Source organism: Ictidomys tridecemlineatus, chromosome 1, assembly GCF_052094955.1.
Source record: "Ictidomys tridecemlineatus isolate mIctTri1 chromosome 1, mIctTri1.hap1, whole genome shotgun sequence".
Taxonomy (NCBI): Eukaryota; Metazoa; Chordata; class Mammalia; order Rodentia; family Sciuridae; genus Ictidomys; species Ictidomys tridecemlineatus.
In genome coordinates this window covers 228,023,717-228,267,509 of record NC_135477.1, presented here as the reverse complement: position 1 = coordinate 228,267,509, position 243,793 = coordinate 228,023,717, and the positions used below count along the sequence as shown (strand labels likewise).

The 243,793-nt window shown below is 43.4% G+C and overlaps 2 protein-coding genes, 1 long non-coding RNA gene and 1 pseudogene across 11 annotated transcripts; 3 read left to right on the top strand and 1 right to left on the bottom strand.

The window, feature by feature from the left end:
- Nucleotides 1-5,819: 5,819 nt before the first annotated feature.
- Nucleotides 5,820-146,376, top strand: Retreg1 (reticulophagy regulator 1). Of its 5 annotated transcripts, none has more exons than XM_013356119.3 (9): nt 5,820-6,443; nt 47,784-47,890; nt 60,321-60,351; nt 136,398-136,524; nt 138,741-138,825; nt 140,644-140,781; nt 141,505-141,569; nt 141,804-141,930; nt 144,259-146,376. In XM_013356119.3, the coding sequence occupies exons 1-9, from the start codon at nt 6,130-6,132 to the stop codon at nt 144,750-144,752; spliced, it is 1,488 nt and encodes a 495-aa protein (XP_013211573.2). In that variant the 5' UTR covers nt 5,820-6,129; the 3' UTR covers nt 144,753-146,376. The 5 variants fall into 5 exon arrangements, with proteins under 5 accessions (XP_013211573.2, XP_077872894.1, XP_077872900.1 ...); XM_078016768.1 differs by lacking the exon at nt 5,820-6,443 and adding an exon at nt 27,887-28,003; XM_078016774.1 differs by lacking the exon at nt 5,820-6,443 and adding an exon at nt 30,097-30,115.
- On the bottom strand, nt 99,057-174,107 carry LOC120885758 (uncharacterized). 4 transcript variants are annotated; one of them, XR_013423864.1, is made up of 8 exons: nt 173,281-174,107; nt 151,006-152,120; nt 150,052-150,177; nt 144,677-146,482; nt 106,869-107,034; nt 101,865-101,953; nt 101,347-101,496; nt 99,057-99,937 (listed from the first exon to the last, which is right to left on the bottom strand). It is a non-coding gene; the product is annotated as an uncharacterized LOC120885758 (long non-coding RNA). The 4 variants fall into 4 exon arrangements; XR_013423857.1 differs by lacking the exon at nt 101,865-101,953; XR_013423861.1 differs by lacking the exon at nt 101,865-101,953 and having other exon boundaries at nt 106,869-107,030.
- On the top strand, nt 151,298-166,626 carry Znf622 (zinc finger protein 622). 2 transcript variants are annotated; one of them, XM_005319667.5, is made up of 6 exons: nt 151,298-151,922; nt 153,113-153,373; nt 153,620-153,782; nt 157,797-157,909; nt 165,061-165,204; nt 166,360-166,626. In XM_005319667.5, the coding sequence occupies exons 1-6, from the start codon at nt 151,298-151,300 to the stop codon at nt 166,485-166,487; spliced, it is 1,434 nt and encodes a 477-aa protein (XP_005319724.1). In that variant the 3' UTR covers nt 166,488-166,626. The 2 variants fall into 2 exon arrangements, with proteins under 2 accessions (XP_005319724.1, XP_077872891.1); XM_078016765.1 differs by lacking the exon at nt 153,113-153,373.
- Nucleotides 174,108-228,892: 54,785 nt separating the features above from the next.
- LOC101956914 (akirin-1 pseudogene) lies at nt 228,893-230,144 on the top strand (annotated as a pseudogene).
- Nucleotides 230,145-243,793: the final 13,649 nt, after the last annotated feature.

Below are 243,793 nucleotides of genomic sequence, written 5' to 3'. Positions count from 1 at the left end.
TTCAAGACTCTTGCTGGTGTCTGAGCTGCAGACTCCTGTGTGCAACGACCTAATTGACATTTCCAAAGATAGCCCCGAGGAAACAGCCTCCTTCCCCAACTGGCTACATCTCTCCCTTCTCTTAGTGAATGACAAGGGAAAAATCCCCAATGGGGTCTTGCCTGCCTCTGGCTCTGTTCAAGCCAGGCTCCAGAGATATCTTTCTAAGACACACTGGCTGGGTCACATTAGAGTCCTGCTGCAAAGGCTCCTAAAGGCTTCCCTTGCTCTTGGAACAAAGACCTGGAGGCCTGAGCTGGAGGTCAGGAACATCCTGGTTTCTTCTGAGGGCCAGGCTGCTGTCTCTTGCCTCCACGCGGAGCACCTCGGACTTCTGCACTCCCTTCACCTAACTACCTTCTTCAGGTTCTTTTCTTCCTATGAGGGAAACCAGCATTCGGTTCATCTGACCATAAACTGAAAACCAGCTTTTAATGCATGTTTAATGATGTGAATGAAAAAGTTAAGAAATCATGAGCGAATGATACAGATGCGCAAGAGGCAAAAACAAGACCATAGAAAACAAACAAACAAACAAACAAACAAATAAATAAATAATAGTAAAAGGGCTGCAGACTAGGACCACACCAGAGCTTAGGCTACTGACTCAGTTGTAAATGACAGGCCATTGCGAAGGGTTTGGGAGTTAAGGCACAGCATTGATCATGCTGTGTGTGTGTGTGTGTGTGTACTAGTAGATAGACGGGTGTCTTTTTGGGACACACTCATATAGTGTGTTTAAATATATCCTTTAAGGTCCATGTGTCTGAAACTTAATCCCCAAATTCACATGTGGATGGTTATTTGGGGGTGGGGCTTGGAAATTAGGGTTAGATGAGATCAAGAGGATGGTTTCCCCCTGTTGAAATTGTTGGCTTTATGAGAAGAGGAAGAGAGACATAGGCTGGAATGTTCCCTTCTTTCTCTTTCTCTGACATTCCCACCTTAATAATACAATAGGAAGGCGCCAGTTAGATGCTAGCACAATGCTGTTGGACTCCCTAGCATTTAGAACCATGAGCCAAATAAATTTTTGTTCTTTTTTTAAATTATTGTTTGAGTTGTAGAGAGACACACAGTATCTTTGTTTATTAATTTATTTTTTGTGTGGTGCTGAGGATTGAACCTCATGCTAGGCAACTACTCTGCCACTGAGCTATAATATATAGCCCCAGGCCTTGCATTTTTTTCTTTATAAATGAACTGGAATTATGTTGTAGCAGTAGAAAATGGACTGACAGTGTGACCTCAGTTCCTTTTCATTGGCTATTTTGAACCCTTAAAAAAAAAACCCTTGTGGATATTAAGGAGCCATATACAAACTGGATACCCAAATAGATGTCTGGGTAGCCACCTTCTTGGTGTGAGGTTGTCATTTCTGGGAAGCATATCCTTTACAGAATGCTTGTCAAATACAAGCTACTCTAGTTTGGATAGTCTCATTTGTATATGAACAACAGACATTCAACCCAAAACAGAACTAGTGAATTCCTTCTGAGAGTCAGTCACTGAGCTAGGCCTTGGAAATTCATCTGGTCAGAGGACCTTTAGAGAAAGATATAATCTTCCTTCCTATTTGCTCTGTCACTACTGTTGGGTGATGATCTTATTTATACTTAGAGTGAGCTATTTAGGGTTTCTTGGCTCAATAAGAGAAAAATTAGGAAAAGTTAGGATAAGGAATAGAGGGTATGTAAGAGGAGGAAGGTGAAATGGCTTTAATAAAATTGTCAACACACAAAAACTCCACCTGTAGGACTGACAAACAAAGTAGCACATATACCTGGCTTCTTTCATTCAAGGAACATGGGCCTATTTAGGATCCACTATGAAATGTGTTAAGAAAAAAGTAATGATACTGTTATAAATCCCTCTCATTCTAAGGCTTAGCTTGATTTTGCCCCATGAGACCTTCTAGAGTGGGAATTAATTATTCATTATTTTCTCTCCTATTACAAGCTTTCTACCTACTTTTAGAAGAGACAGGTGAGTGGCCTCTTCTGGAGAGTTTGTATGGGTATATGTATGACTGTTTTTTTTTTTTTTTTTTTTCTTTCTGCAGCTGGATTATTTCCTAAACTGTCTCCTTGACTCAGAGTTCACAAATATTTCATCTCATTCTTGTTTTTGTAACAGGGATGCACTTTATGCTTTGACTATATCCCTTTTTGCTCTAAAACTGACACTTTTTTTCTTGTTCCCAAACTTCTTCTCCCTGAATGTCTTTTCCCTGACCTTCTCCTCCCTGCTCTCCTTCCTAATCTCTCCTCCCTAACATTGGGAAACAGGATTTCTCTGATTCACCTTTAAAAAAAAAAACAAAAAACCCTGCTCCCTTTAATGGGGAGGAATCACAGCCTCTGAGACAAGAGCCCCCTGTGTTTCTCCTTTGCTAGGAAAGAAATGAACCTTCTTTTTCCCTTTTCTCAAAACCTTGCTTCATCATTGGATTGGCATCAGGGGTGAGGACTAAACTTTCCGTAGCATCTTGTCTCAGGTATATGCCAAGTTTTCTTGCTTTTCTTAAATCTATATTGTCAAATTGTCTAGTTTATTAGTGTTTATCACTTTGTTCTCAACATCCGGCAAAGCAAAATTCAGGAGGAGATCTTAAATGCTAAGGTTACCAACAAGAGTTTCCAACACCCCTTGAAACCTGGGGATGAGGTTCACTGTAGCCAGCATTGACATCATCTTTCAGTTGTCTCAGTGCTGAATAAATTATTCAAGCATCACAAAGATAATTAAAGGAAAAAAACCACCCAGTCGCACCCATTTATGCATCTATGTCAGTGTCTACTCCTGTCACACAATTTGTCAGTACTTATTAGAGGTCAGAGGTGAAAAAGACATATTTAGAGCAATTAGTCCAGCCTTGTATGCAAAACCATTTTGTGCAGCCCTTTCTCCATAGTAATTTTAAGACAGAGGAAGAAAACACTGCACAATGCAGATCCGTTCATGGGGAGATTTATCATTAAAGGGAGATAACAAGTGTTACAAACCACAGGTAGCTACCGGAACTCGGCTTTTATGTATCTTGGTTGCCAACAGCTTTTACTACTTCAATGAATCTTGACGACAATAATTAGAATTCAAGGGGAGCAAAGTAACATGCAGAATCTTGCAAATATGTTTCTGAAAGCACATCAACTCTGGCCTAGCCAGCGGAGATGCCTGTTCCCCATCTCCTCTGCCCTGTGTTCCCAGGACCAGCAGCAGCACAGGGTGTCTAGAGATGAATTTCAGGATGTCATAATTCTGAGCTGTCTCAAGTGCTAACCAAAAACCAAAGCATACAATAAAGTATATTTGTTTATCGAAATTTCCTCCAGAGGGAGGACCTACATCTGTGAAAAGAGTCTTTGGTGGAAAAAATACCTGAATGTTTTCTACATTGTTTTTTTCATTGCTTCCTAGGTCACTCTCTGTCAGTTATCATGTGGCTACTCCTAGGAAGGCAAGTTGGAAATGTCAGATATTCTGCATTGCCTTCAGGTTAACCAAACCTCCTGTCACTAGAGGATCATTCAAGGCCCTGGGGCAATATGCTTGACCAACAGTGCAACTCCTCCTGCAACTCATACCTTCTCTCACACTGAACTCCCAATAGGAATTATTACCCCTACTCTGCCCCACCTCCACTGTACTTCTCTGCTTCTTACAAGTCGAGGCAGATGCCAGCTATCTTCAAATCCTCCAGAAACCTGATTACTCCACTACTTTTCTAATTTTTTTTTAGCTTTAATTAAACGTTTTTTGTAGTAGTGAAGATTGAACTCAGGGTCTCATGCATGCTAGGCAAGTGTTCTACCCTTGAGCTACACTCCCATCCCTCCTTCTCCACTTTTTTTTTTTTTTCTGGTACTTTGGGTTGCTTAACCACTGAGCCACATCCCCAGACCTTTTTTATATTTTATTTAGAGATAGGGCCTTGCTAAATCTCTGAGGCTGGCTTTGAACTCTTGATCCTCCTGCCTTAGCCTTGTGGGATGACAGGCATGCTCCACAGTGCCCAGCTCCTTCCCTATTTTTTTTTAAAAATTTGTAGTTGTAGAAGGACAGCATGCCTTTATTTGTTTATTTTTTTATGTGGTGCCAAGGATCAAACCCAGTGCTTCACACATGCTAGGCAAGTGCTCTGCCACTGAGCTCCAGCTCCAGCTCCTCCTTCCCTATTTTTTTTGAGATATTTATATTTATTTTTTAGTTTTTGGTGACACAACATCCTCATTTTATTTTTATGTGGTGCTGAGGATTGAACCCAGCACCCCTCGCATGCCAGGTGAGCGCGTTACTGCTTGAGCCTCATCCCCAGCCCCTCCTTCCCTAATTTTTGATGCAGAATTTAAATAAGAAATCTCTTAACATTTAGCAATGCTTTTGATCACAGCAGTTATCACAATTGTAATTGCTGCCTTTTTGGATTGTGAGTCTCTGTAGGTGGAAGCCGTATCCACAGAGCTTAGTAATGCATGGGCACACAGTAAGTGTTTATAAACCTTTGAGTGACCTCAAAGGGCATATATCACTTTTAAATGCAACACATTTTACACAGGTAAGAGCCCACATCTACACTGCACAGATCATATGCATACACAGAGGTATATAATGACCATCCAGATGAGCATGAGCATTATAGAATATTACCCAGACTCCTTTGTTGAAGTAGTGTGTGTGTGTGTGTGTGTGCGCACGCTGGTGGAGATTTAACCCAGTGAGGAGGTCTACCATTGAGCTACACCCCCCATCCCCCAATCTTTTTTTGGTTTTTATTTTAAGACAAGGTCTCTCTAAGTTGTCCAGGCTGGCCTTGACTAGCCTTTTCATTCGCTGGGATTACAGGCCTATGCCACCACCCTGCTAATGGGCTTTAATTGCTTGGGAATGAGCCCAATTCTATCCATTCTGTGAAGGCAGGCTGGTGCAGGGGAGGACGTGACATGCCCTGATTCTTCTGCAGGTAGAATTCTCAGGATTGAGGGAAGAGTACTTTATTTTAGAAAAAAACCAAGAACGGGATCACAGAGGAGGCGATTTTCAACCCGTAGACGGTGAAAAGTGAGCATTGAACAATTATTTTGCTTTCCCCTTTCACCACACTCGCCCAGGAGTACCAGCCCCAAAGAGACCTCTGAAGAGGAGGTTTCAGATTCCGTGTCATCTCCCTGACACCCACTTGACGCTGAGACCATAGTGTCTCTTAAGTAACCACCGCCCAAGCTTACCACACCCAGCTGGACACGTGCAGAGAGTCCAGGGCAAGGCGTCCAGGCTCCGCAGAGGTTCTTGCTTCTCGGCTACCAGCTCGCTGTACTTTGCACAGAGTAACCTGCATTTCTGACCTAAATCACAGCCCCAAGCTAAGAGGAGGAGCACCCATCACTGCGGCCTGGTGTTTCCTAACTAGTAAAATCAGAGGGCCGGCAACTCTTTAATTGACCCAAGATGTTGTTGATGTTTTTTTCTTCCTTTTTAAATCCAACATTTGTATCAGCATGTTATTCCTAGGGTGCAGAAGACCTTTGCTATGGTTATGGTTATGCATGCAGGCGTCCCCGAAAGGGCACCGGGCGGGGCTGGGGCTGGGGGATGGGTCCTTGGGGACTGGAATGAGCTGCCAAGAAGGGAGGGGCCATAGGATGGGCGATCGGTGGCCCTGGCTTGAGAAAGTGAGTGTCCCATTTATTTGACCCGTAGCCTGGACTCCCTTTTAGATAAGCCAGCCGGCAGCGATCCTTTCCTTGGCCCTCCCCCGCCGCTGGAAGGGAAAGGGGGTTATTTTCGTCGGATCCCGGCGAGGCTATCCAGGGGACTCAGGCTCCCCGGGGCCGCCGCCCAGCCAGCACCCACCGCGCACAGGATGCCGCCCGGCCCCTCGGCGCTCGGGCCCCGCCCCTGCGCGAACTTGACCGCACCCACTTCCCCCGGGCTGCGCCCCCGCCGCGGCCCGGGCTGACGTCACAAGGCACCCAGCCGCTGGCGCCCCGCGGCGAGCACCCTGCGCCCGGACTCGCCGCCGCCCGCCGCTCTCTCGTGCCGACAGCCAGGCGCGCGCGTCTCGGTCCCCGCCTGGTAGCACCGCTGAAGATGGCGAGCGCGGCGCCCCAGGAGAACGCCGAGGAAGGATGCCCGGCTCCGGCTGCCGGGGAGCTGGCACTACAGCGGCCGCCGCCCCAGGCTCCCCTGGAAGAGGAGGCGCAGGAGGAAGCCCCAGAGGAAGGCGCGGCGGCAGCCGGCGCGGGGCCGCAGGTGGAGGAGGCCGCGGGCCGGGTGCCCGCGGCGGTGACCTGGCTGCTCGGGGAGCCGGTGCTGTGGCTGGGCTGCTGCGCCGAGGAGCTCCTGAGCTGGAAGAGGCCGCTGCGCAGCCTGCTCGGCTTCGTGGGTGCCAACTTGCTGTTCTGGTGAGAGCTCGGGCTGGGTAGGGGTGCCAAGGAGGGCAGGTGACCTTGGGGCGCCCGGGCAGGGAAGAGGGGGTGCCCAGGGCCGGGTGCCAGGCCGAAAGCCGTATACTGCGGCGTACTAAGTGTCAACCCTGCCTCACTTTCTCACCCAACCTTTCTCAAACAGGTAGATACTTACTTCAACTTTCCTCAAAGACTCACTTGCCTGTACAGAGTTGTCACCCCCCGGTGTGTGCATCCAGGCTCAGAGGCGAGGTGGTCTGCAGTCCACATGCACCTGTACCTACAGATGTTCCCAGCACACTTGAAAACTTAGGCTTTCTGAAACTCACAGGTCTTGACCTGCTCTTCCATGTATGCAGGAGCAAAGGTGTTTGAACTTGTGTTCATTCTTGCACGCCAGAGGCATATCTGGACCAGCTTAGGTACACTCTCAAGACTGCTGGCTTTATCAGCCACCAGGGATGGGCACTGAATGATTTGTTTTTCCTTCCCCTGGAGGGTTGGATTTACTGTCTTTGCTCCCTGGTGAGAAAATAGGAGGCAAACAAACAGGTGGATTATGCACATCACCCCACCCCCCCAGGTGTGCCCAGTGTGGAAAACAGTCGTATTTCCAGGTAAAGTCCCAAGAGAATACATGGGCATGTTCTTTTAATAGCCCTGAACAATGGATCTGTTTCTCCAAAAAGCCGTCTTCACAGGTGAGAAGGGAAGTGTCTGACATGGAAGGCCTCTCTCATCTGTTACCTGTGTGACTGAGAGCAGAGAAAACCTTTCATTGCAAAGTGCAGAGTAAGCAGTTTTACTAACAAATACCTTGTTAACAGGATATAGATTTCTTAACCTTAAAGTTGGGAAATAAATAAATGCACAATAGAGACATAGGCTGTCATTTTTCTAGATTAACTTGATCACTGTGAAGATTTTTCTGCAGATTCATGCTAGTCCTGGTTTTCTCTTAAAACAAGCTGTGTCTTGTCAGGGTCCCTGAGTCTTCTAGCCACTGGTGTTTCTCCAGTTTATTCCAGGTCTATTCTATCCTCTTACAAAGTTGCCTGAACCCTCAAATAAGGAGGATGTACTGTATTGTGCTAGGCTGGACAGTGGCCAATAGTCTTAGGGCTGTGTCTTACTCATTGCACCAAAAAACACCCAACATTTTAATTTTTTTTTAGATTTTCTTTCTTAATTTTAAAAAAATTATTTATTTAAAAAAGTAACTAATACAGTTCCTCAGTTCAAAAGTTCAATAAAAAGTTTACTTTTTTATTTATTTAAAAAAGTAATCAATACAATTCTACAGGTACAAAAGTATAAGCATTTTGAAAATGTCTTTCCCATGCTAGTCCCAGGCCTCCCATTTTCTTCCAGTGGCAACCAATGTTGCCAGTTTCCTGCGTATCTTTGCAGATAAGTTCATATTTCAGCAAATACACAATTTTCTATGCAAATTATGGAATGTCATATGGGCTGCTACTCTTCTTTCATGGTGATCCCTTCCATTTTCTTTCTCAGATGCATAGAATTCTTTTGTTAAGTATGTCTCAAATATTTAATGTGTCCTATGGAGTCACTAAGATAACTTCCAAGCTTTTGCAAATCCATTATTAAAACTAATGGTCTTTTTCATACATCATTTTGCATGTGTACGAGTGTTTTTGAAGGTTAAATTTCCAGAAGTGAAGCTGCTGGTTCCGAGGGGTTGGGCACTTGTAATTTTAAAGGATCTCACCATGTTGCATTTGCTGGGGTTCTACCAGTTTATACTCCTACCAGCCGTGTGCCTGTTTCTCTATACTCTTGCCAAGAATATTTTATGAAACTTTTTGATCTTGTAAATCTTACAGGTGGAAAAGGATATCCCAGCATGATTTTTAATTTGCATTTCTCTGAGATCAAATATTTATTTTATTATGTTCAGGAGCTACTATAATTATGTTTTGACTGCATTATCTGTTTATAAATAACCTTCATCTATTTTTCAATTGGGCCATTTGTCTTTTTCTTATTGACTTTTAGAGCTCTATTAATATTAAAGACTGTAGCCTAATTTCTGTAACTATAAGTTATAAACATTTTTCTATGATGTGTTCTTTTTGTTTGTAGTGCTGAAAATTGAGCCCAGGGCCTGGTGCATGCTAGGCAAGCCCTACCACTGAGCCATATCCCAGCATTTATGAGGCATTGTTTAATAACACCTATTGAAAATAATGGTTTTGACATAAAATAATTGAAAGGCATATTTGGTATTATGCAGTGATGTCTTCCATCTGTGTATGTGTGTGTGTGTATATATATATATATATATATTTTTTTTTTTAAATAAAAACTGTTACAGAGGCAAACAATGGCCAGACATTCAACCTAGTTATAATCTTATTTGTTTTATTTCTTCTCCTGTTTACAGTGTCTGCATTCCAGGTGTGTATTTTCTTTGACAGAAAGATAACAATACTGCTCTTTAAATTCTTCTTCTTCTTTTTTTTGTACCAAGGGTTGAACCCAGGGGTGCTTAAGCACTGTGCCATATCTGCATCCCCTGGCCCCTTTAAAAAAAAATTTAAATTTTGAGACAGGGTCTCTCTAAGTTGCTTAGGGGCCTCACTAAGGTGCTAAAGCTGGCTTTGAACTTGAGATCCTCCTACCTCAGCCTCCCAAGCTGCTGGGATTACGGGCACATACCACTGTGCCTGGCCTGATCTTTAGATTCTGAAATATTTGTTGCTTTTGTGTCATAATTCACTGGAGTTTGATTTCATTAAAATTTTGGAGTTTTCCCTCCTTTATTTGCCCATCCAGGTTTAAAAGGCTATTCAAAGTCGAAAGGTTTTTTAAATAGTGTATTTCTTATCAAATGATCTTAAATTGTATAATACTCAAACGTTTTCTCTCCTAGGAATTCTAAAGCTTGCATTTTCTGTGAGAATAGAAAAAAGATCAATGTTAGAAATATGAAGAACCCAAATCCTATCTTGATCAGCAGTGATTTTTTTTTTCACCTTAATTGGTGTTGTTTCATTTTTGTGGAAATTAACTTTTTAAACATATAATTTTTGAATGATTTAGTGCCTGTGCCAGCAGTTACTGGAAGGACTTTCACCACCTACCCATTACCTGCAAGATTTTAGTGCCAAGCACTAGAAAGACAAAAACTGAGACATCATCATAACAAGAGGCTGTAACTCAAGTCAGCATGAAGCAAATATGGTAGAAGCTTCTGGAAAGGACACTTCATCTCGAGTTTGGGAGGCACAGTGGCATTGTGGTTGGGAAATATTGTGGGGACTTCATAAGGAGGTCTCTTCATGAGGAGATCATGCTTAAACCAGACCTTAATGGACAGTAATGGCTTGGGTAGACTTGGTTCATGGGCAATAGTGAATAAAACCAGAGGGGGAGCACCTTGAAGGTGTGCTGAGTATTTCAGCCACAGCGCAAATAAATGGATGTGATGACCACATGAGCTGGCAGAGAGCAGTGAGGGGACAAGGGACATGAGGCTGTCTAGGTGACAACAGGACATGTTGGGGGAACAGTGGTGCCTGAAAAGTTGTGCCGAGTGTTTGGATTTATTTTTGCAGTAGGTGATGGGGGCAATAAAAAATGCCTTGTTAAAAGTATAGAAAATATGTTTAAAAATATATTTTTAATGGACCTTTATTTTTAAATTTATTTTTATGAGGTACTGAGAATCGAACCCAGTGCCTCACACTTGCTAGGCAAGTGTTCTACCACTGAGCCACAACCCCAGCCCTGGAAAATATTTCAATGACTAAATAAATGATTTGTTCATTTCTACCATGGATTGCTGTAGAACAGTAAGATAGACAGCAACTGAAGGCAGCCACTGTGGGCAGATTTTACAAGGGTTATTTGGGGCAAAGAAGCACAAAATAACAGAATGATTCTTTTTTTTTTTTTTTTTTTTTTGAGACCATGTTTCTCTATGTTGCCTAGGGCTGACCTTAAACTTTAAACCCCTGGGCTCAGTCTGTCCTCCTGCCTCATCCTCCCAAGGAACTGCCTAGCTGGCACTATAAGTGAGCACCACCACACCCAGCCAGATGATTCAGTTTAAAAGTTTAAAATGTCCCAAAGTACACAGAATTGATTAAGGATACACCCATAGGAGATAAAACCACCCAAATGATTGAGCATTCTTGAACAGATACACACACACACACACACACACACTTATCTATGATATGGTTATGAAAAAGCCTAAAATATGAAAAAAAGCTAAAACATTGATATTCACTCAAGCTCGGAAGAGTTTGATAAAATACAGATCACACAGAGTGCCCATCTCAAAAATCAGGGTTTCCGCAACTGGAATAGATGCGGTGACAAAGAGTTCCTCAGTCCCCGGGCAGGCAGGGCCTCAGGTCATACTCCCACTCTGTACCCATGAACAACACGTTTTCAAAATTCTTTTTCTTAATTCACAATTCTATTTATTTTTAAAAACAACTAACATAGCCTCCCAGTTCAAAAGTTTAAAAAGCAAACAGAGTAAACGTTTTGAAAATCTCTTTCCCTCGCCCATCTCTGACTACCCAGTTTCCTCCCAGAGGCAACCAGTGTTACAGTTTTCAGTACAACATGAAATGGGATGAATACAATGAAACAGAACATGCCAGCACATTTTTGATTTTAAAGAATCACCTTTTTGCTGTTTACTGTCAATTAAATGCACACACACTCTACGCATACAAATTGCATATATATGTACATGTTATATATGTGTGCGTGTGTGTAAAATCGTGATGGAAACCAAGGCCTAGAATACCCCATTATCCCAAAAGGGCTTTTTGGGTTCCTTTCCTGTAAGTACCCATTGCTGGGAACTGGTCCATGGGAACTGGGAACTGGTCCCTACAGATGAGATTTGTCTTTCCTAAAGTCTCTGTAAGTGCTACCTTGCAGCCTTATGCCTTTTGTTCCTGGCTTCATTAATTCAGCCTAACATCCTGAGATTCACCCCCTTTGACTGCTCAGTAGTGTGCCACTTCAGGATTATAACACAATTTGTTTATTTGCAAGGTGACTTTATTTGAGTCATTTCCACACTTGACTGTTTTTATTATTAAAGCTATGGGGAAAGTTCAGGCATAGATCTTGGGGTGAAGGGTAGGTTTTTGGTAAGGGAGTGGTGAGCTCTAAGCCACGCCTTGTATGGTCATGTGATGATTGCCTCAGACTGGCAAGGAATGGGACAAAAGGTCCATCTTCTAAGGCTTCTTGCTGATCATGACTTTGAAATTTAAGGGCTTATGATTCAGTCACTCTTTGGGGGTACATTGCCTCTGGAGCCTAGCAAGCTACTGATGTGATGAAGTTTGAACTCACTAAATGCAGAGAAGCCTATGCATGGGTCCTTTTCCCCAGCCCATCTGGCACGCGTGACCATACTGCCTTCTATTTGCGTAACTGTTGGAAATGCAATGCACTGATTTGCCTGCTGTGACTACACAGGGACACGCCTGGCACCTCTGGCTTTCAAAGACCTAGATTAGGCTGGACACTGTGCAGTGGGAACACCTAGGGGACCCATGAAGAGTCCTTGAAGCACCATCTGTGAAGTTGGTTTGAAAGGTTACGGGGACCCACCTTCCACTTAGGGTCCAATGCCCCTTCTCTCCCAGTGCTCATGGGTCCTCCAGCTTGTGTTTCTCCTCACAGTGTCCTTCTAGACCCAAGACATTGACATCTGCATCATCTGGGCCCCACCCCACACCTACGGAACCAGTATCTCTGGAGGTGGGGCTGGGACACTAGGGTTTCCCAGCTCTCCAGGAGACTGGATACACTGATGTCTGGGAAGTGCTGTGTTTGAGCTCTTTCTGGGGTCATGAACTCTCTTCCTCATAAGGCACCGTTTCCATTGTAGGATGATTCTTAACTAATCCATGTTTTCTATTTGTTGAGTTAGTGATTTCTGGAGCTGCCCAAGGATTCAGGTCCCATCCGAGAGTAGTTCTCTGTTTGTTTCAAAATTCATTGCATTCTTTTCCTCAGCTGAGAAATCCTGGACTCCATGACTGCTGAATTCTTAGATGGCTTGCAGATTCTTCTGAGCATGGTTCTGTTTCTCTCCATTCCTCCTTGTATGCAGCAGGCTTCCCTGGGAAGGAGCACTGGATCCTTCTGGCCACGTAGCATTTCTTATTTCAGTTACAGTAACACACTTCAACAGCCATACTATTGTTGCTTGTGAGACACTTGCCAAACTATGTAATTATCCTTTTAGGAGTTTGTCAAACTTCAATTACTACAATGATCAATAAGGATGTTCACATTTTGCATTTATAAATCCTATAGGAACCCAGTGAGTTATGTGTTCTGTTTTGCATGAAAGGAAACTGAGGCCCATAGAAGGTGTTTGAACTATCAAAGATGACTTCAACCTGTCATGTTCCATAGAATATTCACAGCGATGGTAATTATTGTACATTTTCCTGGTCTGGTACGGTAGCCAGTAGGTTCTAGTGATTGTTGAGCATATAAAATGCGGTTGGTGTGACTCAGGAAATGCATTTTCACTTTTATTTCATTTAAATTCACATTTAAATAACCACATGTGGAGAGTGGCTACAGAGTTAGCACAGTCCTAGATAATAGGCATGGGGCCAGCTCATGAAGCCATATCCATTTTCCATAAGTTCAGTGTTTTTTTTTTTTTATCTACTCTAAAGAACACTAGGAGACATCTGGGCCTTACATTTTCTAATATTACAGAATCCTTTATGATTCCAGCATTGAGTAAAAATAATTATGTTGGAAGAGGCATTGCTTCTTTTTTAATTGTCACATTATTATTTATTGGCAAAATAGTGGGATTAATTGTGATGCATTTGTATATGCCCACAATGTAGTGGGGTCCATCATTACCCAGCACCTCCCCTTTTCATTCCTCAACCCTTCTCCTATCTCTTTCCTCTACTGGTCTCCCCTACCCATGGCCCCCCTTTTTTCCATGAAATGCTTTTTCCCCTTCTTTTTTAATCTTCCATATATGAAAAGAAGCATGATCCTTGGCTTTCTGAGGCTGGCTTATTTCACTTAACATGATGTTCTCCAGTTCCATCTGTTTTCCTGCAAATGACGTAATTCATTCTTCTTTGTGGCTGAGTAAATCTGCATTCTGTAACTACCCCACATTTTCCTTATCCATTCACCTGCTGTCAGACACTGAGGCTGGTTCCATAACTGGACTGTTGTGAATCAAGCTGCTATAAACATGGGCTTGCATGTTCTGCTCTAGTCTGGTGACTTCAGTTCTTTTGGATAAATACCAAGGAGAGGTACACCTGCATCATATAATGGTTGTTTTTTTGCTCTATCATCAATCCAGTCCAGGTTTCTTATCTGTGTTCCATTTGGGTAGTGGGCAGATGTGGATGAGTGTCTACTCCATGTTCAGCATGGTGCTGGGTGCGTGGAATATACCAGGAGTCCAGAAGTCCAAGGTCTGGACTTGTTTCCGAGAACCTACTCTCTGATTTAAGAGACATGACTGGTTCAGGGGATTCTGAAACAATACATCATCATGGTTCTGAATTGCATATCCCAGTCTCCAGGGCTTTGGAGTGTAGGATGAAGAGGATCTGGGACTTTGGAATTATTGATGAAAGCTCTGTGCGATTGACTGATAGATTTAGAAGAAAAGGTATAATTCTAAAGTGAGTTTAATGGCAAGGGCTTCCACAGAGGGATGAACCCAGGAATAAATGGTGGAAGAACTCTGAGCACTGTAAGAATAGGGAGGCTCACCCACTCCCATGGGGAATAGGTTTTGAGGATCGAGGAATCAATCTGGTCAGTGTAGGATTTGCAAGGAAGATATTTAGAAAAGTTTGATGAACAGAGTTGAAATGGAGAGCTTCCTCTGGCCTAAATGAGGTAGGAAGGTTTGCAAAATAGAGAGGACTTCATTCATTAAAAATAACTGTCCTCTTCTGTACTGAGTGGTGGCCTTGGGTGCTGACTGTCAGACTCCCCGTGAGTTCTCACATGGGCTGTTCTCTCCAGCGTTAGTCCTAGCACCAAGTGGAGGACCCAGGAAACAGCTGTGGGTACCAGTTGAATGCTCATTCTTAAAATTCTTCAGGTCTTCCTTCCTCTCTGCTGTCAAAACTGTAAACCCCAGAGCCAACTCTCAGTCCAACTTAAGGAACTGCACAGTTTTATGGTTGTGCTATTTGGGCAACAGCTTTATCTCAGCTTCATTTTGCTATCCTGTCTTCATCTTTTTATCTTATTACTTTTTTTAAAAAAATTATTTTTTTAGTTGTTTTGAACACAATATCTTTATTCTATTTATTACTTGTATGTGGTGCTGAGGATCGAACCCACGGCCCCGCATGCCCTAGGCAAGCACTCCACCGCTGAGCCCCAGCCCCAGCCCCTGATCATCCTGTTCTTGCATATGAATGTTGCCCAATTGATGCCAATGAGTAGAATAAATGAGGTATATCATTATCCCCAGTTGCTGAGAATTAGTGATGACTAGGACACATTCAGATCCCTGGAGAGAGAAACGGGTTAGTAAGCAAATAATTTTAATATGATTGTGCTTTGAGTGCTAAACTGACAATTGGAGGCCAACAAGAACCAGTGTGATTTCCTTAGGCAGCAGGTGAGCAGTCCTGTGGCTGGAATGTGTCCCCTAAAAGTTCATGTGTTGGACACTTAACCCTCAAATTCATGTTGGTGGGAGGTAATCATATTAGATGAGGTCACAAGGGTGAGACTCGTCCTTCTAATTGCATCAGTGGCTCTGTAAGAAGAGGAAGAGAAACCTAAGCTAGTGTGCTTGCTGGGCCTCACCCTCATGCAGCATGAGGCCCTCACCAGATGCCTTGACTGTGAATTTTAGTTTCCCAGCCTCTAGAACCACAAGCCAAATAAACCTCTGTTCTTTTTTTTTTTTAATTTAATTTTTTTTTTTTTACTAGCTACACATGACATTACAATGATCTTGGCAATTCATACATTTAAATCATTGGGTATAATTTCTCATTTTTCTAATTGTACAGATTGCAGAATCACACTGGTCTTAGAGTCACCTATATACATACAGCAATCATAATGTCTATTCTATTCTGCTACCTCTGTTCTTTATAAATGATCCTATATGTGTTATCCATGTATAGCACAGAACACAGACTAAGACAAAGACATATGGGGATTGGGGAGGAGTTAAGATAGTTAGAATGTGAAAAGTAGGAGAGCTAATGCATATCAAGTAGCTACTATATAGTAGGTCTTCAGTTAATCTATGGCAGTACACAGAGGGTAGACAGTATATTCATCAATATCATATATAGGACAGACAAAGACAGAGAAATACAGTGGTTTTTGTGCTGGGGGAGTTACAGAGGTGAGGTTAGAAAGAGAAAGGTAATTGGGACCAATTTATGAAGAGGTTGCTGTTGAATCATGCTGAGACATTTGGCCCATATCTAATAGGCATTGTGGACTTTATCTTATAGGGTATCTAAACTTCCATTAAAAGTGTAGCCAGTGGGCTGGGGTTGTATCTCAGTGGTAGAGCACTTGCCTAGCATGAGTGAGGCACTGGGTTCAATTCTCAGCACCACATAAAAATAAAGGTTTATCCATAACTAAAAATATATATTAAAATATGTATTACATAAGTAATGGGCTGAGATTGTGGCAGAGTGCTTGCCTAGCATGCGTAAGGCACTGGGTTTGATCCTCAGCACCAAATAAAAATAAAATAAAGATATTGTGTCCACCTGCAACTAAAAATATATATATTGAAAAAATGCAGCAAGTATTTACTGAATCTCTATGGTGACACTGTTCCAGGTGGTAGGGAGACGGCAGTGCACAAAAAGATAAGATCCCGGTTTTCATGGAGATTGTGTTCTGGTGTTGGAAGTAGTAGAAAAAAAGACAATCAACAAATATAGGCAAGGCGAGGAGGTGCTAGATGTGAAGAAAACTAAACCTGGGGCAAGGAACAGAGGGTGACAAGGAGGTGTGACTTTGCCAAGGGTCATCAGGAAGTGACCTTAAACAGACACACCCAAAGGATAAGTCAGGGAGTGATCCTAGTGGATAGTTCTGGAGTGGGATGTTCCAGGGAAAAGAAACGGCATGTGCAAAGGCCCTGGGTTGGGAGTGGGCTTGGGGTGTTTATAACAAGACCGGTGTCTGAAGCCAGGTGAGCAAACAGGAGACAGCATTAGTGTAGCTTAGAACTTTGTGCCACAACCCTGCCAGATTCTGCTTGTCAGTTTCTATCAATTCTTCCAGATGAATTAGAGGAGTGAGAGCTGTCAGCCAGGGACCAACTAGGATGCCACTGCAGGAGCACCTGGTGGTGAGCAGGGCTGACTGAAGGTAGTGGCAGTAGGGATGGGGAAGAGGAGGTGGATTCAGGGGGGAGACTCTGGCAAAACTGGAAGAGTTGGTGGATGGAGGAGTGACTCAGACCATGAGGGTAAATGACAGGTGGCTGGGACTGTTATTAATGAGCTCCAGGGTCACAGAGTTGTAGACGGAGCTTGGGGGTGGAAGGTGAAATGCCCAGGGTGGGGGATGCTGCATTTCTGGGTCACTGCCCGCGGGGTGATTGGGCACAAGGTCGCTGCAGGGTTGGTGCTGTAGGCTGCCGTGCAGGGTGCGGGTTGAGTGGTAGGGTGCAGTGAGGTGCTGGGTTTGGTTCTTGAGGGAGGGTGGAGTTTGCTGGGGAGCATTTGTTGGGGACAAGGAGAGGAGTAGGGAGGGAGCGTCAGGGAGGCTGACATGACCCAGGTGATGACTAGAAAGAGAATCAGAAAGCAAGGAGAGGCAGCGTGGATGTGGACGAGCCCCTGGAAGGGGGTTTTCTGCAGAAACCCCAGAGCTACTGCTGATGTCAGCGAGCATCCGACTTGCGATTACTGCTCCCTTCTTGCACTATGTGGGGGAACAGTAGGAAGGTGCCATCCTTGAAACAGGAAGGGAACCCCCACCAGAAAGACTTCCCAGCTCCTAGAATTGTAAGAAATAAATTTATGTTATTTATAAGCTGCCCAATTATGAGATTTTTTGTTACAGCAGCACAAACCAACTAAGACACACTCTCCTTGATGCTGCCTGGCTTTCATGCCCAATGGAGTGCCGTATTGTGAATGTCAGGATCTTGCTCCTTCTGTAGGGTCCTCCCCACTCCTGCACCATGCCATTCTCTCCTCTTTCTCCAGAGTCCTAGAGAAGTCAGGATAAGGACTTTGAAGGACAGTGGAATTTCTGATGAAGGGGACAACAGAGAGGCAAGATCAGTGACACAGAGGAGGGGATAGAGGAGGGGATAAGTGACAGCGTGAGGCTCTAGGAGAGGCAGAAGGGGAAGGTCAGAGGTCCCTTTTTTGTTTTCTTTTTTTTGGTACTGGGGATTGAACTCAGGGGCACTTGACCACTGAGCCACATCCCCAGCCCTATTTTGTATTTTATTTAGAGACAGGGTCTCACTGAGTTGCTTAGTGCCTCGCTTTGGCTGAGGCTGGCTTTGAACTCACAATCCTCCTGTCTCAGCCTGCTGAGCCGCTGGGATTACAGGTGTGCACCACCGTGCAGGGCAGAAGGTCACCTTTTCCTCTGATATTGAGGAGGAGGAGAAGGACGGTGTGCTTGTGTGTCTGTAGGTGAGTGCAGGACATCACATGCTGCCCCAGGGTGTCTGCTCTCTCTGAAGGAGGACAGTGGCATCTGCCCAGCGTGGGACATGAGGCGCCTGGCTGTGGCTTTCGTGGGGAGGAACATCAGCAAACCACACAAGGCTAGCTGGGGTGGTGGGGTGGCTCGATTACCCTGTTTTCTTGACCTGCCTATGGTCGGCCATTTTTTCAGTGAATAGATTTTGGATGAGGTTCCTGCGTCTTCATCTTTGTCCTCAGGGACTTGATTTTTTTCAAGGTGCAGTTTTAATGGAAAGGCATGAAATGTCGTACTCCGGGCCCCCTATTTATATTTGATTTCCTGTTGCCAAAGGTGAGCTGAGTCCTCGACAGCCACACAGCACTTCAAGTGTGCTTTCAGAAGCCTGCAACTCAGGCATTTGCAGAGAACCTGTCAGATGACTCAGGGCTGTGCCCCTTGTCCTGCTGGTCTCAGTTTACCTGGAGAAGTTTTGGGGTCTGAGCTGAGGAAAGCAGTACCTGGGTGAAGATGTGCTGGGTGAGGTGTGGCCACGCCCATGCTCCTGAGGGTGACCTGAGAACCAAGAGTGTGAGCTACCCGTGGGCAGTGGCCTCCTTCTCTTCCCAGATGCGGAAGGACCTCCCACTGAAAGACAGACTCAGATGACACACAGAGCTCCCTCAGGCTGTGGCCATGTGGGATCCTGGGTTTCTAGTAAACCAATTTGGCTGCTGGGTGGTGAGCAGGTCATCTTCCGGCAGATTCTCGGGGCCCGCGATCTCCTCTTGACTCCTGCAGCGGCCATGGATAATAGCAATGACTGTGTATTGGGCTCCACTTTGCCGGGCACTTGGTGGCATCGTCTTTTAATTATTAGCAGCAAAGTGTCTCTGGCCTATTTGACAAAAGGGATGTCGAGGCTCAGGGTAGGTAAGTAACTTGTCCCCCAGGAGCAGCATGTGGCCAAGTGGGGATTCCGACCTGGTTTCCATAGGCTCATCCCCCAGTGAACTGCCCTGCAGGGTGGGGGCGGGGTATACAGTGACAGCAGGACTTCGGTGGCCCTTCACTCTGTGCCCGGAAGGACAAAGTTAAGTCACTTCTCAAATTAAAGCTTCAGCTGTCTCCCGCGTAACTTGCTTTCTCTGTCTACTTCAGAGAAAGAGGTTAACTGATTTTCCCCACTAAAATTTCAGCCCCAGCTATTCGCTGCCGAGGTGCCCCTGCCACCTTTTTTTTTTTTTCCTGTTCTGGGCCTTCCTTTTCCAGCCTGGGCGTGTGCATCTTTGAGTTGTCATGTGGCCCAGTTTCCTATCTCACTTCCCCTTTGCAGCTGCCCTCTGACCCAGGGTGGCTCTTCTTAGGTGAAAAGTCTCAGGGACCCCTGCCTTTCGCAGGTGGCTGCACACTGTGGGGTGCATGGTGGATCGTGAAAGATGTGTGGTACAGGATGCGGGCCTGGGTGGCCCTTGGGTTTAGGGAAGTGACCTGTCGACTTTAAGGAGGACGTGTGTGCACTGAGGGTGGAGTTGGGCAGCTGGGCTGATGTGCGTGGAGTTTCTATTGAAGAAGCACCAAGGGATGCAGGAGAGTCCATGTCAACTGCCTCTCCTTCTTGTTCATGTGGCAAAGCCACTGAGCCCTTCTCAGCTCCTTTTGCCCCCCCCCCCCCCCCCCCCCCCGGTGTTTTTGTCTTCCCTTCCCAGCTTCCTCTTTGTCCTCGGGTCTTAACACTCACATCCTCAACAAGGTCATCCCTGGCCACCTTCCTTAGGTCTTGCCTATTGCCTGAGTCCATTTTCTGCTGCTATAACAAAATACCTGAGACTGGGTAATTTATAAAGAAGAGATTTGTTGGCTCACATTCAGGGGTCTGGGAAGTCCAAGGGCATGGTGCCAACAGCTGACCAGGGCCATTGTACTGCATCACAGCAACATGGAAGGTAGAAGGACAGGAGCAGGGCCAGCAAGGGAGGGAGGAGGCCAATCTCGTTTTTATATCAAACCCACTCCTGTAAAAAGTAACCTGAGATAACAGCGTGAATCCATCTTTGAGGATGGAGCCTTTGTGACCAAAGTTGCTTCTTATTAGGCCCCAGCTTCCAACCTTCTGCATAGGGGATGAGATTTTCTAACACACAGTCTTTGAGGGACTATGTTCACACTGTAGCCCCTGCTGATTTCAGTGTCGGAGGTGCTGTGTTCTTCAGAGAACTTGATGCAATTGGAAGATATTGTGGTTGTTTTTCTGTGTGTTCATTTTTCTAATTTTTGGAAAATTATTAAAACTCTGTCATATACACCGCTTGGGTCAAAGGGGGAAAAAAGAAAGAAAGAAAAACTCACACTGCAATTCCAGAACATGCAGTAAGTGAAACGCAAATATTGCACATGGAAATGAGCCCCTTCTTAGCTTGGTATCAACCGAGTCCACTGGGCCGTTTTCACAATAACCCCTGTTAATGTTGATGCTCTTAAAAAACTTTAAGACTGAAAAAATAATGATCTTGAAATGCCAGATCATGACGGGGCCATCTAAGACATCAATTTCCTCCTCACTCCCTAATTCCACCAACCCTTCCAGTCCTGCTTCTGCTTTTATGATATCACCGTTTTGGTTCGATCATCATGACTGTGTGAATGCTACTCATACCTGAACTAAGTAGAGAGCCTTGTTTATATTTTCTTTCTCATACAATTTTATTTTGTTATCACTCTTAGCATTTTTTTTTCCTTTCATCTTTTTAACTCTCTGGCATACCTGGAAAATTCCTTTTGATAAAGGACAAATACCAGGACATGTCTATCTCTCTGATCCCCTCCACCCCCGCCCCTTGGACCTTGCCTTCAAGAAGCCCTCATTCTTTCTTGTCCTATAGTCCCTTGGGCGTGCTGTCCACTGAGGACATCTGTATCTTTCTTTTTTTTTCCTTCTCTCCTGTGTGGGAGCCTGTAAGTGGACTCAGACTGAAATTGGGAGACAGGAGAAAGTCGGTATCTTGAACAGGGAGGCCATTCGGAGATGCTCTGGGGTCTTCGGCACAGTGGACGTGCTGTGAGAAGGACTTACCTTTGTGTCAGTGATGGGCATGTGGGTCTGCATGTCCTTACCCTGCCTGCCCACTGGGTTGTCAGCATGAACCTGTCTTGACTCCAGAACCGTGCTGCCTTCTTGGCTGGCTCCTCCCCCGCTTCCTGTCTCTTCTGGGTGTGTCTTTGCTCTTATTTTAGGCTTATTCTAGCCTGGTGAGGGGATGGGGGAGAAAGCCGTGTTCAATGCACCCAGCTGACCACAGGGAATCCTCTCCTACCTCGGAGCTGCCTCCAGGGGTGGCATATGCTAGGTTGGTGGCTTTAGCTGTGAGTCCCCAGCACTGGGGCATATAGTAGGTGCTCCATAACTGCATGGGTGAAGCTGCAGTGACTCTTCTCAGCTTTTTCATCTGTTTCCTCACGATTTCCATGATAGGGGAGACAGGTGTGCAGTCCTGCAGGTACCTCCCTGGAGAAGGGTAATTCTGCTTTTCCCGTGTTCTTCTCCACATATTAACTGCCATCATGAGAAAGCTTCCCCAATCCAAATACAGCACGTTGTAGATTTTATATTAAAAAGTGGCTGGAATGGTACTTTATTACTGAGCAACTCATATCTAGGAAATAAATTATTTTTTTCACAAAGTATAATATTCATGAATAAGGTCTATCAGACTAACTAGATTTATTAGCATGAGAATGGCACTTTACAGCATATTATTTTATTTGTAAAATTTTTTAAAAAACCTAAATAGGTAGAACATGATCTGGTGAGTAAAGGGCCCTCAAATATCAAACTCCAAATCCCAGGTGTCTTTGGGGCACTTGGTGGGATGGTGAGCTTCAGTGTCATGGGTGCAGATGACTCAGCAGGGTCTGTGGCTATGCAGGGGCGGGCAGGAGAGTTCAGGTCCCCCTACAACCTCGGATCCACCAACATCAGTGGGTCTTGGCACCGAGGGTCTCTTGGGAGAGGCGACAAGTGAGCGGGAAGTACCCTGGCTGGTACCGTGGCAACAGGGTCTCCTCCGGGAGGGTGCACTTGTGCTCAGTGTGGGATGATGGCAAGTGGTTTGGGTGAGTGACGGTGGGAAGGCCTTCCAGGCGGAAGGAGTGTCGGAAAGCGGGTGGGGGCGATGGGCCGTGGGAGATGGGCGACCGTCAACGACGCACCCCTGGTCCTTTCCATTAGCAGACACTCACCAGGGACAAGGATGAGTCAGTGGAAGTTTCCCTGCTGAACTGGGAGGCCAGGCCTTCTTTCCTCGTACCCTCGGAGGAAGAAGCTGAGCTTGGAGCCTTTCTGGCCTGTTCCCGTCAGTGCTGTGCCAGGCTAAGTAGGTGGCGTGGTAGTGCAGCTGGGGCCAGGAAGGACCTGGAGGGGACGTTGCTTGAGCTGGGACCCCTTTAGGGTTGGTGGGAATGAGCTGGGTTGCCAGGTGTGCAGGGGCAGGGGTTGTTCTAAACCCAGTAACGCAGCGTGTGGGAATCCAGAGGGAAGGGCATCTGCTTGGGGAGCAGTGCAGGGTGAGGCCAGGCAGGAGAAGAGACACCCGAGTCAGGCTGGCAGTGAAGGAGTGAGGGCCAGCCCCAGCAGAATCAGGGTCTGCCCAGGAGGCCCCTCCATGGTTCCTTACCTCTGGGACAAGGAGATGGTGTCTGGCAGGGCAGGAGCTGAGGAGGCAGAGTTGTGCCAGGACCCAAAAGGTCTCAGGCACTAGACCGGGGACAGGGAACCTGCAGGCCCGGGGGCCAGTGGGAACTGTAGATAACTCTGGAGCTCACAGGGTACATTCTGTTACAGAAAAGGCAGGGGGCAGGGAGGAGCAGGTGTGGGTGGCCACTTTGGCATCTGGAGAGGACAGTCAGGAGAAAGCCTGTGGGGACCCCTCATTCCACAGGGACCCGTGGTCATAGTAAACCCAAGGTCACCTGGTGGGTGGGAGAGGCCGAGGGGCACTGCTGGTTTGAAGTGGCCTTCTTCCCAGTGTGGGGCTCTGACAGAGTCTGCAGCCAGGCCCGGCCCTGGAAGCTCCCTGGGGTATGCCGGGTCCAGCAGAGAAAGGCAACAGCATTTTTTGGCACCCAGGTTAGGGCTTACCAAGATTTGGTAGATTTTGGCTTTGACGATGAAGACCCAGTGACAAACCTGTGACTCCCTAATGGGTCAAGTGCTTACCCTGTTTAGGTCGTTCCTCGGGGGCATCTCTGGGGAGGAGGTGGCATCTCTGGGGAGGAGGTGGCATCCTCACCACATTCCCATCTTACAGAGGACCCTGAAGCCCAGGGCCGTGAAGTGACTTGCGGAGGCCGGTCTTGGGGGAATGTCTGCAGAGTTTTCCTTGACTTTTTGGCTCGTCTTGTCCCGTCCTCAGGGTTGGCCAGCCCACTTGTTCAATATTCCCTGTCCGTCACGTGGTGTAGATGAACTTCTCTGTAGTTTGTCTAACGCTGACTTAACAGCTTCTAGAGTCTGAGGTACGCAGAAATCGTGCTGTTATTTCTCATGCTTGAGCTCTTCGGGGCAAGCTTACAGCGTTTCTTCTTGTCTTTTGAGCACCCAAGACCCCACTCTTGCTTGCCGTGTGCATGGTGTATTTTAATTTTCAGGTCTATTCTTGAGGAGGATGGAGTTCGCTTGGGGCTTCTGTGCTGTCCATCCACAGAAAACAGCACTCGCAGACCCCCGGAGTGGTCAAGGAGGCCGCCCTGGCTGGGCATGGTGGGCCTTGCTGGGTTGTGCCCTGGGGGTCAGGTGTCAGACCCGGCGATGGGCCTGGCTTTGGGGGAACAGTGTGGGATTCTAGAGTACCATGTGCCTAAAAGAACAAAAAAAGAAACTCATGCCCCGCCCTCGGTGGCACAGTATTCAAGACAAATATTCTCATCCGTCACTGACCAGGATACAACCAGCTGAGACCACGTCGTCGTCGTTGCTATTTACATTTTAGGCTGGGTTTGGAGCTCAAGGTCATAGAGGTGTCAGTATCCCCTGTCAGCTTCCAGAAGCTACCCTGGCAGTTTCCTCTCGTGTCTTGTCAGTCTGTGAAGTGCTGAAAGAAATGTTGTCTGAGATAAAGCCGATTTTAGCTGAAGATTCCCAGAAAGAATTAAAATCATCTGGAACCCTGAACTCTGCCCAGTGCTTTGCAGGTGCTAACCTGTTTCCGGTATTTCAGCCTGGGAGATACTTATTCCTGTGATTCGGTTGTACCAGCCTGGACCTAGTAAATCAGGTTGTTTGTTTTGTGGGCAGCTAAATCCTTTAAAAAAATAAAAATAAAAAGACATCCTTATGATGAAATAAAAGAGAGGAAATCTTTGATCCAGTTTAACAACCTCATTTTATAGCTGAAGGAACTAAATTCAAGTTCCTTGTCACCCACAGTGAGCTGGTGACAACATGGCTGGTGTCAGAGTCTCTCCCATGGTGTTTCTCTGGTTGCTCAACTGTGTCTTGGGGGAATCTTCCAAGGGTCTGCAGCGGGTGTAGGGACAGATTTCCCGAAGCTCTGCTAGGACCTTTAAAAGCTTTCAAGCATGATCCTCAGACTTTTGCCTTAGATGTCACCATCCCTTGCTACTTTCCTGAAAAGTGAGCCAGAGTTTGTGAAAAGTTGCTCCAATAAAAGGAGGCAGAGGAGGGCTTCTGCTTGCCCACCGTAGTTCTGACTTGCGTTCGGCCACATCTGCTTGATGTAAGGTGTTTGGCTAATGGTCACACAGCCTTTCAAATGACAAGAGTGACTCCGTCCTGGGAAATCTTTCATGGAGGGGATTCTTGACAGTTAAAAATTCATTTCCTATTCACAGGAAACATTTTTATGTGATCCTTAGTGAGACATCGATACTGGCGTTTTATACTAAAACAACACCAAGACCTGTTAAAATGGACATGGTCACTTTAATAGTTGTATTAGTTATCATAACACAACTTTTAGGAGATCTCTCCAAAAGAGCATTTGACCTTTTGTCATTAAGAATCATCCCTAGCTATGACACGCATTACAGGTGTCTGCAAACAAGAAAACATATATTCACTCAGTGCTCAAAAAATCAGACCTTTGTTGTGAAATACAAACAAAATGTAAAAACAAGAGTCAGAGGATCCATTAGAATAGCATGGTTTAGGGCGTAAGATGCACAGGCGGTACAGGCTTGAACTCACCAGCACCCTGCCAGGGGAGTTTCACCAGGAGTCAGAAGGTGGCTTCATGGACTGAGTCATAGTTGCTCAGAGTTGCATCAAATCAAATCCATCTTTGTAAGTGGAAGAAATGTCTCATGAGCTAAAGGAGGGACACCACAACGGTCCTCATGTAGTTGATTCCTGTAACCTGAGTGGGTAATGTCTTGGGGCATTGACTGTATTATGGAAATCTTACTTCATCTGTTTCTTTACCTTTATGGAATGAGTGTATATCTTCTTGAATTACCTTTTTTCTTTTTGGGAGAGGGGAGCAGCTACTGGAAATTGAACTCAGGGGCACTCAACCACTGAGCTACATCCCCAACACTATTTTGCATTTTATTAGAGACAGTGTCTTACTGAGTTGCTTAGTGCCTTGGATTTGCTGAGGCTGGCTTTGAACTCTCAATCCTCCTGCCTCAGCCTCCTGAGCTTCTGGAATTTCAGGCATGCACCACCACACCTGGCTTGGCTTACCTTTGAAATTAACTTCCAAGTGCCTTTGAACAAATTAAAAATAGCTTGCATCATCATTATGTCATCTATAACTTCAAGAATTTTTAGGAGAGACTTTTAACCAGTTTATTATCAGACTATGAAAAATGATGTGTTAAACTTTTAAGCTTTTTAAATATTTATTTTTTAGTTGTAGTTGGACATAATACTTTTATTTTTTATTTTTATGTGGTGCTGAGGATCAAACCCAGGGCCTCACTCTTGCTAGGCGAGCACTCTACCACTGAACCACAACCCCAGTGTGGCTTAACTTTTCTTTCTTATAAAAGCTATTTAAATATTTAAAGATATTTAACAATGAAATTTCACTCTTTGCTCAAGTCCTAAGTTTATTGGAATAGACTTTTTAAAAATATAATTGAGTGGGAATGAAAATGTGATTTTAAAACTGCTTTTCTGTTCTTTTTAATTAACCAGTATACACGAATGATAGCTTTTGCTTACCAAAATGGAAATTTGGCTTCAGGAGAAATTTTTATTTTTAATAACAACATTGAATATAACTGAAAAAGTTCAGCCTGCTTATCTACTATTCTGTGTATGATGGAGATATTTGGTTCTGCGTATATTCCATGTTTCAGCTCTTATGTTGCCCAATCTCTGCTGTGCGGGGGTTTTGCCTGAAGCAGAAAGACTTTTGAGACTATGTTCTATGACAGTCTTGCCACCTGCCTGTGACATTCAAGAGCATGGCTGTGGCCAAAGAACCTGGGCTACAGAATGTCAATGACGATCTTTGGCTTTTAGTTAATAAAAGTATCAGATGTTTAGAAAGACGCCCAGACATGTACATTTACATCTGTACACACACACACGCAGATATACTATATATTATATTTATATAGTATTGGGGTGGTTTTCACAGCTACAGAGCTACAGCTGCATGTCAGCTACAGCTCTGCTGGTGATGAGTCGTGAACCCCGCCCTCTTGACCTGCCCAGTTGCCACATAGCTTCAGCATGGGGCAAACTGAGCTAGATTAACTTTTTGTGATGCTGTAGTCTGAATATGATTTGTCCCCTCTGAAACCCATTGACATTTAATCTTCATTTTGAGATATTAAGAGGTGGGACCAGGTGGGATGTTCAAAGGTGATTAGGGCTCTGCTCTCAGGAATGGATTAATCTACTTATGTGCTTAGTGGATTAATGGGTTAATGAGTTATCTGGAGAGCAGATAGGCTATAAAAGCCAATTTGGCTAGGACTCCCAAGCTCACATTTCCTGTCTTGCTGCCTGATGCCCTGAACTGCCCAGGGACTCTGCCATCAAGAGGGTCATCAGCAGATGCAGCCTCTTGACCTTGGGCCATGACTGTGACCAAAATAAATCTTTGTTTATAACTTACCCTGTCTATGGTATTGTGTTATTAGCAACAGAAAATAGACAAGAAGAATGGGTAATCAGAAGCTGATGCTTCTGTTAAAGAAGAAATAGTCTAAGGCAAGACCCAAGGGCCTCTCATGTTGTGCATTGCTCCCCACAGTGTCTTCAAAAATAATATGGAGCTGGTTGGTGGTGCATGCCTGTAATCCCAGCTGTTTGGGAGGCTGAGGCAAGAGGATTGGGAGTTCAAAGCCAGCGTCAGCAACTTAGCGAGGCTCTAAGCAACTCAATGAGACCCTGCCTCTAAACAAAATATAATAAAGGCTGAGGATGTGGCTCAGTAGTTAAGAACCCCTGGGTTTAATCCTCAGTATTTTTTTTAAAAAAAGAAAATTTTAATTTTAGTTTTACTTAGTTTTATTTTTATTTGTAGATGGACACAATACCTTTGTCTTGTTTATTTTTATGTGGTGCTGATGATTAAACCCAGTGCCTCACATGTTCGAGAGGCAAGCTCTCTACCGCTGAGCTACATCCCCAGCTCCAAAAAAGGAGATTTTAATGTTCCCTGTACATATTTTTTTTTTCAATTTTGCAAGTGGTTACTGTTATGATAGTGTGCTTTAGAGAATTCACGATTAACCATTACATTGATTTAATGAATGATTGATGAATGGCTGAACTGAATTGTTCACTCACTGAACCCTGAATGACAACCTCAGTGGCCCAGGGCTGGGGTGACACTGGTGAACAGGGAAGAGTGGGTCCTGTCTTCGTGGGAATGCTGGTTTTGAATGGAAGGAGTGGTAGTAGACAGACGAACAGGCAAGCAGACATCCAGGTGGGACTCCAGAGTGCTGGGAGCAGAAGCATGCTCTGGGAGTTGCTCTGGTTGATGGCAGCCTGCCACCAGCCTCGGTTGGGTCTTCTTTGCCCTGCTGCTGCCAAGCTGACCACTGTGTGTGGGGTGGGTCAAGAATTGACTGCTGTCCCTTTGCCAAGCCTTTGAAAACAAACTCCTTTTGCCCAAGAACCAAGGTTTTCATTTATCAAAATGGGCAAGGCCTTTGGGGCATATGGATTTGAAGTTCTGATGTAGCTGAATGCACGATTTGGGATTTTCAGCAGATTTGCTCCACCAAGGGCATTCCTCTGTCATTATCTGTAAACGGTTTCCCCTCCCATCCCCTCCTCATCTGCTGGAGATGTAAGCCTGTGGCTGGAATGAGGCCAGGTTCTGGTGCTGATTGTGGAGTCGAAACTCAAGAGGAGATTTCTTGCTCGTGTTTAATGTTGAGTGTCCTAAAGACCAAGGCTGTGCTGCTCATGTGGAGAGATGAATGAGAAACCGTCATCTTCTGTACTGCATAGTCTTTTGTTCCTGTTCCCTGTATTGTTTTCCCTGGGCTTGGCCTGCCTTGCTTGGAGAGTTCATATGGTGCTGGAAGTCTCAGGTGGAATTATCTAGAGAGGCATATGTTTTCCATTGGAGCCCGGTTAGGGCCTGTGCTAAGGGAGGGCTTTGTCTCCCTTGTTTAATTAGAGAACGCTGTTAGGCTGTTTGTGCTGCTGTGTCCTGCACATGTGTGCACACGAAGGGGACAGAACTGGGGAGCCTGCTGAGCCAAGGTGGCTTCTCCTAGCAAGCGCACGTCAGCTCTTACACAGTGCGTGTTGGAGGGGATGGCTGTGTTCCTTCCGGAACGCTTCTAACCACCATTTCTTTTTTTCGGTCCTATTTTATAGCTGCTTTTTGGCAAACAGTGAAAAAAAAAAAAAAAAGACACATTAAAAATCAAGCTCCCCAGAGACTTCCTTTTAGCAGGTCAGTGTGGCCTCGCTGCTGTTTGGCTCATGATTCTGCGCTCAAAGTGAGCTGGGGTTGGTTATCTGTGACATTCACTTATTTCATAGTCTTGCTGCGCTTTATTGACTCTTTCTCTACTAAGAAGATGTGAAAACTTTCCCAGTGTTATTTTATCTTTTCCTGTTGAGCTAAAAGAGCGTTTGACAATCAAGTTCTTACCCTGAGGGGTCATTTGGGAACCAAATTAGTGGCTATCTTCTTTCATTGTAACACATGGCTTGAATTCTTGAGGGCTAAATTTCAACTTGAGTCATCCTCTTTTCCTTGGTTTATTTTCCCTTTACCCAATTTCCTTATTTTTTAAAGGATCTGCTGTTTATTGTCATTGTTAAGGTCTCCATTGTGGTTTGGACTGAGGTGTAGTAGAAATGAATGCTTCTGGAGGCAGCAGGGATGTGTGTGTGTGCACACGTGCGTGCAAGTGTGTGGCTGGTGAGGAGGGGTTTCTGGGCACAGGTGAACCAGCTTGCCTAGAGGAAGCCAGTCCAGGGATGAAATCTTCTTGAGCTGTGGTTTCCCCTCACAGAACAACAGCGAGGCCCTGGGAGACAGGCCTTCGCCTGCAGCTCTCCTCCAGTGTGTGGGTGCAGGCCTGTGCCCTCACCCCAGGGTGCTTTTTAAGAAACAGTTTCTAGGGTAGGGGTATAGCTCAGTGGCAGAGTGCTTGCCTCGAATGTGTGAGGCACTGGGTTCTATCTTTAGCACCACATTAAAAAACAAACAACAAACAAACAAACAAAAAAAAAAAAAACAAGTAAAGGCATGCTGTCCATCTACAACAACCAAGAAAAAAAAATTTTAAATAAAAAACAATTTTCAGCTTCAAGATGCATCATTAATTTTTCTCTTTTTGTGCCATTTACTGAATTTTACTTTAAAAATAAAACAGAACAAGACATTAAAATAGAAATAAAAAATCTTTTACGCCTCAAAGGCGGCCTGGTTTGCAGTTTAACTTGTGCTTTGAGGTCTAGGTTCAGTACTCTGCGTGCAGGGTTGTGGAGAAGACCACATTTCGTTACTGCAGGAGTGGTCTCTCCTGAGGGCTTGCTCGCGATCTCCATCAGTGTGGGCGATATAACCTGTGTGAGTGAGGGGACTGAGCCTGGGGACCCTAAAGAGTTCGCAGCCTTTGAAAGTCCATTCGCATCCTCATCTGCTGAAGATGTAAGCCTGTGGCTGGTCCACTTGTGGTTTAGAATGTTCTAGAAATGTAGCCATCTGTGGAGCTTAGAGGAGTGGGGTTCCGGAGACAGCTAGTTCTTCCTCCCACCTGTGCCCACCTCCCCATTTTGTCTTGTCTTTTAATTAGACCTATAGGAAAAACTCAGTGTTTTCCTGCCTGGAATGATAGAACATACTCTCCCTGGCCTTGAGGTGGCTCTGCCAATCAAAGTCCAACTGGAAGTTGGCCGGCCATTGGCATCAGGCCCAGAGTGCCATTCCTGATATCTAGTATTAGATATTGGCCAACACTTTGTCCTGTCTCAGGGTTGGCCACAGAGCAGCAGACAGTTGCAGGTCCCCATGCACTGGAATTGAGGGGCTGTGGTTCTCCCCTTCCATGCTAGTATTAAAAGGATGTCCCTGGACAGTCCACAAGCTCTTATTTTTTTCTCTTGATATCAGGGATTGAACTCAGGGAAGCTTAACCACTGAGCTACATCCCCAGCCCATTTAATTTTTTTTTTTTTTTAATTTTGAGACAAGTTCTTGCTAAGTTGCTGAGGCTGGCTTGGATCCTCCTACCTCAGCCTCCTGAGTTGCTGGGATTATACCTATTTGCCTGATCATTTCAGCATTAAATAAGATATAAAGGTGGGTGATATTTTCCAGCAATGGCTACTGGACATGGTATTCCAGATATTAAAGGACTGTCTGTGCAGGAGGCTGCTCACACATCCAGGGAAGCTGTGCTTGTGCACAGAGGTCTGTGCTCATAAATGTGACCAGGTCAGCTCTACTGGGCAGTGCGGCTTCATTATGTTGATAAAGGACACTTGATCTCGGCCTTTAGATAAATAGCCCTCCTAAGATGATACAGTTACTAGTTTACTGCTCAGCATATTTTATATTTTGAGTTTTTAAAACAAATTACTAGCTTCTTTGTGTCATGTGTTCATTTAGATGTTAAGTATAGTGACCATGAAATTTATCATCCAAACCTAAGTAGGTCAGGATGCTGTGTAAACTGAGCTAGGATGGCCTCTCTGATCTTGAGTAAACTGTTTGTTCTAATCTGCAAGGTTTCTTATGACTTGTCCAGCTAGTCCAACTATGTTCTGGTTTTGTTTACTGCATGGAGCAGCCAGAGAGAAGGGCTCCCTTCCTAGCAGGGAGTTTGGGAAGGGAGGGGTTGGTCTTCAGCATCGCGGGGCTGGAGGGCCCATTACGGGAACTTGTTGATTTGGATAATGGAGAAGACCTTGGAGCAGGCAGTTGAGTGACCCAGGTATTTGGTGTCATAGTCTGAATTGTGTCTTCCCCAAATTCACGTGTTGAAGTCCCAGCTCAAAATGCACCTCACAATGTGACTATGTATGTGGAGATGGGACTGTTAGAGAGGTGGAATGAGGTCGTTTTGGGTCCTCATCAAGACCACGACGCCTGGGATGAGTCCACTCAGAGGAAAGACCCTGAAAGGACACAGTGAGAAGTCAGCTGTCTGCATGCTGGAAGAGAGGCCCCAGAAAAAACCAAATTGCTGGCCCTGAGATCTTGGACTTCCAGCCTCCAGGACTGTGAGAAAATAAATGTTTAGCCATTCAGTCTGTGGTATTCTGTTATTAGCAAACTCAGACCCTTGGCCCAGGAGATGTGAGAAGCCTTGGACCTGGTTCTAAAAGTGAATACAGTGTTCCCAGACAGACGCGTGAGAGTCTGGGCAGTGTGGAATCTTACTGGTGAGTCCGGGGACTTGGTCAGGAATGGTCGATAACAGTAGGTTATCGACAGGGCTGTGATCTTGGACTCTGGGTTATTGGTGTTTTAGTCAGCATTTTATTTATTTATTTTTTGGTCATGGTAACCAAAAGACCTGACAAGAAAAATATAGAGAAAGAAGAGTTTATTTTTGGCTCATGGTTTCCGATGTTCAGTCCACAGTCAGCCAATTTCATAGCTCTGGGCCTAAGATAAGACAAAGCATCATGGCAGAAGGGCATGGTGGAGAAAAGCAGCTCAAGACATGAAAACCAGGAAGCAGGGAGATCTTTGCTCACCGGGGACAAAATATAAACCCTAAAGTCACACTCCCTGCGACCCATTTCCTCCAGCCACACCTGCCTACAGTTACCGCCCGGTTAATCCATCAGTGGATTAATCTCCCAGATTAGGCTATACTTCTCATAATCATTTCACCTCTGCAAATTCTTGCATTGTCTCACCTAAGAGTTTTTTGAGGATACCTCATATCTAAACCCTAACAGGATATGATCAAGATTCACTTACCCCGAAAGGGGTTGGCTGGATCTGGGTAAGCAGACATACAACTGGTGAGGAGGGGGATGAGAGGGAGCAGGGGAGGGATGGGCTGGAGAACCAGGCTGCTCAATTGAGCACAAACAAGGCAAGAGCAGGTGTCATGAGCATATGTTAGGGCCAAAGTCCTGTCATTTGCATCCTTGGTTCTTTTGGAGTGAGGGAGGAATCTTCTGTGGCTGTGTGTGGCAAAGCCATCAGTCTCAGAACTGAGGAGTGACTGAATTCCTTTTGTGGGCCTCTAGACGAGGACATGTACATTGGAGAAGACTCTTGAACAGACTGTGAACATGAACAGCTGGTGGGTACAACTGAATGGAGATCCGAAAGGCGGGAACCAAGTTCAAAATTGCTTTTTCAAAACTGCCTCTAGAACATTCTGGTACTTTAATATTGATTGGTTGATCAAAGCATGATGCCAAGGGATTTCACAAATGGTTATAAACGGAGTAGTGAACTTGGAGTCAGGAAGACCCAAGTGTATATCCTGATTGTCACTTCTAGGCTTCATGATTTTAAACAAAGTGTTCATCCTCCTCTGTTTATGGACATCTAACTTCCACATACCTAAGTCCATCATGTTGTTTAGTGAGATAGTATTCCGTGCCACGGGCCCTCATTATACATCAGCTTATTTCTTTCTTGGGCATGGCCTGTAAAGGTTCACTCAGTTCATTAGTGTGTGCCTTGCTCCTCTGCTACCTGTCCCCAAGGGCTATTCTTAGAAGACTCTTTTGGCATCTGTCATTATTCTTTACATCCAGTTGTAATGAACTTCATGTTTATGTCCCCTGGAATTTATATGTGGAAATCTAGTCTCCAGTGTGATCGTATCAGGAGGGCAGAGCCTTTGAAAAGTGATCAGGTCATGAGGGTGGAGTCCTCCTGAGTGAGAAAAGAGGCCTGTGGGGGAGACCACACCCTCTGCCCTGTGAGGACACAGTGAGGAAGTGCTGTCCGTGAACCAGAAAGCAAATCCTCACCAGACACTAAACTTGCTGGGACCTTTATCTTAGACTTCTCAGCCTCCAGCACTGGAGAAATAAATTTCTGTTGTTTATAAGCCACTTGGTCTATGGTATTTTGTTATGGCAACCCAAATGGACTGAGACACCAGTAAAGGTCTTTATTCATTTCTGCAGGAGGAGGCCCCTAGTTTGATATTTGAGTCAGTTGTAGGGCAGTCCTCTAGAGCTAGGGTCCATGGACTCAGAAAACGTTTGAGTGAGAAATGCCCACAGGGGGCTTTGTAGTCGAGTGGTCCATAAACCTGGCTGTTAACATGTGGGTTCTGCACCTCTTGGCTGAGAGTTCTGACCTACAGGGTCCAAAGTGGGGCCTAGAAGTCTGTATTTTTAAGAAGTGCCTCAAGTAATTCTGAGAATGATTCATTGAACTCTGATCATTCTTGCGGGTGCCACAGTTTATACATGAAAATTCTGAGGTGGAAGATAGAGTGCTATTTCAGCCATCTGGCCTCTGTGCACAGCTGTAATTTGGGCCCCAAACCCTTCTGCTCCCTGTGGGAGGGACACACAAAATATCTCCTTGTCATTGCATGAAAACCCCCCAAAACTGACTCAAACTGTCGTCCCCGCCTCCTACCTTTCTGCATTTCTTTCTTCTCTCTTCTCTGTGCCTTTTAATCACCTTCCCCCTTTACCATCCTGCTCTTTGTTGAATGTGTGCCTTTGACTGATATTCTACTTTTTCCCTCTTAACTCCTTCCTCTGACTAAATCTGGTGGTTGGTGTTAACTTACTGGGAACTCACTAGAGCAGAGAGTTGCAGCAGGTGACTCACCTGTTCCTTGTTTGTGTCTTGACAGTCAAGGGACTGTCATGACCCGGCTGCAGGTCAGTATTTTCGGGCAGGTATTCAGCTTTTCCGTGGGGTGCGCCTGACTTAACTTACCCATGGCTTTTCTTACAATCCCAGTGCTGAGTAGTAGACGGTGCCCGATGGTGCTTTTCCTGCCCTTGGCTGGGCTCCACTCCAGCCTTGCCCTTGGCTTCTCCCCTTCACGGGCTCAAGCCTGCACACAGAGCGCAAATCCCCGCTGCACCTCCCGCTGTCTTGTCTCTTTCTCCGCTGCAGCTTGCTGACCTGGGCACATTCCCTGAATTCACTGGATTAGCCAGACCTGTTTCTGCTGGAAGGAGACCTCCCTCCTCCTCCTCCGCAGCAGATGTACTGGCGGCTCTCCCCAAGTTTTCTGGTCGGTTATCCTGGGAGATTCCTCATCTCCCTGCAGAGAGAAGCCTGTTTCCCCACCCCCAATTCTTCTTTCATGCTTCTCATTCACTTTTGTGGTCATGATGACTAAGGAGGTGCTTCTCTAGGCCAAAAGATTTCTGGGTTTCATTTAATATCTGATTTGTAATAATTTTTAAAAATTCTTTCTTTATCTTGCTCGATTTTACCATTAACTTCTTTTCAAATTATTTTAAAGTGATATATTTTGTTGATTTTTTTATTAGGGCATTATACATTGTATTTGTGTTCATTTTGACAAAATAATACATGCAAGGAATTTGATTCCAATCCACGTTCTTCCCCTTCCTTTTCTCTTCCCTTCTCCCTCCCCCTAATCTTTTGTTGATTTTGAAGAAAGATATCCCCTCTGGCCGACACAAGTGAATATTTTAAGCAGCTCTGAAAATGAGATGTGCATTTCAATTCAGAAGGTCATAATTTATTTGGCAGCACTTTTTTTTTTCCTTTATGGTACATAAGTCATCTTCAGTCATTAATTTTGCAGGATTTATATAAAAAGATTCAGGATATTTCTGATATTAAGGTAGATGGTTACCAGTATTCCTAACTCTTGACAGTCATCTTCCAGTAGATCATTTCAACTCTCATATCTGGGGAATCATTACATCTTACAAGACCCTTCTTTCTTTTATGATTAGAGACACCATAATATTAGATAAAGCTGGCATACGTTAAGGACTCTATGTCGGCTCAGTCTACAGCTAGAGTTCAGTAAAGGAAAACAAAATCTCACTTTTAAATCTCTATATTGAGAGTTACAAAGCAAGCAATGCAGATTAATATCCATATTAGAACTATGCAGGGCCCAATGCTCATATCCAGAGAACTTCTTTCTCTGGATATTGACACCATTCATTTCATAGTATAGAGAGGGCTGTGCGTTACCCAGGATGAATGTTAAGTGTTTTACACATGGGAGAACTGAGTATTGTCCTTTGCATTTATTGTCTGAGAAATTTATTCTTTTGCTGTGTGTGTGTGTGTGTGTGAGAGAGAGAGAGAGAAAGAGAGAGAGAGACTGAGGGGGGTGGGGACTAACATTATTAGTTCTTTCTTTGCCTGAAAAGAAAAAAAGATATGTTCCATGGATTCATGGGATTTGGCCTTGCAAAACTCATCATGGAGTAGGAAATGTAGACTTTTCCTTGTCAAATGGATACACAGCTAGTCAGAAACATCACTTATAGGTAGCCACTGAGTGGAAGTCTATAGAAGGCTGTCCCAGAATTTTGACCTTCCTTTTTCATGGAATAAATCATCCACATAGCCCAGGGCCTGTCCCCACACCCTGACCAGCATGGCCACTTGCTTTGCTGTGACTTCCTCCATTGCCCAGTCTAAACAGTCACCACCAGAGCCCTTGTATATGGAATGCTTGAAAGTCAATACAGGACCAAGGAAGAACAGTGACCTTGGCAGGTTCCTGAGTGATTCATGCACAGAGACCTAAGGCCGTGTGTCACCCAAGAGCAATCTAGTTCCTGGCCTCCCTTTCTGTGTTGAGCATCCTCACGGAACACCGCCCTGACTCTGGCTCTGCAATAGGGCAGGAGCAGTGAATGCTGACTAACCTCCATATTAGAGTCTGTGATTTGGTAGGAAGAATCTCTTCTTAAAATTGTTCATTTTTGAAATAATATAACCATTATCCAGGCCCCTTTGTTGACCTTCTAGGCTTTGAATCTTTCTTTGGATCTTCATCTGTTTTACTTTATCTCCGAGTGTGGGGATGGGGTTCTCATTCTTATCTTGACCCAGATATAATGGAGATGAGTCTCATAACTATCCCAGCAATGAAAAGCAAGAGAAGGCAGCTGATTGCTTGAAAAGCAGGTTAAAAGCCAAAATAAGGTTACTGAATCTGGAAATGGAATAGAAGAAAGTAGAAGAAAAAAACCAAATGGACAAATTAATCCAAAATGAAAATGAGTCAGAAACGATGCTGTCCAAGCATGGCTAGAAGTCACCTGTAGGCTGAGATAATCACACCTAGGTGATGTGGTATGTTTTTAAGCAGTCACCACATTGGGGTGGAGAAATAGGCCACATCTTGCTAAAATAAAGAGTTCATAGTAATTTACAGATCTGTGCTTTTCCAGTGACAGCTAACCACACAGGGTGTCTTTGTAAGATAAACGAGGTAGTATTATACACAGACAACTTTATATTTTTACATAGCATATAATTGTCATTTGTAATGTTTGCTTAGCACAATATATGTGTATAAACATACATATATACATATTATGATCATCATATATAATATTTGCTTGTCTTGGTTTTCCAAATGTGAAGCATACATTGTCAGATAAAAGTAATATTTTACATCAGCTAAAGAAAAATGTAACTTTTTTTTTTCTTTTTGGTACTGGGGATTGAACCTGGGGACACTTTACCACTGAGCCACATCTCCAGCCCTTTTTATTTTTTATTTTGAGACAGGGTCTTGCTAATTTGCTTAGAGCCTTATTGAGTCACTGAGGCTGGCCTTGAACTCATGATCCTCCTGCTTCAGTCTCCTGAGTCACTAGGATTATAAGCATGGGCCACCACACCCAACAAGAACATGTAGCTCTTTTGGTAAACAATTGATATTTTAATTTAAAAATGTGTACTTATTTATTCTTTCAGTTGATGATAAGAAGCCTGTCAATTAATAGAAAGATGTTTCAGAGAGCTGGAAGCTCAAGGGCTGGTGGAAATGGTGCTTCTGAATTTCCTTGATTCTGGGACCCATTGATGTGATCATGGATCCCTAGACTAATTTGGATAAAGATGAGTGTCAGTGATTTTTTTTTTGGTGTGAATTTTAATAACCATTATTTTAAGCAAAAGAAAAGCCTTTGTTGATCACTGTGCGGGGACCTCATTGAGGGCAGGGCTGGGTGTGTGGGAGAGTGACCTACACAGCTGCATGGGGTGGGGACTTCAGAGGGCCCACACTGGGGTTCATGCACTGGTTGCCTCTTACAGTTCTTTATACTTTCATCTTCGAATCTGTTTTGTAAGTGAAGCTCAGTGGGCTGATGGAGCTGCTCAGGGGACTTGTGGACTTGTGCAGTCCTACCTGTCCAGGTTAGATTATGGCTACCTGCTCCCTGTCACATGGTGCTGCCCAGTCCCTCCCTCTCAACCCCACTCTGTGTGACTGTCCAGGGCAGTGGCTGATTGCAGCAGTGGGGAAGACTTGTGTCCCACTGTGGCTGTCTGCTCCTCATTGGGACATCTGAGCATGAGGGCTTGTGTACTTCACAGCTGCAAAACAGATGGTGAGCATCCTTGTCGTGGCTGGCAGTGATGTGGGTGCATTCAGGGTGATTGGGCGGGGGCTTCTCATCCATCCTGGATTCACATTCCAGAAGTAGCCTGCAGCTGAGGAGCAATATGTTTGGGAACTACTATTTGTCTGGGTTAGGGCAGGAGTAGGCTGGGAAGGGAATATTGACTTCTGCAGCCCTGATGAGGTCTCTGCATTTTCACTTTGCCCTGAGTCTTGAAAATTTATGAAACCCCTTGTGTGAGGATAGTGCACATCCACAGAGCCTTCCCTTTAAGGTCTGCTCTCACGACCTCTTGGACACCCTCTGTCTTGACCATAGCCCCTCTTGTGATAACTGTTTTGTAGCACCCAAGAACCTCCTGACAGCCTGTGTGCCACAGAATTCACCTGGGCCAGGTGCTTACCACATGCTTCTGTGAGTTCTGAAAATGGGTAGATGGGCAACGTCACCCTGGGCCTTTGGCTCGGGACATGCCCCATGATATTTTGGGTCTAATGGTGTTTAGTTCCTTTACAGGGAACTATCACATACCTCAAAGTAGTTCTCAGCAGTAGCCAAGCCAATTAACACTTATAGACATTTAGACCTCAGGATTACTGCAGGTCTCAGCAGTGTGCTTACAAAAATCTATTCTTATGGCGTAAGCTGCATGGTCTGTATTCATGAAGTGCTGATTAATGAATCTAGGTTACTCTGCTAATGGGGCATGACAGGATTCCAGTGCTGATCAGTATCTTTGATCAGTGGTGAGAATGAGGACTGATGACATGCAGATATGCCATGTGTGGGTGTCCTGGAGCTGGACAAGAGAGCAGAGATATGATCGATGCCACCATTAAGGTCTGTCAGTTTGAATGACAGGCTATGTCACAAAGAACAAATTTGATAGGACATGCTTAGATTCAAAACTGCATGTGAAGAATGGAATCCTTGGGGGTTTTAACTGTCTGTAAATTGAATATAAACCAGCATGATGATGAAACTGTTTTAAAAAGTCTGAAACGTGTTGGAAATGAGTTGGAAACGTGTGTGTACAAAAAAATCCTACATGTGAATGTTAATATCAGCTTTATTCCTAATTGCCCCAAATTGGAAGCAACCAAGATGTTCTTCAATAGGTGAATGGCTAAATTTTAGTAATGTACAGTAGAATATTATTCAGTGATCAGTAGAAATGTGCCCTTGAGCCACACATGCAGAGGGATCATCAATGCATCCTGCTAAGTGAGAGAAGTCATTGGGAAAAAAACTACACACTGTGTGATACCAACTATGTGTCGTTCTGGAAAAGGCCAAACTATGGGGACAATACCAAGACCAGTAGTTGTCAGGGGCTTAAGACAGGAGGAATGATAGATGGAGCACAGGGGATTTCAGGGCAGTGAAAATATTTTATATAACACTATAATGGTATATACATGGCATTATGCATTAGTCAAAATCCTTAGAATATATGTCTCACAAAGAGAAGACTAATGTAAACTAGAAACTTAGTTGGGAATCCTGTTATCAGCAGTGGTTCATCAGATGTTACAAACGTACCATATAATAATGCACGATATTAATAGAGGACACCATATGTAGGGAAAAGGGTACATATGGGGTCTCTGTACTATCTATTTAATTTTTTTTAATGCTCTAAGATAAAGTCTAATAATTTAATGTGAAGAAAGCTGTGAACTGATGGCACCCAGCCAAGCTTTTTCATGTGATAGTGGCAGACGTGGCAGAAGCCTGCACTCATTGGGAGGCATTTGACAGAGAGGTGAGAAGAGATCTCTGGGCCAGGCTGCCTGCCTCACTACCCGGTCCTGCCTGTCCCTTGTCTTGCAGCTTGGGCAGGATTCCAAACCTCTCCTTGCTCATCTGTACATCGGGGATATTGGCAGTGCCTTCCTGGTGGCTTGTTTCAGGGGTAAAATGAGGAATACGTATATAAGCACCAGTGCCCACAGCACTAGAGCTGTTTGATTCACTTGGAGCTTGGTTCTGTAGGCCAGGTCAAGTGTCTGCAGGGGCAGAGGGCCAAAGATTTGGGGAGACTTCCTCAGTCTGAGACTCAAGTCTCATTTGCTTTGTATACGCGGCTCCCCCATTGGACCTCGGGTCTCTTTGCCACCTGGCCAAATCCAACGTCTTCAGGCAGTCAGAGTTTGGAGGCCTCCTCGCTGGAGAGCTTCCTCTGACCTGCAGCTGCCAGCGCTCTCTCCTGCTCTCGCGGCTTTCTCAACAGTCTGTGGTTCAGGGTGGTGCTTTGCCTGTGTGTTTTCTGGGGCAGGCTGTGATTCAGCTGTCGGTGTATTCCCAGTGTTTGACACTCTTGTCAATGGAGAGAAAGTGGTGACAGTAAAAGACCACAGGAAACTGGATGCAGCAAGGCCTGTTGGTCTTCCTGGCTGAGCAGTGTTGAAGGAGAGCTGGGCCATTGCACCTCAGGGGTTCACAGAGCAGATGAAACGGTCTGAGCTCCATCCAGATGGGTGACTCTGTGGCAGCAATAGCGTTTCTCTGGATGGTGAGTCAGAGCTCCCGTGTCCAGCTAGCAGGGATGTTTTTTTTTAAATGTTCCATGTGACAGTTTTCATATAAAGATTAGTTCAAACCAATTCATTCAGTGACTTTTTAGAAAACAAATTTATTTTTGTTAAAAAATAAATTTTTATTCCATAAAGTTCCAAATTCAAAACCCACATATTTTTCTTTGAGCTCAATTTTAACTGACAAAACATTACTTTGTTTATAAATCTGGCAAATTTTATCGAGCAGTTTCAAGAGAATTTTAGGTGAATGATTGGTTTCAATACAAGTTAAGTAGTGCCCCTTTGGACATTTCAGACTGCCTTTGTAGATTTTATATTTTCTTTTTTTTTTTAATATTTATTTTTTAGTTGTAGTTGGGCACAATAACTTTTTTATTTATTTATACGTGGTGCTGAGGATCGAACCCAGGGCCTCACATGTGCTAGATGAGTGCTCTGCTGCTGAGCCACAACCCCAGCTCAGATTTTATGTTTTCCATGTCCCTTTATAAGTACTTCATTATCAAAGATTACTAAGGTTGTCCCTAAAAGGGCTTAGGAGCCACTAGCCAAGATGGAACAGATTGAGGGTAAGGCTAATGCTACTGTTCATTGAAACCATGCATTTTCAGATTCTTAGTTCTTAAAAGCACTAATTTAAAAAAAAGGAATGAAGACACTGCCTAGTGTCCTTTGGAGGGTACTAGGAGATGCCTTATTGTCTTGAGGGGGGAAACCTGGTAAATAAAAGGAGTCAAGGCTTGATCCTGTCTTTCTTATGAGCTTTGTCTTCGAGGCTAACCACACATCACCACCGAGGGGAAGTTCCTCTTTACGGCTGAGACCTGATATCTGGAGCAGGAATAAAGGACCATCACTGCCAAGTAGCCCCCAAGGAGTTAAATGCTAGACAGTGACCTTGTTGGCTGCTCATGTCATCAAAAAGAGACCCCAGACGCCCCAGGAGTAATGCACACCTCCTGATGTACACATACACCACCACCTGTTAGGGGGTTTTACAGGAAAAAGCAAGGAACCTAAATCTAATCCAGCCTCCATATCCAACCTCCAATTTTCAGGCTATACAAAAATACAGGAAAATATCAAACTAAGCCACAAGCCTAAAATGAACAGTTCCTAGAATCTGGAAGACTTTTAATTGGTCGAATGAGCGTTTCTTCCACAAAAAATAATTCCAAGAATTAAAAAAGAGAAGATGCAGCAGGTGTAGAGAAAACAATAAACAAAACACCCATGTGAAAAAATTAGATCTGTATTTGTAGGACGATTTAATGTGAAAAGAACAATTAGGCTAATTAACAGACTGTGAATTGAGGGGTTGATTCAGATTATGGAGGGTTTTGAGAATCATACAAGGGGGGCAAGTAGGATTGTGGGAATAACAATTTTTAGCATTGAAGAATATTTAGGTTTTGGACATAGTCTAGACCATATGTATTTGATACTATTACGAGAAGGGCTAGACCTACAGCTGCTTCACATGCAGCAAATACTAGTAAAATAATGGGAATCATAAATGATAAAGAGAAATGGAAATTTATAATTAAGAGTGAGCATAGGACAAATATTGATAGTATCATTCCTTCTAGGCATAGAAGTGATGATATTAGGTGGGATCGGTAGATAAATATTCCTAGTAGGGATGTAGAGTAAGCTAGAATAGTATTGAGAATAATAATAGGCATTTTGATAATTATGGTAACCCATAATTTAGTGAGTCGAAATCACTCGTTTTATTTTTAAACTAATTATCATATTCAATTCATTCTAGACCCTTTTGGACTCATTCATAGGCTAGTCCGAGAGTAAGAATTAAGACTAAAAGTAAGGCTATAGTTAATATAAGATTAAGATTGTTTGTTTGGGAGGCTCAGGGGAGGGGGAGAAGAAGAGCAATCTCTAGATCAAATAGAAGAAATGTAATTGCAACAAGAAAAAATTTTATTGAGAATGGTAGGCGAGCAGATCCTATAGGGTCAAAGCCGCATTCGTAAGGACTTGCTTTTTCAGCATATACGTTTAGCTGGGGTAGTCAAAATGCTACAGAAATTAATAGTAGAGCAATAAAAGAATTTATAAAGAGGGATATTATAAGGTTTATTATTCTCTTCTGGATTAGTTCCAGAACTATTGATTGGAAGTCAATTGTACTAATTAATACTAAGAGAATATGAGCCTCATCAATAAATAGATACGTATAGGAAGAGTCATACTACGTCTACAAAGTGTCAGTATCATGCGGCTGCTTCAAATCCGAAATGATGGCTTGATGTAAAGTGGAAATTTAGTTGACGAATGAGACATACTAGGAGAAAGGTTGATCCAATAATAACGTGAAGGCCATGGAAGCCTGTGGCTATGAAAAATGTTGAGCCGTATACTCCGTCTGAGATTGTAAAAGAAGTCTCTAAATATTCAGAGGCTTGGAGAAGAGTAAAGTAAAGTCCTAGAGCAATTGTAATTGATAGTGCTTGAACTATATGTTTTCGGTCTCCCTTCTATTAGGCTGTGGTGAGCTCAAGTAATTGAAACTCCCGAAGCTAAAAGAACAGAGGTATTTAATAGTGGAACTTCTAAGGGGTTAAGTGGGTTGATTCCCACTGGAGGTCAGCAACTGCCTAGTTCGGGGGTTGGGGCTAAGCTAGAATGGTAGAATGCTCAGAAAAATCCGGCAAAGAAGAATACTTCTGAAATAATAAATAGTACTATGCCATATCGTAAACCTTTTTGGACAATTGATGTGTGGTGACCTTGAAATGTACCTTCTCGCACGACGTCTTGTCATCATTGGTATATTGTTAGGGTATTAGTTATTAGGCCTAGTGTGAGGAGAAAGGAGGAGTTGAAGTGAAATCATATTACTAGGCCAGACGTTAGGAGTAAGGCGGAGAGGGCCCCTGTTAATGGTCAGGGACTAGGATTAACTATATGGTAGGCGTGGGTTTGGTGGGTCATTAAGTATTATCGTGTAAATAAAGACTTACTAAGAGAGTAAAAACATAAGCTCACCCATTTTAGTGTGTGACTTTTCAGATGCTGTTTCATTCTGTGTATATGTGTGTGTATACATGAGTGTGCAAAGATGAATGAGAAGATATGGACAGTGAGGATATTTGATGACGTTAAGAGTGAAACTATGTTGTTCCCTCTGTTAAAAAGACCTTTTTGGGGAGGGTAAATGCCAATATTTGCAGATGAAATTATATGCTATTTGGGAGTTACTTCAAATAATCTGGCTAGGGAGGGAGGGAGGAGCTTAGTGGGTGGGAAACTAGAAAAAACAAGATTGACCATGAATTGTTGAAACTGGGTTCATTATACTCTGGCCACCTTTTTGTGTATGTTTGAAATTTACCCCAAATTTTTAAAAAACAGCTTCAATTGTAACAGCTCAAGCCTTCCTTAATATTAGGTAGCTCCCCTAATACACGTAAGAAGACGCAAAGGATTTGACTCTACTTTGTGTACAACCAGGGGTATGAAAAAGTGTGCTCTATATGTGTATAAATTGTAATGCATTCTGTTGTCATATATAACAAATCAAAATTTAAGAATAAATAAATAAATTTTTAAAATATATTTTTAAAAATGTATTTAACTCATAAGTGTTTCTAAGATTGTAATTACAAATCACAGGTCTGAATTACTCCACATGAGACAAATCATCTCAAACAGTATTTGAAATTAAAATGCCAAATACAGATTTTTCTAAACACAATTCTTTTTTTTTAATATTAAATTGCATTTTTTTAAAGAGAGGTAGGGGAGAGAGAGAGAGAGAGAGAATATTTATTTCTTAGTTTTTTTTCGGGGGACACAACATCTTTGTTTGTATGTGGTGCTGAGGATCGAACCTGGGCCGCACACATGCCAGGCGAGCGCGCTACCGCTGGAGCCACATCCCCAGTCCCACACAATTCTTTATCTCAAGATTTGTATCTCAAAACATTTTATACTTAATATTTGGGGATGAAGGCGCTCACCTACCAAGTAAACAGCCAAGGAGCCTACAGTTTGGGCATCGTTTTCCCAAGAAATTGTTGGTGTTGCCTTACCAGCAATGGAGGACTCTTAATGACCAGTAAGACCCTTGGCAGAGAAGCCAGCTGGACCCTTATCCAGGACACAGAGGGGACATCCATGGTGTTTTTTTTTTTTTTTTGTCGTTTTTTTTTTTTTAGTTTCTATGGCAATGACCTCCCAATGAGGTCTAAGCTAGGTCTTAGGTTGAAATCCTGTCATTACCTAATTTTTTATTCCTGGAAATTTGGAACTTCCATTAAGAGAATAACTAATTGCTTTCACTTCTTCAGTTGATCTTGTGTTTCTTTCCTTCTTTCTTTCTTTCTTTCTTTCTTTCATTCTTTCTTTCTTTCTTTCTTTCTTTCTTTTTCTTTTCTTTTTTTTAAAAGACACTTAAATGGCTTTCTGGCTGGCTTAAAATACCTTTAAACTCAAGGGAACTTTTGTCTCTTCTAGGGCTTTACCTGACTCTACAAAGGGGGCCATTCTAGTGACATTAATCCTTGCAGGTTTCTTCGAATGTGGTGTGAGCCCATCTGTGACTTGCAGCTCCTCAGTGGGTCACAGTCAGCAGTTAAACAGGCAGAGAGAGAACGGAGTGGAAGACATCAAAAGGCATTATAAGTTGTGAAGATGAATACTGTTTTTCTGAGACTTTGGTTTCATTTGTTTTTTGATGTGAATAAATACCTTGCTGTGGATCACTGTCAACGATTTAAAAACTGCCACTTTAGTATATGATGTGGAAGAGCTGGGACAGCCTAGCACATGGATAACAGCAAGAGTTAATCATAACCTGCTGGTAAAGAGGTAGGCCCCAAGGAAACAGAGCCCAAAACACACCCTGGGCTTAAACCAACCTAAAAGCTGAAATCAGTCAATCAAGCAAGCAACTATGCAGTAGCCCCTTAGTGGAAGGATACTTTTTTGTTGCTGAAGACACAGAGGTTGGCATGGTGGATTGTTTTTTGGTGTCCGTTCCTTCCCTCCATGCTCCGTATTCACCATTTATTGCCTTTTGGTAGCTCAGCGTTTGGTCTACTGTAGGTAATACATCCATATTTATCAGGTACAAATACTAGTAATTAAGACACCTGTTTCAGAGAATTGGGGAGGAGAATTTTTGTTTTAACAAGCTTTCCACGTAGCTAACCTGGTGGCAGTTGTAGACCATTATTTAGGAAGCATAGACCTAGTCCATCTGCTCCTTCCCTGGCCCAGGTTACACATGCTGTTAGCATTTGAACCATGCTAAAAATTGGGTCGCTCCTCTTCTGGTGGAGGGCTTTACCTACAACTCCTGGCATCTCTTACCAAGTTCTCTAAAAACATTCCATGGCCTTCTAGGAGGTGGCATGGATTCCATACTCCTCTCTACACCACCACATTCTCCCAAATGACTCATCATTTTATTTTCTTGCTCTATAGCTTTGGCTTTCTTTCTGTGGCCAGTAGCAGAAAGACCAAACTTGGAGCAGCATATCATTCAGAACCCACCAGCATCTGTTGCCCTCCTGTCCCTTCTGTCTCTTCTCTCTCTCTTCCAATCTCCCAACTCTCTCCTTCTGCTTTCACGTCCTGCTGGGGCCACCCCAGGTTACCCGGGAAGCCACAGACAACTAACCTTCACCAACTCTGGTCTTCTGTTCATGTGTGTCCACCAGGTGGAGCAGCCTCTATCTTTCTCTGAATAACATCCACCCTCCCACACCAAGTTCAAGTGCCACTTTTATAAAATCCTCTTGATTGGGAGTTAATCACTCCTTCCTTGATGCATCTTGCTCTTTGTCCCTATTCTGTAGCAGTAGCCCCTAAGACTGTTGTGGACTTGTTTAACTTCACCCATGTTTGATGGGAGAGTAAGCTGATAGAAGGCAGTTGTTACTGGAGTACTTTGGATCTAGATTGTCTCCCAAAGGTTCCTTGGTTGAAGGCTTGATCCCTAGTGCAGCCATGTTCAAAGGTGGGGTTTGAGAGAGGGATTGGATCCTGAGGGCTCTGACCTCATCAGTGGATTAACCTTTTGAGGAGTTAAAAATGTGAATGGACTCAAGGTGGAGGTGGAACAAAGTTGAGGGCGCAGGTTCCTGGGGACATATCCTTGAGGGCTGTATCTTGTCCCCGTCCCCTTCCTGGATGCCATGAGGGGACAGCTGTCCTCCACCATACACTTCTGCCATGATGTTCTCTCATCTCAGGCCCAAAGCTATGGAACTGGCTAATCATGGACTGAGACCTCTGAAACAATGAGCCCAAACAAACTTCTCCTCCTTTACGTTGTTTTTCTCAGCTATTTTGTTCCAGCGACAAAAAAGCGAACCAGGATCATGCATGTGTCCTTCACTTCACTGTACACCCTTGTCACCATTATTAGACGTTTGTTGAATTGATTTTTGTACGAGTTCTGATGACACCAGTGTTAATATTAACGGGCAGCATGGCCATTTAACTTGTGAGGAGTAGGAGCTTCAGCCTCCAGTCTCGGATGAAGGCTCGAGGCGGCTTGTGACTTCTCTGTCATTCCTTTTCTTCTTAAGCCCAGCCAAAGACAGTCCTGCCAGGTTTGCGACCTGTTCATGGGAAACAATGTTTAGTTTGTTTTTCTTTGGAGACAAGGTGGACAAGGAGGCTGGCATCTTGAAGAGGAAGTATTAGCAAATCTGATCCTCAGTGCCATTTATAAGAGATGGGAGAAGGGGAACTCAGGGAAGTGATTAGGGCATAGACGAAAAACCTCAGAGAACTGTGAGACAGGGGTGTCCAGCCATCCTGTCTGTGGAACGTCCTGCCTTTCGGGCTCTTCAGCCAGCACAAGAGTGCTTCAGGTCACTACCGAACGTACCTGCTGAGGGAGAAGCTTGTCACTGAGGGTCTTGCTGGCTCATTCCCAGGAGAGCAAATCTCCTTCCTGAATTAGAGGTGAGCGGAGAAAGCCCAGCGCAGGATACATGTGTATCAAGGGTGTTTATTTTGCTGGCTTTGGTTATTAAATAATTTTTGTGCAGTTACATCGGGGTGGTTTTTGAAAAGCAAAATCATTATTGAATGCTTTTTTTTTTTATGTTTTGTGTTTTTGGACAGGCCGAAAACCCAATTCTGTTAAAAATGAGATGAAAATCCTCACATTGAAATAATGATGTTTCTCTGTTACAGGTTCCTTGCATTGACTCCATGGAGAGTATATCATCTGATTTCGGTCATGATCCTTGGGCGTGTTATTATGCAAATAATAAAGGATATGGTTTTGTCTAGAACAAGAGGTAAGAACACTCAAGATTTAATTTTTATGGCATTTAATTCTCTCAACTCTGAATGTCTGATTCTTGTGAGGGCACACTAACCAATTATTCCTTTGAATATTCCTTTGAACAGGAAAAGCAATAGATTGTATAGGTACTGATTTTGCTATTTTCAATATAGTAATTTATGTAACTGATTCATAGCTTCAACTACTGCCTTTCCTATTGGCTCTAAGTGCCATTTCAAATACCTCTTTGATATGTAAGTAGGCTGCAGTGAGGATAGCAGTTAAATATTTATTACATCCTACCTGATGAAACTGGTCCACTGGAAAATGGACACGTTTATATAAACATTTTTTCTGCCTCAATGAAGAAAAACAATTGAGGATTTAAAAGCAAACGATAGAGAAAATTTTAAATGAGTAAACAATCATGAAAAATGAATAAATATCAAACATTAATTTTAAAAGTGAGAACTTAACAGTATTTTAAATTTTGCTTAATGTATTTTTGAGTAAGTTAACTGTATTATAAATCAAGCTGTCCATAGTTGGAGGATGCTCTTCCATGAGTGTTTGAGCTAGTTTTTTGTAAGTGGGCAAAAATCCCTCCTGGAAATAATTGAGTCCCATGAAGCCAAATGGAATAGATAGATTTGATAAAAATTAGCCCAGAGGAGATTGTAATCAGGCATTTAATTTTACTGACTATACCCCAACTGGAGACAGAGTTTTGGTTGAGACCCATGTGGACCAATGTGTTTAAGAACTGCCCAGATGTCTCATCCTGGTGGAGATATTGAGGTCCTTTTTGCAGGAGGCATGTTCTGTTCCCTAACACACACATGAGACCAAGAATGCATACAGTTACAGGTTTACCATTGAGACATTCTGTGGATCTGCTTTAAATCTGGTTTACTTAACATCTTTCTTAAACTAAATCATTGTGAAAACAATTTTTAGGAAGTTTGCTTTACATTAGTGTGTTTGCAGATTTGGAAGCAATTCCCTCTTGCCTAGCATCTTGGAAGGTGAAAACATTTGTTTTTGTTCAGTTAATGTGTTTCATGAATCTGAAGATTTCAATTATACTCTTGTATACACACTTCCCTGTCTCCCTCTCTCTCCCTACCCCTTTCTATCAGAGAGCAGGCACTGAACTGCCTCAGCTTCAGCTTGAGCAGGTGCTCACTGATTCTTCCTGCTTGCCACATATGCACTGAGGTCACCTAGAGGCAGAGCATCTATTTCCTTGGTTTTGTGCAAGGCTTCATTCGGTGGTCTACAGCAACTCCTTGTTTCTTCACCATTTTCTCAAATAAACTTTTACAACATGCTCCCCCTCTAGAACCTCTGGGAGGGGAATCCTAGAAGTGACAGCCAGTTGCAAGTTTTTTCAGCAACCATATTATCTTGATAGACCCAGCTGATCCACGGAGGATGCTGAGCATCTTGGTGCTTGGAGTTGTATGACAAATCTGGTCCTCATCTGGGCACAGGTTACAAAGAGTAGAAACACATGGAAGACTAAGACTTGATCTCTGTGTGAGTGGCCAAGTGTGAGAAAAGGGCAGTTAGGGAATCTTTCAGCTTCCATTCTGTGGACCTATGAAGATCTTAAGTTTCTAGTTTGACTTCCTGACTTGATGGGTTACACAAAGGCAGAAACTTCCTTCTCATGAATTATAGGAAAGTTGTACATCACAGAGATTCAGTCCTTTAAAATATTATGGAATTGAAAGAAGGCCAGCCTAAAGAGTCTAATTCTCAGACTGGGTCACTCATTTCTAGCTGTAGAGAAGCCATATAACAGACTGTGTTAGTTTCCTGTTGCTGCTGTAACAAAATACCACCAACGCTATGGCTCAAAACAAAGAAAGTTCTTCTCTTGCAGTTCTGGATGCCACTTGTCCAAGTTGGTATTGTTGAACCAAAATCAAGGAGTCAGAGATCTGGATGCCCTCTGGAGGCTTTAGTGAAGAATCTGGCCTTTCCTAGCTTCTGGTGGGTTCTGTCTGTTATCTATCCTCCTCAGCCTGTCTCTACCAAGGGCACTTGTGATTGGATTGCCTTTTGCACCCACCCGGGTGGCAGGTGATCTGCTCATCTCATGTTCCTTAACCCAATCACATCTGCAAGGCTCTCTTTCTATATGAACTCACATTCCCAGATTCCAGGGATGAAGATTTGATATCTTCAGGACTGTGACTAGGCCTACTTTACCACCAGAACCTCTTTATCCTGCTAAATGGGGGAACCATGCTCACACCAGGGGGTTGTATGAGGGGCAGTTAAGAGCGTGGAACAGAAGTACTTTTGGATGCTTCAGATGATCTGGAGTCTCAAGGAAGACATTATACAGCAAATTCAGACAATGAAAAATCACTTTGACAATGAATTACATAAACAAATCCAAGAAGCAAAAGATCAACTCTATAGGGAGATAGAGGATATAAAAAACAAACAAACAGAAATCCTGGAAATGCAGGAAACAATAAACCAAATTAAAAACTCAAATGAGAGTATTACAAGCAGAGAAGAACACTTAGAAGATAGAACTTCAGACAACGAAGACAAAGTTTTTCAACTTGAAAAGAACATAGACAGCTCAGCAAGAATGTTAAGAAATCATGAGCAGAACATCCAAGAATTATGGGATAACATCAAGAAACCAAACCTAAGAGTTATTGGGATACAAGAGGGTATAGAGGTCCAAACCAAGGGAATGAGCAATCTATTCAATGAAATAAAACTAGAAAACTTCCCAGACTTAAAGAATGAAAAAGAAATCCAAATACTAGAAGCCTACAGGACACCAAATGTACAAAATCATAAGAGATCCACACCAAGACACATAATAATGAAGATGCCCAACATACAGAATAAGGAGAGAATCTTAAAAGCCACAAGAGAGAGGAAACAGATTACATTTAGGGGTAAACCAATCAGGATAACTGCTGATCTTTCAACACAGACTCTGAAAGCTAGAAGAGCCTGAGCCTGGAACAACATATTTCAAACGCTGAAAGAAAAAGGGTTCCAACCAAGAATCATGTATCCAGCGAAATTTAAGCTTCAGGATTGAAGATGAAATGAGAATCTTCCACAACAAACAAAAGTTAAAAGAATTTGCAGCTAGAAAACCAGCTCTTCAAAACATCCTTGGCAAAAAATTACAGGAAGAGGAAATGAAAAATAACAATGAAAACCAACAGCAGGACGTAGTACAGTAAAGGAAAAACTAAGCACAGAGGAAAAACAAATCCTGTTAAGTAACAAACATAACCAAATATGGCTGGAAATACAAACCATATCTCAATAGTAATCCTAAATGTTAATGGCTTAAATGCACCAATCAAAAGACATAGGCTAGTAGAATGGATTAAAAAAAAAGATCCAACAATATGCTGCCTACAGGAGACTCATCTGATAGGAAAAGACATACACAGACTGAAGGTGAAAGGTTGGGAAAAATCATATCACTCATACGGACCCCGGAAGCAAGCAGGGGTGTCCATACTTGTATCAAATAAAATAGACTTCAAGCCAAAGTTAATCAAAATGGATAAACAAGGACACTGCATACTGCTCAAGGGAACCATACACCAACAAGACTTGATGATCATTAATATATATACACCCCAAACAATGGTGCAGCTACGTTCATCAAACAAACTCTTCTCAAATTCAAGAGTCTAATAGACCACAACACAATAATCATGGGAGATTTTAACACACCTCTCTCACCACTGGACAGATCTTCCAAACAAAAGTTGAATAAAGAAACCATAGAGCACAATAATACAATTAATAATTTAGACTTAATTGATATATACAGAGTATACCACCCAACATCAAGCGGATACACTTTCTTCTCAGCAGCACATGGATCCTTCTCAAAAATAGACCATATATTATGTCACAGGGAAAATCTTAGCAATTACAAAGGAGTTGAGATACTACCATGCATTTTATCTGATCATAATGGAATGAAATTGGAAATCAATAATAAAATGAGAAAGAAAAACTCCTACATCACATGGAGATTAAACAATATGCTACTGAATGAACAAAGGGTTACAGAAGACATCAAAGAGGAAATTAAAAAATTCTTAGAGGTAAACAAAAACTCAGACACAACATATCGAAATCTCTGGGACACTATGAAAGCAGTACTAAGAGGAAAATTAATTTCATGGAGTTCATTCCTTAAAAGAAAGAAAAGCCAACAAATAAATGACCTCACACTATACCTCGAAGCCTTAGAAAAAGAAGAACAAATCAGCAGCAAATACAGTAGAAGGCAAGAAATAATTAAAATTAGAGCTGAAATCAATGAAATCAAAACAAAAGAAACAATAAAAAAATTGACAAAACTGAAAGTTGGTTCTTTGAAAAAATAAATAAGATTGATAGACCACTAGCCACGCTAACAAAGAGAAGAAGAGAGAGAACCCAAATTACTAGCTTACGGGATGAAAAAGGCAACATCACAACAGACAATTCAGAAATACAGAAGATAATTAGAAATTATTTTGAAACCCTATACTCTAATAAAATAGAAGATAGTGAAGGCATCAATAAATTCCTTAAGACATATGAACTACCCAGATTGAGTCAGGAAGATAAAACAACCTAAACAGACCAATATCGAGTGAGGAAATAGAAGAAGCCATCAAAAGCCTACCAACCAAGAAAAGCCCAGGACCGGATGGATATACAGCAGAGTTTTACAAGAACTTTAAAGAAGAATTAATACCAATACTCCACAATCTATTTCAGGAGATAGAAAAAAGAGGGAGAACTTCCAAATTCATTCTATGAGGCCAATATCTCCCTGATCCCCAAACCAGATAAAGACACCTCAAAGAAAGAAAACTACAGACCAATATCCCTAATTAATTTAGATGCAAAAATCCTCAATAAAATTCTGGCAAATCGTATACAAAAATATATCAAAAAGATTGTGCACCATGATCAAGTAGGATTCATCCCTGGGATGCAAGGCTGGTTCAATATACGGAAATCAATAAACGTTATTCACCACATCAATAGACTTAAAGATAAGAACCATATGATCACCTCGATAGGTGCAGAAAAAGCATTCGACAAAGTACAGCATCCCTTTATGTTCAAAACATTAGAAAAACTAGGGATAACAGGAACTTACCTCAACATTATAAAAGCTATATATGCTAAGCCTCAGGCTAGCATCATTCTAAATGGAGAAAAACTGAAGGCATTCCCTCTAAAATCTGGAACAAGACAGGGATGCCCTCTCTCACCACTTCTATTCAATATAGTTCTCGAAATACTGGCCAGAGCAATTAGACAGATAAAAGAAATTAAAGGCATTAAGATAGGAAAAGAAGAACTTAAATTATCACTATTTGCAGATGATATGATCCTATACCTAGAAGACACAAAAGGGTCTACAAAGAAACTACTAGAACTAATAAATGAATTCAGCAAAGTGGCAGGATATAAAATCAACACACATAAATCAAAGGCATTCCTGTATTTCAGCAACAAATCTTCTGAACTGGAAAACTACCCCATTCACAATATCCTCAAAAAAAATAAAATACTTGGGAATAAACCTAACAAAAGAGGTGAAAGACTTATACAATGAAAACTACAGAACCCTAAAGAGAGAAATAGAAGATCTTAGAAGATGGAAAAACATATCCCGTTCATGGATAGGTAGAACTAACATCATCAAAATGGCGATATTACCAAAAGTTCTCTATAGGCTTAATGCAATGCCAATCAAAATCTCAATGGCATTCCTTGTAGAAATACATAAAGTAATCATGAAATTCATATGGAAAAATAAAAGACCCAGAATAGCAAAAGCAATTCTAAGCAGGAAGTGTGAGTCAGGAGGTATAGCGATACCAGATTTCAAACTTTACTACAGAGCAACAGTAACAAAAACAGCATGGTACTGGTACCAAAACAGGTGGGTGGACCAATGGTATAGAATAGAGGACACAGAAACTAATCCACAAAATTACAACTATCTTATATTCGATAAAGGGGCTAAAAGCATGCAATGGAGGAAGGATAGCATCTTCAACAAATGGTGCTGGGAAAACTGGAAATCCATATGCAACAAAATGAAACTGAATCCCCTTCTCTCGCCATGCACAAAAGTTAACTCAAAATGGATCAAGGACCTTGATATCAAATCAGAGACTATGCGTCTGATAGAAGAAAAGGTTGGCTCCGATCTATATATTGTGGGGTCGGGCTCCAAATTCCTTAATAGGACACACATAGCCCAAGAGTTAATAACAAGAATCAACAAATGGGACTTACTTAAACTAAAAAGTTGTTTCTCAGCAAGAGAAACAATAAGAGAGGTAAACAGGGAGCCTACATCATGGGAACAAATTTTTACTCCTCACACTTCAGATAGAGCCCTAATATCCAAAGTATACAAAGAACTCAAAAAATTAAACAATAAGAAAACAAATAACCCAATCAACAAATGGGCCAAAGACCTGAACAGACACTTCTCAGAGGAGGACATACAATCAATCAACAAGTACATGAAAAAATGCTCACCATCTCTAGCAGTCAGAGAAATGCAAATCAAAACCACCCTAAGATACCATCTCACTCCAGTAAGATTGGTAGCCATTCTGAAGTCAAACAACAAGTGTTGGCGAGGATGTGGGGAAAAGGGTACACTTGTACATTGCTGGTGGGACTGCAAACTGGTGCAGCCAATTTGGAAAGCAGTATGGAGATTCCTGGGAGAGCTTGGAATGGAACCACCATTTGACCCAGCTATTGCCCTTCTCGGACTATTCCCTGAGGAACTTAAAAGAGCATACTACAGGGATACTGCCACATCGATGTTCATAGAAGCACAATTCACAATAGCTAGATGTGGAACCAACCCAGATGCCCTTCAATAGATGAATGGATAAAAAAAAATGTGGCATTTATACACAATAGAGTACTACGCAGCACTAAAAAAATGACAAAATCATGGAATTTGCAGGGAAATGGATGGCACTAGAGCAGATTATGCTTAGTGAAGATAGCCAATCCCTAAAAAACAAATGCCAAATGTCTTCTTTGATATAATGAGAGCAACTAAGAACAGAGCAGGGAGGAAGAGCAGGAGGAAAAGATTAACATTAAACAGAGACATGAGGTGGGAGGGAAAGGGAGAGAAAAGGGAAATTGCATGGAAATGGAAGGAGACCCTCTATGTTATATAAAATTACATATAAGGGGTTGTGAGGGGAATGGGGAAAAAAACAAGGAGAGAAATGAATTACAGTAGATGGGGTAGAGAGAGAAGATGGGAGGGGAGGGGAGGGGGGTAGTAGAGGATAGGAAAGGTAGCAGAATACAACAGTTACTAATAGGGCATTATGTAAAAATGTGGATGTGTAACCGAAGTGATTCTGCAATCTTTATAATGTTTTGAACAACCAATAAGATAAAATAAATTAAAAAAAAAAAAGAACTTTTGGCACAGCGGCCTCTCCTCTGCTGGCTGACACAGATTCAGGAGAGCATGGTGTCTGTTCACTGGTTAGTCAGTCTGGGTTGAGTGCCTTCTCTGCCAGGGCCTTGTGTAGGCGCTGGCTTCCATGGGGATCCAGACACGCCAGGCTCCCTGCCCAAGCAGAGCTCTTATGGTCTGCCTTGGGGGACCTGCCTTTGTCTCAGGCCTGCCTTTCTCTCAGGGTTTCCACTAGGTGACATTGCTTTGAATACAGCATTTCTCTGTAAGAAAGAAGGAAAAGGAAGATGGAATTCATTGCTGTGCTTTCCCAGAGCTCCCCAGTCTGCCACTGAGAAACCCTGGTGGCTCCTCAGCCTCCTTTAGAGAGTCTTTAGAACAAAGACCCCATTGAGCTGGTGAATGGCTGGCTGAGCCTGTTGGTGGGGGCTTCCAGCACAGTGCACTGCCACGATGCCCAGTCCCAGGGAGGCACAGAATCGCTCCAAGTTGGATGCAGATGTGGTTCTGGGAGTTCCGTGGCTTCAGTCAGAGCCGTCAGCCACTCTTGGCAGATAGCTGGCTCGTGTCCACTACAGCACCGGGGAAGACTAGGCCGCAGGGCTGCCGGCAGCTCTGCCACTCCCCCCTCTCTTGGCTTCCCTGCTCCCCACATTTGTGACTGAAGATGTTCACGAACTTCATATACCACTCTCCCAGTTGTTATCTTCTTTAAACCCTCTGACCGAATCTTCAAGTGCTGTGTTATTACCTTGGTGCATGTTGCAGAGCAGCTCTGGCTGGGAATTTTCTTGATGCCTGAACATCTGCACCTAGTGACTAGTCCCCCATCACCTTCCCCCTAGGACCTGGCAACCACCTTTCTTTCTTTTTCAAAAATTTTTATTGGTGAGTCTTAATTATACAGATTGGTGGGTTTTCTCGTGGGATGTTTGTACATACATAAAAATGTAATTTGATCGATTACCACTCTATTTTCTGCTTCTGTGAGTTGGGGTACTCCTAGTTATGATGTTTGGTACCATCCTAGGTGCTTAATATGAAATAGAAAGCAGTTGGGATGGGGGAGCAGAGTTACCACCCAATGAGTGAGCTTTTGTGAAACCTAAGGGAACCCCCATCCTATTGTGAGTGGCTGGTCTGCGTAGGCCACGCTCTGCAGCAGATCTCTCTCCTTTCTCTCTTTAACAGGCTCCTGGAGCACATGTGCCCCTGTGTTAACCCATCATTTCCGCTCTGGGGAATTCTTCTGTGCCATGGAGAACTCTTCTCCCATTCCTAAACTTGATCCTACCACCTTTTTTTTTCTCCCCATTGCAGTAGACCCAGCCACTTCCACCCCAGGCTCTCTTTAAGATCTTTAGCTACAGCTCTGTGGATAGAAAAAGGGCTTAGCCAGTGTCCCCCTCACTCCCCAGGGCTACCAGTGGGAAGCATTTGCAACCACTATCCCTTTAGGCCTTCTCCCTTCTGCTGCTATGAAATAGGGATATGTAGGGCTTGTGGTCCACTTAGATCTTCATGCACTTTCCATTGATTGTGGTTCTCTCTGGCTCAGATGATGGCTGGATGGTCACCTGCTAGGTAGCTTCATCTTTGATCTTAGCCTTTGGAAGGTACTGTAGGTCCACCATTTATAAAGCCTGAAATTCAATTGCCACTGCACCTACCCTCCCTGGCTCCTTGCTCCTGCTGAGCTGGCTCGGGGACTCTTGATTTACTCTTCCTGCTCAGCCCCTTGCCTCTCATACTATCCCTCAGCCCCTTCTCTGCTCATTCCCCCAGTCTGTGCTCAAAGACTGTAGAGATTCTGTCCTTGCTATTTGTAGTGTCCTTGATCCCTTGTCCACCAACCATACTTATTCCACCATGTTAAATAACAAGACAAGCAAGCACACTAGCATCCCGTACCACCGTCTGCCTTCCCGACTCTTGGCAGCAGAGCTGTTATGGAAATGTCATGTGTCAAGGTGTGCTGATGTCTGTAGAATTGAGTCCATCCAGCTCCCAACTCCAGTTGGGACCTCACTCTTGCTCACAATTGCCTGAGTTCTCTCCTGTTGTTAATTTGCTTTTATATGCCACCTAACGCCAAAGAATTTGAAGGGACATATAAGGGACATAAAACATAATGCTGTTTACAAGAGGTCTATCAGAGGAGCAGAAGTCCAACAGAGTAACATTTCTGAGCAACAGGTTTATCCCCTTGCTTACAGGCAACCAAGGCAAAAAGGAAATCAGATTAATTGTGCAATTCTCCCATGTAAGTACTAACCAGGCCTGACCCTGCTTAGCTTCTGATATCAGAAAGATGGGGCATGTTCAGGGTGGTAGGTAGGGCTGTAGACTTAATTGCACAGTTCTAGTGGTCTGAGGAAATGCAGAAAACAGTTTTGAGAAACTTTTTCCTGGAAGTTAACTTATCACCTGGACCTTTGATAGGGGATTGTGAAGAACATAAGGACGACACCTTTGACCCTTTGTCTGATGGACCATGCAGAAATGTTCTCATGGCCATTTATTATTTTGAGTATAATATTAAGACTCGGTCACCAGGTGTGCTGGCACATGCCTATAGTCCCAGGGACTCCAAAGATGAGGCAGGAGAATCTCAAGTTTGAGACTAGCCTCAGCAATTTAGTGAGACTCTCACTCAAAAATAATAATAATAAAAAAAACAACTCGGAATAACTCGGTGATACAGCACCCCAGGTTCATTCTCTAGGGCTGCAAAAAACAAACAAACAAACAAAAAATGAGCCACTGAAGACAGTCACTGGAGATTTTAAAAAGCAAATTATATGCATGTCTATATACTTTCATTTGTGCTTGTACCTAAAGAATAACTAGATATAAGCTAGTTGAAATTTTGTGGATTGGTCTCTGTGTCCTCTATTCTGTACCATTGGTCTACCTGCCTTTTTTGGTACCAGTACCATGCTGTTTTTGTTACTATTGCTCTATAGTATAGTTTGAAATCTGGTATCGCTATACCACCTGTTTCACCCTTCTTGTTTAGAAAAACTGGAAATCCATATGCAACAAAATGAAACTGAATCCCTTTCTCTCACCATGCACAAAAGTTAACTCAAAATGGATCAAGGAGCTAGGAATCAAACCAGAGACTCTGCATGTAATAGAAGAAAAAGTTGGCCCTAATCTCCATCTTGTAGGGTCGGGCTCCAAATTCCTTAATAGGACATCTATAGCACAAGAGTTAAAATCAAGAATCAACAAATGGGACATATTCAAACTAAGAAGTTTTTTCTCAGCAAGAGAAATAATAAGTGAGGTAAATAGGGAGCCTACATCCTGGGAACAAATTTTTACCCCTCACACTTCAGATAGAGTGCTAATCTCCAGAGTATACAAAGAACTCAAAACGTTAAACAACAAAAAAACCAAATAACCCAATCAACAAATGGGTCAAAGATCTAAACAGACACTTCACAGAGGAGAATATACAATCGATTAACAAGAACACACAAAAAAATGCTCACCATCTCTAGCTATCAGAGAAATGCAAATTAAAACCACTCTAAGATACCATCTCACTCCAGTAAGAATGGCAGCCATTATGAATTCAAACAATAACAAGTGCTGGCGAGGATGTGGGGAAAAAGGTACACTTGTACATTGCTGGTGGGACTGCAAACTGGTGCAGCCAATTTGGAGGGAAGTATGGAGATTCCTTGGAAAGCTGGGAATGGAACCACCATTTGACCCAGCTATTCCCCTTCTCGGACTATACCCAAAAGACCTAAAAAAAGCATACTACAGGGACACAGCTACATCAATGTTAATAGCAGCACAATTCACAATAGCTAGACTGTGGAACCAACCCAGATGCCCTTCAACAGATGAAGGGATTAAAAAATGTGGCATTTATACACAATGGAATATTACGCAGCATTAAAAAATAACAAAATCGTGGCATTTTCAGGGAAATGGATGGCACTAGAGCAGATTATGCTAAGCGAAGTTAGCCAATCCCTAAAAAAACAAATGTCTTCTCTGATATAAGGGAGGTGACTCAAAACAGAGTAGGAAGGAAGAGCATGAGAAGAAGGTTACCACGAAATAAGGAAAACAGGAGGGAGGGAAAGGGAGGGAGAAGGGGAATTGCACGGAAGACGGAAGGAGACCCTCATGGGATCACAAAATACATATATGATGGTGGGAGGGGGAAGGGAAGAAAAAAAAAGGGAGAGAGAGAGATAAGTGTCACAGTAGAATGGGTAGAGAATAGTGAGGGGAGGGGAGGGGAGGGGGGATAGGGAGGGCAGCAGAATACAACTGACACTAGGATTGGTGTATGTATACACATGGATGTATAACAATGTGATCCTGCAATCTGTGCACGTGGAAAAATGAGAATTCATACCCTATTTGAATCAAATGTATGATATGTCAAGATCACTGTATTGTCTTGAGCAACTAATAAAAAAAAAAAAGAATGACTAGATAAAAATCTCCCTTTTCCAGTCACAGTTGTCTCAGTTTGCCAGGATGATGCCAAGACTCACCTTCAATGCCACCTCTATTATTCATGCTCCCTGGAGCAGCCACATAATCTCTCCCCCGGAACCTCATGGTTACTCCTCCTCTTGTGCAGTTCCTGCTCTGCCTCTCTAGGTTCACATTTACTGGAGCACACATTTGGTCTGCCACATTGGACAGTGAAGCCCCCGAAGCAGGAACTGTGTGTGTGCTGGAGCATTCCATCCCTCAGGGCACCGGCTCAACTGTTTTGCATGTAGTAGGATTCCACTAACTTTTTTTGTGAATTAACTGCCTGAATTAGCCTTGGCACCAGCAGTATACCTCATAAGATCTGATAGTTTGCAGCGCCTGAAGATCTCAAGGTTCCACTTGACATATCTCGTAAATATTTTTAAGTTGGGAAATGCCTCAGGAGAGCGCAGCTTGGTTAAGTCTCTCATTTTCCTTCTCCCTCTTGCAGGTGCACAGTTGTGGAGAAGCCTCAGCGAAAGGTAGGAGACTTTCTTTCAATGATATGGCTAGTGGAGGGGAGGGTGGGTGGGGGGATGGAGCTGCCTGGACGTGGCTTTGACATCATATTTTTAGTGACGGGGGGATCTAAGTCCTATAGTAATTTGCAGGAGTGGAAAAATAAAAATACAGTGAAACTGAGAACAAGATAAAACTGGGACTCATTTAGGAAATGGTTCACATTTTGTCTTAATATTGGGGACCTTGTGTGGGGAGTGCATCGTGCATGGGGGTTTGGAAGTGAAGGGAGGGACACATTTCACTTTGGGACTTCCTTTGAGGCTTCGTTTTTGGGGTGTGGACAGTGCTGCAGTGGTGGGGATGGAGAACTCTGCTGGAATGTTCCCGAGGGTTAGACATGCTGTCCATCTAGAGGACTTTGGAGTGGGGGAGAAGATGGGGAGGGGTGAGCGGCTGGCAGGTGAAGTGCAGTGGAAACTGAGCAGCTGCTGACCGCACGCCTGCCACGACCAGACCTCGGCCCACTTCATCTGGCATCATCTGCTGGCAGCAGGAAGGGCCTGCTCCGGTGGACGAGGACAGGGTTGCTGCAGGTGATGAGGGTTCACTTCACCCCTTGGACACGTGGGAAGCAGGAAACTGAGGACAGTGTGGGGATCAGTCTGCAGGGAAAGGAATGTGTGTAGGGATTGGTTTTTTAAAAAAACCTTCTGCCTTAAAATACATATTTGTATGACTTAGAAAGGATGGTTGGGGTACTGGCCTTGCGTCAAGTGGACGTCATGAACTGGGTGTGTGAAAAGGACGACAAAATAATGTCACGAAAACTCCAACACAAATCATTGCCTTTGCCAGGCGCAGGCCCCATTGCTGACATCTGGCTTCAGCATGGGGATGGGTTTCAGGTCATGAAGCAAAGCCGGGTGCTCGGATGGACCTGAGTCCCTGCCTTTTTCAGGGGTTCCTTAGTTCTTACCTAATGCTGCTTTGCGGTTCCAGCGTCCCACGCGGGACATCACGCTGGGCTAGCGGTTCTGTCTCCTCAGGCTCTTCTGGGCCACAATGGTTTTCAGACTTCCCTTATTTTTGCTGATCTTGATGTTTTTGAGGAGCACTGGTCAGGTACACCATAGGAGGCCTGTTGTGGTTCAGATGTGAGGTTCCCCGCAAAGCCCACGTGGGAGACAATGCAAGAAGGCTTAGAGGTGAAATGACTGGGTCATGCAAGTTTTAACCTGATCAGTAAATGAGTCGCCAGATGGGATTAGCTGGGTGATAAGCAGGCAGGTAGGGTGTGGCTGGCGGAGGTGATCTCTGGGGGTGTGCCTTTAGGGTTTATATTTTGTCCCTGGCAAGTGGAGCTGTTTGTCTGTCTCTCTCTGCTTCTTAGTGTCATCTCCTGAGTCCCTTCCTCCCCCACCCCCTTCTGCCATGATGTTCTTCCTGACCTCTGACCCACAGCAATGGAGCCGGCCATCTGTGGACTGAGACCCCTGAAACCCTGAGCCCCAAGTAAACTTTTCCTCCTCTAAAATCGTTCCTGTCTTTTGGTCGCAGCAGCAAAAGAGCTGCCTAAAACGAGGCCCCTCTGGAAACCTGTCTGCTGTGTTTCTCGTGGCTGGACTGGGGTGACATGTTTGGGAGGAGCATGGAAGCCAGGGGCCATTTTCATCACACCGTGACAAGGGGATATGCTGTCAGCAGGATCAGGGCTTGACTTTAGCCTGACTGCCTGGCTGAGTCATGGTGCAGCTGCCTCCGGCTGGTTCTCTGTGAAGCAGAAGAATCTATCTGGGAAGTGAAGGTTAGATCAGAAGGTGGCAGAGAGAGCACAGCCAGGGACCAGAATCTGAGTGTAAGGACAGTCCACGGAGGTAGCTCCCCAGGGCCTGTTCCTAGTCTCGCCCCCCCCCCCCCCATCATGAATGTGCTGGGCTGTCCTGGGTCTTTATCTTAGGCTCTCTGTACCTGGGTTTTCCCATTCATCAGATGGCAGAACTGAGGCTTATTCTCTAGTTGTGGTTGGGAGAAGGTTAGACCACGTGAGCTGCTTGAATTCAGGATTTAAAAAAAAAAAAAAAAAAAACCTGGGGCTGGGGCTGTAGCTCAGTGGCAGAGCACTTACTTTCCCTGTGTGAGGCACTGAGTTGAATCCTTAGTACCACATAATAAGCAAACAAAACAAAGGCATTCTGTCCATCTACAACTACAACAAGATTAAAAAACAAACAAAAACCTGTGATTTTTCTGATGCAGAATCCTTTCAGATTCACGTTTACTCAATTTGACCAGTGTCATCCCTTGATATGATTTGAACGTGTCCCTTAAAGTTCATGTGTCAGAAACCTAATCCCCAGTGCAACAGTTGTTAGGTGCTGGGACCTCACTGGAGGAGGTCATGAGGCCCCCACCTCAAGAATGGCCCTATGCAGCTCATCAAAGGGCTTGAGGCTGCAGGTCCCTCCTCTTCCTCTCCTTTGCCATGTAATGACACAGCAAGAAGCCCTCACAGGATGCAGCCCCTCATCTGGTGAATGCTTCCCAACCTCTGGAACTATGAGAAATGAATCTCTGTTCTTTATAAATAACCCAGCCTTAGGTATTCTGTTATAGTAGCACAAAAGGGCCCCTGACATCGCTCCTTCTTTCCTGGAGTCCTTGCCACCCACAGTCCTTCTGAACACACGGACAGCTTGTGTTAAGAATCTTCACTGTGTGTATTCTTTTCATAGAGAAGCCATTTTATTATTTGATCATGATTTGGAAAAAAAGATAGTAATGAGCACAACAGGACCACAGGACTCACTCTACTACCAGTTAGGTTCGGTCATAGAGAAATAACTCCTTTTTCTGTGTCCTTTGTTAGACAGATAATGTTTTGCTCCTTAGGGAGGGTGCTCAGGCATGACAAAGGAAATAGGCTTTTAGGAAGGGTGCTCAGGCATGACAAAGGAAATAGCCTTTTAGGAAGGGTCTCATTCCCTGTCCCCTAGGTGTTTTTATCCTGGTCCCACCCTTGAGGCTACTGATCTTGCCAAGGCCCACTCCTCTCCTGGCCTGGGTTAGGAGGGAAGTCAGATTCAGTCATCTCAGATGTCCTGCCCAGATGTCAGTGTCTGTGAAGGTCTATTTGCGGGTCTGCGTGTCTCTTCCATATTGTTGTCTTCATGTTTTTCTGCGGTCAGTGACTCTCAAACTGGCTTAATTTACCCTGGAATGAAACTTGTCTGTATCTGTCCTCTGTCATCTACAACCTGAAGTACCCTTCTCCTCGTTGGAGGTGTGAAATTAAAATGTTTGTGCCTTGAATTGCTTTGAGGGTGATTCGGTGTGTTGTGTCCAGGGATCCTTAGCATCTGGCCCTGGGGAGAGCTTATGTTTTTAACAGTGAAGAAGTAAGAAACTCTTTAAGGATAGAACACACAGCAGCTCATCAGCAGCTCCTTGGCAGCAGAGGGAGGCTCTGTGTGGGACCAGGGTCTTTTCACTTCCCATCTGGGATGCCCAGCGGGACCCTCACCTCACTGGCAGTAGCTGGGAATCCCCCTGCGCCCATGGGCCCAACAGCTGAGGCTCTCAGTCAAGACAGCAGGGCCTGTCCTGCCTCTTTCCAGCGCTGCACTGGATCAATTTCAGCGGGTGCTGGACCTAGCGTAAGTCAGGCCTTCTGCCCCTGTGCTTTCCGTTGCAGGAGGAGCATTTAAGGAGCGTCAGTTGCATTAATTTCAGTTTGAAAAGTGGATCCGAGCACTGCACTCACCTTTCAGTGCCGTTATAAAGCTTTTTGAATTAAAAAGAAACTTCTTCCTCCCTTCTTCTCTGCAGTCCCGAGACTTGTCCTTTCACAGAGTGTTATTTATTCTTTGGGAAAATGTGCTTTCATCATCATCTAAACTAACCTTAAAATATTCGGGAAGGTGGTGACCGCTCCTGCCCAGGAAACAGCTCTTCTGGACACTTGGGGGGTATCTGCAAAGTTCTCCAGGTTTCACTGAACTAATACATAGTACTCAAGCCAGGGTTGATTTCCAGCGGTCTCATCAACCATAAAAATCGGATGATTTTAATCAGATGCCATTCACAAGTCAGACTAGGTACACGGAAAACTCATTTGTCAAAACGTAGCTGTCAGTGGGTGTGTCCTGAGAAGGGCTCCTGCGTGGCCTCCGTCTTCCCCAGGCACTACCCCTAGGATCTGAGCAGGATCTAGTCAGAGCCATCTGTCAGCTGAACCAAATCAACATCTTTTATGGTTCATTCCTAGCACTGACTTGAAACTTGGTTCACAGTATCATAGTAGCTTTTTCTTTCTGCGTGAAACTACGGCAATTGATTGAAAAAATTATCTGTTTGAGAGAAAACAAGAGTGTTACCTTGTCCCGCCTGTGTGTCTTCTAAAAATGTAAAATTGCCTTCAGCGTGGCCAGGTACTTCTCAGTAAGTATGAGTTATAAAGAAACATCTTCACTTATATATAACAGTCATTCAAGATGTCTCTACTAGTTCTTCAATAGTTTGTTCCTTGTCACCCAGATTAAGAGATGGGTTGTTTTCATCTTAATTTTTTTTTTTTTTTGATACCAGGGATTGAATCCAGGGGCACTTTACCCCTGAGCCACATCTCCAGCTGTTTTAGTCAGCTTTTTCTCTGCTGTGATTAAAAGACTCGACCGGAACAATTGTAGAGGAGAAAAAGTTTATTTGAGGGTTCCTGGTTTCAGAGGTCTCAGTCCATAGACAGCCAGCTCCATTCCTCAGGGCTCAAGGGTGGGGCAAGACAACATGGTGGAAAAGTGTGGCCAAGGGAAGCAGCTCACATGGATGATCAGGAAACAGAGATAGGGATTCTACTTGCCATCAGGTGATTAATTCACTGATTGGGTTTAAGGCTCTCATAACCCAATCATTTCTCCTCTAAACCTTCTTGCATTATCACACACATGAACTTTTGGGAGCGACACCTCACATCCAGATCGTAACACCAGCTCTTTTTCATATTTTATTTGGAAAGAGGTCTTGCTGAGTTGCTTGAGGCTTTCCTTGAATTTGAGATCCTCCTATACCTCAGCCTCCTGAGCTGCTGGGATTACAGGCATGCACCTCCACACTTGGCATAAATCTTATCTGATTGTTTAGTACCAATTTACAAAAAAAGTTTTCTTGGTGGCAATGGAAATTTCAAAATTATGGCCGAGAGCTGTGGCATTTTCTCACAGACATTCTAGGTATCCAGATGCTGCTAACAGCATGCTAGCTGCAAGAAGAGGGTGGTGACCTTCCAGTAGTGCAGATGGTGACTGGTGTCTGGTGGCCTCCCCTTGGCTGGACTCTCGAGAGCAGAGTACAGAATTAACAGGGCAGGTCTGTCTGGGGCCAAAGGTCCAGTGAGAGAGCCGTCAGCCTTTTACTCTGGCGGGGTTGGATCGCAGGAGTTCCTCCCGGCTCTCTCTCTCCCAGTCACTCTCCCTCTGTGTTCTCAGAGTAGCAGTATGTGGCCCAGTTCTGGGAATGAAAGGCCCTTTTGTCTGGTGGGCTTCACCCTAGCTGCCAGCCAAGCATCCCGGTGCTTGTGGATTTGGAAGGGCAGAGAGAGAGGATCCAGGAATCACTGGATGTAAAATCCAAGTCCTGGTGTTGTCCCCCCGCTGCCTAGGCCCCCGGGCAGATTGGAGCCATTGAGTCAGAGGGGTCTAGGACATCGAATCCCAAGGTCAGCATTATACCACCATCACAAGGGACAGCCATCTAGCCTTCACCATATTGTCTCCTCTGAGAAGTGGAGCTTAGATCGCTGTTTTACATTTCGTCATCTCCTCATTCGTATCAGAACCGTAAGCAGGCTGGCTGATCTGGGTTCCCACGCAGAGCTGATAGCCTGAGAGCTTCACTCCCTTTCGTGTTAGTACAGCAATAGTTCTGACTCTCCAGTGTTGAAAACTATAGAATTTAGAGTTTTGATTTTTCTAATGTGACTTAAAGTCCCCTAGTAACTTGCACACTGTAGGCCTGGACCTTGTACCTTGCTAGTAAGCATAGTGTGGGAAAGCTCTAGGTTTTAGTTTTATGGTTGGTGACCTATAAAGAGGGAGTCACATCTCCATGAGTTTTTTTCTTTTTTAAAGAGAGAGAGAGAGAGAATTTTTTAATATTTATTTTTCAGTTTTCGGTGGACACAACATCTTTATTTTATTTTTGTGTGGTGCTAAGGATCGAACCCAGCACCCTGCGCGTGCCAGGCGAGCACTACCGCTGGAGCCACATCCCCAGCCCTCTCCATGAGTTTTAAAAGGAAATCTTGTAGTAAAGTCAGCCAAATTTGATTGGGTTAAGTAGGAAAAAAAAGAAGAAGAAGAAGAAGAAGAAAAAGAAAAAAGAAATAGCCAGTGACCTTTGGGATCCTCTGGCCACGGGCATAAGCACATTGTGCCTGATCTGTCTCTGGCTGGGGATGCCTGGGGAGCCCAGGAGCTCAGCACCACTCTGAAAGTCCATCCCTGTCAAAATAAAAGCTCGAATAGGCCTTTCATTCCTTTTTAAAAAAATAATAATTGAGCACAATTCTGTAGTCATCTATTGTACAAGGGAGAGTCAAAGCCCTTTTCTTTCTTCCTTACAAAAGAAGGGACCCATTCATCAGCACACAACAAAACCTTAGCAGGGCTGCAGGGACTGGGCTGCAGAGTTCCCCATCCAGATTCTGATCTGTTGCGTCCATTTTTTCAAGTTGCACTTTGAAAAATGAGACCTGTTGAAGACAAGTGTGAAACAAGGGACCAGATTTTAAAGCTGCTTTGGAGGAAACTGATATGGAGAGTTATACTAGTTATCCCTCATTATCAATGATGTATCTCCATAAAAAATTAACAGGTTTTTAAAAATGTTTCATGCCAGACCCTGAAGGCCCACACTTCTCCCTCGGAATCTGTCAGACCAAAGTCAGCACCTGCCTAGGTTGGAAGTTCAAGGAAGGAGCCCGATAGAAGTTGATGTGGATGTTCACTATGGCCATGAGGCATTAAAAATAAAGGGACCCAGGAGTAGTGGTGCATGCCTATAATCATAGTGGCTCAGGAGGCTGAGGCAGGAGGATCCCAGGTTCAAAGCCAGCCTCAGCAAGTTAGCAAGGCCTTAAGCAACCTAGTGAGACCTTGTCTCTCAAAATAAAAAATGAAAGGGCTGCAGATGTGGCTCAGTGGTTAATCACCCACCCCTGGGTTCAATCCCTGGTACCAATGAAATAAGTAAATAAATAAATTGATAGATGGACCGATGGATGGATGGATGTTTGGATGGATGGAAACAGAAGGTGTATTTTGTATCCCACCTGCTGTGTTGGCAAGGCGTAAGTTCTTACCCTCGTGGCTGGCTGCATATGCCCTTCACAAGTAATACATTCCCCTTAATATAAACCAGATTGATGGAGCCAAACATTGGCAGAAGACAAGGGGCAAAATAAGATTTTTGAGCAAAGCCCTGAGGGAGGGAGATTGAGAATCATGTCTGGGTGAAGAGAATCAAGGCAAAGGGAGTCTCAGGTGCAAGGGCCCTGAGGTAGGAGGCCCGTGTGAGAGGACCTTTGTTTTACACCAGGAGGTTTAGTTTTTCACTGTTGTAGTTATGCGCTGGAAGCAGTGGAATATTATGTAGCCAGTGAAGACCACCATATAGAAGATGTTTAGGGAAATGAAAAATCATCTTTCATGGCTAATTTTTATTAAAGATTGTAGATTTAAAGTAAGCACAGTGAAGTGCCCGGCACAACTCTAAGCTGGTAGCTACGTCCACCCGTGGAATGTTAAGTGGTCTGAATTATTTTGGTCCTTGATCCTCATTACATTTTTTTCCCTTTAACTGCACATGTCTTTATCAAGAAGGGAAGCAAAAGAACTTGGAGAGTGGGGAGTGTCCCAGCAGCCTGGTGGCTGTGGGGAGGTGACACTGGGCCGCAGCATGGCCCAGGGATTTAGCTTGCCTTCATGCCCAAGGGCTGTGGCTCCTGTGCTGCCGTCCAGAAAGGGCTCTGGTTCAAGGAGGAGGCTGGTGCTGCCCAGTCATTGGAAACAAAGATGGGGGCCCAGGTCCAGAGAAGGAGACAGGGCAAGGAAGTAAGTGCCATTACAGGTGGGGCCAGCCAGCCCCATGCACCAGGATAAGGAAAGCCGAGTCGTTCCACAGTCAGGTGGAGTCCCCAGGAGTGGCGAGTCTCAGGTACAGGTGATGGGTCCAAAGGCATGTGCTCATGATCTTAGGTAGACAACTGAGAATGTTTGAAGTCAATATTTAGAAACTGTGTGTCATCCACAGTCAGATGCACACCTCGACCCCACGCTCCAAACCGTAGTCTTTGGAAAGTTCAAACAGGAATGAATCTGAGAGGATGTGGGGTCCTGTCTTGACAGCCTGTCCCCGACTGTGGTAGGCTGGTCTGTCTGCCTAGACACACCCCTTAGTTAGAGTTTAATGATTGTGTTTGTTGAACCTACACAACACACACACACACACACACAGGCTAAAAACACCATAATCAAGTGAAGATGTATGAAGCACAACCCTGAATTTTTGTATTCTTCCTTCCTTTGCTTTTAAAAAGATCTACATCTACATATATATTTAATATATGTGTATATATGTAATATTTGTAATTATACACTTTTATGTAAATACTTTACATATACTTATAGTTTATATTTAATTATATATAGGGATTTTAATTACATATACACGTAAATAAAATTTTTGGTTTGAGGTGTATAAAAATGGTACCATATTTGCATACTCTTGTAGGACTAATGTCTTATGACATTTTCTAAGATTAATCATGTTGCTGTATATAGCTGTGGTTCATTTATTTTTTCTGCTTTATAATATTCCATCATGTGATTATAGCACGATGTATTTATCCACTCTGCTTTTGTTGGGCTTGGCGTTTTGTTTGTTTTCTAATCACACTGTCCATTGTTTCCGTGGTTTCTGAGTTCACTCTGTGACAGTGCCAAAGATCAATACAAGGAAAAGAGTAAATGCCTGATGCTTGAGGTGAACAGTTTCCAAAGCAAGAGTGCTATACGTTTGAAAGGTTGTGTAAAATCTACACCCTTTAGAAACATTTCAGGCGTGCCCGCAAGTTTTGTTTGTGTCTTTAGACAGAGCAAGCCCAGCAGTGTTCGGGAGCTGGCTGCCACTAGGGGGAGTGGGAGAGGCAGGCAGTCTCAGCCGTCAGAAGGTGGCCACTGCACAGATGCAGCAGCTTGGCCCCCCAGTGGTGGTGGACTTGCACTGCACATTTTAGGAGGGCAAGAACCTTACTATTGCTCCGGTTACAAGAAGAAATCCAATTACAGGCTACTTCATCTCTGTGGCACAGAGATGCATGGATAATAAATCTTAGTGAAAGAGGGGGAGTGAAAAAATAGGGAATAAGAGAAGTGATAGGATCCATCATTGGAGAAAAAGAAAGATGGTGAGGGAGGAAATTCACAAACGAATGGCATAAATCAGTGAAAAAGGGCTGTGCGCCCTAGTTGAGAAATGACCTAACGATTTTCGAGGCTCCTAAGAACTCAATGCCACTTTGAGTGCCGGACCCTTTTACTGCTCATTTTTGTCCAGGGACTTATCAAGTCTTTTGAGAGTTGTTTATTGTGTATTCTCAAAAATCTTTCCTTCCACCCTTGGTCCTTGACTTAGTGTTTTTCTCTCTTGGAAAAATGAATGAAACTTCATGGATTTCTCCCCCTCCCACCCCTAACTGTAACCTGAAATCATGATTCCCAGAAAATAGCTCTATTTGTATGTGGTTAGATGGAGAGAGGATGTATTGGTGATTCTGTTAACTATCGACAGCAAAGGTCTTTCCTTGTTGGAAAAGCTTATAGGTCTAGTGTCTGAAGCAGCATGGTTTTAGGAATTTGGGGGTTTTAGAGTAGACTTGGTAAATACCCTCCTTCTCCACCAAACAGGTCCGTAATCTGACTCCCAGACCCTGTGAATCTGTTACTTTAAATGGCAAAATGGGCCTTGCAGATGTGATTAAGCTAAGGATCTTGAGGTAGGGAGATGATCCAGGGTTATCTAGGTGGACCCAAAACTGTCCCACCAGTCCTTGTGAGAGGGAAGTAGAGGGCTGGGGGTGTGGCTGTGTGTAGCCTGCACAAGGCCCTGGGTTCAGTCTTTAGCACTGGGGGACAAAAAGAAGGGAAGTAGATCAGAGAAGATACTCAGCTGCGGACTTGGAAGATGGAGGAAGGGATGCACAGACCAAGGAATGCAGGTGGCCTGTAGAAGCTGGAAGAGGCAAGGACATAGATGACCCAGAGCATCTAGAGGACCCAGAGACCACAGCAGGACAATGAGGAGAGACACGAGTGGAGTTTTAAGTCATCAAATCTGTGACCATTTGTTACAGCAGCAATAGGAGACGAATATATTTAAAAAAAAAATTTTTTTTAATTGTTGATGGACCTTTATTTTATTCATTTTTATGTGGTGCTGAGAATTGAACCCAGTGCCTCACGCGTGCTAGGCCAGCGCCCTACCACTGAGCTACAGCCCCAGCCCTAATATAATATTCTTGATTGTGTGAAAGACTTTTGACTTTTGTTAGAAAACGTGGAGGGCAGTTTTGCTAAGTCAGATATATGTCCACCAAAGAAATGCAGTTTGACAGGATTCTTGGGGTCATCCTGAAGGGGTCAGAGTGGCGCAGGACGGAGAGGCACGATCGCCAAGGCAGAAGGAAGGACAGGTATCCATGCGTGGGGCAGGGAGAATGTTCCCGCTGGGTGGAGGAGCAGAGGCTCCGAGAAGGGAACCAGCACGGTTCTTCCTGGAGGCCTGGGGTAACTGGCTGGCATGCCACCAGCTGGGAAAGGCCATGGTTGTATAAAAGCGTTTGGGGAGACCTGTGCGACTGGTTCTCTGTGATTCTGTTGATGTGTGTGGAGGGGGAGGGGAGGAGGTCTTCAGGAATGAAAACCGAAATTTTCATTGCTGTTGCTTGAACTTTTCTTTTTCTTTCTTTTTTTTTTTTTGATAAAACACACATAATGTCAAATTTACCTTGAGTGGCACTTAGTGCATTATAGTATTGTGCCACCATCATCACTGTCCAGTTCCAGAACCTCCCATATCCAGAAAATCCCATAACCATGCACAGTCATTTCTCTTTCCCCCTCCCCAACCGGCTCCTGGCAGCCAGTCTGCATTTCTGGGCTGACTTGTCCTCTTCTGAATACTCCATATAAATGAATTGCATTATCTTAAATGTGTCTGGATTCTTTCACTTAGTATAATGACTTCAGAGTTCTCCCATGTTATTACTGTTTTTAGTACTTCATTCCTTTTCACAGCTGAATACTATTCCATTGTCTGGACATAACACTAAATGTCTATCAATGGACAGTTAGGTTATCTCCATCTTTTGGCTAATGTGAACAGTGTGCCGCTGGGTTTTATCTTATTTGGTTTTGTTCTCATAATGGAGAGATGTGACCACGTGGGTGAAGGAGAAGAGATGAGCCGCAGGGCGTGCAGGGAGAGTCAGGTCTGGCTCTGGGACAGATTTCGTCTTGGAGGAGGTGGAGTGGCTTTGTTCATCAGCCATAAATCTCTACTGGAAAACTGAAGATATCATGGGGTAACGAACAACTGCTCCTGTGTCCACTGGGGAAGTTGAAGTCCAGGAGGTATCAGTATCCTCCAGCATCGAGGGTATCACTTCTAAGGAAGAACCAAGAATGTGCCCTTCCTCTGTCATTCAAGTCATGTTTCCATTTTGATTTGTTTCTTTAAAGGGGAGGAATAAACAGCGTGGGAGGGTCGGTGCTGCTACTGAGAGGGCTTGGGTAAGAGGAGCCCTCGGTGGTGCAGGCCTGTGGCTCGTGGCCTGTGCTCCTGGCTGTTTATTAGTTCTTCTGAAGGCTATTCTTACTTGTGCCTGTTTTTAATACCTGAACAACTGGGAGAGAGAACTTATAATCCTGCAGTCATTTGGCTTGTATTCTTAGAGAGTATTTTTAAACTAAAACATTCAGAGCCATCTCGTGTCATTTAAAGACCAAAGAGCACTTACAATGTTTATTTCTCCTGATCTGCAAGCTTTAGATTTCAAAGACTATTTTTTTTTACTCCCACAGAAAATACATCAAAAATCTTTTCCTTGGTATTGGACTTATTTTTAAATCAGTTTAAATCATTATCTTTATAAAAACGAGTGAGGATATTTTCAACCATGACTCAGGAATCATCTGCTGTAGAAAGAAAACTCTGTATCCCCAAACTGATGAAGCTAAACATTCTCAACTCAGAAATGGGGCTGTTTATGTTGGCAATTTGCACATTTAGATACCCACCCCCCATACCCCCCTCCACCGCCCTCCCTGCAGGGTTTAAGCTGGAAGTAAATCATTTTGCTTGAAGAGACTTTTAATGGATGCACCCTGCTCGGGTATAATGAAGAGTTAGAAACTGAGAGAATTTTAAAATGAAAAATCATCTTGTGTTTTTAAATTGAGAAACAGATCTGAAACTGATTTGGGGCTAAAAACAGTACCATCCCGGCCGGGGTCCTCATGAAACTGGAATAGAGGAGACTGCCCTTCTCAGACAACAGATATCTAGGGGATCGAGTTAGGTCCTTTGCCAAATGGAAGGGTGAAATGATCTTGCCTTGAGGAACGATGGGTGATTTCTGCGTGGGACACCTAGAAATTACAAGTCTATCATGTTTGTCTTTGTTTCTCCCGTGGTGAAAGAATACGCAACTTGTAACAAATGAATTTTCTCATGCTGGTTAGAATGTGAGATGGATAATTCCATCAGTAGCAGAAAGGCTGAGTTCTGGAGAAAGCTTCTCCTCTAGATTCTGCCACCTTACTTCTGGACTAGAAGCAAAGCCATGTTCTTGTAAGCAGTTGAGTTCAAGCCGTGGAGGGAGAGAGTGGGGAGGGGCTGGGTGCTGCAGGAGGCTTAACTCTGAGGTCACGTCATTAAGACAGCACGGGTTCCCACTGCCACTTTGCATGACTCTTGGCCTGGGATTCTCTTTGTCTTAGTTTGGGCTGCTGTTGTGGCATGCCATTAAGCATCAGTTTCTCACAGTCCTGGAGGCTGGAAGTCTGAGATTGGGGCACCCACATGGTTGGCGCTTGTGGCAGTCCCTCTTCCTGCCTGACCGAGGGCTGCTTTCTTCTTGGACCTCAGGTAGCAGACACAGGTCACTCTGACCCTTCATCCCCTTATCAGCACACAGGTTCCATCATGCAGGGCTCCATCTCCATGATCTCATCTGAACTCACTTGTCTCCCAAAGGCCTCACCCCAGATGCCATCATTGGGGGTTGGCACTTCCACATGTGAGTTGGGGGACGCAGACATTCATCCCACAGCACTCTTCTCTCTCTGCTCCATTTCTTCCCCCTTTAGAATTCAGTAATGAGGGTGAGTGGAGGAATTGGGTTGGGTTAATGCAACTCACAGAAATGCAGAACTAGAGTCAGATGAACTTACCGGTGATTCAGCCCCTGAAGAGATCATAAGACACCAAATCATAAAGACCTTCGGTTCTGCATTTGGATTCCTGGAGAAGGCATTGTTTGCTAACGTCTTTGGTCTAATAGTTTCAGTGTTTCATGAATCCCTTAGAAATAAAGAGGAGCTGGTCACAGTGATGCATGCCTATAATCCCAGTGGCTCGAGAGGCTAGGGCAGGAGGATCATGGGTTCAAGCCTCAGCAACAACGAGGCACTAAGCAATGTGGTGAGACTCCATCTCTAAACGAGTACAAAACAGGCCTGGGGATGTGGCTCAGTGATTGAGTACCCCTGAGTTCAATCCCTGGTGCCAGGAAAAAAAAAAAGAAAAAGAAAAAGGAAAAGTTCTTTCAAATTATTTTAGATTCTTTCCCCTCCTATTACCATTAAGCTCTGGGATCCCTGAACTCTGGGAGTTATTTCCAGGGTTGTTGTAGAAACTTAAGTTTGGACCTCAGAGGACTTAGCCATTTCCAGTTTCCTACTCATTTATATTCTGATACCTTTGGAAGATAACTTTGCAACTACTAACGTGGGTCTAACTTCGTGGTAGGTGTTGGGTGGGAAGTGTGGGTCACATGGCCGAGTCATTTAACATCAAGACAGTACCAGAGTCAGAGCCATTAGCCAATCCTGGTCAACCCTGGAGTCTGATAGATTATCGTTCTTCCTTCACATTACAGGAGGATAGAATCCAGACAAAATAGAAAAACGGCTTGTCTTGGTCTGCTTCTGCTGCTGTTAACAAAATACCCAATGCTAGGTGTGTTCGTTCACTTTCCACTGCTGTGATAAAATACCCGAGAAAATCAACTTAGAAGGAAGAAAGACATTTTGGATCATGGTTTCTGAGGTTTCAGTTCATAGTCACTGCTGCTTTGGGGCTGGCAGACGAGTAAACTCTGTAGGAGTAGATGCTTGAGAAGGCTGTTCATGTCATGGCAGTGGGAGGCAAAGAGGGGTAGGGGAGGGAACTGGACTCAGTGTCCCCTTCAAGGACAGGCCCCAGTGACTTCCTTCTAGTAGGCCGTTCCACACCTTCCAATAGTGCCACAGGCTGGCAACCAGACCTTTACCACGTGGGCCTCTGGGACCTATAGAAGGTCCAACCGCAACACCAGGTAATGTATAAAGAACAGATGTTTCTTTGGCTCCTGGAGAGTAAGAAGCCCAAGAGTACGGTGTCTACATCTGCTCTGCCTCTAGTGTGGCCTTGTGGCTTCCCCACTGCAGGGTGGAAGGCACCACATGGATAGCCAGAGCCCACGTCCAGGGAGGTGTGCTCACTTTTATAACAAATCCCTCCCATGGTAGTGACATTGACCCATGCCAGAGGGACAGCCAACATGAATCCATTCATGAAGGCAGAAGGAGTAGGTCTCCAACACAGGCACTTTGGGGGACACACTGAGACCATACATTCTGTCGCTGGCTCCCAAACTCATGACCTTCTCACATGCAAAACACTTGCATACCCCATCCCGCCAAACATGCCAATAGATCCAAAGTCTTAACTCACCAACTCAAAAGTCCAAAGATGAGAATCTCATCTAAGTCAGATATGGGTGAGACTCAAGGCAGGGTTCATCTGAGCCTGTAAAATCAAACAAAAGTTCCCCATAGTTCTCCCTATGGGTAGACAGGCGTAGACATTTCATTCCCATCAATGCCTTCGCAAGAACAGAGAAATCAAGCTTCCAACACATGAACTTGGGGAGGTCCATAGTGTGGATCTGTATAAAATGTCTTTGGTCAAAGCTTATAACACAGTGTTTCAAGATCCCTTAAAATTCTTCTTTATCAGCCATGGGTGTGAGACCACCAAGAAACAGGCTTGGCAATGCAGGCATCATGACCCCCTGGTTTTCCATGTATTATTATCATTATGTTTTAATTGTGGAAGGACTCATTGTCCAATGTTGCTGTGTAACCAAAACCAAGTTCTCTGTGGCATAAAACATGCTACCTGAGGCATAGTATTCTCAAGGACAAAGGCAGGAGGACCGCAAGAGCTCAAGGCCAAACTTTCAAGCTCTACTGGTTCATGTCTAGTCTGCCAGAGAGAGTCACATGGCCAAGCCCCTGGTTAAGAAGGGGGAGATTCATCTCTGCGACATGAGGTCATAGTGGGGTGATAGACATCACAATGAGGCAGCAAAAAATTGTGCCTCATAATTTAACCTGGCATTGATTTTTTAAATTACTAAATGGGATTATTTTTCATGTAGTTATACAGGTTTTTATTTTGTATTCAGTGCCTTTCAAACTATTCAGCTCTTCAGAATAGTTTTTTTTTTAAATGTGTGTGTGTATAATACATATTTTTACTTACAGGGTATAAACTTCTGAGTCTGATCTCGCTATTGATAATTGATTGATTTTTTTGAAATAGATCTCACCATGTTGCTCAAGCTGGCCTCAAATTCCTGGGTCCAAATGACCCTTTTGCCTTAGGTTCCCTGCTAGCAGGGACATCAGGTGTATACCACCAGTACTCCTGGATACCCTCCACTTAACTTTTTTTGGGGGTGGGGTACTGGAGATTGAACTCAGGAGCACTTGGCCACTGAGCCACATCCCCAGCCCTATTTCATATTTCAGTTAGAGACAGGATCTCACTGAGTTGCTTAGTGCCTCACTTTTGCTGAGGCTGGCTTTGAACTTTTGATCCTCCTGCCTTAGCCTCGCCAGCTGCAGGGATTATAGGCCTGTGCCTCTGTGAACGGTTCCATTTATCTTTGAAAATAGCTACTTTAAATACTTTTTTCTGATCCCTTTTTTTACAGGTATTGCTTGAACTTTTTTGCTATGATTATAGTTTTATCTAATACCCATTTTAAGGAATTTTCTCAGTCTTATTATTCTTCCCTCTTTCAAAACCAGTACCATTTTACCCACTAATAATTTTGGGATATAAAATTGTTGGCAATTTGAAATCCTAATGATGCATTTGTGTGTGTGTTTGTATGCTCAGAAGTAAAGGACTTTGGAATGTCAGCTGCAGTGTGACTCTGAAGACATCATGTTGCTTTATATTTTTAGAAAGGCCCCATTGTACGCATTAAAAGGGAACTAAACACACACACACACACACACACACACACGGAGCATAAATAATCCTGCTAAAACTTGATTTTTTTTATTGTAATTAAATTCTCATTGTTGGTAACACTCATGGTTTTTTAGCAAAAGGTAACAGGGCGTTTAGTTCAGGGCTCTGCAGGAGTGGAGTAGAAAGTGAATGTGGAAACCAGGTTCACTGTTTCTGTTGAGCAGTTTGCCAACGTCTGTGTTTTCCCTTGATGAAGTATCTTTTATTTTCGGCCTGACTCTGAAATTCTTCACTTGGATTTTTTGGAGATATTTGTAAGGGGATAAAACACTTAGTGAATGTCGTCTTTGGGGCTGTGAATAGAGAAAGGGAGGTGATGCTTTCCAAATCACCCTGCTGGTCTCTGGTGGACCTGCTATTTTGGATTCCTGCTTAATTTGGGGGCCACCTTCCTTGTGGGAGTCTGCAGCTCCAGCCAGAGGATTCATTCTCCCAGCACTTACTGAACACCTGCCATGCACGGGACGGACTCTGCAGGATGCGCAGCACCTGTGTGTCAGGGCTTCGTTCCCTTTCCCTTGATGTCAGAACACAAGGAGGAGGTGTCAGGAGTCACAAGGTGGAGCACAACGAGAAAGCTGCGCACTGTGGGGCTTAGTCGAAACCGTGTGAATTCACCTTTCAAACCATTCTAAAGAGATTCCACTGCTGTTTGCTCTACATAAAGAAACAGCCCGTGTCTCCAGTACAAAAATAACTGGAAGCATTACATCATCAGAAAAAGTTTTCATTGGTACTTCAGGCCTTGGGGGGAGCAAAGTCCATGGTTATATTTAGAATGACTCCTTTTTGCTCATCGAAATGATAATTTTAAGAAAAAAGGTAGAGTGTGGGATGACTGGAGAAGGCTGCCAGCTTTATTTTGTACACACTGACTACTACTTCAGCATTGGAGTCTGGCATTCATTTTTATGGAAATTGCATTGTCACCTTGTTTTCTTCCTATTTTTCCATCACCTGTTATAATTAGGAAAATAGAAAAATGACCCGTTGCCTCTAGAGACTTGTGTCTTTTCAGAGGTTGAGTGTTTGTCTCAGGAATGAGACATCAGGATCTGGACAGTGGACAAACAGATGTATTAAAGGAACTTGGTTACTTCCTAGTGTTCTTCTTTCCTCCTGAGGTTTCCATCTTGGTTCCACCACTAAGCTCTCGGTGGCAAGTGTAGAGTGGACTTGCTCAGATCTCCCACTGAGAGAGGGGTCTCCAGCTCACCCGCCATGCCGAGCTGCATCCTGTCATAGCTCAGTGCTGCATCTGGCCTGGACTCCTTCAGCTGGCGGGTGGAGCCATGGGCCTGAGGGGCTCATTTACGGTCTTTCCTTGGAAGCTTCTAACGCCACACAACACAGGGATCCTCTCTATCTAGCACGAGGAGGAATTATTATTTGGATTCAGGACATCTCTTAGAAGCTCTAAGCAGGAAATGCAGGGCACTGGGACCAGGAAGTGACCCAGAACAGGAGCAGTTTAAATCCTCCCCAGGAACCCATGGAAAATGGCAGGAAACTTAAAGTCCAACGAGGGGCCTTGTGGGGTGGGTGGGGAGAAGGAGGGTGCCGATGATGATGATGGTAAAGAGCTCAAGCCACCGTCCTCCCGGAGAGCCTAGCCCCTGGCCGGCACTGTGCCTTGTGCCTTCTGCATTACCTAATCCATTCTCAGGGAGCTCCACGAGGCAGTGATGACTAGACAAGAGCAGCAAAGCTTGGGGCTTGACCAAAGTGACAGAGGGAAGACCTCAGCACTCACCTGTCTCCTCTCCATCGACAGCAGCCTTGGCCTCAATGCTTCTACTGCATCCCACGTCAAGTAGCATGTATTCCACCCCCCCCACCAGCCCACCCTCCAGGACATAGCTTCTTAAATAGTATTTCAGAAAATAAAGATGTGGTTAGGAATTAAAAACAAAATTTAAGATGTTTTCATCACATGCCCTTGACTGGAAAGCAAGTGGAATGTGGGTGTCGTCAGTGTGTAGGGAGGGATTAGCAGTGGTCGAGGCCCGTGGGGACCTCAGCTGGGAGGGACGAACCCCTGACCTTGGGGCTCTCCAGATGCTGGGGAGTCAAGGTAGACTTTTTGCTATTAAAAGCTTATCTTAAGTAGGTTTAAAGCTTGCTTTCATCCCAAAATGAGGCTGTATTTTTAGCAAGATTGGGTTGATCTGTCATATTAACTATTTTTTTTCTTGGCATAAATTTCTCCTTACTTGTCAAAGAATGATGATGTAGTATTAGTAGATGATGTAGCACTGATGAAATCACATAGGACGGAATAATCAGTGCTGCCCTCTAGCCTCAGTTTCCTTATTGGCTAGAACAAGTGAGTAGGCTTCCTAGAACACTGTGGTGAAGATCGCGTAGCAGGCGGACTAGGGTGTCTAGGAAGAGACCCCGTGTACGTGACACCTGACTTTTGACAAAGGCCCAAAGTCAGGTCAGTGGAGGAAAGATGGACTTTTGGAATAATAATGCTAGAAAAAATTGGATATCTAATTGTAAAAATATGAACTTTAATCGGTACCTGTACCACATATATGAATTAACTCAAACATAGGCCTAAATGTAAACACAAATCTATAAAACTTCTAGCAGAAAACATAGGAGAAAGTCTTTATAGCTCTGAGTTAGGAAGATTTCTTTATTTCTTTCCTTTTTTTTTTTTTTTTTTTTGGTACCAGAGATTGAACTCAGATGCTTAACCACTGAGCTCCACCCCATCCCTCCTACCCCTTTTTCTATTTTATTTTTAAATTTAGAGACCGAGTCTCACGAAGTTGCTTAGGACCTGGCTAAGTTGCTGAGGCTGGCTTTTTAAAAGAATTTTTATATATTGATGGACCTTTATTTTATTCATTTATTTATATATGGTGCTGAGAATCAAACCCAGTGCCTCACACATGCTAGGCAAATGCTCTACCACTGAGCTACAGCCCCAGCCCCTGGAGGATGGCTTTGAACTTGTGATCCTCCTACCTCAGCCTCCCAAGCTTCTGGAATTACATGTGTGTGCCACCACGCCCAGCTGGGAAAAAACTTCTAAATGATAGGTTTGACCCATAGAAGGACAATTTGACTTCATCAAAATTAAAAATCTTTTTTTTTTTAAAGAGAGAGAGAGAGAGAATTTTTTTTTAAAGAGAGAGTGAGAGAGGAGAGAGAGAGAGAGAGAATTTTTAATATTTATTTTTCAGTTCTCGGCAGACACAACATCTTTGTTGGTATGTAGTGCTGAGGATCGAACCCGGGTCGCACGCATGCCAGGAAAGCGCGCTACCACTTGAGCCACCTCCCCAGCCCAAGAGAGAGAATTTTTAATATTTATTTTTTAGTTATCGGTGGACATAACATCTTCGTTTGTATGTGGTGCTGAGGATCGAACCCGGGCCGCACATGTGCCAGGCGAGCGCGCTACCGCTTGAGCCATATCTCCAGCCAAAACAGCCAAAATTAAAAATCTTTAGGAAGATTTTCTTTAAGGGAGTGGAAAGACAAGCTGCAGGCTAGGAGAAAATGTTTAAAAAGTCATATATCTAACAAAAGATTTCTGTCCAGAGCATATATAAAAAAGCTCTTAAAATTAATAAGAAAACAACCCAATTGAAAGAATACAGAAGATTTGACAAGATACTTAGCATAGGAGAAAAATGTGAAAAGCCGCTCAGCATTATTAGACATTAGAACTTTGAAGTAACAACAGTACGAGCCCACTGTACCTATTTGAATTGCTAAAATTTAGAAAGATTGTCAGGCCTGGTGTTTGTTGGTGGCTGAGGTGTGACTGGAACCCTCAAATGCTACTAGTGGCAATGGAGGTCAGGTGAGGTGGCACAGCCCTTCTTTAAAGCGGGCTTTCAACTTATTAAGAAAAATAAACATACACCTACCACATGGTTCAGCTGCTTCTGCTGGTAGGATTTGCCCAAGAGAAAGGAGAGCATATGTCCACACAAAGGCTTGCACGTGAGTGTTGGTAGCAGCTTTATTTGTAATAGCCAGAAACTGACAGGCGACAGGAATCAATGGTGGTGCAGACACACAATGGAAGCTGCTGAAAAATAAAAAGTAATTATTGATGTACTGGAAAGTGAAACAGCAGAGGTGAATCTCAAAGTGATTATGCTGAATGAAAGAAGCCATGTATTTACTGTATGATTCCGTTTGTATAACATCTTAAAAATGCAAATTGGTTTAGAGAAAGTAGATCAGTCTCTGCATTGGAAGGAAGGGCTTAGTGCAGGGAGGGATTATTTAACAGGAGCACTGGAAAATTTGGGGGGATTATGGAGTTATTCACTGTGCTGATTTTGGTGATAGTCCCATGGGTATAAATGTCACTTTAAATATATGCAGTTTATTATCTATCAATCAAGCCATTTAAAATGAAACAGGGATAGCAGTCAATATAACTACATGTCTGAGAACACAGAGATAGAGACTTTCTTGTTTAGAAGCTAGCAGGAATTTTGTTAAACTGTCTACAGATAATTCCAGAGCAAGTTCTGACACCTTTTCATATTGCTGTATCTTTTGCATGCGATACGGCATGTATTTCTTTTAGTCCAAATAATTAAATGGGCCTTTTACTCTTGAGAGTAAATGATTTTCTCCAGATTCCCCTGGAGTTTCATAGACAAATGTAGGCCTGAGCTGTGAGCTGAGTTTATTTGGCGTGGCTTTTATCTTTCGTGTTAGCTTTGTATTGCTGTGACAAAATAACTGAGGTAAAAGACTTATAAGGAGGAAAAGTTTATTTTGGCTTACAGTTTCAGAGATTTCAGACCATGGTGACTTGACATCGCTGCTTTGGACTTGGTATATCATGGTGAGGGTACATGGAGGAGGAGACTGCTCACCTCATGGTAAGCAGAGAGAGAGACAGGGAGAGGCTGGGGTCCCAATATCGCCTTCCAGGCCTCATTCCCAGTGACCTAACTCTTTCCCTAGGCCCCGCCTCCCAGAGGTCTCACCACCTCCTAGTACTGTGAGCTAGGAACCAAGCCTTCCACATGGGACCATTTGGGAGAGGTTCAAGATCCAAACTAGAGTGACTTTCTTGTTTTGTCATAAAAACAAAAACCAAACCCTTTGCCTGTTTTCAAGGTGAAGACTGATCTACCTTCTCTCTATAAATAAGTTTGCATTAAAATTTTTTTATATGAACAGATTCATACCATACAACTTGGCCTGGCATCTTTCATTCAGCATAATTATTTTGAGAGATTCATTTCTGTTGTTACAGAACATCCAAAATCACTGTTTATTTTTGAGCAGTTTGTTTTCTCCCTGGAAAGCCGAGCAGTGGTTGCCTCCTGGAGGGAGGGGTGGGCTGAGGAGCCTGCGGTGAGGCAGGTGGGCTGTGGTATTGGGATTGCTTGTGTCTTAATGGTGGTAGTGATTTCATGAGTGTAAACATGAGAAATGCATCAGCTTTTGTGCTTTAAGTGGACACAGTTTAGGGGCTGAGGTTGTGGCTCTGCCGCAGAGCTCCTGCCTAGCACATGCAAAGCCCTGGGTTCGATCCTCAGCACCCACATAAAATAAATAAATAAAATAAAAGTATTGTGTCCAACTACAACCAAAAAATAAATATTAAAAAAAGTGGACACTTATTCCATGTGAATTCTACCTCGACAGAGTTGTCATTTAAAAACTTCACGTAGCTCTGCCCCCAGCCCTCATCGTGACTTGTAGACACAGATAGAAAAAGAACAATTGCATAATCGCGTCTCTGAGTCATTAGAGACCATCTTTTTGTTGCTGTTTTCCACCACAGGCATCTCTGGGATGGGTGTGGTTGGCCTCCAGATGTGCTACAGGCTGGGTCCTCAGTGTGGTGGGGGGCCTTTAAGAGGGGGGGTAGTGAGAGGTGGCTGGGGAAGCCAGCCTGGCAAGCCATCAGGTGGTTCTCAAGAGAACCTTCCTTAGTCCTCCTGAGCGAGCATTGTTGTAAGACAAGCAAGCCAGGTCCCTCCCTCTGCCTCTGGCTGCCTGCCTGGCACAATGGTATCTCCTTCCTCCATGTACTCTGGTCATGAAACTGTCAGCTGCTGTGCCCTCACCAGGGGAAGAACCAAAGGGCTTACCCAGTGTTGGACTTTAGCCTCCCAAACTGTTAAATGAGCCCCTGATTTTCACTACTATAACAAAATGCCTGAAGATGGATAATATAATAATAATAATAATAATGATAAAAATATCCATCTTCAGGCATTTTGTTATAGTAGTGAAAATCAGGCTGACACAGATATATAGATTAGTTTTTATTTTTAAACTTGGATACTATTTTTTAATAGTTGTGTTTCTAAAGAGCAAAGTCAAGGGTGAAATTGAGGTGGTTTGTTTTAGGTTATTTTCTTAATCTACTTGGGTTGCTATAACAAAATACCTTAACCTGGGTGATTTATAAACAATAGGAATTTATTGTTCACAGTTTTGTAGGCAGGGAAGCCTATGATCAAGGTATAGATTCAGTGTCTGCTGAGGGCTTGTCCCTCACAGATGGTGACATCTTTCTGTGTCTTCATGGGGAAAGGGCAAGGCAGCTCCCTTTACCATCTTTTATAGGGGCACTAATACCATTCACAAGGGTGGAGTCCTTGTGATTTAGTCACTTCCCTGAAGCTCACACCTCTTCATACTCTCACATAGGATAGTATATGTTGTAATACAGCGAATGAAATTTGGGGGCATGCAAACATTCAGATCATAGCACTATATAAATATGAAAAAAATGTGACTAAGGGCTGGGGATGTAGCTCAGTGCTAAACCACTTGTCTGGCGTGCATGAGGCCCTCGATCAACCCCCAGAACTGCAAAAAGTAAAAAAACGAAGTATACATGTTAGTCATGTCTGCTCAGGCCTGAAGTTCTGAGGACCCTGGAGGACCAAGCTGCTGTTCATCTGGGGTCTTCCTCTCCAGCAGAATAATGCTTGTCTGTTGACTGAATCCTTGCATGGCGGTGGGGGGGGGCTTCCCCATTAGTTGGCCTGAATCACCACCTGACAAATCCTCCCCCCATGGTTTCATAGACACATGGGACAAGTCAGCCAGCCAGAGAATGTGGTCACAGTGTGTTATGCATCCCTGTCCTGTTTTGTGCTGTGCCCAGGGGCTCAGAGGCCTGTGGTTGTTGTGAGAGAGACCTGTGGTTTCCTGTTTGGGTCTTCGCAGGGCCCCAGGTTCTGTCTTAAAGTCCTTCCTGTGCTCATTGAATTTGTATAGAAGTGAAAGCACTATTTAGCCCTGGTGTGCACCTGTGCAGGGTGGGTGCTCTCCTGTGACAGCAACATTAACCTGCTCGTCACCCATGTGCTCCCAGGAAGTACTGAGATGCAGTACTGAGATGCCATCTCCTTTTCCAAGTTCATTACTCGTTGGCTTTATTGATAACTCTGCTCAATCAGCAAGGCTAATAAGATAATCGATTGCTCTCAGGAAATTTACACATGCACCAATAGCGTAGAGACCATTGCCACAGAAAATGAAAGTGCTGTGGCGATCGATGTTGGTCGTCTTGGTAATTTTGAGTTGGCGGATCCAGGCTTAATGTAAGAAATGCATTTTGGACTTTTAGCTCCTCATCAAGAAATATTCCAAAAGGGTTGAGAGTGTAGCTCAGTGGTAGAGCACTTACCTAGCATACACCAGGCCCCAGTGTGAACTCAAACAAAACCAAACCCCCAAAAAACAGTTCCAAAAGAACAACTTTTGATAGAATCACTCATGGAGTGTGTATACTTTTTTTTTTTTTTTTTTCAGTGCTGGGGATTGACCCCAGGGCCGTGTGCATGCGAGGCAAGCACTCTACCCACTGAGCTGTATCCCCAGCCCATGGGGTACATTACTCTTATCATTGGCCGAATCCTGTGTCTTAAACAAAAAGCACTCAGGAATATAAATAAGATAATAATAAGCCTTACATTTAAAAGTTAATTGGAATGTGTTCAAGAATTCCTAATTAGGGTTAGAGCTGTAGCTCAGTGGTAGAGAGCCCGCCTTATACGTTTGAGGCACTGGGTTCAATCCTCAGCACCACATAAAAATAAATAAATATATTGTGTCCAACTACAACTAAAAATATATTTTAAAAAAAAAGAAGAATTCCTAATCATTTCAACTGGGTGTGGTAGCACATGCCTGTAATCCCAGTGGCTCTGGAGGCTGAGGCAGGAGAATTGCAAGTTCAAAACCAGCCTCAGAAACTTAGCAAGGCCCTAAGCAACTCAGTGAGACCCTGTCTCTAAATATAATATAAAAGAAGGGCTGGGGATAAAAAAAGAATTCTTAATTCATTTAAAATGGCTTTCCCGTTGGCTACAAGGAGGCTGTACTGCTTTAAAAATTATTAGATTTAAATCATGCCATTCAGCTCAGTTGCATTTGCGAAGTGGAGAATAGGTACGAGTAATCTTCTGACGTCTAAATGTCTGGTGAATCAGCTCCTCACTGATTTTTGACAGTTAATGAAAACACACTCAAGGCAAACAGAAGGAAGCCATGACAGCGGCTGCCATCGCTTGAGACCTGTCTGTAGGTGTTGAGGTGGTGGCAGGGCCCAATGCCCGGACCCTCCATGGGAGGGACCCTGGGGCTCTGGATGTGACAACAGGCAGGGAGAAGAGTGAGTGAGGGGAGTGGGCAGGAGGCTGCCCCGCGGCTGGCCAGGCTGGAGTAGGGCTGCCTTTTGACCTTTGCTTGTCTCCTGGCTCGCTCTGTCCCCAGCCCTGGATTACGAAACATGTTCTGGAAATTATTTCCAGAGGGCACACGTCCCTTTGGTGACAGCTTATTTCTGGATTCCTGGTGCGAATGCCTGGACTCTGATGACATTCAGGGGTGTGTGTCCCAGCCCATCAGCTGATTAGTCACTGAATGCTCCGGACTCTGCCTGCTGGCGTGGGGGTGAGCACGTGAGCACAGAAACAAAATAGCTTGTTTATTTCCTTGTTTATTTCTAGCAGGTAGGCCTCCTTCCTCCCTGGTGTGCCCCTCTGGATGGGTGTCCCTAGTCATTTAAGTGAAACCCTTTTCAGGGAATGGCCTCTGAGGCAGAGTTCTTTGAAATCCCTTAGTGATGTGTGAGCCACCTCTGAAATATCTGGGAGTAGAAAATGAGACTGTAATGGATTCTTGGGACCATTGCTCAGATTTATTTTGAGTCCAAATCCTTTGTTCCTTGCAATTCTGAGCTTATCTCCAACTGGCCGGTGAGGTCCCCAGTGTCTCAGAAGGCCTGTGGTTGTGCTGGGGGGCAGGGACGTGGTGGTTAGGATAGACTGGAGTACTAAGAGCAGCACCCTCACTGCGCTTTGGGGAGGATTATCTCTAATCCTCCATGTGGCATTTAACACAGCATCTGTGTTTGTTCGTTCGGCTCATTTTAGTGACCCCCCTTATCCCCGCCGTCTGTCCTTTTCCTTATTTTATTTGAGACATGAAGAGCCCCTGATCTGAAGCCACTTCCACGGTAACGGGCAAGACACCCAGGGGAGCCAGGAGCGAGCACTAATCCTGCAGCTGCTGGGAGTAGTCACATCACAGGCTCCTCCCGTCCCCAGTGTCTCTTCATTTGTCCCTCTGAGGCTGGCACTTGGTCCTCACAGCCAGAGCCAGGCGCCATCTGCTCCTCGTTTTAGACAAGATGGGTGGGGTCGAGGGGCTACGTTTCTGCGTTTTCTCCAAGGCCCAGGGTTGCACCACAGCTCTGGAGATCTCGTTCTGACTTGGGACCTACCTGGCAGATGTCCTTTACTCTCCCTTCCGGGCTGCAGTAAAATGAAGGGTGCTGGCTATGGATTCTAGTTCCTTCCCCCACTCAGATTCTGTGGTTCTGGAATAGACTTGAAAGCTGAGAATTCCTGCATGACATGGGCTTTGTGCACCTGATATTGGCTCTGACAGCTGTGGACCCTGATGCAGGATGAGAGGGTAGTCTGGGAAGGCCACCACTACAGGCTGTGAACATGGGCACCCTGTGTGGGAGTGGCGTCATGCCAGGGTCAGACCCTCCTTCTGCCACCCAGAAATCTGCCTCCCATCATCCTTTTTCCTTTAAAAAGAATGAAAGTCTTTGATCTGTGGCCAAATCGACCCAGCATACACAGTCCACTTCCACCTCCTGTACTTTTACATGGGGCAGTGTTTGCAGCAGGTGTCTTGCTGAGCCCCCGTGCCTGGTCCTCCCTTTTAGAGATGAATCACTAACAGGATGGGCTCTAAGGCTCAGGCAGGGTTTCAACCCAGCTCTCGCTCTTGACATATACCTGACCCTGGGCAAGTCTCAAGATCTCAAAGCCTCATTTCTTCCCTTTTAATATGTGGCAAGTGGTGTATACGTCAGGTCAGAGGAAGGATGAAGTACATAGAAGCCTAAAACATGATTGGCACAGTGCCTGGCCCTTGGTAGGGGTGCCATGAATGGGGCAGCTCTTTGATTTGTGCTTCTGACTCACACAGACTCTTGTTGTGGGTGGGATTGACATGGGGCCAGGCTGATCAAGTGGGGATTAGGGAGGGGACCTTTTGTTAACCCCCTTGCCAGTGGGTGCTGTTACGGTTTGAATGTGTTTCCCTGAAAGTTCATGTTTTGGAAATGTGATCCCAAATTATGTGTTAATGGTATTTGGAGGTGGGGCTTTGGGGAGATAATTAGGGATAGATGAGGTCATGAGGGTGGGACCTTCATGATGGCATTAGGGGCATTATATGAGGAGGAAGTGAAACCCATGCTAGACCCAGACTCTTGCTCCATCTCGCAATAAGATGCCCTCTGCCGTATTATGACGCAGCAAAAAGGCCTTCACCAGATTCCATGCTGTGCTCTTGGACTTAACCATCTGCAGAACCAGAAGCCAAATACACTTCTGTTCTTTATAAATTACCTGGTCTCGGGTGTTTTGTTAAGCAATAGAAAATGAACTAAGACAGTAGCTCTTGCCAGCTATGGTGGCATGAGTTGCAAAAGAGGGCCCATTCTTGGCCTTTGAGTATGCTCTTCCCCACGCTAAGAGTCTGTCTCTGATGGTCCTCAAGCAGTTGGAAAGACATGATTTTAGTCTGCCAGACTGTTCCTGTGAGGCAAAAGCAAGAGATGAACTTGGGATCTCATAAATTCATGAAGCACCCCAACCCTAACCTCCATTTGGTCTCAGTCATCCCTTGACTTTGGTGCCATCCATGCCTTGCACCAATTTCCAGCCTGTTGGCAAATAGCTGTATCACCCCACCGTAATTCACGACTTTCCCACTCATATCTGTGGAGTTCGTGTTTCCTATTGGATGGGACCAGAGACTAAATGTCAGAGAGTTCAGAAAAATGAATGGGAGCTAGGTGTTTGTTTTGTGTCCTTGTGGCCCTTGGTGGCTCCTTGGGAAGAGAGTTAAAATGTGTTGACATGTGGTGGGTTTGGGTCCAGGAGGCGGACCAGGTTGGCAATTCATGCTGACCACTCTTGTGGTCACCATGAGTAATTAGACTCTTGGTGTTTGCAGACATAGGAGTAAATTAGGGCTTTTCTCAACACAATCCAACCTCAGGGCATTCTGGCAGAGCTTGTCTCAGGGAGTCATTTGGAGGGCTGTCTAGTTTCAATGCCACCTCTGGAAAAAGGCAGCTTTCTTCCTTGGTAAAAGCTGGCCTGAAAGTTGTGACCCGTCTCCCTAGCACCTGCAAGACAAGGGAAGTGAGTGGAACTTAGCCTTACTCCTTCTAGGGGCAGAAGGGAGGTAGGCTCCAAAGGAGATTAGAACTCATTGAGTTCTTGCTTTGTGTGTTCTTGTGAGATGTGCCCCAGGCAATGCACATGGTAAACTCTGTGTCCGCCCAATACAGTATGCACCCAATAGCCACAGCTCCTGTGTGCGGAGGGTGCTCTCTGAACTTGGCATCATGGGGATCAAATAAAGCATTCTGATCCTAGAAGCCCATGAGCTACGGATCATGTCTCTTTTAATTACCTCTGAGTCTCCAGGGCCTACCACAGTGCCTGGTACTTAATAAAAATAATTGAATGAACCACTGATCTGGCTCCTGCAAAAGAGACTATCACTTAAAGAAGAAAAATGGTAGTAGAAGGCATTTCCTTATGAAGTTTGGCAGAGATATGTTATTTCTATAGCCATCAGTGGCACAGAGTATAATTCTGAGGGGCTTCTACTCTTAGCAAATTAGTAAAATAGAGGCTAGGAGCCTCATGTGGAAAGAGGCTTGTGAACATTCAGGAAAGGAAGGTGGAAGCTGGCTGGAATTGACACGTGAGTGTTGACGGGAGCAGAAGTGCCCAGGCTGCCCCATCTGGTTGAGTCACACATTATCACTTAATTGTTCCGGCCTTGGTGAGGTCTGTTCAAGTAAGGATGGTAATCTTGCCTCTGCTCTGTTCTGCATGGCCTCACTCCTAGGTGAGGCTGGACAAGTGGGGAGCCCTTTGCACTTAAGGATGATAACCTTGGGGACCTCCTCTTTGGGCTTGCCCACACCGCTCAAATCAGCCAGTCACTTTAGAGTGTGGGGATGATACGGTTCTCACACAATGTGCGTCTCGGCTCCTCTGAACATACTCGGATACTGGGGGTTTGGTGGTGGAACGTTCCTTGTCGTAAATCAGTTGGATAGAGGGGAGCATGTGTCATTCTTTTGGCTGCCCAGATCTTCTGAAGGACTTTCCTGAGAAGGGGAACTCTCTGACTTGAATCCATGCCTTTCTAAAACAGAGGCGGAGCTCACTTTCCAGCCTCCCTGGAAGCAAGGGCAGAAGCTCACACCCTGGGCTCTACCAGCCAGATGCGTTCTGGTCATACTTGGAGTTAGAAATTGGTAATGAGAAAAGTGGGCTTAAAGGAAAGCATTTAGGCAGGAGCTTCCTGTTGGAACTCTGCTGGTCACCATGGAAGGGTCCATTCCTGAGTTTCAGTTGGAAAAGGCTTAGGCCTGGAGACGTCCAGGTTGGTCTGCCTTTGGACTTATTTCTTCCTCACTTGAAATTTGGTGTCTCTCCTGAGAAATGGGAGGAATGGGGTTGTCATTAGACTCCTGGGCCAAGCAGTTAAGAGAATGTTAGGTCCACCTATGCTGTTTATATTATCAACCCCTAGAGTATGTATTTAGGTCCTTTGTGAATTTCCTTCAGCTCTAAAGTCTAGAATCCAGGGCAGGCGTCTTCCTGAAAGGATGTTCTTCCTGAAAGGATATTCCTGGCTCTTTCCAAAGGGCCACATATCCCACATTAAGATAGCAAACAGTATTAATTTACATTTGTGCCTGTTGGGATTTGCAATTTATTTTGAGGGATGAAATGATTTTTCTAGATCGTTTGTCTTCAAAGTTGTTGTGTTAAATTTCACCAGAGTCTTTTGCATGAGCTATGTTACAGGAGCTCTGTTTGTTTATTAGCATCCTTGCTTTCTAAACTATCAAGGAACCCAGCTGGCCTCCCAAGACTAACTCGAGGTGGAGAGTTCCTGCAGTTACCTACATGCACTGGGAATTTGGGAAAGTTGTGCGGATAATAGAGGCATACTTTGTAAAAATTAAAAATAGCATCTTGGTAATTTGCTTCATCTTTCCCTTTTTCACCTGCATTCCAGCAGGAAATCACCAAAAGAGCAAAAACAAAGAAAATACTATTGGGTCTGCATTGGGTATTAGGAAATATCATTTCATTCCCACATGTGGCCTCACGCTTCTGTTACTCGAGGAAGATTTCCAAGGCCAAGGAGATCCTGGGTCCTTTTCCTCCATCCTGGCCCCCTGAGCGCCTTGCCTGGTGGGCACAGCCCCAGTTGGCTTGACATGTTCCTGGACCTCGTCTAACTAATGCTGGTGTAAAGGAACATAGAAGTGAGATACCACATCTTCAGGCCATGGGCTGTGAAAGACAGGGAACCACCCACAGCCCACAGCCTGATTTGTTACAGGAATCTCCTGTTTAAGCCTAGTACCTGGGACCTCCTGTGCCCCCTTCAGCTCTGTCTCTCCTCTCCCCACCAGGTCCTCAGATGTGCTGTGGGCTGTGTCTGGCTTCTACCTGGAGTTCTCCCCTTCCAAACCCAATGAGTCTTTTACCGTCCCCTTCCCCAGCGACCTCACCCCTCCAAGACTGTTCTGTGCTCAGTCTGCACATTTCCGTATCCCTCTGCTTTCCCTGCTCTGGTGGCCTTGAGCCCTGTGCTTTGTAATTGCTCATCCATCTGTCTGTGTCCCCACCAGACTCCATCTGGGTCAGTGCCCCATACATCTCTCATCTTTGCCCTCCCAGTGCCTGGCCTGCGACTGGCCATGAACACGTTGTTGCTGAATGAGTCTAATGACACTTTAATCAGTGAAATTAATAAGCATCTGTGAGGAGTGGAGAGTGGTTCTATAAGCCATGGATGATCCAAGAGAAATAAAATAGCCATTGCTCAGCCGTTTATAGGCCCTGCGACCTTGGACTAGTTGCTTCAGTTCTCTCAACCTCAGTCTTCTTCCCTGTAAAAGGGGGTAAGAACACCTTCCTCACTGTGAGGATTATATAAAACAACATAGAGAGCTTAGCACCCAGTGAGAGCACCTTAGCTGCTGCTGTTGTCATTGTCCTCAAGGGGACACTTGGCCCGCAGGAGGGAGCCACTAAAAACGAAAGAACAGTCCCTCCTTCTGTCCCTCCCTCCCTTCCTTCCTTTCTGGGGCTTTGCTTTCTTTCTGTTAAAAATCTGGTGGAAGTCAGAGAAAGGAAAGATCATTGTGATAGCAAACAGCAAAAAGGAAAACGGAAGTTCATTCTCCTTCTCTCTTGGGTATTTGGTAAAGCAGACACATAAGCAGGACAGTCAGTATGCCAAGCACCATTCTGTGTTTTGCATAGGATTCCATTTACATGCATTCTATATATTCAGTCTATTTCAATCCTCTACTTAATCTACTTTACATACATTTTCATATGTTTTTAAGTTTTCACAACAACTATAATGAAGTATAGTCGTCACCATGTTACTGGTGAAGAAACAGGCTCAGAGAGGTTGAGTAACTTTCCCCAAGATCACAGAGCCAGTAGGTTGTAGAGCCAGCATCAGAACTGAAGCTGGCTAGCTCCTGGAGTAACCTGGCATGCTGGGAGCACATGTACTCTGCCCACAACAGTGAGAAGCCTGGAAGCCAGAGGCGCTGCCCCTTAGTGGTGGTCTGTTCAGGCAGAGTTACAATTGTACAGAGATGAAAATACAGTTTGAAAACTGAAGAGGTTTACAGGCAGGGTGGGTTCCCTGGAAGTAGATAGGAGGTAGAGATGAGCAGGGGGACGTTTGTGAGAGTCCACACCCAAGGAGGGAGGGACAAGAGGAAGAACACAGAGGGGAAGTGGAGCTGCTGCAGTCTGGCCTCCTGGGCAGGGGGACTATACTGAATGACTGGAGGGTGAAGGGCAAAGCTATTTGTACTTGGTCAAGCTGCATCAGGCGTCACTTGGACTTGACTCTCTTTGAAAGAGGCTGAAAAGTAATCCAGCAACCATGCAGGATGGCCCAGATGAGAAGGGCCTGGGAATAGTATTTATGCACCAAAGAGACACCTAGAGTTAAATGTCACGCTGTACCCCGTTCTGCGGTGATTTGGCCGACACAAGGTGCGATGATTGGTTTAAGGCTGTGAAAACAATTAGCCAAACTGGCCAACAGAACTAAGAATCGAACACCCAAATGTTTGGTTGACACCAGGTGAAGCTTGCTGTTGAACAGTGACACAAAGTAACCACAGCAGAGCCTTCTGTGGGATGGTGAGGACAATAAATCAGATGCTGATAGTTGCAAACAGCATTTCTGATTTGTTGAATTACCACATTAACAGCAAGTGCTGCTCCTTTGATCTGCACCTGATATGATAAGAAGCTAATTATATGACAGGGTGACCCACGTGGCAGGGCAATTTCAGTCATAGCAACACAATATTTATCTGGAAAGCAAAGTCAAGCTGCTAATTCAAGATGCAATCTTTTCCGGAGACTCAGCCAATGCAATAAAAAACAAACCCTCTGGGTCTAGGAAACACAGCTATAAGTTATTTTCTTGTCAGCTACTGATTTGGAAATGATGTTCCAGTGACCCTTCTGATAAATATTTTCATATTAAATGGCCTCAATAACAAAGTACAACCCACAACAGGACGCACAAGCAGAGCATCCAAGACTTTGTTTTCATCTGTCAATCTTTAAAGAGAGTATCAGACTTTGTTCTTTACTTGTAGATCTTACCTGCTTACAAAAGGAATCCATAGGTAAGGAAAATTTTGAAAATAAAGCATGCCAAAGAAAGAATGATAACATTCATCTCCATTCCTAGTGATAGGACTTAATTGAATTAATAGCCTAAGGATGTGAACAAGAAATAGCTCTATGGCTGGAATCCTAACATCCAAATGCTTGTTTTACACCAGGGTTCAGCTGCTGGCGAATAGTGATGCAGAATAACCCCTGTGTCTCTTGGGTGGGATGGCGATACCAAATTAGGTGTTGACATGTGAAAACAGTTTGAAGTATGTAGCTCCTCCCAGATAGTATTAAAAATCAGTTTCTAGATAGGCAACATGCTTTTTTAAGTTGGTAGGAGGTATGTGTGGAGCACAGGCGCAGGCTATGGTCTGTACCCATGTGTGCACGTGGCCTGTGGCTGCCCTCATGCTCTGCATCAGAGCTGGGCACTGTGACAGAGGCCATCTGGATGCAGACTGGATGCTCTTATTCTCTGGCTCTTTCCAGAAAACTTTTCAATCTCTGGATCTGTGGCAAATCTACATAAGGTGACCGTGAACATGAAATGATTGTCCCCTTAGCTCTTTCCACTGCCATGTTCTAGGAGAATCTGTGGCCACTTTGTATGGGCTTCTAGGAATAGAAATTTAAAAGTCACAATTTCTGTTCATGCCAATTGTTCTCTCTCTAAAATTACTGCCTGCTGATTTAGTTGTGTTTATATAAAAACACCTTATTCACATATTAGTTTTAAAATTCTGCTTTTCCTTTTATCCTTTTATGCCAGATTTATTGGGAGTAGGGCATTTTTGAGTCTTAACACATCTTCCTGAAAAAATTGTCTTCACTGTTGAGCTAGAGCACTTTAAAAAAAATTAGAGTTGTTAAAAATTGTACTGAGCTATAAAGTATTTTGATTAATCATTATCACATGACCACTTAATATATCACTTTTTTCCCATTTTTTTAGTAGATTATAATTCTGCATAATGGTGGGATCTATTGTTACATATTCATACAGGCACACACTATATTACTTTTGAAGAAAGTTTTGAAAGGCTTATTTATTATGTAGCCTTTTAAATTGTGAGTTCACCTCTCCAATAATTATGAAATTTGTAATAAAATTTTCTTACTTTTAAATTTTTATTATCATCAATTCTATCAGGTAGCCTCTGTGACATCTAAGGGCTCTCAAACTGGCACTGATTGATGCCATTTCTGCCTTTTTTCCTTCCCCAGTGCTTTCTGATTCAGAGTAAATTGAATGCTCAGCCAGCCCTGGTACATGACACATTTTGTAAGGTCACAAACATGCAACCATATCTTTTTTTGAGGGATAATTTTGAGTAAAACAAAATCAGAAAAACTTTGCCTTTAAGTTCAGATTGATAAGGTGAAACCTGATTTCCAAAGAGCCCTATAAAACCAGGTTTCCACCCTGAAGCTAGCTGGCCTGAGTTTGAATCCCATCTCCCGCAGTTACTGGCTCTTTGCTCTTGGGCCCTGGGCAAGAGCCTTCTGTGCTTTGTTTGTCTAAGGACCCCAGGAAGCAGCTTCTGAGCTGGAGGTGAATAACTGTAGTGAGGTGTGCTTTGTCACTGTCAGGAGGGGAGGAAGAGGAAGTAGGACTGCACACTGGGAGAGCTGAGCTGTGACAACAGTCCCTATAAGGGCCTCCAGACACACAGGGAGCCCTGGAGCTGGGACAGCCCTGTGGAGTTGTCCCCAGTTGGGGCATGGAAGCCTGGCTTTTACTCTCCTGCGCTAATCAGTCGCTGGCTGGCTCTGGATGGAGGCGTGACTTTAGGAGAGGCAGTTAGTTTCCTTTAGCCAAGATGGTACCCAAAGAGGGCTGAAGCTGTGAGCTGTCCCTGTAGTGCCTCCTGCCCCTGGAGGAACAACTCTTTCACCACCCCCCTGGTGAAAGAGTTATCCCTTTCTCACAGGGTGGAACATGATGTTAAAATGGGTTAATATAAATAGAAGCATCAGATCAGTGTCTGACTCCCAGAAACTGACATGTGTTTCCTAAGCAAACTAAAATTAAAATAGTGGACCTCCTGTGTTTCATCTGCCATTGTCTTTTAACCAGACTGTTCTCTTAATGGTTTCTAGACTCTGTTTCGGAATATGCCAATTTCCCTTCTAATTCAGGGCCCTTTTAGTTAGTTATCCCTGAAACATCTACCCTGGGTTCGACATTTTCCCAGGTCATGAAGGTAGGAGCCTTTGAGAATGGAGTCTGTAAGCCCCTTCCTGCTTTTGCCCCTCCACGTAACCCAGGCCACTGATGCCATAGCTGGTCCTTTAACCTGTTACGTTGCATGGAAACTGCACAGAATACACTTCCAATAAATATTTGACGAGTTAATGAGGCTTTGGGTGCCGCCCCCGACCAGCGCGGGCAGCTAAACTAAAGATTGCTAAACTAAAGATTGCTAACTAAAGTGAATTTTCTGGGATACCAAATAAAACACAGACACACCTTTTACCTTTAAATCAAGCTTCAGGATGCCTCAAGCTCCCCAAATGGGAGAGCGAGGAAAAAGGCTGGTGAGAGAGAGCTAGCATGTTTGGGAGTGAGCTTTGATCAGGGGGACCTTCATTCTTTAGAAAGTTCCATCCAAAAAAGGTTAAGAGGGGCAGGGTTACAAGGACAGGTAAGGTAACTCGACCCCTGGGGCTGCAGGAGGCCATGTCTATGCATGAAGACACATTCTGCTACTTCCAGGATGGGGCAGCGTCTTAGGCCACTACGAAAGTGACCATGTCACTACGAAAGTGACTGTCAGAGCCTCTACTAATCACGGGAAGGAAAATGCAAGTCATTCAGCATGACAGCCCCCCACATTTGGGTTTTCTTGTCTGCTCAACAGTGTGCCCATAGGTCAACATTCGTTGATTTTTCTCAAAAACAGAACATGTGTTTCTACAGAATCTCCTTGATCCATTTGAAACCCACAGCAGTGGGAGACCACCCTAGTGTGATGGCCGAATCTGTGTGTAAACTCAGCCGGGCTGTGGTGTCGGACTCATTTAACCAAACACCTGTCAAGATGCAGCTGTGAAGATACTTTTCAGATGTGATTAGCTTATCAGTAGACTTTGAGTAACACAGATTACCCTCCATTATGTGGGTGGGCTTTCTCCTGTCCATGGAAAGCCTTTAGAGTGAAGACTGAGGTGCCCTGAGGAAGGAATTCTGTCTCTAGATGGCCTTCGGACTCAGGACTGCCACTTCTGCTGGAGTTTCCAGCTCGCTGGCCTCCCTATTGACTACAGACTTGCCATCCTTCACAATTCATGAGCCAGTTCCTTAAGTTAATATCTCTGTATGAAAATCCTTTTGGTCCTCTTTCCCTGAGGAGTCCTAACACACCTGGGAACTCAGCGTCTTCTCAGGCTCTCGTTCCCAGCTTTTACGTGAATGGCTACCATGCCCACCTAGGAGTCCACGGCCCGACTTCTCAGCAGGCTGCAGAAGATGCCATCTCATCTGCTTATGCTTATTCCTCAATTGAGCCACCAAAGGGGAGCCTTGCTTTGCCTTTAGGGTTCGTACTTATGGGTTGTGAAAAACTAGGAACGGTCTGTTCTCCTTTTTGGGAGGGCCTCCTGGTCTGTCTCCTCACATGAGGCCAGTTGCACTTTCCTGGGGGAGGACAGTGATCATTCTTCAGGATGCATGTAAACATGGTGTCCCCCCCCCCGTATCTGTCACAGATGGTGTGGACACACTGTTTTCTGGCTTCTCTTAAAGCTCCTGACACAGCATGTCCCTTTCCCTCCACTTATATTTAGGACTGAGGCAGTGTTTACATTTCAACTGCTTATGAGGGGCACAGGAGCTGTGTCGTTAAGAGTCTTCAACAGGTCACCACCCTCTACAATTTGGAGCATGATTAGTGATTTCATTGTCTCATTAAATATAATATGAAATCAAGTTGGATAGAAAAAAATTCACAGAAGGTCAAAAGTGGCTTCTGGCAGTGAGAATCCACCATGAAAATTTATGATGCCCTGTGTGTATGACGTTGCCATGGTTTGATGCTAAAAGTAGGTGCACGTAAAGAAGCCAAGTCTCATTTCTATTTTTAAACCATGGACTTCCTCTAATACTTAAAATAGAGAAGAGACACGAAAGGTAAGGGACTAATGGCATACATGCAAAGGAAATATGAACACGGTTTAAGTCTTAGAGAGTTATCAAGGTGAGAGAAAATGGCAGCTCGTCATTCATGGCTTTCATGAGAACACGTTGGAAGTGGTTCACACTGCTCAGTGCTGTGGACACTGTTCACAGTGTTGAGAGGAATACATGTGTTCCTGTGTCACGTGTTCATGGAGAGGGCTGCAGATGTGGGGCATAGACATTTGTGGTTCTGTTGTGTCCACTCACCCTACTTCTGGGTTCCTCCTGGTGTTGCTGCTTGGCTGGTACTTATGCTGGGTGGGAGTCTCAGAGAAAACTTGGGGTCCTGTGGTTCATTCAGAGCTTAGCTACAGAGGGTGGGACAGGGTCAGGCCAGGATAGGGGAGCCATGCCAAGAGTGCTGAGAGCAACACTGAGGCAGAGGTGGCACCTCTAGTTCACACCAAGGGCTGGAGCTAAAGCAAGTTTGCAGTTGGAATGACTGCAGCAACAAAGCAACCCTTGTGGGCTGGAGTAGAACGAGAGTGCAAGGTCACCTCTTTAAGAGGTGACGTTGGTAGGTAACTGAATGAATAAGGAAGTGGAAGAGAGAGGCGGACTTTCTTCATACAGAAGAACCCCAAACTATGTCAATACTCCGCTCTTAGGAGTTGAGAGTTTGGTCCCTTCGCCACCCACTTTCACTCTGTAAGGGTGGATTGGATTGAGTGACTTGCTTTCAAAAATAGAATGTAGAAAGGAAAAAAATAGTAACTCTCAGTGGGCAAACCTTGGAGACACTACTGTATCTGAGTGATCAAATGAACATCGTCGGTGAGAAGTCCTGCAGCCCCTGACGTGCCGAGAATGACACTTCTCATGGTGTTCTTCTAGCTCTTGGTGTAGTCTAAGAAAACCACCAGACAAATGCAAACCTGGGGTATCTCAAGATACTCCTCAAAACTCTCAAGGTCACGAAGACCAAGGAAAGACTGAGCAATTCGCCTAGGCCATTGGAGACTCAGTAGATTTGATGGTTGAACACCACGTGGTGCCCTGAATGGGATCCTGCAAGGGAACAAAGGTGTTACCTGGTGAAATGCAATGGGATCCAGAGTTTGGTTCATAGGAAGGTGTCAGTGTTGGTATTTAGTTTTTACAACTGTACCATGGTAATGCAAGATGCTGACACACAGAAAACCAGGTGAAGGATACATAGCAGCTCTCCTTACTGTTTTTGTAACTCTTCTATAAAAATCCATAGCTTTCAAAAAGGAACATTTTTAAAACTAAAACAAGTTTATGTAGGCTCCCGGGAAATAGGAGACAGCTGCTGGAGGAAATGTTCATAAGACATTGTGACGGGGACCCCTATGCAGGGGATCAGGCATAGCACCCGTAGGGGCTCACTGGACCTAGTTTCTCTGCTGAGGTTCTTTAAGATTCAAGTGCTGGGTTTGTGTTATACTGTTTTTTAAAGCTCACTGATTTTTCCTAGTCATCAAAGGGTGCTATCATCAAAGGGTGCTATGGTTTGAAGCTGTCCTCCAAATTCATGTGTTGGCAACTTAATCTTCAAGTAACAGTGTTGAGAGATGGGACCTATTTAAGAGGTGATGGGTCACAAAGGCTCTTCCCTGGAGAATGGCTTAATCAGGGGAGGAGTTAGTTACCAAGAGAGTGGCTTCTTTTTTTTTTTTTAAAGAGAGAGAGAGAGAGAGAATTTTAATATTTATTTTTAGTTCTTGGCAGACACAACATCTTTGTTTGTATGTGGTGCTGAGGATCGAACCCGGGCCGCACGCATGCCAGGCGAGCACACTACCGGTTGAGCCACATCCCCAGCCCCAAGAGTGGCTTCTTGATATAAGGATGAGCTTGGCTGGCCTCCTTCCTCTTTCACTGGGGCATGTTCTCTGTTCTCTTACCTGTCTACCTTACACAATGGGAAGATGCAGCAGGAAGGCCCTTGTCAGATGTGGGCCCCTTGACCTTTAACTTCCCAGCATGCGGAAGTAAAAAATAAGTGTTTGTTCTTTTTAAATTACCCAGTCTCAAGTGTTTGGTTATTGCAGCACAAAATGGATGAAGACAGAAAGGTTTTGTTTATAACTTGGAAGAAATGAGGCCACATACAGGACACCTTCAAGTTGCTATGTTATTTGGAACCCTGAAGTGGCCTAAGGAGATAAGCTACGTTGCTGAGAGTCACAGGTTGTTGGTGATGGTGGCAATAGGAAGGATTAGCATGTTAGGTTATTGGAGGAATCTGCCCTTCAAGAGAAGCACTTATGAGGCTTCTTAAGTTAAAGCCCTCTCCTTCCCACTTTTCAGATCAGGAAGGTACCCTGCTGTTCTTTCAGCAAATCCCTCAAAGGGGCTGGTTCCACTTTGGAAATGCCTGGAGGCTGGAGGCTGGAGGATGTTGATCTGGGAGCACAGTTCCCAAGCCCCAGTATCCGGCGGAGAAGTTCCTTCAGCATGTGAGGATGTTTCATCCAAGGCTGGGTCAGCAGGTGGAGCTCACCAGGCCACAATGTTGCCAGGTGGCCCATGGCAAAGACAGACTTGGAGGAGGCTTTCTGTCACCTGAACCACACCCTCAAAATGAATATGGAAATAATGATGAGCTATTAGAGTTGTTGAGCTGAAAAAATCTCCTTTCAGTTTAGCTTCTTTATAAAATAATGGGAAAATGTATAGACAAGAAGCTTCTTATCAGTTGCTACTCAAAGAATGAAAATTTTTAGCATTGACCTCAACAAAATGTAATAAGCAAGATCAACAAGTAACCAAAGCATTACATAATCAACCCATTGTTAAACAGAATTGCCCCATGTCACATTGTGTTTTTAAACTCAGGTGATAAGGTTTGTTTTGAGCTGTATGTCATACTCACTGAGACACTCCTATCTTTACTATCCACAAAGACCTCTGTCTGTATGACTTCTGGACTTGGAGAATTTTCATTTCCTTATGCTTCTAAGAGTGGGGCAATTGGCCAGTGTCCTCTCACCTCTAGGGCTATTTGTTCTAAACTTCTTGGAACAAAAGATTCTCTGTCAAGAAACTTCACCCCTCACATACACATTCAGCCTTAGAAAAGAGCTTTCAGTAGAAAGAAAGCAGGAAGATCAGGCAGGAACAGGTGTGTTCTGTGGATAGCAGCTTGGCCCAACTGGGCACTCTGACACCCTGGGAAATTTGGTTTCTGCAGGTGTCTGAGCTCCTGAAGGAGATTTACGGAAGTTTTTTTCAGGGTGAGTGTATGAATAGGAAAAAGATGGGAAGGAGGAGAAAAACAAAGAAATTGGCTTGTAGAAGAGGCGCGTTAGCTATGTTTAAAGGACAGAAGGAGTGAGCAAGTGGGAACAAAGCCAGTCCCAGGTGACCAACAAGTCCTTTGAGAGGGAGTCACAGTCAGGTTTGTAGAGAGCAAATTCAGTGCAGTGAGATGGGTCTCAGTAATCGCAGAACAAGACAAGAAAACAGATCTGTGATTCGGGGTGGCATGTGCATGAATCTCAGCACCTGCAATTTTCTTCTCCCCTTTCCTCAAGCTGTTGCCAAGCTGCCTCCTCTTCCACTCTTGTGTCCTGAGGCTCCTCCTACACTCTGCCTCCAGTCACTTCCTGCTCTACTTCTTCATTCACTATTATTTCACCCTTCTGGAGCCACACCACTGTATGGAACAGCCAACAGCATATTGTTGGCTTTACCTCCTCTTTCGATGGACTCTATCTCCCAGACATCACAGGCCAAAAATTAGCAGCCTGCAATGAACTTTTATTAAGAGACATAATATTTGATCAGAAAGCCAGAGGATGAAGTATTCCACCACAGAGATCACATGACAAGCTATCCCTGGAAAAGACCACAGCTCTTGGAGGCTGGCAAGCTTCCCCAGGGCTCTGCTGTCCCTTTTCTCTCCCACTTGTGTCTGACTTCTCCCAGGTCTCTGCCCTTCCTCACACCCCCTCCCTCCCTTCCTCACATCCTCCAGTTCTTACCTTTTCACTGTATGCACTTGGCTTCTCCAGCATCCCTCTGGTGGCTGTTGTACTCTGTCCACAGCATGATCTCCACAGAGCTTCACTTCAACATCACTTCTTGGGGGAATAGTTCAACCACAACAAGGGCCGGTGAAACAATAAGTGTGACTTGGGCAAAACAAGAAAGGTGTGAAAAGGGATTTAGGGGCCAAACTGAGTAGTCTGTTGCAAGAATGTAGCTCCATGTGGGTCCTAACTGAGACCAAATTGTGTGATGACTGAGATGTGACAATTCAATACAAATGAATAAAATGCAAGTTCTGACAATGCAGGGTAAGAAGATGGGCATATATTGGGTTACCCTACAATGTTAGGCCTAGACAGGGGCACAGCTGAGTGTGAAAGGAATTGTTAATAGTTATACCAGAACGCAGGTGTAACTGGGAACTGTCCAGACAGAACAGGGAAGGGGAGGGCAGACTACCTTAGTTCATGATCTGTTGCTATCACAGAATACCATGGACTTGGCAACTTACAAGGAAAGAAATTGATTTAGTTCACACCTCTGGAGGCTTGGGAAGTCCAAGGGCATAGGACAGCATCTGGCCAGGGCCTTCATGTTGCACTGTAACATGGTGGAAGGCAGAATGACAGGCAAGCATATGCAATAGAGAAAGCGGGAGTACAGACTCAGACTCGCTCTTATAAGAGCCCTCTCTCTCAATAACTAATGTACTCTGGTCATCACCAACCCCTCCACTGTCTGAGATTATCCCTTCAGGAGGGCTCCACCCTCTAGACCCAGTTGCCTCTCTTTAGGCCCTACCTCCAATGCTGGAATATAGGAGATACACCCAAAAAGAATGGAGGAGTTCAACAGAGCTTGGGGTGGGAAGCTTCAGAAGCTCAGTGTGTTGGTTTTAGAGTGCTAGCTATTTTGGGATGAAAAGAACTTTGTGGGAAACATTCCATGTGCTAAGCTTTAAAAAAGGTAAAAAGATAAAATGGGTAACTGGGTTAAGTCTTATCTTAATTATTATGAGAAGAGACTGAGAAAAAGGTTTCCTGCTTTCTCTTTTTTTCTGGCTGACTGGCTGATCTAGGCCACTGTCATCAAACTGTTATTTTGTATGTGGGTTTCCATGAATTTAACAGTGGGGCTCCTTTGGGAAACTGAGGCCACTATTCAGTGCCCTCTACCCTTCTACAACTCTTCTTGGTTTGGTGGTGATTGTATCTTTTATATATTAAGTTTGGCATAACATTGCATTTGAAAGGGAAAACCACAACACACTTTGTATTGTTTTAAAAACCACTGATCCAGGGTAAGTCTCAGTATGATTCCACCAACTGCAAAGCAAGAGAGAAGGTATCATTGCTCCCATAGTGATTATTAGTCAGATGGCATTATTGAATGGCATTATTGATACCACATATGTATATGCAAAGTTAATCCTTTGATTTTTTTTATCTTAGGGAAAAAGAACATTTTCTTTCACTCAGTTTAAGAAATATGTTGGATTTGATACTAATGTCACGCCTGCATTCTACTGTTGTGAAGTGCTTGTATAATATATACTCGGATTTTCATAAGAAACAAATTTTGGGTCAGTATCATTAGAAGACTTTGTCAGGCTGTAGAAAGGTGGAGAAGGAAAATTTTTATACTTTTGAGTAAAAATGCTGAAAGTATAAATGTCCTGTGGGCTCTTCTTTCTCCCACCCTGTTGATGCCTTTTGTATTCTCCATCTCTTCAAGGAATTCTGGAAGTGTTTCTGAAACAGTTCCTAAGATTGTATTAGCCAATTAGCTCTTGCTGCTAATTTTCATTTTGTCTAATTTAGACAATTTTGGTATAGAATTAAAGCTCTTGAGCTATGCTGCCAAAGAAATATAATGTAACTTAAAAATTTCAAGTATCCATGTTTTTAAAAAAGCAAAAAAGAAAGAGATGCAATTAATTTTCATAATTTAACCAATATATCCAAAATATTATCATTCAACATGTGATCCATATAAAAATTAATTAATGAGATATTATCTTTCTTCTTTTTCGTACATGGTCTTAAAAATTCAGCATGTACTTTACACTTGAAGCACACCCCAGTTCAGAGTGGCCACATCTTAAGTGCTAAGTGGTTACAGGTGACTAGTGGCCACCATCTTGGGTGGTGCAGCTCGGGAGAGTCCATGCATTTTGTAGCACTAAATGCTAATAGAAAAAATTTATTGGGAAGTGACAAAAACTCTCCTTGATTAGACGCTAGTCAGGTTCCTCTGAGATTCTTTTCAATGGGGCTATGTGCAAACAAGCTCTCAAAAGCCTAATTTTAGAAAGACTCCTATCGGGTTGGTTTAGCAAAAATCCCTTCTTGTCAATATTTGATCCTTCCTCAATATCTGACCAAGTTCCTCATCCTGTTAATTCCCCAGATGATGTATAATCACCCCGGCCTCCTTTCAAGACTTTTTTGTTGGTTTAACTGAATACCTCAGGCTGAGTAATTTATAAAGAATAGAGGTTTATTGATCATGGCTCTGGGCCTGGGAAGTTCAAGAGCATGACACTGGCATCTGATGAAGGAACTTCATGCTGCATCATAACATGGAGGAGGGTATCACATGATCAGCCAGAGCCAGTGTGCTAGTTCATGTCTCTCTTCTAATAAAGCCACTAATGCCACCATGTGGGCCCTACCCTGATGTCTTTGATCTTAATAACATCCCAAAAGTCTAGTCAATAAATTCGACATATGAATTTGAAAACTTTGGTGGTACACCTTCTAACCTTAGCACCGACCTCTTAGTGGTTTTCCATACATCAACACTTGAGCCTTCTTGCTCTATAGCTGCCAGCCAGCAGGATTCCTTCTGGGCTCCCTCAGCCACCTTTCTTCTTGCTACACATCCCCACATTCCTGGCTATAGAATTTAAACTAGTTTCCCTTCTGCTGAAAAGGCCCTATGGTGTCATGTCTCAGTTGCTTGCTTTTCCATTCTTCAAAAATTTTTCTTCTCCAAGGACATGGGCATGGCCTAGCAGACTATGTTAAAGGATGACCTGGGTGTGGATTCTGCAGCCACCACTTGGGTGAATTTGGGTGAGGTGCTCAAACTGTCCCTGCCTCAGGGACTCCCCAGTTTATAGGGATCTTGCCTGTTGCACACCAAACACTTTGTGTTGAACAAATGACAAGCATTGGAGTGCTGCTGTTTTTGTTATTTTTGGTATTATTGAAGGTTCTCTGTCAATGTCTACTGGTTGAGTGATGGGTTGGTAGGTTACTTCAAATTCTGAGTAGTGGTCAGTTGGTCAAACTTTCTAAAAAGGCCTCTAGGGGAACATTAGTTGAAAATCCCTGATATCAGTATATTCAGAGTTAACAAACTCTGCTACCACCCACAGATCCTGAGTAGGCCTTGCATGTTCTGGGCCTGACTCTCCTCGGGGCTGTACCTCAGGGTAGGATGTGAGGTGGCTGCAGAGGCCTTTGTTCACACAGAGTGAGTCAGTGACTCTTAATCCAGCCATCAGGACTGTGGTCCAGGGGATCAAAACCTAACAATAGAGACTAGCTCAAGAAGGTGGGAACCTCTCAAAAAGGTCATGCAGTAGCCAGCAAAGCCAGCAGCTGGAGCCAGGTGTGCCACAGGGTGAGAGCAGATGTCTTTCCTTTACACTTGAAGCACACCCCAGTTCAGAGTAGTCTTCCTGTTGGATGTGGGGATCCTGGGGTATTTATAGCTGAGTCAGGGAGGTTCAATCTATCCTCAAGGCCCTGTCCATTCTCATCTCCCCTCAGAGGCTGCTCCCAGGTGAGCTCTGAGTGTACCTGTGCAACATGCTTGGTGTGGCCTGAACCTGGGGCCTGGTCACAGACACCTGTCTTCAAGGGGATCTCCAGGAACTTCATGCAGGCATAGGTTTGGATAAGAGCAGCTCTAGAGGATTCTCAGTCATCTCTGCTCCCCAGTGCTCAGGATTCCCAGGCCTGTCCCTTACAATCAAGGGGATGTCCTGGAGCTTGGCTTCCATCAGGCTGCCAGCCAGCAGGGGCCCTTCTGGAACTCTTTCAGCAGTCACTGTTTTTTTTTGGAGATTGAACACAGGTCCTAATCAAGCATACTGTATGTACCCTGAAATGCATCCCCCAGTTCCCACCCCTTTTTATTTTGAGTTTCCCAGGCTGGTTTGAACTGGTAGTCCTCCTGCCTCAACCTCCAAGTCACAGGGATTACAGGCATATGTCACTGCGCCTGGCCAGAATTCTTGAATAGGTTCCCCCTGGGCTTGAATACCTTGAACATCTTCCCTCCTTTAATTTCCCACACTTTATCTCAGATCTGCCCTCTGTGGCCCTGTATGATTGAATCATTCTTTAGCAGGAGCCACTTTAAATATTTGAGTAGAGCTCCTGTGTCACTACTGTCTTTACTCTAAGTTCTTTTATGAAAATTATTACCTTTGTGATTTAATTCTCTGTTCTGGATCCTTTCTATAGCAGACACCTTAAATACAACCAAACCAAACAAAACCAAAAACTCCACCGACTACTAGGATTGTCGTCAGGAATCAATCTTACCATGTGGGGACCAGGCAAGGGGGGCATCCATCCTTTCATTCACACACAGAGGTTGATCTCACCTTGTGACCTGAGGTGGAAGCCTGTGCCCTTTTCTTTCTTTCTTTTTTAAATATTTTTTTCAGTTGTTGATGGACCTTTATTTATTTTATGTGATGCTGAGGATCGAACCCAATGCCTCACATATGCTAGGCAAGTGCTCTACCACTGAGCTACAACTCCAGTTCTCCTTTCTGTTTTAATAGTCATTGCTTATATTTGGGGGAAATAGTTTAGTTAGGATTAATTTGGGGCACGAGTACAGTAGTCCTCTCTTATCTGTGGGGAATACACTCTGAGACCACAATGGATTCTTGAAGCTGAGAGTAGACCTTGTGTGCTCTACTTTTTTTTTTTAAATGTATGTATGTACCAATGATAAAGCTTAATTTATAAACTAGGTGTAATAAGAGATTGATGACAATAACTTACCCTGGATCTTATCAACCTGAACATATAATTCTTTCCCCCACTCTTCTTATTAGATCAAGAACTTTCCCCTTTTCCCTTAAGGGAAGCACTTTGCCACTTCTTTGGCATATCTGGAATGCCGCCATCTCTACTCTCATGCTGTGGGGCCACTATTAAGTGAAACAAGGGAACATAGTCCCTGCAGATGCCTCAAGAGTCCATCTGATGACCAGGACGGCTCTTGAGTGGGTAATGGGCAGGTGGTGTACACAGCCTGGACACACTGGAGCAAGCTTTGGTTCAGGTTGTGCGTGGGACAGGGCAAGACAGGACAGTGTGAGATAAAATTTATGTTATTTATTTTTTTAATTCTTCATTTTAATATTTCTGGCCCATGGTTAAACTCAGGTATCTGAAACCATGAAAAGCAAAACTGTGGCTAAGGTAGGACTACTGTAATGGATCTCAAAATAACAGTGACATGAGTGACCTTATCTCTCTCTCACCTGCAAGCTCAGAGGTAGAATGTGTCTGTGACTGATGACTATCCTCAACATCTGTCATCCCCAGGATTCTTTTCTCTTGAGCTCTGCCATCTTGGGTCTCCATCACACAAGTCACCTCTTCTCCAAAGTAGCTTCTGGGGATCCAGCCATCATGTTTGCATTCTATCTATCAGGAAAATGGAAGAGGTGAAGGGGATGAATCAGGCATTCATTAAGGAAGATTCTTGGAGTTGCCTAATGTTTCCCACATCCCTTCAGTCAAAATTCAATGTCAAGGCCTTACTTGGCTCAAACAAGGCCAAGAAATCTAGTCTTTATTCTGGAAGACCACACATACAGCTAAAAACTGAGATTTCTGTTAACTGGCAAAATCGGGAAGGGATATGAGGTGATACCCTGTCTGTACAATAGCATAAGCAGTTAGTTGACCCTTCATTGTTCATATTGCTCTTTGACTTGTAAGAGAAGGGGAGTCCATCCTAGTGTCTTCATAGAAAGTTCTAGATTGTAGAAAAGATAGAAACAAAACTTCTTAGGCCATGATTGTGTGAAGAGGAAAAGGACATCACAAAAAGGAGACATTTAGCTTTGAAATGGCAGTGATTTTTCTTAGACCATGCTCTATGATAAAATTGCAAAGAAAGATTTTAAAATTCCATTTAAAGTACATTACCAAAATCAAATGCACACTGATTTGTTAAGTGTGGACACAAAAAAGTGTAAGCCTCAGAAGTGTGTGCACGTGGGCTTTGGCTAGAGTGTGTGGGCTCTGCTGCATCTTTGCCTGGAGGAGGCAAAGAACACTCAGTCAAGGGACCGTGAACCTGGAGGCTGCTGGCTGTCACCAATGGGATGCCTAACTTTGCTGGGCCACAGTCTCAGCTCTGAATATCTGGGTGGGCTTATCTCTGAATAAGCTTCAGTGGGCTTCAGGGCTTTTAAAATTCTGACTGTCCACTAGATATCAGGTCAACAATGGTGAGGGAACCCTTAGAACCTTAGTCCCCAGCAGTTTTGGAAGGCCATGTCTGTGTGCACAAGTCATGTGTACAGCCTGGTGGGAACACGCTCAGTCATGCAGCTACACTCGGGTGTTTGTTACCCATGTTGTCCTTCCTTTCTACCTTGTCCTTGTGAATGTCACAGCTATATATAAGGGAGAATTTGTAGTTAGAGCAAGCAATTTTGAAATCTGTAGAGTACTGAAGGGAAATATAGTGAATGGTTCATGGTGATGGTATGATTTCACCAGTTACCACACTTATCAATAAATGTCAATTCAGGGGACTGGGGCTGTGGCTCAGCGGTAAAGTGCTCATCTAGTACATGTGAGACCCTGGGTTTGATCCTCAGCACCACATAAAAATAAATAAAATAAAGGTATTGTGTCCAACTATAACTAAAAAATAAATATTTAAAAATAAATAAATAAATAAATGACAATTCAGTTTGTATTATCTAATAGTTAAGTTTCATTTAGATTTAAAAAGTGGTAAAAATTAGAGCTTAAGAGAAACACAAGATAAAATTAAGGGATATGATCAGACAGAGAGATAATACAATTAGTATTTTGTGCTGTTAAGGTTAAATGCAAGTGTCAAGATGTTATCATGGATAATATTTTCAGTATTTCATTTTTTAAAAAATTCTTCAAACCCCTGGAATTTCTAACAACATAGAACGTTGCTTTGTTTCTAGGAGTCTCTGCCTGCTCTGCCCCCATCTGCAGAACTGATGACTGTTTCCTTTCAAGGTCTCTGTATCTGGGTTCTACAGCTGAGTAACTGAACCCATAGGACCTAGGCTTTGAAGTGTCTAAAGTACTAGGTCTTGTATGAAATATGGAATCATTTAGACAAATCTCTAATTGTGATGTGCACACCTCACTAAATGGCTAGCATTTTCCAAAATAAAGCAGATAACTATATTATTTGTTGTGATGTTTCGATTCTTTAAATGATCAAGAAAACCACTTTGAGGAATATAACATGTAAAATACAGTTAAGAGAAGTATTGTGCTAGGTTTAGCAATAACATGAAAAAGTGAAAAAGTATATTATTTCCTAATAACTAGGTCTTGCTTTCTGCCTCTCCAATGTTTCCCAGTCAGAGAAAGAGAAATGGTTACTTACAAGGTGTTTGTTGAATTTTTCAGGTTGATTCCTAAAAGCATCTCAGTAATATCTTTACTGGCTTTTTGGAAGCAAGAAGCTTTGAAGTGTTTTTTTTTTTAATTTTTTTTTTTTAACTTTAGGCTTTAAAAAGGTCAGCACAGGAGAGTGGCAGTGATTTGAGAGCCCCCATGCGATGTGGAGGCAAGTTAGACAAATACCCAGACCCGCAGCCTTTTTGTGCTCTGTGTCCGGCTGCCCCTGACCACTGGGCAAGCTTTGGGGGAGAAGACACTGTGTCCACACAGCCACATAGGCTAGGAACCCTGCTCACCCTAAGTTGAGCGATCTAAATGACCCAAAGAAAGGTTTTCTTACAAAACAATATCCCCCCCAAACCAAATTGCTCAATGGACTTTGCTTTCTCTTTTTTGAGTCAGGGACTGTTTAGCTGAGTGGCCAGGCACTTCAAGCTACCAAGTGTCTGGGCTCTCACAGGTACAGCCCATTTCTCTCTCTGCTCTCCAACTCCCTCCTGTGACTTGAAGGAGGAGATCTGATAGCTCAGGGTGAAGTTGCAACCGCCTGGCAGCTGCTCTACCTTTGGTGGGTGCCCAGTCACACCAGGAAAAAAAAAAAAAAGAAAGGGCAGGCTGGCCTCGGTGAAGTCATCCTGTAAGGGTGGTGACACCTCCTCACACGACTGTGGGGAAAATGCTGGGTGCCGGGCAGCGCTTGCTCCCAGCTGCCTGTCAAGTGCTGGGAGTAAGAGGTGACCTCTTTATTTTTAGAAAGGGGCTGTCATAATAACCCCGCGCTTAGCTTCATTCAAGGCTGGTGGCAGCATTTTGGAAGTTTGTAAACACCAACTTTCGGAGTAAGGGAGGAGTGCTTTTTTTCCACCCCGAAAAGGAAAGATCTTCACTCCTGGGGCTTTTCTCCCTGGACCCTGAGTTATTCTGGAAAAGACCCTGTTCAGCTTCCCTGCTGTGGCAAGCAGGTGTGACAGCTGGGCCATGCTAAAAAGGGCTGAAATGCCTGAAGATGAGGACTTTGGACCAGGCAAAAGGTAATTACAATTTATACTTACTTTACCTGGGGTGTTTTGTTTGCTATTTTTGGTCTTAAAACTATTATGATTAGTTTAAAAAGGGCTTTAAATGAAAATAGTTTTAAAAAATTAGGAATGCCATTCCTTGATTCCAGGAAACTGAATTTTCTTTGGAATGTACTGGCCCTAATGAGACAAAATTAACTTAATGTCCTCTTAGAAAAAAGTACAAAGAAGGGATGAATGGCCTGAAATTTAAAAAAAAAAAAAATGGTTTTCCAGGATACAAAGTAAAGTCTACTTGAGTTTTTTTATGTTTCATTTTTAAATTGAGATGATAGTTATTGAAAATCTAAGCTCATGAATAGTTTTTTCAATGTTTGCATTTTAAAAACCTGCTGGGCAGTTTTAAAGGTTAAATATTGGGCCAATTTTACAATTTTTATATTTCAAAACAATTTTTTTAACATTTTTTTTATTTTTGGAGGTGTGATAGGTTGGGCCTGTGTATACTACATTAATTTTATCAATTTTTAAAAAAATTATTATTAATATCTACTTCTAAGAAGTGGGGAACATAGAGGGGAAAAGATGCAGACATTAATACTAATCTGAGTCTAACTGTGCCCAAGTGGAAAGTCTTTCACTTTATCTCCATTACTGGTAACAAAACTTGTATAAATCAGGTAGAAGTTTTCATTGGAATTCTAGTTGGGGTAATTGACCTTTGGATATAAAGAAGTAGAAAGGAACTTAGAAAGGGATCATTGATAATTTTATTACCAAATAAAGTAAGTGGGAAACTGGTAACCCTCTAAGGACAAGAGTACCAAACTGTATTTTTGAAAGCCATGGTCATGGAGTGGTTTGTGTATAGTGATTATAATCAATAGTAATAGCAACCTTAAAAGTTACCTTTCCTCTTTAGTTTATTCTATTTTCTTCCAAATTCTCTCAGCACATGAAAAGAGACATTAGGTTGACATTTAATTCAACAATGAAATAACTTTATAAATAAAATGAGACATTAAATCAAGTACTTGAAGATGACCTTTATAAAAAGTGCCTGGAGAGAGGTATACGATTAGCCAACTAATTAAGAAAACATTTTCAGAGAAGGTGATGGGTAGTTCCTGGGTCATGGCATGGGTATATCCCCTCCTGCACAGCTTTACATTTCTGAAAGCAACACTTTGTCTTTTCTCGTGACACCTGGGCATCCCCACCACCTCTCTGTGTACAGTTTTGCACACAGTAGGCTTTTTATACACATATTTGTTAGATGAGATATATTTATAAGCTATTTTACACCTGTAGTACCTATCTGGGGCACCTGATCCCTTTAGGATTGAAGAGGGAGAGATTTGGCAGAAATGTAATAATGGGTTGCTTTAATGAAATGCAACATTAACAATTAAAAAGTAATTAATTATTGATAGTAAATTATTTTGAACTAACAGTTTTGGGTGTCAACTAAGCAATTCTTTTTACCCAGTAAAACTTTCTAAAAAAAGTTTTACTGGGTAAAAAGAATAAACATATAAAGAGGAAAGTGTATAAATATGTACAGAGACATAAATATGTATTAGACACACATAGAATTATTATCACTAATAATATATTTGAGGGAAAGTGGAAGTTCCCTCTCACTCCTTTGAGGTAGCATACCTCTGTGCCCCTCTTTTTATTTTGATGGGATAACTTCCAGTTCTTAACGGTTGGTGGTTTTTATACTTGGCTTTACCTCATATATTTGTTTATTTTCCTATCTGTTCAAGAAAGAAAGGGCATTCTGAAGGGGGGAAAGTTTAGAACCAAGTTATAAATTAAATATTTGCAATTGAGAGTGAATTTTACTCTTGATAAATTCAAGATTAAATGTCTGAGGACAAGTCCTTTAGTGCCATGTCTAAAAGAGAAATTGCTATTATAAGTCATGAATCTGCTGACAAAATGTGTTCTCAGGACTTGATTGCAGCAGGTTCTAATTGACTATCACATTAAGGCTTATTCATGTTACTTGGGTCTCATTTTTGGAATGTGGTGTCCAAGGGTTGCTCTATCACTGCCAGTGAGCTAAATCTGAGTTTGGTCTTTTTAAAAAAATCAGTGGAATACGAATGATGGGAAACCTCATTATTGTACTGGGGTATGCACTTCAGGCATCCCTGGTGCCCACTGCTTGGTTTTCTCCTGGCCGAGCCTATGGCTCCAAGGTGCCATTTTATATTCATCAGATGGACCACAGGGAGGGGGCAGGCAGGGGAGAGACCCTCCTCCCTGTCTTTTGTCTTCTGCAACTAATGAGCCTGCTTAGTAAGAACCTGAGGACTGTGCCATTTCCAAGGTCAAGAGCTGAAGGGAGAGGGCAAGAAAGCCATGCTGAGCAGGCTCAGAAAGGCACAGACCCAAGAGGAAGCACTGGGGCCAAAGAAGAAGAAACAAACAACCCAACGCAGCAACTAGGAAAGCTCACAAGATCAAGAAATAGGAGGAAAATTATACCCTGGCCTGATGCCTGGCTTGAGAGTGGCTCTATGTCCCACTTCATTTGGCATTGTACCTTGGAGCAGCAGCAGATGGTTTCTGAGAGGCCTTGATAGCCTGAGTGAGAGGGCTGTGGGTGGATGGCACATTACCTGTGACATTCCTTATTCCAGATATCAAGAGGGAGGTGGGCCAGCATTAGGACTGAGCTCTTAATGTGGCTGTCCTGGAAGCACTTTCATAGCAAATGACTATGTTCACCCAATGGTCTGTTCACTGGGTATTATTAGGCTCTGAATCTAAGCCAGTTGCTGTGTAGGTGATAGGGTCATGGGTTAGATCCCTGCTGTCATGGAAATGCAGCTGGAGTTGGGGAGACAGGCCACAAAGTAGAAAACTAGTAAATGAGAGTACTTCAGATGGTAAAGACTGAAGAAATGAAATTTAAAATGGTAATGTGGAGAGTACCTGGTATTTGTGGGGGCTGGAGCCAGGCAGGTACAAAGCAAAATGGTGGTAGTTCAGGGCTGCGTGATACATTGATATTCAAGTTGTCATATAATAAGGACTTAGGAGTTTGTTTGAAAAGGTTCTACAATCGTAACTTTGCGACGCTAATTTCGGTGCTCTGGAGTGGTAAGGTGGTCAAGTACAGACTCCAAACTTAGGAGTGTGGTTCCAAGAAGTGCTTAGAACCAGAAGGGTTTTGGATTTTGGCTGTTTTCAGTTCTGAAATATTTGCATGTACATGAGGAAATGTTTGGGGATAGGAACCAAGTCTAAACACAAAATTCATTTTAGAAAGCAAATCTGAGCACAAAATTCATTTATGCTTCATATCCTGAAATAAGTTGAAATAAGTTTTATAGGATATTTGTAGCATGACTGTGTTTTGATTGTGACTTATCACAAATGAGGTCAAGTGTGCAAGTTTCCACGTGTGACATCTTGTTATTACTTAAGATACTTAAGTAATTTTGGAGCATTTCAGGTTTCAGATTTTCAATTTAGGAGTGCTCAACTTGTTTTTGTTTCTGGATACATGAAGGGTTTTTGTATTTAGAAAAACCAAAGCAATTTCATTGAATTTTATTCCCTGAAGGTTTCAAAGAAACTTTCAGTATAAACATGTTCTGTAATACAGATGTTTTATTAATTCAGATTGACTACATTATGGGATTAATTTAAATTGCTGGTGAGGCCTGTCCTTTGATAATATCATTTCTTTACAGTGCAGGGTGAGAGTAGAATTGCCTCACATGGACACATGAGCAGGGAGCCCCAGCTCAAGCTTTGTGAACCTTTGCCTTGGGTTAAGCAGATTCCTGTGAGCACATGTATTCATGTTTTATGTGGCTGAAAAGTCTCTATGCTGCCTTGTTGTGGAAATAGACTCTCAGAGAAAACAGTTAAACAAAGGCCACATAGCCATTGAGTGAAGGAGTTAGGATTTGAAGGATTTGCCTTAGACACGTGTATAATCATTGTGTGGTGAAGATGCACTAGGGTGGGTTAACATTCAGAAGCAAGGCTGGTGTGGGCTCAGAAAGGTCAGGTATGGTTAGTACACAGGAAGAAAAGGGACTGGCTGGATATAAGTGGGAGGGGTACACCCAAGCCTCTCATTTGAGCCCTGTTGGAGTGGGGTGCTGGTAAAGCTTCAACAGCCAGCTCTATGGAGGAGGGAAGTCCTGATCTGTATGTACCACTGGCTGATTCTTGTGCTGTAACTCCTTGCACTGTGGTCGATTTCAAGCTACCTATATGAGATCACTGAAAGTAGCATTGGAAAGAGAATTGCAGTATTGGCGCTCATGAGCCTGTGGAGGTTAGCCTTTCTATAAAGTGATTGTAGGCCAAGATAAGAGAGCTAGCATTCAGTTCTAAAATGCTATGTCTTCTTTATTTATGTGTCTCTAAGCCATCTGTTAGTCAGCTTCCCATAGATATGACAGAATACCTGAAAAAATCCATCTAGAGGAGGAAAGATTCATTTTGGCTTCATAGGTTTTAGTCCATATCTGGTTGATTTCATTGCTTCTTGGCCTGTGATGAGGCAGGACATCGTCGTGGAATGGTATGGTGGAACAAAGGTGATCACATCATGGCAGTTAGGAAGCAGCAGGTGGGGTGGGTGGCAGAGATTGAGGTGGAGAGAGGAGGAGAGGAAGGGGCCAGGGAAAAGATATCGTCCAGAGGGGAAGGGGAGTGTCCTAAGGACCTATTCCATTTAACTAGGTCACACTTCTTTCAGTATCCACCACTTCCTAGTAGTCCCCTTAGCTATGAGTCCATCAATGGATTACTCCATAATACTATCATAAGCATTCAAAAAAGGTTTGTTGAAGGAATTAATGATTATTTTTCTTCCCCTTTCTCACATAGTCATGGGAAACATCTATCAGGAATGGAAATTGTTTATCACTTTTGAAATCCTACTTCAAGCCAGCTGGGTTAATATTTGAAACTGATTAAGAACATGTAGAACAATACGATCTGTCCTTGTTGCAAAGAGAGTTTGTTTTGCGTGAGCTATTTCACTCATGGTTAACATGCACATTGCTTCCTAAACCTCTGCAGCTCCCAGGAAGTTCTGGGTGCACACACCCTTGGTAGAACCTATATCTCTGACCTATAAGCACAGGGCACCTGATTCTTTGCTGCCTTCCTAAGACTGTGATGCAGGTGTCTTTAGCAGGGGTGCTGCAGCTCTGAGTGGTGGACTGTAGGCAGGTGTACTCTGGTGACTGATAGAACAAAACACAAATATGTGGGCATCCCCTCACTCCCTGCCTCTTGGCCTTTTATGGAAAATTGGTGCCTGAATCCATTTGGTTGTTTTGCTACTTCTCAATACTGTGCTGATCTGGGTCCTGCAGAAGGCACAGGGGTGTGAAGGTTTGGCCAAGGGGTGATCTCATATACTCTCATTCATATTTAAAAACAACATCCCAAACAATTTTCCCACTATAGGATGTTATAGCTGCTCATTTGGGGAAGTAAAGGTATCAGGAAGAAAGGAGAAAGAATAAAATAGAAAAAATTAACTATAGTCTATTACCCTAAAAAAAAAAAGAAAGAAAAAAGAAAAAAAACAGTTATATTGTCTTCTAATTCTTCTTGGTTGTTTTCTTGGCAGTTGTAAGTAAATGGTCCATGTATTTTTTTATGCTGTTTTTTCTCTAATCAGCATTTTCTTATGGCTTTTAAACATTTCAAAAGCATTTTTAAAAATTCCTGCCCAAATATTTTATCCTTTGGATTTTCCCACATTTATTGGTCATTGTTACTAAAAATAATTTTGCCACTTATAAATGTGAGTAGGGTACATTACTGTATTTTATTCATTTGAGGGAAACAAGAGGTAGAAAGTGGGAAGTAAACACTGCCAGCAATAGCAACAGCTGCTGCTGCTGCTCCTCTTCCTCTTCCTCCTCCTCCTCTTCCTCCTCCTCCTCTTCCTTCTCCTCCTCCTCCTCCTCCTCCTCCTTCTTCTCCTCCTCCTCCTCTTCCTTCTCCTTCTCCTTCTCCTTCTCTTTCTCCTTCTCCTTCTCCTTCTTCTTCTTCTGCCAGGAATTGAAGTCAGGGGCACTCAAACACTGAGCCACACCCCCAGACCTATTTTGCATTTTTAAAATTTAGAGACAGGGTTTCACTGAGTTGCTTAGCACCTCGCCTTGCTGAGGCTGGCTTTGACTTGTGATCCTCCTGTCTCAGCTTCCTGAGTCATTGGGATTACAGGTGGTGTGCACCACTACCCTGGCCACTGCCAGCTTCTTAAGGACTGGGTTCCACAACCAATACAGCATAGTTCCCACCGTGTTCTGTTGACCAAGTGGCCCAAGAGCCCCTATTGGAGGGGAGGGGACATAGAGCCCACCTTTTCTTGGGAGGACTGTCAAAGATTTGTGGGGCTAAGAAATGCTTAATTAATATTTGCTGTTATAAAATTTTTGCCAGTTATCCAAAAAGATACCCATAGCAAAGCTTGCACTGGCTTTCTCTGCTGAGAAGAATTTCCCTATCACAGTAATGCGCCAGTTATCTAGTCGATTGATGAATAAGCTAAGTTACATAGGATAACTCTGTGGTTCATTGAAATAACATCTTTAAGCATAAATACTTAACAATTTTAACCGTTCTCCATGGTGACCATTGTTATGGGCTCTGGAATAAAACAAAGCTGTTTTCAGTTCTGGCTGAAAATCCCAGCCTCATCATGTATCAGCTGGGTGGCTAATATATGGGCAAGTTACTTAACCTCTCCAAATTTCATTTTGTTACAGTAAAATGGAGATTCCTATTTAGAGGTTTGTTTTGTAGTTTAAATATGGTAAGTCACATTAAATATTTAGTTTAGTGAATGGCTCACTCTTTTTTAAGATTTTTTTTTTTAGTTATAGATGGACACAATACCTTTCATTGATTTATTTTTATATGGTGCTGAGGATTGAACCCAGTGCCTCATGTGTGCTCGGCAAGTGCTCTAGCACGTGCTCTACCACTGAGCTACAGCCCCAGCCCATGGATGGCTCATTCTTAAGCACTCAAAAGTAGTAAGTAATGATATATCAGTAATCCATCTCCTTTAGCAGTACAGAATAAGCTACTTTTGAGTGAAAACACCTCAACCCTTTGTGGTCTAATCCTTGTGCATATCAACAGACGCAGCACGAAGGGAGGCTCCTGAGCATGTCACAGGAAATCAAGGAGCTGAAACTCCAAACTTTGGTTCTTGTGTTCCGATGAAAGAAAATTTAGACACCAAAAGCCATGCAAGAAAACTTTAGTATAAGTGAAAGTAAAGAGAAGGTGAGGTGAAAGTAAAGTAAAAGCAAAGTGAGGCTCAAGCAGAGAGCACTCTGAGAGAGAGTGGACCATCTCAGAGCAGACAAAAACAAAGGAGACAAGGCTGTCTCCAGATTTATTACTGTTTGAAGAACTGGGGACCATCTTCTGTATTCTTTGCCAATCAGGTGTTCAACTCCTCCTTCGCATTAGATGGTGGAGTTTTTACCTTAGTTGGTCCTCTCTGAAACTGTCATGATGGCCATCCTATTTAGTGGAGGGCTTCTTCTACAAGTCAATCCCATGTTAATGTGGGCCCTGGGGTCAATAGCTGGTCAGAAGTTACCTTAGTGCACCTGCACTACTAAAGGAATATTCCTTCTGAGACAGAGACACTTATAACTATACTTCCTAGCTTCCTACCAACCTCAGTGGACCCTGTCAAGAGATAGTCCCATTAATCCTTTTCTCTTGATGTGTTTTCCAAATAGCTCCCTTGCTTTTGTTTATTTTCTGCATATTAACTACCACCACTTGATTTCTCGTCCACTCTTAAGATAGTTTAAAGAAGGATCCTAAAGTAATTTAAAGAATACTTTGTGAATTTGCAATGCATTTCACTACTCATTGTTAGGTACTACCTAACAAGCACTGCATCTACCCCTTCTAGATGGAGGTCTTGCCCGGGGATAGAGGCAGAGTTACCTGAAACTCTCACCCACTGAACAGCTCTGAGGAGCGTTGCTGGTTGGTCTAGTCTAGATGGTCTTTGTATTTGAGTAGTGCGTGTTTGGTTGTTTTGACCCTCCCTAGGATGACTTAAGCTGCATGAGCATTGGTGTTATGCTAGACTGTGTTGAGTGTATGAAGTTCAGTTCCTTGGCATCTAGAGGGATGTGTTCCAGGACACCTGGGGCATACCAACTGGTGCGGTGTTTGTATCAACTTCTGTGCACCCTCCCATCTACTGTCAATCATCCAGTTCACTTAGAATACCTAATGCATGTAAATACTGTGGAAATAGTGTTGTGTGCTATATTGTTTAGGGAACAATGCCAAGGAAAAAAATCTATTCATGTTCAGTTACAGTTTTAACTTAGAATATGTTCAATCCAAAGGTGGTTGGATCTTTGAATGCAGAGCCCACAGATATGGAGGGCTGCCTGCATTGACCTCTCTGTGGGGAAGCAAGGATGCCCACCCAGTGCTTCTCACAGGAAGATGAAGGTTCACAGGAGAAAATTCAGGCTCAGAACATGCAAGCATCTCTCCACAGTTGATTGGCTTGGTTTCATCTCAGGGATACTGTAAATCTTCTGAATGATTGTATTTCCATCTCTGATTGAGCCCTATGGAAGTTTGGTGCTAAACATACAATTCCCCTCTAGCAAGTGAGCAAAACTTTCTGGAACATGCCTCTGGATGCCCTTCTTCCACATGGCTTTAAGATTGTCTTTGCCCTCTGACCACTAATCAGGCTCTGGCCCCAAGCAATTTACCCTGATTCATTTGCTGGCTGACAGGTGCCATTTCACATGTTGCACAAATGCATCCTGTGGCCAGGAGGTAGCCTGGGATATACACAAGTTAAATGGGGGATGGGGGTGGGAAATAAGTGTCCCATTCACCTAATTTTTAAACTTCAGACTAGGAGACCAAAACAAATTCAGTTCTAGAGGTCTGCGAAGGGTTGGAGGTATGGGGAAAGAAGTACAATATCTCAGTTCATGTTTGAAAAAGTTGGGCCTCAGCATCATCAGCAGTAGGGCATGGAAGGCTGCTTTGAAAATTGGTATTTTCTTCAGCAATCAAACTTCTCTTTCAACTCAAATCCAGTGATTTTGGTTCATTTGTATGGCTGTTGGCCCCACCGCAGCTTACATTCTTACTATATAATGAAAGTCAGACAAGATCTTCAGGCAGAAATGAGTTATAAAACTCTGCTTATGTGTTTTCCCCCCGCTTTTCAGTTGTTCTTCTAAAAAATACCAGCTTACTCTGAATGAGAAATTAAAAATGGCCTTGCCTTGTCAGGAATATTGTATTCGGGTCTTGGGTCTAAGTCACTGATGCAGTGACGTCTGTGAGATGAAATCAGGCAGCACAGTCTGCGCCACAGGCCCCATCTGCGTTTTTTTCTAATTTCTCTCACATACTCTTGCTCACCCTCGGGACCTCTCATCATCCTCTCTCTAGTCTCTCTCTGCTCCCCTCACACCCTCACACTACAGAGCTGCCTCTCAAACCCATAGACCCTGTCATCTTGGAGTCCCAGATTGGCAAAGGCAAGGGGTGAAACCTGAATGTAGCAATGCACCACAATATACCCAGGTCAGAGTGTCCTGATGAGAAATTGGGAAACCTTGGGTAGGGAATGTCCCAGCTATCCCAGGAGACACAAGGTATTGGGTGCCTGAGAGGACAGTTGTGTTGCCCTGCTTCATGTGGACCAGACAACCTTGTCATCAGGGACACAGATGGAGTGATAATCCTAAGAGAGGCTCCTCAGGTCTTCCAGGCTGGGCCAGCCCACACCCTCTTTCCTGCTACAGTGTCCTTTTTGCAAAGTTGGCCTGCCTTAGGAGTAATTGTCACCCACTGGGTAAATACCATCGAGTGCTATTCAGATTTGGCTCTGTGGCCTAATAGTATCTAGGGGAGACATCACCAGACTGCAGAGTCTTTGCCTTAAAAGGGAGGACTGCAGTTGTGAGCACCTGTTATGGAACGAGGTGATGGAAAGGCCAGAATGTTCACTCTGCCTGGCAGCAGTATTCTGTGGAAGGTTCCTGCAATGCAAGTATTTCATGGGTGGAGACCGGTGCTCCTGGAGCTGGGCAGACACCCCCACACCATGGTTGTTAATGAGTGTCATGTAGTAATTACCATCATGGTGGGGCCTCCTACCAGCCATGTAAACAAAACAGGAGCAGCTGCACACCAAGTCACCCTGACTCAGGAAGTGACATTTCATGCTGGTGTTTTATGTAAACTATAAGCAAGTGCTTTATTTTGAAAAGAAAATAAACCTACCTATCAGTGGAAGATCTCAAAATTATGCCTATAGAATTATAAACTCCATTTTTAGATATGGCGAGGGGATTACAAATGTACTTAAATTTCTTAGACACTACTAATTTCTATCACTTTGAAGATTCTATGTAAGAATCAAATTATGTGCCACATGTACCTTGTGTCTGGAGTAGCTTATAACATTAGTGGCAGATAACTTTCCCTTCACAATTGGAATAAATAGAACACAAATTCTAAAAAGCCATAGTTTTTGCATTCTGAGATATTATGCAAACTTGTTCTCTATAAAATAAACAGATACATGGAGAAGTTGTAAACCTAGAATTAATTGCCTTGCTTGCTGAAACAAGAAGAGAATTGCTCAGTAAATCTAAGACACAAAAAACAACGACACTGATGATATAGGAAATAACTAATAATGTCTTCTTGGGGCTCAACAGAAGGGGAGAGGAAGGCTCTTATGTCCCATACGAGTCCAGGGCTTGATGGCACATGGCTTCGTTCTCTGTTGTCAACTCCTATAACCTGGAAATGGTTCCAGGAGCTTTGATAAGGATCATGAGGCCTTGTTAGGAAGTTTCTGGAAAGAATGCTGTGATGCATTATTGTATGTCCTCTGCCATGTGTGGAGAAGATAGAGTGGTACCACTAAATCTGTTCCAGAGCAAGGATGGACTTTGAATGACTCTGCAAGTGTCCAGTGATTTTGATGGCACCTTGACTTATAAACCCCCAATTAGCTGCCAGCGTTCTGACACTTAAGACCTTGGCAGCTTTACTCAGGAAAATCTGAAGGTTAAGTGCCTCCTTATTAAAACTAGGATAAACTTCTACCGCAAAGGCTATGCTTAAGATTACAGAAAAACTTTTGCTATTATAATACTTTGTAAGCCAAATCTGCAGAGCGGCTTTGCCAATGCTATAGAGAGATCCCTGTGCATATGTTTCACTCTTGTTAACTGAAGGATGATTTTTCATCCAACTTCCGTAGAAGAACACTGTTTCATCTAGAAGAGAACAGGCTTGGGAAGGTAGTGGCTTGGAGCTGCAGAGTGTGTTCTAATCCTGGTGCTGCCCCTTGGCTGTGTCTCTGGTCATCAGAGGCATTTTCCCACCTTGTCAGGTTGTTGTGGGGGACTAGAGATAGTGTAATTAAAGCTCCTAATGTAGTTGCTGGCATCTGGTACATGCTGTCATAGAGCAGCATCTCTGCTAATGGTGACTAGATAGCTTGCTGGGTTCACCAGTGGCCTTGGTCACCTTGTATAGCCACATGTCTGAAGCCAGTGATACCATGAATGAGTAGGCCACTGAAGCTTGGAGGCCAGATCCACCCTGCAGCCTGTTTTGGTAAATCAGCCATGCTCTTTCATGTTTATATTGTTAATGGCTGTCTTCTTGCCACAATAGCATAGTTGAGACAGACCAGCCATATGGCCAACGAAGCTGGAAAGTTTTACTCTATAGCCCTTTCAGAAAATGTTTGCCTACCCCCTACTCTAGAACATAATTGTTCCCTAAATTGGAGCTGTGTATTTAGTTGTAGTTATTCTCACATCTCTCTGTGTTCTTTGTTGTTTTTGTGATTGTAATCACATAACTATAAGTTATGTAAATTGATGAAATAAGAGTTCCAAAGAGGATTTTTGTAGCAGATTCTCTGGTTGCTCCCAAATACCCAGCCTCCCTTTCTTCTTTTGGGAATAGAATCCCAAGTTTTCTCTGATCATCAGCAATTGAACTGTTTCCTAGACTCTCTTGCAACTAGACTTGGCCGGTCATTATGTTCCAGCCAGTGGGGAGTGGGTGGACCTTGTAGGCTGTGACTTCAAAGAGAAAGAAGAATGCCCTCTGCTTCCCTTTTCCTGTTGGTGGCAAGGTGGATAAGGATATCAATAGCTGCAGTAACTCTCTTGGACAATGGGGTGGCTAATTTGAGAGTATCTGAGCAACAAGATGGAAAGGGCCTGGGTCTGCAGCATTATGGATGTGCCATATCAGTCCTGGACCCCTAGGCTTTGCTGTCACAGGAGGGAGAAACAAACTGTTCTCTTGTATAAATGACCATTGCTTTGATATTTGATATAGTAGGTGAGCTTGTATCTTCATATATACAGTTTTCTATGTCTGTGAAAATTAAGTCAAAGCCAGCAGAGGGAGTCAGTAGAGGGATATTGCCAATATTGTATTTTTACAAAAAGTGTGGAAAGACAAAAGGGTGGGATATAAAAGTTTAGGAAGATTCCATATTTGATTGTGATTAAGTTCTTGCTCTTCTTTAAATAAACAAAACTAGAAATCATGCACAAATATTGCAGTGTGTTAATTATTTAAGAATATCAAACTGTTCCAAGTCCTAAATCAACTGGGAGTTTGATAAGTCCTTACCACTTATACATATGTTAATATTGATTGTATTGAATTGAATGCTCCAGAGTTAGTATTTAATTTGTTAATCCTGAGTCATTATTTAAGTTATACCATGAATTTAAAAACATTCATACCAATTTCTTGTTAGTATGTTTTGGGATTAATACATAATCTATATCATCTTGGATAAGGGAAGAGGGGGATGTTATCTGATACAGAAAAAGCAGGTCACAAGTGATCATTACTTGCAATTATATATATATGGATAGGATACATAGTCCTTTTAAATTCCTTAATAAAGTCTGAGAAAGGAAGATATAATTGCTTATGGGCCTAATGTTTAGCATCACTCAACTGTTTTTGGTACCTTTGCCTTTACTTTCTAACCCTCATCCCTGGGATCTCCAGCTCCATGTATCCAATGAAATCTGAGGTCTTTGTCATGATCAAACACAGAATTTCTAGATCTCCATTTTACTGACTTTGCTAAACAAAGATAATGTATTGATGAAGAAGGGAGCATGGAGGCCACCCTCATGGATCAGCAGGCTGAGTGTGGCACACTGGCAGGGCAGTATTGAGGGCCAAGAATCAGCCTGAGGCATTATTAGTCCATTGTAAATGAGAGCTGAAACTCTTTATGGCTTTAAATTTCCCCATTATAGGATCACAAACATGTGCATACTGTGGGTTGGACATTTCACATTTTAATATTCTCAGCATCAGCAAATGAAAGGAGACTTAGCCTTTTCAGCTGAGTAGGAGGCCTGTTGGCTGGAAACCACTTTGGGCCTGAGCTTTGACACTCTGACAATACTTGAAGGGTCATCTTTATGTGAGAAAGTAAATGTCTATTTCGTAAAGTAGAGGACTTAAAATATTCAGTTTTGCTGGATTCAGATTTTCAAGTAAATGTGAGTGGGTAGCTCCTTCTAGAATATAACATCCCCCTACAAAAGGTTTTCTCGGTGGTACTCAACACAGGGCTCACCAATATTTCATAGGGCACAACAATCCAAAAAGTGTTAGCAATCCAGTCTCATCCAGCAGATACAGCCAGGTTCCTCCTGTGGACTGGCCAGACCTCTGGCCTCCCAGTGGGGTTGGTGGAAGTCATGCTTCTGATTTGCATGTCACTGACTCTCTGCATTCTTCAACATAAATTGTTTAAAAGATGAAATTTAATTGTTCTTATGATTCTAATGAGTTTATTCATAACAAATTTCACAGAGATGATTCATTCCTGCCCTGCCCATTTATTGAATAAAACATCTATAAAAAATTTAATGTAAAAGTTATGTGAACCCACAGACTCAGTCACTGACAGTGGTCTCTTCTGGCTAATATGTAGAGGGGTGACTCAAGTGATGTTGGAACTGGGTAGTTTGATTAAAGACTACACAGATTAGAAAATACCAGGCTCATGTTGATGATGAGAGAAGCCATGGTAGATATCTGTCTTCAAAAACCACTACCTTTTACAAACCCAGCATTTCATTTTATTTTATTTTATTTTATTTTGGTACTAGGGATTGAACCTAGAGACAGCTCAACCACTGAGCCTAATTTCCATCCCTTTTTATTTTTTCTTTTGAGATAGGGATTTGCTAAATTGCTGAGGCTGACTTTAAATTCACAATCCTCCTGCCTCAGCCTCCTTAGTCACTGGGATTACAAGCATATGCCACCATGCCTGGCTAAAATTCAACATTTTGATGAGCTATTTTTTTTAATTGAAAATGCATGAACAAGGGAGAAAAATCAGGAGAGGGTACCATATATTTCCTTCTGATCAAAATATAACTCAAAGGATAACATATTTTTCAAGGCAGTCATCAGGGGATATATTGACATCTCTGTCTTTCATGACATGTTTTTTAGAAGAGCCATTGTTCATTAGTAACAGGGATTTTCTTTAGACCAGCTGGCCAAATTGGTTTCATTTTCACTTTCCTGAATACTCATATAGCTGTCCCTAGAGTAAGGAGTGCCTTTATAACTGTTACCTAGAGTTAGGAGCATCCCAGTCGGTTAGGATAAAATATTTATACCACCTAATTAATCTACTTGCCTGGGTGAAGACAATCCTGGGATGCCCAGGCTCAGTGAAGTGCTACTCTACAGTAGTTCCATTCTTGTGGTTCTGAATGCTTCTATACAGGCAAAATAAATGAGGTTGATTAAAGAGCTATCTTACCCTACTATAGGATCTTATCCCATCCATTTCATATTACTGAAATGTGGGGTACAAACAGAATTCTTATTAATCAGTCCATATAACAAATAGAAGACATTTACAATTATGTCACTGCCTGGAAAATCCAGTAAGGAGGCCCCTCCACAGGAGAGCAGGAAAGATCAAACACCTACCATTGTACCTGAGGAACTGGTAGGTGGGAATATGCACATCACCTTCCTGTGACATCTGATTTGGGCAAATTTCTTCCTCAAAATGGCCTTGGCTGGCAGATAATCAACAATAAACTGCTTTGGCAGTCATAAAGCACAAGTAACAGCCATTAGATTCTACTGAACACCATGGGCAGAATTTTGAGCCAGCTGAGAACTCTGGCAGCAGAAGTGGATATGTGGGACAGGCAAAAATAAAGGGGGACCATGTGGATGGGCAGGTGGCTCTCACTGGTCTTGTGAGTATTAGCCTGTACTATCCCAGTCTTGTGTATTTGCACTGCATTCCACTTAATAAGGGGATGCTAATTTTAAAAATGAGTTTTCCTGAGCAAATAAAAAATGTGAATGGAAATGAAATGTTTATAGAAACTCCTTAAATCATAAACAGAGTATACAATGACTATTATCCTGGTAAGTAGAAATACTTGGAAGGCCTAATCCTTTTCTTTAAAATTCTGGCTTCCATTCATGTGTGTAACAAAGTGAAGGAAGTATATTCCTATAAACAATGCTGTCTAAATCAGGCAGGCTGTATTAAGTTTTATAATTTTATTTTCCTAAAGATCCTATCATTAAGGGAAATAGTTTCTTTTGAAATTTGCCCTCACTCCATAGTGTCAGCCACTGCTCATCCACTCCAGGAAGTCTCCTCCAGGGTAAGACATTTCATATTTCTCTCCTAGGCATCCCTTGCCTCTCAAAGTCTATTTCCAGACTCTTGAAGTGCTTTGAAACACAACCTTATACCGTCCTCTTTCTTGTTTGTCCCCTCTGCACCCTTTAGATGGCGCCCTACCTTCCTTGCACGGTGTTGAGAATTGCATTAGGCTAGTTTGCCATTAATCCATGCACTATTCACACAGTAGCCTATTGTCATTCTGCTTTGGAAGGATGATGATGGCACATTTAGCAAGCATTGAGACATCACAATGAGACTTATTTTTTCTGTGACTGATGAGGATGTGATCCTCTTGTTGAGGGCATTTCCTTTAAAAGCCACTAATTGTGTCATGTTAAGAGAAACAAGAGATGTGCTTTTTGAAGAAAGGATTAAGGTGGGAATATGGCCTCCAGTTCAACAGTCTTGCATCTTGGTTGACTCTATGAGTACTAGTCACCCCAGGTTTGTTATACTCCAGGCTATCCCTTGTTAGTGTAAAGTCTGACAGCAGATTCTACAAACAAAATTAATTTGAATTGACCTTCATAATAAAGGCACTTTGGAAGAACTTGGCAATTCAGTCTGTTAAGACTATATATATTCCTGCTCAGGCCCACTGAGATGGGCACAATCTCTAACAAGCAAAATGAGGAACTATATTGTTAATATTGTTTGACATATAGAAAGATGTTTTAAAATATCATCACAGTTTTCTCATAATTAGGACAAAGGTAAAAAAATCGGGGGGGGGGGATATTTACTTTTGGGTCTAACTGCAGTAAATCCTGGATTATAGTTTATTGAAAATTGTTTCTCAAATAGAATGGGAAGGCTAATATTCAAGTTAGCAAATTTGCTTCACAATCACAATTTCCATTTTCCTCGAGGAATGTTTCTTGACTCTATTATCTTTCCTCAAGGATAAAGTAGAAATCTTTTCTTCCCCAGAGATACTGTTTGGGGTAGATGTTGGCATTCACAGATGAAAGAGTGTTTCATCTTCTGCCTTCGTCAAGTAGGTGCCTGTCCTATCTGTCATGGAATCAACACTGTTGATGCCCTGGGCTTACAGAAGTCTAGTTATTAAAAAATTAACAGAAGTGCCTGTTGTCAGCTGCTTGGCTGGCAGTTGTTCAGTGTCATCCTTCCAAAGGCTCCGGATGATTGGTGGACCACCCAGGGAAACAGCAGTACTTACTTTGGGACAGAGGGGGGATAAGACAATTGTACAAAATAAATAACTGATCTCTGGTTCATTTCAAACTCAGTGTAAAAAGAGAGAGTACCCCAAATAGAACACCAAAGTACCCCAAATAAGGTGGGTCTCAGCTTCCCTGGGCAGCAAGAGCAGGCACTCACTGGCGCCTGTCTGTCCCTGGCCTTGAGAGGAGGAGCTGCTCACATAGCTAATTGGTCTGAGAAAGTGAAAGCTTCAAATTGAGTGCTATGTAATTTCTTAATCTTGTGTTTGCTTATTTAATACTCCAGTTGACACATCCTATTTGCTTTGTCATGGTTCTAATTCGGTGAGTGTTTATGCAGAGAAGTATATCCCTGTTCTTATTTTTTCTCCTACGTAAACTCAATCATGGTGGAACATAATAACTATCCAAAGGATTTAAAAAAATTCTAACACATTACACTTAAGAAATGTTAAAATCTGTAACCAGATATTAACTGACCTTTCTAAGAAAGATTCAACAGGAATTAGTATCAACAGATGTTCACTACTAATTGAGAGCATGAGACCCTTAGTCACTAGCTGAGAATGAAAGGTCTCTAAGCCAGAGCATATTTATAAGTGTAATGGTTGCAGCAGTTGTCTGTCACAGTTACTAGGTCACAACCTAGGTTATAACAAATCCTTTTTCTTTTCTTTTTTTTTTTTGATATGTCAATATGTGACATTGCCATAACTAATTTTCTAAAAAAATATTGTTTAGCCTCCATATCCACTACTTATTTTTAATAAAATCACAAATAGTGTGAAGTAATGTATATTCTTGGGAAGTGTTATGCCAGAGATCTTATACATGTATTTAATAATGATTTTTGCACTATGGATGGATTGTAGAAATATGAAAAACTCAAAAAATGACTAGAAAGAAGCTTGTGTGTGTGTGTGTGTGTGTGTGTGTGTGTGTGTGTGTGTGTGTTGGGGGGGGGAGAGAAAGAGAGAGAGGAAGACAGATACAAACAGACAATATCTAAAAGTGTTTTCCAGTAGAGTGAGATTGCCCTGTAAAAACTTGAAAAAAATAAGTAAAAAGGGACTTGTTTTTCTCTGTCCCATGTTCAGATTTGGGAATTGTTTATTTCACATTCTGATCTCCTCAACTTAGGAGGGACCAGTTCTATTCTCCACTAGCACCACAAATGCATCAATACCCCTAGTGCTCATGGACCAGGGATCTCATGAAGAAGTCAATCATTCAGTTTTGCCAGAAGGAATCCTACATGAATTAATGATTTCCAGTTCCAGAAAAATCTTGAAACATATGAAGCATATTTCTTAATTGCCTAATTTTGAAGGTAGTTTAAATGCCCATTTGCAAAGAAGAACTAGTTCATATAAATTAAATTTGGTTTCTAAATTTTTAAGAGGACTTTTGTTTATTATTTTTTATATTTTTATAGATATAGAGAGGGATATGTACTAATTATTGCTAACATGTAATGTACAGAAACATTCAAATGAGTGAATAAGGGCTGGGGATGTGGCTCAAGTGGTAGCACACTCGCCTAGCATGCGAGTTTGATTCTCAGCACAACATAAAAATAAAATAAAGATATTGTGTCCACCTAAAACTAAAAAATAAATATATACATGACTGCATGACCAATGTAATTCTGCAACCTGTACACTCAGAAAAATGAGAAATTATATCCCATCTGATTCAAATGTATGATATGTCAAGATCATTGTACTGTCATTCGTAACTAATTAAAACAAATTAAAAAATTAATATATGTAAATTTTTAAAAATTAAAAATAAAAATTAAAAAAAAGTGAATAAAAAAACATACAGGATGTCATTAACTACTAGTTAACATTGTTAACTATTTTTGATATTTTCGTTTTGGGATGTTTACTACTTATTATTCTTTTATTCATTAAATTTTTTTGGAATTGGGGATCAAAACCAGGGCCGCTTTTTACCATGGAGCTACATCTCCAGCCCTTTTAATTTTTTTTTTTTTAATTTTGAGAAAAGTCTCACCCATTTGCTTAGGGCCTCATTAAATTGCTGATCCTCCTGCCTCAGCCTCCTGAGTTGCTGGGATTACAGACATGTGCCACCATACTTGGCTCATTCAATGATTTTGAGGGCCTCATGGATGTCAGTCTCTATTAGCTACTGAAAACAGATCAGCATCCAAGAATTCCTTCATGGAATGTGAAGTCTGATGGTGAGTCTACATTGAAAACAGCATATAAATCAGTTACAATAGACAATTGCTACAGGAGAACAACACAAAATGCTATGGAGATCAAACAAGGAGATTCTTCCCAGCTATTTTCTCTTGGATATAATGGAGAGAACAGTAGTCCTTCTTGCAGTGTGTTGTAATGGCTTTGGGGTGGAGAGGGGATCTTAGGAAACAGTGCTGGGGTGGGGTACACTGTTTGAGGTGATACCTGGTACACAATGAGACCTCAGCAAATAACAGCAGAAGTTGTGACTACCATGCACAAGTACAGTAATTTAGGCTGGAGAAGCTGGGCTCAGATTATGAAAAGCTGATGAGCTTTAAAAGAAAAAAATATGAATCTAAACTTCTGTGACCAAGTTTTACCAGGGAACAAAGACTGATTTTTTGATCTTTCTTTTTCTACTTATTTAGCTTAGTTGACCCCAAGCCCTGTCCATGTTACAGCTCTGAAGTTCTTTCCCTCTGATTCCTACACTTCAGTCTGGAGTGTTCTTCCTGCCTCTCACCACACAGTTTCGTTCTAGTTCCATGGATCAATTCCCTATTCCATTGTGTATTAGTTCTGTGACCTTGAGCCAATTAGTCAATGAATTTGGGCCTTTATCTCATCTGTTAGACAAGAATAATAAGTAATACTTCCCTCACAGGTTGAGGATTGATGAGATAGGAAGTTTATAAGAGGCCCAGTAGTGCCCCATGCCTGGAGAGTGAGCCATTCTTATTTCATGCTGCCTGTGACCCTCTTTACTTGAATTGTTAATAAACTGCTTTTATTTGAAAAGTATTCAAGTAAGCTGTTTGCAGCTTTTCTTTCAACTAAAAATTGCCACTGAAATGAAAGAGTCAGGCTAATTGTTGCAATTTTAGCCTGTAACTTTTTAATAGTTATCTTTAGCTCATAATTAATATAAAGTTTTCCATTGTGTCTGCCGAGAAATGCAGCAATATACTTTGTGTCACAAATGCCAGAAACCAAACTGCCAAAAGCTTAAGGCACACAGAAATTGATTCTAATCATGGGGGTGTTCATGGATGGATTTGCTTTTGCACCTTGCCACTTGGGCTTAACCACACCATCAGATTCATTCATATGCTCTCTCCCACACCTGCACCCACTTACTCCAGATTGTCTATCTTTTGTAATTATTTCCTCAAATGAAAAGTTCAAGAATATGTGAAAGAATTTGAGCAGCCAATTTGGAAAGCAGTATGGAGATTCCTTGGAAAGCTGGGAATGGAACCACCATTTGACCCAGCTATTCTCCTTCTCGGACTATACCCAAAAGACCTAAAAAGAGCATGCTACAGGGACACAGCCACATCAATGTTTATAGCAGCACAATTTACAACAGCTAGAATGTGGAACCAACCTAGATGCCCTTCAATAGATGAATGGATTAAAAAAAATGTGGCATTTATACACAATGGAGTATTACTCAGCACTAAAAAAATAACAAGATCATGGCATTTGCAGGGAAATGGATGGCATTAGAGCAGATTATGCTAAGTGAAGTTAGCCAATCCCTAAAAAACAAAGGCCTAATGTCTTCTCTGATATAAGGGGGGGGGGTGACTCAAAATGGGATAGGGAGAAAGAGCACGAGAAGAAGACTACCACTAAATAGGGAAAAAAGAGGGAGAAGGGGAGTTGCACGGAAGATGGAAGGAGAACCTCATTGTTATACAGAATGCATATATGATGTTGTGATGAGAAAAAGAAAAAAATGTGTCACATTAGATTGGATAGAGAGAAATGATGGGAGAGGAGGGGAGGAGTAGGGGGGATAGGAAGGGCAGCAGAATAGAATAGACATTATGATTGATGTATGTACATTCCATGTATGTATTATATGTCAAAATACATTCTGCTGTCATGTATGACTAAAAAAAATAAAAATAAATCGTATGGCAAAAATAAATAAATAAATAAGAATAAAAAATAGAAAAGAAAAAAGAATTTGAACATTGATATATTTAAAAAAATATAAATTTTTGGCTGGGAATGTGGCTCAGGCGGTAGCGCACTTGTCTGGCATGCGTGCGGCCCAGGTTCGATCCTCAGCACCACATACCAACAAAGATGTTGTGTCCACCGAGAACTAAAAAATAAAATATTAAAATTCTCTCTCTCTCTCTCCCCTCTCACTCTCTCTTTAAATATATATATATATATATATATATATATATATATATATATATATATATAAATTTTGCTTTGAAAAATAGCTTTCAGCTGTTTATATTACTTAGACTTTTAAATTCACTGGGATATGACTACACAATTCATTTTTCTGTATTACCTGTAAAATGTACTATAATGAAAAGATCTTGTATTTAACAGGTTCCCTTCACATATCCAATTCTCAACTTAGTTTTCAAATTTATTTTTCTTCAATAGCACTAGATACAATTAAGTGCCATTTTAAAAAGGTAAGTTTCATATATGAGAGTGTGTGCAAACATGCACGTTTTGAATCATGCTGGGTCACATCTAGAAATAAGTGTATTTTTTAGGGCTGTGCCTTTGTCATCTCTAAATATCTGGAGCTAGGAATGGTAACAGTTAATGTACCTAGTAACAGGTAATGTGTCTATTTATTAAATGAACAGAAGTGAAGTGAGGGGATACCAAGAGACATTATTTTTCCCCTACCAACATTCATCTGTTTCAGCATCTTTTTCAAGTGTTCAAAGACACTTGGAGTGAAAGAGAGGAATCAGGCTGCTACAATATGTCCTCTCTTACAGAATGACAATGTGTTTTTAAGGAGTACAACTGTCACATTTCCTGGTTGTTTAGCTCCCTCCAATGGACAGTACTGTGCACTGCATTCTGAAACTGGACAAAGTGCCCAAGAACTCGTGTGTAGCTATTAAACTACAGAGAAACAAATCTTTTAATACAATATTTAAATGTCAGTTTTGGTAACTGTGTCTTTCAGTTTTGGTAACTGTATCTTTAAAGCACAATGATTTAAAAGATACACATGAAAGAAAAAAAGTAAAATCATTCAGATCTCTGTTTGACCATTGAGTTTGTTTGATTTATAACAAAACCTACCACTTTGTATTCATGCAATGTATTCATACAAATGATGGTTGAATTACTTAAAAAATAAGTTTTATTCTTTTGGGGCTTGCTTTTAAGACTTGCTAGGTGGGACCAAAGAAGCATTTAGTTCAGAACTGATTATTCTGTGCAATGAGACATGACCCTGATGAACACTCCACGAATATGAGGTTTTCCAGTATAGTTGGGGGTGGGACAAGGAGTCATTCTTGGCACAAGCACTGATCCTTCTGGTCCTTTCTAATGGCTTTTTTCCTGGCTTCCTACATATTCTTCAAATATGTATGCTGGTCAGTCCTCATTGAAGGCTCCAGGGGCCACCCCTGCAGATCCTGCTCTCTGCACAGCATCTACTTCCTCATCTTGTGTTGTGCCAACTCTGGTCTCTTGGGTGTCCTCTTTGGACCCTCAACTCTGTCTCCTCAACTCAGGAACCTGGTGGGTTTCACTTATCTGAGGCCTGGAGACCTGTAGGGCAGGAGCTGGTCTCAAGACTCCCTCATGGGTTTCCTGTCCCTGCGGGGTCACTGTCCTTCCTTGTATAAGCCCAGGGTCCTCAACATCATTGCTTCATCTGTTTTGTCTGTTTTTTTCCTTTGTACGTGTTTGGTTATTTCAGGAGGGAGGGTAAACCAGGTTTACCCTGGTAAATTCCCTGCCACACCATCTTGCCTAGAAGCATGTTTCCCTACTTTTTATTTGTGAATGGGAATTTGATGGAAATTTCTCTCAGGTGTTTCTCACAGTGACTTTAGGGTAAGGCACATGTGCCTCAGAACCTCCTGGGACACTTGTTAAAAACGAAAGTTTCTGATCTTCACCCAGACCTGCTCCACCAGAATCTCCTGAGTAGGGCTCAGACAGTGCTGTTTGAATAGCTCCATGTTACACACAACCAATTTTATGAACATCACGAAAGGTCTGCTTTGGCCAAACTACCAACTAGTTGTATTCTAACAGGGATCTGCAGAAATTTTACCTGGAAGCTGAAGTCCTTTGTGTGGATGCAGTGAGGCTGCTTGCCTGAGGAGCCACCTGACTAATGTTTACTTCCTTAGGCAGGTGACCATGTTCCTCAGCCACTGAAAAAGGACTTTGCCCTGGCTTGGGTTTCTTTGGTAAATAATTGCTTATCTTGATTACAAAATGTCCTTTGTCAAAAACACCTGACCAGTTTTTCTTAAGAAGGAAAACAACCAAATGGCCTCTGCTAGAGCCTTTACTGGGAAGCATTTGCAGCTGCTGGTACTTGGGCAAAGGCCACGTGAAAGCTGGTGTGGCCTAAGGAGGCTGGAGCTACAGGAACTTCTCCCAGAGTACCATGGAAACTGGACTCACTGAGTATGATGAGTTGTGGTTGGTGGCCATGAATAGTGACTCCTGTGTCCTTATCTTGTGGCTGGAGTGTGTAGCAGTTCCCTGCTTAATGAAGGCAAGAGTGTGAGTGTGAGAGGAAGTTGGAAGGAGGCTGAACAGAAGGGAAGACCTAGGAGAGCATGAGCCTCATTTCCCTTTGCACTGAAAGTGATATGTCCCCTCTGAAAGTAAGGAGCCAATGTTAATAGGAAACAGGATTTTCTCCCTTAGATGAGTTTCAGTCACAGAGAATTTGTACTTTTGGTTAAGAACTTGGTAAAATCTCAAACTGTTTTGAAGGCTAAAGTGTATTTTATTTCCTTGTTACTTGGGCCTTGCATTATAGACCAATTAGTGCCAAGGTTGGTGGGAAGATAGCCACATGCCATGGGAAAGACCTGCTTTCCAAATCTTGTCCAGTATTCACAGGAGCTCCTTTCTCTGGTTATGTGTTTCCCAAGCAAGGCTCTCTAGGAAAACCTAGAGTCCCATTATGGAGCAACTCTGTGTGTGTGCAGACGTCATCTGTATTAAACGTCAACCAACCACCAAGCACAAATCTTAGTTTCCGCTGAGTGTTTGGATTCTGCACATGAAGTGCTGTGCTTTCCTGGAAAGGGTTGGTCTTACGTGATGCCACGTTGGTCAGCCACACCCCATTCTCCCTTGTTCTAGGAAGGAGCAGGAAGAACATCAAGTGTTCCTTCTTATTCTGAATTACAATGTGGTCTCTTTGAAGGACGCCTTTGAGTTTATTGTTTCTTTGAAGAGAGCATGTTTTAAAATGAATTGTACTGGGCATCAGGAATCTTTAAAAGATACTTTAAAATAATCTTTAAAATGTTTTGATACTCAAAACCTTTCATTAGGCTTTTAAATGATTTTGGTTAGAATTATATATTTGCCAAATAGTTCAGTTGGACCTTTAAATGTTCCCAATACAGAAAGTAGAAATGAAGAATTGTGGCCCACTGACCTGACCAGTAGCCAAGTCTATGCATATACATATCCATATGTCTATGCGTATGTCTTCTTCCTGGAGTGATTGTTTCTTGCTTTTATCTCACTGAGATTCTCATGTAAAAAAAAAATGCAGGGACACACACAGCACGCTCAACAGGATCTCACAATGCCCCGTATTTCTGGAGTCTGTGCCAATTTGTTGTCTAAGAAGAAAGACGACAGTTTAATAACTTTATATTGTCTTTGCCATGCAGTTTTTGCTCTCCAGTAAAATAAAAATCCTTTCCCATGAAGCATATATATGGGCAAGATTTTGTTACAGACAGTGGTTTCTTAGTCATGCATTCTTATTATTTCAGGAAGTTTGAAGTCACTAACTAGGAATGCAAACCTGGTGCAGATTTGACCACCAGTGGAAGTAGCATACTTAGTGATTCCAGACAGCGTAGTGCTGATGCTTACACAACACTCCTGGGCAGCGAGGCAGCCCCAAAAGGTCATTTCTCATGACAGGCAGGAACTCATTTGACAAATCCCTACCTGGTGGAATAACTTCATTCTGGACCACTGATAGCTCAGTGACTCTCTGGCAGAGCATCAATTGAGGCAAAGGCAAAGGGAAAAAAGGAATATATTGCCCCCCTGCCTTTTTTAATGCTATTTCACTTGGATTAAAATTTATACTTCAAAAGGAATTTTAATTAATTTGCAAATTGCTTTACTATTCAAAATATATTAAAAAGTCACAATCTATATATATATAGTTTCTGTGAGGTTGAACATCATGGGCCAAGGTCATTTTGATTTGTTTTAGAGGTATTGGGGTTGAAGCCAGAGCTCGGCCTCATCCTGATGCCCTTACAATTGTAACTCAGATGAGAGTTCACTAATAGTTCTTGGAATATTTATATGGGTTACTATTGCAAGAGTCCTTATAATTTTAGGAACTTGCATATGTCTTCTTCCTGGAGTGATTGTTTCTTGCTTTTAGCTCACTGAGATTCTCATGGCAAAACGAGTGCAGGGACACACAGCACACTGCCTGGTCTCTGCATCACATTCAACACATTCTAGATGATGATCAGGAAAAGATACTTCAGAAATACGGGGCATTGTGAGATCCTGTTGAGTGTACCAGTTGTCTATGTAGTTGACCAACTACCATACATACTGAAAATACATTATTGGTATTTAGTATTAATAATGATTGTATGCTTAGTACCTAAGTTTCTTTAAAAGTACTGTGTCTTTCTGATCTGTACAGTTTAAAAGTTTCTAACAAACATACAAGGCCTTGTATGATCTAGCTCATCTCCTGCTTCCTGAGCTTTATTTGTTATACTTCTCCTGACTGACTTTGTTGGATTCACAGTAGGGTTAGCAGGGTGGCACTTTAGCCCTTTCCCATTCCAGCTCTTTCTCTACATATATCTACATTTTTCTATCAGAACATGGGGGTAAACTGCTAATCCATTTCAGATATGAGCTCAAAATTAACTTCCTTGGTTAATAATATCCCAAAGCCCCAACCCTGTACTCCTCCTCTCTTCAGTGTTTCCCTTATTGTAATAGATGATTTATTGTGTAGCTAGTTCTTTCTCTTGGCATATGAGCTTCATGAGGCAAGTATCTGACTGGTTCATCTCTGAATTCACAGGGCTTTTCCAGAGAGTAAGGCCAACAGTAGATGCTCAAACAATATTTGCTGAAGCCATGGATGTTGAGTAAATCATCTAAAGCTTGTACTTTTTGTTAAGAACCAAAAACTTTTTTTTTCTTTTCGTTTTCTTAGCTGGGAAGTCATCAATTCCAAACCGGATGAAAGACCCAGACTCAGCCACTGTATTGCAGAATCATGGATGAATTTCAGCATATTTCTTCAAGAAATGTCTCTTTTTAAACAGCAGAGCCCTGGAAAGGCAAGTTTTCTAGTACAAGAGTGTGTTCTAAATGTGCAATGTACATTTATCACGTTTTTATCATAAACATTCTCTAATTCTTAATACACAGGGAACATATGACTGAAAAGCTGGAATCAGCAAGGGCTCAGTAACTTTAGTATGTGCTAGGCCGTGGTGGTACACAATACCTGTAATCCCAGCAATTCAGGAGGCTGAGACAGGATCGAAAGTTCGACACCAGTCTTAGCAATTTAGTGAGATCTTGTCTCAAAATAGAAAATAAAAAGGTCTGGGAGTGTAGCTCAGTATTAAAGCATCCCTGGGTTCTATCCCTAGTACCAAATTTTTTTTGAAATTATATATCATATACATTTATTTAGCTTATTAATTGAATGGTGATTAGTCTGTATCAGCCAAACCAAGAAGAAAAAAAAATGTCTTATTTAGAATTTCATTCATGTTTAATGGCCCATTTTCTGAGGTCAAAGGGACATGAATTGAACACACAGTCCTTTAAGGTACTTTCAGAGGTAACAGTGTGTCACTTTCATTCTGAAAATTGGAGAGTTGTATGGTTTATTTATTTAGCAAATAAAACTTTTAGCCAAAACATTCCTTATGATTTGTAAGTGGAACAAGTGTTTTCCTAATTTAAGAAAAACCCCACTGAATGAGTCTAAAGGATTGGAAAGCAATGACCTGAGCAAGAGCACACACACTGATAGTCTTTGTAGTCAGGATGAACTGCAGAACCACCAACAGGCCTTGTTAGATATTCATGGGTGGTTGGAATGAAGGGTACAAGTGTCAGCATTTGTGATCCCTGTCATTGTACTATGTATAGAGGTCTCATGACTTTGCTATTATTGAATAATAGAACTGTGCTTGGAAAGAATTGGAGCATATTGGAATGGCAGTGTTGTCTTCCAATGGGAATTTTTAATCATTGAAGGAAACTTTAAGAATAGATATCTATTAGGGGCATGATGTATTTTTGGTGGGTATTTTACTCAACTGATTAAAGGTATTTCAGAAGATTCTAAGCTTTAAACTTCTGCCGTGCATTGTATCAGTGTGCCTCAGGTCCATCAACTGAAGATGATGATGCTACAAAATCTAAGGGATAATAAGAAATTGCTTTGCAAAACTCAATTCTGGATATAGTTATGCTATTATATTTGTTCCTTCAACTTCTGCAGCTCTTCCTCAAACATTAATTTTAGAATTCTACATTTCTTCTAGGGCCCTTGATGTTTCAGAAATTGCTGTTAATTTTATTTCACAAGTAATTCTATACTCCTTTTAGCTAGTTAACTTATAAACACTATGCCAAAGAATGGAAAAACAAAGTTAGCCTGAAATTTAGACTCCTTGCTTTCTCTTATTCAGATTTGTATTCCTTCCTCCCATGTCTGTTTTCCTTACTACAAAGTCCACTAATGAATTTTCCTTGCTTATCAATTTAATCTAATACCTTCATTTAAAGATAAAGACATAAGAAGAGGAAGATAGTTAAGACTGGAGTGTGGAAATCAAGTGAAAACTTTTTAATAAGATTTTTTTTGGTCTTGATCTTTCTAATGGGAATTAAGGAAATCTTCTGTAGATTTAAAAAACAATTTTCTTAAAACAACCAAGTTTTTTTTTGAACTAACAGCAGGAAAGTGATCAGATTCACTGTAGGAGTTTCATTTCATTTGTAGTTGGTTCCTAGATGTCCTAAAAGTGGATGAAGTCTATTAGCAAGGAGGATCACAATGACCATAGTTTATCTTAGTTTACCAGCTGTGAAATTAATTAGATTGGTGTAGATGCCTCTAATTTCTGTAACATGTTTTGCTGTGTTTATAAATTTGGATGGGCTTACAGTTGTAGTTTAAAATTGCTGACTTAATTATCTGACTGCATTACTTCCATTAAGTGAGGCAGAGTAAAAGAAGTTTCTAGGATACAGTTCTCTTTAGATCTCTTGCAGCTGGCAGTAACACAGTCACAGGCATGAGTAATGACAGTCATCATTTTCAAAAAAATTAACTCCTCTGCTCTCAACATGATATATTATGAGTGTTAAAGTGAACTAAGGATGTTGAATGTCTGTGTACCAAGAGTGCTGTTTGAAACCATTTGCCATAATCTGATAGGTCACATATAGATAAATGATAGCATGTGTATTCTGTGCTCCAAATGTCTTAGTTTTGTGCATAACTGTCCCCTGTTATTTCTATTACTTCTAGTTTTGTCTCCTGGTATGCAGTGTGTGCACATTTTTTACAATCTTGGGAAGTTACATTCCTGGGGTTATACTCAGCTATCTACTGTGTAAGTATAATAGAGTATTTGGCTAATTTATATGATGCACATGTCATCATTTAGAGGTCTGTAGACCTCCCATAGTTTGGAAGAGGAGGGATGAGTTCTTCCTTATAAAACAAGATGATTATCTTTAATCTCCTGCACAAAGTTTCTCTCCCCCCCCCAGAAAGGTATTTATATTTTAAAATTGGAAGAATGGCTGTAAAAGCCAGGATTTTAAGTAAACATTTTTATGTTAAATTACTTCAGTAAAACTGTATCTCCCCCACAATATACCAACACTTTTTTTGCTTTGTATGAGTTCTGTGGTTCAAAAAACTAAAAGCACAATTCGATCTCATTGACCTCCACCAGAATGGCTAAAATTAAAAATACTGACCATATCAAGTATTAGGAAGGACACGGAGCCCTTGGAATTCTCATTAACTGTGGGTAGGTATGGTACAGTCACTTTGGATAACAATTTGGCAGTTTCTAATGTATGACCCAGCTGCCCCACAGATAGGTGTTTATCCAAGAGAAACAAATGTTCATAGCAGATTCATTTGTAGGAGCCAAAAGTGGAGTGTAATCTATATGACCATATGACCAGATGAATGAATAAACTGTGGTATATTAAAATAATTAACTAAAAATCGATATATGAAACACTATGGATAAATCTCAAAATAATTAGGTTGAGTGGGAATTAGGGTGAGTTGACTGTATGATTTTATTTATATATAATTTTAGAAAATTAAAGGTAACCTTTATTGGCAAAGCTGGTTAGCAGTTGCCTATGATCAAGTTGTGTGACTGCAGGCAAAAGAGAAGGTTCATACAAACATGAAGGCACTTTGGGGGTAGTAGTTACGTTCACTATGGGTTGTGGTGATGGTTTCTCAGTGTACGTGTATGTCAGAGCTTACCAAGTTGACAAATATCTAGCTGGTACAAGTCTTTGTATGTCAACTATATTTCAAAAGTGCTGCTACAGAAGTGTAGATTTTCTTCTTTTCCTGAAACATGAAGATCTGTCATTGCTACCTTTTGATAGGGCAATTATTTTCTACTTATTTTCCCTACTTATTTTCCCATTTTTATTACACTGGCTTTTAAAATTCACATGATTCCTCTGCATTAGATATTTCCTAAGAACAACAGAGAAATAATCACTAGGGAATATAATACATTCAGTTTGGCAATCCTTTTTTCTTATAGTATTTCTAATGTATAACACAAATGGCAAATGATTGGAACTCAAATCCAATCTTCCAAATAGAACTCTCAGAAAATATCAACCACTGGATCAGCATTGTTTAGGAGGAAAAGAAGAGAAGTGCTGGGGAAGGAGAAATATGGGCAAGGTATTTTCCAGAGGATTTGCACTCATCTTTTACTGCACAACGACCCCAAGCAACACGATTACCCCAGTGCTATTGAGGAGAGGATCATAGATAACAAGAACCTTCCCATGGTAAAATGTCATTAAATAAACAGAGGTGAAGTTTAATTCAGGACACTGCCTGAAAAACATACAACCTTTCTATAGATTTTAAGATAAAAGTATTAAGGTGAGGAAGTTGATCTGATTGCAAGTCTACAAAACAGTGCGTGTGTGTGTGTGTGTGTGTGTGTGTGTGTGTGTGTATATGTACGTACTAAAACATATTTCATGACAAGGAAGAATAGAAATTAGGAAATGAACCTAATTAGGAAGAGGCATTATCCTAAGGAAAAGAATTCTATTTTTCAATAAAGACAACAGTATTTTTGAAATACTAAGATGTAAACTTTTGAAAGGAAGTGCATTTTACCCATATTCTCTTCCTTCTTATATTTCAGTACTGTTTGCGTTTTTGTGTCCACTGTTTAAATGTAATGATATTGGACAAAAAATCTACAGCAAAATCAAGTCAGTTCTGTTGAAACTAGATTTTGGAATTGGAGAATATATTAATCAGAAGAAACGAGAGAGATCTGGTAGGTAACGTTTGAATTTTAGATTCTATGCATCAAGTAAGACATTAGCAGGCTACTTGTTACAAAATTGCCGTTATACATTTCAGGGTGCATTTAGCCTTTTACTAAATATGATTATAGAAGCTAATCCCCAAAAATAATATATGTGGCCTTTTCCTATTTAGGCTTTATTCTTTTCACAAATACACAATTAACTTTGACTTTTTAATCTAAAATTTTAAGAGAGGGAGAAAAGATTTCTTTATCTTGCTATTTATTATATGTGGTGAACAACTGTAAATAAAAAGAATGCCATCGGTAGGGATAAGAGTGGAGTGAAATAACAGGGGAAGAAAGATAGAGAAAAAACCAATATGATCATTTTTAAATTTTAACTTGGTATATGACCTTATAAGTTCTCAACCTAATAATGTGCATCAGAATCACCTGGACAAATTGGGGAAGTATAGATTGTGGTCCCAACCCAGAATTTGTGAATCAGTAGACTAAGAATCTGTATTGATAGATGATGATGATATTGGTTCATGCTATGAGAACCACTAGTAGGTACTGTTTCCTTTGAAAAGCAAACACTTGCAAATATGTGAAATTTCTTAAGCAAACATTTAATGGTAGAGAGGCATTGGAGAATAAGGGGAATATGGGGTAAGAATATATGATAAAATAAATACACTAAGTCTAAGCTCGACAGGAAACTGAAAGCTTCCAAATTTTTTTCAACAGAAGCAGAAAAAGAAAAAAGTCACAAAGATGACAGTGAATTAGACTTTTCAGCTCTTTGTCCTAAGGTATTTTTGTTTAGTTTTCAATATGTTTGGGTGGTTTGGTTGTACAGTTATTTATATAAATCAAGGCTGAATGATTTCCTGATAGACTTTTCTTCCTATTTTATTTGAACAATCTCAAAGAAAAATACTCATAACTTTGTTTTATTATTATGACATTTCAGGGGTTAGTGTGGGTTTTTCATAAGATTTTCCTTTGCAGTTTAAAATGTGCTACTGGTATGTCTGTTAATACAGATTAGCCTCACGGTTGCTGCCAAAGAGTTATCTGTGTCTGACACAGATGTCTCAGAAGTATCCTGGACTGATAATGGGACCTTCAACCTTTCCGAAGGTTATACTCCACAGACAGACACTTCTGACGGTATGCTCATATTTCTGGATACTCTTCTTATTATGGAGTAAAAGTAAAAATATTTAACTTCTGTCAATCATGAATGGATAAATAAAATGGATAAATAAAATGTGTATATCTCTACAGTGGAATCTTACTGGTCTGTAATAAAGTAATGTACTGGGCTGGGGGTATAGCTCAGAGATGGAGTGCTTGCCCAACATGGGCCCCAGGTTTGATTCCCAGCATTGGGGGCGGGGGAGGTAGATAAGCCAGAAACAAATGGCCACATATTGTACGATTCCATTTATAAGAAATGTCCAGAATAAACAAGTTCATATATGAGAAGGTAGGCTAGAGGTTTCTAGGGACTAGCAGAGAGAAAGATGGTGTTAGTAGGTCTTTTTGGAGTGATACAAGTGTTCTAGAATTAATGGTAATGATTGTATAGCTTTGTGAATATACTAAAAAACCACTGCACTGTATATTTTAAAAGGGTGAATTTTATGGTATGTGAATTACATCTCAAAAATGGTTATTTTAAAGAAACATGAGAAAAAATGTCTATGCCAAAATCTCTTTATTTTGAAAACTATGTATATACATAGTTTTTGAAAAAATATATATTTATATAATTTTTTAATATATAAATTACCTTATGAAATGTCTGGCAGCATTCCTTGTAGCATTAATAGGAAGAGGGAAAGAAGAAAGCTGATTTTATATATTTGGCCCTGGTATTTATTAAAAGAGATTTAAGTATGGAGGGCAAGTTCCCCTGAGTAAAGCCAATTCCAGAGTTTCTCATGTTTATCTTCAAGGTTAATCAAACCTCTTTGTTTTTTATAGCTAGGTAAAATGGAATTTAATGTAGTAGAGTAAAAATTGAATTTAATAATGTAAATTCCATCCGTAACGTAAGTTGAGTCAGTGCTTATGCAATAACTTAACTTTTGCTAGTCTCATTGGATTAATTGTCCAATTGGACCTTCTTTTCAATGGTCTCAGCCATATACTGAACATATGAGCAGATTATATGAAGAGGATAAGTAACCTGGTTTTATAATTACTTTCCCAAAATACATGTTCTATAGGAGGGAAGGAAGGAGGCTGTGAAGTGTGTGAAAGATGGGTTTGGAGGTTGGGAGACCCAAGTGTAGTCTTGCCTTGCTAGTAGCTCACTGTATGACCTTAAACAGATGACATAATTTTTGTGGACCTCAATTTTGTCGTATTTAAAGTGCATTAGAACAAGAGGAACAGTGAAGTTCACTTAAGGTCTATAAGCTTTTGGTTCTTGTTCACTCAAGGTCTATAAGCTTTTGGTATCTACAACTGAGGTCATATTTTAAAGACAAGAAAAACAATCACTTGGTTTTAACCATCCCATCTCAGATTTATGTAACAAAAGGGACAAAAATCATCCAATCAACATACAGGGATTTCATTAATAGATTTGATTTCCAAACACTTTTGCAAGGAGTTCACTGTTACACTGAAAGACTTTCTATGAAAAGTAAATCAGGAGCTGGGGATGTGGCTCAAGCGGTAGCGCGCTCGCCTGGCATGCGTGCGGCCTGGGTTCAATTCTCAGCACCACATACAAACAAGGATGTTGTGTCCGCCGAGAACTAAAAAATAAATATTAAATAAATATTAAAATTCTCTCTCTCTTTAAAAAAAAAAAAAGAAAAGTAAAGTAAATCAGTCTATCCCTCATGTGACATTGCTTACAAATATCATGAATCTTGGCATGGCTAGTTTCAGCTATATCGATGGAGAGCCAAATGCTTCCATAAGCTGTTGGGTTGAACTGGTACAGAGAAGGCAGGAGCTTCTTTTCATTGCTTTAAACAGTCACAGGTTATAGATATGCAAGAAAATCTCCATGTATGAAATGCTCAGGCTGGATAATATCCAAAAGGTGATGTATCAGAATCCACGAATACCTCCAATTCACATATTTTTAAATTTTGTGATCATGCATATTCCCAGTGGCTTAAGATAATTCCCATTTTAGGGGCAGGATGGAATTTTTATGATGAACACCTAAACTTTAGTCAAATCCTAAAGCTCATATTAGACAAGCTGAATATTAAGTGATAATTGCAATGTTTTGTGCTTAAGAGGCAAGTTAAAAGCTACAGATGGACATACAATATTTATGTACTTGTGGAGAGCTAGTGTCACAGATTTGGGAAGGGCCCAATATGTTGTTTAATTGATTTAGGTTGACTCCAGAGGCTAGATTAATGTCAAGGTTGACTGGAAAGTTCAAATCAAAGTCAGATTTTAGACAGCTCTTATTTCAAATTTGTTTTGGTGCTTAAATGAGAACTTCTATTATGCACTTCACAGATCTTGACCGGCCTAGCGAGGAAGTTTTCTCTCGAGATCTTTCAGATTTTCCATCTCTAGAAAATGGCACGGGAACAAATGATGAAGATGAATTAAGCCTTGGCTTGCCCACTGAGCTCAAGAGAAAAAAGGAACATCTGGAAAGTGGTCACAGACCAAGCAAAGAGAGACAATCAGCAGCTGGTCTCACCCTTCCTCTGAACAGTGACCAAACTTTCCACTTGATGAGCAACCTGGCTGGGAACGTCATCACAGCTGCAGTGACTGCTGCTATTAAAGACCAGCTAGAGAGTGCTCAGCAAGTACTTGCTCAAGCTGCACCCAGCCCAGGGGAGGACACAGACACTGAAGAAGGTGATGACTTTGAATTACTTGACCAGTCAGAGCTGGATCAAATTGAGAGTGAATTGGGACTTACACAAGACCAGGAAGCAGATGCACAGCAAAGTAAGAAGTCTTCAGGCTTCCTTTCAAATTTCCTTGGAGGCCATTAATCTGGGAATCAGCCTGCAGCAGCACAGATAAACCACCAAAAAATTTCAAACAAGACAAAAAAAAAAAAAAAAAGACAAAAAAAAGGAAAAAAAATTGAACTGTGAGCTTTAATGATTACTTTAGATTTTTATTTTCCCTTCTGCAGTGAATTAATTGGATATATTTCAGCTGACACTGATAGATTGATATTTCTGATAGTTATTTTTACGTAATAAGCATGGAAATGAACTTTATATATATATAAATATATATAAATACTGTGTTGTCAGAGAATATTAGGGGCTGTTTTTAAAGCATAAAGGAAAGAATACCCAAATACCAAATTATTAAGATCCTTCTATAAGTATTCTCTTTTTTTACTTATAATTAATTTTTAAGCATGCAAAATTTTGTTGTCACTGAAAAATATTAATAATTGTGAATTCATGTTGTATCCGACAAATTATCAGGATGTCTTTAGTTGAAGGATTTGGGAAATACTATCAAAATTAATTTCCTAGGAAAAAATTTAAAAACATACTTAAGTACTATGGGTAGGCTGAAACATTTCCATGTTCTCTCTGCAATTGTAGACACAGGCTTAATTGTAAGGTGGCATTCTACATTGATTGCCATCTCTAGGCTTGCAGTGGGTGGTATTAACCCATAGAGAGCGAGTAGTTACGTATCACATAGATGATGGTTATGATGCAAACAGAGATTCAGCTGTTTTATTGTTCAGTTTGTCATGTTTGTAATAGGAGTGTCTATTCTGCCTGTTTAGACTTAAGTTAAACCTTCATCTTTTATATTGTTTCATAGAAAGAGTCTCCTAAAATTGTGAAACTAGTTCTTGATATGTTCTATGAGTGATGTGGTCATCAGCAATAAAAAAAAAAATGACTTTTTCTTATTTGTTAGTTAGAAGAGAGGAACTTGCTTGGCTTTAAAGTGTATTTATTTGCCACTGAAGTCTAAATATGTAATCTGTTTCTTATTGAGAAGTTAAATATATATTTTACTTAAAAATTTTTGGTCACCTATAATCAAATTTGACTTGCAGTTTAAAACAAAGGACTAAAAAGCAGAAACCAAGATAGCTTTTGTTTTTAGTAGTTTTTGACTTTTAGTAGTGTTGAGGGACCATGTCAGCAACTATCTATAAACTCTATAAATCTTCAGTTAGAGCTGGCATTTCTGCAGATGCACAGACATGTGAGATCCTCAGAAAGGAAGGATAATCTAAGAATATAGGAAATCAGCATTCCCCTCCTTTCATTGTATCTCTTATATTTCTAAAAATGAATTATAGGTTTTAATGTAGAATCTTATTTATTTTTTCTTTCTGAGGTATTAAAATATCTAGACTGAATTTTGCCAAATGTTAAAGGGAGAAAAGTTACTGAAGACTTCGAACATTTGCTTTTTGTGACTAAGCTTATGTTTCATTAGTGCCTCTTGACTGTGTTTGATGTCCCTTATTGATACTAAGTGAGCCTGTGCCTTCATTATCTTGCCCATTTTGGTACAAATGTCAACCTGTGTTAGAAAATCTCTGACTGTGGGTTTTGGAAGAATATACCTGAATTCTACTCAATAAGTTTCTGGACATGAAGAAAAATACAGTCACATATTTATAAAATAGTTGTTACCTGGATTCTTTTTTTTTTTTTTATGTGTGTGTTTCTTTACTTAAAAAAAATTCTTGGTCATGAAGTCAAAAGGTTTAATGGCCATTTCAATTTCTTCACTGAAAAAAAAAACAAGAAGAATCTAAATTTTAATATCCAGGAAATTAAACTATGTAAGTCACTGAATAAGCCTATAAGAAGTACAATTCAAGGGCTAGTAATGTGTAATGGTATGAGCAATAGATCTATAGCAAATGTTACAAACTAAAAAAGGGTTCGGGTATGGGTAGCTGGTAGGGTAGAAAAATGTGTCATCAGCACTATAGAGGAAACATACCAGCTCTTTATAGACCATAGCATTATAACCACATATGTAATTTAATAGTATTTTTACAAAAGTATATAAATACAAATTTACACAATACATTAATGGTACTTTTTACAAAACTTTTAATGAAAACACAGGGGTGTTGACAAGGGTTTTGTGCGTGTGTGTGTGTGTGTGTGTGAATTTTGGAGAAGGGCACTGTCTGCTTTTAAGCTATAGTAACAAATAAACCCTGCAACTGATCCAGTCTTGTGGGGGTGACATATCTTTTACCATGAAAGCATAAAAGATGCAATATTTCTTCAATATCTAAAAAAAGAAAAAAGAACTGACCAAAAAATGGCTTGTAGTATCTACATGGAATGAAGTCATTAAAATGTGAACTGTGGATTTTTTTCTTTTCAAATTGTAGAGGAGCTGTCAAGAAGTTTTGCTTACTTCCAACAGAAAGTGCTGAGCAAAATAATAAAAGGGAATAGCATATATTTATCACGTATTTTGATCTAAAACAATAAAGCAGTGCTCAAAAAGTTGGTTTGCTTTGGAAGCAAAGGCTTGGACAGGCTCATTCTAAAATGCCTTTGCTTTTGCCTTACCCTAAAATCTTCAAAAGTGATTTTTAAAAACTACCCCTCCCTAATTTAGTAGAATTAGTATTTTATTTTATTTACAAGGTTTTTGCAATTAGCAAATATTCTCAACATATTTAGGAATCTCACTCTTACTTAAAACAAGTGCCTTTCTTCCTTTAAAAAAATGGCAAATGCCAGCATGTTGATTGTAGACCCAGAAACAAAGTGACACTTAAGTGATTTTAATATTTTTATTTTTTGTTTATAATTTACATTAGTGTATTTCTTTTCTTTTTTTATATCAAGGATTGAACCATATCTCCAACCTTTTTTTCAAATATTTTCCTTTGAGAGGGTCGTTAAGTTACTTAGGGCCTCGAAAAGTTGCTGAAGCTGGCTTTGAACTTGCAACCCTCCTACTTCAGCCTCCCAAGCCACTGGGATCAAAGGCATGCACCACAGTGCCCACTAGTGTATTTCTTTATACTGTTCCATGAGTGTTAGTTGCAAGACAGGAAATCATTGTGAAAACTGTTACTGGGGGTGGGGTTGTAGCTCAGTGGTAAAGTGCTTGCCTTGCATGCGTGAGGCCCTGGGTTCGGTCCCCAGCATCACATAAAAATAAAGATATTGTGTCCATCTACAACTAAAAAAATATTAAGAAAAACTTAGTATTTTTAGAAAAGTATATGAATACAAATTTACACGATACATTAATGGTACTTTTTACAAAACTTTTAATGCAAACATTACTGTTGTAATATCTGTTGTCACAGATCATTTGTATCATAGTCAAGTTAGAAAGTCTCAATTATATTTTGTGTATTATTCCTCCATTTCCACTGCAGTATTTATGTTAGAACAGAATGTTGGAAATAGGAATTCTGGTTCTAATGTTAAATATTATGGCTCTAAAACACAATGTCAAAGTCATACCATGTCTCCAAATCATGATTCAATTTCCCTAAACATACAATAAAGAAGTTAATTCTTCCCTTTTCAAACTGGGATGTTTTAAGAATAAATGAAAAAAAAGTATCTGAAGTAATTTTTTTGGAGGGGAGCTATTTTTCCTGTGTCCCAATTAAGCCAATGTTTTAAACATTATAACAAAGGCAATCAGTAAGTTTACAAGAAAATTCTGTGACGTTCTTATGATGGGTCTAGCACTATAGTGGCCTCATATCCAATAAATACCTGTGGAATAAATGTATGGAAATGCTACAAAAAATACCTATTATTTCAGTTAACTGGGCACAATGTGTAAGGTTCTAAACTAGCCCCACTGGCTTTGGGGCTCTGGAAAGTTCACCTAACAACTCTGTTTCTCTAATTTAACAAAATAAAGATAAAATAGCTAGGTTATGTTTGCTAAAACTGGAAAATCAGTGATAATAATTGAGTGGTAGCCTATCTCTGAATATGGTCCTGAAAGGCCACCTTGCCCCACTCCGCTGGTATCCATTCCCTGTTGTAGTTCCCTCTCACATTCAATAGAGCTGACCTGCATAATTGCACCTTATGTAATAACTGTGTGTGACCAAGGCCAGGTCATAAAAAAGACTTTATGACTCTACTCTGTGCGAAGGGGATACCATACTCAAGTTGACCTAGGTCTTCCTCTTGGTGAGAAACCAAAATCTCTTGCTATCAAATATGTGAGTGCACCATTCTTGATGGGACTCCATCAGCCACAGTCAAATTCTAAACCTTCAGATGGCTTTAGCCCTGGCAGCAGGTTCACTGCAACCTCAAAGATTGAGTCAGAACTCCCCAGCTAAGCCACTCAAATCAAGATTTGCAGAAATTTGATGCTGAATTTTGGAGTAATTCAATACAAAGTAATACATAACCAAATAGTATCATAGAGAACTTTTATGTCTGGTAAGAATAGGGGTAGGCACTATTTTTGACAAAGGATTTAGATAAGCCTCTCTTCTGAAGGTACTCAGATTGTTACTACATGCAGTAGGGAGAGTAAGAGGTTAGGCTTTTTAGTACTCACAAGACTCCACAAATATTATAGGGTCAAGTTGGCAGGAAAATGGTTATTTGAAGCCAACTTTGAAGGATTATGGAGGATATTTGTTTTCATTTTTTGCCTCAAATCATCCGGGGAACTCAAGGACAAGGAAATCTTATTCTTTTCTTTTTGGTACCAGGGATTAAACCCAAGGCACTTTACTGCTGAGCCACATCCCAAGCCTCCTTGCTCCCCATGTTTTTTTATTTTGAGACAGGGTCTCACTAAGTTGCTTAGGGCCTTACTAAGTTGCTGAGGCTGACTTTGAACTTGCAATCCTCCTGCCTAAATCTCCTGAGCTGCTGGGATTACAGGCATAGGCCATAGTGCCTGGCTCAAGGAAAGCTTTCAAAAGAGGGGGCAAGGGCTGGGGTTGTAGCTCAGTAGTGGAATACTTGCTTTGCATGTGTGAGGCACTAAATTTAATCCTCAGCACCACATAAAAAATAAATAATGGTTTTCTGTCCACCTACAACCAAAAATATTCTTTAAAAAAGGCAAACAGACTAAAGGCAGAAAATATACATATGCAGATTTAGCTAGCATATGTTTAGCCAGAGACTATATCAGTTTTAATTTACTGGGAATCTGTCAGGCCAGGAGGACCAGCCCCTCAGCCTCTATTCTTGAAATGAGGAAAAACAGAATGCAGAAAAAAAAAGTTAACAGGAGGTTGCTCTAATTTCAGAGAAAGTCTATTTCAAGATTTATAATGTGAGCAAGAAGATCAGAGCAGACTAACAGGAGTTCTAGAACAATACCAACCAAAGATGCTTGCTTAGCTTGTTAGAATAACATCAAGTGTCACTGTGACCAAAGTAGGTTGAGCAAGGTAGAGAAGGTTGAGTAGATCAGAGGTAAGGGTCCTCCTGGTAGCAGATCTTGTAGGACCTAGAACACAAAGGTAGGTGTTTGAAGGATTTTGAGCAAAGAGCTCCACAATCTGGCCTATATTTTAAAAATTGTCTTCTCTTGGTGCTATTGGCAGCTTGGATTCTGAAAAAAATCTGACTCTGGTTTTACTCAACTGTGTAGATAAACCTATGAACTTCCCCAAGTTTTTAAAGTTCCGTGTTTTCCTATAAAACCGTACATATATATATGTGAAGGTACATAAGCAACTGACCACATGAAATGGGGCTAGTCTAGAGATGAACTATGGTTGCAAGACACAAGATTTCCAAGATTTAATACCAAGAAAAGAACGTAAATTATCTTTTTAAATCTTTTCTACTGAAAACTTAAGAACAAACTATATCACTAACAGCGATTTCACCCATTTTTACTTTTTTAATAATGTGGACACAGATTTAACATTGCAGATGTGGCTTGGATTATATTTCCATTGGACAGTGGTTTGGCTATGCTTTGGGCACCTCGCAGGCAAACGTTTATTCATTTAAGAGCTTCGCCTGCGCTCTTCCCTCGCCTTAAGAAGAGGCTCGGGTCACTTGGTGAATCAGTCCAGCGGGAGGGGCTGGGGTGCGGAGGTCCTAGAGGGCGTTTCCCGCTTTCGCCAACCTCATTCACCCAGCTCGTGGGCAAAGCGTGCGGGTGTCGAGGACCTCCGACTTCCGTTCGCCCGCCGGACCTTCCTCGAGGGTTCCCAGGACCGGGAGCAGCCCCGGACACCCACATCACCCTCTATTATAGCCATCGCCCGGACCGCGTCACACATCACCGCACAACCGCGGAGAAAGGTAACAGACGACACGGTACCTGACAATCAACACCCACCCCGCCCTCCGGCTGGCTGAGTGGATCCGGGAGCTGGTCAGCCACGAACTTCCCTCGCCTTCCGGGGCGTGGCCCCAGGCCAAGAGGCGGGATTTCCCTTCCAGGTGTGAATATCTTCCGGCGCGTACCGGAAGTTACCTCAGTGAGAAACAGGAAGTCGGAGCGCCGAGCCTGTCTTCCTAGATCTGCGTAAGGCTAATCGCTAGCGGACTGTGGGACCGGAACGCTAATCGTTAGATTCTTGGCTAGGTCGCCTCTTGTTTCTCGCCTGGCCATGGCGACATACACCTGCATCACCTGTCGGGTGGCGTTCCGCGACGCGGAGATGCAGCGGGCCCACTACAAAACGGACTGGCACCGCTACAACCTGCGGCGAAAAGTGGCCAACATGGCTCCGGTCACTGCCGAAGGCTTCCAGGAGCGAGTGCGGGCGCAGCGGGCCGTGGCAGAGGAGGAGAGCAAGGGCACGGCCACCTACTGCACTGTCTGCAGTAAGAAATTCGCCTCCTTCAACGCCTACGAAAATCACCTCAAGTCCCGGCGGCATGTGGAGCTGGAGAAGAAGGCGGTGCAGGCTGTGAATCGGAAAGTGGAAATGATGAACGAGAAGAACCTGGAGAAGGGGCTAGACGTGGACAGTGTGGACAAGGACGCCATGAACGCGGCCATCCAGCAGGCCATCAAGGCCCAGCCGTCCACGTCTCCCAAGAAGGTGTCCACAGAGGAGTTCCGGAGTGCGGTGGCCGTCGCTGCGGGTGGACGTGGAACTCACGACCGAGACCCGGCGGAGAAACCGCCCCGGCTCCAGTGGTTTGAACAGCAGGCGAAGAAACTGGCCAAGCAGCAGGGCGGAGAGAGTGAGGAGGAGGAAGAAGAGGAGGAGGACCTGGATGGAGAAGGTAATGGCCTTGTCTGGGGGCGGAGGACCAGAGGAAGTTGGCTTCCCTTGAGTTTCCAAGTTTATACTTAAGGGGTGTGTGGGTGTGGGTGTGGGTGTGTGAAAATGATCATTAGATTTCTGAAGTGCCTTTCCGTGTCCTCAGAAGGAATTTTCTCTGTTTGGTTCACTGCTGTACATCCAGGGCCTAAAACTTCACCTGGAAGAGGAATAGATGTTTAGTAAATATCTGTAGGATGAATTGGCGCGTTCTCTGTTTCGGATAAGTTTTTCACATACGCATAGAAAGACACATTATTGTCACACTGGCTGCTGTAAAATCGATGATTCTATTGGACTTAGATTTGTTGATTAGAACTGAACGAGGGGCTCCCAATCAACTAGCAAAACTGGTGTGGAGCTTGAGCTTCACGAACTATTTGGTCTCTCCTTCCCTCATGCCTAGACCTGTTGACATTGTTAATGTATGTCTTAGTGACTTAATTCATTTGTGTCTCCGTAGCAAATACCTGAGACTTGGATGGAAGTTTATAAACAGTGTCATTTATTTTCCCATAGTTTTGGAGGCTGGGAAGTGTAAAATCAAGGCATTGGCAGGGTCTTCCATAAAGGAAGTTTGCTCGTGATTTACTCAAATGATAGAAAAGGCCGAAGATAAGGATTGTGTCCTCCTATAGCAGGAGGAGGAAAAGGCCAAAAAAAAAAAAAAAAAGCTACTTTCTTCCTTCCCCACCTCTTAGTACTGTAACTGTGGTGATTCATTTTAAACATGAAAGAGCACATACATTCAAACGACAGCAGCAATTTGTAGCACAATACCACCACTACCACCACCACATACATGGCACTGTAGTACTACTGTGAAGTTCTAGGTGTTGTTATAGTACTGAATAAGAATATCAGCCAAATGAAACCACAGACATAGGAAAGAAGTGTGACACTAATTCAGGGATATTACCACATACTGGAAAGCAAGATTAACAAGTTTCTTACCCATACAAATTTGTCTGTGGTAAATAAATAGTTAAAATTGAGATCTTGAAAAAGGATTTTTTTTTTTCCAGGGGGATGCAGTTGCCATTCTGTCTCCCCAAACATAGGTATTCCATTTTGTGTGAATCATTGTGGTGTCTTTGATTGTGGTTACTACTCTTTAAAGTTAACTTTGTTTATCAAAACTCTGGCCTGAAGATTGGGAAGATATTGATTCTGATGAAGAATTGGAATGTGAGGATACTGAAGTGATGGACGACACGGAGGAGCAGGATGCAGATGAGGAAGAAGCTGGGCATAGCCCACCCCTAGGTGCCATCCCAGTTACGGACTGCTTATTTTGTCCCCATCATTCAAGTTCCCTCATGAAGAATGTGGCTCATATGACTAAAGTCCACAGCTTTTTTATTCCTGATATAGAGTATCTTTCAGACCTTAAGGGTCTGATAAAATATTTAGGTAAGTATAATAGTTTTCCTTTTAATGAGGAAATACCATGTTATTGGGGTGGGCAGTTCTCAAGGGAACATCAGTTTTATGTTTCTCATCAATCTTTGATTTAATTATTTAGTGAAAATTAGAAATGAATGCATTATTTTTGTTTTGTTTTGTTTTTGTATTTGAGTTGTGGAAATAAATGTTGAGATTTAGTCTGGCTGCAAAAAACTGCTTTCATATTTTTTTTTCCTCAAATTATTTAACCAGGAGAGAAAGTTGGTGTTGGGAAGATTTGCTTGTGGTGCAATGAGAAAGGGAAATCCTTCTACTCCACAGAAGCTGTACAGGCACATATGAACGACAAAAGCCACTGTAAGCTTTTCACAGATGGTGATGCTGCTTTGGAATTTGCAGACTTCTATGATTTTAGGTAAGTCTAGGGGTTCATAATGTGAAGTGAATTGAGGTGGTATTCAACAATATATTCTTCCCCCACCCCCGGCACCAGGGATGGAACCCAGTGGTGCCTAACCTCTCAGCCCTCTTTCTATTTTATTTAGAAACAGGGGCTCTTTAAGTTGCTTAGGGCCTTGCTAAATTGCTGAGGCTGGCTTTGACTTTGTGATTCTCCTACCTCAGCTTCCTGAGCTGCTGGGATGAAGCTCCGCTCAATATTTTCATTATATATATGTATATTCATAATAACTCTTGTAGCACCTCTGTATAGGTTAAGAAACTCGGTTTAGCACATATAGGAAAGAGAAGATTAAGATTTCAGGCACAAACTGTAGTTTGTCTCACTTGTTTTTGTTCTTTGTAGTTAAATGGTCAGGAGTTTAGTTTTGCCAATTACCTTGTGAACAGAGTTGAAGAAATTAGGTTTCATTCCTTGAGGGACCTTGAATCAAGCTGTCTCCTAAAGGAGTTGAGATGGTTGCTAAACTAGAATGATCATAATACTAGATCATGGTATTTGGTGGTGAGATTATCCCATTGATGGTTTAACCCTAACTGAAATCTCAAGTAGTTCTTACATCATGCAACAAATGGATGTTAGGTGCTCATGAAAAACTAAGATTTTATTGTCAGAATTCCTCCAATGTAGTAAAGGAGAGAAGCAGGCGTATATAATCATCATACCAACCATTCATAGCTGAAGTGATACAGGAGCTCAGAAAAGTCGTCTTCTGTTAAACTTTATGTTTTCTCCCTGATTTGTCCTTTTGCAATTGAGGACTTTGTAGTTGTGGGCATAAATAGGGGGTTAGAGGTGGTGGCAGACAAGAAGACAGAATATCTGCTAAAAGTGGAGAGCATCCTCTTACAGACAAGAGACAGTATTTCTCCCTCTCACTTTTCCTGTCAGCAGTGTTTATTACCTTTTGACTTAGGTTGTTCTAATCAAAGTGCTCAAAGCCAATGATAGAGTCAAGAGGCTGTAGCTAGCAGCTGGCTTGGAATGCTGAGTGTTGGTTTTCTAGCCATCTATGCCTTCTTATATATTCAGGATCCTACCTAGTCTCATAGATTTTAGTACCTCTTGTAGGCTCATGTCACCCCAATTTTTCTCTCTACTAGAGCATTCACTTCAGCTCCAGGTTTATGTATCCAGCCCTCCTTGATGTTTCCACTTTATTCAAAATCAAACTCCTGCTGTGCTCGCTAACTTGATCTTCCTTAAGTAAATGACAGCTCTGTCCTTTTAGTTACTTAAGCCAAAAAGTTTGCCATCATCTTTTCTGTTTTATTTCATGCTTTCATTAACTCCTTTACCATTCCTGCCCCACACACCTTCAGAATCTAACTACTTCTTACTTCCTACACTGCTGCAACCTGGATCCACATCCCCCTTAGGTTTCACTGAATTTGCTGCAGTATTTCCCTGCCTGCTTGTCTCCTAACATTCATTTTTACCATCCCTTACATTCTATTCTCAGAGCTAGCCACAGGGATTCTCTTAAAGTATAAGTCAAATCAAATTCTCCTCAAAATCTTCCAAGGGCTTCCTGTCTTACTCAAAGCAAAAGCTAAAGTTTAATGATCTACACAATCTTTTGTGGTTTGGCTGTCCTTATCACTTTGGTGTTTTCTGTTTCTTGCTTGTTCCATTCCTAGCTATTCTTCTTCTTCTTTTTTTTTTTTTCCAGTTATTGATGGACACAATACTTTTGTTTTGTTGATTTATTTTTATGTGATGCTGAGGCTTGAACCCACTTCCTCACACATTCTAGGTGAGTGCTTTACCACTGAGCCACAACCCAGCCCGATTCCTAGCTATTCTAAAAACAAAAATTATGTTTCTCAGTTCCTTTGTACTTCCTGTTGTCTTTGCCTATAACCTTTGCTGAAATATTCATATGACTTGTTCATTCACTTCTGCAGGGTTTGGCATAAATTCCACCTTTTCAGGGTGGCCTTCTATGACCGCCTTTGATAAAATCACAACACCTACCTGATATTTTTTAATCTTCTTTATTTTTCTTAATAGTTTTGCTGCAATGTTGCATATTATTTATTGTTTCTCTCCTTCTAGAATCTAAGCTTCAAAAAAGTAAAGGCTTTTGTTGTTGTGTTGCTTACTGGTTGTTGTTGTTGTGTGGACTATTTGTATTAACATTAATAACTGATTTAAATGGTTCAAGAAGTGAATTTTCTTTAATTCAAATAATGCTTTTTTGAATCTGTACAGAGTTTATTGTGTGAATTCCTAAAAATGAGAAATGATGTGAGCCTTTATAAAAATGAATATTAAGTGGCTTATTTACATAAAAAAACCCAAAAGTTGATTGTGCTCAGTAAAGAAAATTTGGTAAATAGAAAGCCTTACATGCAAAGCCAGCACTGAGTACTTACTGCCTGCCTGACACTGTTTAATAAGCTCTTTGTGGATTCACTCAGATAAAAAATGACCAGTTGCCTATAATTCTTCCTTCCTCTAAATATAACCAATGTTAACTTATTTTGGACTTGAAATTTTTTATTGAAGAATAAACTTATAGAAGGTGCATTAATGTGTGAACAGATGAGATCATAATTCACTTTGGTGAAATTGTATATAGTGAGCATCCAGATCAAGAAACAGAACACTAATGATCTCTGTCATTTCCCTTGTGTGTATTTTCAGGAAGTGTCCCTCCAGTCTTGAAGAATAACCACTGTTCTGACATAGAACTGAGTAGTTGATTTTGCTTGTTTTTGTACTTACATAAATGAAAGAATATACTCTTTTGGGTCGCCTTCTTCCTTACATCTTCCTTTACACCCATACTAACTTATACAGTTGTAGATTATTGGTTCTAATTGTTGTAGAGTATTCTGTTGAATGCATCATGGTACCTCACCTACTGCTGGTGCACATTCGAGTGGTTTCTAGTTTGGAGCCATCATCAGTAATGCCCCTGCATAATTCTGGTATATGTCTTTTGGCAAAAGTATACGTATTATATGTTGATATATATTTAGGAGTCTGGCCAGAGGATATACGTATGTTTAATTTTAGAAGATGATGTCAAATTGTCTTCCAAAGTGGTTATCTGTACTTCCACTTTTGGTGAGGGAGAATTTTTTATTTTAGCCCCTTGGCAATTATGTAGTCATTTTAATTCTTCCTTATTATGAAACATGTAATTGAGAATGTTTTTATTTATTTATTTGTTGGCTGTTTGGAGATCTTTTTGTGAAGTCTCTGATTAAATTCAATCTTTTGTTCATTTTTTTATTGGGCTGTCTATTAATATTTTAATGTGAGTTTTCCATGTACATGTGTAAATATGAATTTATGATAATTTTTAGGAATGTAGAGATTCTTCCAGAATTGTACTGTCAATACAGTAATTACTAAGTGTTCCCTTGCGGCTATTTAAATCAGTTAAAATTATAAATTAGGGTTGGGGTTATAGCTCAGTGGTAGAGCGCTTGCCTCACACCTGTGGAGTGCTGGGTTCTATCCTCAGCACCACATAAAAATAAATAAAAGATATTGTGTCTATAAAGAATATAAATTAAAAATTTTAAAAATCTTCAGTCACAGTACCCCATTTTAAATTTCAGTGCTTTGAAACCCACACGTCTAGAGCTACTGCGTAGGACGCACACATATAGAACATTTCTGACATTACAGTTCTGTTGGATAGCACAGTTCTAGAATTTGTTTTTACAGTGGTTAAATTGACTAGAGCTCCATATCCAGTCTGTATTTTCCTCTTCCTTTGCACTTACTTGGTAACCTTCTGGAGGAGAAACAAATAAGAGGAAAAATTCTCCTGTTAGGACATTTGCTCACTTCTACTGAAAAATGCTAACAAGTTGTTTTCCCCTAAAACCTTTCAGCTGGCAGTTCATGCAGCTGTTTTTTAAATAGCTAGCAGGTTGACCACATTTGCAAATACCATTTTTATTTTTAATTGAGGTAATCTGTTTATTAACACCTGTTCGCTGTTAATAGGAGCAGCTACCCAGATCACATGGAAGGGGAGGACCCCAATGAGGCTGAGGAGTTACCCTCAGAAAAGAACTTGGAATATGACGATGAAACTATGGAGCTGATTCTGCCTTCTGGTAAGTGTTTGTCAAAAATAAGTGACTTGCTGCCAGTGGATTGTGAAAGAGGCATAGAAAATAGAACATAAATTCAAGTGTATGTTTGCATTCTCATGTACATATGAATTTAGAAGGTTGCTGCCTAGCTCTAAGTTGGCTCTTTTGTTTTAACTGGGCCAGTGTTTTTGCTCATTTCTTTTATGGCTCAGAACATTTTGATTAGGCATTTCTTTTTTCTTTTGGGTTTTAAAAAATATGTGGACACTTTTTATTCTATTCATCTTTTGTTGTTATTGCTAATATTGCTTTTACTCTAATTCTTTGAACTGATTACTGTGTCTTTATGTTACTCAGACTGCCAAATGGTAGTCTTGGCAAGTATGGGTCTGACTGATATTCCCTGAGTTGCCTTTCTGTATTCTGGTTGTAGGGCAGGCTTGAAATTTCAGTTCTGCCTTCTCTGGGAAATAGGATTCGGGGTGGAAATTCATCCTAGATATGAGAAGATGAAGAGTAACTACAAATATGAGAGGTGTCAACTGTTGTTTATTGTGTGGAAAGAAGGAAGTGTTGTGGGGAAGCTACAGAGGGCATACACAGTGAGAGGTAAAAGGAAAGGAAATAGTAGAAATGATAAGATCCTCATAATTCCTGATATTTACTGTGCAGTTATTAGTATGTTCAGGCTTTACAATAAGTCTTCAAGGAACTTAGAGAGGTTGAGTAATTTACCCCAAACCACACACCTAGTTAGTGAAGCCTATTTCTGACTTTCCTATATTAACTGTGGCAAATGTAGTAATGGTGGGGTGGGAGCAACACATGCCAGTGGAGGTGTCTGATAAAGAAGCAACCCTGTAGTATTGCTTTCCATATGCAAAATTTCTGTGTTGGTACAGACAGCCATCTTAATTCAGAACCATAACCTTTGAAGGCTAAGGGCAACTTTAGGATGTGACAGTAGAAAGAAAGGGCAGGCAGAATGTGTCTTGAAGATACAATTCTTCCTATAGTGATACGGAAGTTAATTGCAATATATTATGTCTTTACCAATACAGAATATAAGAAATATAGTCAGTTCTCTATATCAGTGGTTTTTGCATCTGCAGTCAACCAAGTAAAAATATCTGAGGAGAAAATTTTGTCTGTAGTGAACATGTGTAGGCTTTTTTCTTGTCATTATTCCTTAAACAACATGGCATAACAATTATTTATGTAGCATTTACCCTCTTGGGTATTAAAATTAATCTAGAGATGATTTAAAGTATTGGCTGTATGGAATTACTGTACCATTTTATATAAGGGACCTGAATCCCTGGAGTCTGGTATTTGAAGGTAGGATTCTGGAATCAGTCCCTCCCAGATACCAAGGATTGACTATGTTTAATAATTTATTTTTTGTGACTCTTTGGCTTTGTGTCTTTTTAGCTTCCACTTAACTGTAGGATATGATAACGGCAGACCTTAAATAAGTTGAGAAAGACATCCTTATAAAGCAGTATCTGACATGTTGTAGAATCACTATACTGTTCACTTCATTTTTCATCTACTTTAGCACACTATATTGCAAAAAATATACATCACAGTGAGCATGTCATATATAAGAAATGTAGCATATTTGAAAGAAGTTTTCATCTGGACTTTAAATTTTTGAAACTTGAAAAAAATAGAAACTCCTCAGCTATATAGAAAACACGTTGTCCTAGGGTGATTGAGTTTTCTTAGATTAGCCAAAGCCAAAAATGGCTATCATTTTAGGATACTCTTTTTTCCCTCACATTCAGGTGATTTGGCAACTCCTAAATATCTTTTGAATACTTTTTTCTTTATTTTTTTCTTTTTATCTCTTTGTGACACTATTATAACTTCCTGTCTAGCCTTCTGTAATCTGTTTTCCACATGCATACCAGAACATTCTTTCCAAAACTTCAGTATACTTTACCTTCTGGAATTCCTCTGGTGGAGCCTTTGCCTGAGTTTCTCTAGCTTCTGGTCCTTCAGGTGTCTTGTGCTCTTCCTCTATATGCCCACTTACAGTTTGTTTGCTCCTCTGAATCTTTGCATGGTGGTGCCTCTATTGTATTCCCACTCCTCCTCTAAGACTCATCTTCTTTAGGTTCGCCCTGCTCCCCAGAAAGCCTTCCCCAACCCCTCTACTGTCACTTTATTGAGTGAAAGAAATCTCCTCTGTTCCCAAGATGCTTGTATATCTGTGATAACATTGACTTTACTCCTTTGTAATTATTGGTTTGCTTGCCTGTCTTCCCAGGTTACTTTTTAAAAATGTATATGTGTGTATTTTTTTAAACGGACAGAGACTAATTGTACATGTTTATAGAAGACAGTGAGACATTTTACATGTATACAATGTGTAAAGGGGATAATTGGCATATCTGTTACCTCAGACAAAATACCATTTCTTTGTGCTGGGAGTATTCAAAATCCTATTGGCTATTTTGAAATACTCAATTGTTGTCAACCATAGTTACCCTGCTGTGCTATAGAACCTTGGAAGTTATTTTCTCTAACCCTCAATCACTTTGGAGAACAGATTATTTTCTTTCATCTTTTCATCTCAGTACAGGGTCTCAGACACATAAAAGAGAGATAAATATTTGTTGACTGAAAGGGTAGAGGTGATATTTTTAAAAGTAAAGCAAGGTTGATTCCCTGGAGCCTATGACAATAAAGGAAAAGGCAAGCAGAGGGAGTTTACTGGGGCATAGAATCTTATTTGTCTTCATTACTCCCTAAGTCCTTGGAGAAGATTGCTTTGCCTGTGTGTAATATAGTCGAAGAAGAAAATGACCTGAGATTAGCTGGAAGGTCCATTTTCTCTTGGTTTTAAAGCCTTTTTTCCTTAGTCACAGATATGGGCCCAGTAGTTGATTCATATTAAAGTACTGGATAATAGTCTCAGTAATTGGGTGACAGAAGTCTCCTCTATTCCCAGGATGCTTGTATATCTGTGATAACATTGACTTTATTTCTTTGTAATTATTGGCTTGCTTGGAATCTCAGATTGCTCTTTGATGTAGTCCGAGAAGCAGTGAGGTAACTGGTTTGGTAGTCTAGTATTGCAAAATACTGTACTTTTAGGCAAACTAGCTCAGGAAAGACCTAGCCAACTACCAGAAACTGTCTACTCCAAGTAGTCTTAACTAGACTGTGCCCTTTTTTTGGTGTGTGGGAGTATGTGTTTTTCTTGAGAAAGATTGTAGTTTTGTGACCTGGAGAAGATTCAGGGCCATTAATAAGAATATGCAAATACAAATCACTACTCATCACAAATAATGGTTTTGTCTAAATGGCAACAAATCAAAAAACATTGTATTCTCAAATTTTCTCTATCTGGACTGACATAGTGCTTTTAATGTTGCCTGTACTTTATCATCTCAGATTTTAAAAGCCAGTCATGCTTTTGTCAGTCATGTTTGTAGTGATACCTGACGGTCCATTGGTTTGTTCTTGTGCCTCAATATTGGTTTAAAAGGGAGGGGTTTAAATGGCTCAAGAAAATAGGAACACTCTAAAAAAAAATTGTAAAAATGTAGCAGCATCATTGTTTAATTACCTATTTATCTCTTTGAAGAACATAACCTTTCAGAAACTTCTTCAGATATGCTCATCTATATGACTGGGTTAGCATGGATGTTAGTTAGCTTAAAGCTAATTTGGAAATTATTTTAAATCTAGTTACTCAGATTGTTCTCAGTAAAATGCAAGCTGATGATCCCAGAGCCAGTGACAAAATTATCCAGTAGAGGGCACTATTAGCATGTCTTTTGCAGATTGTGGTCTGGCAGGGTTCCTTGAATTTCTTTGTTTGCTCCTCAGTTCACTTAGAGGAAGCTGGAGTGAAAGACACATTCCTCTAGCTGCTGACTAGCTACATGAAACTGTTGTTGAATCCATAAGAAATACATAATTAGTCATCTTATTAATCATCAAAACTAGAGATGGGGATGTTTTCTTTTACAGTATCTGTTGTTGTCAATTGCATGGCTATTTGTTAAGAAGGATTGGATTTTTGTATTATACATGAAATTTAGATGGACAGTTGTATGCCTCACCATAAATCAGACAAAACCTATCTGTTGTTAATTGGACAGTCACACGGTCCTTAAGGATACTTTTCCATGATGAAGGCTTTCACGTTGAGCTGTTCTTAGCATAGTATACTTGGTACTAATGTCCTGTGCTCATTGCCACCAACACATCAGGAATAACTCTAAACACTGTGTTTTTACTTCTCTCCTGCCAACTATTGGAAACTGTAGAATGTATTTCCAAATGGTGTATAAATATATAAACCAGCATTGTCATATAATGGTTTAGGAATAATCATCATGCAAACCTGGAACTACAGCACCCTGACCTAATATTGCAAATAGAAAATTACAGTGAATGATTCTGGGATTTTTCAGTTAGGCTTCCACTTTAGCTTGAATCTCTCCATCAGATGCATCTCACTTATTTCTTGTTATTTTGGAGGTTTGTTAACTCTTGTGCTGCCTGAACAGTCAGGTTCAAGGAAAATAGTTTCATTCCTATTGGCAAAGACTAGGTCTTTGAGATGGAAGGTTCTTTTTGTCATCTCTTTGAGTATGATCATAAAACCAAAAACAAGTAAGTACTTTTCCATGTCTGTGTTGCAAGGCAGTCATTTTCCAGTGTCTTGCCAGGTATAGGGATTTAAAATAACCTGACAACATTTTTTTTAATGTGAATTAAAGGTCTAGATCCCAAAAACAAATATAAGCTTGTACACATACAAGCTTTTACATTTAGTATCCCATTCATGGTCTTTCTAATCAAAAGATTCTGAAAGAAATAGTTTTATATACACAAATATAAAACTTTTTTAGAAACTATACACAAATCTCTACTTTAGCTTTATTTATTTGTTTGTTTATTTATTTATTTATTTATTTATTTGGTGGTTGGTTGGATTTGGTCCTCTGGTGACTCCTTGATTATTACATCAGCTATAACATCCTCTTAATAGGAATCTTGGATTATTCCTCTGGTAAATATCTTCAGGTTTTTATTAGACTAGGTACAGAAATTCCAAAGCTTTTGGTGGTCAATAAATTTGTTCCATTTTCTTTTTTAAAATCTTTTTAGTTGTAGTTGGACACAATACCTTTGTTTTATTTATTTATTTTTATGTGGTGCTGAGGATTGAACCCAGTGCCTTGTATCTGCTAGGCAAGCGATCTACCTCTGAGCCACAACCCCAGCCCCTGGAACAGTTCTTGTTTGAAATATAGTATTTTCCCTCCACACTGTGTTATAATTGCTGAGGGGCTTATATATACAATTTTATATTGTAATGACATCAAAATTTGTTGAAAGTTAGAAATTAGTTTCTGAAAGCTTGATTGACCCACAGAATTTTATCAGTTTTTTCTAAGTAAATAAAAATTCTCTGTAGAGAGAATTCAACTTAATCATCTTTTAAAATTCTAGTTCACTAATTGATTCACCAAATGTTTTTTATCATTTAGGAAGTAATAGGATTTTAAGCACTGGTACTATTCATAGTTGAGTCTAATAATACTTGTTGCCAGGTGCTATCCTGTGTGTTTAAAAGTTTAGGAAGTATTTCTGATATCTACCCACTAGATGCCAGTAGCATGCCTCTAGTTGTAACAACCCAAGATGTTTCCAATCAGAGCCAAATGTTCCCTGTGGGATAAAATTACCTCTGTTGGAGAATGCAATGGAGAATTTAGGAAAAGATGGATTTCTATTGTGGACCCTGACTGGGGTTTTTAGGCCTAACTATCAGGATTGTTCTCTGTTTAAAGACTAAAAATTCCTTATTTTCTAGGGCTCTTTTATCTGTTTTAGTAGGAATTGCTATGGGGAGTTCTTGGGAGGCATATTGTAAGTACAAGATTCTGAAATTTTGCTGAAAAGTGATTTACCATTCTCTCTGTTTTGTACCAGGGATTGAACTCAGGGGCACTCAACTCAGAGCCACATCCTCAGCCCTATTTTGTATTTTATTTAAAAACAGTGTCTTACTGAGTTGCTTGTCACCTTGCTTTTGCTGAGGGTGGTAGCTTTGAACTCGGAATCCTCTTGTCTCAGCCTCCAGAGCTGCTGGGATTACAGGCATGTGCCACTGTGCCCAGCCCATTCTGTCTTTGTTTCCTCTGCTTTGTCTTTATTTAGTAGCTAGAACACTGTTTCTTCTAACATATCCATTTTTTATCTAGATCTTAAGGATTGATTTGGGAAAGCCCTTGCTTTATAATTCTACCTTGAAAAAACTATCCAACTCAGTGTTTAAATTTTGCTCTTTGTTGGGTATGGTGGTGCATGCTATAATCCCAGTAACTCAGAAGGCTGAAGCAGGAGGGTCACAAGTTCAAAGCCAGCCCTGAGCATCTTGGTGAGTCCCTGACTCATAATTTTAAAAATAACTGAGGATAAGTGGTTAAGTGCCACTGGGTTCTATCCCTATTTTAAAAAAAGAGAGAGAGAGAAAGAGAGATGCAACCATTCTGGAAAGCAGTATGGAGATTCCTCAGAAAACTTGGAATGAAATCACCATTTGACCCAATTATCCTACTCCTTGGCATATACCCAAAGGACTTAAAATCAGCATACTGTAGTAACACAGCCATGTCAATGTTTATAGCAGCTCAATTCACAGTAGCTAAACTATAGAACCAATGTAGATGATCTTCAAAAGATGAATAGACAAAGAAAATGTGATACGTATACACTATGGAATATTACTCAGCCATAAAGAAGAATGAAATCATGGCATTTGCAGGCAAATGGCAGGAACTGAAGACTGTCATGCTAAGTGAAATAACCCAATCCCAGTGTTCTCTCTGATATTCGAATGCTGATTCACAATAGGTGTGGAAGGATGGTGTTTTACTGGAATGGACTTGGGGAAGGGAGTGGGCATGGGAATGGGAAAGATAGTAGAATGGATTGGACATAATTTTCCTATGTTCATATATGAGTATACAACCAGTGTAACTCCACATCATGTATAACCACAAAAATGGGAAGTTATACTCCATGTATGTATCATGTCAAAATACATTCTACCATTATGTATAATTAAAAAGAACAAATTTTAAAAATTTTTAAAGTATAACCATAAGTAAAAAATAAAAAAATATCATTCTTTTGAAAAACAGGTGCCAGAGTTGGTCATCGCTCCTTGATGAGATACTACAAACAGCGATTTGGCTTGCCAAGAGCTGTGGCAGTTGCTAAAAATCAGAAGGCTGTGGGCAGGGTACTCCAACAGTACCGAGCCCTAGGGTGGACTGGCAGCACAGGTACATCTGTTTACAGTTATTGACCAGCCCAAGAACCTGGGTGATATCATTTCTATTTATATTGTCATTACAAGCCTGATTTCTTAGTTGTAGGGTTTTCATTATCACTTAGTTATAGTGAAGCCCAAGGCTCCACGACTTAAAAACTTCATATTCCTGGTATAATAACTCTATATACACCATTAACTTTTTCAACAGACAATACTTAGAAAAAGAATTACTTAGTAATCATCCCAGGCTGAAATTATCCTGGAGACTACACAGAAGAATTGAGTAATATCTTGGTGGTTATAAATAGTTTAGGCTGTGGAGTTGACCATGATTTATATGATGTACTTACAAGTTCTTATGTGATGGATATGAGTAATTTAATTACGCTTCTTTTTCCTTGTTTATACACTGAGGATGTTAAGGGAAGGGCCTACCTTTTTGAGTTGTGAGGATTGACCCTCATAATGCATGTGTGATACAGGGTGTGCAAATAGTAAGGTTGGCTCTCAGTCCTCTTCTTATGATCTTTCCATAGAAAACTTAGAATATTCAGATAGTACAGCTGGCCACTGAAGTTATTAAGCTTTGAAACTTCATCAGTATGATGCTATTTAAATCTACTCTGATGTGTGGACTGCATAAAGCTGCTTATCTGTACATCTTCAGGGAAAACAGTCCAGCCAGAGGCACATGGAGAGAGCAGGGGGAGAACTGCCTCCTGATGACTTAGCGCTGGTGCCTAAGATCCATTTTAAACCCTGTGTTTATATGCACCTGTTACCTTCATCATGGCTGCTTGTGAGCCATGAGGCCACTTGAAAATAGCAAAAACTAACTTTTCACTCCTGTCAAGAATTATTGTCTGACTCAATTTATAGTTCCCACCCTGTCCTCTTAGATCAGTGGAGCCTGTATTTCAAGATTATAAAAATTAAAGAAGCTAATACAGAGAAATGTATATTTACAAAAGTTCTGATCTATGGCTGGGATACACATTTACCCTCTAGGCTCATTGGTGGGAAACCTCAAGATAGCATCTCTTCTTTAAGTATAAAAGAGCCCATTCTTCCCAAATTAACTTTGGCATTCTGTACAAAGATTGGGCTTTCACTGACCATAAATAATTGAGCTTCCACTCGTTTTTAAATTTCTTTCCAATCACAGGAGCAGCTCTTATGCGAGAGCGGGACATGCAGTATGTCCAAAGGATGAAATCAAAATGGATGCTGAAGACAGGAATGAAGAACAATGCCACCAAGCAAATGCACTTTAGGGCCCAAGTGAGATTCTGAGAGTCTGCTGGATTGAGTGATTGTCTCCTGCTCGAGTTTCTTCCTTGCCGGAGGACCAATGGAATCTGGCTTGTGGGATACACCCTTTTGCTGCTACTTCACTTGTTCTGACCTAATAATAAAATCATACTCATGTTGATTTTCAGGTGGCATTTGTGAACAGTGTTTTCAGCTTAAGTTTACATGGTGTGTGTCTGCTGCAGTCTGATACCTGCACTGCTGTGTGGCAGTCACATTATTGCCTCAGCTTTCAAACGATATCTGGCTGTCAGCATGATAGGGGAAACTTGAGTGACTTGTCTGCTCCAAAATCAGTTTAACTTTCAGAATAACTCATGACATGAGGGCACTAGAACATATTTGAGGGGGCTTTTTGAGACTTCTGTGGGAGAAAAATTGTCACTCATTGTTCGTGTGGAGGTGTGTGTCTCTGGCATTGATTAAATCCAGCAGAGGTAAAGTGGGTTATTAAGGTTTTTCTATTTCTAAATGTGAACACATGAAGAATGATAGTGCTAGGCAACATTTTCAATTATTATTATTTTGTAGACAGTACAGACTAAAAATATTTTTACTAATCTTATAGGGCAACTTTACAATAAGCCTGCTAATTCTTTGACTCTCCTACCCTAGAGAGGTAGGGTCAGCCTCCCCTTCCCTTGGTAGTGGATTAGTCTTAATTATTCTCACAAGTAATAAAACTGCAGAAGTAATGCTGCCAGTTTTCCAACAATAGTCAGGAATTGCAATTCAGCTCACACCTTTTCTTGGACTCTCGATCATGTGAATAGTCTGACTACCCTGAGGAGGTCCTACATATGGACTCCGGGGCCACATGGAGAGATCACATTTAGGTTGACAGGCCCAGCTGAAGTACCAGTTGACAGCATCAAATGCCAGCATCTGAGGACACCTATTTGCATGATCAACCCAGTCAAGTCTTAAGCTCTCTGTTACTTCTGACTGCAACCTTATGACAGACCCAGGCAAGAGCTGCCCAATGGAGCCCTTCCAAATTTCTTAGTCTATAGAATTGACAGACATAATAAAATAGTTGTTTTATACCACTGGATTTACACAATATGAAGTTTGGGGGTTCTATTTACTACCTTGAGGAATTTCCCTGTTATTAATGGTATTAAGGGCAAGGGCTTTACGTACATTCCATCATTTTATTTAATCTTTACAAAACCATTAAGAAGATACAATTATCATTTTCATTTTACACCTGAGGAATAGACCAAAGTCATACTGCACTTAATTGCTATCCTATTGTCTGCTGAAAAATGAGAGCTTTCTGGAGTTGTAGATTTTTAGACTTTGATGACACATTGTGACTAACTTAAATCACTTCCCACTACTCTGCCTGGTACCTCTTGTCATGATTTCATACCAGAAATGTAATCTGGTAACGACATTGACAGCTATTAAAAAAAGAAACTATTGACAGCTATTAAAGAAAATCTTTCAGTATAAACTATTATTGAGTAAATATGGTGATTTAGAGTAAGAGAATGCATCTATGTTTAACATATATCTAAACCTACATTAAAAACATTACAACTACTAAAAACATCAGATCTGTATTTCTTAAAGGAATCTATAATTTTGGTTTCATTGAATAAGAACTCCCAAGTCTCACCTAAATCAGATGTGAGACTCAAGGCATGACTCATCCTGAGGCCAGTTCTCCAGCTATGAGCTTTTGAGATCAAAACAAGTCCTATGCTTCTAAGATACAGTGGTGGGAAATAGGAAGGACGGTTCCTTTTTAAAAGGGAGTGACAGGCAAGAAGGAAGGAGCATAAGTCCCAAAACTCAGCAGAGAAAATAATAGTCTTAAAGCTTGAGAATATCCCCTGGGGCTTCATGTCCCACATCTTGTGCACACTGGGGTGGGCATTTGATCCCCAAAGCCTCCAGGCAGCCCTGTCCTTATGGCTTAGGTGGGTTCAGTCCACCCAGCAGTTCTCTGGACTTGAAGTCTCATGCCTGCAGCTTTCCCAGGCTACCATTGCATGCTGGTGGACCTTTTTGTTCTATGGCCTCAAAGGCTGCCTTACTCTCAAGGTTCCAAAAGGCATTACCCTAGTGAGGGCTCTCTGCAGTGGCTCTGCCCTGTGATCTCTTTTCCTGTCTCCTTTGCCCTCCAACCAGTCTTTGATATCCTTTGAAATCTAGGTGGAGATTATCATGGCCTTGTAGTTCTTGCATTCTGTACACTTGCAGAATTAGCACCACATGGTGGACTCTGGGACTGCTTGAGCCACAACTTAGGGGGCACTGATTTGGAATTCAGGAAGTGGAGAGCAATTCAGAGTAATAAACACTGATGTCCCACAGGCACCTCTCTGGATAACTTGCCCTAAAGGTTATAGCTTGCCTCAAGGATCTCAAAAATGTCTTCATGGTCATTCTGTTGTTCTGTTGAATAGAACTTAATTTTCTTCTGTCCCTTTTAACCCTTTAGTAAATAGTTATTTGAGAATACTACGACCTTAGAATTCTTTCCCAAACATACTTTTTTATTCTTTACATGCACTAGGTTGAGAGTTTTTCAAATTTTTCCATTCCGTTTTCCTTTTAATTATAAATTACATCTTCAAATAATTCCTCTCTTCTCTCATTTAATTTTAGTCAGCCAAAAGAAGTCATTATGGTACCTTGAATGTTTTTCTGCTTAGATGTTTCTTCTGCCAAGATACTTAGTTTATTACTCTTAAATTCCACTTCCATTTAGCTCCAGGACATGGACACAATCTCACCAAATTCTTTGCTACTTTGTAACAATGATGGACTTTACTCTTAGTTCCTTATTTTCATCTCATACCAGATTAGTATGGCCATGACCATCCATATTTCTACCAAAAGTCTGATCAAACCACTTAATTCCTAAGAATTCTTAATTCTTTTGTCTTCTGAGCCTTCACCAGAGTTGTCCTTAATTGCTCCATTCACAGCAACACAGGATTTTTCTAGGTAGCTCTTCCAAATTCTTCCAGCCTCTACCCATTATCCAATTCCAAAGTTTCTCACATTTTTGGATATTTTTTATAGTAGCATCCCTCTTATCCTTTCTGACTTTTGTCTATTTTGTATTGTTATAACACAGTGCCACAGATTGGGTAATTTATATAGAAATATATTTCCTGGAGAGTGAGGAGTCCATATTAAGGTGATGATGCTGATCTGGCAGTGCCTTCTTGCTGAGTCATTCTATGATGGAAGGCAGAAGGGCAAGAAAGAGAGGCCTGAACTCAATTTTATAGCAGACCCATTCTTGTGGCAACAAACCTTTTTGTGATTCATGAAAGCAGAGCTTTTATGGCTCAATCACCTCTCAAAGATCATACCTCTCAACATTGTTGTGTGGGGTATTAAGTTTTCAATTCATGAATATTGGGAGACACCCAGCATAGCACACATTTTGCAAATCTCTTTAATATAAGTCTGTATTAAGGTAACTGGATTACTATATCTGCTTCTGTATTCCATCTGCTATATGAAACATGTCATGTAGACCCTGAAAACTCTTTTGTTCTAAAATGGGAGAACAAGGATGAATGGGCATCTTAATATTATTACAAAAATAGTTTTGGTTTTACAAATCCCCTGCAAGGGTCTCAGGGACATCCAAGGGCCCCTGAATCACACTGAGAACATTACACTACATGTCACTGCTTAGTACATAGAGAAAATGTCCTGGCTGGGTTCTAAGTGCTCCTTAAGAAACAGTTTCTTCAAGTAAACCCCAGCCTGCTGTGGAAGGATGAAGAGAAGTGGCTATTCATGGTCAGAGACTAGGGTACTACCATGGGTACACTTGGGAATTCTTGACCTTCATTATGTCAATTGTTTCTCAGATTCTTCATCTTTAAACTAGGGCTTTTTATGATTCCAAGAAATATGTCACAGGGTGACACAGGATGCCTGACCAAGGGTTGCTTTGATTTCAGATTGGCTAATGATGACCAGAGGAGGATGTGGCAAGGCCAAAGGATGTACAAAAATCTTCTGTGTTCAGTACTCTGGGGATTTGGGATTATAGATAAAATATGGTGGACCTTCTAATGCAACTGTTCCAGTACCAATCTAGGAATTGTGACCAATGTTAATTCATTTAATTCTTTGAACTCCTTGGGCAAGAAGCAGACATCTAAGGATCCAGAAACATCCTTGTCTGTTTTTTGCCTTTCAGTCAGTTTTATAGGATCCTAGATTTGGAGTGGTGTGTCTGACTCTGCCTGTGGCTATTGCCTGCAATTTAAAGACTAAACATTTATTTTGTTGGTGGTGGAGGGAGGAGAGTTAGACATGTGAATTATGCTTGTGGGTGTATTTCCAAAGGAACCAGTGGCATTAGCAGATATTTTAATGAATGCATATAAGTTTCATGTTAAGCTTGTTGGAAAGCCACCTAGCTAGGAACCTAATATCCTGAAGAACAAATATAAGGTGTGATGATATATTTTGAACACCAATTAGCACCAATGAGATCAATTACTCATTACATTTATAGGGATATAAATGGAACAAATGGCAACATTTCAAAATCTGTAAAACAAGAGCCCACACTGATTGTTTCATGTGCATAATTTCCAACTTACAGAATTTCACAGAGAAATAAACCCTAAACTTGTTTGAAGATAAAATTTCTTGCTATGAATGAATTTTGAACAAAAAGAAAGGAAAATAGGTGCTTGGAAGTAAATTTATAAAGAATTCATCAGAATTTGAAATTACACAAATCTTATGATGTTATGCTCGAATTCGGGACCCCCAAAAGACCACCAGAGACCAAGATGGATGTAAGCAGCAAAGAGGTGTTTATTGCGAGCTAGCTCGGTCCTCCATGCTCACACAGTAACTGGTGACACTGAGAGGCCCCGAGCCCAGGGTTTGCAGAAGTTTTATACATTCTTTGGAGAAGACAGGGACCCCCACATACATCATAGCATCTCTTAGCAAATCATCACACACCGCGGGAAAATCAAATAACTCTAAAACATGATTAGCACATTCACTGGCGGGAACAAGTTGGGTAGGGGTGATTGGTTACTACAAGAGGGGGATTCGTTTGAACTGATTGGTTTAAGCCAAGAGGGGTGTAGTGCTGAACTACATGGTTTCCCAACACGTTATCAACCACCATAAACTACTGGGAGAGTCATCTGGCATCCTAGGTATTTCCCTGTCTGATGCTAATTGGTGGCTGCTAGGGGGTTGCTATGGATCCCCACCTAGTCTGACTGAGTCAGGGATACCTGGCGCAGCAGATCTCTCCTGTTATTTGTAGATAAACAACTTAGCAGGGTGGGAATGTGCCTAGGAGTGCTCTGTGGGTCTTTCCAAGGACAAAGGTGATGTCCCTTCCTTGGACAGGTTTGCTCTGAGGTAGAGGCTGGTTTTTCAATGACAATACTTGAAAATCTTGAGAAACCATTTCAACTATTGGTTTCTGTGATATTTTATCATCATCTATAACTTCAAAGATAAAATAATTTAAAATTATGTTTTCTAATGTTACCTACAATATCATTTAGACTTTAGGAACAAATAAGTGGCATTAATTTGGGGATCTATACATGGCACACATATAATGAGCACTTAAATACATACATATTTTGAAATTGTAATAGACCTATTTAAGTTTGCCACTGTCATGGATTCAGAATATGGAACTTCTGTTAGGTACAGGACAGGCTGAGTAAGCTGTCTGCAGGGCATGCCAAACAAAGTTAGCTGCAGGATGACCTGGCTTCTCTAACCCTCCGTCTGATTCTTTATCACCTGTTTGCTTCAAGCCCAAGTGCCCAAGCCCCTGCTCAAGGCTGAACATGTAGCCCGCCTCTCAAGGCCGAGCACTTAACCCCCTTGTGTGCCAATAAGGCAGCTTGCAAACCCAGAGACCCTGTTAGATTTAGGCAGCACAGCAGAAGGGCTATAAAAGCCTTCCCCAGCTGCCCACTCCCACTTCTTTCCTTCTTTCTTTCCTCTTTGTTGCACTGCTGCATAAAGATCTCTTGGTTGCTCCAAGTGTTGTGGTCATTTTTCTTTCAACTTCAAATGTTCCCTCCCCAGCCATGCTAAAAAGCAGAAAATGTGTGAAACAGAGAAGTACAGTGGTGATGTTTGCCTTGTAATACCAGCTACTCAGTAGGCTAAGATGGGAGAATCAAAAGTTTAAGCAACATAACAAGACCCTGATCTCAAAGGAAGGGGAAAAATAAGCAGGGATGTAGAAAGACTGTGTGTGTGTGTGTGTGTGTGTGTGTGTGTGTATTCAGTTAACTAGATGTGTCTTTTGCACTGAGTTGGGAGGACTTGAGGTTTCTTCTTTTCCCCTTTCCTTCCCTGTTTCCTCCCTTTCTTCTTAGTTCCTCTCTTTTCTTTTCCCTTCTTTCCTCTCTTCTCTGCCCTCTCCTCTCTTTCACTTTTACCTGTCTTCCCCTCCCGGCCTTGCGTTCTCCTCCTCTCTGTTTCTTTTACCCTTCAAAAGTAGGTTTTAATGTTTGTATATGCAATGAACCATTGGTACTTTCATTACTTAGAATTCCTTTAAGAACAACATGACAATAATGATTAGTTGAGCACAGATCTTCTCCCAAGATTCCATGTAAGGGTAAAACTGGGCTCCTGGCTGCCTATCTGGTCTACTTACCATGAACTCATGAACTCAACACCTCCCCTCCCAGAGGCACTCATTCCACAGTTTCCAGGAATGTTGGCCTTTGATGCCTCACAGATCAGTTCCTGTGGTGGAAGTAATGGCCCTGCCTGGGGCCACACTCACCCAACACTGCAGTGGAGATGTTAGGGGCAGCCTGCATCCTGGGTGGCTCCTTGCCCTGACAAGAAAAAATCTTAGGTAATGCATTGGATTTCCCTTATTGCATGTGGATCATACTTCAACCTGTTCCTCTGCGCAATCCTTTTCCACTTACTTGTTTGTAAATATGGGTCCTGAAAGATCTCCCCAGTGAAAGTCTTGCATGTAAGTTACATCAAAATTTGTTTTCACTTAAAACCACTGGTACCAGAAAAGGTACAAGCAAGAGGACTTTAAAATGATACTTCGGCTGGACAACCGTCAACAACCCCATCGCTGAATGGCTCCCCATTCCCTGGCCTGGCTCCTCACTTGAGCCTCTGGTGGTCCTTCTTCCTCCATGTGAGTCCCTGGGGTTTGACAGCTGGCACCTGGCTGAGGCCACTACCTTGCTCCTCTTGGCATCCCTGTACTGCAGTACCCTAGTGCAGGCCCTGCCTTCCTGGCCCTGCCTTTCCCTGCTCTCCCCTGGCCTGGGCCCTCCTCTAGGTCCACTGCCTGGGCTCCTTGCTGGGGTCCTGGCACCCACCCCACCCATACCCGTCCTGCGGCCCTTCAGGCTGTGCCCTCCTTCGACCCTCCTGTCATTTCTGTCTCTGCCAGTCCCCCTTTCCTGATCCCCTTCCCAGGATGCTCACCCGGGCCAGGGGACTTGACCTAGCCTCTTGGCCCTGTGTGCTCCCTTGGGAAAAGGTCGCCCTGCCCTTTGCCTGGGCCCTTTGGCCTCCCTCAGCTGGGGCCCTTCTCCTGAACCCTGACACCTTGCAGTGGACCTGGACCTTGAGCCCTCCTCCCCCTGTGCCACCTGCTCCCCTTCTCCCCTCCCACCCCTCCCCATCCATGTTTCTTTTCATTCACCCAGGCCCAGGTGCTAGCCCTTGGCTCTCTATTACCAGGCCCGGCTCCTTGCTTGAGCCCCTGGCCGCCCTTCTTGAGGAACCTGTCCCTGTCCCCTGGTTTCAGGCCTCTTTTGCCAGCCCCCTCCTGTATCTCCCCTCTGCTCCCCTCATGCTGTGTTATCCTGGCACTGCCCAGTCCCTCCGCTCCCCCTGCTTCTCCCTAGACTAGGCTCCTCGAATGGGTCCTGAAGCCCACCAACAGACCACCACCTCCGCACGTCAGGTATCCCCTCACAGTGCCCTCTTTTGCTCCTCCTTTGGTCCAGGTCCCTCTCTGAGGATCTACTCACCTGGGGCAGAGGGGCGGAATTGGCTGGCCTCTCCGCCCTTAATGGTCCATATGGAAAACAGAGCCCTGTCACTCGCCTGAGTCCCCTTCACCGCCGGAAACATGAGGCCTGGCACTTAACATGGGACTTGCTCCAACCCACCCCTGAGCGAACCCCTCCCTTCCTTCCCCTGCCCTCTCACCTTGCATGCTGCCCCTACCCCAACCCAGCCCTCCCTCACCCTGACCCTTTGTGCTCCAGTCCCAGGGCCTGGGCGCTCACTTGAGCCCCTGACCGCGTTCCTCATATCCCTTGGCATAGCATGGAGTCTCTTCGTGTTGGGTCTGACCTGGGGGCCCTTTGCTTGGGCCTGCCAGCGGGCTATTTATTCTAGGTGCCCCTTGCGCTATCCTCTGTCTCCTGGTCCTCCTGCAGCCCCTTTCTCCCCTTTCCCTCACGCTTTCTCTTGGCAATCATGGGTCTCCTGCTCCTTGGGGCTCTCATCACCATGGGTCAGGTGGGTCCCTTGCCTGGGCGCCAGGCTTGGATCCTGGCTCACGCCCCTCTGTGCAGCCACCCCGATCCCCCACCGTCCCCTCCCATTGCCCTCCTCCTGGCCTCCTTCCATTGCCAGGCGTCCTTTGACACATCCCTGGCCCTGAATTCTCATCTGAGCCAGGGCGCCTTATGGGAAACATAGCCCTGCCCCTCGCCTAGGGCCCTTGCTCTCCTTGGGTGCTTGATCCTGCACCAGAAACCCTGACACTTCGAGGTGGCCCTGGCCTGGAACCTGACTGCCCCCTGCTGGATCCCCTGCATCCCCTCCCAAGTCTTGTCCACTTCCTGAGCCCCCTGCTCAAGCCCTGGCCCTTTGCTCTTCATTCCCTGTCCTGCCTCCTCGATTGGGCCTCTGGTGGCCCTTCTTGCTCCATGATTTTCTGGGCTTGGTCTGAGGGCCCCTCGCTGGGGCTGCTTGCCTCCTCCCCTTGGCTTCCCTGAATTTTAATACCCTAGTGCAGCCCCACCTTCCCGGCCCTGCCCTTCCCTGCTCTCCCCTGGCCTGGGCCCTCTTCTAGGTCCCTAGCCTGGGCTCCTTCCTGGGGTCCTAGCCCTCACCCCACTAACACCCTTCCTCTGGCCCTTCACGCTGTGCCTTCCTTCGGCCTTCCTGTTGTCCCTGTCTCTGCTGAGCCCCTTTTCTAGATCCCTTTCCCAGGATGCTCAACAGGGCTAGGGGCCTAGAACTGGGCGTTTGGCCCTGCGGGCTCCTATTGGGAAAAGGTAGCTATGCCTTTTGCCTGGGCCCTTTGGCATCTCTCAGCCTGGGCCCTGCTCCTTAAACCTTACACCCATAGTGACCCCTTACTTTCCGGGTCCTGGCACTTGGCTCTCTATTCTTGAGCCTGGCTCCTTGCCAGAACCCCCAGCCATCTTTTTTGAGAACCCTGTTCCTGTCCCTCGATATCCGGCCCCTTGCTCTGCCTTTCTCCTGTGCCTCCCCTCTGTTCCCTTTATACTGTGGTATTTTGGCACTGCCCGGAACCTCCCCTCCTTCTGCATCTCCCTAGCCTGGGCTCTTCCAATGGATGCTGGCTCCCCACCAACACTTCCCCAATCCAGGATCAAACGTATCTCTCACAGTCCTCCTTTGGCCCTCCTTTGGCCCTCCTTTGGTCTGGTCTCTCTGTAAGGATCTACTCAACTGGAGCAGAGGAGTGCAATTGCCTGGCCTCTGGGCCCTGAAGGCTCCTATGGGAAACAGCCCTACCCCTCGCCTGGGCCCCCTTCACTGCCCAAACTTGACACCTGGCAGTGGAAGTGGGCCTAGTGATGACCTTGCCCTGGGCTACCCACTGCATTCCCTCCCCTGCCCTCTAGCCTTGCAAGACACCCAGAAGCCAACCCAGCCCTCCCTCACCCTGACCCTTAGTCCCCAGGCCTGGCTGTCGGCCTGAGCCCCTTACCTCATGTCTTGTGTCGCTTTGCTTTGTCTGGTGTTTCTTTGTATTGAATCTGACCTGGGGGCCCCTTGCTTTGGCCCTGTAGCGCCGCCATTCCCCTCTGTGCCCTTTGTGCCTCCCGCTGTCTCCTCATCCTAGCACTGCCCCTTTTTCTCCTTCCCCTAGCGCTTTTTCCTGGAGCAGGGGCCTCCTGAACATTGGGTCTCTAATATCTTTTGGTGGGGTCAAGTCCCTTGCCTGGGCTCCTTGATTGGGTCCTGGCTCTTGCCCCTCTCAACACCTAAGGCGACCCCCTACAGTTCCCTTCCATCGCACTCCTTCTGGCTGGCGTCCCTTGCCAGGCCCCCTTGGCCTTGTCCTTGGCCCTTGATTCTCACCTGAGCCAGGGCGCCTTATGGGTAACAGAGCCCTGCCCCTCGCCTGGGACCCTTGCTCTCCCTGGGCCCTTGGGGTTGCACTGGGAAACCTGACACCTAACAGTGGGACTGGGCCTTGAGCCTGCCTCCCCACTGCTGGATCCCCTTCCTTCCTCCCCAGCCCTGTCCACTGTCCTGAGACCCCTGCCTCAGTGCTGGCCCTTGGCTCTCCATTCCCTGGCCTGGCTCCTCTCTTGAGCCTCTGGGGGCACTTCTTGCTCCATGCTTCCTTGGGCTTGGACTGTGGGCCTCACTGGGGCCACTTCCCTGCTCCCCTTGGCTTCCCTGCACCTCAGAACCCTAGTGCCACCTTCCTTCCTGGCCCTGCCTTTCCCTGCTCTCCCCTGGCCTGGGCCCTCCTCTAGATCTCTAGCCTGGGCTCCTTTCTAGGGTTCTGGCCCTCACCCCACCAACACCCTTCCTCTGGCCTTTCACACTGTGCCCTCCATCTGCCCTCCTCTTGTCCCTGTCCCTGATGAGCCCTTTTTCCAGATCCCTTTCCCAGGATGCTCACCAGGGCCAGGAGCCTGGAACTGGGCATTTGGCTGTGCGGGCTCCCTTTGGGAAAAGGTAGCCATGCCCCATGCCTGGGCCCTTTGGCCTCCCTCAGCCCGGGCCCTGCTCCTCCATCCTGACACCCAGCAGTGAACCCTGGCCTTGAGCCCTGCTCTCCCTGTGCCAATAACTCCCCTGACTCCCCGTTCTCCCCTCCCCAGCCCTGTCTGTTTTCATGGGACCCAGGACTGGGTCCTTGCACTTGGTTCTCCATTCTTGGGTCTGGCTCCTTGCCGGAGCCCCTGGCTGCCTTTCTCGAGGACCCTGTGGCCGTCCCTTGATTTCAGGCCTGTTGCTCGGTGCCCCTCCTGTGCCTCCCCTCTGTTCCCCTTGTACTGTGGTATTTTGGCATTGCCAGGACCCTCCCCTCCCCCTGCTTCTCTCTATCCTGGGCTCCTCCAATGGGTGCTGGCTCCCTACCCAAATCCCCCAATCCCAGAACAAAGGTGTTCCTCACATGGCCCTCCTTTGGTTCTCTTTGGTCCTGGTCTCTCTCTGAGGATCTACTCACCTGGGGCAGAGGAGTGCAATTGCCTGGCCTCTGGGCCCTGAAGGCTCCTATGGGAGACACAGCCCTGCCCCTCACCTGGGCCCCTTTGCAGCCCAAACTTGACACCTGGCAGTGGACATGGGCCTAGCGATAACCTTGCCCTGGGTGATCCGCTGCCTTCCCTCCCCTGCCCTCTAGCCTTGCCAGCTGCCCCAAAGCCAACCCAGCCCTCCCACACCCTGACCCTTTTCCCCCACTATCCCCAGGCCTGGCTGCCGACCTGAGCCCCTTACTGCATTCCTTGTGTCTTGTTACTTTGAGTGGTGTCTCTTTGTGGTGAGTCTGACCTGGGGTCCCCTTGCTTTGCCCCCATCCTGCTCCCCTCTGTGCCCTTTGCGCCACCCTCTCTCTCCTCATTTTAGTGTCACAGCTTCCACTCCTTCCCCTAGTGCTTTTTCCTGGAGCACAGGCCTCTTGCTCATTGGGTCCCTAATATCTTTTGTTGGCTCAGTCCCTTGCCTGGGCTCCTTGGTTGGGTCCTGGCTCTTGTCCCTCTCTGTACCCACCGCAACCCCTTACCATGCCCTTCCATCACACTCCTCCTGGGCCCTGTTCCTTGGAAGGCCCCCTTGGCCTTGTCCCTGGCCCTTGATTCTCATCTGGGCCAGGGGGCCTTATGGGAAACAGAGCCCTGCTTCTGGCCTGGGCCCTTTGCTCTCCCTGTGCCCTTGTTCCTGCCCCCAGAACCCTGACACCTGGCAGTGGCCCTGGGCTTGGAGCCTGCCTCCCCCTTCTGGATCCGTTGCCTTCCCTCCCCAGCCCTGTCCACTTTCCTGATACCTCTGCCCCAGCCCTGGCCCTTGGCTCTCCATTCCCTGGCCTCGCTCCTCGATTGAGCCTCCAGTGGCCCTTCTTGCTGATTGCGTCCCTGGGCTTTGTCTGAGGGCCCCTCACCGGGGCCATTTGCCTGCTCCCCTTGGCTTCCTTGTATCTGCGGTACCCTAGAGCACCCCCATCTTCGTGGCCCTGCCCTTCCCTGCTCTTCCCTGGCATGGACCCTTCTCTAGGTCCCTAACCTGGGCTCCTTCCTTGGGTCCTGTACCTACCCCACCCTCCCCAGTCTTCTGGCCCTTCGTGCTGTGCCATTTTGGACCCTCCTGTCGTCCCTGTGCCTGCCGTGCCCCTTTTCCTAATCCCTTTCCCAAGATGCTCACCAGGGCCAGGGGACTGGACCTGGCCTCTTGGCCCTTCGGGCTCCCTCAGCCCGGGCCCTGCTCCCTGACACTGACACCCTGCAGTGGGCCTGGGCCTTGAGCCTCCCTCCTTTGCACCACCAGCTCCCTCCCTTCCCTCCTTCCCCTCACCAGCCCTGTGCGTTTTCATGTGCCCCTGGCCCTGGCCCTTGCACTTGGCTCTCTGTTCCTGGGCCTGGCTCCTTGCTTGAGTCCTCGGCCGCCCTGCTCAAGGAACCTGCTCATGTCCCTTAATTTCAGCCCCTTACTCGGGACACTGATATGCCTTCCCTTGGATTTCCTTGTGCTGTGATATCCTGGACCCTCCCCTCCCACAGCTTCTCCCTAGACTGGGCTCCTTGATTGTGTCCTTGCTCCCCACCAGTGCCCCCCACGTCCGGAAGAAAGGTATTTCCTCACGGTCCCCTCCTTTGTTTCTGGTCCCTCTCTTAGGATCTACTCACCTGAGGAAGAGGAGTGGAATTGGCTGGCCTCTGTGTCCTGAAATCTCCCTATGGAAACAGAGCCCTGCCCCTCGCCTGGGTCCCCCTTAACTCCAGAACCCTGACACCTGGCAGTGGAAATGTGCTTTGCGCTGGCCATGCCCTGCGCCATTCCGTCCCTTCCCTCCCCTGCCCTCTGGCCTTCCATGCTGCCGCAATCACAACCCAGCCCTCCCTGACTCTGACCCTTTGCCTGAGCTTCTGACCGTGTTCCCAAGTCGCGTGGCATCGTGTGGCTTTGCCTGATGTCTTTCTGTTTTGGGCCCCCTAGCGTGCTCCGCTTGGTTCGTCCTGTGCGTCCAGCTGATTCCTCCTTCTTGCACCGCCCCTTACTCCCCATCCCTTTGTGCTTTACCTGGGCACACCTGAGAGCAGCCTGCTCATTGGGTCCCTCATATTTGGTCAGTTGTGTGGGACCTTACCTGGGCTCCTTGCTTGGGTCTTGGCTCTCGCCCCTCTCTGCACCCACCACAACCCTACTCCATGCCCTCCCATTACCCTCCTCCTGGGCCCCATCCCTTGCCAGGCCTCTTTTGCCCATTCCCTGGCCCTAGTTTCTCATCTGAGCCAGAGCACCTTATGGGAAACAGAACCCTGCCCCTCACCTGGGCCACTAGCCCTCCTTTGGCCCTTGGTCCTACACATGGAACCCTGACACCTGGTAGTGGCCCTGGGCCTAGAGCCTGCCTGACGCCTCTCGGATCCCCTGCCTTCCCTCCCTGGCCCTGTCTACTGTCCTGAGCCCCCTGTCCCAGCCTTGTCCCTTGGCTCTCCATTCCCTGGCCTGGCTCCTCCTTGGAGCCTCTGGTATCCCTTGCTCCCTGCATTTCTGGGCTTTGACTTTGTGCCCCTCACTTGGGCCAATTCCCTGCTTCCCTTGGCTTCCCTTCCCTGCAGAACACTAGTGCTGCCCACCTGCCTGGTCCCACCTATCCCTGCTCTGCCCTGGCATGGCACCTCATCTAGGTCCCTAGCCTGGTCTCCTTGCTGGAGTCCTGGCCCCCACCCCAACAACACCCATCCTCTGTGCCCTCCTTTGGACCTCCTGCTGTCCCTATCCCTGCCGTGCCCCTCTTCCTGATCCCTTTACTAGGATGCACACAAAGGCAAGGGGACTTGACCTGGCCTTTTGGCCCTGCAGGCTCCTTTTGGGAAAATGTAGCCGTGCCATTTGCCTGAGCCCTTTGGCCTCCCTCAGCCTGCTCCCCAACCCTGACACCCAGAGGTGGACCTGGTCTTCGAGCCTTCCTCTCCTGCGCCCTCCGCTCCCTTTTCTATTCTCCCTCTCTCCCAGCCCTGTTCGATTTCATGAGACACCGGCCCAGGCCCTGCCAGTTGGCTCTCCATTCCTTGGCCTCATCCCTTGCTTGAACCCCTGGCTGCCCTTCTCGAGGACCTTGTCCCTGTCCCTTGATTTCAGGCCCATTGTTCCAGCCCCCTCCTGTGCCTCCCCTCTGTTCCCCTTTTACTGTGGTATCCTGGCACTGCCAGGACCCTCCCCTTCCCCTGTTTCTCCCTAGCCTAGGCTCCCCAAAAGGGTTCTGGCTCCCCACGGACCCTTGCCCCTAATTCCCGATGCAAAGTATCCCCTTACAGAGCCCTCCTGTGGCCCTCCTTTGGTCCCTATCTCTCTGTGAGGTTCTAATCACCTGGGGCAGAGGAATGGAATTGGCTAACCTCTGCACCCTGAAGACTCCCTATGGGAAACACAGCCCTGCCCCTTGCCTTGGCCCCCTTCGCCTTCCAAACATTGACACCTGGCAGTGGACCTGGGCCTCCCGCTGACCTTGCCTTGCACAGTCTTCTCCTTTCCTTCCCCTACCCTCTAGCCTTGCATGTTGCCCCTACCCCAACCCAGCCCTCCTTAACCCTGACGTTTCGCGCTCCAGTTTCAGGGCTTGCTGAGCTCTAGACCATGTTCCTCATGTTGCTTGGTATTGTGAGTTGTCACTACATACAGGGTATGACCTGGGATCCCCTTGCTGGAGCCCCTTAGTGCGCTCCACTGGGTGCCCTTTGCACTGCCCTCTGTCTCCACATCCTAGCGCCAACCCTTCCTCTCTTTCCACTAGTGCTTTCCCCTGGAGTGTTGGCCTCCTGCTTCTTGGGTTTCTAATGCTCTGTTGGTGGGATCGGTCACTTGCCTGGGAACCTGGCTTGGGTCCTGGCTCTTTCCCCTCTCCACACGCACCAAGACCCCGCGCCATGACCTCCCATCGCCCTCCTCCTAGCCCCAGTCCCTTGCCAGGCCCCCTTGGCCTGGTCCCTAACCCTTGATTCTTGTCTAGGCCAGGGCACCTCCTGGGAAAGAGAGCCCTGCCCTTCGACTGGGCCCCTTGCTCTCCCTGGGCCCGTGGTCCTGCACCTGGAACCCTAAGACCTGGCAGTGGCCCTGGGCTTGTGCCTGCCTCCCCACTGTCGGATCCCCTGCCTTCCCTCCTCAGCCATTTCCACTTTCCTGAGCCCCCTTCCCCAGCCCTGGCCCTTGTCTCTCCATTCCCTGGCCTGTCTCCTCACTTGAGCCTATGGTGGTCCTTCTTGCTCCATGCATCCCTGGACTTGGACTGCAGGCCCATTGCTTGGGATGCTTCCTTGCTCCCCTTGGTTACCGTGCATCGCAGAACCCTAGTGCTGCCCACCTGCCCAGCCCAGACCTTCCCGGCTCTTTCAGGATAGGGCCCACCTCTAGGTCCCTAGCCTGGTATCCTTGCTGGGGTCCTGGCCCCCAACCCACCAACAGGCATCCTCTGGCACTTCCTGCTGTGCCCTCCTTGGTGTCTCTGTCTCTGTCCCTGCTGTGCCCCTTTTCCTGATCCCTTTACCAGGATGCTCACCTGGGCCAGGGGACTGGACCTGGACTTCTGGACCTGCAGGCTCTCTTTGGGAAAATGTAGCCCTTTCCCTTTTACTGGACCTTTGGCCTCCTTCAGCCCAGGCCCTGTACCCAAAACCTGACACCCATCAGTGGACCTGGGCCTTGAGCCCTCCTCTCCTTGTGCCACCCGCTCCCCATTCTCCCCTCCCTCCCCTCCCTAGCCCTGTCTGTTTTCAGGGGACCCCTGCCTGGGCCAACATACTTCGCTCTCCATTCCTGGGCCTGGCTCCTTGCTTGAGGCTGCCCTTCTTCAGGACCCTGTCCCTGTCCCTTGACTTCAAACCCCTTTATTGTGCCCCTTCCTGGGCCTCCCCTCACTTCTCCTTGTATTGAAGTGGCACCCCGTTTCTCCAAAGAAAATTCTTTTTTTTTCATCTTCTATTTTATTATTTTTATTTTTTATTATTAGTTGTTCAAAACATAACATAGCTCTTGACATATCATATTTCATACATTTGATTCAAGTGGGTTATGAACTCCCATTTTTACCCCATATACAGATTGCAGAATCACGTCAGTTACACATCCACGTTTTTACATACTGCCATACTAGTGTCTGTGGTATTCTGCTGCCTTTCCTATCCTCTACTATCCCCCCTCCCCTCTTCTCTCTCTACCCCCTTTACTGTAATTCATTTCTTCCACTTGTATTATTCTTCCCTTATCCCTCACTTCCTCTTGTATGTAATTTTGTATAACCCTGAGGATCACCTTCCATTTCCATGCAATTTCCCTTCTCTCTCCCTTTCCCTCCAACCTCTCATCCCTGTTTAATGTTAATCTTCCACAGAAAATTCTTAACCTGGTTTCTCCAGAAATCTTCACCATGGCTGTTTTTAGGACTGTCAGCAAAAGAGTTCAATGTAGATAAACTTCCTCTTTTCCTGTCGCCCTCTTACTAGTTTTTCACAAACATATGGTAGTTTCTAGAAATGTGCAAACAATACCACTGGCTCAATTGAGCTGGGCTTCACAGAGATGTCTACATTTTTAAGATAAGTTACCAACTGAGCTCCATGGTAACAACTGGCAGGGAGAGGAAAAAAAGGGACAAGAAGCTCTCCCCTTCTCAGGTGTTGTCCTTGAAGAGGTAACTTGCCCAAAACAGTGCAAGAAAAAGCTGTTTTTATGTGAACTTCTGAGCCCCTCCCCTTACATGCTGGATATAAAATTCTGATCCTACCTGAACTCGGGGTTCATGGGGTTGATTGATTACAGCAAAAGCTGTGCCCTCTGAGCCTAGCTGCAGCCAAATAAAACTGTTTCCTGCTATGTTCGGTGCCTTGCCTCATTTGTCCCAACAACAGTACTGTGGTATCCTGGCACTTCCCGGACTCTCCCCTCCCACTGCTTCTCCCTAGCCTGGGCTCCAAGAATGGGTTCTGGCTCCCCATCAATCCCCCCAATTCTGGACAAAAGGTATCCCCTCACAGTGCCCTCCTTTGGTCCAGGTCTCTGAGGATCTACTCACCTGGGGCTGCGGAGTGGAATTGGCTGACCTCTGCCCCCTGAAGGCCTAGTGCAGACCTTGCCCGTCCAGTCCCCTCCCTTCCATCCCATGCCCTCTAGCCTTGCATGCTGCCCCTACCCCAACCTGGCCCTCCTAACCCTGACTGTTCATGCTCCAATCTCCGTGGCTGGCCACTCACCTGAGTCCCTGATGGCATTCTTTAGGTCGAGTGGCTTCCCATGGGGTCTCTTGGTGTCGGGTCTGACCTGGGGGCCCCTTGCTTGGGCATCCTAGTGCGCTCCCCTCCTTGCCCTTTTCACCACCTTCTGTCTCCTCATCCTAGCACCGCCCCTTCCTCTCCTTTCCCTAGAGCTTTCCCCTGGAGAACAGGCCTCCTGCTCCTTGGGTTCCTTCCTCTTTTGGTCAGGTTGATCCTTTGCCTGGAATCCTGGCTTGGGTCCTGGCTCTTGCCCCTCTCTGCACTCACCGCAACCCTGTGCAATACTTTCCCATCACCGTCCTCCTGGAACTTGTCCCTTGCCAGGACCCCTTGGCCTGGTCCCTTGCCCTTGATTCTCATCTGGGCCAGGACACCTGGTGGGAAACAGAGTCCTGCCCCTCACCTGGCACCCATGGTCTCCCTGGGCCCTTGGTCCTGCACCCAGAACCATGACACCTGGCAGTGGCACTGGCACTCGAGCCTGGCTTCCCCTTGCTGAGTCCCCTGCCTTCTTTCCCCAGCCCTGTACACTGTCCTGAGCCCCCTGCCCACGTGCTGGCCCTTGGCTCTCCATTCCCTGGCCTGGCTCCTTACTTGACCCTCTGGTGGCCCTTCTTGCTCTGTGCATCCCTGGGCTTGAACTGCGGGCCCCTTGCTTGGAGCGCTTCCCTGCTCCCCATGGCTTTCCTGGACTGCAGAACCCTAGTGCTGGCCCAAACTTTCCTGCACCTCCATGGCCTGGGCCCTCCTCTAGGTCCCTAGCCTGGGATCCTTGCTGGGGACCTGGCCCCCACCCCACCAACACCCATCCTGTAGCCCTTCACGCTGTGCCTTTGGCCTTCCTGTCATCCCTGTCCCTTCCAGGACTCTTTTCCTGACACTTTCCCCAGGATTCTCACCAGGGCCAGGGAATTAGACCTGTTTTTTGTCCCTGTGGGCTCCCTTTGGGAAAATGTAGTCCTGCCACATGTCTGGGCCCTTTGGCCTCCCTCAGCGGAGCCTACCTCTCCAACTCTGACACCCAGCAGTCGATCTAGACCTTGAGCCCTCCAATCCCGGTGCCACCTGCTTGCCTTTCTCCCCTCCCTCCCCTTCCCAGTCCTGTCCCTTTTTATGCAACCCTGCCAGGGCCGAGGCACTTGGCTCTCCATTCCTGGGCCTGGTTCCTTGCTGGAACCCCTGGCCATTCTTCTCGAAGACCCTGTCCCTGTCCCTTGATTTCAGGCTCCATTTTCGAGCCCCTGCTGTGCCTCCCCTCAGTTCCCCTTGTACTGTGGTATCCTGGCACTTCACGGACCCAACCCTCCCCCTGCTTCTCCCTAGCCTGGGCTCCTCAAATGGGTCCTGGCTCCCCCTGACGGACGCCCAGTTCCCTAAGCAAAAGATCCATTTACAGTGCCCTCTTGGATCCTCCTTTGGTCCTCTCTCTCTCTCTGAGGATCTACTTACCTGGGGCAGAGGAGTGGAATTGGCTGGCTTCTGCATCCTGAAGGCTCCCTATGGGAAATACAGACTGCCCCATGCCTGGGCCCCCTTTGCTGCCGGAACCCTTTCCGTGCACCCCACATCTGTCTGAGGTGCATCTTTCTCTCTTTCTTTCTGGAGGGTGATGTGGGCACTGGATGGCTACTTAAATGCAACTAGTGCAGCTGACACTCTTCAAGACTGGGGTGAGAGGTTTCCCGGCCTAGGAAGCTCTCAATCACCTGTTCCATACAGAGCAGGCATGTTGGGTTCTGCCAAAGCCGCTTCCCACTTTTTTGCCTGGGCCTGGAGAACAATTGGCATGAGTACACAGTGTCCCTAATTCCATCTGCTTTGGATGTGTGGAGGTGGAGGAAGGAGTTTGGGACACCTGCAGAATTCTGGTTTGGGCTACACTTAAAAGGATTCCTAAGGTTCCTTTCTCTTGAACCCCCTCCCGACTGCCTTAAGGCGTATCTAAGGTGATCGGTAGATGAATGGCACTGGGGGAAAGCCTCAATTACATTTGCCTCTATTTGGGCTGGGCAACACTCCCAACCCCGCATCCATTCCTTCCTGGATGCTCCCCTTTCTTCGCAGGTCAGAAACACTAGCAATTCAGGTTGTAGGATTGAGAAAGACATAGGATAAGGTTCCTGTCGTGCGCACAGGTAACTTTCACTAGTCTGTGTTAAAATTTCCCATTACTGCTCCGATGTTTAAAATGTGCTGTGTTCTCTTTAAGCTGCCAGAGGGAGGCATTTTTAGAATCAACTCTTCTGGGAGTCCCTCCGATAGAAAGTGCCTTATTCCTTACAACCAGTGATATCCCTCATCCCCAGGAAATTCCTTTAGTCTTCGGGCCAAAAAGACCACAAGAAGAGTAGGCGATTCTCTTTTGATGTGGGTTTTATCGTGGCAGGGAGGAAAGCAGTAATGCCCTTAAGGCTGAATCCTCCCAGAGTCTCTGGCATAGGGCACCCTGGGAACCTAGCACTTTGCCAAAGGGGACCAGAAACACCCTTGGCAAAGCAAGGTGAGAGACAGGTTTTCTGGACCATAAGGAAGCTCAAGCTTAGGGAGACATTCCTGATGAGAATAGTTTTCTCCAGTGCAGGCGCCTGAGTCCTGTTTTTTTCTCTTCTCACTCAGATGGGAGCTTCTCTCTCCAATAGGCTAGGTACACCACTTACCTTCATATTGAAAACTTGGGAGAAGTTTGACCCACAGACGCTCAAGAAAAAGCGCCTCATTTACTTCCGCCACCAGGCATGGCCTCAATACAAACTCCTTGATGGAGAACCCTGGACACCAGAAATAAGTATCAATTTTAATACAATTTTACAGCTTGATAAATTTTGCAAAAGGGAAGGGAAATGGTGTGAGGTGCCATATGTCCAGGTTTTCTTTGCCCTAAGGGAAAACCCCAAATTATGTCAACAATGTAAAGTAGACTTAGCTATGATATCTGCCATGGAGAGAGAAAATCTTAAAGAATCACCTCCTGAGGAGAAAGAATCAGGAAGACCCACAAAATCTTCATCTCCTGTTGATGTGCAGCAGCGGCCCTCCTGTCCTCCATACCCTGGCCTCCATACATCTGCCCCAATAGACAGATCAAATATATTACCTCTCCAGGAGATGCCAGGAGGAGAGTTTGGACCAATCCAAATTTGGACCTTCTCCCTTCAAGACCTAAGGCAGATAAAAACAGACTTAGGGAGATTTTTGGAGGACCCAGATAAATATATTGAGATATTTCAGAATTTATGCCAGGTGTTTGATCTCACCTGGAAAGATATTATGCTATTACTCAACCAGACTTTGACTTCCAATGAGAAGGAAACAGCCCTAAAAGCAGCTGAAGAATTTAGGGATGACCTACACCTTGCTTTTGCCCCAAGAACACAGACTAGGAACAAACTCAGTTATCCATCTGGAACACAGGCAGTTCCCAGAAATGATCCTTACTGGGACCCAAAAGATCAACAGGATACTTGGAAAATGAGACATTTTCAAATGTTGGTCCTTGAGGCCTTCAGGAGAATCAAGCAAAAGGCCATTAACTATTCTAAGGTTTCAGAAATTATTCAGGGCACCCAGGAAAGACCTGCTATAAATACAGGGAAGCAATGAGAAAACACACCACCGTGGATCCTGAATCCACAGAGGGCCAACTACTTTTAAAGGACAAATTTATCACTCAGTCATTCCCAGACATTTGGAGGAAGTTACAAAAATTGGCATATGGCCCCGATTAATCTTTAGATAATATCCTCAAATTTGCTACTTCCATTTTTTATAATAGAGATCAAGAGGAAAAGAAGGAGAAAGAGTGCAAGGAGAGAAAAAGGACTGAAGTGCTGGTATTTGCTCTTAGAGGAGTAAGCTCCCAGGGTGAAAAAGGAGGAAAACGAAATGCTCCTCAATCCACAAAAGGGACTTGTTTCCATTGCGGAAAGGAAGGACATTTCAAACGGGATTGCCCAATAGCCAAGCAACCACTCCAAAAGCCCTGCCCTAAATGTCAAGGCAATCACTGGAAGAGTGACTGTCCTCAGGGGCATAGGTCCTTGAAGCCAGATTCCTCCACACAGGCCTGACAGGGCTCGAGCTCAATTCTGGATCCTGTAACTCCTATCAGCACACGTGAGCCCCGGGTATGCTTCTCTATAGGGAGCCAAGAGATCAACTTCCTCTTAGACACTGGTGCCAGTTATTCTGTGCTCACCTCTTACCCCGGACCTCTTTCCTCTAATACTATAACGGTATAAGGAGTGTCTGGACGGCCGATCATCAGAAAGTTTACTCCCCCACTGAGTTGTGAGTGGGATGAGATGATGTTTTCTCATGCATTTCTGATAGTCCCAGAATGTCCTACCACTTCATTGGGAAGAGACTTACTTTCAAAACTTCAGACATCCATTACAATGAATTTGGGGCCACAAGGACCATTATGTTTGCCTTTATTAGAATGTATAAATTTATATATTTATATAAACCCTGAAGTGTGGGCTACTGAAGACAAAATTGAATGGGCAAAAAGTGCAGCTCCAATCAAAATAATCTTAAAAGATCCTTCTGTCTTTCCACATCAGAGACAATATCCCCTATGCCCAGAGGCAAAAAACAAAGGCTTATTGAAGATCACCTCAAAAGACAGAAACTTTTAGTGCCCTGCAACAGCCCATGTAACACACCCATTTTAGGAATACAAAAACCCAATGGGGAATGGCGACTAGTTCAAGACCTAAGAATAATTAACGAAGCAGTTGTTCCTCTCCACCCTAGAGTCCCTAATCCGTACACTCTGTTATCTGAGATTCCAGCAGCCACTGCTTGGTTTACTGTGTTAGATTTAAAGGATGCCTTTTTCTGTATACCCTTAGACTCCCAATCACAATATCTATTTGCCTTTGAGGAACCAGTTAGCGGATCTCAAATAACTTGGACAGTATTGCCCCAAGGACTCAGAGTTAGCTCTCATTTGTTTGGACAAACCTAGCTAAGGACTTAACAGAATTCAGAGATAAAACTTCTCTGACTGTCCTGCAATATCTAGATGAGATACTTTTATGTGCCTCAACTCAAAAGGAATGTCAAGAAGCTACTAAAGAACTTTTAAACTTTTTAGCTGACAAGTGTTCTAAAGTCTCAAAGAAAAAAGCTCAATTGTGCCAAAAACAAGTTCAATATTTAGGATAACAGCTGTCTCAAGGAACTTGCATACTAGGACCAGAAAGAATAACCCCTATAGGACAATATCCTCTACCTAAGCCATAAGGCAACTTAGAGGCTTCTTAGGAATAACTGGATACTGTAGGCTTTGGATCCCTGGATATGGGGGGTTAGCTAAGCCTATTTATAGCCTCCTCAAAGAGACACTACACCAAGGAACAACTTCCCTGATATGGGAACCAACAGATTAAAGCCTTTAAGGCATTGAAAGGAGCCTGACTTCAAGCCCCTGCCCTCAGATTACCTACTGAACAAAAATTCAACCTATTTGTCACTGACAGTGGTGGAATGGCCTTAGGAGTGGTCACACAAAAGAAAGGACCAGCTCATCAGCCAGTAGCTTATCTCAGTAAGGAGCTTGATCTACTACTGTCTCCTGTCTCGAGGATGGCCTCATTGTTTGAGGGTAATGCCTTACTAGTCCCTGAGGCAATTAAAATCACCCCAGGAAGAGACCTTATTGTCTATACATCCCATGATCTCTCAGGGATTTTAAATACAAAAGGAGAACTATGGCTCTCAGACAATCGCCTTCTAAAATATCAAACCCTACTTTTAGATGGACCTGTAACTCAAATAAAGACTTGCTCTAGGAAGTAACCACCCCCACTCTCCGACAGATTGCAACAATAAAACAGGTGTGTGCCCACCCCGTGGCTACAGACGGCGGGGTGCCACCGAGAAGCAGAGAGAAATGTTGCTGCGGGTTCTGTGGAATCCTGCCAGCTGAGCCCTCACTGAGCCCCAGGCTGAGTTTGGGATTTCAGACAGGGAAGGAAGCGGTACACTTCTATCCCCCACAACGGAAACTCCACCAAAGAAACCAGCGGCCACCATCTTGGAGAGGTGAAGTGACCACCGCCACTCTCCGACAGATTGCAACAATAAAACAGGTGCGTGTTACTCAGCTCTTCTCTCATACAGTGGGGAATTCGCATAAAATCTCACCTAGGCTTTCCGGGGGAGGGATTATCAGAGCAAGCCTGCATAAAGACTCGGGGAAAGCTAGAGACACCTGACCTTCAACTCCCCCTCCCATCAGCAGCAAAAACGAAACCTGTCTTGCCAGTGCTGGGGGAGGGGCAAGCGGGAAAAAATCAAAACAACAGAGTGCCACCAATAGCCACCCTCCACACCCAACAAACGGCAGGCCCAGAGTACAGTTTGAACTGCCGAGAGGCATCACTCAGGGGAAATCTGGTCTAGCAGGAGAAACCAGGACTAGCAGGAGAGGCCAGGCCCTCGCGACTGGGCGGCTGGAGATCGCCCGCCCGCTGGCGACAGCCCACCCGCTGCCCGCGCGACTAGGCGGCTGCAGACCGCCCGCCCACCCGCCGGCGACCAGGAGCTGAAACCAACCAGAGACAGTCCAGTCCTACCCCCCCCATTCGGACACCCCGGCAAGGAGCCTGGGGCCCACCATAGCAGACAGGTGATGTCACTGGAGCTTGGCCGTCAGAATTCCTTCCCAGCGGAATCCACTTTACCAGGCCTAGTCTACCAACACAAAGGAGAGACAACAGACATATACAAAACCAAAAACATCTATAGAAGAGAGCAGAAACACAGCAATCAAATAGAGCTGAAGTAATGTGAACATCATGAAAAAACAAGGGAAAAAAGGAGTACAAACAAGGCAGGACAACTTCAATCTACAGGAGGACCTAGAAGCATCAGAAACAGGGATAGGGAAAGAACTCAAGGCATACCTAACTCAGATGGAAAGGAATATTAGAGAAGACATGAGACAGCAAGTCCAAGCAATAAAAGTATATTTTGAAAATGAATTAAACAAACAAATTCAAATGGCAAAGAACAAGCTTTACCAGGAGATAGAGATCTTTTAAAAAATCAAACAGCAATCCTAGAAATGCAGGAAACTATAAACAAAATTAAAAACTCAAACGAGAATATTACAAATAGACTAGATCAAGTAGAAGCCAGAACATCAGATAATGAAGACAAAGTTTATCAACTTGAAAAGAATATAGTCAACACAGAAAAGATGCTTAAATCCCACGAGCAATCTATTCAAGAGATAAGGGATGTCATAAAAAAACCAAATTTGAGAGTCACTGGGATAGAAGAAGGCATAGAGAATCAAACCAAAGGAATGGACAACCTATTAAATGAAATAATTCTAGAAAACTTCCCAGAGATGAAAGATGGAATGGATTGCCAAATCCTGGAAGCCTACAGGACCCCAAACATTCAAAACTGTAATAGACCAACTCTAAGACATATAATTATGAAGAAAGCCAACATACAGAACAAGGAGAGAATATTAAAAGCTACGAGAGAAAGGAGGCAGATTACATTCAGGGGTAAACCAATTAGGTTAACGACTGATTTTTCATCACAGACTTTGAAAGCGAGAAGATCCTGGAACAATGTATTTCAAATGCTGAAAAATAATGGATTCCAACCAAGAATACTGTATCCAGCAAAATTAAGCTTCAGATTTGACAATGAAATTAAAATCTTCCACCATAAACAAAAGCTAAAAGAATTCGAAGCCAGAAAACCAGCACTGCAAAGCATTTTGAGCAAAATACTACAAGAAGAGGAATTGAAAAATACTGCCAAAACTAACAGCGGGAGGTATCTCAGTAAAGGAGGAGGAAAATAACCAAAAAGTAAAAACTAGCCAAACTAAAATAAATAAATAAATAAACATGACTAGAAGTACAAATCATATTTCAATTGTAACTTTAAATATTAATGGCCTAAACTCACCAATAAAGAGACATAGGCTAGTAAACTGGGTAAAAAAAAAACAAATCCAACAATATGCTGTCTTCAGGAGACTCATATGATAGGAAAAGACATACACAGGCTGAAGGTAAAAGGTTGGGAAAAATCATACCACTCACATGGCCCTCGGAAGCAAGCAGGAGTGGCCATACTCATTTCGAATAAAATCAACTTCAAACCTAAGTTAATCAAAAGGGATAAAGAAGGACACTATATACTATTAAAAGGAACCATCCACCAACAAGACATAACAATTATCAATTTGTATGCACCAAACAATGGTGCTGCAACATTCATAAAACAAACTCTCCTCAAGTTCAAGAATCAAATAGACTACAACACAATAATTATAGGTGACTTCGACACAACACTCTTGCCATTAGACAGATCCTCTAGACAAAAGCTGAATAAAGAAACTATAGAACTCAATAGCACAATCAATAACCTAGACTTAACCGACATATATAGAATATATCAACCATCATCAAGTGGATACACATTCTTCTCAGCAGCACATGGATCCTACTCAAAGATAGACCATATATTATGTCATAGGGCAACTCTTAGTAAATATAAAGGCATGGAGATAATGCCATGCACCATATCTGATCATAATGGAATGAAACTGGAAATCAATGATAAAAGAAGGAAGGAAAAATCCTACATCACATGGAAAATGAACAATATGTTACTGAATGATCAATGGGTTACAGAAGACATAAAGGAGGAGATAAAAAAATTCTTAGAAACAAATGACAATACAGACACAACATACCGGAATCTATGGGACACAATGAAAGCAGTTTTAAGAGGGAAATTCATTTCTTGGAGTTCTTTCCTCAAAAAAAGAAAAAACCAACAAATAAATGAACTCACACTACACCTCAAAAACCTAGAAAAGGAAGAGCAAAACAACAGCAAATGTAGTAGAAGACAAGAAATAATTAAAATTAGAGCAGAAATCAACGAAATTGAAACAAAAAAAAACCATTGAAAAAATTGAAAAAACTAAAAGTGGGTCTTTGAAAAAATAAATAAGATCGACAGGCCCTTAGCCATGCTAACGAAGAGAAGAAGAGAGAGAACTCAAATTACTAACATACGGGATGAAAAAGGCAATATCACAACAGACACTACAGAAATATAGAAGATAATTAGAAAGTATTTTGAAACCCTATATTCCAATAAAATAGAAGATAATGAAGATATCGATAAATTTCTTAAGTCATATGATCTGCCCAGATTGAGTCAGGAAGACATACACAATTTAAACAGACCAATAACAAAGGAAGAAATAGAAGAAGCCATCAAAAGACTACCAACCAAAAAAAGCCCTGGACCGGATGGGTATACAGCGGAGTTCTACAAAACCTTCAAAGAAGAATTAATACCAATACTTTTCAAGCTATTTCAAGAAATAGAAAAAGAAGGAGTTCTTCCAAATTCATTCTATGAGGCCAACATCACCCTGATCCTGAAACCAGACAAAGACACTTCAAAGAAAGAAAACTACAGACCAATATCTCTAATGAACTTGGATGCAAAAATTCTCAATAAAATCCTGGCGAATCAAATACAAAAACATATCAAAAAAATTGTGCATCATGATCAAGTAGGACTCATCCCTGGGATGCAAGGCTGGTTCATTATAAGGAAATCAATAAATGTAATCCACCACATCAATAGACTTAAAGACAAGAACCATATGATCATCTCGATAGATGCAGAAAAAGCATTCGACAAAGTACAGCATCCCTTTATGTTCAAAACACTAGAAAAACTAGGGATAACAGGAACTTACCTCAACATGGTAAAAGCTATAAATGCTAAACCTCAGGCTAGCATCATCCTAAATGGAGAAAAACTGAAGGCATTCCCTCTAAAATCTGGAACAAGACAGGGATGCCCTCTATCACCACTTCTATTCAATTTAGTTCTTGAAATACTAGCCAGAGCAATTAGACAGACAAAAGAAGTTAAAGGCATAAAAATAGGAAAAGAAGAACTTAAATTATTGCTATTTGCAAATGACATGATAATATATTTAACAGACCCAAAAGGGTCTACAAAGAAACTGCTAGAGTTAATAAATGAATTCAGCAAAGTGGCAAGATGTAAAATCAACATGCATAAATCAAAGGCATTCCTGTATATCAGCAACAAAACTTCTGAAATGGAAATGAGGAAAACCACTCCATTCACAATATCCTCAAAGAAAATAAGATACTTGGGAATCAACCTAACAAAAGAGGTGAAAGATTTATACAATGAAAACTACAGAACCCTAAAGAGAGAGATAGAAGAAGATCTTAGAAGATGGAAAAATATACCCTGTTCATGGATAGGCAGAACTAACATCATCAAAATGGCGATATTACCCAAAGTTCTCTACAGGTTTAATGTGATGCCAATCAAAATCCCAATGGCATTTCTTGTAGAAATAGATAAAGCTATCATGAAATTCATATGGAAAAACAAAAGACCCAGAATAGCAAGAGCAATTCTAAACAGGAAGTGTGAATCTGGAGGTATAGCGATACCAGAGTTCAAACTGTACTACAAAGCAATAGTAACAAAAACAGCGTGGTACTGGTACCAAACAGGCAGGTGGACCAATGGTACAGAATAGAAGACACAGAAACCAATCCACAAAAGTACAGCTTTCTTATATTTGATAAAGGGGCTAAAAGCATGCAATGGAGGAAGGATACCATCTTCAACAAATGGTGCTGGGAAAATTGGAAATCCATATGCAACAAAATGAAACTGAATCCCTTTCTTTCCCCATGCACAAAAGTTAACTCAAAATGGATCAAGGAGTTAGATATCAAATCAGAGACACTGTATCTGATAGAAGAAAAAGTTGGCTACAATCTACATACTGTGGGGTCGGGCTCCAAATTCCTTAATAGGATACCCATAGCCCAAGAGTTAATAACAAGAATAAACAATGGGACTTACTTAAACTAAAAAGTTTTTTCTCAGCAAGAGAAACAATAAGAGAGGTAAATAGAGAGCCTACATCCTGGGAACAAATTTTTACCCCTCACACTTCAGATAGAGCCCTAATATCCAGAAAAAAAATTAAACATTAAGATATCAAAAAATTAAACAATAAGATAACAAATAACCCAATCAACAAATGGGCCAAGGACCTGAACAGACACTTCACAGAGGAGGACATACAATCAATCAACAAGTACATGAAAAAATGTTCACCATCTCTAGCAGTCAGAGAAATGCAAATCAAAACCACCCTAAGATACCATCTCACTCCAGTAAGATTGGCAGCCATTATAAAGTCAAACAACAATAAGTGTTGGCGAGGATGTGGGGAAAATAGTACACTTGTTCATTGTTGGTGGGACTGCAAATTGGTAAGGCCAATTTGGAAAGCAGTATGGAGATTCCTGGGAAAGCTGAGAATGGAACCACCATTTGACCCAGCTATCGCCCTTCTCGGACTATTCCCTGAGGATCTTAAAAGAGCGTACTATAGGGATACTGCCACATCAATGATCATAGCGGCACAATTCACAATAGCTAGACTGTGGAACCAACCTAGATGCCCTTCAATAGTTGAATGGATAAAAAAAAAATGTGGAATCTATACACAATGGAGTATTATGCAGCACTAAAAAATGACAAAATCATAGATTTTGCAGGGAAATGGATGGCATTAGAACAGATTATGCTAAGCGAAGCTAGCCAATCCTTAAAATACAAATGCCAAATGTCTTCTTTGATATAAAGAGAGCAACTAAGAACAGAACAGGGAGGAAGAGCATGAGGAAAAGATTAACACTAAACAGAGACGAGTGGGGGGAGAGAAAGGGAGAGAGAAGGGAAAGCATATGGAAATGGTAGGAGACCCTCAATGTTACACAAAATTACATATAAGAGGTTGTGAGGGAAAAGCGATGGGGAAACAAGGGAGAGAATTGAACAACAGTAGATGAGGTAGAGAGGTAACATGGGAGGGGAGGAGAGGGGGGATAGTAGGGGATAGGAAAGGCAGCAGAATACAACAGTCACTAATATGGCATTATGTAAAAACGTGAGTGTGTAACCGATGTGATTCTGCAATTTGTATTTGGGGTAAAAATAGGAGTTTATAACCCAATTGAGTCAAATGTATGAAAGATGATATGTCATGAGCTTTGTAATGTTTTGAACAACCAATTAAAAAAAATAAAAAAATAAAATAAATAAAAATTTATCTTTGAAAAAAAAATAAAGACTTGCTCTAATTTAACCCGAGAGATATATGAAGGAAAGGATATTTCAAGACCAGCCACCTTCCTTCCAGAGAAATTAGAGGGAAATCCTGAACATGATGGCCAACAAGTCCTAGCTATAAATTACTCAGCCCGGAAGGACCTTCAGAACCTTCCCCTGTCCAATCCACACCTCACCATGTTCACAGATGGGAGAACGCAAAGGAGAACGCAAAGCTGGATATGCCATGGTGACTTTACATGACACCATAGAGGCACAATCTTTGCCCCCAGGACAAGCTCACAACTAGCTGAATTAGCAGCCCTAAGGAGAGCACTTGTAATAGAGAAATAACAGAGAATTAATATTTACACTGACTCTAAATACGCCTACCTAATCCTGCATGCACATGCAGCAATTTGGAATGAAAGAGGATTTCAAACAACTGGGGGAAAGTCCATAAAGAACTATGAACAAATCTTAAAAACGGATAGAAGCTGTTCATTTACCCAAAGAGGTAGCAGTCATTCACTATCAAGGACATCAAAAAGGGTTAGATGCAATAGCAGAAGGAAACAGGCTAGCAGATCAACAAGCCAAAGAAGCTGCTAAGGGAAGTTTACAGGTGACAACCTTACCCCCTTTGATATGGACAGGCCCTCCCCCAGAGATAAGACCTCAATACACCCAGGAGGAAACAAACAAGGCACTATCTAGGATTCAAATGTAAGGTGACCAACTTTATTTACCTGCTAATTCCCAGTGGAAGATATTACATACCCTACACCAATCTCTCCACCTAGGAGAAGAAAATACTCTCAAATTAACCCGAGAGATATTTGAAGGAAAGGATATTTCAAAGACCATCCACCAAATAGCCAAAGCCTGTGAAACATGCCAAAGAAATAATCCACTTAATTCTGCCAAGAAGCCCCCAGGATTACAAAGGACAGGACAGTTCCCTGGAGAGAACTGGCAACTTGATTTTACCCACATGCCCAAGAGTAATGGATTCCAATACTTATTAGTTATGATAGATACTTTTGCTGGGTGGACTGAAGCCTACCCCTCCCAAACTGAATGGGCAGGAGAGGTAGTCAAGGCATTATCACAGGAAATAATCCCACGATTTGGGTTGCCTCAAAGTCTACAGAGTGACAATGGAGCAGCCTTTAAGGCAGCTGTCACTCAGGGAATATCTAAGGCCTTAGGCATCCAATACCATCTCCATTGTGCATGGAGACCTCAATCCTCAGGAAGGGCAGAAAAAACTAATGATATTTTTAAAAGACATCTAAGGAAACTCACTCAAGAAACCCACTACCCATGGCCTAAGGTGCTTCCTTTGGCACTGCTCAGAATTAGGAACACCCCCAAAACATTAGGGCTCCGCCCATTTGAGCCCTTATACAGGAGACCATTCCTAAGAAATAATATCCTTAAAGACCAAGAAACTGCACATCTAGTGACTCATATCACAAAGTTGGCCAAATCTCAAGCTGAAATTCATAAATATCCCATATCTGAGCCAGTTACTTCTCCACCACTATATGAGCCTGGAGATCTAGTTATGATTAAGATCAGACCTTTAAACTCCCCAAACTTAGACCCTTCTTGGAAAGGACCTCTTTCTGTAATCTTATCCACCCCTTCTGCAGTCAAAGTGCTGGGACAGGAGAACTGGATCCATCACTCTCGGATTAAAACCTGCCATCCTGAGCTGATACCCAAAGAGACTTCTTCTTCCCAAGGAACTGAGGAGCAATACTCCTGCACTTCAGTAGAGGACCTAAAATATCTCTCCCGCAGAGACAATGGTGATATGTAAACTTTTCCTTCTTTCTTTCTTTATTACTATAAACAGATTCACTGAGATTAACTCTTTTCTAATGTGGGCTCAACAATATGCCACTAGGTTACAGAAAGACAATTGCTGGATATGTGGACTGTTACCCCTTTCCAGAACTTCTGGGCTGCCTTTCAAGGAAATGATTGGATAAACTTACAATCCTTAATGTTAGAACAAAAGAAAGACCCTCTTTACAAAATGCCTCTTGTGCCGATGTTAATTTATGGCCTATAAATGAAACTTTATCAAAACCTGGTCATGTAAGTATTTTCACTTTAGAACAGACCGACCTTCAGACTTCTACCATGGTCAGATCCCATATAGGCCCATCTAATTCTCGCCTTCCACCATCCACACCATCAATATGTCACGGATACCAAGATGGTTACTATTAAATTTGGGATGGAGATTTATGGCTCACTCCCACTATTGGGCATTTAAACCAAGAAGCCCCCATCTGTTGGGAACAACAAAATCATACCTATGACAAGTGGCCTAATGCTCCTCGAGAATTAGGATGGACCCAGAGTCACTCGGCCAACAAATTATAATTTACAAGCCAATGGTTGGTTTGGAACAGATTGGCTCTCTAGACCTAAAATTATTTGGCCAGCACCCAATGGGATTCAATGGATATGTGGAAATAACTTATGGCCCTGGCTTCCCCCAGGCTGGATAGGGAGATGTACTATTGGGTACCCCTGGATGCAGGGGAGATGGACCCCCAAATATAAAACAGCCAGCAACCCTCCTCCATCTCAAACATAGATGGGGGCGATCTGTGTTTCCTTGGTATGATCATCTAGCTTCCTTATTTATTCCACGACTTGGTTTAGAGGATGTAATGTGGCATGTAGAGACTTTAAACAATTATACTCAAACTGCCCTCCATGAGGTTGAGGAAAGTATCTCCTTAACACTGAAGTAAGGCTCAGAGGTAGAGTGCTTGCCTACCATGCGTGAGGCACTGGGTTCGTTCCCCGGCACCACATACAAATAAAATAAAGATATTGTGTCCACCTATAACTAAAAAATAAATATTAAAAAAAAAAAACGGATGGCTTTAGACGTCCTCGCTCCAGCTCAAGGCGGCACTTGTGCCATTATTAAAACTGAATGTTGCGTTTACATCCCTGACACTTCTGGCAATGTGACTGATATCCTTCAAGATTTACATGCTCAGATAGAAGCCGTGTCCTCGCTAACCTTGCCCAGGGAACATTTTCTTAGCTCCTGTACTCTGACACCCTGCAGTGGACCTGGGCCTTGAGCCCTCCTCCCCCTGTGCCACCTGCTCCCCTTCTCCCCTCCCGCCCCTCCCCATCCATGTTTCTTTTCATTCACCCAGGCACAGGTGCTAGCACTTACCTCTCCATTACTAGGCCCTGCTCCTTGCTTGAGCCCCTGGCTGCACTTCTCAAGGAATCTGTCCCTGTCCCTTGGTTTAAGACCCCGTTTGCCAGCCCCCTCCCATGCCTCCCCTCTGTTCCCCTCATGCTGTGCTATCCTGGCACTGCCAGACCTTCCGCTCCTCCTGCTTCTCCCTAGCCTAGGCTCCTTGAATGGGTCCTGGCAGCCCACTGATCTCCCCCACCTCCGCACAGTACCCTCTTTGCCCATCCTTTGCTCCAGGTCCCTCTCTGAAGATCTACTCATCTGGAGAAGAGGAGCGAAATTGGCTGTCCTCTGGGCCATAAATGATCCCTATTGGAAACACAGCCCTGCAATTCGCCTGAGTCCCCTTCAGAGCCTGAACCTTGAAGCCTGGCAGTTACCACAAAACTTGCTCCAACCCAGTCTTGAGCTATCCCCTTTTGTCCCTCCCCTACCTTCTCGCCTTGCTGCTGCCCCTACCCAAACCCAGTCCTCCCAAACCCTGACCCTTTGCGCTAGGCACCAGGCCTGGGCGCTCACCTGAGCCCCTGACCGCATTCCTCATGTCCCTTGGCATAGCATGGGGTCTCTTCGTGTTGGGTCTGACCTGGGAGCCCCTTGCTTGGGCCCGCCAGCGAGCTCCCCTAGTGCCCCTTGTGTTTCCCTCTGTTATCTGGTCCTTGTGCATCCCCTTCCTCCCCTTCCCCTCGCGCTTTCCCCTGGTGCTCCTAGTTCTCTTGCTCCGTGGGTCTCATCACCATTGGACGGGTGAATCCCTTGCCTGGGCGCCTGGTGTGGGTCCTGGTTCTCGCCCATCCGTGCAGCCACCCCGACCCCGTACTGTGCCCTCCCGTTGCCCTCCTCCTGGCCGCCTTACTTTGCCAGGCCTTCTTTGACAGGTCCCTGGCCTTGGATTCTCTTCTGAGCCAGAGTGCCAATGGGCCCTGCCCCTCGCCTGGGCCCATTGCTCTCCCTGGGTGCTTGGTGTGCAAGGAACCCTGAAACCTAGAGGTGGCTCCTCGCTGGGGCTTCTTGCCTGCTCCCCTTGGCTTCCCTGTACTGCAGTACCCTAGTGCAGTGCCACCTGACTGCCCCCTGCTGGATCCCCAGCCTTCCTTCCCAAGTCTTGTCCCCTGTCCTGAGCCCCCTGCCCAGGCTCTGGCACTGGGCTCTCCGTTCCCTGGCCTGGCTCCTTTTTTGATCCTCTGGTGGCCCTTCTTGCTTCATGGTTTTCTTGGCCTTGTCTTTGGGCCCCTCGCTAGGGCTGCTTGCCTGCTCCCCTTGGCTTCCCTGTAGTGCAGTACCAGAGTGCAGCCCCGCCTTCCCGGCCCTGCCCTTCCCTGCTCTCCCCTGGCCTGGGCTCTCCCCTGGGTCCACTTCCCGGGCTCTTTGCTGGGGTCCTGGGCTCCACCACACCCATACCCATCCTGAGGCCCTCCTGTCATTTCTGGCTCTGCCAGGCCCCCTTTTCTGATCCCCGTCCCAGGATGCTCACCAGGGCCAGGGGACTTGACTTGGCCTCTGGGCCCTGCAGGCTCCATTGGGAAAAGGTCGCCCTGCCCCTTGCCTGGGCCCTTTGGCCTCCCTCAGCCCGGGCCCTTCTCCTGAACACTGACACCCTGCAGTGGACCTGGGCCTTAAGCCTTTCTCTTCCCCTGCCACCTGCTCCCCTTTCTCCCCTCCCGCTCCTCCCCATCCATGTTTCTTTTCATTCACCCAGGCCCAGGTGCTAGCACTTGGCTCTCCATTACTGGGCCTGGCTCCTTGCTTGAGCTCCTGGCTGCCCTTCTCAAGGACCCTGTCCCTGTCCCTTGGATTCAGTCCACTTTTGCCAGCCCCCTCCTGTGCCTCCCCTCTGTTCCCCTCATACTGTGGTATCCTGGCACTGCCCAGACCCTCCGTTCCCCCTTCTTCTCCCTAGCCTAGGCTCCTCGAATGGGTTCTGGCAACCCACTGATCACCACACACACACACACACACACACACACACACACACACACACACCACACACTCCAGATATCCCATTACAGAACTCTATTTGCCCCTCCTTTGGCTCAGGTCCCTCTCTGAGGATCTACTCACCTGGGGCACAGGAGTGGAATTGAATGGCCTCTGAGCTCTGAATGCTCACTATGGAAAACACAGCCCTGCCACTCACCTGAGTCCCCTTCACTTCCTGAATCTTGAGGCCTGTCAGTTAACATGAGGCCTGTCAGTTAACATGCTCCAACCCAGCCCTGAGCAATCATCTCCTTTCTCCCCTGCCCTCTCACCTTGAATGCTGCCCCTGGGCCTTGAGCCTTCCTCCCCCTGTGCCACCTGCTCCCCTCCTTGCCCTTCGTCCCTCCCTCTCCTCCCCTTCCTCCCTCCCTCCCTCTCCTCCCCTCCTCTCCCCTCCCCTTCTCTCCTCTCCCTCCCCTCCTTTCCTCCCCTGCCCTCCCTCCCCTCCTCTCCCCTCCCCTCCCTGCCCTCCCTCCCCTCCCTGCTCTCCCTCCCCTCCCTGCTCTCCCTCCCCTCCTCTCCCTGCCCTCCCTCCCTCCTCTCCCCTCCCCTCCCCTCCCTGCCCTCCCTCCCCTCCTTCCTCCCCTCCCCTCCCTGTCCTCCCTCTCCTCCTTCCTCCCCTCCCTGCCCTCCCTGCCCTCCCTCCCCTCCTCTCCCCTCCCTGCCCTCCCTCCCCTCCTCTCCCCTCCCTGCCCTCCCTCCTCTCTCTCCCCTGCCCTCCCTCCCCTCCTTCCTCCCCTCCCTCCCCTCCCTGCCCTCCCTCCCCTCCTCTCCCCTCCCTCCCCTCCTTCCTCCCCTCCCTCCCCTCCCTTCCTCCCCTCCCTGCCCTCCCTTCCCTCCTTCCTCCCCTCCCCTCCCTGCCTCCCCTTCCCTCCCTGCCTCCCCTCCCCTCTCCTCCCCATCCATGTTTCTTTTCATTCACCCAGGCCCAGGTGCTAGTACTTGGCTCTCCATTACTGGTCCTGGCTCCTTGCTTGAGCCCCTGGCAGCCCTTCTCCAGGACCCTGTCCCTGTCCCTTGGTTTCAGGCCCCTGTTCCCGGTCCCTGCCTGTGCCTCCCCTCTGTTCCCCTCATACTGTGGTATCCTGGCACTGCCCAGATCCTCCGCTCTCCCTGCTTCTCCCTAGCCTAGGCTCCGAATGGGTTCTGGCAGCCCACCAACCACCCTCCCACCTCCACACTCCAGGGTGCCTTATGGGAAACAGAGCCTCTCAGTGCCCTCTTTTGCCCCTCCTTTGGTCCAGGTCCCTCTCTGAGGATCTACTCACCTGGGGCACAGGAGTGGAATTGGCTGGCCTCTGCGCCCTGAATGCTCCCTATGGAAACAGCCCTGCCACTCACCTGAGTCCCCTTCACAGCCTGAACCTTAAGGCCTGGCACTTAACATGGGACTTGCTCCAACCCAGCCTGAGTAGTCCCCTCCCTTCCCTCCCCTGCCCTCTTGCCTTGCATGCTGCTATTACCCCAACCCAGCCCTCCCTTACCCTAACCCTTTGCACTCCATTCCCTGGGCCTGGGCACTCACCTAAGCCTCTGATCTGGTTCTTCATGTCCCTTGGCATAGCATGGAGTCTCTTCATGTTGGGTCTGACCTGAGGGCCCCTTGCTTGGGACCGCCAGCAGGCTCTCCTAGGTGCCCCTTGCATTTCCCTCTGCCTCCTGGTCCTCGCGTATCCCTTCCTCCCCTTCCCCTTGTGCTTTCCCCTGGCGCGCTTGGATTTCTTGATTCTTGGGTCCTGGTTATGGCCCTTATGTGCAGCCACACCAACCCCCCGCCATGCCCTCCTGTCGCCCTCCTCCTGGCCACCTTCCCTTGCCAGGCCTCCTTTGACAGGACCCTGGCCCCAGATTCTCATCTGAGCCAATGCGCCTTATGAGAAACAGCCCTGCCCCATACCTGGGCCCCTTGCTCTCCCTGGTGCTTGGTCCTGCACCAGGATCCCTGAAACCTGGAGGTGTTCCTGCCCCCTGCTGGATCCCCAGTCTTCCCTCCCAAGTCTTGTCCTGAGCCCCCTGGCCAAGCTCTGGCCCTAGGCTCTCCGTTCCCTGGCCTCTCTCCTTTCTTAAGCCTCTGGTGGCCCTTCTTGCTCCATGATTTTCTGGGCTTGGTCTGAGGACCCCTCGCTGGGGCTGCTTGCCTGCTCCTCTTGGCTTCCCTGCACTGCAGTACCCTAGTGCAGCCACGCCTTCCTAGCCGCACCTTTCCCTGCTCTCCCCTGGCCTGGGCCCTCCTCTAGATCTGTTGCCAGGGCTCTTTTCTGGGGTCCTGGACTCTACCCCTCTCACACCTGTCCTGTGGCCCTTCAGGCTGTGCCCTCCTTCAACCCTCCTGCCATTTCTGTCTCTGCAAGGCCCGCTTTCCTGATCCCCTTCCCAGGATGCTCACCAGGGCCAGGGGACTTGACCTGGCCTCTTGGCCCTGAAGGCTCCCTTGGGAAAAGGTCACCATTTCCCGCACCTGGGCCCCTTGCTCTCCCTGGGCCCTTGGTCCTGCACCCTGATCCCAGACACCTGGCAGTAGACCTGGGCCTCAATCCTGCCTCCCCCTGTTGGTACTAGCCCCCCCCCTTGTCTCTCCCTCCCTGTCCACAGTCCTGAGCCCCTGGCTCTGCTTTCCCTGCCCTGGCTCCCCGCTTGAGCCTCTGCTGGCCCTCGTGGCTCAGTGCTCCCATGGGCTTTGACAGCGGGCCCCTTGCCTGGAATTGCCTGCAGTGCCCTATACTAGTGCCGCCCACGTGCCCACCCCAGCCCTTCCCTGTTTCCTCTTGCAGGTCCCTCCTCTAGTGCCTAGCCTGGGCTCCTTGCTTGGGTCCTGGCCCCACGCACCATGGCCCCCTTCAGCGCCCACCGTGTCCCCGCACTGTTCCCTTCCTTGGCCTTTGTTTGGTCCCTATCCCCTCCAGGCCCCCTGGCCTGATCCCTTTCCCAGGATGCTCCCTTGGGCCAGGGCAGTGAGATTGGCCTCCCATCCCTGCGGGCTCCCTAGGGGACAAGGTAGCCCTGCCCCTTGCCTGGGCCCTTTGCCCTCCCTCAGCCCGAGCCCCATTCCCCAAGCCTGGCCCCCCCCGCAGTGGACCTGGGCCTTTAGCCTGCCTCCCCCTGTGCCATGCCCTTCCCTCCTGTCCCTCCCAGCCCTGTTCCCTTCCCATGAGCCCCAGTCCAAGCCTCCCTACCCCCTACCCCCCACATATCTCTCCATTCCAGGGCCCGGCTCCTTGCTTGAGCCCCGGCTGCCCTTCTGGAGGACTCTGTCCCTGTCCCATGATCTCAGCCCCTATTCTTGGGCCCACTCCCATATCTCCCCTCTGTTCCCCTCGTGCTTCATAGTCTTGCACTGCATGGACCCTCCCCTCCCCTGCTTGTCCCTAGCCTGGGCTCCTGGATTGGGTCCTGGCTCTCCCCGCACCCCCACTTGAAACCCACTGAATCTCCACACAGTGCCCTCCTTTGGCCCTTGTTTGTTCCCAGTCCCTTTCTGAGGATCTGCTCCCCCAGGGCAGCAGAGTGGAATTGGATGGCCTGTGCGCTCTGCAGGCTCCCTACAGGAAACAGAGCCCTGCTCCTGGACTGAGCCCCCTTCAGTGCCCAAACCCTGACACCTGGCAGTGGACATGGACCATGTGCCTACCTTCCCTTGCTCGATGCCCTCCCTACCCTCCCCTGCCCCCTGGCCTTGCATGCTGCCCCCTACGCCAACCCAGCTGTCCCTAAGCCAGACCCTTCTGACTCCTTCTGACTTCTGAGCCCCTGACCTCGCCGCTTGTGTCGCATGGTGTGGCGTGGTTTTGTGTCAGAGCTGGGGGCCCCTTGCTTTTGCCCCCTACCGCGCTCCCCTCAGTGCCCCTTGCGCAGCCCTCTGTCCCTTCATCCTCGCGCTGCCCTTCCTTGCCCCCCCTCCTTTCCCCTCTCGCAGGCCTCCTGATCCTTCTGTCTGACGGCTGTCCTCCTTTGCCCAGTCCCTATCCCAAGATTCTCATCTGGGCTGGTACACCTTTCAGGAAACCGAGGCCTGCCCCTCGCCTGGGCCCCTTGCTCTCCCTGGGCCCTTGGTCCCGCACCCCCGAAACCCAACACCTGGCAATAGACTTGGGCCTCCATCCTGCCTCCCCCTGCTGGCCCCAGCTCCCCCTTGTCTCCCCCTCCCTGTCCACAGTTCTGAGCCCCCTGCCCCAGCCCTTAGCCCCTGGCTCTGCCTTCCCTGCCCTGGGTCCCGGCTTGAGCCTCTGCTGGCCCTCGTGGCTCAGTGCTCCCATGGGCTTTGACAGCGGGGCCCCTTGCCTGGACCGCCTCCCTGCTCCCCTGGGCTTGCCTGCAATGCCCTGTACTAGTGCTGCCTGCCTGCCCGCCCGACCCTTCCCTGCTTTCCTCTTGCATGGTCCCTCCTCTAGGTGCCTAGCCTGGGCTCCTTGCTTGGGTCCTGGCCCCAAGCCCCACAGCCCCCCTCAGTGCCCACCACATCCCCGCACTGTTCCCTCCCTTGGCCCTTGTTTGGTCCCTATCCCCTCCAGGCCCCTTGGCTTGATCCTTTTCCCAGGATGCTCCCTTGGGCCAGGGCAGTGGGATTGGCCTCCCGTCCCTGTGGGCTCCCTAGGGGACAAGGTAGCCCTGCGCCTTGCCTGGGTCCTTTGCCCTTCCTCAGCCCGAGCTCCATTCCCCAAGCCTGGCCCCCGGCAGTGGACCTGGGCCTTGACCCTACCTTCCCCTGTGCTATGCCCTCCCCTTCCATCCCTCTCCAATCTTGTTTTGTTCCCATGGGCCCTGGTCTGGGCCCTCCCACCCCCCACATTTCTCTCCATTCCAGGGCCTGGCTCCTTGCTTGAGCACAACCCTGTTGCCCTTCTGGAGGACCCTGTCCCTGTCCCATGATCTCAGCCCCTATGCTTGGGCCTACTCCTGTACCTCCCCTCTGTTCCCCTCATGCTGTGTAGCCTTGCACCGTCCAGTCCTTCACCTTCTTTTGTTAGATGCATGGCAGGCTGAACTATGTTGTCTACAGAGTACAGTGAATGTTAGCTGCAGGATAACCCAGGCATTCAACCCCTCCCCTCTTGGTCTTGTCTTTTATCACCTGTTTGTGTGTTGTCTGGACACAACCCCACAAGGCTGAATACTCGACTCCCACCTGGTGGAAGGAAAAGTGCAAGGAAAACCACATCTGACCCATGGCTTTTCTGTGTGAAAGCAACTACTTATGATCCAATCACTGTATGCCAACAAGGCAGCTTGCAGACCCAGAGACCCTATGAGATTTTGGCTATAACACCTCTCTCTTCTGCGCCCTCTCTGGCTTTCTTTTTTATCTTGCTCGCTCTCTCTCTCTCTCTCTCTCTCTCTCTCTCTTTTCTTCTCTTTTGCCCTGCTGCAATAAAGATCTCTTGGTTGCTCTGAGTGTTGTGGTTACTTTCCTTCCTTCTGTTCTTGAAACCCAGGAAGAGTGTGAAAGCCCACTTTTTGCTTCCCTCTTCCTTCGGAAGTGCCACTTACAGGACAGCCTGAACCCGTTTTCTCAACCGCCAGAACTACATCCACCCCCTGGCCTCCGATTGATGAGTTTCCCCTTTCTGGAGTCCTAAACCCAATGGTGGTGTCAGGAGGATTTGACCGTTGATTGTCCAAAACCTCTTCACCTACCTGCAGGGAGGAAGGCACCCCACCACAGCCTTCAAGGCCAGGTGGTCCTCAGGGACTCCCTGCTCCAGCAGATTCGACTCTCGGGTCCAAAATTATGTCTTTCCCCTTCCTCAGTATAGGATTTATACATCATCTTCAAGGGTCTGTGTAACCTCTGGGAACCCATAACAGAAAACTGAAAATCACACCTTACCCAGACCTTCATGGTTGCGGTGACCCTCATAAAGTCCTCTCACCTTTAAGACTCAGCTGCTAGAGATATGCTTACCCTCCCCTTCCCCTCTTTTCTTTTTGGCCCTGGGAGTCTCTGGCCCCTCCAGGAGGGGTCCCAGAAGGCCTTTGCCAAAGCATCCCAGGGCTCCGACCCCATCCAGGATGGGAGCCTCGTCTGTTAGGATTTGGTGCCGACCAATCTCTGCAGCTCGAACCTGCCACTAGGCACTCCTGATTTTTTGGCTCTAGTGGGGATGCCCCTTTTGCCAATAAATCAGTTCCTTCCCCCTCTCTTATACTACATTTGTATCTCCTTCCTTCTCCCCTGTGCTGCCTCTGCGTCCCCTTTCTTCTCTCCTATGCTATGTTGGTGTCTCCTTCCTTCTCCCCTGTCCTACCTTTTCTTCTCCTTCCCCCCCCCCTTATACTACATTTGCGACAAGCATAGTGTGTCCTCTCTGCTGGTCAACTCTCCCTTACAATGCCTTTTAGACAACCTCAAAACCCTCTCCTGGACACCAGATATCAAATCCCCCAAAATTAATCAAATATAGCACCCAGGCTTGATCCACTTATCCCATAGACAACCAAAGCAAATGGCCCCCCTTTGGGTCTCTGGATCCCTCCATTCTAAGGGATCATAACTGATCATTACTGTGAGCGTTCGAAACAATGGGTAGAGATCGCTTTCTTCTTACTTCAATTCAATCCTGTTCTCTGCACCTCTTGCAAACCTCTACAAATTCTTCTGGTTTGCAAACCAATCCCCCCAACCACCAATCCCCAACCTTATCCTCCTCTGGACTCACCCAATGCTTTTGATCCTGCTTATGAACCCCCACCCTCTGGCCTGGCTCCAATAGTCCCCACCCTCAACCTTCTGCCCCAGCCCCTCCACCGTCTCCCCCGCCTCAATAACCTGCTTTCTCCCCTCCAATTACTAGATCAAAAACCCAAACCACCACCCTTCCTCAGACCTTTGCCCCCTTGCTGAGATAGCAGGTACTGAAGGTATCCCTCCACCCACTCACTCCTCTCTTCTCCTGTCAGTGCCCATACCCCGTCCCACCAGGCCCTCTTACCAGCTAACCCAAAGCTCAAATGAGCTAAGGAGAGCCCTTGGACCCCTATCGGAGATCTGGTGAAAATGGCTTTAAAGTTTAAAGTTGCTTTGTCATCACTGAAAACAGGTTACTGAGAATTTAAGTCCCTTACAGGCTTTGGGGGATATTTGCTCCTGTCTTCCCCTCTGCTCTACCTGTTCTACTGCTCAAGTTTTCCTTGCTAGGGAAAATCCCAAACCCCTTTCCCATTAGTCTATAACATCTCCTTCCTCATTCTCAGATCCACCCGAGCTGCTCTCAGCCCCACCCTCCTATCTTCCCCCTCCCTACCCAGGCCCACAGAAGAGTCTTCACTGACCTTCTCCAGAAGTCTTCACCAAGGCTGATTTTAGGACTGTCAGCCAAAGAGTCTCTACAGAAAGTTTAATGTAGATAAACTTCCTCTTTTCATGTTGCCCTGTTTTACTTGGCCACTTTCCACTGGATAGAAAAAAATCAGCACTCCAAATGCTAGACAACCCCTTACTAGTTTTTCACAAAAATATGTAAACAAGGCCTCTGGCCTTGAGCTAGGGCTTCTCAGAGATGGCTACATTTCAAAAATAAGGGAAGTTACCAACTGGGCTCCATGGTAACAGTTGGCAGGGAGAGGAAAAAAAGGGAAAAAGAAGCTCTTCCCTTCTCGAGTGTCCTTGAAGGGTTAACTTGCCCAGAACAGAGAGAAAAAAAAAACTGCTTTTATGTGAACTTCTGCAGTCTGTGAACTTCTGAGCCCCTCCCCTTACATGCTGGATGTAGAATTCCAAAACTACCTGAACTCGGGGTTCAGGGGATTAACTGATTGCAGTAAAAGCTGTGCCCTTTGAATCTGGCTACAGCCAAATAAAACTATTTCCTGCTATCTTACGTGTCTTGCCTTGTCCATCCCTACAATAGTATAATTCTATATACTTAAATATTGTTTATGTTTTCATAAAATGGTAAACAGATGTGATTAGCTGTATATTGTAAATAACAAAATTTTTCTTATCAAAATGGAATAATTCGCTTAAATTCGGAAATCTACAAGGATTGTTTCAAAATGTGAATAAAGAAGTGGTTAATAGATAGGAAAGATAAATTAGAAGATTCTAGGTATGGATTTAATAGAAGGAAAAAAAAGGTGATTCTGGATTTTAAAAAGTCTATATGATTAAGCAAATAAGAGGGTTTAAGTAAGTGATAAAGAAAGTCTGTGTAAGTTTGTTATATATGTGAGTTTTTTGAGCAAGTAATCTTGAAGGAATTAAGGATTATACAACTATAGGTGAACAACAACTGTTATTTTGCAATATTATAATATGTTATTTCTATAAAAGCTAAATTTGACTAACATAAAAACATCAATGTAATGGTGGTACTATTACTCTTCTTTATATATTAAATTTGTTCATATTTTCCAGGTATATAAGTCTTTAAAGTAGAAGCTTTAAAAGAGAATTATATCAAGCTGAAGTTCTCCAAAACTTTGCATGGTAATTTTAAGTTTATAAAAATAACATTGGAGATTTATTTATATCATTTAATGTTATATAACTGGACCTGTTATCAATAATATTAATATAAAGTTCTATACACTGGGGTACAATTTAAACGTAATATCATGTTGTGTTAGTTAGTATTCATGTGACCTCAAGCAACAATATGTGTAAGCTTTATAAAATGATATTTAAGAAGCAAAGATCAGCTTCAATTCTAGAATACTTTACCTAAGATTTATAAAGAGCCCCGCCTTACCTGAGATAAGGCTCTACCTCTTATCTTACTACATGTCAGTATGACTCCAAAGTAGGCCAGACTTTAGTTAAAGCCCAGTACTCTTATTTTAAAACTGATGAGACTGACTTGCTAGATGTTTAAGATCAAGACTTAAAGTTAAATTAAAATGGCCAAGAAAACCAATATTTGGCTCTTATCCTCTGAGTCAGTCTGAACCCAGGAAACAGGGAAATTCTCTAAAGAGCTTTGCAACTCTGGGCCACATAACCTCCTGATCAGGGAAATTAATGAGACCACTGGAGAATGAAAAAGCCAATCAGTGCACTTGCTGTAAATAGCAGGATCACTGGAAAAAGGAGACATCCCTGATGCTTCCAAGGGAAGCCACATGGTCAAGCAAGACCTGGACCCATCCTAGCACAAATGGCACTAGCAGAACTAAGAAGCTGCTCTCAAGTTTCCCCACAAGTGACCTCTATGAGAACTCAGCTGACTCTTAACAACAGATAGAAACAAAGTCAATTTTTACCAGCTTGGTCTTGAAAACCTAACAAAAGCAGTTAAATCAAAACACAGACATTCCTGGGGGTAATGAAGGACAAGATCAAACAATTATAAGAACAGCTAGAAAAGAAGAAACAACAACTAGGCCAACCATCTCCATGGGAAATGTTCAGTAAAGTATGGCCTTGGCTCCTCCCCCTCATAGGACTCCTATTAATCCTCTTTATGTTTCTCCTAATAGGACTATGTCTATTAAGTTGCCTACAAAAGTTCCTACAAGATCAGATACACAAATTCACTCAGCAGTTGGTCAATCAACTACTTCTTCAAGACTACCAGCCCCTGATACCCAAGATGGAGACCTATGACTCATGACCAACTCCTCCAGCTCCAGATATTCTGCCCCCATCTAAAGCCCTCCCTGTCCCCTTTTCCAGTTTTTACAACCCCTCTTTTACTTCCTAAATGAGAACTACTCTCCAGCAGGTCCAATCTGCTTGTTCTGTCTGCTCTACAGAATCCCCACAAGGAAGCAACAAACATAAACTTCCCATGCATCAGATGAGGAGCCACCAGCCAGGTGAAGACTGGAAGATCAACTTCACTCACATGCCTAGGCACAAAAAGCTCCACTACCTACTTACTTTGGTTGATACTTTTTCAGATTGGATAGATGATTGCTGACACCTTCACCTCCATTCTCATGGAGCAGATCATTCCCAGGTTTGGACTTCCCGCCTCCATGCAGTCAGGCAATGGTACAGCCTTCACTTCTCAGGTCATTCAACTAATCTCCAAAAGCCTCAACATCACTTGGAGACTCCACATCCCCTACTGACCCCAATCCTCGGGTAAGGTTGAGAGGGCTAACAGAATTCTTAAGGATCATCTCACTAAACTTGGTACTGAACTCAGGCTCTCCTGGCCCAATCTCCTGCCATTGTCCCTCACCCCAATTCAGGCAGACCCTTAGAGCTCCCTCAGGCCTTAGTCCCTTTGAGGAACTCTGTGGGTGCCCTTTCTTAACCAACCAAAGCTTTCCAGTCACTCCTCCTCCCCTTGTGTCCTACCTGCCCAATCTCACACTTCTATACAAACTCCTAAGGGAACACGCAGACCAGTGCCTTCCTGCGCCATTCATTGCCTTAATCCCAGCGCAATCACAAACCGAATCAGACCCTCTTCAACTGGGTGACTCAGTATTACTTCAGGAACTGCATCCTCAGTCGTTGGAACCTCACTGGACAGGACCTCATACCGTCATAATTACTACCCCAACGGTGGCCAAGCTGTTGGGCTACTCCCCCTGGTACCATGTCTCCCACCTTAAAAAGCACCTGTTCCAAATGTCCAGTACTGAACTTCCACCATGCCCACCAAATTCAAGATTTTTCGCCAACCCTCTTCTTCTTTTATAATCATTAATCTCCCTCAAATTTCTATATCAAACCACAGATGGCGCTTCTACATCCAAGCAACATGGCACCAGGATGACACCACCCACTCTCAGTTTATGGGTCAAGACTATTGCCCACTGGCTACAATCGGGCAGTCACCCTTAACATTACTGGATTAAACCAAGCCACCTCTGATATTTCCTAGAGTCCCTACAACAGGACCAATGACTGATACCCAGGATCTCCACTGCTCAGGAATGATTTGATGCCATTGACAACCTATGGCTTCAAAGAACCTTTATGGACTTTTTCCCTTCTGGGATAACTGTCTATAGCCTCTGGACATTATCTCTAGCCACCCTGGTATTCACAAGCCCGTCCCCAAACATACCCCTGCTCTCCTGAGTAGGCCCCACACCATCCCCTCTCGGCAGGAAGTAGCCAGACAAATTTTCACCGCCCCCACGTCACTTAGAAAAACAAAAAGGGAGAAGCAGTAGGTGCAGGGCAGGCTTAATGAATGTTAGCTACAGGATAATCCAGGCACTCAAACCCCCCTCTGTCTGGTCCTTTATCACTTGTTTGCATCAAGTCTGAACACTCAATGCCACTAAAGGCTGAACACTGGACCCCCACCAGTCTGGTGCAATGGAAACCCATATCTGACCCTTGCCGCATCTGCCTGAAGGCAGAAGATGATACCTTTAGCAACTACTGTATGATACAATCACTGTATGCCAACAAGGCAGCTTGCAGACCCAAAGACCCCATTAGATTTTGGCTATAAAAACTCCCTCCTGATGAGCCCCTCTCTCTTACTCTTCCTCTCTCTTTCTTCTCTTGTGCACAATCGCTGTATCTCTCTCTCTCTCTCTCTCTCTCTCTCTCTCTCTCTCTCTCTCTCTCTCTCTCTCCCTGTCTCTCTCTCCTTTCTCTGTTCTTTTTCTTTTTTTCTCTCTTATCTCCTCTTTTAAACTGTTGCAATAACAAATCTTGATCGCTAAAAATGTTGTGGTCACCTTCCTTTCACCCCTGCTTGCCCCTAGCCTGGGCTCCTGGATTGGGACCTTCCCCTAAACTAACCCCGGATTGAGACCCACTGTATCACCACACAGAGCCTTCCTTTGGCCCTTGTTTGTTCCTAGTCCCATTCTGAGGACCTACTTCCTCGGGACAGCAGAGTGGAATTGGCTGGCCTGTGCGCCCTGAAGTCTCCTTATGGGAAACAGAGCCCTGCTCCTGGCCTGGGCCCCCTTCGCTGCCCCAACCCTGACACCTGGCAGTGGACGTGGGCCTTGCACCGACCCTCCCCTGCTCCCTGGCCTTGCATACTGTCCCCCACCCCAACCCAGCGGTCCCTAAGCCCAGCCCTTCACACTCCAGTCCCCTGAGCCCCTGACTCCGTTCCTCCTGTCATGTGGTGGGGCGTGGTGTCAGAGCTGGGGGCCCCTTGCTTGGGCCCCCTACCGTGTTCTCCTCGGTGCCCCTTGCGCTGCCCGCTGTCCCCTCATCCTCATGCCACCCCTTCCTCACCCTCCCTGCTCTCCCCTCACGCGGGCCTCCTACTCCTTTGGTCGGTAGGTCGGTTGGTGCGTGACTTCGGTCCCTCATCGTCGGTCAGGTTGGCCCCCTGCCTGGGCTCCTTGCTTGGGTCTGGTTCTCACCCCTCTCCTCCCCCACTGTGATGCCAAGACGAGCTGCCCTCCCATCACCCTCTTCCTGGCCCCCGTCCCTTGCCAGGCCTCCTTTGCCCAGTCCCTGTCCCACGATTCTCATCTGGGCCGGTGCGCATTTCGGGAAATGGAGGCCTGCCCCTCGCCTGGGCCCCTTGCTCTCTCTGGGCCCTTGGTCCTACACCCAGAACCCTGACACCTGGCAGTGGCCCTAAGCCTCGATCCTGCCTCCATCCCCACCCCCACCCCAACCACCTGCCGGATGCCCTGTCTTCCTTCCTCAGCCCTGTCCACTGTTCTGAGCCCTCTGCCCCAACCCCAAACCTTGGCTCTCCATTCCCTGGCCTGGCTCCTCGCTTGAGCCTCTGGTGGCCCTTGTTGCCCAGTGCGTCCCTGGGCACTGACAGGGGGCCCCTTGCCTGGGCTGCTTCCTGCTCCCCTTGGTTTCCCTGCACTGCAGTCCACTAGTGCCACACGCCTGCCCAGGCTGCTCTTCCCTGCTCTAGCCTGGCGAGGGCCTTCCTCTAGGTCCCCAACCTGGGCTCCTTGCTGGGGTCCTGGCCCCCACCCCACCAGCACCTATCCTCCGGCTCTTCACGCTGGGCCCTCCTTTGGCCCTCCTTTCATCCCACTTGGCTCTCCATTCCTGGGCCTGGCTCCTTGCTTAAGCCCCAGGCAGCCCTTCTCGAGGACCCTGTCTCTGTCCCTGTCCTGTCCCTGTTCCTTTCCTGTCCCTGTCCCTGTCCCTTGATTTCAGGCCCCTTGCTCGCACTCCCTCCTGTGCCTCCCCTCTGTTCCTCTTGTGCTGTGGTATCCTGACACTGCCCATACCCTCGGCTTCTCCCAAGCTGGGCTCCTCCAGTGGGTTCTGGCTCCCCACCCACCCAGCCAGCCCTGTCCCCAATTCCAGACCAAAGATATTCCCACACAGTGCCCTCCTTTGCCCCTCCTCTGATCCCAGTCCCTCTCTGAGGATCTACTCAACTGGGGCAGAGGAGCGGAATTGGCTGGCTCTAGGCCCCGAAGGCTCCCTATGGGAAACACAGCCCTGCCCCTCACCTGGGTCCCCTTCACGGCCCAAACCTTGATGCCTGGCATCAATTACTGTTTTCTTTTCCCCTTATCTGTTTTCACCTTGGTTGTTCTTTAAAGCACTATTGAATTGATCCCTTCTGTATTTTCACTCTCCTTGATTTCTAGGCACCATGTAGCAGTAGATGATCAATGAAGGCTTTTTTTGACACACTCATGAAGACATTTTCATATACGAAAACTAAAGCAGTGTGTTCTTGTGAACTGAATTCATGTGACCTGTATGGCATATCCACCACAGTTTTCATCAAATTTGTCCTGGGCGCTCAATTAGAACTAGACTGGCTGATGAAGATGAGAGTTCTTTTTTCAGCTTCTTCTCACCACAAAACCAGATGGTCGCTAATGGGGGTTTCTTCCAGGACAAAGCCAATGACAATATGAAAATTTTGGTTAGAGGCAGGGTGGAAGGACTGTCTGGATAGATGGACCAGCTATCTGAAGACAAGGCTGAGAGTATTCCAATTTGCCTGCTGACACCTTGCTGGCTACTGGAAGATTTAATTCCCCTACCTGAAGGAATACAACAGAGCTAAAACTACTCCTTACCAGGATGAAAGTGGCCAAATCAATCAAGGGTAATACCAGCCCCACACATTCCCATTATCCTCAACAATGTCTCTGTGGTTCCTCAAGGAAGGATTTTTATGGATGGTAGTCATGGAAAATTATGAGATCTAGGACCAGCTGGTCTCCATCTCTCTGAGCCCCCAGGTTCCTATCATTCTAATAATTATGGGGAACGTCCCATGGACTTTATGGTGAACGGTGGGGTTCACCATTCCATCACCTCATCTGTGGGACCACTTTCAAATAAGTAGACCACAATTGTGGTAGCCACTGGCTACAAGGCTCATCACTGTTTGCCAATACCCTGGAACTGCAACCTAGCAGGTCACAAAGTGATCCACGAGTTTCTGTACATGCCAGGTTGCCTGGTGTCATTGATGGGTTGAGACCTGATGGGAAAGCTCTAAGACCAGATAACCTTTGATGCTAATGTTCAGGTAGTCCTGTCACTGGGAAAACCTGATAGAAAGGTTCTAACCCTTACAATTCTCGGGGAAGATAATTGGCGACTCCTTGGCTTGTTGTATTGGCACTACAACAGGGGCCAAAGCTCCCTTTCCTAGTACCAGGAGTATTGACTGGGGACAATCCACCTGAATTAGCCCAGAACATCCCCTGATGTGGTGGAATTTAAACAAGGAAAAATACCCGTCTGCCTAAGAGTATTAATACTATATTCCTCATAAGGCACAACTTGGAATTCAGTAACATTTCAATAGGCTTTTACAATATGGAATTCCTAAGCCTTGGCAATTACCATAGAATGCACATCTTTTGCCTGTCAAGAAACCAGGAACTGATGACTACTGGCCAGTTCACTATTTACAAGTAGTAAAATCAGGCCACAATCACCTCGCAACCTATGATCTCCAATCCATACACTCTCCCAAGTCTGCTCCCTGCTGAGGCAACCTGTTTCACACGCCTGGATCTCCAAGATGCCTTCTTCTACACTCGATCGGCAGCTCAGAGTCAGCCATTCTTCACCTTGCAGTGGGAAGGCTCTAATGGGAACAACGACCAATTGACCTTCACCAGGCTGCCACAGGGCTTCAAAACCTCACCAACCATCTTTGGGATGGTTCAGGCCTCTAATTTGAGGGCCTTTCTTGAACAACAATGTGGATGCACATTGGTCCAATCTGTAGATGATATATTCCTGGCCAGGGACACCTGAGAATACTGCAGGAAGGGGACATGACTCCTCATTCTCCTACGCAAAGCTGGTTACAAAGTGTCAAATAAGAAAGTCCAAATATGTCAAGGAAAAGTCAAGCACCTTGGTTTCTATCTAACTCAGAGACAGCAGCAACTGGACCCCAGTCCATGTGGACCAGGACTCCCTGACCCCACAAAGCCTTTCTTTATGTATGTCCATGAACAGTCTGGAATAGCCATAGGAGTCCTAACTGTACATGCTGGGGACATGGCACCATCTAGTGGCCTATCTTTCTCAACAGCTGAACTCTGGTTCAAGGCTGGCCACTTTGTCTACGGGCCCTTGCAGCCAAGGCTTTTCGGATGTTAGAGGCCAACACTGACTATGGGACAGTTCAGGTACCCTACTCCGTACTGACACTGTTAGAGTACCAATGACAATACGGCTACTCATGAGAGGATGATCAGATACCAGGGCATATGATGTGAAAATCCACATGGCCACATTGAAGTTGTCAGGACTCCTCTAAACCCAGCAACTCTGCTGCCCACTGGGACTGGGCAGCCTGATCTCAACTGCATTGAGCAGCCCCTGAAATACCTTAATGTGCAGTACTTCACAGATGGAAGCAGCTTTCTTTTTTTATTGGTTATTCAAAACATTACAAAGATTGCAGAATCACATCGGTCACACATCCACATTTTTACATAATGCCATATTAGTAACTGTTGTATTCTGCTACCTTTCCTATCCCCTACTATCCCCCCTCCCCTCCCCTCCCATCTTCTTTCTCTATCCCATCTACTGTAATTCATTTCTCTCCTTATTTTTTCCTATTCCCCTCACAACCTCTTATACGTAATTTTGTATAACAATGAGGGTCTCCTTCCATTTCCATGCAATTTCCCTTTTCTCTCCCTTTCCCTCCCACCTCATGACTCTGTTTAATGTTAATCGTTTCCTCCTGCTCGTCCTCCCTGCTCTGTTCTTAGTTGCTCTCATTATATCAAAGAAGACATTTGGCATTTGTTTTTTAGGGCTTGGCTAGCTTCACTTAGCATAATCTGCTCTAATGCCATCCATTTCCCTCCAAATTCTATGATTTTTGTCATTTTTTAATGCAGAGTAATATTCCATTGTGTATAAATGCCACATTTTTTTATCCATTTGTCTATTGAAGGGCATCTAGGGCTCCACAGTCTTGCTATTGTGAATTGTGCTGCTATGAACATGGATGTAGCAGTGTCCATGTAGCATGCTCTTTTTAGGTCTTTAGGGAATAGACCGGGAAGGGGAATAGCTGGGTCAAATGGTGGTTCCATTCCCAGCTTTCCAAGAAATCTCCATACTGCTTTCCAAATTGGCTGCACCAATTTGCAGTCACACCAACAATGAACAAGTGTACACTTTTCCCCACATCCTCGCCAGCACTTGTTGTTGTTTGACTTCATAATGGCTGCCAATCTTACTGGAGTGAGATGGTATCTTAGGGTGGTTTTGATTTGCATTTCTCTGACTGCTAGAGATGGTGAGCATTTTTTCATGTACTTGTTGATTGATTGTATGTCCTCCTCTGTGAAGTGTCTGTTCAGGTCCTTGGCCCATTTGTTGATTGGGTTATTTGTTATCTTATTGTTTAATTTTTTGAGTTCTTTGTATATTCTGGATATTAGGGCTCTATCTGAAGTGTGAGGGGTAAAAATTTGTTCCCAGGATGTAGGCTCTCTATTTACCTCTCTTATTGTTTCTCTTGCTGAGAAAAAACTTTTTAGTTTAAGTAAGTCCCATTTGTTGATTCTTGTTATTAACTCTTGTGCTATGGGTATCCTATTAAGGAATTTGGAGCCCGACCCCACAATATGTAGATCGGAGCCAACCTTTTCTTCTATCAGACGCATAGTCTCTGATTTGATATCAAGGTCCTTGATCCATTTTGAGTTAACTTTTGTGCATGGCGAGAGAAAGGGATTCAGCTTCATTTTGTTGCATATGGATTTCCAGTTTTCCCAGCACCATTTGTTGAAGATGCTATCCTTCCTCCATTGCATGCTTTTAGCCCCTTTATCGCATATAAGATAGTTGTAATTTTGTGGATTAGTTTCTGTGTCCTCTATTCTATACCATTGGTCCACCCGCCTGTTTTGGTACCAGTACCATGCTGTTTTTGTTACTGTTGCTCTGTAGTATAGTTTGAAATCTGGTATCATTACACCTCCTGATTCACACTTCCTGCTTAGAATTGCTTTTGCTATTCTGGTTCTTTTATTTTTCCATATGAATTTCATGATAGCTTTATCTATTTCTACAAGAAATGCCATTGGGATTTTGATTGGCATTGCATTGAACCTATAGAGAACTTTTGGTAATATCACCATTTTGATGATGTTAGTTCTGCCTATCCATGAACAGGGTATATTTTTCCATCTTCTAAGATCTTCTTCTATTTCTCTCTTTAGGGTTCTGTAGTTTTCTTTGTATAAATCTTTCACCTCTTTTGTTAGGTTGATTCCCAAGTATTTTTTTTTTTGAGGATATTGTGAATGGGGTGGTTTTCCTCATTTCCAGTTCAGAAGATTTGTCACTGATATACAGGAATGCCTTAGATTTATGCGTGTTGATTTTATATCCTGCCACTTTGCCGAATTCATTTATTAGCTCTAGTAGTTTCTTTGTAGACCCTTTTGTGTCTTCTAGGTATAGGATCATATCATCCACAAATAGTGATAATTTAAGTTCTTCTTTTCCTATCTTAATGCCTTTAATTTCTTTTGTCTGTCTAATTGCTCTGGCCAGTATTTCGAGAACTATATTGAATAGAAGTGGTGAAAGAGGGCATCCCTGTCTTGTTCCAGATTTTAGAGGGAATGCCTTTAGTTTTTTTCCATTTAGAATGATGCTAGCCTGAGGCTTTGCATATATAGCTTTTACAATTTTGAGGTAAGTTCCTGTTATCCCTAGTTTTTCTAACGTTTTGAACATAAAGGGATGCTGTACTTTGTCGAATGCTTTTTCTGCGTCTATCGAGATGATCATATGGTTCTTAACTTTAAGTCTATTGATGTGGTGAATAACGTTTATTGATTTCCGTATATTGAGCCAGCCTTGCATCCCAGGGATGAATCCTACTTGATCATGGTGCACGATCTTTTTGATATGTTTTTGTGTACGATTTGCCAGAATTTTATTGAGGATTTTTGCATCTAAATTCATTAGGGATATTGGTCTATAGTTTTCTTTCTTTGAGGTGTCCTTATCTGGTTTGGGAATCAGGGTGATATTGGCCTCATAGAATGAATTTGGAAGTTCTCCTTCTTTTTCTATCTCCTGAAATAGATTATGGAGTATTGGTATTAGTTCTTCTTTAAAGTTCTTGTAAAACTCTGGTGTATATCCATCCGGTCCTGGGCTTTTCTTGGTTGGTAGTCTTTTGATGGCTTCTTCTATTTCCTCACTTGATATTGGTCTGTTTAGGTTGTTTATATCTTCCTGACTCAATCTGGGTTGCTGAGGGCCATTACCAATTAGGAATGACACATCGAAATTTCCTTGCCAAGCGTACCCCATGCTGCTTAGAGGACATTCGATGGGACATTGCATGCATGCTTTAATAAGGTGACCTTGCTCAAGGACCAAGGCGAATCCGGGTTTAGAGCTGATCAGGTTTGAGGAAGTAACCGGCTCCTTGAGTTTAAGGCGTTGCCAGTTTAAGACAATGGGTTTTAGGGAAGCTAGAGGTTGAAGATTATTGCTGGGATTAGGGTGTTCCTGCTGCTTGTTCCCGTTGAGTTCTCGTGAGATTAAAATGGGATTTGGAGATAGCCTGGTAGAGTAGGTGAATTGTGCAGGCAGACGGCAGAACAGATTGCCCCGGACCTGTGTGGAGGCGGTGTGAGAGCGGGAATAAAGGATTGCTGTTTGAACCTACAAAGGTGTGTGGTGGCTCGTGATTCTGGTGCCAAGCCGAGACCTTGGCACTGGGTAGTTCATATGTCTCAAGAAATTTATTGATGCCATCACTATCTTCTATTTTGTTAGAGTATAGGATTTCAAAATAATTTCTAATTATCTTCTGTATTTCTTAATTGTCTGTTGTGATGTTGCCTTTTTCATCCCGTAAGCTAATAATTTGGGTTCTCTCTCTTCTTCTCTTTGTTAGCGTGGCTAGTGGTCTATCAATCTTATTTATTTTTTTCAAAGAACCAACTTTTAATTTTGTCAATTTTTTGATTGTTTCTTTTATTTCGATTTCATTGATTTCAGCTCTAATTTTAATTATTTCTTGCCTTCTGCTGTATTTGCTGCTGATTTGTTCTTCTTTTTCTAACGCTTCAAGGTGCAGTATAAGGTCATTTATTTGTTGGCTTTTCCTTCTTTTAAGGAATGAACTCCATGAAATGAATTTTCCTCTTAGTACTGCTTTCATAGTGTCCCAAAGATTTCCATATGTTGTGTCTGAGTTTTCGTTTACCTCTAAGAATTTTTTAATTTCCTCTTTGATGTTTTCTGTAACCCTTTGTTCATTCAGTAGCATATTGTTTAATCTCCATGTGATGTAGGATTTTTCCTTTCTCATTTTATTATTGATTTCCAATTTCATTACATTATGATCAGATACAATGTATGGTAGTATCTCAACTCCTTTGTAATTGCTAAGATTTGCCCTGTGACATAATATATGTTCTATTTTTTAGAAGGATCCATGTTCTGCTGAGAAGAAAGTGTATCCGCTTGATGTTGGGTGGTATATTCTGTATATATCAATTAAGTCTAAATTATTAATTGTATTATTGAGCTCTGTGGTTTCTTTATTCAACTTTTGTTTGGAAGATCTGTCCAGTGGTGAGAGAGGTGTGTTAAAATATCCCTTGATTATTGTGTTGTGGTCTATTAGACTCTTGAACTTGAGAAGAGTTTGTTTGATGAACGTAGCTGCACCACTGTTTGGGGCATATATATTAATGATCGTCAAGTCTTGTTGGTGTATGGTTCCCTTGAGCAGTATGTAGTGTCCTTGTTTATCCCTTTTGATCAACTTTGGCTTGAAGTCTATTTTATTTGATACAAGTATGGATACCCCTGCTTGCTTCTGGGGTCCGTATGAGTGATATGATTTTTCCCAACCTTTCAACTTCAGTCTGTGTATGTCTTTTCCTATCAGATGAGTCTCCTGTAGGCAGCATATTGTTGGATCTTTTTTTTTTAATCCATTCTACTAGCCTATGTCTTTTGATTGGTGCATTTAAGCCATTAACATTTAGGGTTACTATTGAGATATGGTTTGTATTTCCAGCCATATTTGGTTATGTATGTTACTTAACATGATTTGTTTTTCCTCTATGCTTAGTTTTTCCTTTACTGTACTACCTCTCGCTGTTGGTTTTCATTGTTATTTTCCATTTCCACTTCTTGTAGTGTTTTGCCAAGGATGTTTTGAAGAGCTGGTTTTCTAGCTGCAAATTCTTTTAACTTTTGTTTATCATGGAAGATTTTTATTTCATCTTCAATCCTGAAGCTTAGTTTCACTGGATACATGATTCTTGGTTGGAACCCTTTTTCTTTCAGTGTTTGAAATATGTTGTTCCAGGATCTTCTAGCTTTCAGAGTCTGTGTTGAAAGATCAGCAGTTATCCTGATTGGTTTACCCCTAAATGTAATCTGCTTCCTCTCTCTTTTGGCTTTTAAGATTCTCTCCTTATTCTATACGTTGGGCATCTTCATTATTATGTGTCTTGTTGTGGATCTCTTATGATTTTGTACATTCGGTGTCCTGTAGGCTTCTAGTATTTGGATTTCTTTTTCATTCTTCAAGTCTGGGAAGTTTTCTAGTATTATTTCATTGAATAGATTGCTCATTCCCTTAGTTTGGTCCTCTGTACCCTCTTGTATCCCAATAACTCTTAGGTTTGGTTTCTTGATGTTATTCCATAATTCTTGGGTGTTCTATTCATGATTTCTTAACATTCTCGCTGAGCTGTCTATTTTCTTTTCAAGTTCAAAAACTTTGTCTTCGTTGTCTGAAGTTCTATCTTCTAAGTGTTCTACTCTGCTGGTAATACTCTCATTTGAGTTTTTAATTTGGTTTATTGTTTCCTGCATTTCCAGGATTTCTGTTTGTTTTTTATATCCTCTATCTCCCTATAGAGTTGATCTTTTGCTTCTTGGATTTGTTTATGTAATTCATTGTCAAAGCAATTTTTCATTGTCTTGAATTTGCTGTATAATGTCTTCCTTGAGACTCCAGATCATCTGAAGCATGTATATCCTCAACTCTTTGTCTGACATTCCATCAGCTGCAGATATTACCTCATCTAATGTTGAATTGACCTGTATTGTTTGTGGTCCTTTCTTTCCTTGTCTTTTCATACTGATCATGATTCTTTCTAGCTTTGTGAAACTGTTGTGCTAATGTTTTTCCCCTTATATATTAGTATTGTTCTTGTATAGCTCCAAAATCCCTCTTTTGCGGGGAAAGACAATGTTAACAGTTCCCAATATCAACAGTACATTACCTAAGCACAAGTTTTCACTATTAATACATTTATAGTTGGATTCTAAGACTATAGATATTGGTTTTAATTATTACTTAAGAATATATTCATTAGTTTCATGAAAGGCGAACCATATCTGGTGGCATGTAGAAAACTTAATTTCAGACGAAGGATGTTATACTTAGAGGGAAAGGAGTGAGGGTATGAGGTTAAACTAACTTAGCACCTTTGGAGAACTCTGACCACTAGACTGGTAATTTATGGAAGAATGTATAGACTCAACCTCCTATCTATTTAGATAGTTACCCTATGTATAGATAGCAAAAGTTGGGAGATTTAAAGTGGGATCGAGAGAATACGAATGAAAAAAAGAAAAGAAAAAAATAACAAGGAAGATAAGAGAAATAAGAGAAGGAAAAGGAAAGTAAGATAGAAATCAAGAAAAAAATGGGGGGAAGGTGGGGTATATGCAATTCCTCTATATTATATTACTTTGGTAATTCGGTTGTTCATGCACAGTTCTTGGTTTCACATATGCTAAAGTTGTGGAAGAGAAAGAAGAAAAGAGAGAAAGAAAGAGAAGAAAAAAAAGTCTCTCAGAACACTGTTTTCCTTGCTTCCAGTAGGTGGTGTTGTCTATTCCTAGCTTGAGCCTCTGTATTCAGGGTGATGGGTATAGCCAGTGTGAAAGGAAATGAGCTTCCTCCTGTATCTTCCCTACTCTAATCTCTGAGGTAGAAACCAGGTGTCTGTACAGTTGTTATTTTGCGTTGATAGCTACAACCCCCAAAAGCTTGTGGGAAATATTTTGAGTTATGGCAGCTAAGGGTGGGAGAGTTGGAAACCAGGTACCTGGATCAGCCACAGAACCGTGCTGGTAGCCACACCCCCTTTGATGGGTTTTAAGGGGTGATGGGCTTCCTCTGGACTAGCACTTGGGGCGGGGCCGGACTTCCTCCTCCGGTCTGGCTGGGTGCCTGGGTCTTTCCTCCTCCGGTCTCAGAAGCAGTTTTAATAGAAGGCAGAATATGTTTTTCCAGATATGCATTGGTCACTCTGGACTCCACTGTTGAGGCAGAGCCTCTGCTTCAGGGAACTTCAACACAAAGGGCAGAACTAATTTCTCTTACCTAAGCACTGTAATTGGCAGCAGGAATCTGTGGGAATATCTGTGGACTCAAAATATGTCTTCACCACTCCTCAAGTTTACAGGGCCTTCCATAAGGGAAAAGGGCCAATTAATTCCGGAGGAAAAGCCAGAAAATATGGCCAGAAAATTCTTTATCTTTTAGATCTAGTAGGTGCACCAAAAAAAATTATGGTTATAAATTGCCATGGCCACCAAAAAGGTGAACACTATGGTTACTCAGGACAAAGAGTAGACCAAGAAGCAAGATATTTGCAGCTTGTAAAAGGCAGACAGAACACTCAGCTCCTAGTCTTCAACATTGCTCTTCTCCCTAATCCTCTAACAGAATGGGAAACAAAATAATCTGTTAGAGGCCGACCATGAATTATGGGGGGATTTGTGCCCTCATAAGGCAGGGGGTTTACTTTTTTTGGAACTCCCATGGAGAATCCACTGGTTCAAGACTGCTCAGATCAAGTTGACACCCTACCTTAGCTGTATACCCTTAGGTTGAAACACAGCTGCCCAGAAGTTGAGACACTGGGCCTGATGTTCTAAGCTCCAACTGAATTGTTTCTATCATCTTCTTTGCTTCCTCAGGAAATTCTTTACACGGAATTCCACTGGTGTTCCCCTTTGGGGGAGTTAGACCCAGTCTCCATCAGAGCTGGTCCCCATAGGATCCCACTGTTTTACTTATTTTCCTGTCTTGTCTTTATTTCTTAAATTTCTCATACCTTTAATATTTCTAACCTGACTCATTGCCCTAGCTCAGGGAAAATGAGTAAACACCATGTGGGCCTTGACAATATTCCCAGCAGGAAAATAGTTGGTTTAAGTCTACAAAGGGAAGCTACCTCCCAGGTGGATGGTGGAGATTTTCTGATGCTGAATAGCCATCCCTGAGAGTCTAGTTCCTGCCTTCATCAGAGAGTTCCACAGGGGAACACACACTGGCCAAAAAAGCACCTGAGACTGTTCTAAGTCGACATTTCTATGCCCTCAACCCACCCATAAGCATCTCTTGGGTGATTTGTGAACAACGGGAAATTTTTGCCCGCAACTACCCAACCAGGGGCCAAGGCATCAACTAGGAATCCAAACTGTAGGAGGAGCACCTTTTGAGGACCTAGAAGTAAACTTTACTGATGTATCATGTTCACGAGGCTATGAATATCTTTTGGATTTTGTGTGCTCTTATTCTGGCTGGGTGGAAGCCTTTCCAACTAGCAATGAAAAAGGCTGCTCCTCTGGGAAATTATTCCTAGATTTGGCATCACAATAACCATTGATTCAGACAACAGACCAGATGTTGTATCAGAGGTGATACAATTATGGGCAAAAGTTTAAATATTAGATGGAAATTACATACTGCCTGTAGGCCACAAAGTTCTGGTAAAATAGAATCAACGAATGAATAGCACTTTAAAGGTTCAGTTGTGTAAACTGTGTCAGGAAACTCACCTCCATTGGGATGAAATCGTCCCTATTGCACTGTTGAGAATTACATTCTCTCCCATTAAAATACTAAATTCTCTCCCTATGAGATAATGTATAGGAGACCTCACCTACGTATCAGGGGATTGCAGGAAATAGGAGAATTAATATTAATACAACAGCTTTAAGCTTTAGAAAAAACCTTACAGACTCTCAACCAATGGGTCAGGGAAGGTTGCCAGTAAGTTTAAACAGAGATGTACATTCCTTCAGACCTAGAGATTCAATCTAGGTCAAAGCGTAGAATATTCCACCCTTAAAACCTCTTTGGAGTGGGGAGCAGTGTCACACACCTGAAATCCCAGTGGGTTGGGAGGCTTAGGCAGGAGGATCACAAGTTCAAAGTCACCCTCAGCAAAAATGAGGCACTAAGCAACTCAATGAGACCCTGTCTCTAAGTAAAATACTGAGGATGTGGATCTGTGGTTGAGTGCCCCTGAGTTCAATCCTTGGTTAAAAAAAAAAAAAAAAAAAAAAAACACTATTTGAAAGAGTCCTTTCACTGTTCACTCTTATTTTATCCACCCCAACTACAGTAAAAGTTGCATCTTCAGGCCCTTGGATTCATTACACCAGGCTTTAACCCGCAGCCATGGACTGAAAGTGCACTCCAGACCCCACTGCACCCCTTAAGCTGACCATCTGGAGGACGGAAACACCAGACAAGCTTGAGGATCAGAAGGACAACAGCCCTGCTCTAGTCACTCCGGAAGCTGACTAGTCTGCTCATGGCTGAAGCTTGAGGAAACAACAGCCCTGCTTCAGCCTCATAGGGGATAGTTCATCAATGCATGGTGGAAGAACAACCAACCAACAGGACAAATGAACTGTTTCATCCTCCAAGACAGTTCTTATACTGTGATGCATTGCCACCCCTTACTTTTTTTTTTCACTTTTCTCAGTGGAAAAATTATTTTTTATTAGTTGCTCAAACATTACATTGATCTTGACATATCATATATCATACATTTGATTCAAATGGTGTATGAATTCTTATTTTTCCTACGTGTACAGATTGCAGGATCACATTGGTTATACAGTCACATTTATACATATTGCCATACTAGTGTCTGTTGTATTCTGCTGCCCTTCCTATCCCCTTCCTATCCCCCCTCCCCTCCCCTCCCCTCCCATCACCTCTCTCTACCCCATCTACCGTAACTCATTTCTCTCTTTTTTTTCCCTTTCCCCTCACATCCTCTTATATGTAATTTTGTATAACAATGAGGGTCTCCTTCCATCTTTCGTGCAATTCCCCTTCTCTCTCCCTTTCCCTCCCACCTCTCGTCCCTGTTTAATGGTAATCTTCTTCTCATGCTCTTCCTCTCTGCTCTGTTTTGAGTCACCTCCCTTATATCAGAGAAGACATTCAGCATTGGTTTTTTAGGGATTGGCTAACTTCACTTAGCATAATCTGCTCTAATCCCATCCATTTCCCTGCAAATGCCATGATTTTGTCATTTTTTAGTGCTGAGTAATATTCCATTGTGTCTAAATGCCACTTTTTTTATCCATTCATCTATTGAAGGGCATCTGGGTTGGTTCCATAGTCTAGCTATTGTGAACTGTGCTGCTATGAACATTGATGTAGCTGTATCCCTGTAGTATGCTCTTTTTAGGTCTTTTGGGAATAGTCCGAGAAGGGGAATAGCTGGGTCGAATGGTGGTTCCATTCCCAGCTTTCCAAAGAATCTCCATACTGCTTTCCAAATTGACCGAACCAATTTGCAGTCCCACCAGCAATGTACAAGTGTACCCTTTTCCCCACATCCTCGCCAGCACTTGTTGTTTGACTTCATAATGGCTGCCATTCTTACTGGAGTGAGATGGTATCTTAGAGTGGTTTTAATTTGCATTTCTCTGACTGCTAGAGATGCCACCCCTTACTTCTGCCATATATGTAGCCCTTTCCTTGGTCTTTGCTATAGGACTGATAAAAGCAACTCCTATGCTTTTTGGACACTTGGTAACAAAAATTTCATTCATACTGTTTTACTTTGATTACATAGGTTTTCTAGGATTTATTTGGTGTTGTTAGTTTGACTTTATTGACTTACACAGTTAAACCTTTGCTAGCCAAAATGTTAATAAGTGATAACTTAGTGTGGTTTTCCTTTCATAATCTTAGAGGATCCTTCCCCACCAGGGCTGCGTATTTTGCCATCATGTGATCCATGTGTCCAACTAATTTATTATAACCAAGGGACACTTTGAAATATATATTCAGGACCTGCCCCACCAGAGAGATGCTATAGTTCAGAAGCCACTTGTCTCTAGAAAGTAAAAAGTCAACATAGTTAGGGTCAAATCCTATTATGTGGGAGACATAACTTACCCAGGAATTTTGCCTACTAATAAGGGAACTTGGTATTTCTGGCCACTGGACATTCAGCCTCTAACATGGAATAAGAATTTTGATCCAAAATCAACCACCCTGAGCCTTACAACAAGCTGCTAAACTATATGAGGGTTTGAGCCCAAATCTTAACCCTCCCTCTTTGGGAAAGAATTCCTTTTTGAACCTAGCAGAAAGAATAGCCAAAAGTCTTGGGGTTAAAGATTGCTGAGTCTGTGGAGGAGCCCTCATGAGCAAAGAATGGTCCTGGCCAGGAATAAGTTTAGGTGCTTATTCCCTAATTAGACCTTCATTGAACAAGAGGGTGAAAGACCCCTCTTCAAAAGTACCTGGAAAGGAATATATTGGAGCCCACCACACCCAGTGTGTCCCTGAAACACCATGTAACAGAATATTATTCTGGAACACCAATTTGTGGCCAAAGAAAATTACTTGGTTTTGAACAGATAACATATGGGCTGAGAAATAATGGTCTCAAAGGCAAAAATCCCCCAAAGAAACTAGCTCTTTTTAACTGCACCAGTTCAGACACTAACCAGATCAGTTCTTTTCAGGGCATCACTGAGATCTATAAATTATGGAGTAATCCAGCCCATTCTGAACAGAAAGCACCATATGAGCTGTTTGGGGTCTGTGGGAAAAGGTATACACCCACCTCCCAACAAATTGGAGGGGTACCTGTACTATTGGTGTTATTCCATCTGTATTTTTCCTACTGCCAAATAGAACTGGAAAAGACTTAGGGATCCCCTTGTATGAAGACCTAGGGTCAAAAAAAAAAAAAAAGGAGGTCCATTGGAGATGGTTAGATTTGAGTTAGATCTCAGAGGTCAACAATCTTGGGGTAAACTGGCCACCCCAGAGAATAATTGCCACTTATCGTCCTGCTGCCAGGCACAGTACAGCAGTGGGGGCTATAGAACTCCTGCCTGTGTGCTAAACTAGATTATTCACTTACAAGCTGTACTGGAAATTATAATCAATCAAACTGCTACAGCATTTGACTCCTAGCCACACAACAAACCCAGATGCAGGCATCTATCAAAACTAATTGGCATTAGATTATCTGCCGGCTGAAGAGGGAGGAGTATGTGTCAAGTACCACAGTTCAAATTGTCCATTATCATCTATTTGGAGATAACAGACAGTCAAAGACATAGTTAGCAATATCAGGAAACCAGCACATGTAGTCAGTTAAAAGCTGGAAGCGTATGAGGCTGGGGATCTAAGCTCACATTTTGGAGGATGGTTTTCTACTCCTGGTGGATTCACAAGTTTAGTTGGCATAGTAGGTATCGTGCAGTTAACTGGTTTCTTGCTTCCATGTTTGGATCCCTTTGCATTAGAATTATTAGGTCTCCCTAGAAGCAACTGTGGGTAGAAAGACGTTATATAAAGCTTTAAGATGAAACGATGGGGACCCAGAGCTTGGGCAACGGCTGCCGCCGCACGGGCCCCTGAGCCCTGTCCCCTCAGCGGCATGGCGTGCGACGCGACGCTGAAGCGACCCACGGAGTTCCAGGCGGCACTGCTGAGCCCCGGTTCCCCGGCTCTGCGCCCCTCTGCCCGGCCACACTCCCGCCTCCGGCTCGGGGACGCGGAGCCACGGCCACCGACTGTCCAGCAGCCCTCCCGGACTGGCACCAAGCAGCTCCTTCCCACTCCGGAGCAATTTTTTTCAGAACATAAAGCAAGAATATGATTGTTACCGAGGTGGAAACATTTAGAATTTGTTCTCAATCAGAGTGAAGCTTGGACTTTGGAAAGACAGCCTCATTCCTCAGCACTCACAGCACCTGATTCTCCAGGTTCCCCCTGGATGAGGAAGGACCGGCCCACCTTGACCTTTGGACAAATGGGAATAACATGTGAGAGGCTCTTAAAAGACTTTGTAGAGAAAATTCGGGAGAAGTGTGAGCAAATCCTCAATACCAAACTAGCAGAACAGTATGAATCTTTTGTGAAATTCACATAGGATCAGGTTATGCATGAAAATTGCATGATCAGGTTATGCATGAAATTCACATAGGATCAGGTTATGGGACAAGACCAACAAGCTATGTGTGTATCCTGAAGGTTTCTTGTTTTATCTGGGTACCAGGTTTGACCTCAAGAGATAGCTGCTGTACACTTTTTGCAATTGGTTTGATATCGTATTTCAGCTCCAGACTATGCATACTGAGAACACGTAAACGTTTCTGCAGGTCCATTTTATAAACTTCAAAGACCTTAGAACTTTCTGGTTGCCACAAGCATATCTTTCTTTTCTGCTCATCCCATGAACAACGGTGCCCTACTGTGATCGATTTTCCAAACAAAAATACCTGGAGCAGCAGTTTAGCAAAAATAGGATTTCAGTGGCACTAAACAAATGGAGTTTCCCCAAACATGGTTCTACAAGAAGTATGTGTGACAGTGTGTATATGCCTGTATGTATATTTTAAGTTATTATTTCTACTGTGCATTTTTTTTGATTTGGGGGATTTTGGCTCTGAATTTGATGCATGACAATTATCCTTAAAAACATTTGATTGGTCTACAGAAGATCATTAATGTTTTGTGACCATAAAAGTTTTAATAGTTGATTGTTTTATGTATAGGTATTATTATTATTAAATACAGGGACTGTTTTCAGGCACAGAATATGAATCATGCATTAGAATTGACATTAGATGTGATGATGATGATGATACAGCAAAGGTCTCTGGTCCTAGATCTATAAATGTGGGCGAGAAATTAGAACAAACTGGAGACAAGACATTGACCTGTGGACTCCTCCTAGTCCTGTTAGGAAAAAAAAATCTGTGCTTCCAAGCCTTAAAATACACCATGGAGTTGGTGCTCACCTCATTCATACTAAGGGCTCCCTGGAGGCTGAGAGGGAAACAGTCCCTCCTGGAACAGAAGCATTAGGGTTTGCTCAGGAGCATAGAATAGTCGAGCAAGGAACTATGCCAGGCCCCAGCAGCACTACTATTTGGGAGGGATGACGTCACCTTTGCATCAGTTATTAAAAATAAAAACCAGATTCTTTGGACATATTCTTATGAACTATCCATTGTTCAACTGCTTGAGCTTTGTTTTGGCAACCCCCTACCCTAAGTTGCTTTTAGGCTGTTCTTCACTTTGTTTCCAAGGCTGCAGAGCAGAAGGTAGTCTCTCTTTTGAGGAGGAGGAATTAAGTATACATGTATTTTTTTATTCTGACTTATTCAGAACCACATTTTACAAAATGCCTTGTTTCCTTTATTATTGTCTTTGGACAGGAAATTTTTATTAAAATTGTTTAATTTGGATATGAAATCATTCTTAAATTATGACTTATTTTGAAAATGTTTGAGTTTAATTCAAATGTATGCTAAAACATTCCAAAGAAAGTTAATATTCATATAGATTCAGTATATTTGTTCTTATCAGATGGCTTAGAGAAAATTTCTGGAATATTCTCATTAGAAGATTCCTTATTAATGATTGTCTTTGACTCAAATATAACCCAAAACTGCAATACTATTCTTTGTTCATTTTCGTTATATAGTGTTAACAAGCTTAGTTGTAAATAAAAAAGCTACTTGTTTAAAAAAAAAAGATGAAATGATGGTATTCTTTGATTTAAAGGATTAAGTAGTGAACATCAAATGGGGGAATGATGTAGTCCCCACCAAAAACCTTTGCCATAATTAAGCTTCTCCAAGGACTCCCACCATAAATGCAACATATAATTTTCTCTTGTAGACAATAAGATTTCCGCAAAGAATGTCAGCAGGATCTTTGTAGAGAGTCCATTATGGTTTGAAGCTTCCTCTTCTAAATGCTAAGTTAGCAGACAAATGTTGTAATGGATTCTGTCTCAAAAAGAGTTTGCTTTGCAAAAGTTACTATTTGTTTTCCTTGGTAAAAAATTATGAAACTTCTGTCTAACCTAAAAATATGAGACCGTGAGTAACTGCTATGTAACTTCCCACTGGATGTAGACCCCCACTGAGTATAAATCTAAAAGAATTTTCAGGCATAGAGTCTAGAGATTTTCAGGCATTAGCCCCTCTGGACCACTGTAACTTAAATAAACCTGCTTCCTGAAAATTCCTTGGGTGTCCAGCATCATCTGTCCTATATCAGCCTCTTCCCCTCTCTCTGTTTCTTGTACAAAAACAGTGGCACAGCACTCCTCCATCACGTGCGTCTACCATGATATTCTGCCTCATTTCGGGCCCAGAGCAATGAGTCAGTCCACCATGGACTGGACTTCTGAAACTGTGAGCCAAAATAAAGTTTTCATTCTCTAAGTTGTTCTTGTCATGTATTTTGGTATCAGCAAGAAAATCCTGACTAACACAGGTCTCGGGCCTTGCCTAGGGGAAGAGAAGGATACAGGAATGCAAGGATTGGAAAGTGCCTCCATAAAGGGCCAACCAGTAAATAATTCAGCTTTGAAAGTCATCCACTCTGCACCACGACTCAACTCTGCTTCTGTGCCAAGAAAGTAGCCCTGACTGTGTTCCAATAAAACCTTACTTAGAAAAACATATGGCAGGCCAAATTTGACCCACAGGTAGTCACTTCTTAAATGAAATAAAGTTCAAAGTACAGAGGAAAATGCCATGATTGGGAGGTAGGATGGATCTGTCAGAAAAAAATAATAACAATAGTAGAGGTTTTAAAAATAATAGTGACAAAAAAAAAAAAAAAAAAAAAACAGAAAATAATGCCCTAGGCTGGGAGTGGTGGCTCATACCTGTAATCCAGCAGCTCAGGAGGCTGAGGCAGGACGATCATGAGTTCAAAGCCAGCCTCAGCAACTTAGTGAGACCCTATCTCTAATTATAATATAAAAAAGTGGTGAGTATGTGAATCATTAGTTATGGGCCCTAGGTTCAATCCCTGGTGCCAAAAGGAAAAAACAAAAAAGAATGGCCCCCCAAATTTCAACATACCTCACCTGTTTTCCAGGCACATTTAAAGAGGTCACAATGACCAACTAGAGACAAGGCCACAAGTGTAAACATTAGGAACCTGCATCTAATATTGACCTCACAGCCTCAGAAACACATTGTATAAGCTCAACTTGAACTGAATACTATTTCAACACATGTACAACTGAATTCTATAACCAACCTTATGGCTACTAGCTAAAGGTCAGAAGCACTCAGAGACAAGATAGGAGTGCTGAAGAACATTAATACCTGGTGGCCGTTGTTCATTTTACACAAAGTCTCAAAAAATTTATTTTATTTTATAGTTGTAGTTGTACACAATACCTTTATTTCACTCATTTATTTTTTATGTCGTGCTAAGGATCGAACCCAGGGTCTCACGTGTGCTAGACAAGCGCTCTACCGCTGAGCCACAACCCCAGCCCCCCCCCTCTTTTTTTAAATCAGCAATAACCTGAGTATAAATGGTAAAATTCAAATCCCTTTCACAGTACACATAAACACTTCAAGTCCACATGAGCAAACTTAACATAAAAAGTATGTGCAGCCAACTTCAATGAGGGACACATGCAGTGACTGAAGTGAACATGCACTCTGTATGGGGAAAAAAATTATTTTGAAAACAAGATATAATAAATGTAGGTTTCATCAACATCACAAACTTTCAGGGCAAGGTTAAGTTGTTGGGAAAGATTTTTGAAGAGGTGTGGGGAGGAGGCCAGCCTTGTAAAGAGTAGCTGTGATCAGTGGGAACCTGGTGTAAATGCTCTATTTCTAGACCCCACAGTCCTGCTGGCAAGAGCAACCAGACATTTTATTTGGGAGAGGGGAGGTGAGGACAGTACTGGAGATTGAACCCAGGCCACTCTATCATGGAGCAATACCCATGGCCATTTTCATTTTGAAACAGCATTTTGTAAGTTGCTGAGGCTGGCTTTTAATTGGCAACCCTGCTGCTTAACCCTTCCCAGTCACTAGAATTACAGGCATCGGCCACCAGGCCCAGTTTCTTCTTCTAAGAACTCATTCTCTCCACCTACTTTTAAAAAAAATATTTAATATATTTTAGGTGTAGATGGGCACAACACAATGCCCATGGTGCTGAGGATCAAACCCGGGTCCCGCCTGTGCTAGGCAAGCGCTCTACCACTGAGCCACAATCCCAGCCCAAAACCTACCTTTTTTACAGCTCCTGGGTAGCCTCTGCAGAATCCAGAATGTACAAAGGCTTGGGACATTGGCACTTTGTGTCCAACTGTCCCTGTGTTGAGCCTGGAACCAGGGCAGAGGGTGGCTTGGTTTTGGTGCTGGGCCGTGTGTTTTGTAACTGTGAAGTGATTCTAAATACTTCCATAGTTTGATGTTTTGGAGAGTGTGCCCTCTTCCCTAGAGCAAGATGTGTTGCCAGACCTCATATGTCCCATCACATCTTTTCAGATTCCCTTCATGTCAGCTACTGACCTAAACTACTGAGCTTCATAAATGATCCCAACTCAAAGAGTCTGACAGATACCTTGAGAGCTTAGGTTAAGGTAGGGCCACACTATGTCATGTGAAAGGCCCCAACACTTCTCTGAAAGCCTAGAGCCAAGCAGTGACAAGGCCTCATCAGCTGCAAATTAATCACAGAAGCCTCCCCCACCAATACCACCTGCTACCAACTAGCAATTAGAGACCTTACCTGTTAGCGTGACTGTCCGCTGAGGTGGTCAAGCCAGCTTCTCTGAGAACTGCTCCTATACAGGAAAACCTCAGCTTCAATGAGACTTTATTTTTCACAAGGCCTGTTTACACCTCAGTTGAACAAGTAGGTTTTAATAATTGTGGAAATCATTACTATGTGGTTAAAGTACTTAGTCTCCCTGGTGTATTCTATGATATTTTCCCACATTATTCTCTTCCCTCTGAGCATTGTAAACTTACATTAAAATTCTCATTGTATTCCAATAAACTTTGTGATTCACAAAATTATGAAATCATCTCTTCTTTTCTGCTGCCACATACAAAAATTGGCAGTCAGCAGGATTTTGCAATGCAGATGGGAATGGTTGAATAAATTTCAAATTCAAATTTTAATTTGAATGAAAATATAGAGAAGAATAGAAATTGTATAGCATTCTCAATATTTTCCTGCATTTTCAACTTTGATGACCTGGGAAGAACTTCTGAAAGTGACACAAACTATAAGAATTCTGTACCATGCCCACAAATACTTCTTTCTAATTAGTTAGGTAGTATAAACACATTCTCACTATAAATTGTGATATATGTGCTATTCAGTACCTTAGGAGACCTTGATCAGATGACATAATTCTGTTTTCTTGACCAATAAATATATAAGGGTAAAAGAATATATTATCATTCTTATTCCTTATATTTTGGGATTTGGATACTAATCTGTATATAACAAACTACCAAATTTTATATATTGATATACATAAAACTATAGGTTAGAGGCCAGGCATGTTGGCACATGTGTGAAATCCCAATGACTTAGGAGTCTGAAGCAGGAGGCAAGTTTGAGGCCAGCCTGGGAAACTTGGTGAGACCCTATCTCAAAATCAAATTTAAAATAACTGGGGTTAGGTGCTGGGGTTGTGGCTTGTGAGTAGAATGCTCACCTAGCATGTGCGAGGTGCTAGGTTTGATCCTCAGCACCACATAAAAATAAATAAATAAAATAAAGGTATTATGTCCAACTACAAAAAAATAATATTTTTAATAAATACATAAAATTAGCAGCAGAATTCACAATAGATAAATTGTGGAACCAACCCAGATGCCCTTCAGTAGATGAATGGATAGGGAAACTTCAGTATATATACACAATGGAACATTACTCAGCATTAAAATAGAATAAAATCATGGCATTTGCAGGTAAATGAATAGAGTTGGAGAATATAATTCTAAGTGAAGTAAGCCAATCCCCAAAAACCAAAGGCTGTATTTTTTTTTTTTTTGATATGAGGATGCTGACTCATAATGACGATGGGGGGGGCATGACGGACATGATGAGGAATGGAGGAACTTTAGATAGGCCAAGGGGAGGGAGTAGAAGGGAGGGGATAGCGGGTAGGAATGATGGGGAAATTAATTATACAGTATTACCCTAAGTACATGTATAAAGACACAAATGGTGTGAAAATACTTTGTATACAATCAGTGACTTGAAAAATTATGCTCTATAAGTGTAATGTGAAATAAATTGCATTCTGCCATCATGTATAACAAATCAGAATAAATAAATAATATAATTAATAAATAAATAAAGTTAAAAAAATAACTGAGGCTATAGTTCAGTGGTAGAGAATCCCTATATACCCAGTTTGGCAAATTGAAGCACGAAGACCTCCACTAACTAGTAAATTAAAGACAAACAGACAATTTCGGATCATACAGATAGATTAACTAGAACCTGTCTATATCTCAAAAAAGGTTTGTGTATGTACCTTAGAAATTCTTTTCAGATTTTGAATTGTCATATGCTACCATGAATCTACCATTTAGACATCAAGACAAATTAATTTACCATTAAGAAACCAACACATTAAGACATCTACCATAAAAACAACAAGAGTACACACTAGATTTTATGAAAACCTAATAACAATTGAGTATCCTGAAGGCATTCATTTTACAGGAAAAATTTACACAATCATGAAATAAAAATGGAATTTCCACCTTGTTTTATATATTACTACTTTAATGCTTTGCTTAAACAAAAGCTTATATTGCTTACTAAAACCCCTAAAATAAAGGCAAGGACCAAAGTTCTATAGCAGGCTATAAAATCATTAAAAAATATACAGCCACGTATGTTGGTGCACACTTTTAATCCCAGCAGCTCAGGAGGCTGAGGCAGAAAGATTGCAAGTTCAAAGCCAGCCTCAGCAACTTAGCAAGGCCCTAAGTAACTTAGCAAGACCCTGTCTCAAAATAAAATATAGTAAACCAGCTGGGGATATGGCTCAGTGGTTAAATGTCTCTGGGGTCTATCCCCAGTACCAAAACAACAACAACAACAAAAAACACTTACATACAAAAGTGACACTCCTGTGAAAGCATTACTACCAGCACCAATAACATCTTGCTGTACATAAGATTACGATTGATTATCATAAACAGTTGAAAGAAAAAGCCTTAATTAAAAAATAGGGTCAGGCACATCCTGGGCAACTTAGACATTCTCCCAAAATAAGCAATAAGAACTGCTGGGTTCAAAAAGAAACACACACACGCACGACAGAATGAATGTCCAGCTGGTTAAAGAGGTATACACCTTTAATTCCAGTAACTCTGCAAACTGAGGAAGGAGGTACCAAAATTTGAGGTCAGCCTCAGTAACTGAAGGAGATTCTGTATTAAAATAAAAAGTTAAAAGGGTTTGGGATTTAGCTCTGTGGCAGAGAATCTGAGTTTAACCCCAAATTTCCTGCTACAGAAAGAAAATGTTATTTCATGAGTGCAGCTCTGAACTAAATTCACGGTATTGCCAAAGATAGAGCATGTATTTTATCATTTATTAAATTGTTTAAGTCATAAGAATGCTAGAAAACAAATCTTTATAAGCAATAATAACCAGTTAGAACACAATGGGAAAAACTCAATAGGAATAGACATGGGGCTGGGAGTTGGTACTATGCTGCATTGAGTTAAAACAGAGTCAGGACAGATTTATCACAGAGTTGGTATGCACCCTAAGAGGTCACAATGACCAACTAGAGACAAGGATGCATGCTAGAGATTAAACCCAGGGCCTCCACACATGCTCAGCTTTCACTCTATACTCTCAGCACAGATAACAGCTATTGTTAAAAATATGTAACACCTAGGAATAAACCCACATGTAAACTCTTCAGTTATAGAACTACAAAACTTTCCTGATAATTTTTTTAAATGATGAAAAACCTCACCCAACCGGAGTCCAAACTTCTATTTGGATAATCATAAAGAAAATAATTAAAAGACAAATGCCTTAACCTGGATGTAGATAGTACCAGCCTGTAGTCCCAGCTTCTCAGAAAGCTGAGACAGGAGCCTGGACAACATAGGGAGACCCTCTTCTTCAGGGAGCAGTGACTTGGCTCAGGATCTCTAAGGGTCTCAAAGCAGGAGCCTATGCCAGAAACTTCCTGTGCAAGGTGCAGGTCAAGATTGCCCAGTTGCTATAGTAATGCCCTGCTTAAAGAGGTTTTGTGCAAGGCACAGGACTATCAGTCTTGACCCTGAGTTCAGACATCAGCTGCCAGGCATAAAGTTCAAACCTTCAAGACTGACTGGTCTGAAAAAACTTTCTCACAGAAAACTCTTTTGATGATAAAACCTATATAATAAACATGCTAAGCTAGCTCTGGGTCATTGTTCCTTCATTGTAGGATGGTATTCCACCTGGTCCCAGATTTCTCATTCTCTGTCTTTTCTAATCCCCCATTGCCCCTTGCTGGTTTCTGAATTAAGCCATGCAGTTTGCAGCGTTCTTCTAGAAACAGAAAGAAAACAAACAACAACAAAAAAATAAAATAACACATCTCTACTCAGGAGGTGAGGCAGGAGGATGAGAAGTTCCAGGGTAGCCTGCCTCTGTGGTAGGGTGCCCGGGGGTGACAAATAACTTGTGTACGTTGATGCAGCAGGAATGGAAGCCGTTTATTGTAGGACAACAGAGCTATTTATACATTTTGCACAGCTTATCTTAATTAGCATAAACTAGATACATCAGTCAACCAATAAGGAATCTCCACACTTAATGGCTTGCTTTTGTTACTTCTCAAACCACTCCCTCTGGCATTTTGCCAGGCACCATCCAGACTTGTTTACGAACTCTAACATTTCTCTGGCAAAATACCACGTGTTATTTTGACTTGTCTACAGACCTTAACAGTAGGGTATCTCCTAGAACAAAGAAAAGGCAACATATCACATTTAGGGTGCATACCAACTCTGTGATAAATCTGTCCTGACTCTGTTTTAACTCAATGATGTGTGATACTGTCACATCTTTGTTGCAACTCTAGAGCATAAGAATACCCAGTCAGAATGTGCATTACCTTTTACAGGAGACAAAGAGCTTACACGAGGTATATAAGGAGGTGCCTCCCAGTATTCAAGGCTCAGCATATGGATGTAATTCTGCCAAGTCTGTGCTGGCCCAAAGTAAACAGTGCTTCCTGTTGAACAATACAATGCCCTGTCTCTCTGTACACAAATCCTGCTGCACCTCTAAATGAAAAAATAAAAGGACCAGGGGTAAAGCTCAGTGGCAGAATACCCTGGGTCCAATCTCTAGTAGCAGGAAAAAGAAAAGAAAAAAAAAAGCCATAAAGCAGTTAATAAACAACAGGACAGGCTGGGCACAGAATCCCAGCAGCTGGGGAGACTGAAGCAGGAGGATCGGAAATTCAAAGCAAGTCTCAGCAACATAGTGAAGCCCTATGCAACTTAGTGAGACCCTATCTCTAAATAAAATATTAAAAAGCGGCTGGGGGGGCTGGGGATGTGGCTCAAGCGGTAGCGCGCTCGCCTGGCATGAGTGCGGCCCGGGGTTCGATCCTCAGCACCACATACCAACAAAGATGTTGTGTCCGCCAAAAACTAAAAAAATTAAAATTCTCTCTCTCTCTCTCTCTCTCTCTCTCTCTCTCTCTCTCTCTCTCTCCCACTCTTTCTTTAAAAAAAAATTAAATGAAGGGGTAAGTGTCATACATTTCCAAATGTTAAAAAAAAAAGGGGGGGCTGGGCACGTGGTTCAGTGTTTAAGCACCCTGGGATTTAATCCCCAGTATCCAAAAAAAGAAAAAAAAAGTCAAAGTGTTCACCACCTAGGTACTGCAAGAAATGCAAAGGAAGTCTATCTACTGAACTGGCAGAAATGTGAGTACTGACATTTGGTCTGGACCTTGGGCACTAACCCACTAACTTCACTTTCATATCTCATTTTGAAGGGTTAAGGCCAATTCAACAAATATATTCCATGAACTTGCTTCAATAATGGCAAATAAGGCTGAGCAAACTGGTGCATGTCTTTAATCCCAGGGACTCAGGAGGCTGAGGTTGGAGGATATCAAATTCTAGGCCAGTCTCAAGCAAGTTATCGAGACCCTGTTGGCTCAGAATAAAAAGTTGCAAAGGTGGGGTGGGGGTGGGGATGTAAAATAATCCTGGGTTTAATCCCATTAGCAAAAATAGTTTTATCAAACAATGGCAGAATACTGTAAGGAAATATCTGAACATTGGCTCTTTCAGGCTTCTAAAACAAAACCCCAGTGCCTCTGCATCTTATGAACAACAGGTTATTTCTTACCATTTTGCAGGGATGGAAGTTGGAGATTGAAGACTGCTTCTAAATTGCTTAAGACACCTCCCTACAGGCTCTTCACAAGAGGGAAGATCACTTTGGGGTCTCCTTTATAAGGACTCTAGCCATATCCTGGGGTGGGGACTCCACCCTCATGGTCAAAGGCCCCCTCCTTGTAAGGGGAAACTGAGCCTTGTTCTTCCAAATTTATTCCATTCAAGCCACCATCCTATTGGACGGTGCTGCCCACACTTAGGGAGGGTGTCTACTTCAGTGCACTATCCCACATGCCAATTGTTCCAAGACACACCCTCACCAACACACTCAGAAGCCTCTTAATCATCAGCATCTCTTAATCCAATCATGTTGACAATTCAAATTAACTATTACAGGGGGCAAGGTGGCAACAGCAGAATCTTTCAACTTTTTTGAACACCTAAAATGTTCCATAAGTGTTTTTTAAGTTATTTGTGTTTCCTGTTTACTGACATGAAAAACCTTAAGACAAACTGTCACGTAAAATAGCAGGGAGGGGCTGGGGATGTGGCTCAGAGTTGGAGTACTCGTCTCGCAAGCGTGAGGCGCTGGGTTCAATCCTCAGCACCACATAAATGTAAAATAAAAATATAGTGTTCACCTATAGCTAAAAAATAAATATTTTAAAAAATAAAATAGCAGGGAATGATCCAGGTACAGTGGCACATGCACATAATCCCAGCGGCTCAGGAGGCTGAGGCAGGAGGACAGACATTCAAAGACAACCTAAGAAACATATTGAGAACCTAAGCAACTTAGAAAGATCCTGTCTCAAAATAAAAGATAAATGGGCTGGGGATATGGCTCAGTTGTTAATCACCCCTGTTTTCAATTCCTGGTACCAAAAATATATAAATATAATTAAAAAAGTAAAAATAAAAAATAGCAGGAAATGGAACGTGAGTTCATTCAGGTACACTTATGTATTATATATGCATATTTAAACACAAATCTAGTAGGGTATCCTCAAACTAATTATGAAAACATTAATAGTAGAGTCAAATTAGAATATGATTTCTTTTTTTTTTTTTTTTGAGGGGGAGGGCAGGTACAGGGGATTGAACTCAGAGGGCACCCAACCACTGAGCCACATCCCCAGCCCCATTTTGCATTTTATTTAGAGACAGGGTCTCACTGAGTTGCTTAATGCCTCATTTTTGCTGAGGCTGGCTTTGAACTTGTGAGCCTCCTGCCTCAGCCTCCTGAGTGGCGGGTCTTACAGGTGTGTGCCACCACACCAGGCTAGACTATGATTTCAATGACTACTTTCTAATAATCCTTTTTGTCATGAGCCATCCATGGATTGTGTGTGGGTCACCACACATCAAAGCCTGGGAAGATAGAAACATCTGGTGTCAGGGAGTGACCAGTGGACTTTTTCTCTGGTCAATTGCCCAGGGACAGAGTGAATTTCTATCCCACTGTGCCATGTCCCACCCAGCACCTGAGATGATAACCTGGCAACATGCCAATCAACCTGCTGACTGCAAGACATCATAGAGCAAGACTCTGCTCTTGAAACTTTATTCCTGCCTCTGTTGTAACCCCTTAAATAAACCTCAGTTACCATCTTTCCTTCGTCTACTTCCAGCACCCATGTGGGCTAGATCTATCAGGGGCTCTACTTTATGTAAATATGTTTCTGACTATTTGTGTTTTGTTCTTCACTAATTATTTGAGACTTTAAGTTTTCAGGTCTCTTATACCCTCCTCAGCAAGAAGAAGAACCCTGCAATGAGATGCTGGCTATCGTCCCCACCATCTTCCTACATCACTTGAATTTTAATATAAAAACCCTTTATTTTCACAATTAAATAAACCAATAAAATGATTTCATTTTCTACATGTTACAAGATCTAGGGTGCCGGGGCACAGCTCAGTGGTAGAGTGTTTGACTTAGGGTGTCGAGGCATTTTTGATCCCCAACACTGAAAAGCAAAAAGAAAGATAAAGGACAAACCAGGAGGAGGTTAAAGCTGCAGATCTAAGGTCAAGACCCAAGTCTCCTCCACAGAAAAGAAGCCAAGAGACAGCGAAGGGCCACAGAAGCAGGAGTCCTTATGCAGACAGTGGGCAGAGCAGCGCAGTTCAGAGAACCTCAGGCCAGTCAGAGCCAGTGGGAGGAATGGGGGAGGGGCAGACAGACTTCTGCTTCTCCTTCACAAGACAAAAATAACTAAGAGAAGAAACAAAAGGCTCCACCCATGTTTGGCAACAAAATATCCAGGACCTAAAGAGAAAAACCTAAGGGGTGAAGCATACTTACTACATAAGCAAGGTAAACTTCAAAAGCCATGTGGTGCTGGGCCCACAGTGACAACAGGCAGGGTCCCTCAGAGAGACTTCCAGCAGGCTATATTTTTAGTGTGTAGCTGAGGTCATAAACACTCTGGTTCAGCCTGTGTACTCAAGGTCATAAACATTTGTGTGTGGGCATGCACCCACAGAGGTAACCTGTCAGCAGTGCGGCTTCTTTGTCAAGCCTGCATTAAAAAAAAAAAAAAAAATTATGGAAATGGCACTGAGGCCTGGCTAGGGACTATTCTCACCTCTGAATAAAGAGTGACTACTATCCCAACTGCATCTTGCATGTCATTCAACTGCATCTTCTTTCAATCATCTTCTTTTTAATTGCTAGAGCCCCAAACCCTGCTTCCTGGGCCTGAGCCTCAGCATGACCCTCCAGTAAAGGGGTTGAACACTGGTCTCATTCTAGGGGGAGGGCGAAGTCCTTCTGGATGTTTCCAGAACAGTGCAGGATACCCACAGCATTTCTCATAAGGTAGGCAGCTAGACCCTGAGGGCTAAGGGTAGTTTTCATTCTATTGCACCCACCAAGAGGGACACAACAAAGGTTAATCTGATGCTGAACAATTTACACTGTAATCCCTCCACTCTGCTGCGGAAGTGCATGCTGCAGGCCCCCCTGCCCTTGTGTTCATAAGGAAATGTCAGGTCAGGAGTTGGTGCTGGAATCAGCATCTATCCTTCCACTAGACTTAAAGCCCTTCTTACAAAGTCACCCACAGGCCAGGCATAGTGGTACAAATTTGTAAATCAGCCACTAGGGAGGGTGAGGCAGGAGGATTGAAAGTTCCAGGCTAGCCTGGGCAACAATAGTGAGACCCTACCACTAAATAAAAAACAGGATATAACTCCATGATAAAGCACCCTTGGGTTCAATCCCTAGTACCAAGGGTAAAGGAGGAGTCACCCACAGAGCCTAAGACTTCTGCTCTAATTTCAATTACAAGCCACTGTTCTGTTCTGTTTTATTTTGTTTTGGATACTGGAGATTGAACCCATGGGCACTTTACCACTGAAAAATATCACCAGCCCTATTTTAAATTTCAAGCAGGTCTCACTAAGTTGATTAATTGCTGAAGCTGACCTTGAACTTGCAATGCTCCTGCCTCA

Bases quoted from the DNA above. Each gene is read 5' to 3' on its own strand.
- Retreg1 (XM_013356119.3), top strand. From the start codon at position 6,130: ATGGCGAGCGCGGCGCCCCAGGAGAACGCCGAGGAAGGATGCCCGGCT. The intron at 6,444-47,783 runs GTGAGAGCTCGG...TCTCTGTTACAG, and splicing joins GGTGCCAACTTGCTGTTCTG to GTTCCTTGCATTGACTCCAT. The intron at 60,352-136,397 runs GTAGGAGACTTT...TCGTTTTCTTAG, and splicing joins TGGAGAAGCCTCAGCGAAAG to CTGGGAAGTCATCAATTCCA.
- Znf622 (XM_005319667.5), top strand. From the start codon at position 151,298: ATGGCGACATACACCTGCATCACCTGTCGGGTGGCGTTCCGCGACGCG. The intron at 153,374-153,619 runs GTAAGTATAATA...TTATTTAACCAG, and splicing joins GGGTCTGATAAAATATTTAG to GAGAGAAAGTTGGTGTTGGG. The intron at 153,783-157,796 runs GTAAGTCTAGGG...CGCTGTTAATAG, and splicing joins GCAGACTTCTATGATTTTAG to GAGCAGCTACCCAGATCACA.